The 269,248-nt window shown below is 56.7% G+C and overlaps 7 protein-coding genes across 10 annotated transcripts in view; 5 read left to right on the forward strand and 2 right to left on the reverse strand.

Annotated features, from left to right (window-relative positions):
• Positions 1–14,991, reverse strand: part of LOC142826424 (disintegrin and metalloproteinase domain-containing protein 11-like) — a 15,760-nt gene extending 769 nt beyond the window's left edge. The window contains exons 1-4 of the mRNA XM_075918676.1: positions 14,335–14,991; positions 13,748–13,938; positions 1,203–1,279; positions 1–7 (exon numbers count right to left, since the gene is read on the reverse strand). The exon at positions 1–7 is cut by the window's left edge and continues 769 nt beyond it. Of these exons, the coding sequence (XP_075774791.1) occupies positions 1–7; positions 1,203–1,279; positions 13,748–13,938; positions 14,335–14,392 (333 nt within the window). The 5' untranslated portion in view covers positions 14,393–14,991. The remainder of the gene's footprint in view (positions 8–1,202; positions 1,280–13,747; positions 13,939–14,334) is intronic.
• A 9,256-nt stretch (positions 14,992–24,247) lies between these two features.
• DBF4B (DBF4B-CDC7 kinase regulatory subunit) lies at positions 24,248–46,259 on the reverse strand. 4 transcript variants are annotated; one of them, XM_075918696.1, is made up of 12 exons: positions 46,122–46,258; positions 45,570–45,745; positions 44,487–44,681; positions 42,049–42,099; positions 41,380–41,449; positions 40,545–40,615; positions 35,934–35,970; positions 33,959–34,004; positions 31,285–31,401; positions 27,243–27,369; positions 26,352–26,476; positions 24,248–25,964 (listed from the first exon to the last, which is right to left on the reverse strand). In XM_075918696.1, the coding sequence occupies exons 2-12, from the start codon at positions 45,738–45,740 to the stop codon at positions 24,617–24,619; spliced, it is 2,358 nt and encodes a 785-aa protein (XP_075774811.1). In that variant the 5' UTR covers positions 45,741–45,745; positions 46,122–46,258; the 3' UTR covers positions 24,248–24,616. The 4 variants fall into 4 exon arrangements, with proteins under 4 accessions (XP_075774811.1, XP_075774808.1, XP_075774812.1 ...); XM_075918693.1 differs by lacking the exon at positions 41,380–41,449 and having other exon boundaries at positions 40,545–40,736; positions 46,122–46,259; XM_075918697.1 differs by lacking the exons at positions 40,545–40,615; positions 41,380–41,449.
• A 2,367-nt stretch (positions 46,260–48,626) lies between these two features.
• CCDC43 (coiled-coil domain containing 43) lies at positions 48,627–57,961 on the forward strand. The gene is given in 6 exon segments (XM_075918698.1): positions 48,627–48,697; positions 48,699–48,879; positions 52,871–52,958; positions 53,286–53,421; positions 54,150–54,208; positions 56,445–57,961. Coding segments are annotated over 6 exon segments (708 nt in total). The 5' UTR covers positions 48,627–48,641; the 3' UTR covers positions 56,633–57,961.
• Positions 57,962–73,080: 15,119 nt separating this feature from the next.
• LOC102456764 (alpha-2-macroglobulin-like protein 1) lies at positions 73,081–139,381 on the forward strand. The gene is made up of 35 exons (XM_075918665.1): positions 73,081–73,273; positions 73,910–74,099; positions 75,060–75,222; positions 75,715–75,767; positions 77,007–77,027; positions 77,796–77,967; positions 79,952–80,036; positions 80,254–80,368; positions 90,449–90,563; positions 91,334–91,449; positions 91,724–91,888; positions 92,427–92,657; positions 106,824–106,887; positions 107,005–107,150; positions 107,475–107,624; positions 114,961–115,161; positions 119,158–119,242; positions 119,678–119,798; positions 120,445–120,670; positions 120,924–121,050; positions 124,792–124,913; positions 125,051–125,102; positions 125,521–125,595; positions 125,991–126,167; positions 126,635–126,716; positions 130,945–131,101; positions 133,099–133,173; positions 133,631–133,790; positions 134,187–134,686; positions 134,799–134,923; positions 135,822–135,912; positions 136,324–136,392; positions 136,694–136,796; positions 137,816–137,857; positions 138,104–139,381. The coding sequence occupies exons 1-35, from the start codon at positions 73,203–73,205 to the stop codon at positions 138,136–138,138; spliced, it is 4,482 nt and encodes a 1,493-aa protein (XP_075774780.1). The 5' UTR covers positions 73,081–73,202; the 3' UTR covers positions 138,139–139,381.
• A 29,775-nt stretch (positions 139,382–169,156) lies between these two features.
• LOC142826431 (protein MROH8-like) lies at positions 169,157–172,150 on the forward strand. The gene is made up of 3 exons (XM_075918683.1): positions 169,157–169,667; positions 170,369–170,523; positions 171,132–172,150. Exons 1-3 carry the CDS (start codon positions 169,479–169,481, stop codon positions 171,283–171,285), a joined length of 498 nt encoding a protein of 165 aa, XP_075774798.1. The 5' UTR covers positions 169,157–169,478; the 3' UTR covers positions 171,286–172,150.
• A 4,671-nt stretch (positions 172,151–176,821) lies between these two features.
• LOC142826432 (maestro heat-like repeat family member 5) lies at positions 176,822–179,143 on the forward strand. Its single transcript, XM_075918684.1, has 4 exons — positions 176,822–176,902; positions 177,286–177,441; positions 177,825–177,947; positions 178,368–179,143. Exons 1-4 carry the CDS (start codon positions 176,870–176,872, stop codon positions 178,491–178,493), a joined length of 438 nt encoding a protein of 145 aa, XP_075774799.1. The 5' UTR covers positions 176,822–176,869; the 3' UTR covers positions 178,494–179,143.
• Positions 179,144–203,330: 24,187 nt separating this feature from the next.
• On the forward strand, positions 203,331–209,436 carry LOC142826417 (killer cell lectin-like receptor subfamily B member 1B allele B; the record flags this gene model as incomplete). Its single annotated transcript, XM_075918669.1, has 4 exons — positions 203,331–203,511; positions 204,571–204,725; positions 208,528–208,640; positions 209,151–209,436. Coding segments are annotated over 4 exons (573 nt in total), but the record flags the coding sequence as incomplete, so codon positions are not given.
• Between the last annotated feature and the right edge of the window lie 59,812 nt (positions 209,437–269,248).

A 269,248-nucleotide genomic window follows, 5' to 3' on the forward strand; every position in this document is an offset into this window, starting at 1 on the left:
CAGGTGGCTGCCGGGAAGGAGAGGGCGAGAGGTGAGGTGCTGCTGCTGGCTCAGGCGGGGACTAGGGCAGGGGGGCTGCGGGGTCAGATTAACCAGACCCCCCTGCCCTCCGTGTGTCAGGAGCATCCTGGTCATTCCGCTGTGCCTGCCCGGACCATGCACCCAGCTGCCCGTCCCCTCCCGCGAATACACCGTCCACCCAGGCCCTGCTCCCACTGGCCTGGGGGCTCGCGGGGGCACCGGCAGCGTTCCCTGGGAGCCGGGGCGCCTCGGCGGCCGCTCAGGACAGATTCAGACGCTGCCCAGCTGATCAGCAGAGCGCCCCAGCCAGGGTTTGTTTCTACTGGTGGTGCACATCTGCACATGCCTCGGTGCCCATAAAACGTATCCCGCACATGGATGGAAAGATGAGAGAGGACATGGGTCACCAGGTGCCTTGGAGGGAGCTGGGCTGGGAGCGGGCGGGGGCCTGGAATCAGCCCCCCCCACCCTGGGCCAGCACGGCAGGGCTGGGCAGAGGTTTCGCAGAAACCCAATCGCCCAGCCACTCAGGCTGATCACTCGGGCTCCCATTACAGCCGAACTCTGGAGCGCACCTCAGGCTGCTGACACTGGGCCCGGGCTTCGTGTCAGAGCCGGGCGGCTGCAGAGGGTGCATGAAATATTAAGGGGGCGACGTTCACCTGATGCCGGAGCTTGGAGCCAGCCCAGCACGGTGCCAGGCACACGGTGCCCCCCCGGCGTGTCGCTGGCAGATGTGCTCAAAGCCTTGTGCGAGCACCACTGAGCACGCGGCCCCTCTTCTCTGACCCTCGTGGGCCCCATCATCTCCCTTGGTGCCCTGCATGGCTCATGCTGATCAAGGGGTCCCTCTAATTTTGTCCACCCATGTGCGGAATAAATGTCCTGTGCACGAAGATGTGCACCACCATTGGAGGCACCTGCTGCCGGCGGTGGGTGGCAGTGAGCGCCCTGCTAATCAGCTGGGGACGTGTCAGTGGCTGCCCAGGTGCCCAGCTTACAGGGAACACTGCTCAGGGGCCCGAGCGGAGACGTGCTCCAGAACGCCGCCTCCAGCTGCTGAGCCCCTGCCCCAAGCCGCTGGCACTGGGGGAGCTGCCTCCCAGGCCCGTTCTGGCCGGCTCCCACGCAGCCTGCCCTGGCACGGAGCCAGCAGGCCTGCAGCCCCAGGAACCACTTACTGGTTCAGCTCCAGGTCCAAGGTGAATGCTGAACCGAAGGCGCGAATGAGGAAGCTCACCTGGACCATGTGCACAAACTGCAAGAACCAGAGAGAAGCAGGGGTTAAAATACGCCCTGCCCAGCAACAAACCTGCCAGCACTGCATCCCCCAGCAACACGAACTGCCAGCACTGCATCCCCCAGCAACAAACCTGCCAGCACTGCATCCTCCAGCAACAACCTGCCAGCACTTGCATCCCCCAGCAAGAAACTGCCAGCACTGCATCCCCAGCAACACGAACTGCCAGCACTGCATCCCCTAGCAACAAACCTGCCAGCACTGCATCCCCCAGCAACACGAACTGGCCAGCACTGCATCCCCCAGCAACACGAACTGCCAGCACTGCATCCCCAGCAACAAACCTGCCAGCACTGCATCCTCCAGCAACAAACCTGCCAGCACTGCATCCCCCAGCAAGAAACCTGCCAGCACTGCATCCCCCAGCAACAACGAACAGCCAGCACTGCATCCCCAGCAAACACGAACTGCAGCACTGCATCCCCTAGCAACAAACCTGCCAGCACTGCATCCCCTAGCAACACGAACTGCCAGCACTGCATCCCCCAGCAATACAAACTGCCAGCACTGCATCCCCCAGCAAAAACCTGCCAGCACTGCATCCCCCAGCAACACGAAATGCCAGCAACTGCATCCCCTAGCAACAAACCTGCCAGCACTGCATCCCCTAGCAACATGAACTGCCAGCACTGCATCCCCAGCAACACGAACTGCCAGCACTGCATCCCCAGCAACACGAACTGTCAGCACTGCATCCCCAGCAATACAAACTGCCAGCACTTGCATCCCCTAGCAACAAACCTGCCAGCACTGCATCCCCCAGCAACACGAACTGCCAGCACTGCATCCCCCAGCAACAAACCTGCCAGCACTGCATCCCCCAGCAACACGAACTGCCAGCACTGCATCCCCTAGCAACAACCTGCCAGCACTGCATCCCCTAGCAACATGAACTGCCAGCACTGCATCCCCTAGCAACACAAACTGCCAGCACTGCATCCCCCAGCAACACGAACTGCCAGCACTGCATCCCCTAGCAACAAACCTGCCAGCACTGCATCCCCTAGCAACACGAACTGCCAGCACTGCATCCCCCAGCATACAAACTGCCAGCACTGCATCCCCCAGCAAAAACCTGCCAGCACTGCATCCCCCAGCAACACGAAATGCCAGCACTGCATCCCCCAGCAACACACAAACTGCCAGCACTGCATCCCCTAGCAACAAACCTGCCAGCACTGCAATCCCCAGCAACAAACCTGCCAGCACTTGCATTCCCGAGCAACACAAACTGCCAGCACTGCATCCCCCAGCAACAAACCTGCCAGCACCGCATCCTCCCGGCAACACAGCCTGCCAGCACTGCATCCCCCCAGCAATAAACCTGCCAGCACTGCATCCCCAAGCAACACAAACTGCTAGCACTGCATCCCCCAGCAACAAACCTGCCAGCACTGCATCCCCCAGCAACACAAACTGCCAACACTGCAATCTCCCAGTAATACAAACGGCTAGCACTGCTTTCCTCAGAAACAGTCATCCAGCACTGCATTCACCAGCAACACAACCTGCCAGCACTGCATTCCTCAGCAACGCAGGCTGCTAACGCTGCATCTCCCAGTAATACAAATTGCTAGCCCTGCATCCCCCAGCAATACAAAAGGCTAGCACTGCATCCCCCAGCAACACAGTCGTCCAGCACTGCATCCCCAGCAACACAGCCTGCCAACACTGCATCCCCCCAGCAACACAGTCGTCTAGCACTGCATCCCCAGCAACACAGCCTGCCAACACTGCATCCCCCCAGCAACACAGTCGTCTAGCACTGCATCCCCCCAGCAACGCAGCCTGCCAACACTGCATCCCCCCAGCAGCACAACGCTAATTCTGAACTTGTAAGTGCAAGTTAGTGTGGACACTCCGGTGCCGCTAACTTGAATTAACTGCCCTCTGGGAGGTGTCCTACAGCAGCTGCCCGGAGAGCTTTCTGAGGCTCTGAATGCACGTCCACATTGACGGCGCCTGCCTCTGACTCCATTCTACTCCCCCCAGAGTGAGGACACGCGAGTTCAAATTTGTAAATCGGAGTCCAGAAGTTGAACTTAGCAACCTGGAAATAATCTCCTAGTGTAGATGTGGCCTAACTGACCAGACGTTTTCGGCAGCTGCCCCACGTGAGCTGAGCAGTAGCGCCTGAGTCTGCAGCCAGCCTGCGCCACTGCTCGGCGAGGAGCAAACGGCCCTGTTCACTGCAGGGGAGGGCTGGCTGAGCCTTGCACCCACCACTCAGTGTCCTCGCAGCAAGAGGAACAGCCCTTCCCCAAAGAGCTTTCAGTCCAGTTAGACAAGGCAGACAAAGGGTGGAGAAACTGAGGCACGGAGCTGGATGGGAATCTCCAAAGCCCCTCCATGTCTCACAGGGAGCCAGTAGCAGAACTGGGACTCGAACCCATCTCTCCAGAGGCCCAGGCTGGGCCAGCCCTCCCCGTCTGACTCCAAAGCCCTTCATAAGCACTAGGGAGGGAAGCTCACCCCTCTGCCTTCCCTCTCCCACGGAGCAGCGAGGGCCCTCAGCACAGATGTGCCCCCGGCACCGAGGGAAAGAGGCTCACCCCAGGGCACCCAGCAAGTCAGCCCCAGGCTCCGGGCACTGGCCAGGGAAGGGCCATAGAAAAGAGGCAGCAGAGACAGAGCAGTCAGTTGCTGCCTGGCACTGGAAGTGGGAGCCTGGCTGCCTAGCGGGCTGGGAGAACAGCAGGACCATGGACAGATCAGTGCGGGCAGGTGGAGCCCGGAAGCTGAGGAAGCACGTGGGGGCAAGCAGGACACTGGAATTTGCCTGTTTGCAGCCTGTTGGCTGTTCCACAGCAGCCCATGGGACCTCATCGAATCCCAGAGCACTAGGACTGGAAGGGACCTCGAGGGTCATCGAGTCCAGCCCCCGCCCTCACGGCAGGACCCAGCACCCTAGACCATCCCTGGCAGACACTTATCGAACCTGCTCTTCAATATCTCCCGAGATGGGATCTCACAACCTCCCCAGGCAATTTATTCCAGTGTTTGACCCCCCTGACAGGCAGGAACTTTTTCCTAATGTCCAACCTAAACCTCCCTTGCTGCAGTTTAAGCCCCTTGCTCCTTGTTCTGTCTTCAGAGGCCAAGATGAACAAGTTTTCTCCCTCCTCCTTATGACACCTTTTAGATACCTGAAAACTGCTCTCATGTCCCCCCTCAATCTTCTCCTTTCCAAACTAAACAAGCCCAGTTCTTTCAGTCTCCTTCACAGGGCATGTTCTCTAGACCTGTTAATGATTCTTGTTGCTCTTCTCTGGACCCTCTCCAATTTCTCCACATCCTTCTTGAAATGCGGTGCCCAGAACTGGACACAATATTCCAGCTGAGGCCATTCTCCAGCACAAGGGATGTTGGAAACCAACTGTGACCGACCTAGTGGGGGGTACTGCAGTGTACGTGCGTGTGTGTGCGTGTGCGTGCGTGTGTGTGTGCGTGTGTGTGCGTGTGTGTGTGTGTGCGTGTGGGTGTGTGTGGGTGTGTGTGTGTGGGTGTGCGTGTGGGTGTGCGTGTGTGTGCGTGTGTGTGTGCGTGTGTGTGTGTGGGTGTGCGTGTGGGTGTGCGTGGGTGTGTGTGTGTGTGTGCGTGTGTGTGCGTGTGTGCGCGTGTGTGCGCGTGTGTGCGCGTGTGTGCGCGTGTGTGCGCGTGTGTGCGCGTGTGTGTGCGCGTGTGTGTGCGTGTGTGTGCGTGTGGGTGTGTGTGGGTGTGTGTGTGTGGGTGTGCGTGTGGGTGTGCGTGTGTGGGTGTGTGCGTGCGTGTGTGCGCGTGTGTGTGTGCGTGTGTGTGCGTGTGCGTGTACCTCAGTCTCCCCCCACATTTTTTGCAGCTCTCTCTGCATGAGGGGGGAGAGGCCAGGCATGACTCACTGTGGACGTGTGTCAGCGTCTCACGTCCAGGCGACAAGATTCACCTTGGGTTTGGGAGCAGAACAATGGAGGAGGCGGAGCAGCGGGGGGCTCAGGACCAGTGGCTGGGGGTGTTCGTTTAGTCTTGGTGGGGCAAACATGAAGGGAAAGGGCTAAATAGAGAGCTGGGGGACCTGGGGCCTGTGCACTTCTGCCTCGCGGGCTCTGAGGCTGCCAGCCCCCTCACTCCAATGTCCACATTGACCCCGGCCACACTGGATCTCTGAGGAGCAATAAACCCTCCCTAGTCTACTGGCTGCGGACGGGGGTGCACGGTCTGTCACCCCAACCGTCTCCTTCCAACCAGGGATGTTGGAAACCACTCGGTTTGCACCCCCCAAATCACAAGGAACATGCTTCTCGGCGTGGTGCTGCCGTCCGGAAGCGGCCTGCCCGGACTCCCGAGTGCCGGCGCGGCGCGTGGGAAGCGCTGGGTTTGCTGTTGCCAGCACCGGTGCACTTTAGCTTTGCTGCTGTGCGCAACGGAAACAAACATGCCCGGAATTGGTTCACTGCCTTGGAGAAACCGTCCCCCTTGCTCTCGGCATCAGCTGCTCATGCTCAGGTCACAGCCCGGCAAAGGACAGTGCACCCAGCGAAAGGCTTGTGTGAGGGACCAGGCCGTGTCTGGCCACAGCTTGGCATTGAAGAAGCTGTGACACTCCGTGGACGCGCCACGTGTCCGCTTGCAATGCCGTGAAAAGGCAATTTCACACCCCTGTGTGCCACTCGCTGTCCTGTCCCAGGGCCCGTCCAGAGGGGCCGGACAGTAGGCATGTTAGGACGGCATTGTCCTCCCTTGATGGGCGCTTAGGAGATGGGCGTGAGGAGACCGTTGTCGGAGGACGTCACAACCCGGGGAATCTGCCATCAAGACTCCAGGCTCCCAAAGCTACGGCTCAAAGTTATGGCAACTACGAAGGGCACCTGCATAGACCGACGGGAGGGAGCAGGCACCACGGGCCTGAATGGAGGGCTCAGGAGGTGCTGGGGAAGCAGGTTAGATCTCAGCCCAGGGCAGGGTAGAGTAGCTAAGGGAAGGGAGGAGTTTACACCGACTGTGGCGGGGCTGGAGGCCTTGTGGGCCTGCTTCTCCCTGCCCCAGGAACGAGCGGAGGAGTCCTGCTGCCGTGAAGCAGCCAGCCCGAGGCGCTGCTGAAGTGACCAGCCAGGGCCATGTACAAGGCAGCAGCAGGGCCAGAGCCGTCGGTGGCTGCCCAGCACTGGGAGAGGGAGCCTCGGGGAGCAGCAGGACCATGGGCAGGTCAGCATGGGCAGGTGGTGCCCGAAAACAGGCCAGAGCAAGCGAGGTGCCATATGGACCCTGGCCTGTTAAGGGAAGCGGTGCCGCAGGAAGGGAGTCTTGGTGCTACCGCCCCATAGCGGGGCTGAGACACGGAACTAGAGCCCGGCAGGGGGGTGCATGTGTCTCGGCAGAAAGGCGGAGTCCCCAGATCCACGGAAAGCACCGGGGGGGCCGGGGGAGCAGTGGGAGAGGCCGGTGCCACCCTGGTGCAAGAACTGAGACAAACAGGCTCACACAGAGCCTGCAAGGGGGCACCGCCATGAGAGACGGCCCCTGCCCTGCTCTGGGGCACCGCACAGACCGGCCAAGGGGGCTCGTGAGAGGCGGCCCCTGCCCTGCTCTGGGGCACCGCACAGACCGGCCAAGGGGGCTCGTGAGAGGCGGCCCCTGCCCTGCTCTGGGGCACCGCACAGACCGGCCAAGGGGGCTCGCGAGAGACGGCCCCTGCCCTGCTCTGGGGCACCGCACAGACCAGCCAAGGGGGCTCGTGAGAGGCGGCCCCTGCCCTGCTCTGGGGCACCGCACAGACCGGCCAAGGGGGCTCGTGAGAGACGGCCCCTGCCCTGCTCTGGGGCACCGCACAGACCGGCCAAGGGGGCTCGCGAGAGACGGCCCCTGCCCTGCTCTGGGGCACCGCACAGACCGGCCAAGGGGGCTCGCGAGAGACGGCCCCTGCCCTGCTCTGGGGCACCGCACAGACCAGCCAAGGGGGCTCGTGAGAGGCGGCCCCTGCCCTGCTCTGGGGCACTGCACAGACCGGCCAAGGGGGCTCGTGAGAGACGGCCCCTGCCCTGCTCTGGGGCACCGCACAGACCAGCCAAGGGGGCTCGTGAGAGGCGGCCCCTGCCCTGCTCTGGGGCACCGCACAGACCGGCCAAGGGGGCTCGTGAGAGGCGGCCCCTGCCCTGCTCTGGGGCACTGCACAGACCGGCCAAGGGGGCTCGTGAGAGGCGGCCCCTGCCCTGCTCTGGGGCACCGCACAGACCGGCCAAGGGGGCTCGTGAGAGGCGGCCCCTGCCCTGCTCTGGGGCACCGCACAGACCGGCCAAGGGGGCTCGTGAGAGGCGGCTGCCGACCCTGGATAAAGTAGGTGGTTCTGGCTGAGTGAAAATGGAGCATCTCTTGACCAGGGACTCAGGTACCCGCCGGGGTACCTGGGCTGAGCTGACGGATTCCCCGGCCCCGGTCGGCCCCTAGAAGGAGGGAAAGGGGACCCCAGTCCAGCCGGAGACTGCAGACCTGGCGGGGAAGGGCAAGGCAGTGGGGGTGGGGCTAACGCTGCAGCTCCAAAGCCAGAGGAGAAGGATTCAAACACTCACCGTCCAACCCCCTGCCCTAGTCACCCCCCCCCCGCACCCAAACCCTCCCCCGTCCAACCCCCTGCCCTGGTCACCCCCCCCCCCCCGCACCCAAACCCTCCCCCGTCCAACCCCCTGCCCTGGTCACCCCCCCCCCCCCCCGCACCCAAACCCTCCCCCGTCCAACCCCCTGTCCCCCCCCGCACCCAAACCCTCCCCCGTCCAACCCCCTGCCCTGGTCACCCCCCCCCCCCCCCGCACCCAAACCCTCCCCCGTCCAACCCCCTGCCCTGCCCCCCCCCCCCCGCACCCAAACCCTCCCCCGTCCAACCCCCTGCCCTGGTCACCCCCCCCCCCGCACCCAAACCCTCCCCCGTCCAACCCCCTGCCCTGCCCCCCCCCCCCGCACCCAAACCCTCCCCCGTCCAACCCCCTGCCCTGGTCACCCCCCCCCCGCACCCAAACCCTCCCCCATCCAACCCCCTGCCCTAGTCACTCCATGCCCTGGTCACCCCCCCCCCACCCAAACCCTCCCCCGTCCAACCCCCTGCCCTAGTCACTCCATGCCCTGGTCCCCCCCCCCCGCACCCAAACCCTCCCCCGTCCAACCCCCTGCCCTAGTCACTCCATGCCCTGGTCACCCCCCCCCCACCCAAACCCTCCCCCGTCCAACCCCCTGCCCTAGTCACTCCATGCCCTGGTCACCCCCCCCCCACCCAAACCCTCCCCCGTCCAACCCCCTGCCCTAGTCACTCCATGCCCTGGTCACCCCCCCCCACCCAAACCCTCCCCCGTCCAACCCCCTGCCCTGGTCACTCCATGCCCTGGTCACCCCCCCCGCACCCAAACCCTCCCCCGTCCAACCCCCTGCCCTGCCCCCCCCCACACCCAAACCCTCCCCCGTCCAACCCCCTGCCCTGCCCCCCCCCCACACCCAAACCCTCCCCCGTCCAACCTCCTGCCCTGCCCCCCCCCGCACCCAAACCCTCCCCCGTCCAACCCCCTGCCCTAGTCACTCCATGCCCTGGTCACCCCCCCCCCGCACCCAAACCCTCCCCCGTCCAACCCCCTGCCCTAGTCACTCCATGCCCTGGTCACCCCCCCCCCCGCACCCAAACCCTCCCCCGTCCAACCCCCTGCCCTGGTCACCCCCCCCCCCCGCACCCAAACCCTCCCCCGTCCAACCCCCTGCCCTGCCCCCCCCCCGCACCCAAACCCTCCCCCGTCCAACCCCCTGCCCTGCCCCCCCCCCGCACCCAAACCCTCCCCCATCCAACCCCCTGCCCTAGTCACTCCATGCCCTGGTCACCCCCCCGCACCCAAACCCTCCCCCATCCAACCCCCTGCCCTAGTCACTCCATGCCCTGGTCACCCCCCCCCCCCGCACCCAAACCCTCCCCCGTCCAACCCCCTGCCCTAGTCACTCCATGCCCTGGTCACCCCCCCCCCCGCACCCAAACCCTCCCCCGTCCAACCCCCTGCCCTGGTCACCCCCCCCCCCCGCACCCAAACCCTCCCCCGTCCAACCCCCTGCCCTGGTCACCCCCCCCCCCCCGCACCCAAACCCTCCCCCGTCCAACCCCCTGCCCTGCCCCCCCCCGCACCCAAACCCTCCCCCGTCCAACCCCCTGCCCATGTCACACACCCCTGCAAACACCCTTCCCCTCCCCCACCCTCACTCCAACTCCCTGCCCCCTGCACCTAAACACCCTCCATGCACCCCCACACCCTGCACCAGGTCAGCCCCCCTCCTGCACCCAAACTGAGCCCCGGACCCCGCCCCCTCCATTAATGGAGCAGAAAAGTGCAGCCCCCCCCCATTGAAAACTGTTGCCCACCCCTGAGCTGGCCAGTTGAGTCCGTTCAACGTTCGCTTTGTCGTTCTACTAGCGCGAGGGCGCCGGGCGCAGGCCACGGCCTCCCCGCTCACAATGCAGCAGGCGCCTGTTCAGGTCCCTCCTTTGTCCGCCAAAAAGTGCCAGCAAAATACCCCCCCACTGCCCAGCCGGCCGGCCAGCCCAGGGCCCTGCCCCCCCCCCCGACGGGGGCAGCCCGGGGGTAGGAGCCCAGTTCAGGGCAGCAAACCATCCTGGGGCTCACAGACCAGCCTGGCCAGCTCGTGCGGCTCAGCCCTGGCACCGGGCCCCCATCGGCAAAGGCCACGGCCAGCGGGTGCAAGGAAGCGACGTTTCTTACAGGCCTGGGGCACTGCAACCCCCGGGGGCTCAGGGCAGGTTGGGGGGCTGCAACTCAACTCTGCTTGCAAGACACAGAAGTATGGGTGGGGGCGCAGGGCAGGGGGTGGGGGTGCAGGAGTCAAGACGGTTGGGGTGTGGGGGTCTCAGGGGATTGGGGTCTGGGGGCTGAGGGTGGGGCTGGGGGTGCAAGAGTCAGGGCACGGGGTGGGTGTGGGGGTCTCAGGGGATTGGGGGCTGGGGGCTGAGGGTGGGGCTGGGGGTGCAAGAGTCAGGGCACGAGGTGGGTGTGGGGGTCTCAGGGGATTGGGGGCTGAGGGTGGGGCTGGGGGTGCAGGAGTCAGGGCAGGGGGTGGGGGAGTTCAGGGGATTGGAGTCTGGGGGCTGAGGGTGGGGCTGGGGGTGCAGGAGTCAGGGCAGGGGGTGGGGGAGCTCAGGGGATTGGGGGGCTAAGGGTGGGGGTGGGGGCTCGGGCCTGGGACTGTGGTCACCGCGCTGCCTGGCTGCTGAATCCCCAGAGGCGGCTGGGACCGCACTGCCCGGCTGCCCGAGCTCCGGGGCTGGAGGCTGGGTGTGCCGTGGCTGCCCAGGGGCTGTGGGTGCTGGCTCGGGCCCACCAGGGCTGGGGCCTCCCCCCCCAGCTGTCAGGCGCTGGGACCAAGGGCGGGTGGGGGCTGGGCTCCGGCTGGCGGGGGCAGAGCGGGGGGGGGGGAGCCAAGCAGGCCCAGCACGGGAAGCCGATCCGTGTGTGGTGGCCGGCAGCATCCAGCCTGCCCCCCCAAGCCGGCCACTCCCTGGGGCGCCCCAGCTCACGGCCACCCTGGTGCGAGGTGCCGGGCATGACTGAGCCGTGCGACGTGCCAGCGGGGTGCAGGCTGGTGTCAGTGACCTGGGCGTGGGTCCCCCCGTGGCCCTGGAGCTCTGGAGCAGCGGCCAGGTGTGGGGCTGGGGCGGCTCCTGCGGGTCGGGGCTGGTGCCCACAGGGCAGAAGAGCGGGGGCGGGGGGGCAAAACCAAGTAAAACACGAGCTGCAGGCCCCCCCCCCGGGCAGCTGAGTGACTGGGGGGGCCCCGCTTTGGGCAGCTCCCTGGCTGAGCAGCGCGGGGGGGTCTGTGCCATCGCCTCCGGCCTGGGCTCGCTGGGGGCGTCCTACGGCCAGTGGAGCCGGATCCAGCCCCGGGTCGTGGAGGCGCCTGCGGCTCGGCCCGGGGCTCCGGCTGCTTGGCTCTGGCAGGGCTCTGGAATCGCCAGCCCCTGCCCTGGGCCTGCTGCCATCAGAGCCTGGAGGGGCAGGAGGGGGGATGAAGGGACCCTGGCTGAGGCGAGGAGACAGCCCCAGAGGCCATGGCCCCCCTGCCTTTTCCAGCCCGTGGAGGGGGCCGGGTGCTGGGGGCTCAGGGTGGGGGTGGGGGGGTGCAGGAGTCAGGGCAGGGGCTGGGTGCTGGGGGCTCAGGGTGGGAGTGTGGGGGGGTGCAGGAGTCAGGGCAGGGGCTGGGTGCTGGGGGCTCAGGGTGGGGGTGGGGGGTGCAGGAGTCAGGGCAGGGGCTGGGTGGGGGGCTCAGGGTGGGGGTGTGGGGGGGTGCAGGAGTCAGGGCAGGGGCTGGGTGGGGGGCTCAGGGTGGGGGTGTGGGGGGTGCAGGAGTCAGGGCAGGGGCTGGGTGGGGGGCTCAGGGTGGGGGTGTGGGGGGTGCAGGAGTCAGGGCAGGGGCTGGGTGGGGGGCTCAGGGTGGGGGTGTGGGGGGTGCAGGAGTCAGGGCAGGGGCTGGGTGCGGGGGGCTCAGGGTGGGGGTGTGGGGGGTGCAGGAGTCAGGGCAGGGGCTGGGTGGGGGGCTCAGGGTGGGGGTGTGGGGGGTGCAGGAGTCAGGGCAGGGGCTGGGTGCGGGGGGCTCAGGGTGGGGATGTGGGGGGTGCAGGAGTCAGGGCAGGGGCTGGGTGCGGGGGGCTCAGGGTGGGGGTGTGGGGGGTGCAGGAGTCAGGGCAGGGGCTGTGTGCGGGGGGCTCAGGGTGGGGGTGTGGGGGGTGCAGGAGTCAGGGCAGGGGCTGGGTGCGGGGGGCTCAGGGTGGGGGTGTGGGGGGGTGCAGGAGTCAGGACACTGGCGGGTGCGGGGGGCTCAGGGTGAGGGTGTGGGGGGTGCAGGAGTCAGGGCAGGGGCTGGGTGGGGGGCTCAGGGTAGGGGTGTGGGGGGTGCAGGAGTCAGGGCAGGGGCTGGGTGCGGGGGGCTCAGGGTGGGGGTGTGGGGGGGTGCAGGAGTCAGGGCAGGGGCTGGGTGGGGGGCTCAGGGTGGGGGTGTGGGGGGTGCAGGAGTCAGGGCAGGGGCTGGGTGGGGGGCTCAGGGTGGGGGTGTGGGGGGTGCAGGAGTCAGGGCAGGGGCTGGGTGCGGGGGGCTCAGGGTGGGGGTGTGGGGGGTGCAGGAGTCAGGGCAGGGGCTGGGTGTGGGGGGCTCAGGGTGGGGGTGTGGGGGGTGCAGGAGTCAGGGCAGGGGCTGGGTGCGGGGGGCTCAGGGTGGGGGTGTGGGGGGTGCAGGAGTCAGGGCAGGGGCTGGGTGCGGGGGGCTCAGGGTGGGGGTGTGGGGGGGTGCAGGAGTCAGGACACTGGCGGGTGCGGGGGGCTCAGACCACCATGCTGCCCAGCCGCCGGGTCCCTGGAACTGGCCAGGGTGGCAGGGCCGGCACCGGGGGAGGGGCGGGGTTTGGTGCCTGGCAGGGGCTCTGCGGCGAAATGCGGGGGAGCCGCTCTCAGGCCAGCCCCGGGGGTCACTGCCAGGAGCGGACTGGCCAGCAAACAGGCCCTCCCCACGGCGTCACCCCTGGGGGCCCTAAGCCCCGCCCCCTGCGTCACGGGTCGGGCTGTGGGTGCCGCAGAGCGAGGGGCCACCGGGAAATTCCGCCCCAGCCACGCGGGAGCCTGGGACCTGCCGACTCCCAGGACGGGCAGCTCCAGCAGGGCTGGCAGCAGCAGCAGGTTGTTATCCAAGGGGCAAGACTCTGCGCTGGGAGCTGGAAAAGCCATTTGGGAGCCCCCCCCCCAGCTGAGCGCCCCACGGAGCCAGGGGCTGGGCCCGCGGGGGGGGCTGCGGGACGCCACGAGGCTGGGGGAGGCCGGGCGGGCTCCGGCGGGCGGCTGGCTGCGCTGGGAGCTGGCTCACCGGATCCATCGTGCGCCCCAGCCGGGCTGCAGCCTCCCGGGCCCAGTGTCTGCGCGGATTGGGCCCAGCAGGGCCCCGCAGCCGGGCCCAGGGGTCCCCCAGCGCAGCCGGTTCCCCGGGCGAGGACCAGCCCCCCGGCCAGGCACGTCCCCCCTGCGCGTCCAGGGCCCCTCCAGTAACGCCCTCCTGGCCACACATCTGCCCCAGCCCCGCCCCCGCCCCGGAGCCGCAGGTGCCAGGCCGGGCCCAGCAGGGGCTGTGGCGGGGTCCCCCCCCCCCACCGGGCGTGGCCACGGCCTGGGACGGGACGGGACGGGGCCAGGCCCTGCCCTGGGGCCCTTCAGGCGGCTGAGTCATGAAGCAGCTTTGTGAACCTGGAAGACTCTGTCGCCCCCACCTGCCCCCCTGGGAACGGCCCCTGCCCCGCCCCCACCCCCACCCATCCCAGCTCGGCTTCTCCCCCACCCCCACCCGGGAAGGGCCTCTCCCCCGCCCCGCCCCGCCCCGCAGTCCTGGGTGCGAGGCGCTGACTGTGCCCGGGGGCGCTTGTGCGGATTCACTTACAGGGCTGCCTCCTCCGCGAGGTTCATTCCTGACCCTGGTGTCCAGCTGATGCTTCGGGACTTCTCCTCCCGCGCTCTGCCCCACTAGCCTGCTGGGGTGGGTGATTTCGGAGGCCACCGGCCCCGTGTCCCATCTGGGGCCGGGGAACCGCCCCTGCAGAGCCCCGGGCTGCGGCTCGGCCTTCGCACGCCCTGCCGAGAGCAAAGGAGCAGAAGCTGCGGTGGGATCCAGCTGGCCCCGGGGAGGTTGGGAGTCAGCCGGGGGAGAGTGGGGAGCGGCCGCCCACCCCCAGCTCCCGCAGGCGGGGGAGAGGCAGGGGCGGAGCGCTCCCTCGCCAAGGTGTGGGGAGGAAAACGTGAGCCTGCAGCAACAGACACTGCAGTCCCGGCAGGGAAAACAAGCGGGGGAAGAAGGGGTGGGCGGCCGAGCCCAGGGCGGCCAGGGACAGGTGGGACCGGACCGGCGGGCGCGGGAGGTCGTGGGGGACAGAGGCTCCCGCCCGCAGCCCCACCCTGCGTGCGCCAAGCCAGCCGGAGCCCGGAGGGCCGAGGAGCCTGAAGTTGGGAGCCTGCCCAGGCAGCACTTACCAGCCGGCGGCAGGAGGGAGATGAAGGCTGCGAACACCCACTGCTGCAGGAGGCTCATGCTTGCCTCATGCTCCCCGGCTCCGGGCGCGCTGGGACCTGCCCCGGCGGGGCTCACGCTGCACAGCAGAGACCGCGCTGCCCTTTCTTCTTGGGGCTCTGCATTGAGCGCCGGGTGGGCTCGGGCGGGGCTCTCGGTGCCCACGGGGGGAGGGTGCAGAGCTGTGAAACCGGCCCCACGGCGGGGGAGGCGGTGGGGCAGGGGCCGAGGCGGCAGGGCCGGGAGGCTGCTCCTCCTCCAGCCGGCGTCTGCAGCAACAGAGACGAGCCCAGCATTGCCGGGGCGAGGAGGAGAAAGGCAGAGGAGACACGTGAGCGGCTCAGACCCCTCCCTCCGCCTGCCAGCATCCTCCGCGCTCCCCGAGCACCTGCTCCAACCTACACGCACAATGCACCAGCGCCGGCAACTGCAGCTGCTCCCGGCGGCCTCCACCTTCCCCTCCGCCGGGGCCACACGCAGCCAGCCCCCCCCCAAGCAGCACTGGGACCGTGTGGGGAGCTGCACGCAGGCTGCTCACATGCCAGCCAGGGCCTCCCTGCTGGGCAGTGGCCGCATGGAGCCGGCAGTAGCCAGTCTCTGACCCGGAACACTCAGCCCTGCTGGAGACGCCCTCCCTGGGTGGGGTGTGGCAGCTGCAGGCGCCCACCGGGCAGGGGGGTGCTGGGCGAGGGAAGCGACGGAGCAGGGCCTCCAGGGACTCCTTAGTAGCCGCACAGGCCCCGGTCTCACCTGAGGGCTCCCAACCCACGCACCTGCCGCTGGGCACTGGCCAGAGCGTCACGGCTCTCAGGTCCCACGCTCGGCCCATCCGTCCCCGGGGGGACCCCCCCTCCAGTGCGGCAGCCCCTTCTCGGGGAGCCCCTCCAGTGCAGAGACCCTCTCCTGGGGGGCCCACTCTCACCGGGGGGGGGGCTGCCCCTCCGCCTCCAGGATGGCACCTCTCAGGGCCTCAGCCGCCTGCCTCTGCCGTGAGCCCCCTTGGGGGGTCCCCTCCCTCCGGACCCCCAGGGCCTCCCCTCCCGGAGGGAAGCGCCCCCTGTTCTCCAGCCCAGAGCGACTATCAGCCAGCACCGACCGGGGCTTTATTGAGCTTTGAGCAGCAACGGGTCCCTCCGGCCAGTCGGCCTGGCCCCCCCGGCCCCGCACGTCAGTCTCCCCTGCGGCCGGCTGGGCTCTGCCTGCTCTGCCCTCAGCCCCCCAAAGCAGCCCCCGTCTCCCAGCAGAGCCCCCAACACCCCCAGCAACAGCCCCTCCCCCGCCAGTGTCTTCTCCCCAGGTAAGAGGGTCACCCGGCTCCTCTTCTCCGCCTCCCTCCCCGTCCAATGCTCCCCCCTCCCTGGGGCCAGCTGGGCCGGTCACTGGGGTCCCCTCTGCTGCCCCTTGTCTCTCTGGCCAGAACCAGCCGTGTCCTCTGAGCAGGGCTGGGGTCACCAGGGTCCCAGACACCGCGGCTCCACCCAGTGCACAGCGAGGTTAGTGAGCCGGGGCCGGGAGGAGAACAGCTGCTGGCAGGAACGTTGCACCTCCCTGATCTCTGCCTGCTGGGCCGGGGTGAGCTGGTCTGAGAGGGGAATTGACTCCAGCGTGGCACCAGCCTCGGGGAGGAAACCCACCAGGGGATCCTCCCCCTTGTCCTCCCACTGCTCCCCCGCAGCCAGCACCAACCTCTCCCCGTCCCGGTACAGCTTCATCATGTGGACATGGTGCACCCGCTGGCAGTGGCCCCGGCTGGACAGCTCCACCCCAGAGCTCACCCCGTTACCTGAGATGACCTTGAAGGGACTGTCCCAGGCCGCCTGCAGCTTGTTCTTCCCCACTGGGGTAGGAGCAGGCGTGTGCCGGGTGGTCATACTACACTTCCTGCCTCCTCTGGGCCTGGGCTAGGTTCTCCCTGGCCAGGCCCATGAGCTCAGCGAGCCTTTCCCGGAAGGTCAATACATCCTCCACCACTGACTCACCGTCCGGAGAGGCCTCCCCATCCCGTTCATCCCTCATCAGGTCTAGGGGGCCCCTCACCCTTCTCCCTACAGCAACGTGAGCAGGAAGAACCCCTGGATTCCTGGGGCACTTCCCCGTGTGCAAACAGAAGGTGGGTAAGTCCTTGTTCCAGTCCTGCGGGTGCTGGTCCGGGAAGGTTTTCTGCATTTGTTTGAGCCCGTTGGACTGGGGCTGGCCCGCTGAGACCCAGGTGTGCTGGGCCCCACACCTCTCCCACAAGCACCGGAGCAGGGCCGACGTGAAGTTGGAGCCCTGGTCTGTAAGGACCTTGGGGAACCCCACCCTGCTGAAAATGGTCCTCAGCGCTTCTGCCACCATGTGCGCCTCGACTGAGGGCAGAGCCCCGGCCTCGGGGTAGCGAGTAGTGAAGTCCACCCCACCAGGATGTATTTCTCCCCTGTCCGGGTCGCCCTGCTGAGAGGCTCCACTAGATCCATTGCCACCTTGTGGAAGGGCTTCGGCCATGGAGGGGCAGCCGAAGGGATTGACAAGGCTGGGAAGAGGGTGGGTGCTGTCGGGCGCTCCTGCCGTGGGGCAGAGCCGCTTGCTGGAGAGCGCCAGGTCTGCTGGCAGCGCACGCTCTGGGGCGGGGCACGTGGGGAGCTCACCAGTCAGGACAGAGCAAACCCACTCGTCTCTCTTACCTTAAAATCTCACGATTGGGGCCAATCTCCGGATTTTTGGGTCCGACCCAGGACTGTGGAGCTATTGGGGCTGGGGTGCAGGGGCCAGGCTGGGGGTCTGGAGGAGCCGAGGGGCGTTCGGAATTCCCGGGGGTAACAGGGATTAGGCGCCGGGGCGAGCGACAGGGATTAGGCGCCAGGGCGAGCGAAGGAGAGAACGGGCGAGCAGAGGCCGGGGAAAGGGCCGGAGGGAACCAGCGGGGAAAGGCGAGAACAGCACGTCGCAGTCACTCAGAGGTCCCGGTGTGTCCAGGGTCCCTCCTCTCTGCCGGGGAGTCCCAGGGCAGCCCAGCGGCTGAGCCATGCTCCCGCCCCAGGGAAGCACCAGGAGCGGCTCCAACTGCAAACCCCTCAGCTTGTCTTCGGCCTCAAAAATAAACCCGGCGAATTCTCCCCCGAAGCCAGCGGGAGCCCTCGAGAGCCCCAGGACTGGAGCTGTGACGTGCCTGTGAGCAGCCCCCCCGGCTGGCAGCAGGCACCTGGCGGGGGGGGGGGAGGGTGGCTCCAGGGCACATGGGACACAAAACTTTCTGGTTTGGCTTGGCCACTGAGCAGGGGCGTCTGCTGGCGGCCACAGTCAGTCGCTGCGTTTCCAGGGCTCGCCCAGCTCCCACCGGCGGGAGGGGGAGTTCAACATGAAATCCAACCAGGAGGAGGACGAAGAGGAGGGTCACACCAGGCCCCTGTTGGGTGGGAGATGCCCTGGGAACAGCCAGGAAGTAGGCGGTGCCGGTCCCGCTGGATGGGTGTGGAGCCAAGGGGCGCCGTGCTGCGGGCAGGGCCAGCTTTCCAAGGGCGTGAAAACCAGAGGTGCTGAGCTGAGTGCGATTCAGCCACTCACCAGCCCAGGTAACCACGCTCCCCTCTGCCCTGCAGCGCACACGAGGCTCCGGGCGACGCCCGGCTCCCCCATCCCATCGGTGCTGCCGCCCCAGGGCGGGAAGCCCAGAGCCCTCTCCCTGAGCACTAAACCCATTGGAATCGGGGGCGGGGGGGTGTCATGGCCCCCCGCTCTGTTAGTGCTAGAACGGCTCCTCCAGGGCCAGTGCCGCCGCAGCCAAAGGGGAGCGTGCCAGGCCCAGCCAAGGGCTCAGGGAGGAATCGCCCTCGGCCCCACACGTTGGGGGCGCTTGCTCCCAGGCGGGGACCCCACGGCGTGGGGCACTGGTTGGCCCAGAGCCCCCGGCATCAGCACCAAGCTCTCATGGCCCCTGAAAGCCTCCTGGCGTTGAACCGGTCACGTGAAGAAAGCGGCCCAAGGCGGGCTGGGGGAAGAGCAGCTTCCGCCTGTGGGCGCCTCTGCCCGGCCCCGAAGGGCCCACGTGGGCCAGGCCACCCCAGCTGTGTCACCCCCAGGCTGGGCCCCCTCCCTGCGGCTGCCCCACTGTGTGAGCGGGGGCTGGGACCGAGGGAGAGACTCCGGCCTCCCCCAGGAACCAGCCCCCCTGAACCCTCCACACCCAGCCAAGCGCACGCTGGTCCTACGCAGCTCAGCCGGCTTCCCGCAGCAGGGCCCCACGGCCGCCCCACACTGCAGCCGGGAGGGTTCATGGCAGCGTTCCCGGAGTCCATTAACCCACCACAGCCACAGCCAGGCTGGGAACGAGGCAGCAGCACGGAGGGACGAGCCCAGCTGGGAAGCTGCCCAGCTTCACTCAGGTATTTTAAGCAGCCAATAGTTCAAAGCAGAGGACGCCCTCCCCCGATCTCTACTAGCTGCTACTGTCCGTCGCACTGTGCCCATTTTACAGCCAGACAAATGGGCCCAGAGCAGGGCCAGGTCTTGCCCAACTAACCCAGCAAAGCAGGGAGAGCCCAGCTGCTGGCGTCCAGCACGGGGCTCAGGGCTGAGCTCAACCAGGCAGTGTCCTTTGATCAGCTCCAATCCTGCACCCCAGCCAGGAGAAGGGTGCAGCAGCAGGGTCTTACTGAGGGGATCCAGAGCCCCTGGGAGCTGAAGGGCCATTCTGGGTGTGTGCCAAGTTACAAATCAGCTGCTACTGCCTGTGCACAGGTGCAGACAGATGTGGTGCGTGCGTGCCTGTGTAGCGCATGTGCAGAGTGAGCGTGCATGTATACAGCATGTACAGACTGAGTGCAGCATGCGTGCACAGAGCAAGTGTGCAGAGCGAGCGTGCATGTGCTGTAAGCATACGTGCACAGTGTGCTTGTGCAGAGCAAGCACGCATATGTAGAATATGTGTAGACCAAGCACGCAGCATGCATGTGCAGAGCATATACAGTGTGCGTGTGCAGAGCAAGCAGGCATGTGTAGCGCATGTGCAGAACATATAGTGTGCATGTGCAGAACACATACAGACCAAGTATGCAGCATGCATGCGCAGAATGGGCAGACAGGGCTGCATGTCACACGTGCTGAGGCAGGGCATGGGTATCACGTTACTGGATTTTGAGGGAAGCAGCCAGATCACTGCTACACCCGGGGAGGGGGGGGCGTTGGCCCCAAAAGTGGCACAAAGGGGGCCACGTGAGGTGTCCAGTAGAAGCCTACTTTCTTCTGATTCCATATATGCTATTCATGGGATTGTATAATGTCTGTATGTGAAGTGAGAAGCATGTATTTTGCTAACCAACTGTTTCTCTGTATGTGGTTGAACTATGGGCAAAGCAGCTCAGCCTATGGACATGCTAACGAGCAAAGCTCTGGAACAATAGCCCTCTATAGGCCAAGGACACACCTCAAGAGTGGTGACTCATACCTAGTGGCTACCAGCAGGGAACACAGGGATAGGCCACAGGACAGATGACCTGCTATAGCCAAGAAGAGACCAGGAAGGAGGGATAAATAGGCCATGTGGTCGACTCCATCTTGGTACTCAGCTCAGCACTTCATCCCAGAGGCAGCCATGCAGGGATCAAAGAGCCAGAAAGACCTGTGGACCCATCCTGATGCTAGGATGCACAACAAGGATTTTTAAACCAGCAGCTGTAACATCTCTGCTAGAGCCTTCATCGAGAATGCGCATGTGGATTTAATCTACCTCAACTTTAGTAAGGCATTTGATACAGTACCACATGGGGAATTATTGGTTAAATTGGAAAAGATAGGGATTAATATGAAAGTTGAGAGGTGGATAAGCAACTGGTTAAAGGGGAGACTACAGCGGGTCATATTGAAAGGTGAACTGTGAGGTTGGAGGAAGGTTACTAGCGGAGTTCCTCAGGGATCAGTTTTGGGGCCAATTTTATTTAATCTTTTTATTGCTGATCTTGGCACCAACAGTGGAAGTGTCCTAATAAAATTTGCGGATGACACAAAGTTGGGAGGTATTGCCAATTCAGAAAAGGATCGGGATATCATACAGGAAGATCTGGATGATCTTGTAAATTGGAGTGATAGCAATAGGATGAAACTTAATAGTGAGAAGTGTAAGGTTATGCATTTAGGGATTAATAACAAGAATTTTAGTTATAAGCTGGGGATACATCAGTTGGAAGTAACGGAGGAGGAGAAGGACCTCGGAGTCCTGGTTGATCATAGAATGACTATGAGCCGCCATTGTGACATGGCCGTGAAAAAGGCTAATACGATCTTGGGATGTATTAGGCGAGGTATTTCCAGTAGGGATAAGGAGGTGTTAGTGCCATTATACAAGGCATTGGTGAGACCCCATTTGGAATACTGTGTGCAGTTCTGGTCTCCCATGTTTAAGAAGGATGAATTCAAACTGGAACAGGTACAAAGAAGGGCCACTAGGATGATCCGAGGAATGGAAAACCTGTCTTATGAAAGGAGACTCAAGGAGCTTGGCTTGTTTACCTTAACCAAAAGAAGGCTGAGGGGGGACATGATTGCACTCTTTAAATATATTAGAGGGATAAATACCAGGGACGGAGAGGAATTATTTAAGTTTAATACCAATGTGGATACAAGAACAAATGGATATAAGGGGCTAGTAGGAAGTTTAGACTTGAGATTAGACGAAGGTTTCTAACCATTAGAGGAGTGAAGTTCTGGAACGGCCTTCCAAGGGAAGTAGTGGGGGCAAAAGATCTATCTGGCTTCAAGATTAAACTAGATGGGTTTATGAAGGGGATGGTTTGATGAGATAACATGATCTTGGTAACTAATTGACCATTCATTATCAGTGGGAAATAGGTCAATGGAGGGATGATAGGAGTTACTATAGAGAACTTTCTGGGTGTCTGGCTGATGAGTCTTGCCCACATGCTCAGAGTTTAGCTGCCATATTTGGGGTCGGGAAGGAATTTTCCTCCAGGGTAGATTGGCAGAGGCCCTGGAGGTTTTTCGCCTTCCTCTGTAGCATGGGGTACAGATCACAGTTGGAGGATTCTCTGCATCTTGGGGTCTTCAAAGTATTTGAAGGCTTCAATATCTGAGATCTAGGTGAGAGGATTATTCTAGGAGGGGTGGGTGAGATTCTGTGGCCTGCACAGTGCAGGGGGTCAGACTAGATGATCATAATGGTCCCTTCTGACCTTAAAGTCTTATGAGTACCGGGAGATTCAATGCATGTAATGCACTATCCTTTAACCTTACTCTCATGCTTTTCTTTCTTGTGGTAATAAACCTTTAGGCTGGGTCTAGAGTGCCAAGTTTTTCTGCAAAATCATCTGCTTTTGCAGAAAAACTTGCCAGCTGTCTACACTGGCCGCTTGAATTTCTGCAAGAACACTGGCGATCGCATGTAAGATTGTCAGTGTTCTTGCAGAAATACTGTGCTGCTCCTGTGCGGGCAAAAACCCTCTTGTGCAAATCATTTGCGCAAGATGGCCAGTGTAAAGAGCACAGAATTGTTTACTTTTCCATTAAAAGCATTTCCAGAAAATCATGCCAGTCTAGACGTAGCCTTAGATCATAGATTCTAAGGGATTGGTGCCGCGTGATTTGTGGGTAAGGTCCAGAAGGTAAATTGACCAGGGATGTGGCTGGTTTCTTGGGACCGGACAGAACTCGTTCAAGGTAGGTGGGATTGGGCTCTAGAACCCCTCACCGGTACATGAGGCCAGGGGCCATCTGGGTGCCACATTACCGAATTGGAGGGAAGCAGCCAGATCGCTGCTGCACCCCTAGATGAGGGTGTTGGCCCCAGAAATTGGTATAAAAGGGAGCCATGTGGGGAATTGAATGGGAGCTTATTGTTTGCTGATCCTATGTACGCTATTTATGTGAGTAATGTCTGTGTGTGTAGGTAGGAATCTGTAATCTGTGTGGAAGCTGAATATTTCTCTGAATGTGGTTGAGCATTGCTATGATCAGGCTGATTAGCCAGGCCCTGTGGGACAATGGCACTTGATGGGCCAAGGACACACCCAAAGAATGGGGGCTGTCACCTGAGAGCAGCCAGCAGGAAACACAGGGATTGGCCTCTGACCAGGTGACCTGCTGCGTACCAGAAGAGGCCAGGAAGGGGGTATAATTAGGCCATGTGGTCGATGCCATTTTGTTCTCAGCTCAGCACTTCATCCCAGAGGCAGCATTGCAGGGATCGAAGAGCCCGGAAGACCTGTGAACCCATCTTGATGCTAGGATGTGCAACAAGAACTTTTAAACCAGCAGCTGTAACATCTCTGCTAGAGCCTGCATCGAGAACTGGGAGATTCGGTGCATGTAATGTACTATTCTTTAACAACCTTACTCTCAGGCTTTTCTTTCTTGTGTTAATAAACCTTTAGTTGTTAGATTCTAAAGGATTGGCCCAGCGTGATTTGTGGGTAAGATCCAGAGGGTAAATTGACCAGGGATCTGTGGCTGGTTTCTTGGAACCGGACAGAACTTGTTCGGGGTAGGTGGGATTGGGTGCTAGGACCCCCCACCTGTGTATAGGCCCGGGGCCATCTGGGGCACGGATATTGTTGGGATGTCGGAGGGGTTTTGCTTGTGAGGCTTCAGGCAGGCAGCTGAAGCGCTCTGTGGGACTGGTTAGTGGCCTGTTTGGAGGGGTCGCCAGTCTGGGGGCTGTAAGGAGCCCCAGATTTGAGCAATTCGCCCTGAGCGGGAGCCCTCAGCTGTGCCCAGACACGGCCCAGTCCGTCACACTGGGGCACGGATATTGCTGGGGTTTCCTGAGCAGATGCCCTCAACTGTGCTCAGACCAGGCTGGTCCGTCGCAATGGGCAGCTGTAATTTGCCATTTCTGCACAATGTGCCCTCATCCACCAGTGAAAGCCAGATCCAGCCTCTCCGCATGCACCAGCCCCCGTGCTCCCTGGTGCACCCACTTTTGCAGGGCTGGGGTAGGCTAGGCAGCAGCACTTTAAACTCAGGCCAACTTTTCCCCTTCAGCAGCGCCCCCGACTGCAGGTCAGGGACCCTGTAGAGTCCTTTCAGCAGGAACGGCTATCGAGCCCCCCCCGCCCCTCACAGAGCTGTAACAGCTCAGGAATGAGGCCCATATCCCACAAAGCCAGGCAAGGTAGGAGATCCACCTCTGAGCTCTGCCTGGGTGGAAAGAGCCAGACCTGCCTCTGCCCCACCCTGGTATGGCCACCAGTGTCCAGGTGCCGCCAAGGTGACCCAGCTGGCATGGGGGCAGCCGGCAGGCTCCAGCAGTAAGACTGAGCCCAGAGGTGACCGGAGGGCCGGGGATGCAGGACAGGTGATGGGGCCTGGCGGCTGCACAGGTAGGACAAGCACGGCAGGTAGGGGCCCTGCTGGACTGTTTCGCAGCCAGGGTAGAGGGCCCAGGCTGGCAGGAGATACCGGCAGGAGCTGCTCTGCTGGGGGCAGATGGTCCAGTGAGGGTGCTCAGCACCTCTCAGGCCTGCCAGCACAGAGGTAGGCTGGCCACACCCCCAAGCCTAGACTTTGCCCTCAGTCACACTGGAACAAGTGGACCAGAGTCCCTGATGCCAGGCTGGGTGCTGGGGCTGCAAGGGGCTGGGTAGGGGCAGGGGCTGGGTAGGACGGCACCCCCACGCCAACTCAGCCGACAAAGCCTGCTAGCCAGAGCCTGCCCCAGCTTGAGCAAGGCAGCCCCATGCGCTGCTGCTTCCCCGCTGGGGGGCAGACACCCCATCCTAAGGCCCAGCCAGCTCTGGGCCAGAAAGGTTCATGTTCCAGAGCAGAGCCCCCGCTGCTGCAGTAGAGTTTTGACACTTGTTTATTGTGGTTTTAATTCTAAAACACGCAGGAAGTTGAGCACCAAGTCCCTGCAGCCCAGGTGGGGCCCTGCAGGGCAGCTAAGGCAACACGGGAATCAGTCCCGAGAGCAGCTCAGGTGGCCCCGGTACCTGCCCCGAGGGGGAGCCAGCCGAGGAGCCACAGAAAGCAGAGTAGGCCCCGCTGTGCTGAGCCCTTCCGCCAGCACCAGGCCCGCCTGCCCCGCTGCTGCAGAGCGCCCCAGGGGCAGGGGCAGGGCGGGGGGGGGGGGGGAGCCATTGTAGAGCAGTCTTGCCTCGGCAAGGCCACCCGCTCCCCTCACTGGAGCAGCCAGGCCTGCACTGGGGAGCCCGGGCAGAGCCCCAGGGGCAGCCGGCCCCAGGCTCAGCCCCGCCCCCACTTACACTCAGCGCTGGTCACGGTCTGGCAGGGAAGGCAGGTGCCAGAGGCAGCTCCTGGCTAGCTGGGCCAGCTGCCCAGGCAGGCCTCCAGCACAGTTAAGGGGGCTCCTTCCGCTTCCGCCCCACAGGTCCAGCGGCTCCGCTCCTCTCTGCCTGCCGGCTCCAGCTCCGCCTCCGGCCTGAGGACAGCGTAGAGATGGGCCTCGTAGCCGCTGTCCCGGATGCTGGTGCAGGTCCTGCGGAGCACCTCCAGGTCTACGGCCCGGGGCCCAGGGCCCCAGAGAGCATCCGGTGAGCCGAGCAGCTGGAGGTCCCAGTCCGACTCAGAGGAAGAGGGCGATGGCCTCGGAGCGGGACCAGCGTAGCTGCTGCCTGGGGCTGGCTGGCTGGTGCTGGGAAGGGCATCTAGGCTTTCGCCAAGGGCTGTAGTGATGGGGGGCTCGCACTGTACTCCTTCGGCTACCCCAGCACGGTGCACGCAGGGGGACGCGCCGCCAGGCCTGGCCTGGGGCTTTGGCAGGTGGGGGAGGGCAGGGTGGCCTGCTGGGCAGCTGGCCTTGTCCCAGGCAGGCGATTGCAGCTCATGGCTCCACCCAGGGGCACAGCAGGGAGGTGCCGGGGCCTTCTCTGTGGGCTGCCCCTCCTGCAGGCCTGGAGTCCCTCGGTCCCAGCCCCGCTGCACGGCTGGGCTGGCCAGGGCGTCAGCCAGAGCCATGGGAGCCGGCTCGGGAGGCTCTGGCACCACATGGCCTCTGTCCTGAGGGGTCACAGAGGCAGGGAAGCCGCAGAGCTCGGCTCCAAGCATCAGCGATGGGGTGGTGCCAGCAGCTCCTCCTGCAGCCAGCCCCCCGCCCTGCTGAACAGAGCCGCTGTGCGCCAAGCCCGCCTGCTTCTCCAGGCACAGGGGGTCGCTGCTCTGCCGCAACCTCGGCCTCTTTGCCAGCTGCGGGTGGAGGCTGGCAGAGCGCTTGCGTTTCCTGGGGCAGGGTGATGCTCCTGGGGGCTCCAGCGCATCCCAGGGGGCAGGTTCAGGGGAGCAAGTAGTTGCCTCTCCACTCAGGCTCCTGCTGGCACAGGTCCACGGGCTGGGATCAGGGGCAGCAGCCCCCACTGTACTGTTAACAGCAGCCCAAGCCGGGACCCTCTCAGCCAGCCTGGGTCGCAGCGTCTGCTCAGCCCACAGCCCCAGCAGGGGGCGCCCCGCGAGCGATTCTTCAGCCACAGGGAGCTGGCCGGCCTTCTCCCGGGGCACGGAGCACTCCCCGCCCAGCCTGGCCGCTGCACTGCACTGCTGCTCCGCTTCGGCCTCCCTGGCTGCTCGGTGCCTCGGGCCCAGCTCTGGGGCTGGCGCGCCCCTGGGGGGCAGGGCCTGTGCTCGAGCGCCAGCTGTGGGTGAGCAGGGTGCCCTGGGAGAGAGGAAAGACTCACTTAATGTGGGAGCCCACGTGTGGGGCGGAAGCCAGGGCTGCGCAGGGGCAGGGCCTAGCTGGAAGTGCAGCTGTGCACGGCCCCAGCACAGGAGGGAAGTCACCAGGGTCACATGCTGGCCCAGCAGCCCTGGCAGAAAGAGGGGGACAGAGGAGCAGAAGTGCATTGTGGGCAGGGAGGGCAAGAGGAGCCCAGCATGGCTCTGGGGCCAAGGCTGCAGCAGGGGAAGGAGCCCAGGACACAGAAGCGAACGTGTCCCCATCCTGCTCTGCCAGGAAGCGTGGCCCCCTGCACGGGGCAGGGAGCAGCTCCAGCTGTGGGTTGTAAGCAGCCGCCCCCCGGGCAGCAGGGCCCCTGGGTGTTACCTGGGGGGCAGGGCACAGCCTGGGAGCTCTGCGAAGTCGTGGCGGAGCTGGGAGATGACGTGATCCACAGCTGCATACTGAGAGGCGTCCTGGGCGAAGCGCCTGTGCCGGGGGCTCTGGAGATGCTGGAACAGAGCAAGGGGAGCATGGGGCTGGCGGCCTCCGGCAGAGCAGGGTGCACTGAGCTGTGGCACCAGGCTGGCAGAGTTCAAGCGCTGCCTGCTCTGCATGGCAGCTGCCAGGGAAGGCTAGAGGCCCTCAAGGATACAGGTCTGGGAATGCTGCTCTACCCAGCTACTGCCCACCGGGCTAGGGGGCCAAGGGGTGACAGGCAAGGGGCAGGGGCAGTGCCCTCATGCTTAGCCCCCAGCAGCTTGGTGGGCACCAGCCTGGCTTGCTAGGCCCTCCCTAGGCCTTGGGCATGACTGTCCCTCCCACCCCCCCAACACCACCCCAATCCCCCTTGCCCAAAGCCCCCCCCGCCCCGTGAGCAACGCAAGCTGGGGGGTTACATGGGGCCTGGCGTGGGACAGCAGCAGGGGTCACTCACCACGGTAGTGGGAGCTGGAGAGACCCGGCAGCGCTGCTCTGCCACCCTCTCCCAGCCCGTGGTGGGGAGCCCCTGGGCTGGGGCGCTCGACCTCCCGCTGCCATGGGGAAGTGGTGCGCAGCGAGTGAGGGCGCATGTGCCGCCCCTTGCTGCTGCCCTGCCCAGGCTCCCAGGGCCCAGGCCATAGGGCAGCTGAAGCAGCCTGCTCCCGGCTTCCACTGGACGTGGGCCAAACCAAGGCCAGACCTGCTGTTTCCCCAGCGGGCAGCACGGTGGACACGTCCGCAGAGGCTCCGCTTGCCCCGAACCCCAGGCAGCCCACGTGGCGCTAGGCAGCTTACCGTCTGCAGCTCCCCGAAGGCCTCCTGGCAGCACTCACAATACCCCCTCCTCCTCTTGGGCACCGCCGCCGGGCCGGACCGGGGGCTCCCCTCTCTCGTGCTGAGGGGCTGGCAGGCCTCCGGGGCTCTGCAGGGGACACAGAATAGGGCTATACAGCTGTCATTCCCGTGCCAAGCCGCGGTTGTGCTGGGTGCCGTACAAGAGGGCTTCTGCCCCCGGGGCAGATGGGCTGAGACTGAGAAGACGGAGCACATGGGGACAGCGAGAACGCTGCTCAGTGAGACAGGACATGGCCTCTACACTCCAGCAGCCTGACCAGTGTCAGGTCGGTGCAGGTCCTTGGCAAAGGGTGGAGGTGGGACCTGAAGGCAGAAGCCAGGGCACAAGGCTCAAGGGAGGTCCAAGCTGATTAAGTGGTCCTGGGGTGAGACCCTGTGAGGGGTCAGTAACTGGTTAAGACAGGAAACAGTCGGACTAAACAGTTCTCAGAATGGAGGGGTGCCCCCAGGTATTTGTACTGGGACCAATAATATTCAACACATTAATTCAGGGTCTGGAAAGAGAGAAAGCAGCGAGGTGGCAAAGTCGGAAGATGATAAAGCTACTGAAAAGAGTTAAGTCCCAGGCACGCTGCAGAGAGTTACAGAGATCAACGGCAATCTGTCGCCTGACGTCATCTCGGGAGGTGCCGCCTGCCAGGGGCCGTATCTGAGACATCACAGAGGCACTGTCGAGGATTAGCCGGCCCTCTGATTGCTACCCCATGCTACTCCTCCACGTGGGCACTAACGATACTGACAGCCCTACTTTCTCTTTCCTAAGCAGCAGAAGAGTTTGCTTTTGTGCCCTTAATAATCCCAATTAATCACACACGCTGCCCCTTTGAAACACCACTGCTAGAGTCCTCAGCTGACCCCAGGCTCAGTACAGCTGCCCCTTTAAAACCCAGCAGTGGAGCTTCAAAGGGGCAGCACCGCAGGAGCCCAGGGTCCGCTGGAGTCCCCAGTTGATCCATGGCTCCACGTTGCTGTCCTTTTGAAGTGCCACTCTGGCACTTCGAAGGGGCAGCACTGCACAGAGCCCGGGGTCAGCTGGGGACTCCAGCTGACCCCCAGGTTCCTAATGTGCTGCCCCTTTGAAGCGCTGAAGCAATTAACATGTTAATCCAGCCCTGCGTTAATCGCAGGCATTAACACAGATAAATTGACAACCCTAATAGAAAGTATGGCAAAAGACCACCTTGACTTAACCAGGAGATCGTGCATGATCTAAAAAAAATAAAAAAGGAATCATATAAAAAGTGGAAAATAGGACATGTTACAAAGGATCAATATAAGCAAATATGGGCATGCAGGGGCAAGATTAGAAAGGCAAAGGCACAAAACGAGCTCAAACTAGCTGCAGACAAAGGGAAACAAGACGACTTTCTATAAATATATTAGAAGCAAGAGGAAGACCAAGGACCGGGTAGGCCCATTGCTGAGTGAGGAGGGAGAAACAGTAACAGGAAACCTGGAAATGACAGAGGTGCTTAATGATGTCTTGGTGCAGACTGAAACGAAGAAGTCTGATGATGAAGGAATGCATAACAGTGAATGCTAGTGGGAAGGGGGGAGGTTTAGAAGATAAAATTAAAAAACGAACAAGTTAAAAATCACTTAGAAAAATCAGATGTCTGCAAGTCACCAGGGCCTGATGAAATGCATCCCAGGATACTCAAGGAGCTGAGAGAGGAGGTATCTGAGCCTTTAGCTCTCATCTTTGAAAAACCATGGAAGTCAGGAGAGATTCCAGAAGACTGGAAAAGGGCAAGTCAAGTGCCCATCTATAAAAAGGGAAATAAGAACAACCCAGGAAGCTACAGACCGGTCAGTTTAACTTCTGTCCCAGGGAAGATAATGGAGCAGGTAATTAAGGAATTCATCTGCAAACATCTGGAAGATAATAAGGTGACAGGTAACAGCCAGCATGGATTTCTAAAGAACAAATCATGTCAAACCAATCTGATAGCTTTCTCTGATAGGATAAGGAGGCTTGTAGATAAGGGAGAAGTGATGGATGTGGAATACCTAGACTTTAGTAAAGCTTTTAGTACGGTCTCGCATGATCTTCTTATCAATAAACTAGGCAAATACAACTTAGATGGGGCTACAATGAGCTGGATAATAACTACTCCCTGAGAACGGTTAACAATCCTGCTTGAAGGGCATAAGTGGGGTTTTGCAGGGGTCTGTTTTGGGACCAGTTCTGTTCAATATCTTCATCAATGATTTAGATATTGGCATAGAGTGTAGGCTCATTAAATTTACAGATGATACGAAGGTGGGAGGGGTTGCAACTGCTTTGGAGGATCGGGTCATCATTCAAAGTGGTCTGGACAAACTGGAGAAATGGTCTGAGGTAAATAGGCTGCAGTTTAATAAGGACAAATGCAAAGTGCTTCACTTAGGAAGGAACAATCCGTTTCACACATACAGAATGGGAAGCAACTGTGAGTCAGTGTAACGTTGCTACAAAAACAAAAACCCAAATAAACCCCAGACGACCTGCAAATATGATTCTGGGAGGCATCAACAGGAGTTTTGTGAGCAAGACACGAGAAGTCATTCTCCTGCTCTACTCTGTGCTGATCAGGCCTCCAGTTCTGGGCACCACATTTCAAGAAAGATGGAGAAATTGGAGAAGGTCCAGAGAAGAGCAACAAGAATCATTAACAGGTCTAGAGAACATGAACTATAAGGGAAGCCTGAAAGAACTGGGCTTGTTTAATTTGGAAAAGAGAAGATTGAAAGGAGACACGATAGCAGTTTTCAGGTATCTAAAAGGGTGTCAAGGAGGAGGGAGAAAAACTGTTTTCTATTCTTCTTGGCCTCTGAGGTTAGGATGAGAAGCAATGGGCTTAAACTGCAGCAAGGGAGGTTTAGGTTGGACATTAGGAAAAACTTCTTAACTGTCAGGGTGGTTAAACACTGGAATAACTTGCTTAGGGAGGTTCTGGAATTTTCATCTCTGGAGATATTTAAGAGCAGGTTGGACAGACACCTATCTGGGATGGTCCAGACTGTGCTTGGTCCTGCTGTGAGGGCAGGGGACTGAACTCAACCTCTCAAGGTCCCTTCCAGTTCTAGGGTCTATGATCGTAAAGCTGGGTGACTGGGCAAAAATGTCTGATGAAATTGAGTGTTGATAAGGGCAAAGCAGTGCCCATTGGAAAACATGAAATGAGCTGTTGCCACTTGAGAGATCTTGGCAGTGTTGTGGAGTGTTCTCTGAAAACACCCACTCAACAGGCAGCAGCAGTCAAAAAGCAAACAGAATGTTGGGAATCGTTACAGGGACAGATAAGGGTGCACCATGGTCACCCCACCTCAAAAAAGATCTACTGCTCTAGGGAAAGGTTCAGAAAGAGGCAACACCAATGATTACAGGTCTGGAACAGTTTTCCTATGAGAAGAGCATTTCAGTTTGGAAAAGGGACAACTAAGAAGGAATGTGGATGACCACATAAACAGGGTTATTTACTCCTTCCCATAACACAAGAACTAAGGGCTCACCAAACAAAATTAATAGGAAGAAGGTTTACAGCGAACAGGAAGTATTTCTTCACACAGTGCAGTTATCCTCTGGCAAGGAGTTCCACAGGTTGTCATGAAGGCCAAGACTAACACGGTTCAAGGGGGCGGGGGGAATAAGCAGAGCTGGATAAACTCAGGAAGAACATCACCCCACATATGACACTTGGTTAGGCCCCACCAGCTAAGCACCAGAGAAGGAATGCCCATGGACGGAATGCCTGACTGGCCAAAAGCAGCCTGTATCCACGCCTGGCAAACCACCGTACCAATCTTTGCACAAACACACCTGGGGAGGTACCAGTAACTCGCTGGTCATTAATCTTCTTAGACGACACCTGCATGCAACAGGGAGCGTCTCTGCCCCCATGTTCATCTCCGGAGGCTGCAGGAAGCCTGGGATGCCTACAGCTCCCAGGCAGCAGCGGGGCTGGAACAGCCATGCTCCTGGGCAGCTTGCACCACCTACCTCAGTCTGCAGGAGCTTGATGGGCTTTTTAGAGGCTCAAATGGGCTGGATCTGCTTGGTGCCAGGAAGTTCAGGTCAGGGAAGCTCTCGAACTGGTGATGGAAGGGCCGGAATCTCCTGCAAGCGCCAGTGTCAGACATTAGGCACGGCCCGTCTCACTTACCTGGGCCACCACAGGTTCCTCCCTTCCCGCCCCTCAGCCTTCAACCAAGCACAGGGGCATGAATGATGGCACCTCGAGGCTTCCACTTTGCTCTCCTTTCCATCTAACATGAGGACCAGAGAGCGCTGGGCTAGCTTCGGATTCAGTGTTACACCAGCCTTGACTCGGCCTAGAGGCTCCTCCTTGGGAGACTGCTGGGGCAGGCAGCTTCCTACAGAGCCATCAGGTCCCCTTGCTTTCTGCTTCCCAGAGAAGATGGGCAGAGTTCTAGGCCAAGGGTTCAGCTCTGGAGACCGCCAGCTCCAGCCTCTGCCCTCATTTCACCAGCGCTGAACAAGCTCCAGGCTCTGCATCCGGGCAGGCTCCTTGGCTGCAAGTAGGGCTGGCCTCGTTTCTGCCTCTCAGAAGAGACAGGGCAGTGCCGTGGAGGCCACCTGCAGCCAAGCCTGCAAAGACTCTGGGATTTCCATGAGCATCCTGGGCTCCGCAGCACCAGTGGGCAATTCTATCCCTGGCTTTTCCAAGTGCAGGACAAGGGGGAAGAGGGAATCCCAAGGCAACCCTCTCCCCGCACCCTCTCATGCCATGAGCAGAGCTGGACTGGGCCCAGTGCTCCATCAGCCGCCTGTGCAGATCAGTGAGGGACAGTTGCAGCTAGAAATGCCTTGGGAGCGCAGTGGCTTCTTTACACTCCCCCAGCCTGGGACACCAGGACCCGGGGTGCTTATCTGCCTAGCAGTGGCCCCCATGAGCCCGTTATGCACCTGGTCCACTGCACTAGAGATGTTAAAAATGGTGAAAATCTCCACGGTTACTGCGCTGTGGCCCTGCGGTAGAAAGCTTTATACTTGCAGCAACACAGCCTCCCCAGGAGTGGAGCCGGCAGCCCCTGCCCGCCTGGCTCCTGGGGAGAAAGTTTTGCTACCCTGCCACAGCCAAGCTGCCGCCCGGGGAGGCTGAGTGTAACCAACACCAATAAGCATCTGCTTATGGCAGGGGTGGCCAACTCGTGTCTCGTGAGCCGCGTGCGGCTCTTCACCACAGAAAGCGCGACTCGCAAAGCGTACCCCACGGCTCACGAAGCCGCCCCTGCAAAGGGCCCCCAGTTCCCTGTGCTCATCGGGGGTAGGGGAGACGTCCGGCACAGCGAAGCAAAATGGCACCAGCCAATGGGAGCCTGATGTGGCCAAAAAGCCAAACCAGAATTTTCTTTTAAAGCTGCGTCTTCCCCCCAGGCAACTTTGCCCCTTGCACTATGTGCACAACTATTTTGGCTCTTTGCCTGTAACACGTTGGGCACCTGGCCTATGGGTTAAATGGTTAGTCGTTTCATTTTTAGATCTCCACACGGCACAAGAGCACTAAGATGGCTCCTGGCCCAAGGAGCATCCCCCCAGGCAACCCATTTCCCTCTGTTTCTCTCACCTCCAGCAGTGGGGTGGAGTTTGTCCATGCAGTGCAAGATTTACCCCAAACCTGCTGACCAATGGGAAATTCCCCTTCTGCTCTTTGCGCTTTGTTACATGCAACTCCCAGACTGAAGCTTTGGTCCTGTAGCCAGGCAGCAACCCAGCAGACACTCACTCCAAAGAGCACGTAAGGCACTTCAGTTCCAGACACTGTCCTCCCCCATTACCTCTAAAGGATTGCCTGTCTTAGCTGCACAATGAGCTACACCCCAGAAACAACTGCATTCTAGTAAGAAAGTGCATCAGAAGCCTCAGTCCCGTAGCACTTGCTGCCTCCCAGGGCTCATCACAGATGTTACTATAGGGACAAAGGCAGCCTGGCAAGTGGCAAGAATCTGTTCTTGGTGGTTTTGAAGCCTGAAATTCTGCAAGTGAGCAGAGCAGCTCTCAGAGGCCCAGAGCATCACAGTAGACACAGGTAGGAAGAGACCTCAGGTGGTCATGGAGCCTCCTGGTCAAAGCGGAGCCAATTCCAACTACATCATCCCAGGCAGGGCTCTGAGGTGCTGGTGATGCCGGTGCCAGAGCAGCCCCCCATGCTGCCCCCGGACACTCTGCTGAATGCTGGCTGCCAACTGGCCGTGGAGCCGCTGAGTGCTGCCAGTCAAGCCCAACGGCCTATCTAGCTCCTCCTTGCTCCACCCCCCAGGCCATGCTGCTGGAAGCATCCGGGGCCCACTGTGGTGACAGCTGTGCATGGACACAACCTGCCCTCACACCACACCAGGGCGGAATGACCCCCACTTGACACAGGAACTGAGGCCCAGGGAGACGAAGGCCCACTTGGAACTGGTTGACCTAGGAACGGAGCCCAGGCTTCCACCCAGCACGGCCATCCCTGGTGCAGCCTAGGCTACATTTCTGGACTGCACTTCTCAGCACTAGAAGTGCAGCAGCAAAGCAGCTGTGAACGGGGGCTTGGCAGGTTACACTAAAGGTCACAGGGCAGGGAGCCTAGGGCTGAGGGACCCCTTGCAGTCCTTCGGCAGGAGCGCAACATCTGGCCACAGTTGGGAGGATCAGCTTGAAGTGGCTCATTCACCTGCTCTGGTCCTCGATCTTCAGAAACGGAGGCTTCAGTTTCCTCACTAGAAGGAGAATTTCACAGTTAGCAGCTGCTGGGACCCCTCTCCCCCAGAGCACCCCCTGCACTGCCCCATGGGGAGGACTTTATCCTAAGCCCGAGCCCAACCAGCCTGGGCTGATGCCAAAACCTGAGGCTCCAGCCCTGGAAGGTGGGGCTCACATTCCCGGCCCCTGATGAAGCTGAAGTCCTTGGGTTTCACTTTTTCCCTCCTGCCCCACCCCAGGACATCAGGGCTCAGGCGTCGGTGCTCCAGGACTGCAGGAGGGGTCACAGTGCAGTGACGTTCGAGAACCCTGGGCTTGAGAACTGGGGACGGTTCCTTCTTTAGCCCGGCCCAGAGAGCTCAACACCAAGTCTGACCACCCCTGCTTGGGGTAGAGTGACCCCAGGGCCTCTGAGCAGGTGGGAGCCAAAGTCTTTCATCCAGGACAGCAAGTCACCAGGGGAAGTAGCTGGGAAAGCACCAGGCGGGGATGTTGCCACAGCAGTGCTGGGTGCTCAGCACTTTTCAAAGTCAGACCCATATTTAGGGACCTAAAGCGAGGCTGGAAGTGCAGCAGCATTTGGTACCTGCATAAGCTAAAGCAAGTGCTCTGATTACTGACAGCCCCCACCCCACTGGCACTGAGTGCAGTCTCAGCACTGGCTCTCCGGCACGGAGCTCTTCCAGGGCGGACAAGAGTGAGGGCTAGTGTCAGGGGCAGCAAGGGGGCCAGAGCTCCAGCCATCTTGGTCCCACTCTATAGGAGCAAAAGAGGCACAGGGCCACGGTGCCCCAGCTCTCAAGGTCACCTTTAAAACCCCACAGCCTGCTGCAGAGAGTTAGGGGACAGACTTGCTTCCAGCCTGAATGCTTTGAAGGCAACAAAGGCTTCTCCCAACATTCCCTTTCTGGCAGGACGAGGCAGGGCACAGACTGCACAACCGCCCTGGTGGTCTAGGCCATGGAAGCACGGCCACACTGGAGCTATGTGTGCTACCCATCCCATCTGGGCAGTAGCGAGCCGAGTATATAAACACGGGGGATTTTTTAAGGCAGGGTCAGTCCTACTGTGGCACTGCAGCAGCATATTGCAACCTCCTGCTAACAGCTGTGAGTGGGATGTGGGGAAACGTGCTATCTGCGGAGGAGGTTTTATTCCTACTTCTTTTCCCAGCCAACAGTGGATTCAGAAACTTAAGCACCAGTAGCACAGTCCTCACCCTAACTCCCAGTTCTAGAAGCCCTGCTAGAAAGCCTCTCATAGCGCAGAAGAGACCAGCTAAGCAGACAAATGAGTGACAAGTTTACACGATCCCGCTGGGTATCAAGAGCATAAAGCCAGACACACAGGCAACATCTCTGCTGTACATCAAAGTGCCGCACAGGCTTTAGAGCACAGCAAGGGGAGCCCAGACAGAACGAGTCGGATCTTGGACAAGGGCCGTAGAAGGTTTACCAGAAGCCCCATCCTTAATGAGTGAGGCTTTCTGGCTCCACTTAACCGCAGGGACCGGAGCAGCTCCCCTCCAGCCCGGCAGAGCTCACTCTAGCCCGATGGAACCTGCTGCAGGCAGGGACTGCTCTGGCCAGTTGGGCTGCCATGGCCAGGGGATGTTACAGCCCAGCCCCCCGCACGCAGGTTACACGCTGTGGCTCCTGGCTGCAGAGCCTGTGGCAAAGCCTTCTGGGGAGCAGGTGAGCAGCCCCTGCTGCTAGTGAGGCTTCCCTGGTAGAAGCTTAGCTTTCCCCGCAGAGCCTGCAGCACGGCACCGCTCAGATTCTTGGCAGTTACATGGTTCCCTCTGTAAATGATTTTACATCCCTCACCTGGGCAGTACACGGCTTTGATGGAACAGAAGTTCTCACAAAAGCAAATAGTTTTGTTGAGTGTCACTGGGTAATGTCATGGAAATGCCCCACAGCTGAGAATAAAACGTCTGTACTGACCTTTAAGGACTCCTGGCCCCACTGAGAAACACTTCACCTAGACAGAAACAGACAACAGCCACTCAGCAGCCTTCCAATTCCAGAGCCGGGGGTGGGGAAGAAGAGAAGGAGAGGGGGGAGGGAGAAGGGAAAATGGGCAACCCAGGGTACTTCCATCCTTAAGGAAGCCTTCAGATGCAGCTGCATACCACATGGACACTAGCGGTGCCTCACTCTCTCAAGGCCTCTGCAGTGGCAGGGAACTGATCATGTGACCTGCCCAGATGATCTGGTGAGACCCCCATACTGCATAGGAAACCCCCCCACTCACCCAACATCTGCCAGTTTGACCTGGAGGAAAATTCCTTCCCAACCCAACAGCGAGTGATCAGTGTGACCCTGAGCATGAGCAGACACACTAACGAGGCAATGGAGACATCATTCCCTGCACTGCCTCCGGGCACTGGTCCACCCTGTTCAGCATCATCTCCAGCTGTGGCCAATCCCTGCTGTTTTAGAGGCACGTGAAAAACCCAGAACATCTGACCAAAAGAACAGATTCTTTCCTGACTAGGGATGTTCAAATGACACTTTAGTACGTGTAAGCACTGAACTTTCCAGCCGTTACACGTTCACATGCAGGGGGAGCAGGCGGTGTTCACATCCCTAGCCCTGACCTCTGCAGGCAGCTTTGAGCCCTGAAATGTGAGATTTAATAACCACTCTTTCTGCACAGCTGCTTGTGTCAGACATGCAGAGGACAGTGGGAAAGGCAGAGCAGCACTTCCTGTTCACCAGTCCACAAAGGAAGGGCTGCAGTGCTGCTCTCAGAGCAGGATAAAGAATCTTTTTGCATAATCCTAACTGCACCCTCCCAGCTCAGCCGTTCACTCCCTCCCAGTGCTGGCAAGCTGCATCTGGTGTCAGTGGCATATGTCCAAATTAATCCAACCACCAGGCGGGAGCAGAGTTGAAAGCCCCTTTCATGACCAAGGATCCTGTCCATGGGTCAGTGCTTAGGCACCGTGAGCAAGTCACCCTCAGCTTCCTCTTCAGTAAAATGAAGACTGAGTTTAAGCCCCAGCATTGTGAGGCTGGCTTTCCAGGGCCTAGATCATTTGTGCTCCCTTTGGGATCTCTGGCATGTCCGCATCTTTCCTGATGTGTGGACATGAGAACTAGGCAGCGTTCTAGTAGCTGTCTTACCAACACCAGACAATCCTAGGAATGAAGGGATCTAGATGGATCATCCAGTCCCACACTAGCATAGGCTTAAGTCAGTCTAGAACATCCCTGACAGGTGTCCATGCTAGCCACATGTGGCTATTTGTTGGGTTGAGTGTGGCTAGTCTGCTATAGCCGTAGCCACTATAGTGACTACTGTAGTAATAAAAGGACCTGACAATAAAGGCCTGGTGTGAGGCCTAAGGCCTGAACAATAGTCAATGCTTTGCTAACAAAGCAAAGCTAAACTGTGAGCAAGAGGCAGGTCCTACTCTCAGAAACTAGGCAAGGACAGGGCTGCTGATATTGCAGAAACACACATACCTAGGAGGAACTAGGCACAGGCCAGGCACAAACATTTCAGGAGGCTGGTAACAGAACATCTTGCTGCAGAAACATCTGGGTACCAATACACTCCCCATAGATAGCAGGGACATACCGACACAGGGTCAGGATGACAGCATGATGGATAGGGATGTTTTGATCAAACCACTACATACAAGGTAATTGATTATATCTAGGTACATCAGGTGGAGTCAATCTAATACATTTAAGGCTGGTAACCTGGTACATAAAGAAGTGATGTCAGTTTGTTCATGTCTATAAAAGGCCACCGCAAATGCTGCATACTGGCCGACCTGGAGGGTGCGCTAGGCACCTGAACAGCAGGTGTTATTGCCTAGACTTACAGAATACACAGTGGCTTAACTTTGACTAACCGCTATTAATATAGTGACAGAAATGTAGCCGTGTTAGTCTAGTGTAGCTGAAACAAAATACAGGACTATGTAGCACTTTAAAGACTAACAAGATGGTTTATTAGATGAGCTTTCGTGGGCCAGACCCACTTCCTCAGATCAAATAGTGGAAGAAAATAGTCACAGCCATATATACTAAAGAATACAATTTAAAAGCAACTGTCATTTCAACCAGAAAGGACACCGTCTCAATGACCTGCTAACCTGCATCCTACTTCAGAAGACATTCAAATCTGCACTTGAAAGGGAATCCTCTGAACTGGCATTCATGCTAAAATTTGACACTCTCCGCAGGGGACTTAACAAAGACTCCAACTATCTTACCCATTACAAAGATAGCTTCCCCAATTATCACCTCTAATACTGTTAACTCACAGACATCTACCCTTCCCCACCTCTAATATCATTAACTCACTGGCATTCACCTTCCTCCCCCCCCCCCCCCCCCCGCATTCCCCTTCTGTTCTGAAATGTGATTTGTCCTTTTCATATGTGTTCATTTTTTAAAATTGTATCCTTTGGTATATATGGCTGTGACTATTTTCTTCCACTATTTGATCTGAGGAAGTGGGTCTGGCCCACGAAAGCTCATCTAATAAACCATCTTGTTAGTCTTTAAAGTGCTACATAGTCCTGTATTTTGTTTCCACTATTAATATCTGTTATATGGCAATAGGCCTGTTATGTGTTGGTACCTTGTCAACACGGCCAAAGGCGCAGTGGTGTAGCATTGTAGAATCTGCTACCAACTGTTAGAGCTTTGCATATGACAAACCTACTTGATTGATTTCAAGCCTTGCCTGCCTCTGTCGTTTCTGGGGGCTCTCAGAGATCTCCTGTGTTGACCCAAGTGCACGGGGTCCAACACTCTAGATAAAGGGAGCACTGATGGTTATGCACGCAGCTGAAAGTGTATCACCGATGGACTAGAGGTTCTGTCAGGAATGCACTGGGACATCCCTGACTAGAGGGCACGGAACACTGGCAGTACAGACGACACTGGAAGTTATGACAGCTACTGCTTTGGAACTGGTTGGACACCACAGGTCTAAACCAAACCATCACTTCCCTACTTCTGATTTTTCTATACTTGTTCTTTACCACACTTTTACACAGATCTCATATTGAGTGAATATCTACAGACACTGTCCTGCTGAGTCACTACTTCCCTCAAAACAGTCTTCCTTCTGTACATATAACCTGGATTCCTTGATGTATTACTTTACATTTGGCTGTATTAAAATGCATTACTGGATTGTGATCATTGAATTATTTAGATTACTAACAGTATCCTGTCCTCTTAAATTACTGCACTAATCTTTGGGTCACCTGTAACTTTATCAAAGATTTTGTAGTGTTACCTAGAAGGTTTATGGGGAACATGTCATACTGATTTATTTTGTTGAGCTTACAAGATCGACTGAAAGTAGTAACAGTGTTGATGTTAGAGGCTTCTGTGTACTTCATGATACTTTGATTAAAAACTAGTATGTAAAGTTAATGTGGCACATGCTAAATGCATCAAAACTGGCTCTCTCCTCCAACAGATGCATTTTTACTGGGGTCCTGCAGAGATCAGTTCTTGGATCTATGCTATTTAAAGTCTTTAGGTTTTCTGTCAGGTCATTGTCCTGATAATACAGGACAATGTAGCACTTTAAAGACTAACAAGATGGTTTATTAGATGATGAGCTTTCGTGGGCCAGACCCACTTCCTCAGATCTGAGGAAGTGGGTCTGGCCCACGAAAGCTCATCATCTAATAAACCATCTTGTTAGTCTTTAAAGTGCTACATTGTCCTGTATTTTGCTTCAGCTTCCCCAGACTAACACGGCTACATTTCTATCACTGTCCTGATAATGTTTGCCAATGAAAAACTCCATGGGGATGCTGTGGCCAAGTGGGCTAATCCTTGGGTGCATAAACAGGGCAATCTCAGTTAGAGATAATATAACTATTGCACCCATGTCAAATAAGAGTACAACTGGGGCTGGAACTCTGCATCCAGTTCTGGGGTAGGTAGTTTAAGGAGGATGTTAAGTTGGGGAGAGTTCAGAGAAGAGCCATAAAACTAGTCAAAAGCTTAGAAAACCTGCTGTGCAGTGAAAGAGACTCAAGGAGCTCAGTCTGTCCCTCAAAGAGGGTAAGGTGTGACTTGAGCACAGTGGGTAAATATCTATCTAGGGAACAACTATTCCATCATGGGCTCTTCAATCTAGCAGAGAAAATGTAACATAATCCAGTGGCTGCAAGTTGAAACTAAGTTCAGACTAGAAAAAAAGTAACCAACTGTTGGAACAGTTTACCCAGAGCCACAACGGATTCTCTATCCTGAGATGTTTTAAATCAATATTGGATGTTTTCCTAGAAGCTCTTCTCCAGGAATTGTTTGCAGGAAGTTCCATGGCCCATTTACATAGGAACTCAGACCCTCCTGGCCTTTGTATCTAGGCATTGTTAATAAAAATATTGATCAGCATTGGAGAAATCTGACCCCTGTGGAGCCCTGCTCATTGACCTTGCATGTTCAGCCAAGCCCTAAAGTGAACCTGCTGTAAGACCCTGGGCTAGCTAAAGGGGCAAAAACCCACTTGATTTCACTCCTGTTACCAGGAAGCCCTGGAGTGGGGGCAAGGTTTAAGTGAGTTACCGTCATCTTCTCACTCTTCTTCCTTGCTCTGGTTGTGCGGAACAGCAGCTGCTGCACATAGGCCATCATGTCTGCATGGGGTGGGAGGTCAAGGAGCCAAAGCCCAGAGAAACAGCAGGAGCCAATACCCCACAGCAGACATAGCAAACAGAGGATGAACTGCAATTCCATACATCGACCCTCCTCCACCACCTGTGGGCAAAGTGTGGTATTGCACATCCTCCGTCCAGGGAAGAAGGGCTGGCCAGAGCTAGTGGCCTGATTGGAGGGAGCTGTTTGTTGGTTGCTACAGCTAACCCCCAGGGAACCGATCACAACAGCCCAGCAAATGTAGACAAGCCGTAAGCAGCAGTTGGAACCAAGAGCTTTTGGCTCTAGATGCTGGCTGCTGTGCTCTCCTCCTGAACGGATGGGGCTTGCTACATGCCAGGTCAAGGCACTTCCACAGGACTTGTGACACTATTGATGCTAAACATGGTTTGTGCCAATGCCAAAGCCTTCATGGCTATCAATCCACAAGGGCCTGGCTTTGACAGAGGCCAAGGTTATGCCAAGTGGCAGTTCTGTGCCTCTGCCTGGCAACTGGAATCCTTGGCTCAGGAGAGGACGGTTGCAGTCAGATGGTCTGACAAAGCCCACCCCTCCTCCCCCCAGATCTTAGAAGACCCTTCCTTCAAAGTCTGTTTCTCGAGGCCAGCAAAGCCTCAGTCAATGTGATCCATTGCCACAGTTGAATTCCTGCTGTCCCCATAACCAACACCACTGACTTAGATGCAGAAGCTAGAGATTAGAGGTCAGTCTCCCCGGGCCCCATACAATTTGTGTAGAAGGATACCATCCACATGCAGGATCTGGACCCCCCAGGAGCGGGCACTGGCAAGGATGCTACTGCCACTGCTGGAGTCCTGCACAAGCAAGAGGAGAGTTCCATGTCTACACAGCAGCATTATTCCGAAATAACAGAGTCTGAGTCTACACAGGCAAGCTGGAGGACTCCTTACTCCGACTCCTGTAACCCTCATCTGAGGAGGAGCAAGAGCACTCTTCCTCTGATTTCGCTAATTCGGAATTCCTGCTGCGGAGACAGTGCCTAGAGCAGAAATAAGCTATTTTGACTTTAGCACTGCAATTGACGTAGCTTATTTCAGCTTTGAATTAGAAGCCATGGCTTCCCTAATGGAAAGGCTGCAACCCTCCTGCTCAGTAGCAGTTTTCAGGGGTAGCTTGCCCTTTAAGTGACTCCCGGTTACTGTCCAGCTCGAGAGCCATCTCTGGGAGGCAGCACATGGGAATGGAATAGACCCCATAACGAGCTGAATGGCTTGGACCACCAGGCACCATTACAGCCCTGCACTTCTTAATGGAGGACTCACTCGCAATGGCCCAGGTGGAGTCTTGTAATCGGCCAAGTCCCTTCCTCAGGCACAGGCCGGATGGCTGTTCTGCTCAGCAACACCTCGCACCCACCTGCTTAGCGGGAGAAGCCCATCAGCATGCTGCTTACCTGGTTCCTCATGGCCTTCTGCAGCAGCTCCTTGCCCCTGCTGATCAGAGCCTGTAGAAGACACAGGCCAAGTAGCATTCAGACCAAAGGCTCCCGAGCAGCCAGAGAAGTGGATCAATACGCTGCTGCCCAGAGCGTTTTAAAGCGAGAGGGACAGATTCCTGGAGACATCGCGCACCATGTCCCCGGCACTCCCACCCCAGCTTACTGACCTCCAGGGAGAGAATACAAAGGGTTTAACCTTCTCAGGGGAGAAGGCTCAGATTTGCTCAGAGCCCCACACTCCCCTTCTCCAGCCCAGGCTCTTCACTGCAGATACCATTTTGACAAGGACAACTGTCTCCCGGGCAGCAGCTGCAAGTGGCTTTGTACTTGGCTGTCCTATATGACTGAGTCTGCCAAGGACATCTGTAGCCCTCAACTTGCAGGCCAAGCCATCATGCTGAAGCATGATGGTTTAGAGCAGGCCTGGCCAAAATACGGCTCATCAAGCCACTGGATCAGGCCTGCGGACTCTGTGGGGAGCCCCAGGCAGGCTCCCTGCTTGCCCCACACCACCTGCAACTGCTCTTTAAAAGCTATGTTCCTGGAAGGGGGGGGGGGGGGGGGGCGGCCTTCAGGCACTTCTCCCACCAGCTGGTTTCTAACCAAGAACAACAGGCAGCCACAAAGCACCATGCCCCACTCCCCTCCAGCTCATGGTTATTTACACACAAATGGCCCTGCAGCCTGTGCGGGGGCAGGGCAGGCTTCCTGCCTTCCTGAGAAACGTGCTGGGCTGCTGGTCAGGAGTCACTTAGGTAAGTCTCCTGGCCAAAGCCTGCCTCTGCCACCTCAGCCCCTCCCTTCCCCAACATCTGCCCCCCAACTCCACATATCCAAACCCTCTATCCCCCTCCTGCATCCATATAGGTAAAACTAAAACCCACAGCCACTCATGTGTTCACTTAGTCACTTCTCTGAATTAAAAGTTACTTTAAATCATCCAGTGATTAGTTGGTCAGTCCAGTGCCCCAGGTCACAACCGCCTCCTTCACCCAAACCCCATTCTCCTTCCTGCACCCCAATCCCTCACCCCATGCTCCCCTCTGCACCCAACTTCCATCCCAGACCCCACATTTCCTCCAGTATAATGGAAGAATGCAGCCCTTGACCACTCCAAAAATCTGGGAGTGGGCTGCCTCCATCAAAAATGGCTGCCCACCCCTGGATTAGAGACTGTAGTGCAGGCTCGGTTAACAGTGCAGCAGGGGACTCATGCCAGATCTGCTACAGAAGCCATTTGGCCTCTGCACTGGCATACCCAGCAGGGGAATCCTGCTGCAACATGCCTCATCGGACCTCAGGGAAAGAGCAAGGTTGCTTCGAGTTTGTGGGTGGGACTCAAGCCATCTGACCTTTTGTGTTTACCAGGCAGGGTGCTGGCCATGACTTCAACAGGGGCTGCCCAGGGTCTTTTCTACTAAGAACAGTTCAATAGTCACTGATTTTAAAGATTGGAAAGACAGGCCCTGAAGTGCAACACTGAGCCCCTTGACCAGCATGGAGCCCCAGTCCACTCATTTCTTGCCCCTGCCTCCTCTCCAGGGTATCCTCCCACCTGCCAGGGTGCATTGGGAGGTTCAGCTTAGATCTATCGAGTCTTCCTCTGCCTCACACAGGAGCTTGCAAGGAGGCTTTCCTTGAAAGTTCTATGTAGGGGACCTGAAGGCATCCTACCAGTTCCCTGATGACTCTTCTGCTCTAGCAAGGTTTGTGCCAGGAGCAAAACCCAATGACATTCAAAGCAGGAAGGGGCACCATTCACATCCATCCCACCAGACAGTGCCAGAACAAGTCACATACGAAGAAATTAGAAGCAAATCTATACAAGAAACAAGCCCCTATGATCTTAGCTGAGCGCAAAACTAATCAGCCAAACAAACAATTTCTTCTGGCATTTAGCCTGGCAAAGACAGCAAGGCGTGCTATGCTTCCAATCTGTAGCAACCCAGAAGAGAAATATCAGCTTCTATGCCAACATGTCCTACTAGAAACTTGGGTAAATTCCTATGGTATTTACCCATGGACCACGGATAAGCAATCGTCTGGGTGAGCCAGTCATGCTGAGTTAGTCTGCCCCCTTAACACTTCCCATTTTGATTGTGAACCGTAAATGAAGGGCAGTGTCATGCCACTGTATGCTGTTGCACCCCAGAGGCAGTTGCACCAATTTCTATGAACATTTTGTAGAATGTTTGGAGATAAATCTTTTACTTTTGTAGCATTTTAGGCATCTTGAGGCACTGCTTGTTGGGCAGAGCCTATTGATCAGTGTAACTAGGACAGATGAACAGACAGGTATTCTCAGCGAGGCAGACAGACTTCTGTAGCTACTACTCTCACGCTCTGCTTCCCACCAACCACTACCCCAAGGCTTAAGCCTGCCAAGGTCTTACGCTGTCTGCTGGCTTGTGATGAGGCCCCCCACGGCTCCCTTTGGGCACAGAAGAGGGCAGAGTTTTTGCTTTGGCATCGCCTGAAGCTGCACTGCTCCGTGTCTCAGTCTGTTTCCCAGGCACACAGTCCAGTTTGGCCTCTTTGCTGCTGGAAACCACATAACTGACTTCTTTACTCAAGAAACTTTCAATCACCTGCATCAGAGACAAAAACATGGTCAGATGCAGAGCAATACAGCAAGATTTGAACATCTTGGTAGCCAGTGACACAAAGCAGCCACCATCTTCAGTTGCTTAGGTGGAAGAAGAGTGCTGTGTGAGACCTTGTCTAAGCTAGACATGTCTCCCCTTCCAGTCTTAAAGCTTCCTCCCCAATCATGCAAGATCATTAATGACATGCATCTGAAAGATATTTTGCAGATTATACTGGTTAGCCTAGAGAGCTAGGACACTTGAGAATCAGTTTACATGCAACAGCCAGTGTCATCCAGCCCCCAAATGCTCTGTTCTTGAAAAATTGGCCCTTTGGTAACTTGAAGTCTCTGCTACAAACCTGGGTAAATGCCTATGATATTTATCCATGCACCATGGATTAGCAATAGTCTGCATTACCCAGCCATGCCAGATCACAGGGATTTACCCAGGTCTGTAGCAGTGATTTCAAGAAATTGGCTCCCATTTAATAGCTACATTTCCAAAAGAGACCAGCACCCAATACTCCTAAAGAACTGACACTCCTTGGAAAACCTGGTCCTATACAAAGAGAAGCATAAGCAGCTTGGGATGTTCTCTTTTAGGCTTGAAAAGAGTCCTGCGACTTCCTGAGTCCTGCAGGTGGAAGCACACGTGGTAAAGAGACAGGTCTGGGGCTTTCCAGGAATGCATGCCTACCCCTCGCCCCCCACTACTTTTCATTAAGGGCTGAACTAGAGGCGCTCCATTTCACCATCCCACCCAAACGCATTCAGCAACTCTGCTCCTTGCCAATGCAACACTCCTGCAGCAGCCCAGAGCCTTTGGCTCCTCTGGAGCTAGAGCCCAGCTGCTCCTGCTCTCCAGCAGGCCAGGCGCCTCCATACTCACCCCACCCAGCTGCTTTATCGTCGCCACCAGAAACTGCGTCGGCTTGTTGCTCGGCAGATCCAGGTAGAAGGATTTCCCCAGGAAGGGCAGGTTCCCGGAGGGCCCCACCACGTCCCGCCGCTGCTGCCTGTCGGGGGGTCTCCTGCGCCCCTTCTCCGCGTGGCACCCCATCGCACCTGCCAGACACAGCCGCCAGGGATCAGCCGGCCGCGGGGGCGCGCGGGCAGCAGGCGCGAGCGCGCGCCCGGCCGCATCCCGGGACTGGTCCCGCGCGCCTCGAAGGGGCGGGGCTGAGAGCGCGTGGCGCGGGACGCGCCGGGGGGCGGGGCTCAGTGACGCTAAGCGGCAGGGCAGAGCCCGCGCGCCCCTCCCCCCCCGTTCCCGTAGCAGGGAGCTGACGGGGGGGGGGGCTCATTTCAACCTCCCCCCCCCCCCCGCCAAGTGACTGCGCCGTTCTCCCGCCCCGTCCCTGTGGGGGCGTCACCAGCACGGGCGGGGCCAGCCTGGGGTGCGGAGCCGAGCCGGGGGGGGGGGGGGGGGGGGGTCGCTCACCTCCGCCACCTTCTCCTCACAGCTCCGCGGCTCCCAATTTAAATTTCCTGCCCGCCCCGCCCCCTTCGCGCCGACCCGCTACGGTGGCCGGGGAGGGACCAACCGCCACAGGGCGGCCGCGCGCGCGCGCTCCGCCCCTCCCCACCGCGCGGCGGCGCGAGGCGGGCCAGGCTGCGCTGAGCCGAGCCCCGCTGCGAGCCGCGCACTGACCCGCGGGCAGGGGCCCCCTGGAGCCCCCCCACCTCAGTGTTAGAGCACACTGGGGGCTCAGGGGTCTAACCCCAAGACAGCAGAACGGGGCTAAGTGTAGCCATAGGAGTCCCACCAGTGACACCCTTGTCACTCGCATCACTTTTTCCCATCCCTAGGAAACGTGAGCTATGGGGGCCCATGACAAAGGGTAAGCACCCAGCGCTGTCAACCTGTGGAACTCCTTGCCAGAGGATGTTGTGAAGACCAGGACTTTAACAGAGTTCAAAAAAAGAACTAGATAAATTCATGGGGGTTAGGTCTGTCAATGGCTCTCAGCCAGCCTAGGTAGAACTAGCATCTGTAGCCTGTTTGTCAGAAGCTGGAAATGGATGACAGGAGAGCAATCACTTGATGATTACCTGTTCTGTTCACTCTCTCTGGAGCACCTGGCACCGGCCACCATCAGGATACAGGATACTGGGCTGGACAGACAATGCCGGGGTGTGTTCTCAGCCTGTTCAGTCCACTAAGAGCAGCTTAGCCATCAAAGCAAAGATATGAGGAGAACTGGAATCACCCAGCCCGTTTGCACAAAACTCTCCTATCGAGGCTCCAACCACTAGGATGGGAAGGGAAGGTTCAAGGTGGCCTGGATTATTGCTGAAAGGCCACTGTGAGTTCTACATTGCAACTCTAAGGCTCTATCCCATAGAGTCCCTATTCTATTATGGGTTCTCATGTCATGCTCCTCACTGCAGTATCTCAGCACCGTTGGCTCACATTTCAGGGCCAATGACCAGTAGTATTCTGCAAGGGAAGGGAAGCCCATCCTGGGGCTGACTGAGCTATACGTGTACCATACTTCTATGGCTAGTGAAGGATGAAGGATGCAAGTGAAGGATGAAGTTTCTTCAGGCCCCACCTACTCACTCAGAACAAAGTGCTGCTGCATTGCACACTTTGATCTGTGGTTGCCACTGAACAGGCCACAGCATTACAAATGAGTGTGGCTTTATATAATTTAGGGGCAGCTTTTCAGCACTGAACATAGACATGGAGTCTAAGTTCTATTACTGGCTTTGCCACTAACTTCTGAGTGACCATAAGCAAGTCACTTCCCCTCTCTGTGCCTCAATATCACTATTTCTAAAAGTGGGGAATAAAGATACTGTCTCCTGTCTCACATTTGCAAAGCAATACAATTAAGGACTAAGTATTGTTATTTACATCTATCCTGACTTTTAACTAATCTGTCTTTCACATTTTTAACCATAAATCTACCCATTGCAGCTTTCCCTACCCACCTACCTTTCCAGTCCTCCAAGATTTATTCAGTCTGTCTTCCAGCCAAACTTTCTTCCATCTACCCGTTCACCCCACATGTACTTTATTCTGAGAGCTGTCCATGCATCCATTCATGGATACAGAGACAAGGTGGATGACACAGTAATATATTTTGTTGTACCAACTTTTGCCTGTGAGAGAGACAAGCTTCCGAGTCACCCAGAGCTCTTCTTCAGGTCTGGGAAACTTAGCAGGGTTGCAGACAGGAATTCCTGTGCGGGACCTGAGCAAGGCTCAGAGCTCATCTCTCTCCCCCAGCTGCTGTCGCTAACAGCCCGGGAGTGACATGGCCCCATCACATACCCACCCAGCTGTCTATGCGTCCACCCAGCCATGTGTCTGTCCAGCTACTGACCAGCAACACCTCACGTTGTGACCCATGTGTCTCTCAGTGCAGCCCCCTGGCTAGCCGGCCGGCAAGGGCAGACAGTGGGGCACAACGGGGCGGGCTCAAGGGAGACACCAGGGCTACGTCTACATTAGCATGATCTTGTGCAAATACTCTTGAACGCAAGATTTGATCTGAGGAAGTGGGTCTGGCCCACGAAAGCTCATCATCTAATAAACCATCTTGTTAGTCTTTAAAGTGCTACATTGTCCTGCATTTTGCTTCTTGAACGCAAGAGTTCTTATGTTAAAGTAGTTGTACAAGAGAGTGTCTACACCGGCATGTGCCTTTGCACAAGAGCATCCGTGCCAGCGTAGGGCTTTCTTGCGCAAGAAATTCATGTTGCCTGTCTACACTGGCCTCTTGCAGAACACTTATTCCTGTCCTAGTTCTTGCGCAAGAAGCCCTGATTTCACACAGCAGAACGTCAGTGTTCGCCCTGCCAGTGTAGACAGGCAGCAGGGTTTTGCCCGGCTGCTTTATCTTGCGCCAATGGAGACACAGCCAGAAGTTTGGCCCAAGCAGCCGCCGTAGCCAGCACGAGGGCGGGGGAGGAGCGCTCCAGCTCCCGTGAGCCTCCGGGGCTAGGACCGCGCATGCCCGAGCAGCTGCGCATGGGCAGAGAGGCCGCGCGGTCGGCGCGCCCACAACGAGGCGCCCTCGGCCAAGATGGCGGCGGGGCCTGGCGGCTTCGAGCCGTGGCTGGCGGGGCGGCTGGAGGGGCTGGGGCTGGACCGGGCGGTCTACGCCGCCTACATCCAGGGGCTGCTCCGCGAGGAGGAGAGCGAGGAGGAGCGGCTGGACGCGCTGCACGCGGTGCTGGCCGCCGTCCTGGTGAGGGGGGGGGCGCCGCGGGCTGCATCTCCCCGCGCTCCGGCCTCCTCGCCTCGCGGGCGGGGGGCTCGCGCGGCCCTCGCCCCTCCCCCATGGCTGCTGGGGGCTCGCGCCCGCCGGGCGGGGGCGGGGTGTGAGCAGCCGCTAACGGCGCCAGCGCGTGCCATGACCGCGGCTGGCGGTTGGGCGCCTCCTGCTGGACCGCGCGCGCGCTGCGCCCCATCCTGCTGGCGGAGCATGGCCAGGCCTTGCCTGCCCAGCTGGGGGCCCGCCGCCGCCTCCCCCCTGGCGCCCCCCCTTGGCTAGGGCGGGTCCAGCCAGCCCGCTTCCAGGCGGGGAACCGGCGGCCCTTTTGTATCCCTAGCCCGAGAGCTCGACCCCGAGAGCGGCCACGCTGGGCCTCCCGCCCGGTGTCCTGGCATCGCGCAGGGGCCAAGGCCAGGTGCCCCGGAGGGAATGACTAGAACAGCTTCCCAGCCAGGGATCTGTCCTTGGCCGCCCTTTCCCGGCTTCTGACCGAGGCTAGGGACAGCGTCCCTGCCCACCCTGCCCACCTTGCATTGTGATCTAGCCCTGCCCTGGCCTGCGGAGTCTGAAGGCTCTGACCCCTGAGTTGATCTGATGCCCTGCTTTAGTCCTAGGATCCCGCCTGTTGAAGATTATTACATCCCCACCCTCTTTTTCTTTGTATAGCTGTCTCTGGGCTCAAGTAATTCTCTCTGTAAAGAGACTTAACCCTGACCTGTGTCTCTTCAAGACTGTCCTCGATGGGGTTAATCTTGGGACTCCTGTGGCCATCCTGTGTGTTGCTATAGTTTCCTTGACCTTGCTTTCTCTCTGGATGTACCTTGAGACTTTCCTTCTAATTCCCCTGATACTCAAAACTGGTTTGCTGTACCCCAAGGGGAAGAGCTTAGCCCCAGTTGGCCTTTCTGAAAGCTCCGTGCAGTTGTCTGTGTATGAGGCTGGGTGCTTCAGGTTTTGCAATTCTGCTTCTTTACTAGCTTCTGTAGAGTTAAATCATCTGAGATTGTGAGTCAAATAACATGGTAATAGACCCTTAAAGCTATATAAGACACATGTTGACTGTCATGGTCACCTCACCATCAAGAAAAAATCAGGACCTCTCTCCATTTTTGAACTTCAGGGCTTTTAGCCAATGTCTGGTGAGCTGTTGGGTGAGATTCCTGTAGACCAGAGGTTCTCAAATGGGGTGAGGGGTTGGATGGGGCATGTATGCAGGGAAGGGCATGAAAAGCTTGAAGAGGGGGGCGACTGCACATTTTCCCCACAAAAATGGATAACCAGCGAAGCTGATTCCTCCAGACATAACAGGCTGTCTGGTGGTGCTGGGCATTTTGACATTTGACTTTGTTAAATTTCCATAGCATTATATAAAGTCATTGTCATCTGTAGGTTACTGCATTTGCTGCAACACTGTGTGCACCAGTCGCAATCAGAGTCTTGCTTTGGTTCTGTTTGAATCACTGTATGCTGTTTTTAATAGTGAGACCTGCATGGTGATTTTTTAAAAATCAGTATATGTCCTTGTGTGGTAGGAGTGCCCTAAGCTACTTACAGACACAAAGATAGGTGGGGAGGGGCACAATCAAGTAAGCTTGAGGACCCCAGCTGTAGACTTTTTGAATAAAGAGATCCAGTGTGAATTCTGTTGGGTCTTCCCCCTCTAACTGGTCTCTAAGCTTCCATTTTAGGGGGAGACTGTAGAGAAACAGATGGTGAAGCAACTCTGCATTGCTTTGTTGAGCTGTGATAGACAGCACTCGGGAATCTATATCACTTGCATCTACACGTTGTACCTCCCTTAACTGGGGCTCTCTGGTCCAGCAGCTAGACCAGTGATGTTCCATGACAAGAGATTCCTGTAGAGGGCTGGTGGCAGGGAGCCCTGCAGCGGGTCTGGAGCCCAGCAGCAGGGCTGCCTTCCAGTGGTGACACTGGGTGTGGGGGCGGGAGGCAGTGGGGCTGCCCTGCAGGACAGGAGCCCAGGAGCAGGGCTGCTGCCTGACAGCAAGACTGTCCATTAAGACCGGGAGCCAGTGGTGGTGCCAGGAACCTGTCAGCAGGGCCGCTCAGCAGCCATACTGCCGCCCGGCGGCACAGCAGTGTGGTCGTACTAGGAGGCAGTGGGTTGACCTGCACGGCTGGGAGCAGGGCCGGGAACCTGTGAGTGGGGCTGCCCGGCAGCACAGCAAAGTGCCCGGCAGCCCCACTGCTACTTGGCCTATTTGAAACCCAGGGAGACACCAGGACTGGCCAGCAAAGCTGAAATGCAAGCAAGGCTGTCGCCTGGAGGCACAATTGAACCCCAGCACTGACACTGCCCCGTGGGGCCAGGAGCACTGTGCTGAGGGGCTGGCGACGGCAGAGAGGGAGGAAGTTTGGCAGCGAGGCCATGGCTGGGGGAACAAGGGGAGGCAGAAATGACCTGCCCTGCTCTTACAAAATCCCTTATCTTGAGGGTGCGGACCAGGGATGTCCAACTGTAGTACTGGACTAGTATCCTTGTCAGTATTGTCTCTAACTCTACTGGCAATGGATTGAGATGCAGAGCAGCCTCTGTCCATGGGGAGCTCAGATGTGCTGCACACAGGAGCTGTTGCCGTGGAGCAGCCTTTGTCTGCAGCAAATCAGGGCTGCCGTGGACAGAGGCTGCTTCATGGCAGCCTCCCGTCCCATGCTGCTGCCTCTGTCAGAGTCAGCAGCCTGTGTGGCAGGGGTGGAGAGGGGGAAGTGGGAGTGAGAGGTGGCACCTGGAGCTGGTACGGGGGGGGGAAACCAGCTTGTAAGGCAGCTCCCCCCAGCAGTGGCTCCTGTCTCCCCCCGCAACCTCTAGGAGGTGGAGAGCCTGCTTGAAAGCTGGCTTCCATGTGTATTGGCTCCTCCTGCCCATCTTACCCTCCATGCTACTGCCTCTATCAGAGGCAGGTGCACAGAGGTGGTGGGGGCAGGTGGATCCAGTGCTTGTGGGGAGCCTCATTGCTCCCACTCCTCAGCCTCTACCTCGCTGCCTCTGGTACAGAGACAGCAAGGGTGGGGAATATGTGTAGTCAACAAGATGAACCAATTAGTCTAGGCTTATTGGTTCATTGTGTAATAATGTAGCTGTAGGGATGTGTGGAGCAGCTCTCTGCTGGGTTATACCATGTGGTGTATATGGTGCTGCCACCAGGGGAACAGAACGGATGGAAACAGTAGTGGGATGTTTTTGGCAAAAAGTGACTGGCACTCTGAGGCCACCCTTTCATAAGAACGGCCAGACTGGGTCAGACCAAAGGTCCATCTAGCCCAGTGCCCTGTCTGCCCAGAGTGGACAATACCAGATGCCCCAGAGGGAGGGATCGCGTGAGGATTACATGTCACCCACCTCCAGACAGACAGACACCACTCCTACCCCTCCTGGCTAATAGCCATTGATGGACCGAACCTCCATGAATCTATCTCGCTCTCTTTTGAACCCTGTTAAAGTTCTAGCCTTCATGGCATCCTCTGGCAATTCAGAGCAGCGCTCAGGCCAGCTCTTCTGGCATCTCAGTGATGGTGGGATGTCTGTCTTGATGCTGCCCATATTGTACCTGCTCTCTGGTGCCAGCAGAGGGTGCTACCCACTAGGGCTAAGAACCCATCACACCTGCCAGCCCTGAATCTCACTGAATACCCACCCAGCCTGTTCTGAAATGCAGCAGAGTGATCAGACCCTTTGTGCTGATGTTTGTGTGGGGATCACCTGAACACACCCAAAGGCTATGACAGATGTTGTGTAAGGACCTTGGAAAATGTCGTTGGGTAGGTCAAAAGTACGTGCATTAGCCCCAGTTCAACAAAGAATTTAAGAATTGCCTGTATCCCGTTAAGTGTGGTGTGGAGAGTTACATTTCTCCTTCTGACTTGGCTCTTGCTTTTCTGATTCATGCTGATTGTAAAGCAGACTGACATTTAGTTCAGAAACTGAAAATCTTTCTCTTACTAGGAGGAAGATCTGTTACAAGATGTCTGCAGGGAAATAGTCGTGAAGTGGTCTGAAGCTCAGAATGCTGGCGTAAGAGAGAAAAAGGAAGGTAGTGTTGACGCTTCGCATGTCTTGATCAACAAGAGCTTTATTTTCCAGACCATGTCTCTGGGGACACTCAGAATGTAGGTAGCAACATATATTAGTACTTTGAAAAAAAATACGGATTTATTGCACTTAAATCCTTATTCTTGGCTTTCTGAATCGCCTAACTCTGAGATGGTCAATGTCTTTGAAAAAATGCGCCTCTTGTGCTGGTGTTTTTGTGGCCGCTGTTATGCTGGGGCGCCAGCCATTGCCTCTCTGGCCATGTGAGCCCCCAGCTCATGGCAGTAATGGAGACACTCATTAATGCCCTGATTGCTCTCTTTCCCAGATGAGATCCAGGCAATTGCCAGCATGATCGAAAAGCAGGCCCAGATCGTGGTGAAGCCGAAGAAGGTTTCCCAGGATGAAGAGCTGAGGAAAGCTGCCCTCCTGGCTCAGTATGCTAATGTAACAGACGAGGAGGAATATCCTTTCTCTGTCCCAAGCCTCATATTGCTGGCCACCTTCCCAGGCTGCTTTTAAGGGTGAAAGTGTGATTCTGCCTCCCATGGGGCTTTCTTGCTTCTTTGGATTTTAGTTAGAGACCTAGGACCACCCATGCCCATTTCTGTTCTCTTGTAGCTGTCTTGGCAGGAGCGGCATTGCCCAGTGTTCTGTAGAGCACAATCTGAAGGAGCCATGGAAGCAAACCAAAGGCAGAGAACTCTTGCTATGGGAAGAGGCTTCCTGCCCCCTGCTGTGCGCTTCCCCTTGGCATCCCCCACTTCCATCCCAGAACCCAGTGACGATATGGGCTGGGCCAGAGCCTGCGATGCTTGTGTGATCTGTTCTTGGAAGCAGGGCTAGAATGGGCTGGTCCCAGCAGCCTGCTTGTGAAGCATTGGTGAGAGCTAATGTGTGCGGGACTCTCAAGCTGCTCCTCTTAGTGAGTAGTTGGGCTCTTCCCGGGGGCAGATGGCAGCTTTCCTGGGGAGAGCTGGTATATTAAAAGATGGGGATGTCTACTTGGTTTTAGAGCCCTGGGTTCTATTCCTCGATGTGTGTGACATCAAGTAACCCTCTGGACCTCAGCTTCTGGCACCACCTCTGTTGTGTTGACTGAACGTCTGATGTGCACTGAGTTCCTAGGACAGAGAAGACTAGTGAGGTGCAGAGTTTCATTCTGAGCTACCAGGTTTCCTTAGTTATTCACTGGAGCAGATGAGCAGGATGGAGCCACTGCAGCAGCACTAACGATTGGATCAGAAAAATGTATCCTTTTAAAATCCCAGCTCACGTTTCACTGAGGCTTTTCTGGAAGGCCTGTAAGTTCTGCATTGAATTTCCTTTTGTCCTCTCTGAGCTGCCACTAGCTGCCTCTCTATTGCTACATGTGGGTTGGCTTGTTAAACTCAAAGGGTATTGTTTTCAGAAGTGCCCTGTGTCAGCCTGGCTGTCGTCCTATTCAAGTCCCAGGTAAATCTGCTGGATTTAGTGGGGGCAGAATTGGGCCTATGCTAAAGGTCTCAAAAAAAAAAACCCCACCCTACATTTTCAGAGAGGGCAGAGGCAACTGGTGTGATTCCTGCATAATGTGGTTCTATGCACGCTGCCCACCGAGTGGGGGATGCAATTAACCAATTAATCAAGTTATCAAGGGGCAACTTCTGTCCCCATGTGTCTAGGAGTGAAAAGGATCCTGTTACTGGGTCTGCTTACCCATGGGGCTCATGTTCCAGCTGGCAGTGTGAAATAATGTGGCCTGCAGTGTAAGATACAAAGGGAAGTGAGTTTAAAGTTGACCTTCACTTGTTCCCTGATGTATAAAAACTGAACGTTACCATCCCCCACTGTTAGCTTTTGTTACCTTGGGAGCACAGTTCCCTTCCAGCAAAGCAGGCCAGGGAAGGAGGCTCAGGTGTACCTCATGAGGGAAGGAGCAATGACTTCTTCAGATCATGTTACCAAACACATTTCCCTTCAGCATTGAACACCATGAAAGATTCAGCCCCCTCCCCTCCCCTTTTGTTATGAAAGGAGAGAGCCCAAACCACATCTGGGGCAGGCTCAGCTGGCACAAAACATCCAAGCTCCTTTGAAGTCAGTGGAGCTGCTTTACGCCTGCCTGGGAGGTTCTTGTCTATAACTGCCCGGTGTTTTGCATTGCTCTCATTAGATTGGTTTAGAAACAGCCTAGTTAGTGGTACAACCTGCTGATGGGGTGAAGTTCCACAGAGAGTCACAGTTGTGCACTAGGCCAGCTGAGCTCCTCTGTCTCTCTCTCTGCCCACAGAAGGGGGTTGTGCCATTTTTCCTATTTGTTTAGAGTTAACGTAATTAAAATGTGCTTCTTTGCCAAGGCTTGGCCCTCGTGAACTGGACAAGGCATAAAAACCCCATCCGCTTGCCCAGGCACTGGCCAGCTAGAACCAGATGAGCTTTTAAGATGTAACATTAAGGGTGTGAAACTTGTGCTGTCCAGCCCTGAGTGTCTTAGGGCAGCAAATGCTCCTTCAGGGAGTAGGCTAGCCGGATTGCTGTTCCTGGTTCTAATGTAAAATCCAAGCAGCACTTCCTTTACCTCCCTTGCTTCACCCTCCATCCCAAACTTTCAGGCTTCCTTTGTGATGAAGGAAGCCTGTGTCCCTCCTTTGGCCATGCGCTATAGCAGAAGGCATGGCCACTGATATGCAAGTTCTGGTGCTCTGCGTTCCGCCCGGCAAATGGGCATATCCGAGCTGCCTGGGCACCCGGTTCTGTGTGGCTGCCAATGGCTCTTGAGGCAAATCCTTGTCTCCACCCCATCCCTAGCACTGCCATCAGACACTGCCTCGTGAGCCACATCACTTATATGTGCTTTGCCACGGATGTGGCTCACGAGGCAGGAGAGATCATGGGGCCCTGAACAGGAGGTGCAGTTGTTGCCCACATCTCTGCACCTTAGACCATGGGTTTGGGAAGACGCAGCAGGAGCGGGGCTGCTGGAACTGCTGGCTAAACCCTTTGCCCCATTGAGATGTAGTGCAGGAGCCAGGAAGCCTGTTCATGGTCACAGCTATGAAAACCCCTGCCCAGCAGTCTGTGGGAGAATCTCATCCCTGGCCCTTATCTGTGTACTGCTGAGGGGCTCTGGCCCTGCACTGGGCAGTGAGAGACTCTTCCGTGCATGCTGCTGTCCTGGGCACACAGCATAGAGCAGAGCTTGTCTGCAGATGGTGTGGGGACCCAGAAGCCATCTTTAGATTTCTGCTTTCTGTCGGGGAGGGCTCCGCTGCAAAGCAGCTGTGGAGAGAGCGCAGCATGGCCTGCTGGCCTGCTAACAAAAAGCTGCCATATCAGGTACTTCAGGAAAGAGGGGGGTGGGGAGGTCTGGGATAAGGCAGTCACCTCTATAGCATGTGTACGTACTAACTCCTCCACACCAGTTTAAATAGGCCCATGGGCAGAGAGCACTGAGAAGAACCCAGGGGCTGAAGCACATCAGTTACGCTCCTTACCTTGCAAGCAGCGTTGTTCCGTAACACAAACGTGGAGGATGTAGTGAACGCAAGGAAGCTGGAAAGAGATTCTCTGCGGGACGAGTCCCAGAAGAAAAAAGAGCAAGACAAGCTCCAGCGTGAGAAGGACAAGCTAGCCAAGCAGGAGCGGAAGGACAAGGAGAAGAAGAGAACACAGAAGGGCGAGCGGAAGCGATAGCCACGGTTGTTCCTATTGGACTCCTTCAAAGAACAGAACTTCTCATTTTGTCTGTGTGTGTGTGAAACAAAACAAGTGGGCAGGGGGCTGGCAGAGGAGGCTTGGAAGCCTTTTCCCAGCAGAATTGCAAACACTTAAAAACAAAATGTGCCATATGCTTGTGGTGTCAGTGTGTGGGGTTTGCTGTGGCCAGTGTCTGTACCAAAGACAGGGAAGTGGCTGTATTATTTTTTAATATCTGTCATATTTTACTTTTGACTGCTTAAAAATGAGAGGGGGAGAACAGTTGGAGTAGCTTAAACTACTGCCCCCTCCTCCTGCTTGAGGACCCCAGGGAAGTCCTGCTGCTGTGGGGGTGAGCGTAAGCAGAGCCCCGTTTTCAAGAGGTGTCCTAGGGCCTTTGATCCTGAGGCTGGGCTGCTATGAGGTGTGTATATTTCTTGCCAAGTTTGACTCGCCTGAGGCAAATGGGCCTTTCTTGGACGCTGACAGCAATCTGGGATTTCTCCTCTGGCCAACATCAGGCAGGGTTTTGCCTGAACTGGGAGCGTGTCACATTGATGATGCAAGACTGGGAAGTAAAGCCCCAGAGAATGCAGGGGTAAGAAACAGTCTGGATCACGGGAGTAGCTGCTTCCAGGCTCATGCTGACACTGTACTGGGGAAGTGCCCTAGTGCCCTCTGTTATACTAAGCCTCGATGCTGCTAGACTGAAGATCAGCTGCTGTCTTTGGACTGTGGGGGTGGCTGCTGTAGGGTTTAAAAAAGTCTTGGGGCTTCTCTGTTCTAGGATTTTGTTCTTAGTGTCCTACAGCTGCTCCTAGCGCTAGCACCAGTGAGTGTTCCAGACACGTTGGATGCTGATCTCCCCCCATGTGGCCTAACCCCCTTGCAGCAGCTCTAGCAAGCATGGTAGTTACCGTGCTGCTGGCCTGTTTGCGTCAGTTTGAGCACTCGCACTGGTGGAGCTGCAGCAGGAGCCCAACTTTCGAGGGACGTGAGGCTGTTTCTGCCGACACCTCAGTGGCCAACAATCAGGGACTTTCCCCGAACAGCTTGTCAGGCCACAATCTGGGTGTCCGTTTCTGGGTGGTCAGGCCTGTGTTGTTTTTCAGAGTGGCATGGGATGGAAACACTGAATCTGTCCCTGGTCACCTGCTTCTATGCTCCCTGTCTGGTCAGCACGTGCTGCCCTTGCCGACCCCTGTCCTTTGGGACACTAGGCAGCTACTGTGCTGATTGAAGGGCCTTGTGCTCTTGTCAGAGAACTACTGGGACTGTCCACCTGCGTTACCTTTGCCTTGACAATAAACTGGTGCTTGGCTGAGATTACGGAACGTTTGACTCTTCCCTGTTTCCCTAAAACCAGAGCAAATCAAATGTTGAGCTGTACGACGCTGCTGCTGATTTCTTCTAAAATATCCCAAGCATCGGAAAGCCCTTTGCAGGCTGCAGGCTGCAGGCAGGCAGTGAGATCATTTGCATATTTTAGCTACTCAGGCCACATGCGGTAGGCGGATCTTTGTCCCCAGAGTGTCAGGAATTTTGCACATTTTATAAATCCTCCACTCATCTCAGTGTAAATTCAGGGGTCTGACTGGGGTTGACAGAGCTAATTGCTCCCCTCAGCACCACATGTATCGTGACCACGATGAAACCCTGTTATAATTGAGACTCTGGCCATGACCAGCTGTGGGTTCTGGGAGATGGAGATCCACGTACTGAAACAGGAGCCAGGTCCTCCCTAGTTCATGCTGCTCACCCGACCCACCTTTCCCTGCAAGCTGAGAAGGAAGGGGAGGCCTGTAGGTGCATCAAGCATTTTCCAGTAACTGGTGAGGCAACATTTGCGGTCTACCAGGTGGAGGAATGAGCCCAGGCCCCAATAAAAAGTTCCCCAGTCAAGTTACTGCTGATCTGATCTGGGGTTACGCCCTCCAGATCCTCAAGGAACCTGACCCTGTGTTGTGAGAAAATACTAAATGGCTGTCAACCTTAGGCTGCCAGATGCATCCTAGCCAAGTCCATCCTACTTCAAGAAGTCTAGGATGTGCTGCAAGAAGAATTGCAGGGGTGGAACTGAGGAGCACCAGATGGAGAACCTCTTCCATTTTCCAGGTAAGTAGTTCTGGTCATCTGCCCATCAGGATTTCTTGGTCTTTTCTGCTCCTCTGGATTTCGTCATGGAGCTTTCAGACCGTGAAGTGTAGGATGTGAGATTTGGGTGAAGAATTCAGCCATGATCCCTGGATATGAGATCCATGTACAAGAGGAGCCTTGGACGCACCCCCGCCAACATGGCCAAGAGAGGGAAAATTAGTACTTAATGGGCCATGTCGGCGCTATGAGGATGACTTGAGCTCAAACCTGTTTGATCTTCATCTGAGCTTGTGAATGAGTGGGCTGGGTGGAATATGTAGCATGAGCTGTGTCCATGGTAACAGGACTGCAGCTCCGAGAGATTTCCAGCTGTGTCCCCTGAGCAAGCAGAACTGATGGCATTTCCAGTTGGATAGAGTGGCAAACAGGGAGTCCCCTGCCATTGGAACATCCCTCACAGTGTGAATGGAGAGACCAAGCGATCTGCTAGCTGGCTCAACTCCAGGAAGGCAGGAAGCTTCTAGTGAGATGATGTATTTGATGCACAAGAGCCACAGGCAGACCACTCCCTGGCATAGTGGGGAAGTGTGTGCACCTCCTTGCTTGCTTCTGTGGAAAATGTCTGTTGTGTTGTCTGTCAGGACTGAAATGGATTTGCCTGTCACACGAGGCAGAAAAGCCTGACGTTAGATGCACTGCCTTGACTTCCTAGATGTTGATACGCAGAGTGAGTTCTTGAGACCATAGGCCTTGTGTTCAGATGGGCCTAAATGTGCCTCCCAGCCACAGGCGGGTGTATTGAATACAAGTGACAGAAATGGGTGAGGTCTTGCATACGGTGCTGTGATCCATCCACCATTGAAGTGAGGTTAGGACTTGAGCTGGGACCATAAGAACAGAATTTACAGGTGTCAGTGGAGTAAATTGTAGCCAGCCAGGCTTACAGAGGTGTGAGTTGAAGCTGTGTTTGTTATAATACTTATGTGCTCTGCCATATGTCCCAGAAGACACAGGCATTGTGATGATCAAGGGACTTTACAAGGGATGAGATTGTGAGGAAGCAGTCCTGCAGAAACATAGCTCTTGCTTCTCTCTCTCATGCTATCCTTTGAACCAGAGTCAGGATGGATTTCTAGAGGTTCAACAGGAAACCCAGTGCATCAGAGGTTAACTGGATGTCATATGTTGGCTTTTACATAAGTTCTGGATCGGTTATGATCCGGTTGTTGAGGTCTGGAAACACGTTTCCCTTTTTCCCTAAAAATTCCTTTTGTGAAAACTCGGCAGGGCAGCCAAATGGGAGCACTGTGAATTGGTTGTGATCTTGGTTTGCTATGAACTTTAGAAAGCCTCTGTGATGAGGGAAGATTACAAGATGAAGGTAAGTGTCCTTTAGCCCAGGGGTCCATGGACCCCCAAGAGGTACGCGAGGTTCAAGTATAGGTAATTTATTGATTTTTTTCAATACAAAAAATCATACAATACTAAAAAAATTATGTAAAAAAACTTACTGAGAGGGGTCTGTGATGTATTTAGCTTAGACCAAGGAGTACGTGGACTGAAAAAGGTTCAGAACCGCTGCTTTAGACTGAGGGTAGCGTATCTAACTCTTGGATCCAGTGATTGGAATAATGGAGATTTGGGGGGCGGGAACTCACATGACTGAAGCACTGTCATGTCCGGGTGTAAACTGTTCAGGAAAGACAAGCGGGGGAGAAAAGGAGGAGGAGTTGCACTGTATGTCAGCACTACGACTGCTCAGAGCTCCTGTATGAAATTGGAGAAAAGCCTGTTGCAATTCTTTCAGTTGACACCTGCTGGGAGGCAAATACAGCCATGCACAGACGATCCAGGAAATTTTCAGTGTGTGTTGGGGACACCTTCCTGGTACAAAATGCTAGACGAACAGAATTTGTTGGGGAAAAGTCACCATGTTTTCTGTAAAGGGAAATCATGCCTTACTAATCTCCTAGAGTTCTCTGAGAGCATCCACAAGCATGTGGATCCAGTGGCTATCGTGTACTTAGATTTCCAGAACACCATTGACAGGGTCCCTCACCAAAAGCTCGTAAATAAAGTAAGCTGTCATGGGGTAAGAGTGAAGATCCTCTCGTGAACTGATAACTGGTTAAAAGACAGGAAACAAAGGGTAAGAATAAATGGTCAGTTTTCAGAATGGAGAGGGGTAACTAGTGGTGTACTGCAGGGGTCTGTAGTGGGACCAGTACTATTCTACATACTTATACCTGGAAAAAGGGCTAAACAATGAGGTAGCAGAATTTGCAGATGATACTAAACTGCTCACAATCGTTAAGAACAAAGCAGACTGTGAAGAATTTCAAATGGCTCTCTCAAACCTAGGAGGCTGGGCAACAAAATAGCAAATGAGTTTGTGTTGATAAATGCAAAGTAATGCACATTGGAAAACATAATCCCGACTATATCTACAAAAAGATAGATGCTAAATTAGCTATTACCAAACACCCACCGGATGTGCAACAGCATTCAAAAAAGCAACCAATGTTCGGAATCATGAAAAAAGGGATAGGGAATAAAAGAGAATATCTATGGCATGCCCACATCTCAAATACAGTGCGCAGATATGGTCACCTCATTTCAAAAAAAATATTGACATTGTAAAAAGTTCAGAAAAGGGCAAAAAATTATTAATTATTTAGGGATATGGAACGGCTGCCATATGAAAAGTTTAATAAGACTGGGTCTTTCAGGGTTAGACGAGATGGCTAAGAGGGAGGGATATGACAGAGGTTTATAAAACCATTGCTAGGTAGTGAAAGTGAAATAAAGGAGAGCTATTTATTCCTTCCCCTAACAGAAGAACTAGGGGTCACCAAATGAAATCAATATGTAGCAGGTTTAAAACAAAATAAAATATTTCTTCACATAACAGTCAACCTGTGGAACTCCTCGCCAGAGGATGTTGTGAAGACCAGGGCTTTAACAGGGTTCAAAAAAGAACTAGATACATTCATGGAGGATCGATCCATCAATGGATATGAGCCGGGATGGGCAGCCTCTGTTTACCAAAGGCTGGGAATGGGTAACAGGAGAGGGATCACTTGTTGGTTCCCTGTTCTGTTCATTTCTTCTGTGGCCCCTGACATTGGCCACTGTTAGAAGACAAGATACCGGGCTCCATGGACCTTTGGTCTGACCCAGAATGGCTGCTCTTATGCTTTTAATTGATAAGATGTGTGCTCAAAACGGATTGCCTCACAGTCTGAGAAATGCCATCACCTTGAATGCACGGCGTGCCACGCTCAGCCTGAACGTTTAGTTGTGTGGCCCACTGCCCCCTGCCTGGCACAGAGACTCCAGCCACCTCCTGTCCCCGACCTGGCGCACACACCCCAGTCCTGCTCAGGACCCAACCCCTCACCCTTTGCCTTGATTGACTCTGCTTCCAGGAGTGAATTCTCTCTTACTCCTTCCCAGGGGCCCTGAAAGAGCATCACCATGATGTCACTCTGACACAGCACCACTTGCTTGGCAAGATAGTCGGAAAGAGCTGGAAGGAGAGACGACCGGAACCGTTGGTAGCTTTGGCTGGGGCTACTCCTGCTGATAGTGGGGCCGGTGCTCCTCTTCAGGCGGGAGGAGCAGCGGGTGGGAGCAGTGGTTGGTCACCCCCAGAACCCTCTGGGTTCCCAGTTGTTCTTCCTTTCTCCAGAAGACCATGGAGTGGCCTCCACGGGACCCAAAGCCTGTTCCCAGCTCAGTCCAAGACCCGTAAGGTGCTGAGCAAGTGACACTGGGTGGAGCCTGACTCATCATACTTTGGTGTGGGGGTAGGGAACCCCAGCTGCCTCCTGCTAGGCCCTGCCTCTTGCTTCCTTTCTGAAGCCCGTGAGGTGGCAGGGTGTATCCCCAGACAAACCCCACGCTCGGGCAGAACGCATTGGTGGGCTAAAGCCAAAGCCCCGTCAGCACAATGGACTGTTGCAGAGTTGCACCCCATCTTCCCTCGGGCTCATGGCCAGCGGGGCTGCCCGCTCCATGTGGAGTAGGGGCATGTGAAATGCACCTGCTGAGTGTATGCTCTGGCTGGGATTTCTAAGGAGGCCAAGGGAATTAGGCATCCAAAATCCAGTGGGATTTGGGCACCATGGTGCCTCTGAAAATCTGAGGCTGAAGCCATGACCGGGGGCTGGACTCTGCATTGGTCTCTACCCTGCCTTCTCCCGGCAGGGCGGCTACCGAAGCGAGACAATAGCCTAAGAGAGACAAGCACGGCAGCAACCAGCCCGGCAGACAGCAATTCGTTTCACAGCGCAGCGCCCCGGGGCCCAGGGCCCAGCACTCACAGCTCCCCTTGCCGTGGGCTCTGCTCCTGGGCCAACACGAGATCTCCCGCAGGTTCCTGGAGCTGCTGCAGCCGTGTGTGGAGGGTGAGCAGGGTCCTGGCTCTAACGGCTGCGGGGAAGCCAGAGATTCAATGAGGCGCACAGTGCCCTGGTCAGAGAAAGCCCTGCTGGAAAGCGGCCATTGCACTGCCTGGGGCCAGGGCCGGGAGGGGCAGGACGAGCTTTCCCCACTTGCCCTGTCCCAGCTCTGCTTTCCAGGGTGCAGGCTGGTCTCAGACGCTCCTGCGGCGGTGCCCAGACCAGGCCGTGGCTGTGTAGCCTGTTTGGGTGGTTGGCTGGGCTCTGGGGATACCCAGAGAATTGGCACCAGGACTGGCCGTGGCAGAGACCTGAGCCTTTCCATGGAGGCAGACCTAAGGGAGATGGAACCGTGGTCTGATGCCTGACACTGAATCGCTCCCCCCTAGGCAGGGGCCTCCCACTCCACCCCTGACTTCACCAGCCCCAAGGACCCTGTTTGCCTGCTGGGGCTGAAATCCCTGTGACCTTTGAGCCACCTTTGGGGGACTGGTAAATATTTGAAGCTAAACCAGCCAGGGGCAGTGACCTGGGGCCGGATCTCTGCAGCCCCGGCGCTGACACAGGGCCAAGGCACGTAGGCTGCAGCCCCATTGTGTAGGTGTTTGCAGTAGGGGGAAGGGGGAGGGGACAGACCAGCCCTCTGCCCTCCCCTTGTCCCAAACGCAACTCACTCCCTTGGGTTTTCTTCTAAGAGTCTCCCTGCGGGACCCAGCCTGTTCCCAGCCAATGGGAGCTGCAGGGGCAGGGCTTGCACACGCACGGACATGCTTGACCCAGCAGCCAGGCATGTTGAGCGGCATGTGGGGCCGCGGCCGGTGGGGCCCCCTGCCTGAGCCCCTGCTGGGCTGCAGGACATGAGCAGAGTTAAGGACAAGACGGAATTTTTAATGTATGTTAGGAACAATTTGAAACCAAACACTCTGCTCCTTCCTCCTCAAGCCCCACCCCTACACTGCCCCTTTTTCCTGTGCCCTGTCTCACACCATCATTCCTCCCTGGGCCCACCCCCCCACTGGCTCTTTCCCCCCAAGATCACTCTCACTCACTTCTCTCTGCCTCCTTCCTGCCTCACTTTCTCTTGTTGACAGCAAAAGGAGGCAGGGCATAGCTTTTAAACAACGATGGGACCATGACCCCAGCCCCTCCCTTTCTGGTCCCCGTCTGCACTAATAGTTATAATTCTACCTTTTCATCCAGTAATGGACAAATACATTGGTGGCGTCCATTTGGTACCTTAAAATTCCTTCGTAATGTCCGAACGCTGCTGGCCAGACGTCGTCTTGTGTCGCTTTGCTTCCCTTGTCAGTTTTCTACAGTTCTTCTTCGGGAATGTCCCCGCGGGTGCTGGGCTTGCCCCGGCGCCGCAGACAGAGACTTGTCATGAGCAGTGTCTGGCCGGACCACGCATGTGCCGCAGGCTCGCGGCTTTCGCGCTCTTTTATCGCGCGGTCCGGCCCCTCCGCCAGTTCCTCTTCACCGCCTCAGGCTGCAGACGCCTGTGACCCTGCTCCTCACTCCACAGAACTAGACCGCTTCTAGTTCTCCCTTTGTATATAAAATCTCCTTTTCCTCCCTCTCCCCCCTTTTCCCCATAAAGTTAAAAAAAAAAAAAAAAAAAAAAAAGACAGACTGTTAAGATAAAAAGAACAGAGACATCTGGCCAGAGCCATTACCAGGCTATCAGCCTTAACAACCACCTACTGTTCAAAAAAACAAAAGATTAGAAGCAGCGGGCTGCCGGCAAATGTCAGGGACCGGCTTTAAAAAATGCGGCTCCTGCCAGGAGGCAGTGCCAGCCTGGGACGGCCATGCAGAGTGTATCCGTTGCCTGGGGGAGTCTCACATCCCCCAGAAGTGTCACCATTGCTCAAGGCTCACCTCCAGAGCCAGGAAAGACGGGGAGAGGCGCCTCCCTATGCTCCTCTTCGATACAGCCCTACAGCCGCGGCAGGCTGACTTGAATCAGCAGCCTCTGAAGCGCCAGGCTCCCCCCCCCCCCACTGCGGGACTTCAAAAGAAAATGACCTTGTCCCCAGCAAGATCCCTGCCAGCTGCCTTTAATGGCAGGGACAGCCAGGCAGAGACACCTGGGACCTCTGGCATCGCAAAGCCATGTCCCCCTGCCTCGGCGACTTCAAAGCCTAAGCGGCCACGGGAGTCTGCAAAGACACCGGCTCCCCAGCCGGTATCAGTTCAGCTGCTTCTTCCCCCTCCGGCGCCGAGCGTTGAGCCGGTGCTGAGAGCAGCCTCGGATGCGACCACGGCACCGGCCCTGGCACCGCCCCCGAGTCACCACGCGGTGCCGGACTACACGGTGCCGACCCACTCAGCGGCCGGCGCGGTGCTGATCGCTCCTGCCCCGCCGCACCAGGAGCCGAGCGATTCAGCGGCTAGCGCTTCAGCGGACGCCGCAACTCAATCACCCCGGAGCCCCGCTGCTTTCCATTCCCCACGCGGCCGCAGCTGCTCCCGCTCCCGCTTCTTCTCCCCGGCACCGTCCTCTCCTCTGCTGGCACTGCGATCCCCACGCCGGTCCTCTCATCGGTGCTGCTCTCCTCCTCTCATCGGTGCTGCTCTCCTCGCGGCTCGTCTAGACTGCCCTCCCCGTTTCTGGCTGCTGCATCTCCCCATCGCAGGCACCAGTTCAGACATCTCTCTGCCTCTCCTGACTCCTCCAGGGCAGCAGACCTCCGCTCCTGCTCACCCTGCTCCCCGTACCATTATCGGTACGGCAGCTGCTCCAGCTTCCATGATGACTGTTCGCCGCACCATGGCGCCTACCATCGTGATGACCGCGACTTTCGACATTCCCATAGCTGGTATTCTTACTGACCACGATCCGTCTCCGACTACGCTGCACGCAGGCGCTCTCCAACCCCGGCTCCCCTTACTCCTCCGCATCATGCGCCATCACCATCTCACCACTCTTCAGAGCCGGAACATACTCCCTTCGTGCACCATACCTCGGGGTCTTCCATTCCGGTTTCATCTCCTCCGGAGGACGCAGTGAACCCCAACGACAGCTCTCCCCCAGACGACCTCCATCAATTCCAAGAATTAGTTAAGCGGGTAGTGATTACACAGGAGATTCCGCTACAAGAGTTCAGAGATAAGCAGCATAAGCTTTTCAAGAATCTTCAACCGTGACATAGTTCACGCCTCGCCATCCCTCTCGACGAAGGCATCCTGGAACTGGCTGACGAGGTGTGGCATGCTCCAGTGTCGGCCCTTCCCACCAACAAAAGAGCCGACAAGAAATATTTTGTGCCACCAAAGGGCATGGAATTCCTCTTCGCCCATCCACAGCCTAACTCTTTAGTAGTCGACGCAGCTCAACAGAGCTCTAGAGCCCCTCACTTCAAACGCCAGGGCCCTGATAAAGATGTAAGGAGGCTCGACGTTCTGGGCAGGAAGGTACACACCTCAGCGACTCTATTCCTCAGAATCGCCAATTACTTGGCGCATCTCTCCAATCATTCCTTCGACACATTCTCACGCCTCACTCCCCTCATGGATCATCTCCCCGACTCAAAAAGATCGATCCTGAGATCAGTCATCCAAGAGAGCTACACATCAGCGAGAACGTCCCTCCAGATGGCCATGGACGTGGCTGATACTGCTGCTCATTCTGCCGCTACGGCTATTGTTATGCGTAGAGCTTCTTTCCTTCAAGCGGCAGGAGTGCCAAAGGAACTACAGACGAAGGTCGAGGACTTACCCTTCGACAAGGTTAAGCTCTTTGCAGAGACCAGGGACGCAATCCTGCACTCCTCTAAAGACTCTCGGACAACCCAGCGCTCGCTCCCGTTCGCTATGCATGGAAGCTATCCGCTTTTGGAACTGGTGCATTCTCCATGGGGTGACTCCTTTGGCATCCTACTTACCTGGCACCACAAACGTGACGGCAGACTTCCTGAGCAGACACTTCCACTCGAAACACGAATGGGAAATGCGCGACGGCGTATTACGCGACATCTTCCAACGTTGGGGGACTCCCCGAGTGGACCTCTTCGCAACTCCCGCCAACACAAAATGCCGCAAGTTCTGCACCAGAGCATCTCTAGGGAACGCCTTCCTCGTGACTTGGCGCGGACCCCTCCTTTATGCTTTTCCCCCCATACCTCTCATTCCCAAGGTCCTTCAGAAGCTGAAGGCAGACAGGGCTTCGCTAATCCTCATAGCCCCAGATTGGCCTCGCCAGCACTGGTTTCCATTCCTGCACTGCCTCTCTGTGCGGACACCGATCCGCCTTCCGCCTCTCCACGACCTCCTCACACAAGCCCGAGGATGCCTTAAACACCCCCAGATACAAATGCTGAACCTAACAGCATGGTTCCTAACTGGCTGAACCCATGTGAATCTCTCTGCTCTGCCGCAGTCCAACACGTCCTAGTACAAAGTAGACGACAAACCACGAGGAAAACTTACCTTCACAAGTGGCACAGATACTCCTCCTGGTGTACCTCGAACCACCACAATCCGACACGTCCGTCCATTTCCTCCGTACTGGACTATGCACTGCACCTAAAAAACAAGGGTCTCGCATTAGCCTCCATCAGGGTGCACCTTGTAGCAATATCAGCATTCACACCACCTATAGATGGCGTTTCTATCTTTGACCATCCTATGACTAAAAGATTTCTCAAGGGCCTTATCAATATGGACCCACCACGCAACCCAGTCCCTCCTGTCTGGAGCCTGGACGTGGTACTCGATGCCCTAATGAGGCCACCGTTCGAGCCTCTGGCGACCGTATCCTTACAATTCCTCACTCTGAAAACGCTTTTCCTGCTCGCAATAACCTCTGCACGCAGGGTTAGCGAGCTTTCCGCCATGATGGCCATCCCACCATATACGATTTTCCGTAACGATGGAGTAGTCTTGAGATTACATCCGAGGTTCCTACCCAAGATTGTCTCCAATTTCCACGTTAATGAACCAGTCATCTTGCCAACCTTTTTTCCGAAGCCCCATGCCTCGCCACGAGACGCGGCCCTACATTCCTTGGACATCCGCAGGGCCTTAGCATTCTACATAGATCGCACTAAATCGTTCAGGCTTACGGACCATTTATTCGTCTCCCTGGCACGCAGGTCAAGGGGTCAATGTCTATCTTCCCAAAGAATTTCCAATCTCGTAACCGCATGCATAGTGCAATCGTACGCAGCGAGAGGGTTACCCCTTCCATCCCAACCACACGCTCATTCCACTAGAGCCATGGCCACATCTACAGCATTCCACAGAGGTGTATCTCTGAAGGACATTTGCAGAACGGCAACTTGGTCCTCTCATGGGACCTTCGCTAAGCATTATTCTACCTCTCTCTCACTCAGATGGGGCCGTGGCGACTGCGGTGCTCTCCACGGCGGATAAATAGGGTCTCCTTGCCCTCCTTCTGTTTCCACTACGCAGTCACCCATAGTGGAGCACCCGCGGGGACATCCCCGAAGAAGAAAGCGAAGTTACTCACCTCCGGTGCAGTAACTATCGTTCTTCGAGGTGGTGTCCCCGCGGGTGCTCCACTACCCGCCCTCCTCCCCGCTTCAGAGTCCTCTCTCTCTGCTTGTCTCTTACAGACTCCGAGGCGGTTCCGAGGAACTGGCGGAGGGGCCGGACGGACGCGAAAGCTGCGAGCCTGCGGCACATGCGTGGTCCGGCCAGACACTGCTCATGACAAGTCTCTGTCTGCGGCGCCGGGGCAAGCCCAGCACCCGCGGGGACACCACCTCGAAGAACGACAGTTACTGCACCGGAGGTGAGTAACTTCGCTTTCCTAGTTTCTGATCCGTATTCATTGTCAACTTCTCCTTTCTTCCCTTTGCTACACACAGTAACAAATCATCTAGTTGCTTTCCTTTGCCTTCCAAGCCAGTCCAGTTTTAATATATTAGATTATATATGAAATATATCGTGCTCGATGTCGGGTGGTGATTGGTTTCAAGCGGAGTGCCCCAAGAATCGGTTCTAGGGCTGCTTTTGTTCATCTTTATGAATGACCTGGTTGAGGGGATGGATTGCACCCTCAGCAAGTTTGCGGATGACACTAAGCTGGGGGAGAGGTAGATACGTTGGAGGTTAGGGATAGGGTCCAGAGTGACCTAGGCAGATTAGAGAATTGGGTCAAAAGAAATCTGATGAGGTTCAACAAGAACAAGTGTAGAGTCCTGCACTTGGAACAGAAGAATCCCAAGCATTGGTACAGGCTGGGGACTGACTGGCTAGGTAGTAGTTCTGCAGAAAAGGGTGTGGGGATTACAGTAGATTAAAACCTGGATATGAGTGAACAGCGCCCTTGTAGCCAAGAAGGCGAATGGCATATTAGGTTGCATTAGGAGGAGTATTTTCAGCAGATCTAGAGAAGTGATTACAGGCAGTCCCTGGGTTACGTACAAGATAGGGACTGTAGGTTTGTTCTTAAGTTGAATTTGTATGTAAGTCGGAACTGGTACATATTGTAGGGGAAACTCTAGCCAAACATTTCTCCAGAGCTCAGTTTTATTCTCCCACACCTCACTTCCCTCAGTCCTTTATTCTTAAGCTGAGATGTCTGCTGAGAGAAGCCACTCCACGTCTCCCTGGTCTGCTGGGTGGGGCGCTAGCTTTGCGTCTCCCTGGTCTGCTAGGGGGAAAAGCAGCTAGTGCGGGGTTGCCTCACCCCGTTTGTAAGTAGGGATCCGATGTAAGTCGGATCCATGTAACCCGGGGACTGCCTGTATACCCCTTTATTCAGCACTGGTGAGGCCACATCTGGAGTATTGTGTCCAGTTCTGGGCCCCTGTGGCTGTGTCTACATTGGCAAGATTTTGCACAAAAGCGGCCACTTTTGTCTACACTGGCCACGAGTTCTTGCACAAGAATGCTGATGATCTAATGAGTGAAATCAGTGCTTCTTGCACAAGAACTATGATGCTCCCACTCAGGAATATGCCCTCTTGCGCAAGTATTCTTGCGCTAGAGGCCAGCGTAGAAAGGCAACATGAATTTCTTGCTAAAATGGCCATTGGAGGTTTCTTGCGCAAGAGATCGCCCGCACTGGCACGGATGCTTTTGCGCAAAAGCACATGCCAGTGTAGACACTCTCTTGCACAAATACTCTAATGCCAAAACTCTTGCGTTAAAGAGTATTTGTGCCAAATCTTGCCAATGTAGACATAGCCTGTGACTGGCTGCTGGCTAAGCCAGAGCTCTGCCACTGTAGCCTGGCTGAAGAGGCTGATGGAAAACAGCTGGGCAAGCCCAGGCCTGAAGGGCTGTTACAAACAGCTGTGGGCTTCACAAGCAGAGGCTACTTAAGGCAGCAAGAGGGGACATGGGAGGAGCCAGGTTCTGGCTGAGTGCGCTCCCAGGAAGATGGAGGAGGTATCTGAGTTTGTTGTAAATAGAAGGCGGCGGGAACTGACAATAAAAGGCACAGACGACTGCACCAGAAGGTCTCCAGGGCTATGTCTGCACTGGTGGGTTCTTGTGCGAGAAGGGCTGTTCTTCCACAGAGCGTCCACCCTGCCCGCTCGCTCTTGCGGGAGAAGATTTACAGCAAAGCTCGGGAAGAGAGGGCTACTTGTGCAAGAGCTACGCTCTGTTCTAACAAGTGTAAGCTCTCTTGTGCAAGAGGGCAGTGTGGACGTGTGGCAGGGGTTTCTTGCACAAGGAAGCCCTATGGCTAAATGGCCACCAGAGCTTTGTTGCGCAAGAGAGCGTCCACACTGCCATGGATGCTCTTGCGCGAAAGCACATGGCGGTGTGGATGGGCTCTTGCACAAGAACCCGCCAGTGTAGACATAGCCCAGGTTATTTGTGGACCAGAAGGCTTCCCGGGGCAAGCGTCTTGAGTGAGGACTCCAACACATGGTACCAGGAGTGAGGTTCAGCGCCAATGAACGTGGTTGGTGGCTCAGAGATGCAGGGGACCCTGCAGCGGCTGGTCAAGCAGCAAGAGCAAGTGTAGCAGGCCCTGCAAAGCAGTCCCACCCGGCTTAGAGACAGGCCTTGCTAACCTGGCAGGCAGAGCAGCAGCAGAGCCTGTAGGGTATACAAAAGAGAAGAGCAAGGTGCAGCAGCAACTCCTGAGACATAGGTGAGTCCTGGGGAAGGGGATGGTATCCGCCCGCCAGGCCCGGGACTCCGTAAACTGGGGCCCGCAGATGACCCAGATGCATCTTTGAGGCTGTCTGAATGGATAGCCGTGGGTGCTGGATGGGACAGGGCTACCTGGGCCCTGCGTCTGGCTCGCTACCTGGCAGAAAAGGCTCAGGTGGCCTACATGGCCTTGGAGGATGATCAAGCCCCTAACTGAGGCAGCAAGAGCAGCCGTTTTGGACTGGGTGGGTCTGTCCACAGAGAAGTACGGGCAGAAATTTTGGTCAGTTCGATGGACAGCAGCAGTGAGGCCCCAGGCACTTGCCCAAAAGTTACTAGACGGGGCAACCCGTTGGCCGAGGCCAGAGGCACGGACAGTGCAAGAAATCCTGGACTCGCTCGTTCGAGCAGTTGCTTCCAGAGAGTGTCGTGTGTGGGTCAGGCACCAGCAGCAGCAGCAGCCAGGCTGGCGGAGGACATGTCGAGGCCGAGGTTCCCTGGAAAGAAGGCCGACCCGACAGGGACAGGAGGAAGCCAGAGGAGCCCCTTTCTGGGAAAGCCGGGGAGAGGAAGGAGTCATTCGAAGAGCACGTGTGGGGGCTGGCAGTGACCTGTGGGCAGGACATAAGAAGCGGGACTGCCCGGACAACAGGCCTTGCGGAGACCAGATGGATTCTGAAGGTTAACTCAGGTGGAAGGACCCACCAGGAGGCAGAGTCTGCCCCACTGTCCTGATACTGGTAGGGAGGAAGCCCTGGTGAGGGGTAATGGACTCTGCATCAGCCCCCTTGTTCATGGGGAAGGAGCAGGTGGCACTTCGGTGCGCCCATGGGGACAAGAGGCCCTACCCAGTAGCCCCTGTGCTGCTGGAAGTCAGAGGTAGGTTCCCATGGAAGCGGGTGGGGGTAATGGACCGGCTACCATAGCCTGTGGTGGTAGGTCAGGACTGGGCCCAATCTGGCATGAAGAGCGAAACAGGAGCCTCAGGGAAAGGCAAGAGATCCCCCAAGTGAGACAGAAGTGTGGTCACCAGGGCTACAGTGTGGGGAGTAGGACACGTAATAGGCAGCGTCCTAACCCGCAGGGACAGAAAGATGGGAAGTGAGTCTGGGGTAGCCCTTGCCCCTCCCAGGGAGAGGAGGCACAACTGGATCACTCCCCAAAGCAGCCCCCAGAAAAGGAGACAGCAACCCTGGTTGGGGCGATGCAGGAAACTGAGGCACAGATGGAGCCGCACAAAAGGGGGGCCAGACCCTGATCCCACAGTCCAGGTGGGAGGGGTACCAGAGGGAGGGTGCGGTTGGTGGGAACACCTGTGGGAAATGCCTGAATCTATGGGCCAGCCCTTTCCTGAACTGAGGGGAGAAGAGCTTCCCGAAGAAGGCCCGGGGACTGTTTAGGCACACATGGGTATTTGCCCTGAGGGGAATCCCTTAGCAAGGGCCAGGAACCCAGGAGCAAGGGCCAGCTCCCCAAGGAGAACCCCAGGTAAACGGGGGAAGAGCCACCAGCGGGGCGAAGAGTTTTAGGGGTGGCAGGCCCAACCCGGACACTGCGTAAGTGGGGAGGAATGTGACAGGCTGCTGGCTAAGCCAGAGCTCTGCCACGGTAGCCGGGCCGAAGAGGCTGATGGCAAAGAGCTGAGCTAGCCCAGGCCTGAGGGGCTGTTACAAACAGCTGCGGGCTTCCCGAGCTTAAGGCAGCAAGCGGGGACGTGAGAGGAGCCAGGTTCTGGCTGAGTGCGCTCCCAGGCAGATGGAAGAGATGGGTGGTGGGTAAATATTGTCCTAGCTGCATGAGCCCGCCCCCGCCAGAGACCTGACCCGACCCTTCTGTGCCCGGCCCACAGGCGAAGCTCCGGCCCCAGAGTCTATATCAGGACCCAGCAGGCTGGTCCCCGGCTCAGAGCGTGGGAGGGAGGAAGAAGGACTCAGAGGGGCGTGACGTGTGTGTGTCCCTTGTCCCAGCACGTCTGCCTGCACCCAGGAATGGGGGCCCCGGTAACCCCGGCCGGCCTGCTGCTCCTCCTGCACCTCACAGCTGGGACGTCTGCAGAGCCGTAAGCCCTGTCCGTGTCTGTCTGTCTGTCTGTCCACATTGTGGACGCTGGAAGGGTGAGGGTTTAGAAGGAGCCGGGGGAACTGATGAGGGGGCTGCTCAGCCAGAAACTGAGGGGACAGATCCATTCACCCTGGGACCTAAGCCCCCGACGCTGGGATCCTCCTGAGCCCCCCCTTTTCAAGCCCCCCAGAGGCAGGGGGAGCTTGGCTCTGGCTAAGCAGCCTCTGGGGGCACAGGAGAGCTGGGTTCAGTGCCCACCTCTGCGCAGACGCCCTGTGCGCCCTCAGCCAGACACCCCCTCTCTGTGCCTCAGCCCCTCGGTACCATGGGCTGGTAATCCCCTGGGGCCACCGGCTCCCTCAGCTGGCCCCCATCTTGGGCCACGGCTGGGCTCTGCCAATGGGTCTGTCCAGCCCCAGCGCAGGGGCAATGAAGGGGCCAGGGATGGACGGGGACTCATCTCCTGTCTGTGCCCTGGGGGCCTCATGGAAGGGCCTTGCACTGTCCTGTAGAGAGACAAACCCGCCTCCAGCACCACAGACCCAGCCCTGCCCCCTGCAGAAGGGACTTTCTCTGGGTTCTCCCCTCCCCTGCCCTGTCCCTGCCCCCACCCACGGTGCTGCCCCCTCCCCAGGCACTATGTGGTGGTGAGCCCAGCCCAGCTCTACCACCCGCACACGGGGACGGTGTCAGTTCATCTCAGCGACCTCAACGAGACCGTCCGGGTGAGCGTCCGGCTGGAGAGGGGGGAGGGGCTCAGCAATGTCACCCTGCTGGAGAGAGAGGTCCAGGAGCCCCGTCTGCGCGAGAACCTGAGCTTCCAGGTGAGCCCCCCACCCAGCCCGGCCCTGGCCATGGGCACCGAGCCCGTCAGCCCTGGGCCTGCAGCCCCAGCCCGGCCTCAGGCCTCAGGCACAGACTGATCCCGGCCCTGGCCATGGGCAGCTGTAGCCACAGAGCGTCCTTCAGCAGCGACAAGCCGGAGGGGGCAGGGATGGGGGTGCAGATGGAGCCTTGGCTTTCAGCTCCACCGAGCGCCTGCCTGGTTCACTGCCCCTCCCCTTCAGGGCCCCTGGCTGGGCGGGAGGGTCCCACAGTTTGGGGGCTCAGGAATAGCTTTGCCTTAGGTGACCAGACGTCCTCTTTTTAAAGGGACAGTCCCATATTTAAGCCCTCCTGGAGGTGCCTGTTTTCTTACAAGCAGGCAAATTGTCCCATATTTTCTCTCTCTTCCCTGCTCCCACCAGCACCGGCTGGTCCTGCTGCTGGCCAGATCCCCGTTTGCTGGCTGCTGCCCCCCAGGGATGGTGGGGTCCAGTGGCCGATGATGGCAGTGGGAGTGCAAAGCTCAGCCTGTCGCTCCCCCTGCTGTGTCCTCTCCCCGTGGGACCCCTCGATCTACAAAGCTGAGAATCCAGCTCTGCTGTGTGTGTGTTAACTGGGGCCCAGTCAGCTGACCGCTGTTGAACTCCCCTGAATACGATTCAACACACGCTGCCAATGGGCCCCCCCCCCATTAGGTTGCATGTGAGTCCTGAGTTGTTATAGTAACCCCGGGCTTGTGCCTCAGTTTCCCTGGGCACTGCACAAATGAATAGATGAGTGATGGGAATTTGGGGTGTTCTATGCGCTGGCAGAGTCACATCTGGCTGTGGATGGGGGATGCAGAGACCACCAACTCTCCATACGTGTCAGTGACACCCCCCACTCCGCGCAGTAGTGGGTCTGTGCCCCGACCGGCCCGTCACTGGCCACTGTGGCCTTGCTGGGGTTCCCCTGTGCAGGTTCCAGCCCCGTCTCGGGGGCAGCAGGAAGCCGCAGAGCTGCACCTCTCGGTGCGGGGGGACACCCTGCAGTTCTCGGAGCGGACGACAGTGCTGCTGCGGGTGCTGGAGCCGGGGACCTTTGTGCAGACGGACAAGGCCGTCTACAAGCCGGGACAGACAGGTGAGGGGCAGGGGCTGCTGGAGGGGTTTGGTGGGGCCCCAGGCCCTTGGGAGGGACCCCTGGGTGTGGGGAGGGGAGGGGGGCTCCGGGGATACGGGACTCTCACTTGTAGGCCCCTGTCTGCACCCGGCCCAGGGGGTGAGAGGCCCAAAGCCTGAGCCCGTTTGGGGGCTGCATGGAACCAAGGGGGGTCTCAGCCCATCCTTGGTGCTGGCTGCAGGGGCCCCGATCGGCCTCCTCTGGCAGCCTCCGCAGGGAGGCCGGGGTCTGGCCGGGCCCTGGAGGCTCAGCTCCCGGCAGCCGCCCAGGGCAGGGCCACGGCCCGTGGGCAGAGGCAGCGTGGGGAAGCTCGCGCCGCCCTGCCCGGGCTGTGCCCGTTGCGAGGGGTCACAGAGGCCGTCAGTGCCTGGGCGTCCGGCTGGCACCGTCCCCCGGGAATCACCCAGAGAACCAGGCCGGGGCTGACTCCCCTCTGCCTCTGCCCCTTTGCAGTGAAGTTTCGAATCGTCACTTTGGACAAAGACTTTGTTCCCAGCGCCAGGCCGGTGAGAGCGGGGGTGGGGTGAGAGCGGGGGTGGGGCAGGCCTGTGGGGGCGGGGTGAGAGCGGGGGTGGGGCAGGCCGGTGAGAGCGGGGGTGGGGTGAGAGTGGGGGTGGGGCAGGCCAGTGGGGGTGAAAGCGGGGGCGGAGTGAGGGCGGAGATGGGGTGGGCTCAGAGCGGAGGCGAGGTGGGGGGGGCAGGGTGAGAGCAGGAGTAGGGGTGGGGCAGAGGAGAGGGTGAGGGGGAGCCCAGGGCTGGGGGTGCCAGATGGTTCCAAGAGAAATACCGAACACTTGACATTACATCCCTATCTCCATTCCACCCGAGTTAGAGACTCCCCGACAGTTCTGTTTTCTGTTTTCTCCATTTCTTTCCCGGACAGAAAGCTCGGATTCGGGACTGTCCGGTTCAAACCCCTGCCCAGGCTGGGGCAGGAACCTGAGTTCGTGTCTTTGCTGCACAAGGGGGTCTAGGGTTGCCAGGTGTCCAGTATTTTTGCCTCCCGTCTGGTTTAAAAAAAAAAAAAATCAGAAAATAGCGGAGACCTGATTTTTTTTTCCTGGCCACGAAGTGAAAATACTGGATGGTCTGTGTCAATACCGGACCCCTGGCAACCTGCACACGCTCAGAAACTGGCCCCAGCCTCCCCCCCCGGCTTCTTCTTTCAACAGAATTTTTCCCCGGTGGTTGGGGGGCTGTTCAGTGTTTTGGTTAAACCATCTGGCATCCCTAGGGGGTCACTGTGGGTTCCACTGAGCCTGAGGGCGGGCGCTGGCTGTACCGAAGTCTGTGATTGGCTGTGGGTGCCGCCCCTCACCCCGGATGCGCGTCATTGGCGCCCTTCTGCCGGACAGTGCTGAGCGCTGTGGGGGGGCAGGATCAGGCCCAGTGTGTAAATTCGGATTTACAGCTCCCCCCCCAGCCCCACGCCCGGCCACTGGCTGCAACATCCCCCCGGCCCGGCCCGGCCCTGCCCTCGGCAGAGACACCAGCATCCCGGCCCTGCTCCCCCCACAGACCAGCCACCCGCTGCCCTGGGTGCCTCATGGCGGGTCGGGGGGGGCCCCTGGGAGGTGCGAGAGCTCCAGCTCTATGGTCCCAGCGGGGGCAGATCTGGGGCCCTTCATGAGACCCCCGGCCCCAGAGGCACCCAGGCCCTGGGCAGTCCCAGGCAGAACCGGGGGGGGGGGGGGGGGGCGGTTCCTGTCCCTCTAACCGGCATCTCCTGTCTGTTTGCTTTGCAGCTGCCCCTGGTGACCCTGCAGGTCAGTCTGTCCCCCCAGCCTCCTCCTCCTCCCGTCTGGCTCAGCTGAGGGCACGGGGGGCGGGGGTTCAGTCGTGGGGATCCCAGAGGGGTCTGGGCTTTGACCACAGGGTCCAGCAACCAGCCTAGGCCCCCTGCCCGTGGGGTGCACAGGGTCCCAGAGCAGAGGGTGTTTCTGGGCTGGGCCATGTGGGGGGTGGGGAGGGACATTTGTGCCGTTGGGTTACGTCCTCCCCACCCGTGTTTGCATCATCTGGGGCTGTCCAGGTGGTGGGGGCCTGGTGGGGATCCTTGCATGAGTCACTCACCCCAAATGTTCCCAGCCCCATGCACTGGTTTGGGCCAGTGGGGAACTCAGTGGGGGCTCCCTTGGGGGGGGGGCGGTCTCTGGGGGCTGCAGAGAAGAGGGAAGATTTGGGGGCAGCTGCTTAGGGGAGGGGAACAGGGAAAGTTACCACGGAGGCCTAGAGCTGAGATGGAGACGGTCCCTAGGGCTGTTCCCCGGGCTTTGTCCAGGCTAGAGATGAGGTACCCTTGGGAGCCTGTTCCCCAGCCAGTGCCCTCAGGTCAGGGCTGTGGGGTGTTGGCAGGGGACACCGTTGGGGGTGGGAACTTGCCCAGGGCTACCCGGCGGTGCCTGCTCCAGGCTAAGGAGAAGATCTGAGGCCCCGGCCGTCGATCCAGCCCCGCCAGCAGCGCCAGGCACTCGGGGGCTGCCGGTTGGAGCCGTGTGCGGGCAGCGGCTGAGCAGGGCGTGTCCGTGTGCCAGGATCCCCACTGGAACCGCATCGCCCAGTGGCGAGATGTGACTCCGCAGCAGGGCATCGTGGATCTGTCCCTCCCGCTGGCTGCCGAGCCGGCCCTGGGGCCATACGCCATCGAGGTGCAGGGGACCAGGCGTTGGTTCAGCGTGGAGGAGTACAGTGACCAGCCAGGCCCAGGTAGGGTTGCCAGATGGTTTAACAAAAAATACCGCCCCCCCCCCGCCCCCCACCAAAAAGAAACACCGGAAAAAATTCTGTCGGGGCTCGGGGGGGAAAAAAGTTGTTAAGCAAAAGTTGCATCACTCCCTCCAGTTTGGGGCCACAATGCACCCACCCCTCCCCTGAGCCAGGCCCCTCTAGTGCCCCCCCTCCCAGTGCCTTCTCCCCTCCCCCTGAGGCAGGCATCCCCAGCATTGGGAACGCCCTGCCCCAATCAGATCCCACCCCCTGGCAGAGCCAGTCACCGGAGGAACGGGTGAGTTAATCCCACTTTTATAGTGGCTGCTCCTGCCGCCCGGCCCGGCTGCCTCGGCTCACAGCGTGTAGAGGGAGGTATCATGTGGGCCAGAGCAGCGTGCGCCCTGCTCCTACCCCAGCCTGCTGCCCCCCCCCAGCGTGGAGCCCAGCAACTGCCCCCGCCTGCCCCCCTTTGCTACACCTCTGCTGTGCTCCTCCCTCCCCCGCCCCCCAGGGGAACACTGTCCCCCCCAGACTTCTGTCCCAGGGAAACGGGAAACACCGGACATGGCACATTGCACACGTGCGGAATTTCCTGGGTTTCTTACTGGATGGAGCCTGCAAATACCCAACTGTCCGGGTGGAAACTGGGCACCTGGCAACGGGGCAGCGACGGAGGGCGGGGAGGAGGATTCCTGAGTCTCCTGGGGGTGATGTGTCTGGGGGTCCCTGTCAGAGGGTCCCTGGGGGCTCAGAGCCTTGGGACTGGCCCAGCCAGCACCATGAGACCCTGGGCATCAGCTACCCCATGCCCCTGGAGTCTGGGGGAGGGGAATTTAAGCTCTTTGCTCCTCCCCGCCCTGCCCCACTCTGCTCTGGGGCCTGTGGGAGGGGAGTTCAGGCTCCCAGTCCCACTCTGCAGCTGGGTTCAACCTCATTTCATTTGTGGATCCTGGGGAAGTCTCAGGCCTGTGGACACAGTTGCCTTTGGTGTAAGTGTGAGGCGCAAACACACGCAGCAGAATGCAGAGCATGGGGCACGTGCTGGGCCTGGCGCTTGGTGCGGCCTGAGAGAGGAGCTGGCCTGGGGGCTGCTGTGGAACTGACCCCCCCCCCGGGTTGGGCCTGCCAGGGGGCGTTCCTGAGCTTGGGACGGTTGGAGAAGCAGATCAGACACCCGGCCAATGAGACCCCCACGTGGCCCCTGCTCCTGGGGACATTGGGGATGTAAAAGTGTAACTGTGTAAACGGGGAACCAAGGAGCCTGGGCCCATTAACGTTTACGGTCACACGGGGGTCCCCACGCTCACTGGCTCCTGGGGAGCCTCCCGCTGAATCTGTAGTTACTTAATTACACACTGTAACATCCCCACTAGAGACCTTGCCCCTGAGTCCCCAGCCCCCCCTGCTCCCCAGACACCCTGCTCCAGGCCCCCCAGTGTCACTGACCCCAACTGTCCCCCAGTGGCGTAGAACAAACTTGTCAGCACAGTAACCGGGAACATGCAGTAAATGCCTTCTTGGGAAAGGGGAGCCCAGAACCTGGCCCTCCCCTCTGTGCCCCGAGTCCTCTCAGACCCCCAGCTGCCTGGTCCCAGCCCCTCCCCCAGGAATATCTCTGCTCTTTGTCCTGCTTCCTGGGCAAAAGGTGTCACCTGGTCACATCCCCTCCTGGGTCAGGTGACGAAGGCATCGGCCATTGTTTACATGCAGGCAGATGGGCAGCCTCTCTGTGTCAGTCACACCCCAAATTCCCATCACCTCTGGGCTTTGTCTCAGTTGGGCTGGTTTGAGCAGGCCAGTGCTGGGGGCCGTGGGAGCAGCCAGAGGGAGGGGGCTGGCGGCAAACAGGGCCATTAGCAGTGGCTCTCAGGGTGCCATTTCTGACAGCTCCCCCCACCCCAGCATGGAGCTCACATCTTGTGAGGAACCCCCCGAGCTGGGGCTGTGGGTCCTTTCCACCCCCTCCCTCTCTGCCCTCCAGAGCCGCCCAAGTTCGAAGTGACCCTCCAGCTGCCCCCCGTGGTGACGGTGCTGGACAAGACGCTCCACCTGCGGGTGTGTGGCCGGTGAGTGCGAACCCAGCCCTGCCGGGCCGGTAACAGAGGGCTGGTTCCCCTGGACCTGACTCCCCTCCCCCGTGCTCCTTGACCAGGACGTGACATGTTCCTGCCCGCCCCCCCGCCTCTCTCTCTGTGCTGGGGGGTCACCCTGCCACCCAAACCCCCACCCACCCCAGCAAGGGACCCTCTCCCACTTCCCCTTTCTCTTCCCTCTGCTGCTCAGATACACCGACGGGAAGCCCGTGCTGGGGAGGGTCCAGGCCACCCTGTGTCGGCTCGGAGAGCAGTGGTTCCATAATAGGAGGATCCAGGGTGTGTGTGTACATCTCACGGGCCAGGTGAGTGCGACTGAAGGCGCCAGGGTGGGGCTCTGTGACTTACTGTGAGAATCATGAACATTCCTCTGGGATCCCTCATCCTCCCTTTGCAGCCTGGGGCCTGATCCGGCTCTCATCTGCCCTGGGGGTAAAATGGGAGGGGCCCAGGGTTGACAATGGAGAGACCCTGCTTTAAGGCTTCTTCAGGCGATGTCCCCGTGGGTGCTCCACTGTGGGTGTTGGGTCGTCCAGGAGCCGCAGGTCGGAGCTTTTCTAGCCGTTGTCGGTTGAGCATGCGCGCAAGGCGCCTCATGCCATTTGTGTGTTGGCACTTTAAACACGGCCCAACCCCCCCTTCAGTCCCTCGCTTACCCCCTCGGTCTCGGACAGAGCTCGTCTTTCACCTCAGGCGCTCATCCTCCTCACGTAGGTCGTTAGCTTAGTTTCGTAGTTTTCTTAGTTAATTGCTTAGTTGGTCTTTCTTCTTGTTCTGGTTACTTGCTTAAAAAAACCAAAAAAGGACTAAAAAGGGTTTTTCAGTTGTGGAGGGAGCTGCGGGACAGCGGCGGCACCCTGACCGAACGCCAACTCGCTTGACTAATCTCAGCCCTTACCTGCCACTTTTCTTTCCCTCATTTAAAAAAAAAAAAGTCTGAGAAGAAGCCGAGGGGGCCAGTCCAGAAAATGAAGCACTGGGCCCCCCATTAATGATGCCCATGTGAGGCTCACTGGGGTTCAGAAAATGCAACACATGTCAGGGCCCCAGGTCTATTTGGCTGGCCACTCGGCAGGTATTCCTTGTCTTGGAGAAGCTCACGGCCCCCAACAATGTGAACATGCTGCAGCCTCAGGACTAGGGCCCGGGATGAGAGGGAGCTTCGGCTCTGCGTGACCCTCTTTGAAAAGGCTACGCAGCCCACTGGCAAATCACAGCCATCTAGACTCCTGTGGAGGCTGCTGACAAGAGGGCTGTGTCCTCCTTGCTGAGACATCACTCAGAGAGCCTCCCCCACAAGATCTCTTCCCCCGACCCGTCACCCAGGGTGAGCAAGGGAGATACGCTGGGCACCTCTGGTACCGTGGCGCTGAGACCATCTAGCAGTGCCGCTTCTGCAACTGCTTGCACCACTTTGGTGCTGACCCAGTCTCCTCAGCACTGGAAGGTGCCTCTCAGAAACTCTGGCACCAGCGCCCACGAGATCACAAGACCTGACACTGGCGGAGGTGTTGGCACCGGTACCCAAGCAGCTGCACTGAAAATTGTTGGTGCCGCCTTCTACTGCATCAGCACCAACTTCAGTGACGTGGGCACCGACAGAACACCTTCCGAACGACAAACGCGCGGCACTGCTGAGACCCGACTGGGAATCCTTAGCACTGGGGAGACAGGACAGCCTCCATTCTTCCCTCCTGCCCTCTAGGGAACTCTCCCTGGAACCGTTTTCACCCTGCGCTTCTGTGAGATTCTGTGAGATCTCCGGTGTTCTCTGTGCGCACGTCACTCGGAGAGGAGACTCAGAGAAGTGTCTTTTCCTCACGACGCTCCTCCCGCACTATTATCATCACAGTCCTCCTCACTGCTGTTATTCTCATCGCAACAGACCAGAGAATACATGTCCCACCGATGACTCGAAACATTTTCCAAGAATTTTTTAACAGGGTGGCTGTGACTCCGCCCCTGCCCCCGGACAGGCCCCACCTCCCCAGCGCTGCTGCGCATGCTCCCTCCGTGCACCGGGAGGTTTAAAGGGGGAGAGAAAGTGGCAGAGCCTCCTGGCCAGCTGTGAGGACGTGAGGTTTGCAGCCCCCACCGCGACCCCACACACCGGGGCTGACCTTGGCTCCCAGCTCTTGGCTCCAGGAGTGGTTCTCACAGGGTTTAAAACTGCCCTTGCCACCTGAAAGGGCTTGGGGTGGGGGACGGAGTCCTGAGCTGTTGTCCCTCCCACTAGGGCCCTGGGCCAGGACCCACTGCAACGGGTGGGCCCGGGTCCCCCTAACAACCCAGGCTGAAGCCCAAAGCATCTGGCCACATCACTGACAGTTGTGGGGGAAATAAACAGACTGTAGGGATCCTCATTGGGGCCTCTGGGACCCTTCTGAAGGTAAGAGGGGTGAACTGGAGCTTGGGTGGTGGAGACTGTCATGAGACACCCGGGGAGGCGTGGGCACCAGAGGGGACATTGGTTTCCCAATCTCAGGACTGGCCCCCCCTAGGGCTAGAATAAAAGGAGGGGCCCAAGGAGGCTGCATAACCCCGAGGCCGGGGCTTGGCCCTGGGAGCCCCTCCTGACAGTGGCCTTGAGCCAAGAGATCCAGTTCCAGGAGGTGGATGAAGAACAACACGGCCTCCTGAGCAGTATCAGTCCTGCCTCTCGGGGACAGATCGCGCTGCCCATTATGGGGGTATCGGACGAGACACGGCGAACCCCAGCTTCCACCCAACCCACGAACAAAGGAGTTGACAGGAGTATTTTGTCTTCTGGCTCAGTCATTTGCTGAAGCACACGGCCAGGCCAGCAGGCAGGCTGGCTGGGAAACATTTTAAGCTCTGGAAGCCTTAGCTCTGCAGGCAGGCACGCTGGTTTGGCTGCTGGCTGATAAGTCTCCTGGCCACAGCCTGCCTCTGACACCCCAGCCCCTCCCTGCCCCAACCCTTTGCCCCCCACTCAGCATATCCAAACCCTCTGTCCCCTTCTTGCACCCGTACCCCCTCCCAGATCTGCCACCACAATCCCCTACTACGCTAGGTCACATTGCAGTCCCCTGCCCTAGGTCACAACAGCCTCCTTCACCCAAACTCCCACCCAGACTCCAGTCTCCCTCCTGCACCCCAATCCCTTACCCTAAGCTCCCCTCTGCACCCAACCTCTATCCCAGACCCTGCCTCTCCTCCATTAATGTCATGGAAGAGTGCGGCCCTCAACCGCCTTCCAAAATCTTGGAATGGTCCCACCGTAAAAAATTATTGCCCCCCCCCCCCCCCCCCGCGCTATGGCTACACAATTCAAATCCGTTCTCAGTGACAGAGAGCACAGGAAGCGAGATTGTTTGGCAGGAAGCGACATTCCTCTGCCACATTGCAGCTTAGAATCACAAACTATTCGGTGACTTTGAGAAGTGTTACAAACTAGCTGAGTGAACGGAACATTTCTCAGACTCCAGGAGGCCCGTACTCAGATCGGTCGTCCACGAGGGCCATGCCATTGTCCGTACCGCTTTACAGGCCTCACTTGACGTGGCTGACACGGCAGCGAGGCCGACAGCTCCAGTGGTCATGAGGCCCAGGGCTTCGTGGCTTCAAGCAGCGGGAGCGCCCAGGGAGTTGCAGTCTAAGGCGAATAAACAGAAGCTCTTCGCAGCCAAGATGGACAATGTCCTCCATAGCAGCAAGGACTCCCTAGCGCTGGGCATGTGTGCACCACTGTATCGACAGGAGCGCTATACCCCTTAGAACAGGAACAAGGACAATTATTACAACCAGCACAGCAAGGGTCCTATGACTACAACGGACCCAGACAACGGCCTCAGAAGACGCGCCCACCCCAATCCCATTTCTCAGGCTCCCAGGCTGCAAAGCAGCAGATTTGAACCTTTGGTCGAGGGTCTGCCTGAGCTCCCCATGCATCCAGTGCCAGCAGGCCAGTATCATCTTTTGGCCTACCGACTATGTCCCTTTCCCCCCCACTGGAACTCCATAACATCGGACCGGGGGTGCTAGAAATCATTCATACGGATACACCGTTCCTTTCACTTCACTTCCCCTGACGCCCCTCCCCCGTCCCTCTTCAGGGACTAGGGAAGTTAAATATTGGTTAATTGAATAGTCGAGTAACCTCATGAATTCTTATCGGTTACTCGACTATTCTATAGTCCCCGGGGGCAGGGCCGGCAGCCAGTGCGCTCTGGCCCCACTCCCAAGGAGCCCCCTGCCACTCTGAGCTGCTGTCTCTAGTACAGAGGCAGCAGTGCAGGGTGTCAGGTAAAAGCTGGTCCATAAAGGAGCCAGTTTAAAAACCAGCTACTCTCGCAGACTGGCTGCCTGGCACCCTGTGCTGCTGCCTCTGATAAAGAAGCTGCAGTGCAGGGTAACAGCAGCCCCCGGTGTGGGGGTGGGGTCTGAGCTCCTGGACCTGGAGGGATCTGGAAATAAGCTGGGCTGCCTGCCTGGCCCCTAATACACTTTAACTGCAGTTTGTAGGATCTGCTTAACAGCCGGGTAAGACACGATTTTAATGCAATTTAGATGCAATGTGAGTATGTGACTTCGCTTTCCAGCTAATGGCTGCTGCTCTTCAGTCTAGCTGCAGAGGAAGGCGTTAGGCCTTCCGTTATGGCTACAGGCCTTCTAACTTGGCTATACTATATTGTTACAGTCCCAAGTGCAGGACTCTCTGCTTGTCCTTGTTGAACCTCATTAGATTTTTTTTGGCCCAATCCTCCAATTTTTCTAGGTCACTCTGGACTCTATCCCTGCCCTCCAGCGTATCTACCTCTCCCCATAGCTTAGTGTCATCTGCAGACTTGCCGAGGTGCAATCCATCCCCTCATCCAGGTCATTAATAAAGATGTTGAACAAAACTGGCCCTAGAAACAACCCTTGGGGCACTCCACTTGATACTGATCACCAACCAGCCTTCGAGCTGTTGATTACCACCCACTGAGCCCAACAATCTAGGCAGCTTTCCATCCACCCAAGAGTCCATTTATCCGGTCCATACTTCCCGAACTTGCTGGCACTGATACTGTGGGAGACCAGATCAAAAGCTTTGCTAAAGTCAAGACAAATCACGTTCTTCACTTTCCCCATGTCCTCAGAGCCAGTTACCTCTTCACCGAAGGCAGCCATGTTGGTCAGACACGACTTGCCCTTGGTGAATTCATGTTGACTATTCCTGATCACTTTCCCCTCTTCCAAGTGCTTCAAAATGGATTCCTTGTGTGTCCCCTCCATGGTTTTTCCAGGGACTGAGGTGAGGCTGATGAGTCTGTAGTTCTCTGGATGGTCCATTTTCCCTTTCATAATAATGGGCACTACACTTGCCTTTTTCCACTCATCTGGGGTCTCCCCTGATCACCATGGCTGCGTCTAGAATGGCAAGTTTTTCCGCAAAATCATCTGATTTTGTGGAAAAACTTGCTAGCTGTCTACACTGGCCGCTTGAATTTCCGGAAAAGCACTGACAATCTACTGTAAAATCATCAGTGCTTTTCCGGAAATACTATGCTGCTCCCGTTCGGGCAAAAGTCTTTTTCTGAAAGACTTTTGCGCGAAAGGGCCAGTGTAGACAGCACAGTATTGTTTTCCGCCAAAAAGCCCCAATCGCGAAAATGGCGATCGGGGCTTTTTTGCGGAAAACCGCGTCTAGACTGGCCATGGACGCTTTTCCACAAAAAGTGCTTTTGCGGAAAAGCGTTCTGCCAATCTAGACGTGCTTTTCCAAAAATGCTTTTAACGGAAAACTTTTCCGTTAAAAGCATTTTTGGAAATTCATGCCAGTCTAGATGTAGCCCATGAGTTTTCAAAGGTAACAGCCAATGGCTCTGCAATCTCATCAGCCAACTCCCTCAGGAGCCTCGGATTCATTAGATCCAGTCCCATGGATTTGTGTGAGTCCTAAATAGTTCTTAACTTGTTCTTTCTCACTGGGGGCTGCTCACCACCTTCCCATACTGCGTTGCCTACTGCAGTAGTCTGGGAGCTGGCTTTGTGAAGGCAGAAGCAACAAAAGCATTGAGTGCTTGAGCTTTTCCCACATCAACTGTCACTGAGTTACTTCCCTCATCCAGTAAGGGCCCCACATCCTCCGTGGTCACCCTCTTATTGCTAACATGCCTGTAGAAACCTTTCTTGTTACCTTTTACATCCCTTGTTAGCTGCACTTCCAGTTGTGTGTTGGCCTTCCTGATTACACCCCTGCATGCTGGAGCAGTATGTTTATACTCCTCCCTAGTCATCTGCCCAAGTTTCCACTTCTTGTGAGCTTCCTTTTTGTGTACAAGCTCTCCGAGGATTTCACTGTTAAGCCAAGCTGATTGCCTACTGTATTTGCTTTACATACTGCGCATCGGGATGGTTTCTTCCTGTGCTGTCAATAAGGCTTCTTTAAAATCCAGCCAGCTCTCCTGGACTCCTTTCCCCTTCATCTTAGGCAGCCAGGTTGGGAATCCTGCCCGTCAGTTCTCTGAGGGAGACAGTCTGCCTTTCTGAAGTCCAGGGCGTGTATTTTTCTGCTCTCCCTTCTTCCTCTGGTCAGGATCCTGAATTGACCATCTCATGATCACTGCTGCTCAGGTTGCCACCCACCTCTACTTCCCCTGCTAGTTCCTCCCTGATTGTGAGCAGCAGGTCAAGCTGCGCACGGCCCCTGGTTGGTTCCTTCAGCCCTTGTACAAGGAAGTTATCCCCAACATTCTCCAAAAACATCCTGGATTGTCTGTGCTCTGTTGTATCGGTCTCCCAAGAGATGTCCAGGTGATTCAAGTCCCCCATGAGAACCAGGGCCTGTGATCTGGAAGCTTCTCTCAGTTGTCTGAAGAAATCCTCGTCTGCCTCATCCACCTGATCCAGTCTATAGCAGACACCAAGCATAACATCACCCCTGTTGCTTCTACCTCTAAACTGAACCCAAAGACTCTCAACAGGCTTTTCTCCTTCTATATGCTGAAGTTCTGAGCAATCCTACCGCTCTCTGACATACAGTGCAACCCCTCGTCCTTTTCTCCCCCACCTGTCGTTCCTGAACAGTTTATGCCCTTCCATGACAGCTCCAGTCATGTGAGTCATCCCACCAAGTCTCCTTTATTCCAATCAAATCATAGTTCTTTGACTGTGCAACGGCTTCTAATTCTGCCTGTTTGTTCCCCAGGCTTCTTGCGTTCATGGACAAACCCCTTAGATAACTAGCTGATTGCCCAACCTTCTCCATATGAATCAAGGGCCCTCCTCTGTTGCATGTTCCTCCTTGTGTTCCTTCCCAGTATCCCACTTCCCCACTCAGGGCTTTGGTCACCATCCCCCAATTAACCAAGTTTAAAGCCTCCTCACTAGGTTTGCAAGCCTGCCCGTGAAGATGCTCTTCCCTCTCTTCATTAGGTGGATCCCATCTCTTCCTAACAATCCCTCTGCCTGGAACAGTATCCCACAGGAGTTGACTCCAAAGCCCTCTCTCCAACACCCTCTGTGCAACCACGCATTCACTTCCACGATCCCTCCCTGGACCTTTTCCTTCAACAGGGAGGATGGATGAGAACACCACTTGTGCCTCAAAATGCTTGATCCTTCTTCCCAGTGCTACATAATCTGCAGTGACCCGCTGTCATGTGGTTCGATATTTGGGTACGAGAGGAGCCAGTGAAAATACCTCCGATAAACTCTTGTTAACTTTATTGTGCGCAGACTGGTAAAGGAAAGTGATGCAATGTTATACCCACCTATTGCAATAGACGGGATAGTTAGCACAGACAATAATATAAACACAAGATATTTATTTCTATAAATCACACACCGTTCCGTCTGACAATCATAAGTGGGAGTTTGTGGCCTCTGTTTCCCCACGTGCAGAGGCGTTCACAGTGCATCGCTCGGTAGGAACAGGAACAGCTTTTAGTTGCAACGAGTAGGGTAGTGGGGACACCTTACCCAGTCCCTCCCACTGATTCTCTTTTCTACACCTCTATTTGTACTCGACTTGGTCATTTCTAGTAAAATCTACCAACTGATTCCGTATTGTATCTGCCCATATTTGGGTACATCCTGCAATTCAAACTGTGCTGTGCTTGACTGATAGTTCCATGACAGCATCTGTGATTTTTTACTTATTAGAAATATTATGTCTGAGCACCAGGCTTGTCCCAATGTTCTTGGCATGGTTTCACTCTAGCAATACTCCCTACGCACTAGTGTTTTAAGGCACTCCTGACACTCAAAGCCCCGCACCTCGACCTGGCCTACGTGCTTATGTGCCCCAGATTTGAGTCAGGCCTGGGTTTGCTGTGTTAGAAAACTGCACTTTGGGCAAGGCAGCTATCGTTAGTCTGGTCAAGGCAGGGCCGGACAACGCAGACATTGTTGTTATTCTGGTCCAGATGGGGTTGTCCAGGCTCCCCTACACCCACCCCAGGTCATTCTTGGCCGTACTGTGAGTTCCCACATGGAGAAGTAGGAAGGGGGAGTGGTCCAAAGGTCGATCAGTCTTGGAAGACTCTTGGCCACATCCTGAATTCTAGCTCTAGCAAGCAGCACACTTCTTGAGATTCGTGCTCTGGATGGAAGATGGATGACTCCGTCCCTCTTAGGAGGGAGTTCCCAAGCACCACCATCTGTCTCCTTCCCTTGGGAGTGGTGGTCATGGAGGCCCCATCCCTTCATCTTCCTTTTTGGAACTCAGGGTTCATGCTTGGGCCACTCGTCCTTCAATCTTCTCTTCCAATATGGAGCCCAGCTTGCACTTTGTACAGATGAAATCACTTCTGTCTTCGGGGAGGAAGGCCAGCGTGGCACATGCTGTGCAGGTCACACCAGCTGATCTTTCACTCTCCATCCTGTCTCCTTCTGAGAGACTCCTCAGAGGTTGTTTTTATTGCCCCGAAGCCTGAAGGGGAGAAATGAGAGAGAAAAAAGAAGAGACAGAAAAGAAAGAAAAACACCAACCACTGTGGGGCTCCCGCCATGGCGAACTCCCAGGCAAACTCCCATGCAGACCCCCTGTTCGCTGCTCACTAAGTTCACTCTGGCTGCCCTTTTAATAAAACTTCTGGCTCCACCCAGATGCCCCTACTTGGAGCCTTGCCTGTGATCCAGTTGGTCTTTCAAGGTCACCTGGAACAAAACACTCCCAATTCACACTTTTCAATCAGAGAAGCACATGGTCAAACAGACCTCACAAAGGATAATTAGATTCTTCCCAGGGTTTTATTTCAATCAGGTAGTTTTGATTTTAGTTTAGTTTAAAAGAAGTTTTAAAGAAAGCCAAGTGCACCGAGCCCCCTTGAAACTGCCCCACCAAACTCCCAGTTCACTAGCTCCCTGGTTGCTTATTAGCAGGCTTTATATAACCCTTCTTCACAGCCCCGCTGCCTGGTTAAGGCTTGATGAATGAACAAAGGGCTGGGTTAATGAGCAGCAATCCCATTCCAGGCACAGCCCATTGTCCTGGCACAACCAAACCCTGACACTGCTTTAAGGTTTGATAAGAGAAAGCTGCATCCCAAGTGTGGTGGTTCTACCTCTTCCCGTTTAGGAGTTCTTGATCAACTGGTCAAGCAGACAAACAAACTTTAAAATGCAGGGTAGGTTAGATACAAGGCTCCTGTCAGCTAATTGCTAAATTATCTGCTGGAAAATTGAAGTGTTGGTACCTAAGTAGCCCCTCGAAAATAGGGTTCCCATACTTGAACTTTCGAAAGATGAAACCCCTGACAGCGTATCAGTATCCATATCTACCAACTCCCATGGCAACATGAATACAATATGAGTTGGTAGATACGGATACAGATACGCTCCCTGTCAGGGGTGTCATCTTTTGAAAGTTCAAATATGGGAACCACTGGAATCATGGTTCAAGTTGTCCCCTAACAAGATTGGAAATGGTGCACTGCCACTAGCACCACTCCCCTTCCCAGGGCGCAGAGCGGAGCCCCAGGATGAGTCATTGTCCCCTGAGGGAAGGAAGGGAAATGACCCTTGCAGGCCCCACAAGAGTCTGTCTGGTGTCCCGGGCGTTTCCTGTTGGGTGCTCTGGGCATTGTCTGCACACTGGCGGTGAGTCACACAGCCCCAGCTCTCACCTGGCACAGGGGGTTCGGGTGTTCCCAGTGGGTCAATGCCGGCAGCGTCCCCAGCACTCAAGGGAGGATCGACACCAGCACCTGCCGAGGGCCCTGCGACATGTTGGCCCAGCACTAAGGCCCCAGGAGACCAGCTCCTGCCAGGGAGTATTTCCAGGTTCAGCTGAGACCCCCTGGGCATGAGCCGGCACCTGCCCTGTGTTTCCCCCCTCCCAGTGCTCCCCCGGCCCAGCCGGATTAGGAACCTGCTGGCTGACCCTGCGGGGTCTGGGGCCCGGCTGCTGCTAACGGGCTGCGCTTCTCTCCCTGTAGACTGAGAGCGACGGCTGCCTTTCCTGGGAGGTGGGGACGGCTTCCTTCCACCTGACCAGCTCTGACTACCAGATGAACCTGGAGGCCATGGCCTCTCTCATGGAGGAGGGGACAGGTGGGCCTGAACCCAAGCAGACCTGTGCGCAGGCACCCGGAGCAGGGAGCCCAGAGGCAGAGGGGTCTCCCTGCAGTGACAGGGCCAGTGCTAGGCCAGCCCTTTAGAGATGGGCCTGGGGCAGCGTTTGTGGTGGGGGCTGGGTTCCGGTTCGGCCCCTCACAGGGCTGGAGCCCTCATGTGAGCTCAGATCTGGGCCCAGCCCTGAACTCCCCACAGCTTGGGGGGCTCAGAGCCGGGTTCTGGGCCCGTCTTTAACACTGGCTGACACGATGAGCTTCTCCCCAGCCCTGCCCCCAGCCGGGGTCTGGACAGTTTCCCTGCCAAGGCCCAGCAGGGCACAGCCCCTTCCCCGGACGTGTCCAGCCCCAGCTATTGCCAGTGACGGGCCCCTGAGCTGGGCCCGTGCTTGGGTCTGGCAGCACAGGAGGTGGGATGCAGGGCTCCTGTGCCCTGTGACCAGACACACACAGGCAGGGGACTCTCTCCGGGGGGGGAGGGAGCATCTCCTGGGTCAACGCTCTCTGGCCTCTGGATGGACCAGTTGCTCCAGCTGCTCAGGGGCAGACATGGGCCTGGCTTCCTGGAAAATCCATCCCTGCCTCATTTAACCCCCCTCCCCCCCCAATTCTCCCCCAATGGCCCCTGCAGCCCTCGGCTAGCGGGGTAGAAATGGCTGCACAGATCGGTATGGAGAGAAATCCGGGATTCAGCCTGAATTGGGGTGTGGCTCCCGGCCCCGTCTCCCATCGGCCTCCCTCTCCTGCTAGGGGTGGTGATCAATGCGACCAGGAGCTGCCACATCAACATCGTGTCTGAAATCGCCACGGTGACCTTTGAGGAAGCTGACGCTGCCTACAGGGCTGGGATCCCCTACACTGGCAAGGTAATGGGATCCCTGGCAACCCACGTGCTCACCCCAGCGCCCTGCTGTTCCAGTCCTGCCCCACCCACCCCAGCTCCCCCCAATCCCGACCTCCAGTGGCCCCTGCTGTACTGTTCCTGCCCCACACCCACCCCAGCGCCCCCCAATCCCAACCTCCAGCGGCCCCGGCTGTACTGTTCCTGCCCCACACCCACCCCAGCTCTCCCTGGTCCTGACCCCACTGCCTGGTACTGTCCCCAGAGTTTCATGTCTCTCCCTTTATCTCCTGGCTCAGATGCTCCTGAAGGCAGCAGACGGCTCCGCACTGAAGAATGAGACTCTGCGGCTGTTTGTTAGCTATAGAGACATTAGTGAGAACCAGACCTTCCTGACGGATGAGTCTGGCAGAGCCTCCTTCACGCTGGACACCTCCGGCTGGACCGGGCCAGTCGCTCTGCGGGTAAACAATGGGCCTCTGAGCCCAGTGGGGATCCTGCCCTGCAGCATCTGTTATTGCTTCTGTGGTGCATGGCATTTATTATGGGAGTGCCTAAGGAGAGCCAGGATTGGGCCCTGAGGTGCTAGGTGCTGCACACATCCAGAGTATAAGCCACCCCGCCCAGAGAGCCTGCAGGCTGAAGAGCCAGGGCAGAGGTGGGTGGGGAAGGGGCAGGACCCAGCAGCAAAGCCATCAGAGGGGTGGTGCAAACGGCATCCTAGTGCTGCCACTTCTCTTCTCAGGACCATGTGGGGTGCGGTTTAGTTAGGAAGGTCGCCCCCTTCCAGCTGCTCTGGGCACCCGCACCCACCAAAGATCCCCAGCCTGGGGTTCCAAGGCTCAGGGCTGCCCCATTCCAACCGCTAGGGTCATCTAGGCCCCTGTTACAGATGCAGGGTGAGGGGCTGAGCTCAACCAGCAGCATCAGAGGTGGCCCTGCACAATGTTCTGTCCTGTCCTGTGCTGTCACCTAGCATGCCCCCTCGCTCTCTGTCCCCAGGGGCACTTCAAAGAGGCAGGTCCCAGCGTGGAGCGTGACAAAGTCTCTCCCAGTTACCCGGATGCCCATCACCGTGTGGAGTCCTTCTACTCCCGGAGCCGGAGTTTCCTGAAGATCCGCAGGCTGGGCGGGGAGCTGCCCTGCGACCAGGCCCAGCGGCTCCACGTGGACTATGTCCTGGCGAGGAAGGCCCTGGGGAACGGGTCCAAGAGCCTGGATTTCATCTTCATGGTGAGCCCCAACCTGGGAAGCTAAAGTGTGTGCGTCTGTGTGTGTGCGCGTCTGTGTGTGCGCGTCTATGTGTGTGTGTCTGTGTGTGTGTGTGTGTGTGTCTGTGTGTGTGTGTGCGCGCGCGTGTGTGTGTGTGTGTATGCGAGTATGTGCTTGAGTCTCACGTTATCGGATTTTAATAGGAAAATGCAGATCATTGTTGCACCCACTGGTGTGTGTTTGCCCCAAATGTAGTGCAAAGAGGGTCAGGTGAGGTGTCTAATGAAAGCCAATGCCATGCGGATTCTGTTTGTGCTGCTCATGAACAGGTGTGATTTTTATATGTAAAATTTTTTATATGCATACGGGCTCTGTGCTTGTAGTTTACATGTTTTCTGTCTGGGAGACAGCAGCAGGTGTCGACCATCTATTGGGAGGGGTGGTTCCCCAGTGACTAGCTCTGCTGCATGGACAACGGCTCTCAAGTGTTACACCTGTGGAATTCAGTTGTGACCCTACAGACCTGCAGGTTCTCCATGGCTGCTGGCGTAAAGGACATGGGCAGGTTAGTTGATCATGTGATCAGCTCCATTTTGGGAGGCACCATCACTCAGGAGAACGATGGATTTCCCTCTGCATGGGCAAGAGTATAAAAGGATCCTGGGGATTCCTCCATCTTGGTCTTCACTCCTGCCCTCCTCTCCAGAAGCACCTTTGCTAAAGACAGAGCCCAGAAGGATTCATTGACCCCTCCTGACATAGGATGTGCTCCAGGGATTTTAAAGCTGGCAGTTTGTTGCATCTGCTAAAAGCTTCATCAAGAACTTGGGGATTGATGTGTGTAATGTATTCGCCTTAACAATCCTTCTCTGCCTTTTCTTTCTTTTATTAATACCCCTTTAGATTTGAGATTCCAAAGGACGGGTGCTGCATGCTCTTTGGGGTAAGAGCTGAGGTACAAATTGGCCTGGGGCTGTGGCTGGTCCTTTGGAACCAGGAGAACCTGTCTGGAGTTGGTGAGCCTGGTTTTATAACCTCTCACCGGTGTAAGGAGCAGTGCTGGTTGTGGTACGGGTAAAGCTGGGGTCTCTTAGGGGGTTACTTATGAGACTTCTTGCTGGCCAGAGTGGCAGCTGAAGTGCTGTGTGTGACTGGTTTGGTGCCTTGTAGAGGAGAACCCAGTTTTGGGCTGTAAGTAGTCCTGGTTCTAAGCAGTCGTCTTGATTTGATGTTGACAGCGGTGCCCCAGACCACCTTTTTCCATTACAGTGGCATAGTCATTTGAGCCGCAGAACCGCGTCAGTTGAGCTTTGGATCAGGACCCCGCGCTATTCCAAATCTGATTTGGGGATTGAGAGTTGGGTTGGTAAAAGAGCCACTGCACTGAGTCACGATATGAGGGTCTTTGCAAACAAGCCTTGGAAAACGTGTGCTCTAAAAAAGGAATCCCCTTCAGGAAGAAAGCTTCTAATCGAGAGCGGAGATCTCTGTTAGTGGCCAGGGATGCTGCAGAAGAAATGAGAGTCCAGGGAGAGTGCAGTGAGGAAACTGCAACTTAAGTATGAGAATGTGAAGAGTTTCATCTGCTAAACGAGCAGAGAGTGGCTAAGGCAGACAGAGAAGCTGCAGAAAGGATGGTGAAAATGGATCGAAACGCTGCTGAAAGAGAGAAAGAAGCTGTTGGCCGAGGACAAAAGGCTAAAGAAAGGAACGCTGACTTGGAGAGGTCTGTGCAAGCAGCAGAGGAGAGAATCTGATGAACTGAGGAGAGAACTAACCTCTAGATTAAGAAATGGGAAGAAGAGCAGAGACCGTCGCCTCTTGGAAGTTCAGTGTTTAGCTATGTTGGTACGTGGTTTGATTATGACATGGCAGATATGTTTGATCAGACTGATGTCTTAACCCAGCCCCAAAACACGTAGGAGTGTAACTCTTCTGTTACCTGTAACTAACAGGGAGCTCTCCATCGAGTGCTGTTCCTGTGGGTGCTCTACTCAGGTCTCGGTGCGTCCTCATGCTTCTGATCAGAGATTTTTGCTCAGCAGTGCCCTTCGTGCTGCGCCTGTGCACCCCATGTCTTGCGCTGCTGCCGTTTGTTGGGTGCGTGTGCGTCACTAGCCTCCGTCAGTTGCTTTCTACTGTCCTCAGCTGAAGACGGAGTCAGAGCAGTGCTCTCCTTTTCTGACAGGAAACAAACAAACAGCCTGTCAGTTTAATGATAGTTTACAGTTTTTGTGAGTTCGCGACAGTTTTCAATGTTTACTTGAAAACAACAAGAAAAGCCGCCACATTGGATGCAAGACGAGCCATCGTGTTCTACTTAGACAGGACCAAAGAGGTCAGAAAGTCGGACAGACTCTTCATCTCTTGGCCTGGGCCACATGGGGAACAGCCGTCTCGGCACAATGCATATCCAAATGGATTGCCAGCTGCATATACACAGCTTATGAACTTCGAGGGAAGTGGCCACCTGAGATTATCAGGGCTCACTCCACACGTGCGATGGCCAAAACATCAGCCTTCCTACGTAATGTACATTGGTGGACATTTGTAGAGCCGCTACATGGTCTTCCCATCGCACCTCACACAACATTACATCCTCCAGAAAGGACCCAGACCCGCCACATCTCTGGCAGATGCGATCCTTCCTTCCTCTACACCAGGGCTACTCAACACGTGGCCTGTTTGTTTGTGGCCCACGGTGCGATTGGGTTTATGTGGGCTTCAACAGGTAGCCCATGTGTGGGAGGCAAAACAAAAAAGTAATAAATGTCATGGTCTTCTGTTGAGATGTGGTTTTGTATTTAATTCCTAGACTGGCATTTCCCATTAAAAGTGCTGTCATGTGGATGGAAATGGGGTAACTATTGAATTTAGTAATATCAGCAGAACTGATGTGAAAGGGGCCTGCATGTTATGTAGTCTTGCCTTAATCTTTGTTTTCATGCCTGTCGATGTGAAAAACCATTTGCATATATTTGCATATATATTTGCATTTATATGCCACCACACTTAAGTTGCAGGCCTCGGCATGTCCTGGGAGTGTCATTGTGACCCCTGGGGCTTCCAAACTTGAGTAGCCCTGATCTACACAGATGACTCCAATGTCCATCCGGCAGGTACTGCTACTAAGTCACCTGGGTGTAGCACCCACAGGGACACCACTCGATGGAGATGACATTACTCACCTGGAGCAGTAACAATTGTTCTCTGAGATGTGTCCTTGTGGGTACTGCACTGCCCTCCCCTCTGCTCAGAGTCCTTTAATGGATTTCGGGTAGAAAAGGAAAAGAGGGAGACTTATGCTGCACGTGCACACAACAAACAGCAGCCGTGCAAGACAGGGCGCGCAATGCAGTGAGGGGGCACTGCTCACCAAAAACCTCCGATCAGCAGGGCAAGGATGCACGGAGACCTGAGTGGAGTACCCACAGGGACACACATCTCGAAGAGCCATCTGTGACGACGCGTTGGGGTCCCCCGCCTCCTGCATCCCCATAGCGGCACGAACAGACTCCACCAGCCAGTAGAACAGAGGGAGTTTATTGCTTCTCCAGGATACAGCACAGCACAGATGTCATCTGGTTAGAGGATAGGCCTAGGATGCCTCAGCCCCCCTTGATATGGGGGGGGGGGGTCTGGGCTTCTAAACCCCCCAGCCTGTTGCTTAGGCGGCTTCCTCCATGATCCGAGACAGAAACTAACTAACTCTCCTCCAGCTCTGCCCCCAGCCAGGGGCGGCATCCCCCTTCCTTTGTTTCTCTCCCTGGGGGGTAGCTGGTCAGACAGGTTGAGAGACCCTCTTTGCATAGTGACTCATCCTGTTTTGCTGGGCCGTGGTACCGACAGCCAGTGGGGGTTACCACAGAGCCAGCATAGAAAGCAGCCCAGTACCCCCACTACGTCACAGTTCTCCCCCCTCCGAGAGCGAACTGAGCAGGGTCACTCTGCTCGTGACCTAGGGAAGTTCGGGTCCTCTGCGTGGGAACCCGTCCTGGGGACATGGGTGCTCCCCTTGACTCGGGCTGGCTGCGGTGAGGCCCCACATGAATTGGCTTCCCTCCGTCCACTCGCTGCACCGCTCCAGGGCGACTGGCACAGGCCTGTCCTCGGGGGTCACACCCACCCTTCCGCTGGCCTTGATCTCTGGCCAGGGTCTCTCAGGCCGGGGCCATGAGCCCAGTGAGCCTTCTCTGGACAGCCAGGGCGGCTTCCACCCCTGACGCTCCATCCAGGGAGGCCTTCCCCTCCCATAACTCTCTCAGCAAGCCCAGAGGCTCCTATATATGGGGTAGGGGCCCCTGAGCAGCTTTCCTCCTGTCTTGGGCCTTCCCACCCCTCTGGCAGGAGTCACAGGACCGGCAGTACCGCTGCACGGCTGTAAAGATTCCCGGCCAATAGAAGTGCTGGAGCAGCCTCAGCCGGGTGCTCCGGATCCCCCGGTGGCCCGCAAAGGGGACGTCGTGGGCCAAATACAGCAGCTTGTGGCGATACCTTTGGGGACTACCAGCTGCTGCTGGACCCCCCATGTCCTCACCTTCCTGGGGGGAAGCCATTCCCGGAACCAAAAACCTCCGATCAGTGGTACAAGGACGCACGGAGACCTGAGTGGAGTATCCACAGGGACACACATCTCGAAGAGCCATCGTTATGCACAGGGTGAGGAACTTACCGTATATTCCGGCGTACAAGACGACCTCTGATGTTAAAAAACATCCCCCCAAAATCGGGGGTCGTCTTGTACGCCGGATGCACCGCCGCCGGAGCCCCTCCGCGGCTTTGAAAGCCTCGGGGGAAGCCGGCGGGGGGGCAGCCCATGCGCGCCTGGGATGCCCCGCCGCCGGCTTCCCCCGAGGCTTTCAAAGCCGCGGAGGGGCTCCGGCGGGGGGGCAGCCCATGCGCGCCTGGGATGCCCCCCCGCCGGCTTCCCCCGAGGCTTTCAAAGCCGCGGAGGGGCTCCGGCGGGGGGGCAGCCCATGCGCGCCTGGGATGCCCCGCCGCCGGCTTCCCCCGAGGCTTTCAAAGCCGCGGAGGGGCTCCGGCGGGGGGGCAGCCCATGCGTGCCTGGGATGCCCCGCCGCCGGCTTCCCCCGAGGCTTTCAAAGCCGCGGAGGGGCTCCGGCGGGGGGGCAGCCCATGCGCGCCTGGGATGCCCCGCCGCCGGCTTCCCCCGAGGCTTTCAAAGCCGCGGAGGGGCTCCGGCGGGGGGGCAGCCCATGCGCGCCTGGGATGCCCCCCCGCCGGCTTCCCCCGAGGCTTTCAAAGCCTCGGAGGGGCTCCGGCGGGGGGGGGGGGGGGCAGCCCAGGCGCTCCTGGCGGCTTTGCTCCCGGTGCCTCTGGTCTGCTGGGGACCATCTCCAGCAGACCAGGGACACCGGGAGCAAAGGAGGCGGAGGGGCGCTGGGGTATAAGATGAAACCCTATCTTTTAATTAAAAAGATAGGGGGTCGTCTTATACACCCAGTCGCCCTATACGCCGGAAAATACGGTATTAATTTAGGAAGTGGGGAGGGGGGCTGACTCTGGGCAGCTGTCTGCGGCTAGCTAGTCTGACTGTGACCAGGAGGAGAGTCTCTCTGAATGTTAGCCTGAGGAAATAGCTGGCTGTGCAGTTGATGGTCAAGTGAAGCCCTAACAGAATGTCATCCTGGGTTCACTTCGGGTGCTGGTGAGTCCTTATTCAGGTGACTGGAGATTTTTTCTAGCAGTGCCCTGCCTCGCCGAGCATGTGCAGTAGTGTCTCCTCGTGCCAGTGGGGTCTATTAGGTGCCCGAATGGTGCAGTGTCTCAGTTCCTTCTCTACCATCCTTGGCAGCAGACAAAGCTCCCCTTCAGTGGCCTCCTTTTGACCTAAACAGTTATTACTGTTAAAAAAAAGTTTAATTTCCCCAGTTTTTGTTTCATCCAAGTTTCTACTCCTTCCTTTCCTATTCATTTAAAAAAACACCTTTTTCCTAACAAAGAAACAAACAAACATGTTTTCTTCATTGTCATTTCTGGTTTTAAAATGCTCACCAGGTTTCAAACAATGTGACTCTTATTGCTAAGCCATGCCAGTGTCCGACGGCCACTCTTCCTGTAGCAACTGCTTAGGAGAGGCACATATGGTGTAGAAGTGACCGAGTTTGGGCTTTGGAGGCCAGGGTGGCTAAACTGGAGGACCTAAGGGAAGTAGAGAGCTATGTTGAAACTTTCCGGGACACTGTAGTACTGTCCCACCTCCAGTCTGAGAGCCCCAGTGCTCTTAGGGAGGATGAAAGTCTCAAGAGAACAGAGCATTCAATGGGAGCAAAGGGAAACCATCCTGTAGTTGGGACCCTCCTCCCAGAGGATGTTGCGGTATCCTCTCGCACTGAGGATACCTCTGAGGGAGAGGGAATGCCAATTATGAAGAGGCAGGTGTTAGTTGTGGGTGATTCGATCGTTAGAAACACAGATAGTTGGGTTTGTGATGACCGGGAGAACCGTATGGTCACTTGCCTGCCTGGTGCGAAGGTTGCAGATCTCTCGAGGCATCTAGACAGACTTATGTGTAGTGCTGGGGAGGAGCCGGTGGTCGTGGTACATGTAGGTACCAATGACGTAGGAAAGGGTAGGAGAGATGTCCTGGAGGCCAAATTTAGGCTGCTAGGAAAGAGACTGAAATCCAGGACCTCTATGGTGGCATTCTCGGAAATGCTTCCAGTTCCACGCGCAGGGCCAGGTAGGCAGGCAGAGCTTCAGAGTCTCAATGCGTGGATGAGACGATAGTGTAGGGAAGAGGGGTTTGAATTTATTAGGAACTGGGGACACTTTTGGGAGAGGGGGAGCCTATACAGGAAGGATGGGCTCCACCTAAACCAGGGTGGAACCAGACTGCTGGCACTAAACATTAAAAAGGCCGTAGAGCAGTTTTTAAACTAAGAGATGGGGGAAAGCCGATTGGTGCGGAGATGCATGTAAATCGGAGGGAGACTTCTCTTCGAGGAGAATCCATTGATAGAGATTCTCTAAGCTGTAGTCAGAAAGAGAGGAGGGAGAGGGCAAACCATGGGCCAGAGCAGACAAACAACCACATACAAAGGAATCCAATGCATCAGGGATAAGCAGTGAGGTAGTAAAGTTTGCGGATGATACCGAACTGTTTAGGATAGTCAAGATAGAAGCAGACTGTGAAGGACTCCAAGAAGATCTCACCAAACTGAGTGATTGGGCAACAAAATGGCAAATGAAATTTAGTGTGGATAAGTGTAAAGTAATGCACATCGGGAAAAATAACCCCAACTATACGTACAGTATGATGGGGGCTAATTTGGCTACGACAAATCAGGAAAGAGATCTTGGAGTTATCGTGGACAGTTCTCTGAAAACTTCCACACAGTGGGCGGCGGCGGTCAAAAAGGCAAATAGGATGCTAGGAATTATTAAGAAAGGGATAGAAAATAAGACCCAGAATATCTTACTACCCCTGTATAAAACTATAGTACGCCCACATCTTGAATACTGTGTACAGATGTGGTCTTCTCACCTCAAAAAAGATATTTTGGCCTTGGAAAGGGTTCAGAAAAGGGCAACTAAAATGATTAGGGGTTTGGAACGGGTCCCATATGAGGAGAGGTTAAAGCAACTGGGACTTTTCAGTTTAGAAAAGAGGAGACTGAGGGGGGATTTGATAGAGGTCTATAAAATCATGAGTGGTGTGGAGAGGGCCGATAAAGAAAAGTTATTTATTAGTTCCCTAAATAGAAGAACTAGAGGACACCAAATGAAATTAATGGGTAGCAGGTTTAAAACTAATAAAAGAAAGTTCTTCTTCACACAGCGTGTAGTCAACCTGTGGAACTCCTTGCCAGAGGAGGCTGTGAAGGCTAGGACTATAATAGAGTTTAAAGAGAAGCTAGATAATTTCATGGAGGTTAGGTCCATAAAAGGCTATTAGCCAGGGGATAGAAATGGTGTCCCTGGCCTCTGTTTGTCAGAGGCTGGAGAAGGATGGCAAGAGACAAATCGCTTGATCATTGTCTTTGGTCCACCCTCTCTGGGGCAGCTGGTGCTGGCCACTGTCGGCAGAAAGGATACTGGGCTAGATGGACCTTTGGTCTGACCCAGTACGGCCGTTCTTATGTAACTGCCCCCATTGCTCTAACCTCGTGTCCAGAGCAAGGTGGGACTGTGCTAACAGGCTGAAAACTTTCCTGTATGAAAAGCTGTTACAACCTTTGCATGACGACTCTCCCCCCAGATATAAAGCCATGGACAAGACCAGAGGTATGAGCATCAGTCATCCCTCTACATCCCCTGATAGGGCAAAAGCAAAGCCTTGGGTTTCCTTGACCAGATTGCTTCCCCTGGCACCGAGCTCATCCAAGGTGACCAGCCTGGCGCCTTAGGTATGGCACTACCAAAACAGTACGTGGTGCACAAAAGGGCCCTCTTGGAGCCTAGACACAAGCCATCAGCACCGTTGTCTTCATCGGCATCGCCATCTGCCACACCAACCAAACACTACAGATCAGCACTGAAGATGGTACTAGAGGCAGCACCAGACACAGCACCGAATAGACTCTTTACTGAGATGTCTTCTCCCAGATTGCCGACGCTGGCCCATCCTCCGCACCTTTGACACCGTCTTCCCCATCTCCAGACAGAGCTGTAATCCCCACTACTCCACCGCCAACAGACAACATGAGTTTCAGGAACTGTTTAAGAGGGAGCCCTCGGCACAGGAACTGGATCTTCGAGGTCCAATGAAAGCAGTATAGGCTCCTCCGCACTCATCAGCCTGCCACCTCGTCCAGGATTGCTCTTGTTATGGACGAGGCCATTATGGACCCTGCCAGTAACATCTGGCAAATACCTGCATCTGTCACGCCTACCAATAAGAGTAGGTTCTTCTTCGAATGGTCCCCATGGGTGCTCCACTGTAGGTCTCTGGCAGTGCCCCGTTGCTATATATATTGGACAAACCGGACAGTCCCTACGAGAGACTGAATGGATACAAATCAGATTATATGTAAAGGGAACATACAGAAACCTGTTGGGGGAACACTTCAGTCTACCTAATCACTCTTTAAAAGATCTCCGGGTGGCCATCTTGTCACAAACCAATTCTACAAGTCAAATACACAGAGGGGTGTTGGAATTACAGTTCATCCACAAGTTCAGTTCTCACGCTGATGGCCGCAATCGAGATGAGAGATGACTGGAACATTATCAACCTAACATTCAATGCTTTGTTTGCCTCTGTCTTCACGGACAAGGTCAGCTCCCAGACTAATACTCTAAGTGACGCAAGATGGGATGAAGGTGGACAGCCCTTGGTGGGTAAAGAACAGATTAGGAACTATTTAGAAAAGCTGAACGTACATAAATCCATGGATCTGGACTTAATGCATCCAAGGGTACTGAGGAGTTGGCAAATATCATTGAGGAGCCTTTGGCCATTATCTTTGAAAAGTTGTGGAGATCAGGAGAGATCCTGGATAACTGGAAAATGGCAAATGTACTGCCCATCTTCAAAAAAGGGAAGGAGGACGATCCAGGGAACCAGCTAAGTAATAGTTCTACAGAAAAGGACCTGGGGGTTCCAGTGGATGAGAAGCTTGATATGAGTCAACAGTGGGCCCTTGTAGCCAAGAAGGCTAATGGCATATTAGGCCAGCCTACACTGGCCGCTTGTATTTCCGCAAAAGCACTGATGATCTCATGTAAGATCGTCAGTGCTTTTGCAGAAATACTATGCTGCTCCCGTTCGGGCAAAAGTCTTTTTCCAAAAAACTTTTGCGCAAAAGGGCCAGTGTAGACAGCACAGTAGTGTTTTCCGCAAAAAAGCCCCGATCGCGAAAATGGCGATCGGGGCTTTTTTGCGGAAAAGCGCGTCTAGATTGGCCATGGACGCTTTTCCGCAAAAAGTGCTTTTGCGGAAAAGCGTTCTGCCAATCTAGACGTGCTTTCCCGAAAGTGCTTTTAACGGAAAACTTTTTCGTTAAAAGCATTTCCGGAAAATCATGCCAGTGTAGAAATAGCCTCTCTGTTTCATTAAATGTTTCTTTCCTGCACTCAGGCTCTGTGCTTGCGAGTGGGGAAACATTGCCTCTCAGAGGCACCCAGGGGTGTGTGAATTTCCCAGGTTACTGGGTGGGGGCTCAAGCTGGTTCTGTGTGAGGTGGACCCCTAGATATTTAACCCGGCCCTGGTTGCTGCCAGGCCTACCCAGTGGAAGGGTTACACTTATGTTCCCCCATTGGCGATGACCACTTTCAATACGGAGTCCTCCCCTTGGGCTGTCATCCACCCCCCATGTTTTCTCAAAGGTCCTTGCAGTGGTGATGGTGCACTTTCAACAACATGGGGTAATGATATTCTCTTTTTAGATGACTGCCTCATAAAGGGATGGCCTCCCACAGAGGCAGCTGACATGGTCCAAAAGACCAGACTTTTGTTTTATTGCTTCAGGCTCCTAATAAACAACCAGATAGTAACTTTAGATCCAGTTGAGAACATAGAGTTCATTGGATCTTGACTTGACTCGCTCTCCGCCTGAACATATCTGCCATAGCACGGGTTCTTGGCCATCCAAGATTTCTTAACTGCATTCCCGTAATTGCTTCCATCACCATTTGTATCTTCCTTCAGCTGCTGGGTCATATGGCACCCACCACATACCTGCTATACTTCGCACAACTGCACTTTCGTGTCCTGCAGCATTGGCTGGCCTCAGTCTGCACCCCTGCCTGCCATCCCCTCCACAAGCTACTCACGGTCCCGAGGAAGGTATTGGACGCCCTCCAATGGTGGATGTCTCCGCAGATCCTCTTAGTGGGTGTTGCCTTCCACCAGCCTGAGCCTACGGAACAGATCACCACTGATGCATCCTTACTGGACTGGGGGGCTCACCTCAATCACCAGACTGCTCAGGGCAGATGGCTGCTGCATGGAATGATGCTGCGTATCAATCTACTCAAACTCAGAGCAGTGAGGAATGCTTGTGTGCACTTCACAAACATCATTACCAACTTGGCTATCCACGTACTTGCAGACAACACGACTACCATGTTTTGTATAAACAGACGGGGGGAGCCTGTTCTCCATCCCTCTGTAAGGCCATACGACTATGGAATTGGTGCATTCATCACGGAGTTACCCTGAAGGCAGCAATGCCTTCTGGGAGTAAACAATATCACAGTGGATGCCCTCAGCTGCAACTTCACCACTGCTCAAGAGTGGGAACTACACCCTGCCAAGTCGACACACGTATTCCACCTTTGAGGCCAAGTGCCCTTGTTTCCGTTCCAGGGCTGGTCTGGAACAGGACACCTTGGCAGATGCCTTCCTAATTTGATGGGACCAACCGTTTTATTATGTGTTCCCACCATTCCCACTTATCCCCAGGGTCCTCCATGAGATCTGTACTGACAAGGCTCAGATTATTCTGACCATCTAATCGTGGTCCAGGCAAACCTAGTTCCCATATCTTCACCGCATGGCGGTAGCTCCACCACTCCAGTTTCCTCACAGCCACAACCTCCTCTCTCAGAACCAAGCAAGCTACTCCATCCTCAGCCTCAAGCCCTTCACCTTCATGCCTGGCTTCTCTCTGGTTCTATAGACCTGAGTCCAAGTAGTCTGAACAAGTGAGATCTATCCTCCTCCACAGTAGGACGCCATCTACTAGACTTTCTTACCTGAAGAAATGGAAGTATATTTCCCTCTAGTGTCAACAAACTTGCCTCCTCCCCAATACTACTTCACTTCCTGTTGTCCCGGACTGTATACTACATCTAAAGACCTCTGGGTTATGCTTCTCTTCCCTGAAGGTACACCTGAAAGCACTAGCGACCTTCCACGAACCAATAGACGGGTCATCTATCTTCACACACCCCAATGCTAGGAGATTCCTTCAGTGTCTCCTGAATCTCTATCCTCCTCATAAACTCCTGGTGCCCTCAAGGGACTTGAACTTGGTGTTAGATTACCTCATGCAGCCTCCATTTGAGCCTATGGCCTCGTGCCCTCTGTCCTCCCTTATCATGAAAGTGTTATTCCTTGTTGCTATCACCCTGGTGAGGAGGGTCAGCAAGACAGGTGCCCTAATGGCTGAACCACCCTACACAGTCTTCTCAAAAGACAGGGTTCCCTTATGTCCACATCCTGCATTTCTAGCAAAGATTAGTTCCTTCATTCCACATCCATGAGCCCATAGTGTTGCCCATCTTTCATCCAAAACCTCATGGCTGTGTCTACTCTGGCATGAATTTCCGGAAATGCTTAAAACGGAATACTATTCCATTTTCAGTTTTTTTGGAAAAGGAGCGTCTACATTGGCAGGCTGCTTTTCTGGAAAAGCCCTTTTTCCGGAAAAGCGTCTGTGGCCAATGTAGACGCGCTTTTCCGGAAAAGAGCCCTGATCGCCATTTTCATGATCAGGGCTTTTTTCCGGAAAAGACTACTGGGCTGTCTACACTGGCCCTTTTCTGGAACAGTGTTCCGGAATAAGGACTTATGCCCGAGCGGGAGCAGAATAGTTTTTCCAGAATAGCGGCTGATTTTGTGCAGTAGAGCATCGTTGCTTTTCCGGAAATTCAAGGGCCAGTGTAGACAGCTCGCAGCTTATTCCGGAAAAGTGGCTGATTTTCTGGAATAAGTGGCCCAGTGTAGACACAGCCCGTGTGTCTTTTCAAGAAGCAATGTTGTACTCCTTAGACATATGGTGAGCATTAGCTTTCTATATAGACAGGACTCGTGACTTTCCTAAATCTCCGTGCCTCTTTATCTCCTTGGGCTGAATGACTCAAGGGTACGCGGATTTCAACCCAGCACATCTCCAAGTGGATCTCTTCCTGTCAAGTGAGTTGTTACTCCCTCTGGAGTGAACCACTCATCTCCATTCCAAGAGCACACTCCCTGCATACAACTGCAACCTCTGTGGCCTTTTTGAACAACGTACCACTCACAGACATTTACTGGGCAGCTACATGGTCCTCTGACCACACCCTCGCCAGGCATTATGCCATCAGGCCTCAATTGTCAGCTGATACAGCCGTGGCTACAGTGGTGCTGGCTTTGCCACCAAGCAGAGACTCCGAGTCCCACCTTCTGTAGCAAGTACTTCTGTGTAGTCACCAGCAGTGGGGCACCCCCGGGGACATCACCCCAAGAGGAAAAGGAAATTACTCACCCCGTTAAGTAACAACTGTGCTCCACAACCCTCTCTTCCGCCCCTCTACTTGGAGCCTGGCTTTCTTGGGCAAGGTACTGAAGGAGGGGTCGGGCTGTGCGTGCGAGGTGCTGAGGTGTGAATAGCAAAAGGTGCCTTCAGCGCAATCACAGCCCTACCCATAAGTACTCAAAAGACTCTGCACCTCAGGAAATGACTTGTCACCAACCGTGGAGAACCCGCAGGGATACGCACCTCAAAGAACGGTCATTAATGCACAAGATGAGAAACTTCCTTATGTGCTCCAGAGACTTTTAAGCCGGCAGTTTGTTACATCTGCTAAAAGGCTGCATCAAGAACTTGGGGATAGACGTGTGTAATGGCTTCTCCTTAACGATCCTCCTCTCTGCCTTTTCTTTCTTTTATTAATTACCCCTTAGAGTTTAGATTCTAAAGGGCTGGTGCAGCATGCTCTTTGGGGTCAGATCTGAGGTTCAAATTGGCCTGGGGCTGTGGTTGGTGGGACTGAGAGAACCTGTTTCGAGTTGGTGAGTTGGGTTTATAACCCCTGATCTGTGTGAGGAGTGGGGCTGGTGGTGGCACATCTGGAGTGTCTAAGGGGATTCTTGCTGGCCAGAGTGGCAGTGGAAGTGCTCTGTGGGTGGCTGGTTTGGTGCCTTATAGAGGAGAACCCCAGTCTTGGGCTGTACGTAGGCCTGGTTCTGAGCAAGTTGCCCTGATTGGACCCTCACAGCGATGCCCCCAGCCGCCCTGTTAAGTGACAATGAGGTGTGGAGTAGAATGGGGCTTTCCCTCTTTCCCCACTGTGGCTGCAGGTTCCAATCTGCTCCCAAAGAGGGGGGGCTGCCTGGCTGGGGGACTGGGGAAAAGGACACAGACCTGAGAGTGCTCCCTTGTACCCCCTTCCGTTGGCTCAGTCCGGGGGGGAGTGGAGAGGGAGGCTGCTCCGGCCTGTGCAGCATCCCCACGTCGGGGCGTTCGCCAGCCCCTGTTCAGCCTCAGCTCAGTGACTCCCGTCTCCTCCTCCGCAGGTCGTGGCCAAGGGAGCCATCACCAGGATCCTCCACAAGGGGCTGGAGCTCAGCGAGGGGGCTGGTAAGTGGTGGGGGACGGGTGTGCATTGGGGATGGAGCCCCTGGGCAGGGACCGGGCGGGGGGAGGGGCTCTGCTGGCTGGGCCTGACTGCCCCCCACGCTCCCCCACTGCCCCTAGGACTGAAGGGCTCCTTCTCCATGGAGCTGCCCGTCGGCGCTGAGCTGGCGCCGGCTGCCAAGGTGCTGGGTTACACGGTGCTGCCCGATGGAGAGATGACTGCCGACAGCGCCCTGCTGCGCATGGCCAAGTGCCTCCCCAACAAGGTGAGCCCGGGGGTCGGGGCCGAGGGGCTTGGGGGGAACCGCTCCTGCCCCGTAACTGGAGCCCTGAGCAGGGCATCACTGGATGACCTGGGCCCTCCCCTCCCTGGTCCCTTCTGCCCCCCTCCCCTGCCCGTTTTACTGGGTGCATCAACTCCCCAACCCCACCTCTAGCACCGACTCCCAAAGCCCCCACGTCCAGTGGGGCCTAAGGTCAGACTGACACTCGGTGCCTGTGGGTCGTGGCCCTGCCCCTGCCTGTTTCCCCCTGCTCCTGGGCGAGGTGTGTCTCTCTCCCCTCCCTCTTGATGCCCTGTGCCTCGCCAGGTGAAGCTGGCCTTCTCGCAGGACCGGGCCCTGCCAGGCTCGGAGCTCCAGCTGCAGGTGCAGGCTGCCCCCGGGTCCCTGTGCGCCGTCCGCGCTGTGGATCGCAGCGTGCTGCTCATGAAGCCTGAGGCCGAGCTCAGCGTCGACACGGTGAGTCCAGAGCAGCTCGGCCATTCGCCCCACCCCTCCCCCGACGAGTCCTCCCCCCTCGCAGGAGGGGCGATGCATGGCCACTGGGGGACACCCCTCGAGGCCACCTCTCCTGGTCACAGGGCTGCTCCAATGGCACTTGGCCCCCCCTCTGCGGGGTCCCCACTTCCCTTGTCTGATCTCCCATCAGCCCTTGCAGCGCCCCCCCAATTCCCCTCACCCGGCTCTGGCTGGGCACACGGAGCTTGGAGCTGAGACAATGGCCGGGGTAACCGGAGCTCTCCAGGGCAGAGCTGGTCCCCAGAGGAAGGAGAATTCCCTGCCCTCAAGTCCAGCAGGGGATAGTGGGTCAGGTGCCTTGTGGGAGGCTCCAGCTTCCTCTGCAGCAGCAGGATTTGCCCCTGCTGGGCTGATAATATGGATTTGCACTCGGCCTGTGGCTGGTACCTGCCATCCAGGGGCTCTCAGACCCTGCACAGGGCGAGTGAAACTCCCAAGCCCCTGGGGCAGCAGGAGATGGGACTCGATGGGCCGGAGCTGAGCTACGTGTCCTAACCAGGCCTTTCTGTGGCCCAGACAATGCTGGGGAGGGGCACAAAGGCTACGTCTAGACTGCACAAATCCTCTGTCGAAAAAGAGCGTCTAGACTATGATCAGTATTGTCGACAGTCTCGACGCTCTCTTTCGAAAACGCGCAGTTTGCGTGTACTTTCGGAAAAAGGCGTTATTCCTCGTAAAATGAGGGTTACCGCTGTTGACAACACTGCTGCTTTCTGTCTACTTACTGTAGTTGCAGGTACAGTTTTGTCAACAAAACCCTGTAGTCTAGACACACCCTTAGAGCCATTCTCTGCCCCACGGAGAGATGTCACCTCTCCTTGCCCTTCCCAGGCTCTCCCAGGGCATCAGGGGCTGCGTGTCCATTTCCTTGGGCTGCAAGTCGGGGGGTGCAGTGACAGACACCTGTGGGATGCTGTGTGGAATTTGGGTTGTGCCAGGTCTGCCACATACGATATCTGCAAAACTCTTACAATCTGCAAAAGAGGACAGTCTCACGTGCATGATTGCATCCCCTTTGTACTGTGGACATGGAGAAGTCTGTCTGTCTGTCTGTCTGTCTGTCTGCACAACCTGTGCTGTGCTTCTGGGTGACACACAGACACTCCGGCAATGCACTGCCAGCCTGCTCCACGGACCATTGAGGACCTTCAGCTATTCAATTGTCCCACTGAGAGAAGAGAAGGCCGAGCCTTGTGCCTCTACAAGGCAAGAGGGGCGGGGGGGCGTGTCAGAGCTCTGAGGCTTCCAGGCCTTGTGCTCCATGAGCTGGGCAGCCTGTGTCTGGGACAAAGGAAGTGGAAGTCACATGGCAAAAGGGCCATGGAAGGCAGCTACATCCTCATACAGTCCTACGGCTGGAAGAGCCTTCAGGAGGTCATTGAGTTCAGCCCCCTGCTAAAAGCAGGACCAACCCCAACTCAATCATCCCAGCCAGGACTTTGTCAAGCCAAGACTTAAAAATTTCTAGAGATGGAGATTCCAGCCCCTCCCTAGGGAACCCATCCCAGTGCTTCACACCCCTCCTAGGGAAATAATTTTCTGTAAAGTCCAACCTAGACCTCCCCCACTGCTTCATCTGTCAGCACTGAGAACAGCCTCTCTCCATCCTCTTTCGAACCTCCCTTCAGGAAGTTGAAGGCTGCTCTCAAATCCCCCCTCACTCTGCTCTTCTGCAGACTAAACATGCCCAAATCCCTCAGCCTCTCCTTGTAGGTCATATCCTCCAGCCCCTTAATCAATTTATTGCCCTCCACTGGACCCTCTTCAATTTCTCCATCTTCCCTCTGTATTGGGGGCCCCAGAATTGGATGCAAAACTCCAGATGTGAACAGGTGAGTGCTAACAGGGAGTTTAGAGAGGGAGTTCTCCAGGTAAAGGAGAAACCGATACAGGACTCTTAAGGGAAGAGTGTGTAGTGTTTGGGGCTATCTTGCTGTGTGCTGAGCTTGTGTTTGTGAGTGAGGGTTGGTGTGTATTGGGGTTTTTTCCCCTGTGTTTGTGAATGAAGCTTTTTTTTCCCCCCAACTTCCCCTTTCCCCTCCCCCTCTCTTCATGGAGTGTGCACTGTGACTGGCAGGTAGAAACTGTTGGCTTCTAATTAAAGTTTGAATTCTAGAAGCCTCTGTTGATTGGCTGAGCCTTGGTAGGAGGAGGGACTTTCAGGCAGTCCAGGGTTTTATAAAGCAGTGAGCAAGAGACCAAGGAGCTTGCGAACAGGTGAGTGCTAACAGGGAGTCTAGAGAAGGAGTTTGGAAGGGGAGAGGAAAGGGCATGAGGTTCTCTTGCCCTTCTTTTAAATCCTTGCTCCAGGACAGCAAGGATGGATGGTGATAGGTCTGCTGTTGTTACCTGCACAGCGTGTGCCATGTTTGTCTTCCTCCTGGAAGAAAGAAGGGATTTCATCTGCACTAAGTGCAAATTGGTCGCCATTTTGGAAGAAAAAATTAGAGCACTGGAGTCCCCAGTGTCGACCCTACGCTCGATCAGAAAGGATGAAGACTTCCTCGATAGAAGGCAGCATTTGATCCTTCAAGCACGGCAGACAGAAGAGCCAGAGAGGGCAGTACGGGACAAGGAAGAGAACTGGCAGCATGTAACTTCTAGAAGGGGAAAAAGGCCAGCACAGGAATCTCCCAGTGCTATAGAGGTAAGTAATCGCTTTCAGGCTCTCTCCACAGGCTCTGCAGTGTTGAATGGTTTGGAAGGGACCTCACAAGGAAGAAACCGCAAGGGAACACCATCTACTGGAAGGCAGAGGATGCGTAGTCCTAGGGATGGGGGTTCCACGACCACCCCCCCAAAAGACGACGACAAGTGGTAGTGGTTGGGGACTCCCTCCTAAGAGGGACTGAGCCATCCATCTGCCGTCCGGACTTGGAATCTCGAGAGGTGTGCTGCTTACCAGGAGCTCAAATTCAGGATGTGACTGAGAAGTTTACCAAACTGATCAAACCTTCAGATCGTTATCCCTTCCTGCTTCTCCATGTGGGAACTAACGATAAGGCCAAGAATGACCTTGAGAAGGTTACTGCAGATTAGGTAGTGCTGGGAAGAAGGATCCAAGAATTCGGAGCGCAAGTGGTGTTCTCGTCCACTCTCCAGACCCTGTTGAAGGGAAAGGACTGGGCAGGGATCCTCCTCCTGCCTCCTCCCCTCTCTCTCAGCTCTCCTCCACCTCCTGCCTTCTATCGAGGAAGTCAATGCGTGGTTGCGCAGATGGTGTCGCAGAGAGGGCTTTGGTTTCTTCGACCATGGGACTCTGTTCCGGCCCGAGAATTGTTAGGAAGAGATGGGATCCACCTAACCAAGAGAGGAAGGAGCATCTTCATGGGCAGGCTTGCAAACATAGTGAGGAGGGCTTTAAACTAGGTTTGTTGGGGGACAGTAACCAAAGCCCTGAGGGGAGTGGGAAAGTCAGATACCAGGAAGAAATGCAAAGAGGAACAAGCAAGAAAGTAGGACCCCTGATTCGAATGGAGAAGATAGGGCAATCAACTGGTTACCTGGGGTGTTTGTACACTAATGTGAGAAGCCTGGGCAACAAACAGGAAGAACTAGAGGCCCTGGCCCAGTCCAAGAAATATGATTTAATTGGGATAACAGAGACTTGGTGGAATGACTCGCATGACTGGAGAGCTGTCATGGAAGGGTATAGACTGTTCAGGAAGAACAGGCAGGGGAGAAAAGGAGAGCACTATGATTGCTCAGAACTCCAGTATATAGAGGGAGAAAAACCTGTTGAGAGTCTATAGGTTAAGTTTAGAGGTTCAAACGACAGCAGTGATGTTGTGGTTGGTGTCTGCTACAGGCCACCGAATCAGGTAGATGAGGTAGATGAGGCTTTCTTCGGACAACTGAGAGAAGCTTCCAGATCGCAGGCCCTGGTTCTCGTGGGGGACTTTAATCACCCTGACATCTATTGGGAAACCAATATAGCAGGACACAGACAATCCAGGAAGTTTTTGGAGAATGTTGGGGATAACTTCTTGACACAAGTGCTGAAGGATCTGACCAGGGGCCGTGCACAGCTTGACCTATTGCTCACAAACAGGGAGGAACTAATAGGGGAAGTAGAGGTAGGTGACAACCTGGGAAGCAGTGATCAGGAGATGGTAGATTTCAGGATCCAGACTGTCGAAGCAAAAGCCTCACTCAGTTGATGTGGCTAAACAGACAGTTTTATTGGCCAATAAAAGCAAAGTGAGCCAAACATGGTCCCAGCAGAGCCAGGCCCAGTGAAGCTGGCTAATACAATCAATCCTAGTATCTTTATACCCTTGACCAAACAGCCTGACGTCAGGGCATCCAATTACAGAAGTCATCAATTAAGCTAGGAAAAATAAAGCCTTGTCAACAAGATGGCGGACAGGTACGAGGGAGTACCTCTCCTATCTAAACCAGCCCAATTAACATTCCAATAGCACATCTGTCTTGGCCTGGCACATGGGATGATAGAAAGGTCACTCTAGTCTACGTGCAAAGGCAAAAAAACCTGAAATGGTTTCTGTTATACAAGATGGCTTCTAGCTTAACATAAAATGGTTTCTACAAGACCAAAGGAAGAAAAAAGAGTAGTAAAATCCACACCTTGGACTTCAGAAAATCAGATTTTGAGTCCTTCTGGGTATGTTTACACTACAAAGTTAATTCGAACTAACAGACGTTAGTTCGAATTAACTTTGATAGGAGCTACACATGCAAACCGCTAGTTTGAACTTAATTCGAACTAGCAGTGTGCTTAGTTCGAACTAGGTAAACCTCATTCCATGAGGACTAACGCCTAGTTCGAATTAACTAGTTCGAATTAAGGGCTGTGTAGCCACTTAATTCGAACTAGTGGGAGGCTAGCCCTCCCCAGCTTTCCCTGGTGGCCACTCTGGCCAACACCAGGGAAACTCGTCTGCCCCCCTCCCGGCCCCGGAGCCCTTAAAGGGGCACGGGCTGGCTACGGTGCCCGTGCCAGGTGCAAGCCTGCCAGCACCCAGCCAGCAGACCCTGCACCTGGCACAGCACGAACCAGCCACCCGCTGCCACCCAGCCCACCCCCTCTTCCTGGGACCAGGCTGGCGGCTCCTGGGAGCCTGCCTGGGGCCACAAGAGGCGGGTGCCCGCCTGGTCTAGTGCGGAGATCGTGGACCTCATCCACGACCTCCACACTAGGCACAGGAAACTGGCCGTCTAGGTCAGGAGAGCTGCCAGCCTGGCCACCCAGGAGCAGGTTTGCATGAAAATCAAGGTGGTCCAGTGAGACCCCCGACCCTGAGCTTAGAATGGCCGTCCTGGGTCAGAACAAAGGTCCATCTAGCCCAGTAGCCTGTCTGCTGACAGCGGCCAACACTAGGGACCCTGGAGGGGATGGACCAAAGACAATGACCAAGCCATCCTTAAGATCCCCTCTCCACCCCCTCTTCTAACACCTCTCTCTACCCACCTGTCCTGCCTCTCTCCTCTGCCCTCTGGTGCCCACTCTCCCCTCCATTCCCCTCTCTGTGTCTGTCCTTCTGCTTCACCTGCACAGTCCCTCTGGCACCTGCCCCTACCCCCTTGCCCTCTTCCTCTCTGGTGCCCACCCCTCCACCACCCTCTGCCCCACTTCTCCTCACACCCCTCTGTACCCTAACACACGACTTGCTCCAACCCCCATCTTCCTCATGCCCACCCCTCCTTTCAACCCCACTTCTCCTGGCAACCACCCTCTCCTCAGTTGCATGGTGGCTGCCCAGCTGTTCCTGGGGTGGGCAGTCACCCACAATGCAGCTCGCTCCTGGGAGCAGCTGGGGCCACAGCTGTGCAGCTCTGCCGTGGGGGTGGGCAGGAATGAAATTCTTGGTGTGTGCTCGTGCAGGCGTGCACCTTACAGGGAGCCCCACCAGGCAGAGTCCTCCCAGTTGGCACCGGTCACAGATCCAGGACCATCGACCTCTCATCCACTCTGGTGACCGCTCCTGTACAAGGTGGAGTCCTCACAGGTGGCACCAGTCAATCAGCGGGATGGTTCCCTTCAGCACCGGTGCTGGGAGAGCTCTGTATAAGGGGGAGTCCCCCTGGTGACCTTATACCTGTGCAGAGGCTACCGGTGTGACACGGTACCACTCCTTCAGAGCCCTCACGTTCCACATCCCTGTTAGAGTTGGAACCTGAAGGCCATGGATGGAAGAGGAGGTGCTGCGCTCGGCACAGGTCCGTACGGAAAGGAGACAGGAGTTGATTCTACAATGACTCCTCAGTGGCAGGCCTGGACTCAGTGGCCATTCTAGACTCCTGGGGCCTATGACCAGACACAAGTTGGGGGCTCCAGGTCGGCCTCCAGCGCTTCAGTGAAGGGGGGCCTTCCTTCAGAGGCTCTGGGTGCAGACCCCGCTATGGGGGGGGGTTGCCTCCAATTGAAGGTGGCTAATCAACAGGCAGTGTTGGCCAGCTACAATTTTAACACGTGGGCATCCGTGAACAAATGTAAAGAGCTCCTGCCATCAACTCTAGGTCTGAGCTCTCTGGTATTTTGGATAAGATGCAAACCCAAAGGCTACGTCTACACTGGCATGATTTTCCGGAAATGCTTTTAACGGAAAAGTTTTCCGTTAAAAGCATTTTCAGGAAAGCGCGTCTAGATTGGCAGGACGCTTTTCCGCAAAAACGCCCCGATCGCGAAAATGGCTTTTTTTTTTTTTTGAAGAAAACAAATCTCTGCTGTTTACACTGGACCTTTTGCACAAAAGTTTTTCGGGAAAAGACTTTTGCCCGAAGGGGAGCAGCATAGTATTTCTGGAAAAGCACTGATGATTTTACATGAGATTGTCAGTGCTTTTGCGGAAATTCAAGCGGCCAGTGTAGACAGCTGGCAAGTTTTTCCACAAAAGCAGATGATTTTGCGGAAAAACTTGCCAGTCTAGACACAGCCACAGTGACCTAGTAATGTGGCTGAGCCTCTGGGATCCGGAGAATGTTTTGTATCATGAGCTGAGTTTTAAAATAACTTCTCAGTGTATTGGAGCTGGGTGCTACTGGTGAGCCAGAGAACTGGAAGGCAGCAAGGGGGGGGTGCGTGGAATCGATAGGACTGACCAATGAGCCCAGGCTTATTGATTATGTAATCGACTACACACTGCCATCCCTAGTGGGAAGGGGCTGGGTGCTGGGGGAGTCCAGGCTAGAGATGTGAGAGGGGCGATGGTGGAGATTTGCAGGGTGATGTGTTGGTGAGAGGAGGGGCAGGAGCTGGCCATGGGGAGGCTCGTACCTTGGTCTCACGGCAGCCCTTGTCCGTGTTTGTCTTTAGGTCTATAACTTGCTCCCTGATTTTCGACAAGAAGACTCCTATCAAGGGCATAAGTCATGTTACTGTCAGTCCAATGCTACGGCTACAGTTATGTCTACTACTCTCCACGGTGTGCCAGCGACAATTTGGTCTCTCCGGAGGCCGCGCAGAGGGACTCGTGGCAGGGCTGACCCGCTGACCGACCCCAACGGCCTGTTTCAGGTAGGGTTGTGCCTGGCCCTGCCTCTGTCTCCTTTGTAGCCTGAAAGGACTAAACTGGCTCTGCCGTGCCCAGGCTGCTGGGGCGACGTCCCACCAAACAGTCCGGCCTGTTCTAGTGACTCCCCAGGGATGCTCCTCGCAAACTCAGGGCTGGGCTGCACCTCCCCCGCCCCCTTCACACCCAGCCCAGGCCCCAGGACAGATCCCCTGCGTATGCACACAGCAGGAATGTTACCCCCGGCTCCTGGGTGCAGGGATCTGACAGGCGGGGGCAGCGCCATGACCAGTTACGGCTGCCTGGCAGTTCCTGTTACAGCCCATCCGCGCTGTACGTTCAAGATACAATAAAAAAAAATTGGACTTAGAGGGTATGTCTACACTACAAAGTTAATTCGAACTAACAGACGTAAGTTCGAATTAACTTTGATAGGCGCTACACTAGCGCTCCGTTAGTTCGAATTTAAATCGAACTAGCAGAGCACTTAGTTCGAAGTAGGCAAACCTCATTTTACGAGGATTAAGCCCCTTAATTCGAACTAGTGGGAGGCTAGCCCTTCCCAGGTTTCCCTGATGGCCACTCTGGCCAACACCAGGAAAACTCGTCTGCCCCCCTCCCGGCCCCAGACTCCTTAAAGGGACACAGGCTGGCTACGGTGCCCATGCCAGGTGCAAGCCTGCCAGCACCCAGCCAGCAGACCCTGCACCTGGCACAGATTGAGCCAGCCACCCGATGCCCCCCAGCCCTCCCCCTCTTCCCGGGACCAGGCTGGCAGCTCCCGGGAGCTTGCCCGGGACCGCAAGAGGTGGGCACCCGCCTGGTCTAGTGCGGACATCGTGGACCTAGGGAAGGGTAAGTGGAAGGAGGTGAGGGAGGAATGGGCACGAGCCCCCGATGGGGAGGACTGGGCTGGCTCTGCGGGCTTCTGGGGGTGGAAGCTCTTCTGCAGCCCCCCCAATGCCCCCTCTTCCCGGATGGCAGCCTGCGGCAAGTGCAGCCGGGCTGATGGCCGAGTGGTGTGATGTGCCCAGTGTGGATAGTCCGGGCAATCCAAGCCAGGACTGCTTTGAGAACTGAGAACTGTCTGTCCGGGGTGGGGGTCGGGACCCTTTAAGCAAAGCCCTCGGCTAGCCTGAGACAGCATCTCCTCTGATGCCCTGCCGGCACTGCTTCCAGCCATCCTTAAACCCGGTTCAGGGTCCACTTAATGTGGACATGCTAGTTCGAATTAGCAAAACGCTATTTCGAACTAGTTTTTTAGTCTGGATCCGTTAGTTCGAATTAGCTTAGTTTGAATTAACTAATTTGAACTAAGTTAGTTTGAATTAACATTGTAGTGTAGACGTACCCAGAGAAACTACTTAAAGCGGGATTCTTTTCCCTCCGCGGTTGACTCCCATTTGCGTAAATTGGATTTTTTGGTGCGACTTAAGAGCGGGGGATGGGAGGATTTATCACCCATCAGTTCCAACGAGCGTCAGTGACGTCCGTGCGTAACGGGTGTACACCGGGTGACTTACAGCGGGGACGCCCTGTGTGAGTTTTCAGTTCCTGTGACTGTCAGACTCAAACGTCTGGGGCAGAAATTCCCCGGCCAGGAGTTGCCTCCGGCTGAACTTTCTGAGGGTTGCGGCTAACACGGCCTGGAGTTGCCCCGACAGGGGGAGGGGAAAATACTCGGCGTCCCATGATACACTGAGTGATTCTCTTTCACTGAGAAGCTCCCTGCCTCGGAGCAGACTGGACCCTTGGCCGGGAGGTCGCTGTGGGGTCGGGGAGGTGCCCGTTGCCTTCCTGTGAGCTTCAGCCCCACATGGCTGGGAACCCTGGGAATGGCGTGACCCACGTGCCCAGCCGAGGGTTGGAGTGCGGCCGCCTTACAGGGGGAGGAATCGCTCTGGGCTGAGCCTGCTCCATCCCCCCGACGTGCCGACTGAACGCGCCCCTTCGCCACAGAGCGGCTGAGCCTGCACGAGTCTGGGGCCCGGGGGCTGGGCTGGGTTCCTGAAATGGCCCCCCCCGGCCAGCAGTGCTCCGGTGGCAGTGGGTGCGGGGACAGAGCTCACAGAGACGGTGCCATCGGTGCTCTCTGTGCTTCCCTGCTGGTCCCAAGCAGCCTGGAGGCCCCTGAGTGGCAGGTGCGGAGGGACGCAAGGACACGAGCGTCAGCCGGGGGAAGGGCCCAGCCACCCGCACCCGACTGGGGAAGCCAAGCTGGCTCTTTAGTGCGGGGCTGGGCAGCCTGGATCCCTCGCGGTTCACGTCCCTCCCCTCACGTCACACGTAGGGGTGGAAGCAAGTGCAGGTTGGGCCGCCCTGGCCTGGCACCCCCGGGACCCGACTGGTCCCAGACGAGGGATTTTGCTGCAGAGCCTGGATCCTGCTGCTGCTTCAGGCTGCCCCACAACCTCTGCTCCGGGCTACCTCTGCCGTGAGAGGGGCTCCTGCTGTGCTCTGGGAAGTCCCGCTGCTGTGCATGGGGCTCCCACAGCACTGCCAGGAACCCCGCTGTCCTGCCAGCCTGCAGGGCCCCCAGGCGCTCGCCCTCCACTGGGACCCTCTGGTCCTGGATCATCCAAGGAGCACGGATGTGGCCAGACCAGAGAGTCCCGGTTACAGTTTCAATCTGTGGTCGAGTCGGCTACTCCCATCCCCCCGCCTGCTGTCTCTGGATGACAGGCAGCAAGGAGGGGGAAGCAGGAGCTGGTGCTGAGAGGAGCTGACAAAGCTGGTTCCCCCCAGCACCGTCTCCTGCCCCCTGCCTCTCTCAGAAGCAGCAGAGCAGGTGGGGTGGGGGGCAAAGCAGACCCTGTCTGTGGCGGCCTGGGCTGGCCATGAATGGAGGCTGCTCTGCCCCGTCCCAGATCCCCACCGGGAACCCGGCGGACGAGGGCTACTGGACCCGCGTGAGCGAGCCCAGCTCAGTTGCAGCTGGCCCCAGATCTGTGACTGTGGTTAAGCATTTTCAATGTAGGAAGAGCCGGCGGGCAGGTGCCATTTCCAGTGCAGAGCCGCAGGGGAAGCAGGGCCCGGCGCAGTGCGAGCTGGGGCTGAGCGCCTCCCCCACTGACGGATCGTGCCCTCGATAACAATGTTACTGACGACTCAGGGAGTGAAATGCTTCTTCACGTCCCTAGTCACAGGCAGCCCTGCCAGGCGGCCCGGCGAGGCCCTGCCCCGGCGCACCCAGCCGCAGCCACCGCAGGGCGCCCGGCCGCAGCGCTGCCTCGGCTCCGGGCGTGTCCCCGCAAGGGCCCGTCTCCTTGTCATTCCTCACGTCCCTGCCCAGGGTCCCCTCGGGCACCGTCCCTGCACCAGCCCCGGGGCAGAGCTGAGGTGGCCCCTGCCTGAACCCTTCACTGCCTGGTGGTCAGGGGTTCAGGGCCAGGGCTCCCCTCAGTCTGGAAGGGCAGGGCCCCGCTGGGCAGCACCAGTCTGTGCTCAGGTCATGTGGGGGCATTGAACAGACAGTCAGAGACGCCCCCGCGAGCTCCCAGTCTGAGCCGGCAACGGGAGGAGGGACCAGAGAGGGGAGGGGCCCTGCCCAGCTCACCCAGCAGGTGGGTGTGGAGGGGAGGAGCAGAACCCAGGAGCGAGCGTCCCAGCCTCCGGCCCACGCAGCCTGGCATGGGCAGAGTGAGCTGCCGGAACAGTCACTGGGATACCGGCCCAACAGCGCCACGTGTGAGGCTGCAATTGGCTCCTGGTGGCAGCCCCCTCGCTGGGGACTTGCAGTGCTGAAGCCAGACCCCTGGGGAGAAGTGCTGTATGGAAAAGGGGGGGGGGTGAACCAATGGGCCTTTCCCATCCTTGTGCACTGGGGCTCCATGCCTCAGTGTCCCCATATAAGGTACTGAGCCCAGTCCTTAGCAAAGGGCCAAGTCTCCGTGAATTCTGCTCCGGCGTTGCCCTGTCACCCTGTGCCCTGGCCAGTAACAAGGGCCTGGCGCCGCCTCTGGTGCTTTAGCGGCTCCTGAGGCTTTTTCCTTCTCACCCAGGATGCAGCTTTGAAACTTCTCACCAACACCCGCATCTGTGAGCATCAGTTCCGGGAAACGCCAATTGCTGCTGCCCATGAACGAGGTCAGTGCTCCAGGAGCTTCTGTCCCCCGTGGTTAGCAAAACCCAACTCTCTCGGCCCCCGGGGGAGACGGCCCCGCGGGCTCCTGCATCGGGCCTGGGACCTGGGTTCCGATCCTGGTTCTGACAGTGCCCTTGGCAGATCCATTGTTCTCCATGGACGGGGGAGGGGTGGAGTTTCTCCATTGTCCTCAATGGGCCTCTCTAGGCCTCCCTGTCCCAGCTGCTCAGTGTGGCTAACGACCGGCCCCTCTGGCTCGCGGCTCCTGGGCGGGCTCTGGAGGGCAACGTCCCACTAACCCTGTGTGGGCAGAGCCGGTGGCCACGTCCATCCCCAGAATGGCCCCAAGTATCGAGACTTTGCAGGTGCAGACACGTGAGCCACGTGACCCCCAAAGCAGCGTGGGATCCACTCACCCCCCTTTGGATCTTTGCTAGACTTCCATTGGGAAGTATGTTCCTACAGCAGAAAATGGACCTCACAGATCGTCGCTCACCCGGAGCCGGCGCCGCGTGCGTACTTCCCAGAGACGTGGATGTGGGACCTGGTGGCTGTGGGGTGAGTGAGGGGCTGTCACACACCGTCCCTGCCAGGCCTCCGGGCCAGACCCTGGGAAGCAGCCGCTCCCGGATGCAGCACCCTGGCGGGGGGGCTGCCCACGTGGGGCTGGTTCCGGTGCCTGTTGCCAGCGAAGAGGAACCCAGCACAGCGGTGGCAGTAACAGCCCAGCGCCAAGGGAGAGCGAGGCAGGGGGCTGGGAGCCTGGGGAGCCCCGGGGCCCTGCGTCTCGCCAGCAGAGTGGGGTTCACACCAGCCCCTCCCCCTGCTCTGCACATGGGGGACCAGTGGGAGGGCGGGGATCCCAGAAGGGGGAATTGAGGTTCCCAGGAATAGCCCCTGGAAGGGAGTCGTGTCCGGCTGCAGAACGGGGGAATCCCCCTCCCATGGGACACTGAGTCCAGCCCAGGAGCCCCAGGGCAGGGCAGGATCCAGCGGTAGCTGGGGTGGGGCAGAGGCAGGCGAGCTGGGGGCGCTGACCGCGCTTCCCCCCCTCGTGCACACTTGGGACCAGCCTGTTTCTGAGCACTTGACTCAGGGCCCCAGCCCAGGGGAGGGTCGGGCCGGGACGTCTCTGCTGGCTCTGCCCGTGGTGCTCCCCCCGGGGTGGGTACGTCTGACGCTCTGTGTGTCTGTCCGTGCCCAGTGAGGGGGGCTCGACGGACGTCCCGCTCTCGGTGCCCGACACCCTCACGCAGTGGAAAGCCGGGATGTTCTGCACGGCGGAGGGGAGCTTTGGGCTCTCCCCCACGGCCACCCTCACAGTCGTCAAGCCCTTCTTTGTGGAGCTGGCCTTGCCGTACTCCGTGGTCCGGGGAGAGGCCTTCACCCTAAAGGCCACCGTCTCCAACTCCCTGCAGCAGTGCATCAAGGTGAGCACCGCCCGGGGCTGCCCTGCCCAAGCTGCTGGGGCTGGTGACCTGGGACTTGGGGCTGGGTAGCGGCGCAGGTCAGTGACTGGCACCAGTACCCCATGGTTGTGACCCAGACACCCCGCAGTGACCCCTGGGCTCAGTACAATGCGGCGAATGGGGCCAGAGCCTCAGAGCGTCCTGTCTTGGCCTGGAGCTGGCGCGTGTGAGCGTGGTCCTGCAGCCCTAAGGGGCTCTCGTGTCGGGCCCACAGGTGCGGGTGACGCTGGCGGAGTCGGCGCAGTTCTGGGTACAGGCGGGTGAGGACGGCGCCTACAGCAGCTGCCTCTGTGCAGACGAAGGGAAAACTTTCCAGTGGGAGGTGACGGCGAGCAGCCTGGGTAAGGGGCGCTGGGGCTCTGTGGTGGGGGAGGGGTGGGGAAAGCACGGGGGGGGGGGGAAAGGAAGGGAAGGGAAGGGATGCCGGACTCACTGCAGCAGTAACGTCACCGTTTCTGTGGGAGCAGCGGTTCGTGAGATTTCCGCACCCACAGACACAGCAGCAGTTCTCCTTCGAACAGTGTCCCTGTGGGTGCTCTACTCGGGTCTCCGTGCGTCCTTGCGCTGCTGGTCGGAGATTGAGCCTAGCAGGGCCTTCCTGCACTGCGCCTGCACAGTCCGTCTCACACTGGTTATGCCTGTAGATAGGCATGCGGCGTGATCCTCCCTCAGTTCTTTTTCTACTGTCCTCAGCGGAAGACGGAGTCACAGCAGTGCTCTCCTGTCTGACAGGAAATTGAAAAGCAGTGTAGTTACTTTACCAGCTGCCAATAGTTTTAGTCAGTGTAAGAGCAGGTTCACGTAGTTCTTTAAAAGACCCACCACCGACGACAACAAAAACGCTTCCCCAGTTTTCCCCTTCTCCACTCTGTTTCTCTCCAAGCTCCGATTCCTCACGTTCGCTCTACATGCCAGGCTCTCCTGGCTTCAAGAAATGTGATTCATGTCGGGACTCAAGGCCGGTTTCTGACGGACACGCGTCCTGTGTTAAATACCTGGGCAAAAGCCACATACGTAAAAGTGCCCCCAGAGCGGGGAATCAGTGCGGAATGAGGCTGAAGAACCTCCTCTGGGAGGAATCCCTCCAGCCTCTCAGGGATAAGTCCCCAGACACTCGGGCACACTCAGCGCCCTGTGCAAGGGCGAGTTTATCGCCCACAGAGGCTCTCGAGTGCTGCAGGCTTCTGCGGCACAATCGCTGCCCCCACGTCCTGTGCTGCCCGTTCCCCGGTGCTGTGAAGACAGACCTCAGCTAACAGAGCTGCCAGAACAGAAAGGCTCAGCCCCTCCGATGCAGCTAACTAGCTGGCACTGGCAGGATACGCCACCGCCGGCACCCACAGGCACCCCAGCACTGAATGAGCCAGTTCCTGGCAGACGGAGCTAAACCAGCAATGGCACCGGAGCATAAGAAAGTGGCTAAAAAGACCAGCACTTACAAAAAGCCCCAGTCGGGTGCACCCTCTCCATCGGTGCAGGGAGCCACCGTCACCACGCTCCCCAGCGCTACCTCAATCTAGCCCGTACAGACAGAGTGAAGAAGTTTTCCCCACTCTCCCACACCAGCGTCACCATGAGCTAAACATGGCAGCAGGCAGGGGAGTCGTTTTTTGTCTCATCCCCAGTGGGATCAGAAGCTTCATGACGCTCCACCCGACACCATCGTTTTCAGCCGCCCCCGCAGCTTCCATGGCTTAACCACCCATGGGTGTATCCACCGCAACAGCTTCAACCTCAGTGGCCTCTCTGGGAGCCATGGCACCAACATCGCCCCCGCTACTTCCATCACCACCGGTCCCAAGGTCCACCAGCCTCTACACCAGCGCTTACAGCTACAGGGTCTCCAGCCACCACGGCTCATTCATCACCTTCTAGTGCCCATCCCTCAGTAACAACCCAGGCAGACCCAGCACTTTCCTCAGTCCAATTCCGAGAGCTCCTCACAGGTCCCGCCGTCTTCCCCTGTTCCAGAGGAGGCAGTTTTCCAAGTTGCACCCTCTCCACCTACAGGCGACCTAAAACAATTTCAAGAATTATTCAAATGGCTCAGTGCAGGACAAACCATATAAATTACTCAAAATACTCCACCCGGCTTCATCATCAAAGGTAGCATTGCCCATTAATGAGTCTATCGTGGAACCATCGGATGTGCTCTGGCAGACGCTGGCTTCTACTCCCCCCACCAACCACAGAGTGGGCAGAAAATATTTGTCCCAGCCAAAGGGATGGATTTTCTATTCTCACATCCGCACCCAAACTCATTGGTTGTGGGCTTGGTTCATCACAAATCAAAACATTCCCAATACAAATCTACACCTCAAGAGAAAGAGCACAAAGGCTTAGATCTCTTTGGCCGGAAAGTATACTCCTCCGCCAGCCTCCAGTGCAGGATATCAAATTCAATGGCCCTTCTGCCTAACTATGGTCATGCCAGTTATTCCAGATTACAAGATCTCTTACAGGATCTTCCTGAAAACAAGAGACCCCGTCTCCAGTCCATCATCAAAGAGGGCCAATCCACAGCATTATTCTAAGAGGGGTGGGTGAGATTCTGTGGCCTGCACTGTGCAGGGAGTCAGACTAGATGATCATAATAGGGGGTATGTCTACACTACCCCGCCAGTTCGAACTAGCGGGGTAATGTAGGCATACCGCACTTGCAAATGAAGCCCGGGATTTGAATTTCCCGGGCTTCATTTGCATAAGCGGGGCGCCGCCATTTTTAAAACCCCGCTGGTTCGAACCCCGTGCAGCGCGGCTACACGAGGCACGAACTAGGTAGTTCGAACTAGGCTTCCTAGTTCGAACTACCGTTACTCCTCGTGAAATGAGAAACCCCTTCCAGCCTGTCACATTACCGAATTGGAGGGAAGCAGCCAGATCATGGCTGCACCCCTAGGTGGGGGTGCTGGCCCCAACAATGGTATAAAAGGGAGCCATGTGGGGTGCTGAATACAAGCTTATTATCTGATAAGCCTATGTAAGCTATTTATGTGGTTGTATAATGTCTGTGTGTGGTTAGGAATCTGTAGTCTGTGTGGATACTGAATACTTCTCTGCATGTGGTTGAGCATTGGGCAGAGCCTGGGCCTGTGGACATGCTAATTAGCGAGGCCCTGTGGGACAATGGCTCTCGATGGGCCAAAGACACACCTAAAGCATGAGGGCGGAGACCCAAGAGCGGCCAGCAGAGAGAGGCTGAGGACCAGGTGACCTGCTGCATACCAGAAGAGGCCAGGAAGGAGTATAAAGAGGCCATGTGGTCGATGCCATTTTGTTCTCAGCTCAGCACTTCATCCCAGCGGCAGCATTGCAGGGATCGAAGAGCCCGGAAGACCTGTGAACCCATCCTGACCCTAGGATGTGCAACAAGAACTTTTAAACCAGCAGCTGTAACATCTCTGCTAGAGCCTGCATCGAGGACTGGGAGATTCGGTGCATGTAACGTACTATTCTTTAACAACCTGACTCTCAGGCCTTTCTTTCTTGTGATAATAAACCTTTAGTTTTAGATTCTAAAGGATTGGCCCAGCGTGATTTGTGGGTAAGGTCCAGAGGGTAAATTGACCAGGGATCTGTGGCTGGTTTCTTGGAACCGGACAGAACTTGTTCGGGGTAGGTGGGATTGGGTGCTAGGACCCCCCACCTGTGTATAGGCCCGGGGCCATCTGGGGCACGGATATTGCTGGGGTGTCGGAGGGGTTTTGCTCGTGAGGCTTCAGGCAGGCAGCTGAAGCGCTCTGTGGGACTGGTTAGTGGCCTGTTTGGAGAGGTCACCAGTCTGGGGGCTGTAAGGAACCCCCGGATTTGAGCAATTCGCCCTGAGTGGACACCCTCAGCTGTGCCCAGACACGGCCCGGTCCGTCACACAGCCTACGCGCCACTTCCCACAGGCGCCACCTCCCTCCGCCCTCCCCTCTCTTCTCCCCCTTTCTCTCACCATTTTCTCTTTATTCTGCTTTTCTCTCCCTTCTTCTCCACCCTCCCCCTTGCTATCCCCTCCCCTCTCGGACCGGGGCCCTCTGCAGCGGCTGGGCATGGGCGTGGGGCTCTCTAACGGGCGTCTCCGCCTGGCTCCGCAGGGGAGGTGAACTTCACCGTCAGCACGGAGGCCCTGCGCACCGAGGAGCTGTGCGGCAACGAGCTGGCCGTGGTGCCGGCCCAGGAGCTAGTGGACACCGTGATCAAGCCCCTGCGGGTCCTGGTCAGTGTCTGCTGGGGCCGGGCTCAGTGGAGGGAGGTGGGGTGGCCATGGGCTGAGTGTGCACTTGTGATTGACCTTTGTCAGGCTGTGACGTGCAGGGTCCTGTCTCCTGACTCTCTGATGCTCCTTCCCAACAGCCGGGGGGGATCGTGGAGGAGAAGTCGCACAGCTCCCTGCTCTGCCAGGAAGGTAGGAGCCCAGCGCCTGTCTGGGGCCCGTAACACAGGAGATGCCTGAGCAGTTATGGAACCGGCTGCCATGGGCCAATGGGCCAAGCTCCTCCTCCCGAGTCTCACTGGGCCCGTTGCACCTGCTCCTCCTCCCGTCAGCCTGGCCCATGTGTCCTAAGCTCCCTGCAGAGCTCATCATAAGGGCCCCGTGGGGCCGGGAGAGGGGCCAACCCCACAGGCAGGGCCCTGCCCTGAGAACTCCGCCCCTCCCCCAAGGCCCTGGCGGGCCGCGGAGTGGGGAGCTTGGGACTGAGCGAGGGGCGGTGACCGGGCGAGACCCCCCGAGTGGTGTGGAATGGGGGGATCTGATTGGCTGGGGGCCGGGGCAGGCTCCCATCAGGCCTTTCCGGTTGTGTCTTTGCCTTTGTGTCTTGCAGCGTCTGAAGAAATCTCCTTACAGCTGCCTGCGAACGTCCTGGCGGGGTCCGAGCGAGCCCACGTGACTGTCCTGGGTAAGGAATTCCCCTGCCCCACCCCTGCCAGGGCGCGGTGCCTGCCCAGCCAGCCCGGCTGTGCCCAGCGCTCCGGTCAGAGAGCCAGGGCATCACGGACGGGAAAGCCCCAGGAGGTGGAGTGGGGGCCTTGGGCTGGGGCAGGACCGGTCCTGCAGTCTGTGCTCCAGGGCCTCGCCCAGCGAGGGGCCGCAGACTCACACGGTGGTGCCAGGAAGCTGTGCCAGGGCATTGGCCTCTGGGCCATTCCTCACCAGCTACCCACGTAACCCCCCAGGCTGAACTGAACTGGGGGCTCGGAGCCCTGGGTGCCAGGGCTCCAGGGACATGGAGTTAGGGCCGGGCAGCTGTTGTTCAGCCTGGTCATTCTCTGCTCCCCGACCCCTTGGTGGCAGGAGACATAATGGGCGCGGCTCTGCAGAACATAGAGCACCTGCAGCCCACGTTCTTCGATGATGGAGAACAGAACATGGTCCGGTTCGCTCTCAACATCTACATCCAGCAGTACCTGGAGAAGAGCGGGCAGCTGAGCCCGGAGATCAGAGACAAGGCCCAGGGATTCCTGCAGAGCGGTGAGTGTCCTCCCTTCCCACCTCCAGGGCATTGTGGGGCCAGGGTAAGGCCTGTCCATGCCACCTCTGGGCCCGGGTTCCAGTCCAGCCTCAGCTCCGGGCACTGGCTGGCCCTGGGGTCAGGGAACGGGATCCTGGGTCTTTCCTCTCAGGGCTGCAGCTCCCGCCCAGGTTCATGGGGAGTGTTTGGCTCAGGGGTTCGGGAGAGGGAGAAAAGCCCTTTCCCCTCTAGGGATCTGGGGCGGGGGGGACCCAGCCCCAGGCCGGGGCATTGCAGGGCTTAGGCGGGTCAGGGCCCTCTTCGGCCTCAGCTCTGTCACTGCATTCAAACCGCCCCCTGGAATCTCTGAGTCTCAGCGTGGGGGGACGGGTGGTGCTAGCAGGCCCCATAGGGCCCAGGCTGGGGTGGATTCTAGCCCCTGTGGATGAGCAGATCCAGGACTCAGTGCGTCTCTCCCACCCCACAGGATACCAGCGCCAGCTTCACTTTAAGCAGAAGGACGGCTCCTACAGCAAACATGGGAAGAGCGACCCCACAGGCAACACCTGGTGAGGGGCTGCCCTGCACGGGCGAGTCAGGGCTCTGGGTGGGGACAGGACAGACATGGGCTGCAGCCTGGCCCCCAGCCCCACTGTTATTCCAGTCCCGCTCCCCACACAGCTCTGCCCCACAGCCCTCTCGCCGATACCCCAGTCTCACCCCGGGCTCCTCTGACAGCTCTGCTCATCCCCCCATATGCTGGATCCCCCCCCAAGTCTGGCCCTCCACATGCCTCCTTCTTGGCCCGCAGCCTCTCCGGCAGAGAGTCCCTCAGGCCCAGGGGCCGAATGCAGCCCCTGGCTTGCTTGGATCCGGCCCCCGAGGCTCAGCATTGGGGAGTCTGTGCTGGCACCCCAGCCCCCAACCACAAGGCTGGAGCACACAATGTCTACTAGCCTGCCCCCCACTCCCAGCTCTGGTGTGCGAGGGGAAGGGGGGGAGGGTCTTTCTCCTTCTCAGTCATGGGCGTCTCTCTGTGCTTCTCACTTGTGCGTGGCCCCCAACTGATTTTTTCTGTGGGTCAGTGGCCCCCTGTCACATAGTGGAGGGTACCTTGCTGGCTACAGCATGGCCCAGCAGGGCAGGGGATGAGTCATTATGCAAAAAGGGTCTCTCAACCTGTCCGACCAGCTACCCCCCAGGGAGAGAAACAAAGGAAGGGGGAATGCCACCCCTGGCTAGGGGGCAGGGCTTGAAGAGAGTTGGTTAGTTGCTGTCTGGGAAGCAGGGGAGAAGGAGCTAGGGAGGGGGCTGGGATTGTAGGGCCCAGCCACCCCCATCTCAAGGGGGGACACTGAGGCCTCTTAGCCCCAGTTCCTGTAACCGGATTACATCTGTGCTGTGCTGTATCCTGGAGAAGCAATAAACTCCCTCTGTTCTACTGGCTGGTGGAGTCTGTCCATGCCATTACGGGGGTGCAGGAGACAGGAAAAACCCGACGCGCCGTCACTCTGGTGTCAGAAGTGGGATGCACTGCACCCCGTGGATGGAGCTTCCAGCGGCAAGCGACAAGGGGCAATAGAAGCAAGAGCCCTGGAGCCAGGCATGCTGGAGACAGAGCGAAGCGGTTCCTGGGAATCGTGGGGTGCTACAGCACTAGACTGGTGAGTCTGCACCGAGGGGACCAGCGGGGAGATGGCCTACGCCCAACTCCGGAAGGCAGAGCTGGTGAAGCTGTGCAGAGAGAGGGGCTTGCCTGTGCAGAAAGCAACCAAGGCCCAGCTGATTGCCCAGCTGGAAGAGAATGACCAGCCACAGGGCCAGGATCTTGTGCCTTTGGGAAGCAGCCAGACCCCACCTGGGAGCAACTCAGGCTCAGAGAGGAGGCGGAGCACTGGAGCCCACTGGAGAGACGGGACAGCCTCCCTGGGGAACCTGCCAAACCATAGTCTGCCCAGGGGAGGGTCCAACCCAGCAGAGCTGCGGCGGCTGGAGATCCAGCTGCGGATGAAGGAATTGGAAGTACAGGACCGAGAGAGGGACCGCCAGGACCGAGAGAGGCAGCGACAGCATGAGTTGGCCATGGCAGAGCAGATAACTGGCAGGGCCCCGGCTGCGCCAAGAGTGGATGGGCCCCAGGGCGGCCAGACACTTGGAGAGGCTCGTGGTGGCCCAATTGAAGGACATGGGCGACATAGACGGGTTTCTCAGCTCCTTTGAGAGGGCCTGTGGACTGCAGCGGGTCCTCCCAGCTGACTGGCTGCAGGAGCTCGTCCCTGCACTGAACCAGGAGGCGGCCGGAGTGCTCAGTCAGCTGGAGGACCTACAGCCAGGGGATTACAACCGAGTCAAGGAGGCCCTGCTGCACAAGTTCGGGCTGACCCCCGAGATGTACAGGAAGAGGTTCCGGGGGGTGCAGAAGGAGCCACGGGAGACCTATGTGGATCTGGCCTCCCGCCTGGCGCAACACTGCCGCAAGTGGGTGTCTGGAGTTGGAGCCCAGGCTGCAGAGGAACTGCTCAAGCTGGTCATGATGGAGCAGTTCTATGAAGCATGCACACCCAGCCTGAGGCTGTGGCTCAAGGACCCTCAGAGAACCCTCAGGAGGCCGGGAGGCTGGCGGATGAGTTCACGGAGAGCCAGTCCGGGTGTGAACGGGAGTCCCGGAGAGAAAGGGAATCGCGCAGAGACCGGATCTCGGCTGAGCGACGGAGAGAGGCACCTCCGAGGCGAGCCCCAGGGATCAGGACCAGTCATCGATGCCCCAGTAAACCAGCCAGGGTATGGGCAGAGCCGACCCAAAAGGGCCCGCAGAACCTAACTTGCCATCGCTGTGGGCAACGAGGCCACAAGAGGGCTCAGTGCACCAGGTCCCATGACCTGGGACTTTCCAGGGTTAACTGGCTGGGGCTGGGGGAAGGGCAGGCTGCCCCAGAGGCAGGGGCTGGCCGGCAAACCCCAGCTCAGAGTGGGGGGAAGGATGCTCAGTGCACCTCCCCTGGGAGGTCTGACCCTTGAGAGGAGGATTTCTCCGTGTACCGGGTGGGGGCAGGGCGGCCCCTGCGGAGCGAGTGCCTCGTACCCCTGGAGGTGGATGGTAGGAAGGTGACGGGTTTCTGGGACACGGGGGCGGAGGTGACGCTGGCCCGATCCGACATAGTGGCCCCAGAGCGGATACTACCCCACACTCAGCTGACCCTGAAGGGCATAGACGGGTCCCCGTTTAAGGTGCCTGTAGCCAGGGTGCATCTGAAATGGGGGGCCAAGGAAGGTCTCAAGGAAGTGGGGGTCCACCCGCACTTGCCCACCGAGGTGCTGATGGGGAATGACCTAGAGGAGTGGCCCCATGAATCCCAGCGGGCTCTAGTCACCGCCCAGAGCCAGAGCCAGAGCCAGAGCCAGAGCCAGTGAGGGGCTGGCACCCTGGATCCAGGGAAGGACTCCCGGCAGAGTCCTCAGGGTCCCATCCCAGCGGACACAGGGTCCAGCCAAGCGGGGACTCCGGACCTAGGCAAAGGCGGGGAACAGGTCCCAATCCCTGCCCCAGTGGCTGAATTCCAGGCTGAGGTGCAGGCAGACCCCTCCTTGCAGAGGCTGAGCGACCAGGCTGGCCTCCGTGCAGCTCAGCCCCTGGGAGGAGGTGACCAGGAGAGATTCCGGTGGGAGCGGGGATTCCTGTTCCGGGAATGGCTTCCCCTCAGGAAGGTGAGGGCATGGAGGGTCCAGCGGCAGCTGGTCGTCCCCAAAAAGCATCGCCTCAAGCTGCTGTATTTAGCCCACAACGTTCCCGTTGCGGGCTACCGGGGGATCCGGAGCACCCGGATGAGGCTGCTCCAACACTTCTACTGGCTGGGAATATTTGCAGCCGTGCAGCGGTACTGCCGGTCCTGTGACTCCTGCCAGAGGGGCGGGAAGGCCCAAGACAGGAGGAAAGCTGCTCAGGGGCCCCTACCCCGTATAGAGGACCCCCTGGGCTTGCTGAGAGAGTTACAGCAGGGGAAGACCCCTCTGGATGGAGCGTCGGGGGTGGAAGACGTCCTGGCTGTCCAGGGAAGGCTCGCTGGGCTCATGGCCCCAGCCCAAGAGACCCTGGCCAGAGATCAAGGCCAGCGGAAGGGTGGGTGTGACCACAGAGGACAGGCCTGTGCCAGTCCCCCCAGAGCGGTGCAGCGAGTGGACAGAGGGAAGCCAATTCATGTGGGGCCTTGCCGCGGCTAGTCTGAGTCAAGGGGAGCACCCGTGCCCCAGGGCAGGTTCCCACACAGAGGACCCGAACTTCCCGAGGTCACGAGCGGAGTGACCCTGCTCAGTTCGCTCTCGGAGGGGGGAGAACTGTGACGTAGTGGGGGTACCTTGCTGGCTACAGCAGGGCAGGGGATGAATCATTATGCAAAAAGGGTCTCTCAACCTGTCCGACCAGCTACCCCCCAGGGAGAGGAACAAAGGAAGGGGGAATGCCGCCCCTTGCTGGGGGGCAGGTCTGGAAGAGAGTTGGTTAGTTGCTGTCTGGGAAGCAGAGGAGAAGGAGCTAGGGAGGGGGCTGGGATTGTAGGGCCCAGCCACCCCCCATCTCAAGGGGGGGCACTGAGGCCTCTTAGCCCCAGTTCCTGTAACCAGAAGTACATCTGTGCTGTGCTGTATCCTGGAGAAGCAATAAACTCCCTCTGTTCTACTGGCTGGTGGAGTCTGTCCGTGCCATTACGGGGGTGCAGGAGACGGGAAACACCCAACGCACCGTCACACCCCCACCTCAAAATGGTTCCTCACCCCTGCTGTAACGGGTCTCTCCCCGCCCAGGCTGACGGCCTTCGTCCTCAAGTCCTTTGGCCAGGCCAGACCCTACATCTCCATCGATGAGAAGCATGTAAACCGCAGCCTGCGGTGGCTGCAGCGTCACCAGCTGGAGAGCGGCTGCTTCCGCCGTGTGGGGGAGCCGTTGAGGAACATCCTGCAGGTGGGAGGCCAGGGAGATGGGCTGATGGGGTGGGGGAGGAGGGAGAAGCTGGGCAAGTTCCTGGCCGCCCCCTATGGCAGCTGGTTGTTGTAATCCGGTTTTGCATAGGGGTTTCCCTGGGTTTTAGTGGTAGCTGAATGGCCCAGAGAGCTGGGAGTGACGGACCGGGCTGAGTCTGGGCACAGCCGAGGGCATCTGCTCAGGGCAAATTGCTCCTTACAGCCCCTGAGTGGAGGCCCTTCCCAAATAGGCCACAAACCAGTCACACAGAGCCCTTCAGCTGCCAATCTGGCCAGCAAGAAGCCTCACGAGCAAAACCCCTCTGATACCCAGCTCTCCCTGTGCCCCAATTAGCCCTGGGCCTGCACACAGGTGACGGGTCTAGAACCCAATTTCACCTCCCCCGAACGGGTTCTTCCGGTCCCAAGAAACCAGCCACAGATCCCAATCGATTTACACTCCGGATCTTACCCACAAGACCACGCTGAGCCAGTCCTTTAGAATCTAAAATCTAAAGGTTTGTTACTAAAAGAAAGAAAAGCACGAGAGTGAAGTTGTTAAAGGAGAATACATCACATGCATCAAATCTCCCAGTTCTCGATACAGACTCTTAGCAGAGACGTTACAAACTGCTCTCTTAAAAGTCTCTGGTTACATCCTATGTCAGGATGGGTCCACGGTTCTTCCCAGCTCGTTGTTCCCTGCAAGGCTGCATCTGGGACCAGGAGCTGAACTCAAGAGCAGACAGAGGGTGCCACATGGCGCTTATATCCCTCTCCTGGCATCTTCCTGGCCAGAGCAGGTCACTGCAGGTCAAATGGTCCATCGACCTATCCTTGTGTCCCAAGGCAGCAACCATTATTGTGGCTGGTCTGCAGATACCCAGACATTCCTCAAGTGTGTCTCTGGCACTTAGAGATCTATTGTCTCTGGAGCCTTGCTAATTAGCATAGCCACTGGCTGACCATTCTTTGCCCATTGCTCTGCTCAGACAGAGAACCTTCCAGCATCACCACAGAGTCCATAATTATAACTCCGCAGACAGACATTACACAAGTACGTGAATAGCACAGACAGTCAGTAGAACAGAAGCTTTCATGTGACACCTCACGTGGCCCCTTCTGTACAGACTTTTGTGACAACCGCCCCCCCCCCCCCCCGCACGGGTGCAACAGTGATCTTCAGAACCCAATAACGTCACACCGGGTCAGAGGGTTTTTGCAGGAGAGAGCAGCCCTGCTCCATCCACCTGAGTAGCCCAGGCTCCCCACTGGCCCGAGCAGACCCCACACCCATTGCATGGCATGGAGAGCATGGTGGGCCCAGCCCAGCCCTTAAGTCACGTGACTCCCATGTCAGAAGGGCAGTCCTGGTGCATCATGGGAGATGTAGTCCGAAGGACCCAAGTCCCTGGGCATGGGGGCACAGGGCAGGTGCACTGAATGTGGATCTGGCTTGTGGTGAAAGGTTTCCACTCAGTCTCCGATCCCAGAGGCTGCGGTTTGGGCCCCGCTGGTCCCCAGCCGTTTGCAGGGGCCGGGTCTCTCTGGGAGGGCTGGGGCCGCCCCGGCCGCTTGGGAGTTAGGAGGAGACAAATCTCAGGCACAGTCTGGATTCCCGCGCGGGGGACGATTTAACGAGCCGGAGCTCGCCCGGGGGGGGCGAATCCCTCAGCCGCTGCAGGACCGGCCCCGCGTCTCCACAGGCGTCTGGGGAACGTCCCTGCAAACCCGCTGCCCAGCCCTGGCGCAGGGGCTGAGGGAGGATTTCACACGGGGCCAGTGCAGCCGTGGCCATGGAGCCATTGCCGCCTCTCGCGAACTAGCCCCTGGGACTCACTGCCACAGCCTGGCCTCCCGGGCTGCTACGACCCACGTGAGCCTGACAGGCCCCAGCAGGAGGAGGGGCCCATGCAAGCCCCCCACAGCGCTGGAGCCAGATCTGCTGGCCCTACAGGCCTGGCCTGAGGTGGCTCCCGGTGTCTCCATCTCCCGCAGGGCAACATCATGGATGAAATCTCTCTCTCGGCTTACGTCACGGCAGCGCTGCTGGAGCTGGGGCAGCCGCTCACGGTGAGGCCAAGCCCTGCCTTCCTGCCGGGGCAGGGACCAGGGCACTGGGGGGGCTCAGGGCGAGGATATGGGGGTGTCAGGGCGATGTTCGGGGTACTGGAGATGGGAGGAGGTGTTGGGGGAGGGGGTGCTGGCAGTCTGTTGAGTTGGTACCAAGGCCTGGGGCAGGGTGATGTGGGGTGTTGGGCTGGGGTAGGGCAGGGAGATTTGGCAGGTGGGGAGGGGCTGAGCTGGTTTGGTGTCTAGAGCTCAGTGGGGGAACCTGGGTGAGGCTTGTGGGGGTGCTCGGTGCAGGTGACGGGGGTAGGGACGGGCTGGGACAGGTGAGAGCTGGCTGCCAGGTGGAGCGCTGTGAGGGTCCATGGGCTGGGAGCCGGGGGGCACGCCCAGGCGTGGGGCGTCTCCTCTGGGCAGCTCAGCCTGACGGGGCGTCTGTTGGGTGTCTCCCCCATCCCAGGACCCCACGGTGACCAGGGCCCTCCAGTGCCTCCAGGAGTCCTCGCGCACCAGTGACCTCTACACGCGGGCGCTGCTGGCCTACGCCTTCGGGCTGGCGGGGCGCACGGAGCTGCGGGACGCCCTTCTGCAGAGCCTGGCCCAGCACAGCGTCAGCGCCGGTACCGCAGCGCCTCGCTCCAGTGCCCTCCCCCCTGGCGGCCTCCAGACACAGGGCAGGGCTGCCCCCCACGGCCCTGCCCACCCACTGCCCCCTGCCCTGGTGATGGCTCTTCCCTCGGCCCTTCAGCTAGGCCCTGCTCCCCTCCTGCCCCCTGCCCGAGGACCCCGCACTCCGGCGCCCAGTGTCCCCCTCTACCAGAGGTGATCCCGAGCACAAGCAGGCTGGGCAATTGCATCCCATGGGGTCTCCACTTTGATCTTCCCCCACCAGCCGCTCATCTAATGCATGTGGCCTGTTCCCTGGGGGTGGGGCTGGGATGGATTTTGGGTTGTGGATAGAATACAGCGAATATTTCTAATGGGCGGGGCTGCCCTTCCCTCGGCCCCTCTCCTAGGGGGACAGCTCCACTGGCGGAGGCAGGTGAAGGGCCTGCCCAGCCCCGAGTCCCACCGGAACCATATGGTGGAGGTGGAGCTGACGGCTTACGTGCTGCTGGCCCATCTCTCCCTGCCCAACGTGTCTGCTGCCGACGTGGCGACCGCCTCCCAGATCGCCCGCTGGCTCAGCAAGCAGGAGAATCTCTACAAGGTCTCTGTCAGCATCCCGGCAAATCCCGATCCTGCTGCAGAGAGTTGGAGGCGGGGTCCTGTTGTCCCCTCGGTGACTTTCCTGCCCCAGGACACGGTGGTGGCCCTGCAGGCCCTGGCCAGATACGCAGCCCTGACGTACAGCGCGAGCGGGACGGTGTCGGTGACCGTGAGCTCCCCGGCCGGGGCCCGGCAGCAATTCCACGTGGAGAACGCCAACCGGCTGGAGCTGCAGCGAGCGGCCCTGCAGGAGATCCCCGGGCAGTACACGGTGCAGGCCAGCGGCAGCGGCTGTGTCTTCGTGCAGGTGAGGGCAGGAGCCCCTGGGGCCCAGCAGTGAGTGGCTGTGCCCTGGGACTGCCCCACGGCTGGGCCCCACGGTGCCAGGCTCCGCCCCAACCCTCTCACTTTTCTCCCAGCTGATTCTGTGCTACAACGTGCCGCCCCCCAAGAGCGCCGCCACCTTTGAGCTGCGGGTGGAGACGGAGCCGAAGGAGTGCAGCGAGGGCGCCGCATCCCGCTTCAGCCTGGCCCTGCACGCCCGGTACCAGCCCGGCCCCCCACCCGCTGGGTCCGACTCCAGGGCAGGGACAGGCCCAGGCAGTGAGGAAGTGGCTGGGCAGAGCTGTCTGTCACACTCACAGGGCACCCAGCGGTCCCAGGGGTAACCCCCTTCCGTGGGGATCCGCTCTCCCCTGGGGGCTGAGCCCCTCCCCCGTTCCCCCACCTCTCTGAGCTCCAGCCCGCCTGGCTCTGCCGTGGGCCCCTCAGGGGGTCCCCTCGCTCTGGGCCCCGGGGCCTGCACTCCCAGGGGATGGCGCAGCCCTGTTCTCTAGTCCGCAGCGACTCAGCCAGCGTGAAACAGGAGGTTTATTGAGCTGGCTGGAACCATCCGTGTCGTCCGAGCTGGGTCCGCAGGCCCCCAATTACTGGGGTCTGCACCCTCCAGCCACTGGCCAGGGTCCTGAATCCCCTTTCACCTCGTAACACCAATAACCCAGGGACACCCCTTCAGCGTGGAAACACTTTGAACCCCAAATCCCCCTGAGCACATCGTCCTACTGCAGGGCTGGGGGGGAGGGGCTGGGGGAGCCATTCACCCCCAGGGCTCGGAGCCCCTTGAAATCTTAGAATCAGAGGGTTGGGAGAGGCCTCAGGGAGTCGTTGAGTCCAGCCCCCTGCCCAAAGCAGGACCAATGCGCCAGGCAGTGACGGGCAGGTCCTGGGGCTGAACTGGAGCAGTCGGCTCCCAAGCAGCTCCTGGGGCCACTGCCCCTTGCTCAGGCTGGCTGGGACACGGGGGGTTCACAGTCCAAGACAGGCAGAGGGCCTGAGACGCCTGCAGGGCTGAGAAGATGTGAGGCCTCCCCTGCCCCTCCATCCCCCCTCCCTGGGGTCTGTACCCAGGGCTGCCCCGGCCTCAGCCCCGGCTCCTCTTGCAGGTACAGGGGGGAGCGCTCAGCCACCAACATGGCCATCATCGAGGCCAAGCTGCCGTCCGGCTACGTCCCCGCCAAGAGCTCCCTGGGGCAGGTGAGACCAGACAGTGCCAGTCACACAGTCCGAATCCAGGGACTGGTCCATGGGGAGAGCCCAGCCCCCCAGGAGAACACAGATTGCAGCTCTGACCCCCACAGAGCTACCCCCACAGCGCCCTGCCCCCCGCAGCACAGCGCCCCCTAACAGCCGTGAGGCGCTGCACAGCCCTGGGTCTCCCATCCCGTCATTGAGCAGCTCCTGCCCGTGACTAGCTCCCCTGCAACAAAGCGCCCCTATCTAGACCCTCCCCCTCTCAGAGCAGCCCCCTAGTGACCTGGGGGGTGACAGCCAGGCCCCTGGGCCATGGAGGGTGTTTAGGGCCCCATGTCCCACCCCCAGCCAGGCAGTGAATCCGGTCTCAGCCCCTCCGTGCGAGGCTCAGCCGTTTCCTCCCCCCGCTCCTAGCTGGAGAAGCAGCCCTTGGTGAAGAGGCTGGAGGTGCAGAAGGACCAGGTGACCATCTACCTGGACCAGGTGAGTGCTCAGGGCTCTGGTGCCAGTGGGGAGGGTGTGTCCTGCGCGGGCTCCATCCCTGTTACCACTGCTCTGGTTGGCTGCACCACACTCAGGTGAAATCTGCTCCCATCTCAAGGGCCCGGTTTCCATGTAGGAAGGGGAGTTGGGACCAGCCTCGGCCAAACACCAGGGAGGGCGTGAAGGGGGCTGTGGGGAGCTCAGGGGTGGGGGAGCTGGGCCAGGCCGCTCGCTGGGAGGGGGCTGGAGCTGTCAGTGCAGACGCTCAGCCCGGGCGTTCGCTCTGTCGCTCTCTCGGCAGCTGACAAAGGAGGCGGCGAGTTTCACCTTCTCCCTGGAGCAGGATTTCCCTGTGAAGAATCTCAGAGCGGCCCCTGTGAGGCTGTACGATTACTACGAGCCGGGTGAGTCCCGCCTCGGGCCCCGCTCCTGTGGGCACGCTGGCACAGTCAGTGTCCTGCATGGGCCCCACCTCCGTTACCGCTGCTCTGGGGGGCTGTGCCACACTCAGTGGGGATGGGGGGGGGAAGTCACTGAACTTTCCCCCGTCCCAAGGGCCCCAGTTGATTCAGGTCGGAGCCTTCCCAGGTTCACTCTGTGGGTCTGGCTCATGACAGGGTTTCGGGAGCCCAGTGTTTGTCTGGCCAGTGGGGACACTGCAGCTAGTGTAACTGGGGCCGTCCTAGCAGGAGCAGGAGGAATCCTGCCCCTCCAGGGCCTGTGAGGAAGTGAGAGGAGGACCTGGCAGTGCAGGGGCTACACAAGGCCTTTTTGTCCAATTAGCCCCGCCCCGTTTTACAGGCAGCCAATGCCAGGCCTGGAGGGAGAATAAAAGGAGGGAACCTGGCTCAGTTCAGGGCTGACCAGCAAAGGGGCAGGAGCTGGTTCTGCCGGCCACAGGATCTGAGCGAGGGCTGTTGGCTGAGTTGGCTGTAGGAGGACACAAGTCTCTCTTCTCCGCCTGCCTAGGTGCAAAGGGGGAGAACCAGAAAGACACCACTCCCCCTCACAGGAGGGGGAAATTGGATTCTTGGGGCCATGCCCCACAGCGAAGGAGAAGACTTTTCTAAGTGGCTGAAAGTCCTGCACCCCGGGCCCCCAGCTACCACCAGGATCTCATGACCCAGCTACAGGGCCCCACACAGTTGCTCTCCCTCTAGCTCCTCAGATGCCCCCAGAAAGCCTTGTGCTGGGCTGGGCCGGCAGGGTGGTGTCCCTGAGTGCGTTGAGGGGCGACTTAAAGAGCTCATCTGGCCGGGGGTTGGGGAGAGCGCTCAGCCCCACTCCGACACCTGGGCCACCTCGCACTCCCTCTGGGGCTCAGACCCACAGGAGGGCTCCCCTGGGCTGGGGCGACAGATCCTGCCTGGGCGGGAGTGGGGGGAGGGGCTCTCTCCTCATCCCTCCCCCCCTTGCCTTGCAGGGGAGCACACAGAGGCTGAGTACAGCGCCCCCTGCGGCTCAGGTAGGTGTGATGCACCCACCCATCTCCAGTCCCTACACCTGTCCGGGGGGCAAGGCCGTGGGGGGGAGAGGTCTGTGTCGGGGGAAGGGTCTATGCGGGGCACAAGGGACTCTGTCTGTGGTGTGGGGGTGACTGGGAGGGGGGAGTCTTTGGGGGTTGGGAGAGTTCTGGGGGCCATGTGGAGAGGTGTCCATCGGGCGGGGGAGGGGTTTGATCCTCTCTCAGGGGGTGTTTGTTTATTTAAAGCCCCTGATGCCGAGACGTTGGGAATTTCCCGCTGAAGCCCCCACCCAGCAGCCCCCCGTGCCCGTCCTGAGAGCCGCCCTGGCAGCCGGACACCCCAGGATCTTCTCGGCTGCTGCTGTTCCCCCTTTGCACCTTCTTCAGCCAACGCCTCCCTGGTTGCTCTGGAAACATCCCCCTGCTCCCCCCTCCCACCCCCAGACCAGCCGCGGGGTCCCAGGTGTCCGTCACCCGTGGGAACCAGGGGCTGCTGTGGGGACCCCGGGGGTTTGCCGTGTGTCCTGCTGAGACCCTAACACAAGATCCAACCCCCGCCTGTGTGTGAGGCTGCTCTCTTGCTTTGTGCTGCCCGGCTGCTGCTCCTCGCACGGCTCCTCCGCAGCCTGAGAGCAGCCGCTCCTGGGCCTGCGGCTCTGCCCCCTTCCTGCCCTGCGCTCACTGGGGCGGGGTTTGGTTCAGAACTAAAGTCAGGGCAGTTGGTTATTTCCCACAGGCCCTGCCCCAGTGGGAGATGCTCGCTGTGCTGCGCGGGAGGGTCGATTATGGACCGAGTGACGCTGAACCATCGTCGGCCCTTCTCTCCCGCCACCCGCCGTAGCTCGACCGGCTCACCTGGGCTGAACCCGCAGAGCCTGGAAGCCCCGGCCTGACAGAGGGAGGAGCAGCCTGTCCCACCCGCTGCTCCTGCCTTTTGTGTTTTGGTGCCACCTGTGTAACGCCAGAGACCTGGGACCGTGCTGGGGCAGCGCCCCTCTGTGAATGGTCCCTCCCCAGCCAGACGGGGCCAGAGCCTGACAGACGCGCTGTGGCCGCGCAGCCAGGCCTGCAGGGCCCCAGGGCAGCCCAGGCCTGTCGTTCCTGAGACCCTACACTGTGATCAGGTAGCAAGAAAAACCCACAGACCGTTCGCCGCCGCCCCACCCCCGTCCTAGAGAAGCAAAACCCTTTTTAAAGCAGGAAGCTCATGGTGCAGGACGGTGCGGGGGGGTTATAGGCACCTGCTTCAATGGGCAGGGACTGAAAGATTCATCAGTTAGGACACTGCCCCATAACCATTCAAGGTCATTTTCATCCCAGATCTCAATGACTCGGGAACACGTCGGACTCTCTGCTGAACAGGTCCAGACAGCAGGGGTCCCTACTTTAGAACCCGGCCAGCGTGGCATGGATTTCCATGGCAATGGCAAAAAACATTTCTCTTTCCCGAGCACAATCCCCTGCCAAACTTTCAGTGCTAGAGCTCTTCAAAAACTGCTCAGTAAAATGGACAGTCCAGAAAAAGCCAACTGTGCTGAGCTTGTGCACATTGTGCATGCACACCCATCGCACACCCGCCCCCTTCGCAGACCGAACGGGGGGGGAAGGCAGTCTTCACCCTTGAGTTCTGGTAGGGGGTTTGTTGATACATGATTTCATTGTTCTACCGCGTTACAATCTAATGTTATGACCCTGTTTAGTAACTGGGGCCACGCGCTGGAGTCTGTGACCCGACCTAGGAATCCTGTCGGATCTCCTCAGGCGCTGGGCGCTCAGGGACCGGCCCAAACCGGATTTTCCCGCCAAGCGGTCACGAGGGTTCCGCTCCCCTCAGACCCCCCCGGCGGCGTTACAAGGGCTGCGTTGCCTCAGCCTGGGGGCTGTCTGCCCTAGTGGCTGGAGTACGCGGGCCCCTCTGCTCTGCCACGTGCCAGCGAGGGGCAGCCCCAGCCACGCCTGCCGTGGAGGAAGGGGATTTTCCCATCCCTCACCCCCACACAACCTGCTTGTACCAGCCTGCGACTCCCCTTCACCCTTCAGTCCCGTCAGGACTTGTGGGGCTCCCCAGTGCTCTCCAGGGGCTCTAAATCAGCCTGAGGGTTAACGTCCTGGGCGCCTCCCCCAGCGCCACTGCCATGTCCTCAGGAGAGAAGGGGCCTGGCCCTTAGGGCTTTACTCACCGAGCCAAAGGGTTTGAATTACTGGGTCTGGGTTCAAGCCCCTGGTTGTTGCTGACACTGTCACGTGTTTGGTTTGATGCTTGTTTTATCTGCATCAGGTTCTCCTCCCCATTTCCCCCTTTGTAATCAATCCCTGAATAGCCTCTTACTTGGTTTGCAGCTGAACATCCCCTCCTCTCTCTTCATTGCACCTGCATAGGAGAGAGGGGAAGGTGGAGACAGGAGCTACTGCAGCTCTAAAACAATTCCTGGGTGATAGACCCTGATGGGGGTGGGGGGAGGACAAGCCTGTACTTGTGGGAAGGGTCCCGAGTGGCATTTTGGACTGTGTTTGCCTCCTACACCTTTGGGGTCACAGGCATTATCTGCAAATAGCCTTTCGTTAAGTCAATGGTCAATAGATACATTCACCCTCCTCCTCAGGCATCCCAGGAGTTCTTCAGTGTGTGGCATTGGATCTGCTTTGCACCAGGATATCGCATTAACCTGACAGAAATTGATACAGAAATTCAAAGTGCCATTGGGTTTTGGTAAAAAGATAGATTCCTCCGTTCACTCTGTGACTCTTCAGTTACTCCCAACTTCAGCATTGCATTGAGTTCATGTCAGACGGCCATCCACATCTTCTGTGGGAGGGGGTGGTGAATGTCCCTCACTTTCTGCCCTTGACCTGTGTCAATGTGGTGGGTTATAAATTTTATCCATCCCAGGTGAGTAGCTAAACATCCTGAAAGTTATCCCAGAGGTGCAGTATCTGGTTTCATGTGGAGGAGAGGGGGCGGAGGCCTTCCCCCACTTCTGCCAGTTTTGGGTCTAGGGGTTCGCCCATCAGGGGTACGTCTACACTACAGAGAAGATTCAAGCTGCCACTGTCGATCTTCCCTGGTTTGAATTAGCAGGTCTAGTGAAGACAGCTGATTCGAACTGAAAGGGGCACTCTGGTTGATGCTGGCCGTCTGCTTCTGCGAGGAGTAAGGGAAGGGAAAGAAAGAGTCCCTTGGACACAAGGCATCACAAGCATTAAAAGGCATTAAAAGCAATATTTGAACGGAATAACAATCTACATCTACTCCTTAACCCAATTTAGCAGCTTAATTCTTAATTCAGTTTAACACACTCACACACACTCACCCTCTGGGGCTGGCCAGACCCCAGGGAATGTTGGGTAATTTGGTTGAGGTGGAAGTCCAATGTGCACATCACCCCAATATGCCGAATCGATGGACTCCAACTCCTGGGGGGAAATGGTGTGGTACATATCCCCTCGGCAGGGGCCAGGCCGGTGGGATGCATCCACTGGCTGCTCACAGTCCAGGTGGGGTGATGTCCGTTAGTGACACCCCCTTCTTCTTACTGGTGTGTCCACGACCGATCCAGAAATATCCGGTTTTTGCACCACTTGCCTCACCACTAGTGAGAAACAATGGTCTGTCCTTGGTTAGACTCTTCTCTTGTTACTTTTCTTATCTGGCAATGCTGGAAACGCTGCCTCAGCCACATACACAGAGTTCTTTTATTTCCCACGGTCCTTCTTCTTAAAGTTGTAAACACGTCCATGATCCTCCAGGGGTTTTGTCCAGAACAAACAAGTCCATAATTCTCTGGGGCGCTTGCCTGGACCTCAGCATGGCCTCTCTTCAGCTCACTTACTGTTGATTCACTCATGCACTCGTGCTAACCATTCACACTACCCATGATTCATGACACAGGTGACAGAGGAAGGCTGGGTCAGTGGTTAGAGAACTGAGCTGGGTTCAGCTCCCTGCTCTGGCCTGGTTCCTGGGACACTCGGGGTAAGTCACTGGGCTGGGATTCCTAACCCAACTCCCCTTAAGGTCAGTCAGTGTCAGGCACCTACACAGCTCTGTGAATCCCATAGTCGTGTCGTGCTTCGGTTCCCCCCACCTGTAGCACGGGGCTAATAGCCCTGCCCTGCCTCACAGGCAGGTGAGAGGATCAGTACAGCGATGCCCAGGAGGTGATCACTATGGCAGTGGGGGCCAAGGCAGCACTCTGAGCCTGGTCCGCACCAGGAAGTGTTGCTGGGGCAGTGGAAACCCCCCAGTGTGGACACAGCTCTAGCCCTGTGTAAGTGATTCTCCCTGTGTAAGTGATTCTCCCTGTGTAAGTGATTCTCCTCCCCTGGCACCACTGATGATGTCGAGTGAAATAATCCCATTGGCACTGGACAAAGCAGCCGCAGCATTTGCCTGGCACCCACCACCTGACACGGACAGAGATGAAAACTGGCTGAGGAGTTGGGGGGGACAGTAGATCACTGCTCCTGCACCTGAAGCATCACAGCCCGTTAAACAGCTTCTCAGCCACTAAAACCATCGCCCCAGTGTCTGAACTTGGCTTTCCTGGGGCAGGCAGGAGGAGACCCGGCTGGGAAAAAAACGGCCTTTCTTCAACGTGAAATTCTTCCCGGAACAAGCTTTGAATTTCAGCTATTCTAGGTGTGTTTGGAATCACCTTCTGCCTCCAGAGCCCTGTGACTGGAACAGGAGCATTTACTTCTTGCATTGGCCTCCTGCACACTGTGTGACCATTTGTCGTCTTTTTCTCATGCATCCTGTGAACTTTGTCATTTGCTTTTCAGCCCCAGCTCCCAGAGTCAAGGGATTCAATGAGCCTCTCAGTTTCGTTATTAGTTCTCTCCAACCTTTTTATACCGAAGATCCCTTCTTCAATGTCAGGGCAATCCAAGATCTACTCCAAGCACCCACCACCTTTCCCAAGTACCCATCCCTTCTCTGAGGCCCCATCCTCTCCGTTCCCCTCCTCTCCATCACTTGCTGTCCCCGGCCCTTACGCACTCTCCCTGGGTTGAGACAGGAGGTGCGGGCTCTGAGGTGGGAATGGGGGATTTGGGTGTGGGAAGGGATGAGAGATGTAAACTCTGGGAGGGAATTCAGGTGCAGCAGGAGCTTGAAAACGGATAGATGTCTCAGGAAGGGGGGTGTGACATACTGGACCGGCCTGGGCACAGTTAAAGGTGTCCACTCAGGACAAATTGCTCAACTTTGGGGCTCCTTATAGACCCCAGACTGGAGACCTTCCCAAACAGGCCACAAACCAGTCCCACAGAGTGCTTCAGCTGCTTGCCCTGAAGCCTCATGAGCAAAACCCCTCCAATCCCCAGCAATATCCATGCCCCAGATGGCCCCGGGCCTCATATTCAGGTGAGGGGTCTTAGAACCCAATTTCACCTACCCCGAACAAGTTCTGTCCGGTTCCAAGAAACCAGCCACAGATCCCCGGTCAATTTACCTTCCGGAGCTTACCCACGAATCACACTGAGCCAATCCTTTAACATCTAACTTCTAAAGGTTTATTGCTACCAGAAAGAAAAGCACGAGAGTAAGGGTGCTAAAGTATCATACACTACATGCATTGCATCTCCCAGCTCTCAATGCAGGCTCTGGCAGAGATGTTATAGCTGCTGGCTTGGAAGTCCTTGTACATCCTAGGTTAAAACGGGTCCTCAGTTCTTTCCAGCTCTTCGATCCCTGCACTGCTGCCTCTGGGATGAAGTGCTGAGCTGAGTACCAAGATGGAGTCAGCTACATGGCATCTTTATACATCCTTCCTGGTCTCTTCTTGGCTGCAGCAGGTCACCTGGCCAGTGGCCTATCACTGTGTTCCCTGCTGGTAGCCCTTAGGTGTCGGTCACCATTCCCGAGCCGTGTCCTTGGCCCATTGAGTGCTATTGTCCCACAGGGCCTCACTAATCAGCATGTCCATAGGCCGGGCTCTGCCCACTGCTCAGCCACATTCAGAGAGACTTCCAGTCTCCACACAGATTACAGATTCCTAACTACACACACAGACATTATACAGATATGTGAAGAGCAGATACACAATCAGAAGAAAGCAAGCTTTTGTTTGCCCCCTCATATGGCCCCCTTTGTGCCACGTTTGGGGCGAACACCCCCCCATGGGTGCAGCAGTGACCCGGCTGCTCCCCTCACAATCCAATAATGTGACACTTCTGAGGTGCGGCTGTGCAGCCGGCTGACTTCCTAGGAGGAACAGGCATTGAGTGGGGGGAGCACAGGGAATGGCTCAAACATCCCGAGGGGTGGCCAGAGGCAGGACACTCATCCTGCAGCGTGGGGGGAGGGGACGGCAGTGACATCACACAGGCCTTTGGCAGGCCCTCCTCATATTAGGCAAAGATGGTGGGGAGGTGGTGACCTCACAGAGATGGTGACATCAGCCAGGCACAAGAGGGGTAAGGCCGGGATGCCCTCGCAGACCCCTGTGGCATTTGCTAAGGCAAGTCTCTGTCTCGCGATGTCTCTCTGAGGACTCAGAGCTTCCTGCTTCCTGCACGTGAGCACCTGGAGGAACCTCTGTCGAGCTTCCTCCTCCTTCTCCTGATTTGCCTATGACCCAGACATCCCTGTGGAGAAGGTAAGAGCCTCCGAGGGGGTGGGAACTGCTCAGTCTGATCCACCTGGTCCCGGCTGGATTCTAGGCACGAAACACTGGGTGAAAGGGTCGGAATTTTATTCCCCACCTGGGGCTTTGTCCCTTAGAACCACTGGGGCCGTGGGGGTTTCTCCTGTTTGGTTTCTCTTTCCCTCCGTCCCGCCCGCATTTCTCTTCTTTTCTTGTCTCTTTTGTCCTCTTCTGCTCCCCACCCCACATGAAGAGCTGGTCTCCCAGGAGTCAAACCAGAAAGGTGGGGCATAAATAGTGCTCTGACTGGGATCACCCCCATGATGTGGCCATGCTTTGGGCTCTTTGGTGAGAACGTTCCACCGCCCTCCCTCAGTCTCTCCGATTGGCAGGACAGCGGCATTGATGGGGAGGAGTCTCAGGTCCTTGTCCTTGTGCAAGTCTGAGCCAGTACGTCAGACCCAAGGAGATGTTTCGCTAAGGTTGGTGGTTCTCTGTGTTCACTGTCTTGGGCCCAGACCCACTTCCTCAGATCATATTCTGGAAGACAGTTGGCATTACCATATACACCAAAGGAATAGAATGAAAAAAAGTGAACACATTATTAACCTGACAAATTAGATTAAGTACAGAAGGTGGGGTGAGGGAGAGGTAGGGAGGGAATAGCTGTTAATGAATGGCTAATCAGGGGCTGATGAGTGGGGAAGCTATCATTGTAATGGGCAAGGGAATTAGCATCTTTGTATCTTTGGCACATCTCTTATTTTGAGTTCAGGGAGCTGTGTAGACACACCCTAAGGTGCTACAGGACAAGTCCTTGTCTTTTAAAGCTACAGACTCCCAGGGCTGCCCCTCTGAAACTAGTTCTGTGACATCCTTTGGAAGCCCTTCCCACTCTGCTGTTGCTGTCAATGATGTGTTAAATGGGAGGGAGGGAGATGTTCTTTTATAACCTCAGCCCCTGATTTCCCCTCCTCTCCTCCAGCCAGGGCAGAGCAGGGCAAGGGCCGGGCCGGCCACAGGGATGGAGTCAGCTCCCTGCTGGGCACGGGGCTGTCCTTGCCTCCTGAGAGGAGATGCCCAGGCCCAGCCCCTGAGGAGCCAGCTGCACTGCAGGGGTAGGACCAGGCTATGGGGAGCATCTCTGAGTCACGAGCTCTAGCTGCTCCTTATCGAGTGAGGCTGAGTCTAGGCTGCAAGTTTTTGCAGCAGATAGTATGCTAATGACTCATTAGCATGAATTGCGATGTCATTAGCATATTTCGTGCTGATGCTTTTTGCACAAGGGGTTTTTGCGCAAAAAGGAACAGCGTAGCCACTTCCGTTTTCCGCCATAAAGCCCTTTTGCACCAGATCCGGAGAGGCATAAGGATCTTGTGCAAAAAGGAGGTTTTGAGCAAAACAGAAACGACTACCCTGCTTCTTTTTGTGCAAACACCCCCTTGCGCAAAAACCATCAGTCCCTCATTAGCATACTCTCTGCTGCAAAAACCTCTCGGCGTAGACAAGCCCGAGAGCAGTAAAACCAGCAGCAAAAGAAGAACAGCAGCAGCAGCAGAAACAGCAGCAGCAGAAGGCGGCGGAGCAGCGGAAGGAGCAGAAGTAGCATCAGCAGAAGAATCAAAAGAGGAAGAAGCAGAAGAAGTAACAACAACAGAAGGTACAGCAGAAAGAGGAACAACAGGAAAAGAAGCTGCAGTAGCACAAACAAAAGAAGAAGAAGCATGAAAAAAGCAGGGGCAGAAGAAGTAGTAGAAAAAGAATAGTAGAAGAAACAGGACGTAGTAGCAGCAGAAGAAGAAGAATTAAAAGAAGAAGCAGTGGCACAAGAAGAAAAGTAGCAGCAGCAGGAGAAAAAGCAGAAGAAGAAGGAACAGAAAAAGCATCAGTAGCAGAAGAATCAGTAACAGATTGAAAGGAAGCAGAAACAGCCACAGAAACAGCCACAGAATCAGCAGCAGCAGCAGAAGAGACAGCAACAGATTGAGGCAAAAGTGGCAGCAGCCAGGGGCAGATGACCGTTTTGCGGGGCCCCAGGCAGCATAATTTCGCGGGGCCCCCCCTTTGCCACAGCGCATGCGCAGTAATGCCATGCGCATGCACGGTGGTGCCACGGCGCATGCGCGGGGCTTTTTGAAGCGCGGGGCCCAGGGCGGCCGCCCCGTTCGCCCTGCCCTATATCCGCCCTTGGCAGCAGCAGTAGCAATACTAGAAGAAGCAACAAAAAGGATAGAGGAGCAGAAGCAGATGAAGCATCAGGAGAAATATAAGAAGAAGCAGTGGCAGCAACAGAAAAGTAGCAGCAGTAGAAGTTGCAGCGGAATAAGAAACAGAAGAAGCAGCCTGAAAAGAAGTTGGGGCAGGGAAAGGTGCAGGAACAGAAGCTGATGAAGCAGCAGCAGAAACATTGGGAGAAGTAGCAGAAGAAATGTGGCAGGAGGAGAAGAAGAAATAGCAGAAGAAGGAGAAACAGGAGCACAGGAAAAGAGCAGAAGAAATAGGTGGTAGCAGCTACAGCAGTAGAAGAAACTCAGCAGAAGAAGCCGTGGCAGAAGAAGAAAACTAGCAGCAGATTAAGTAGTAATAACAAAGGAAGGAGGAGCAAAAGCAGCAGCAGAAGAATCAACAAAAGAAACAACAGAAGAAACAGCAGCAGCAGAAGAAGAAAAACCAGCAGCAACAGAAGAAAAGAAACAGATGAACAAGAAGCAGAAGCAGAAGAAGCAGACACAGTGGAAGAAGCAGCAGCAGAAGTAGCATGAGCATCAGAAGAAGAGCAGCAGCAGGAGAAGAAGGCAGAGCAGCGGAAGGAGCAAAGAAGCAGCAGCAGAAGAATCAAAAGAGGAAGAAGCAGAACGGCTGTGTCTAGACTGCATCCCTTTTTCGTAAAAGGGATGCAAATTAGACATATCGCAATTGCAAATGAAACAGGGATTTAAATCTCCCCCGCTTCATTAGCATAAAAATGGCTGCTGCTTTTTTCCGGCTCGGAGCTTTGCTGGAAAAAAGCGCCAGTCTAGACGCGGATCTTTCGGAAAATAAAGCCTTTTCCGAAAGATCCCTTATCCCTCTTCTCCATTTTCTGGCAAAGCTCCGAGGGAGAAGGGATCTTTCAGTGTCTTCTTTATGACTCGGCCGTGGCACAATCTAGTTATTTCGCGGGGAGGGGCAGGTATCTCACAATATTGCAAGCCCCAGGCCCCCCGCCACTCTGGGTCCCAGTCCAGGCTATTGGATTCTGCACCTGCTGCCTAACTCTCTTCTCCATTATTAAGGGCAAAGCAGCAGAGACAACACCAACAGCTGCCCTTCATAGCTCAGCCGGCAGCGTGGAGAGCGGTAGTGGGGTCACAGCAAGTTATCCTGACGTGGCTGGTTCGGCTTGAAGGAGAGTTTCTTTCCCCTCCCCTGGCTGAGGCAGGGCAGGGGAAGGAAGGCAGGGCATGCTGGGCCCTAGGGGGAGCAGCAGGGCAGGCAAGGTGCTTCCAGAGAGCTGCTGAAGGGCAGGAATTCTCCGCAGGCCAGGGGCACAGCTGTGATGCTGTAAAGAGCCCAGCCCTAGAGGGTCAGGGGAGAAAGAGCCCAGCCAAGCCCTGGGACTTAAGCAGGGGCCTTTTGCTCTTCTAACATGGGCCCAACTGAGCTACCTCAGCAGGAGCTTCCCAGGTGCTTTGGTCACCACCTCAGGTGACTGGGGGAGTCTCTCCACCGTAGCACACAAGGAAGAAGCTGTTGCAAGGGGCCCTGTGAGGCAAGATGAGTTTTGCCTGCTTCCCTCAGCTTGACTCGCTTCCTGCCTCATTCCTGCCTGGGGTCACCGGACCTGGAGATCATGGGTTTAATTCCACCTGGAGTAAAGACCTGCATTTCCCCCTGTCTACGGCAAAGTAAAGTGACGATTGACGTGTGTGAAGCATGTTCCCCGAAAAGCAGAGAGTCCGGAGCCCACAGCAGCCAGCTTAGCAAAAATCACCCCCCCCACCTCTGTGAATTTCTGTTGTCACCCGCTGGTACCCAGCACGCATGGAGGAGAAGGGACAGAGCTAGGTCAAGGGAAGGTTCTGCCTCCTGCCTCCCTTCCCAGTAGCTTTCCAGTATGACCCAGCTGTGGGTGTTAGCACTGCCCCCTGCCTGGCCGTGCGATGGGATGAGTTACCTGGGCGGGGGGTGTCTCTGTGTGGAGGCCTGAGTGTATTGTGACGTCATGTGTGACAACAACAAAGAATGTGGCTGCAGCATTCTTGTCCTGCCTCCAGTCCAACTGGTTGGCAACGGCTGGTGCCCAAGGATCTGAGAGACGTGAACTGAGCCTCTGTCAAGAACCTCAGGAAGCCGCTGTCCCCGCGGGTGTGAGAGAGGATGAGTCTGTACAGAAGGTAATTCCCGGAGTCTTTCCCTGCCCCCGAGAGCCCACCTTGGAGATTGGAGCCTCCTCGGCCTAGGACGGGTGGGGGCAGAGGCTGCAACAGTCAGTTCCCAACACTCCGTTTTGATTTGATTCGGGGCATCTTCCCCTCTCCTTCTGCTTCAGCCTTTCCCGTGCTCCTGAGGCAGATGGGGATGATTTTCCCTCCCTGCCGACCAGTGGGGGTGAATTTCCATGTTTCTTACTTAAAGGGAACGTAGCAAAACTTGAGTAGAATTTGTGTTTATTTCTCCATGGAGCTTATTCCTCTTGGAGGTGCCCCTAAGGCATCCCCTGCCTTCAGGATGGGTAGAGAAATGTTTGGTGTCAAGTAATGATTGTCCAATATCGATGTGTTCAGACAACATCCAGCTCAGAATGTACAGAATTAGAATAACAAAGTGCTATTTGAATTATATTGAAAGTGCTACAGCTCCATAGCCAGTCCCAAGCTCTCATGTGGGTGCTTCTCTCAGAAACTCAAAGCCCCATATGAATTCTCCTGTACCCCCTCCAGCCTATAACATATCTGTGTAAATTCCCTCTGACATTCCATTCCAGGTAACGGGTTGAAATAAACTGCTACCTCATTTTGTCACGAGTCTCGGTGTGTTTTCTTTGTAATTTTTTGGTGACCTCAGTTCTGATTCGATCTTCTAAATAGTGTGTAAAACTCTTCATTGAATGCTCACTGGTTCTTTTCCCCCTGCTAACAAAATCCAGATTTTGAAATACTTGACAGGAATTAAACACATTTGCAGCTGATACTCTGTCCTTGCAGTGCTTCAACCCCGCTACTTAACAATCTTTTATTCCTTTTACTGGGTTTGATGGGAACAGAGGGTTCCTCATTTTCAGCTTGGCCCCTATCTGTACCAGAGTCCCAACATTCTGAGCACAAAGCTGTGAGGTTTGAGAGAAGGCCCAGCTGAGAATCATAGAAAATAGATGGGACCAGTGATTCCTCTAAGATTCTCCATCCACGAGTTTTGTCTTGTGCACCAAGAATGAGGTCGTGTGCGCTTGTTTGGATTTGTGCCACTGTGGCACCAGCAGTTACTAACAAATACCTTAGATATATTTAAAATGTTATGGAAGAAAGAATACTACAACAAGGGATCGTTGGCAAGGTGCCTGACTTTAAATGTTTGTTTACTATGAAATCAAATACGTTGTTTTCAGCAGCCATTTGGTATCTTACAGGTGTCCTGTTCCTCTGAGGCATAACGCAAAACTGCTATTTCTTGGCATAGCAAACAAAATCTGTTATCATTTGTACTGACATATTAAATGAAAAATGTGTTACAGTTTATGCTTGAAATTAAAGATTATGTCTCTTGGCTTGATGCACATGAAAAAAACTTTCTACAGGCAAAAGTGTTAGAGAGTCTCTGTTGTTGTGACTTGTGAAACAAAAACTAAATCATTTGGTTTTAACACAAAAAATCACTTCATTTATTTGCTGTATGTAGAAGAGCACTAATCACAGTTCTTGTCTGTCTGTCATGTGATTTTCAATTGGACCCTCATGAGCACGTGCCGACCGCCCCCACCAGCTCCTGCAGCAGCTCCTGCAGGCATGTGCATGTGTGTGTGTGTGTATATGTGTGTGTGTGTGCATGTGTGTGTGTGTGTATGTGTGTGTATGTGTGTGTGTGTGTATGTGTGTGAGAGAGAGAGAGAGAGAGAGAGAGAGAGAGCTCACCGTGAGTTCTGGGTGTGTGAGTGATACCACTGTGGCCTGCAGAGTGTGTGTGGGGGGGCTGCCCTAGACTAACTGCCACCAACTGGCGCCCTAGGAGATCAATGCAGTAGGCGCCCCCCCACCCCAAAGGCAGATATTGACTGAGGGTTTTGGTTCTGTGCTGGGGAGAGGGGGGTTGGGGATGGAGTTCTGTGGCTGGGGGCCTGGAGGTTGGGGTTGGGGGTTGGGGATGGAGTTGGAGTGCTGGGGCTGGTGGCTGCAGGCCTGGGGATGGAGTTTGGGACCTGGGGGCCGGGGAGAAGGAACAGGGTGCCAGCCGGGGGACAGAGTCCCCTGCACTCGCCTCCTCCCAAGATCCCACCCCCCCCCAGAGAGAAACCCCCCATGTTCCTCCTCCCCCGGGACCGACCCCCCCGCATCCCTTCTCCCCTGGGGATGACCCTTTCTGTGGCACAGGGGAACCCCCCGCCCCCACGCGTTCCTCCTCCTCCTCCTCCACCCTTCCACGGCACAGGGGAAACACCCCACCCCACCCGTGCACTCCCACTCCCAGGACTTTCCCCCTCCTGGCCGCAGGGCAGCCATGCTCCAGGTAAGGCACAGCAAAGGGAATGGGAAATGGAAGGGGCAGAGTTTAGAATTTGGCGCTCCATGCAACTTGGCACCCTAGGCAGCTGCCTAGTATGCCTATAGGCACGGGCTGTGTGTGTGTATGTGTGAGTGAGTGAGTGAGAGAGAGAGATCATGGTGTCCTGCAATGTGTGTGTATGTCAGTATGCTTGTGAGATCACTGTGGCTTGTAGAGTATGTGTGTATGTGATCACTGTGTGTGTGTGACAGATATCGATCACTGTGCGGGGTGTGGGTGTGTGTGTAAGTGATCACCGAGGCACACTTAAGACCAAAATGACAAAAGTTTATGCAGAGATAGTTTGGATATTCTAGAGAAGACTAAAGCCAGGCTCACAGACAGCACTGGAAGTTTGAAATGTTGCCCATGTATCCACTAGTTGTGACACTGCATTGCATTGTGTGACGTAGTGGGGGTACCTGGCTGGTTTCTATGCTGCTGGCTCTGGGGTAACCCCCACTGGCTGCCGTGGGTACCACGACCCAGCAAAACAGGATGAGTCACTATGCAAACCAGTGGCCAGACACCCCCCATGGAGAGGAACAAAGGAAGGTGGAATGCTGCCCTGGCTGGGGGGCAGGGCTGGAAGGGAGTTAGTTAGTTGCTGGCTGGCTGGGAGCATGGAGGAGACAGCCTAGGGAAAGGGGCTGGAGTTTAGGGGCCCAGTCTCCCCCATCTCAAGGGGGCCTGAGGCATCCTAGCCCAGCTCTGTGACCAGATTCCATCTGTGCTGTGCTGTATCCTGGAGAGGCAATAAACTTCCTCTATTCCACCGGCTGGTGCAGTCTGTTTGTGCCATTTCGGGGTGCAGGAGACGGGGGACCCCCAACGCGCCGTCACACATTGTCCTACATTCTGTCACTATAAAGTCCCCATTTCCTGCAAATTTGTCATGAGCTTTGCTTCATTATGTCTCTGCAATGATTTATTTGTAACCCTTGTTCTGGTTTGCAATGAACTCCTTCTCCTCCTCTGTGGTCTTTCGGCTGATGATTTCATTTGACTACTGCCCCAAATTGTTCTGTATTTGTTAGCTCGCTTGCTAATGATTTCAGTGCCAAATTCATCCCTGAATTGATGTGTGGAAAGTGAGGCAAAGCTGCCCGTTCATTTAGTCCATTCTCTGGAAACCTCTTATGCAGAGGCTTACACATCAGGGAGATGAAACATAGAACAGGTTCACTGCTGAATGTTCATCGGTTGTGCTTGATTTGGTTCGATTTTTCACACTGTTGCTCCAAGAGACTGTTTTACCGAGATCCTGCCCTCTCATCCTGTGGATCTGAGCCCTTGCTAATTTTACAGCTTCACTTGTTGTTAAAGCTTCACTTCTGCCAGCGTCTGGTCAGTTCTGCTAATTTGCGTGAGACATCATTTAATACAGCTGCAGTGACGTGGCAATTAGTGTCAGAGAGCTTATTCAGGCAGCACTTTGTTAATGGGTCATTATTTTCTCAGATTTCTTGTTCCAAATATTTAAGAAGGGGCTCATAATTACACAGCAAAATGTCTAGCTAGCCACCGTACTTCAGTTAGAGGTTTCAACGATACAGTCTCATTTTCTGTGACATTTGCTCTTTCCTCAAATTGTCCTCCTTGGACTGAGGAGCTGCAAAAGACCCTATAAACGGTCTTAAAAAGGATCTCTCCTTTCTTCAGCATTGGCACTTGGTTCCACGCATCCGCTAAACCCAGGTCTTCTCGATGTGCCACGCAGGGTTGTGCTGTTAAATATGGGATGCCCTGCTTGAGTTGTGTGGCAACACCATTGTTTTTCCCTAGTATGACTGAAGTGAACATCACTGTTTCATCACATCCCGCTTATTCAGGCTGTCAGAGGCTTAGACAGCAGCTGTAACAGCTTGTGCATTACAAGCAGATCATTGACTAATTCCACCAAACAGTCTTCTGCCCTGCCCATGCTACACCTCTGAACTTGAAGCAAATGATAAGCAAGTTGGTGACAGGAATCGCTGCGCTTTCATCAGTAATAAGCGTATGGTAGGAAGACAGGTGAATAGCTGTCACGATTCTGAATGGACAATGATGTCAATTGACTCCAAAACCTCAAAAGCAGAGTTTTTTCTGTGCCAGCTTGTACATGCTGGTGCGTTCCCATGTGGAGCTGTTCATTTGTATTGGAAGCAGAAAATTATCCATGAGAATTTTTATTTCTTCTGGCTTTAAATGTTTTCTTTCCTTCAGTTCCAGTCTCTTCTGTTTCTCATTCGAGGTTTCTAAGAGCATACTTCACAGGTCAAATCCCAGGGGATGAGAATTTCTGCTCCTAATAATATGTACAGCAGATTCATGACTTTGGCATGCAAAATCCTCCTCTTGTAGTTCAATGGCCTCTCCATTCCCATTTGTGGCCTGGGGAGAAGAAGCTGGATATTGTAGCCTTAGCACAAGTTTAGAAGGTCAAGTCCACATCAGCACTGTACAGGAACATGTCTCTCCTCTGTACACAGATCTTGCCTTTAGATCATTGAGATTCTGCTTCATCTCTTTCATTCAGCCATTCTCCTTTGAGCGTGGGGCAGCATTTCTTAGGGTTTCCCGCTGTGTTGGTTGATGCTCTTTGCCTTCATTTACAAATGACTGTTATATGCTCCATTATATTTCCTGGCATAGAAGTTAAGCCGAGTGGTCTCTACTTTCTTGGGTTGTTCCTATTTTCCCTTTTATAGATAGACACTGTATTTGCCCATTTCCAGTCTTCTGGTATCTCTCCCAACCTTCATGACCTTTCAAAGACGATAGCTAAAGGCTCAGATACCTCCTCTATCAACTCCTTGAGCATTCTAGGATGCGTTTCATCCATCCCTGGTGACCTGAAGACATTTAATTTTTCTTACTAATTTTTCATTTCTTTTGTTTTTTAGTTTAACTTCTAAACCTTCCCCATTCCCACTAGCATCCACTACCTTAGGCATCTCGTGGTCATCAAACTTGTTGGTGAAAACTGAAACAAAGTGTCAGTAAGCACCTCAGTCATTTCCAGGTTTCCTGTTATTGTTTCTCCCTCCTCACTGAGCAATGGGCCTACCCTGTCCTTTGTCTTCCTCTTGCTTCTCACATATTTGTAAAATCTCTTTTTGTTACCCTTTCTGTCTCTAGCTAGACTGAATTAGTTTTGTGCATTCGCCTTTCTCATGTGGCTCCTGCCTAGCTGTGTTGTTTTCTTGTATTCATCCTTTGTTATTTGACCTAGTTTCTACCTTTTACACAACTCCTATTTAATTTTTGGATCGTGTAAGAGCTCCTGGTGAAGCCAAGGTGGTCTCTTCCTGTACTTTCCATCTTTCCTGCTCAGTGGAATAGTTTGCTTTTGGGCCCTAATAATGTCCCTTGGACAAACTGCCAGTTGTCTTCCTCTCTTTTTCCTCTTCATCTTGCTTCCCATGCGAAACTTACGTACCACCTCTCCGAGATTACTAAAATCTGCCTTCCTGAAACCCACTGTCTCTATTTTGCTTTTCTCTCCTCTACCTTAGAATCGGGACCTCTATGATTTCATGATCTCTCTCACCCAAGCTGCCTTCCACTTTCAAATTTCAACCAGTTCCTCTCTATTTGTTGAAATCAAATCTAGAGCAGCTTTCTCAGCCTTCTGAAATAAAAAATTGTCTCCAATGCAGTCCAGGAATGTATTGGCTAATCTGTGCCTTGCTGTGTTAGTCTCCCAACATGTGTATGGATCGTTGAAGTCCCCCATCACCACCAAATCCTGTGCTTTGGGATGTTTTTGTGAATTCTTTTAAAACAGCCTCATCCACCTAGAATCATCGAATCCTAGGGCTGGAAGAGACTTTAGGAGGTTATTGAGTCCAGCCCCCTGCCCAATACAGGAGCAACCCCAACTCAATCATCCCAGCCAGGGCTTTGTCAAACCAGGGCTTACAAAGCTCTAGGGATGGAGATTCCACCCTCTCCCGAGGTAACGGATTCCAGTGCTTCACAACTCTCCTAGTAAAATAGTTTTTCCTAATAGCCAACGTAGACCTGCCCCACTGTAACTTGAGACCATTGCTCCTGTTCAGTCTTCCATCACTACCGAGAACAGCCTCTCTCCATCCACTTTGGAATCTCTCTACAGGAAGTTGCAGGCTGCTACCAAATCCCCCCTCACTCTTCTCTTCTGTAGACTAAATAATCCCAAATCCCTCAGTCTCTCCTCATAGGCCATGTGCTCCAGCCCCCTCATCATTTTGGTTGCCCTTGGCTGGATCCTCTCCAATGTGTCCACATCCTTTCTGTAGTGGGTGGCACAGAACTGGATGCAATACTCCAGATGTGGCCTCACCAGGGTCGAATAAAGAGGAATACAGGCAGTCCCCGAGTTACGCGGATCTGACTGACGTCGGATCCGCACTTACGAATGGGGCTTTCTCGCCCCGGAGCTCGCAGGCGGCGGGACCGCCCAGAGCTCAGCGGTCCCGCCACCTCGACCTCCGGGGCGAGAAAAGCTGCTCCCGGTGCCCCTGGTCTGCTGGGGACCGTCTCCAGCAGACCAGGGGCACCGGGAGCGAAGCCGCAGCCACGGCGGGGTACTGCGCTTCTGAGGCTTGTGGACCCTGGGGCAGAGCAGCTGGGGCGCTGCCGGTTGATCCCGCAGCGCCGCTCTGGGCACTACTGGACCAACCCGGCAGCACCCCAGCTGCTCTGCCTCGGGCTTCCTGATTCAGCTGCTGATCAGTTTCAGCAGCAGCTGACTTGGGGACGCTTGGGGTTCTTTAGTTGAATCTGTATGTAAGTCAGAACTGGCGGCTGAATCTGGACGCCAGTTCCGACTTACATACAGATTCAACTTAAGAACAAACCTACAGTCCCTATCTTGTACGTAACCCGGGGACTGACTGTAATTGCTTCTCTAGATCTGCTGGCAATGCTCCTCCTCATGCTCCCTAAGAGGCCATTAGCCTCTTGGCTCCAAGAGCAAATTGTTAACTCATACACAGCTTCTCGTCCACTGTAATGCCCAGGTCCTTTTCTGCCAAACTGCTACGTAGCCAGTCGGTCCCCAGCCTGTAACAGTGCTCTGGATTCTTCCGTCCCAAGTGAAGGACTCTACAGTCGTCCTTGTTGAACCTCATTAGATTTGTTTTGGCCCAATCTTCCAATTTGTGTAGGTCAATCTGGACCCTATCCCTGTCCTCTAGTGTATCTACCTCTCCTCCTAGCTTAGTGTCATCTGCAAACTTGCAATCCATCTCCACATCCAAGTCATTAATAAAGATGTTGAAAAAATCCGGCCCTAGAACCAATGCTTGGGGCTTTCCTCTTGAAATTGATCGCCATCCAGACATCAAGCAATTTATCACTAGCTATTGGGCCCGACAATCTAGCTCACTTTATATCCACATTACAGTCCATATGTTCAATCCATACTTCCTTAACTGCTGGCAAGAATATTGTGGGAGATCAAATGAAAAGTTTTGGTAAGTCAAGGTATATCACATCCACTGACTTCCCCATGTCCACGGAGCCAGTTACCTCATCATAGAAGCTAATCACATTGGTGACGCACGACTTGCCCTTCGGGAATCCATGTTGACTATTCCTGATCACTTTCCTCTTTTTTAAGTACTTCAAAATGGATTCCTTGAGGATGCCCGCCATGCTTTTTCTGGGGACTGAGATAAGGCAGACTGGTCTGTAGTTCACTGGATCGTCCTTTTCCCCTTTTAAAAGATAGACACTGCATTTGTTTTTTTCCAGTCATCCAGGATCGCTCCAAATCTCTATGAGTTTTCAAAAATAATGGCCAGTTCTGCAATGACATTTGCCAACTCCCTCAGAATCCTCGGATGTGTTAAATCCAGATCCATCGATTTGTGTATTTTTAGCTTTTCTAAATATTTCTTAACCTGTTCATTTTCCACGGAGGGCTGCCCAGCTCCTTCCCATACTGTCTTGCCTAGTGCAATAATCTATGAGCTGACTTTCTTTGGGAAGACAGAGGCAAAGAAAGCATTGAGTACTTCAGCTTTTCCCACATCACCTATCATTAGGTTACCTCCCTCATCCAGTAAGTGCCCCACGCCATCTCTGAGCACCTTCTAATTGCTAACATACTGTGACGGACTGGGCCATGTCTGGGCACAGCTGAAGGCATCTGCTCAGGGTGAATTGCTCAAATTCGGTGCTCCTTACAGCCCCCAGACTGGAGACCTTCCCAAACAGTCCACAAACCAATCCCACAGAGCGCTTCAGCAGCCTGCCTGAAGCCTCACGAGCAAAACTCCTCCGACACCCCAGCGATATCTGTGCCCCACATGGCCCCGGGCCTCATACACAGGTGAGGGGTCTTAGAACCCAATCCCACCTACCCTGAACAAGCTCTGTCCGGTTCCAATAAACCAGCCACAGATCCCTGGTCAATTTACCCTCTGGACCTTACCCACAAATCACGCTGGGCCAATCCTTTAGCATCTAACTTCTAAAGGTTTATTGCTACCAGAAAGAAAAGCATGAGAGTGAGGTTGCTAAAGTATCATACGTTCCATGCATCGAATCTCCCAGTTTTCGATGCAGGCTCTAGCAGAGATTAGAAGTCCTTGGTGCACATCCTAGGATCAGGACGGGTCCACAGTTCTTTCTGGCTCTTCAATCCCTGCACTGCTGCCTCTGGGATGAAGTGCTGAGCTGAGTACCAAGATGGAGTGGACCACATGGCATATTTATATACCTCCTTCCTGGGCTCTTCTTGGCTGCAGCAGCTCACCTGGCACAGTATCCCTGTGTTCCCTGCTGGCAGCCCTTAGGTGTCAGGCCTCATTCTTGAGGTGTATCCTTGGCCTATTGAGTGCCATTGTTCCACACAGCCTCGCTAATTAGCATGTCCATAGGCCAGGCTCTGCCCAATGCTCAAGCACATTCAGAGAAATAGTCAGTATCCATACAAAGTACAGTAAAACTCCATTGGTCTGGCATCTGACGGTCCGGCACTCCTGATGGTCCGGCACCATCAGGAACCCGGAAGTGCTCCGGGCAGCCGGACCATTGGAACTGGTCTGCCCCCGGCTTCCCTGATTCAGACGCTGCTGAAACTGACCAGCAGCTGAATCGGGGAAGCTGGGGGCAGAGCAGTTGGAGTGCTGCCCGGTAGGTCCCATAGCGCTGCCCCTTGGGGCTGCGGGACCAACCGGCAGCACCCCAGCTGCTCTGCCCCAGGCATCCCCCAGAGCAGCTGGGGTGCTGCCGGGTTGGTCTCGCAGCGCCAAGGGGCGGCGCTACCGGACCAACCCGGCAGCACCCCGGCTGCTCTGCTGCAGGCGTCCCAATTCAGCTGCTGCTGAAACTGACCAGCAGCGGCTGAATCGGGGATGCCTGGAGCAGAGCCCGACCATGGGAGGGGGGGGCTAAGACGGGTGTGGGGTGGCATCTCCCCCCATCCGACCCGTCATAGCCCCCCCTTCCAATAGTCCGGTATAGCTGATAATCCGGCATCCCCTGGGTCCTAAAGGTACCAGATTATCAGACGTTTACTGTACATGCTTATAATTTCACACACAGACATTGTACAATCACATGAATAGCGTACATAGGATTAGCAGACAGTAAACTTCTATTCAACACCTCACATGGCCCCCTTTATACCACTTTTGGGGCAAACACACCCCCATGGGTGCAGCAGTGATCTGGCTGCTCCCCTCAAAATCCAGGAACGTGACACATGCCTGTAGAAACCTTTCTTGTTACCCATCACATCCCTTGCTAGCTACAAATCCAATTGTGCTTTTTCCTTCAGGACGACTCCCTTGCATTCTCAAGTATATTTAGACTCCTCCCAAGTCATCTCTCCAAGTTTCCACTTCTTATAAACTTCCTGTTTGTGTTTAAGATCACGAAGGATTTCCCTGCTAAGCCCATCTGGTTGTCCACCATATTTGCTTTTCTTACTGTGCATCGGGATGCTTTGGTCTTGTGCCTTCATTAAGGCTTCTTTAAAATCCTGCCAGCTCTCCTGGATTCCTTTCCCCTTCATGTTAGCACCTCAGGGAATCCTGCCCATCACTTCCCTGAGGGAGCCAAGTCTGCTTTTCTGAAGTCCAGTCCCCTCTTCTGCCTGGGTTGGTGGGCTGGAGTGGACCCCTAGCATGACATCACCCTTCTTTTTACCTCTTTTAACCTAACCCAGACACTCTTAACAAGTCTGTCTTCTACGCCTATCTCCACCTCAGCCCCGTGTACATTCTTAATAGATACGGCAACACCTCCTCCCTTTTATCCCTGCCTGTCAGTCCTGGGCAAGCTGTACCCTTCGGTATCAATATTCCAATTGTGTGTATTATCCCACCAAGTCTCTGGGATACCAACTGGGTCATCCTTGTGTTTCTTTATTAGCACTTCAAGTTCTTCCTGCCTATTCCCCATCCTCCTTGCCTTTGTACACCGGCATCTAAGATACCAATGAGATTTTGCCCCCCACTTCTGCCTTGTCCCTCCTTTCTCTCTGCTGTTATAGCCCATGCTCCCTCCCATTTCCAACCCATCTCCCAGGTCTCCATGTTTTTCATTTGCCTGTGGGCTTTGGCCACCTGTCCCCATCAAAACTAGTTTAAAGCCCTTCTCACTAGGGGTATGTGTACACTACAATGTTAGTTCGAACTAACGGACGTTAGTTCGAACTAACATTCATAGCCGCTACACTAGCGCTCCGCTAGTTCGAATTTAAATCGAACTAGCGGAGCGCTTAGTTCGAACTAGGAAAACCTCATTTTACGAGGATTAAGCCTAGTTCGAACTTACTAGTTCAAATTAAGAGGTGTCTAGCCCCTTAATTCGAACTAGTGGGAGGCTAGCCCTCCCCAGGTTTCCCTGGTGGCCACTCTGGCCAACACCAGGGGGAAACTATTGCCCCCTTCCCGTCCCCAGACCCCTTAAAGGGGCACGGGCTGGCTACGGTGCCCGTTCCAGGTGCAAGCCTGCCAGCACCCAGCCAGCAGACCCTGCACCTGGCACGGCACAGAGCCACCCACCCGATGTCCCCCAGCCCACCCCCTCTTCCCGGGACCAGGCTGGCGGCTCCCGGGAGCTTGCCCTGGACCGCAACAGGCGGGCACCTTCCTGGGCTAGTGCGGACATCGTGGACCTCGTCCACGATCTCCGCACTAGGCACAGGAAAGTGGCCGTCTAGGGCAGGAGAGCTGCCAGCCTGGCCAGCCAGGAGCAGGTGTGCATGAAAATCAAGGGGGTCCACTGAGACCCCCGACCCTGAGCCCTGAGCTTACAATGTCCGTCCTGGGTCAGACCAAAGGTCCATCTAGCCCAGTAGCCTGTGTGCCGACAGCGACCAACACTAGGGACCCTGGAGGGGATGGACCGAAGACAGTGACCAACCCATTTGTCTTGTGCCATCCCCTCTCCAGCCTTCTATCCTGTCCCCGCTCCATCTCCTCTTTTGTAAGCTGAACAGTCCCAGTCTCTGTAGCCTGTCTTCATCTGGGACCTGTTCCCAACCCCTGATCATGTTAGTTGCCCTCCCCTCTCCCAGCCTTTCTCTTCCCCTCTCCCACCTCCTTTTCCCAGTCTCCCCCAGTTTTGTTCAATAAAGACAGAGTCAATGTTGGAAGAAACGTTATCTTTATTTTGTACATCAATAAGAAGGGGGGCTCGGGAAGGGTAAGTGGAAGGAGGTGAGGGAGGAATGGGGTACGAGCCCCCGATGGGGAGGACTGGGCTGGCTCTGCGGGCTTCTGGGGGTGGAAGCTCTCCTGCAGCCCCCCAATTGCCCCCTCTCCCCAGATGGCAGCCTGCAGCAAGTGCAGCCGGGCTGATGGCCGAGTGGTGTGATGTGCCCAGTGTGGGTACTCCGGGCATTCCAAGCCAGGACTGCTTTGCAAGCGGGGCACCCCTTAGAACTGTCTGTCCGGGGTGGGGATCGGGACCCTTTAAGCACAGCCCTCGGCTAGCCTGAGACAGCATCTCCACGCTCTAAGTCCTCCTCTGATGCCCTGCCGGCACTGCTTCCGGCCATCCTTAAGCCCTGTTCAGGGTCCACTCAATGTGGACTTGCTAGTTCGAATTAGCAAAACGCTAATTCGAACTAGTTTTTAGTTCTAGACGCGTTAGTTCGAATTAGCTTAGTTCGAATTAACTAATTCGAACTAAGTTAGTTCGAATTAACGTTGTAGTGTAGACGTACCCTAGGTTAGCCACTCTGTGACCAAATACTCTCTTCCCCTTCCTCGAAAGGTGAACCCCATCTCTGCTCAGCAGTCCTTCTTCTCGGAGCAGCGTCCCATGGTCAAGGAGGCCAAAGCCCTCTTGGTGGCACCATCTTTACTGCCAGGCACTCACCTCCAGGATGTACCTGTCTCTGCCTGGGCCCCGAAAATTGACAGGAAGGACTAAGGAGAACACCACCTGTGCACCAAACTCCTTCCCCTGTGCTCCCAGAGCCCCGTAATCACCCTAGCTCCTCTCAAGGTCACACCTTGCAGTATCATTAGGGCCCACAGGGATGAGAAGCAGGGGGTAGTAGTCAGGAGGTTGGATATTCCTCAGCAATGCCTCCGTAATATCCATACCTCCCCAGATGACATGTCAGGGTGACAGATGGGTGCCTCAGGGGTGATTCCTTCTCTCCCTTATTCAAAACAACATAACAGTTCTCTGGAGCGATAGTGGAAGGGTTAGTAGCACAGGATGGAAAACACCAGACTGAAGAGAAGGAAATAGCTCATTGAGTTTTGCCACCAAAGGCAAATCAAGTATAAAACACTCAGGAGGATTTCACAAAAGCATGTTGCAAGTCTGTACAAAGCAAAACTGACTCCAAAGGGATCAGTTTCTGAGGCCCAGTGAGATTCAGAACTGCTTAAGAACAATCTATAATACATCTGATTTCACTGAACAATTACTATTTGCTGTGGTAGCTTCTAAAAGATAGTAACTATCTGGATTCCATCTGCTGAAGCCCAGAAAGGCACTACCCAGTGAATCACAGCTAGAATCCTAAATTATTCCAGTTAGATAGGCCAGTTTCTTCTGCCTCTTTGTCGACTTCCCAAAATAACAAATCCAAATCCTGTACAGTTTAGAGTAGGAATAATGTTAATTTAGTTAACCCACATAGCCCCTCCCTGGGAGCAGCTCAGAAGCCACCATGCCACCCGGGCCCCACAACCAGCACTGGGGACAGCAGAGAGATGCCAGGCTCAGCCTCCTACCCCCACTGAACCCACAACTAGCAACAGCTTCCCTTCCACCAGTAGGACGGCGACTGCAGGCCCAAAGCCGTTAAGAGCAAATGGAGGATGAACTTCAGCCACTTCTATAACTTGAGGGTCATCAGCCCCTAGAGTCCCAGGCTGTAAGGCCAGAAGGCACAGCCCTGCTCCCCGAGTCTGAGCTCCTGCACCACACAGGCCCTAGAAATTCCCCACAAGAATTCCTGGGTCACCCACAGCCCCATGTGTCTTCACCTTTGACTGGGTTCTATGGACCAGTTCTGGCTCTTAGAGAAGCGGATGGTTTCAATAGAGCGCTCTTGTATCTGAATCCTGGCAGATTAATGTCTTGCCTTTCCAGGGCAGAAAAACCCATTGGCTCCTTCTTTTTCTTCCAGGCTGTGTTCCTTCTTTGAAAGACTCACCTCAAGGGAGCACAGACACAGCCGAGTGCTCCGGGTGGTGGTCCAACTTGCAGCAGCCGAGGCATGCGCTGGCCTCAGCCAGCAGGAGCAGGCCTTGCCTGAGGAGCCCAAGAGAACCAGAGGCTCCTGGAAGATCCTGTCAGGCATAAGAAGACTCTGTGTCTGCAGCCAGTGTGGCAGCTCCCTGGCAGAGGCTGAGGAGGAGAGAAGAGCTTCCTCTCCCAGGCGGTGGACACGCTTCTCCCTGAAGAAGAGGAAGAAAAACTCAGCGGAGAAGCAGGAGGAGCCAGAGGAGGAGAAGCCACCGGAGAGCCCAGACAAAGACCAGCTGGATCCCACAGGTGAGGATACAACCCACCCGGTGAGAGGGGAGCATGTGAGGGACACTGACCCCAGTCACTGTACAAGGCTTGAGCATTAGGGCCGTCTCATGGGACAGCGATGGGCTCCTCAGAGGCTGGAATCCATCGAGTGCCAGACGCTCTGGTACAGGGGGGCAGGTTCCTCCCTGAAGTGGGAAGAACAGACAATGGCAGGGCACAGCTCTCTGGGGGTCTGGCATCCCCAACCTAATCCGGCACCTCCCTCCCTTCCAGATACCCTACCCCAGCCGGCTCCTGCACCTTCCCTCCTGTTCAGACCTCACCGCCTCCAGCACCCAAAGTCCCAGGCCACTCCAGCACCCTACCCCCCACCCACACTCCCACCCTTACTCCCTCCTGCGCCACTATCCTTATCCCATGCCCTGGCAGCCACCTCCCGCACACCGAACCCCTCATCTTGGACTCACCCCAAAAGCTAGGGCAGGTCATACAAATCTACTATCACGGGTATGGAAAAGAGGTAATCTGGCCCATAGGAATCCTTGAACTCTGGTCCTTTCTTGTCTCCCTCCACTCTCCATGGGGCTGGAGCAGCGGAGGGGTGAATCCTAACACCAAATCCCCCCCCCCCCCGGCCCCTTTGCTTAATTATTTTGATTTTGATTAATAATGTTTCCTTTCTTACCAGTTATACACCTCCCAGCCCCGTGTTATAGCTCCAGTCATCTTTCTCTGCCTGGATCCTCTATTTTGGGAGCTGGGCCCAGAAGGCTCAAGCAAATCCCCACCCCCCCCTTCGATCTCCCCAGCAGGCCACCCAGCCTCTCCTGGAAATGGCTTGGGGAGCCACAATACAAATTTTGACTCAAGCAAGGGAGGGGGCTGCTCGGCTCCAAAAGTTTGAAACAGGAGCTCGGGCAGGGAGGGGGTAGCTCAGGGTGTAGAAAGAGGAGCAGCGAGGGGCTGTGTGTGAACAGGGGGTAACTACGTGCTATGCCAGGAGGGCTCCCCTGCAGCCCCTGTTCCCGGAGGGCTCTGGTGGCCACGGAGCCAGGTCCCCTCTCACCGGCTGTGAGACAAGGGGGTAGGAGCAGTGTTCCCGCTAAGATTTTCCAACCTTGGGCCGACTGAATTTTCTCATGTGCAACACCAATATCGCGGTGGTGTGTGGTGTGTGGACCCAAACCCGTGGGTATAAATATGTATTTTCAATAGGCCGTGGGTGTGGAAGAAAATATATTGGGTGTGAATTGGGGAGAGCAGGGGCAAAGGAGCAGGCAGAGAATAAACAGAACTGAATGAGCATCAGGGGAGTGTAACGGGAGAAAACAGGATCCCTGCTGGGCCAATTCCCCAGCGGGAGGCAGGGGAGGAGGAGGGTGCGAGGGAGGCTGCTGCCCTGTTCGCAGTTCACCGCGCAGGGAAGACTTGGAGCAAAGTAGAGAAGTTGGCCTGATCTGAAGGCGCCTGTAACCTCCCCAGCTTTCCCATGTGGGCGGTGGCAGCCAATGCAGCACAATTGATCCCTCCTCCCCTTCAGCATGGTCTGGGTCACATGATCCCCCAAGTACGTCCTGGCTCCCTGATTTGCTCCCCCAGCAAGTACGGACCCTGCAGGGGGCTGGGAGGGGTGGGGGGACGGGGTGGAGGCTGGAGGCAGGACACCCTCCTCCACCACAGGAGAGCGAGTGCCCCATGTCCTTCCCCAGCCAATCAGGAAAGGGATTCGCACGCAGCTTCCAGGGATCCTTGGATGGGAGCCGAGGGGCAGCTCCAACCCCCTGCGCCAGCAGCAGCTGCTGGAGAGGAGGGAACAGAACCGTTAAAAAGGGACCAGGGGTCACCCCGTCCAAAGGTCGCAGCAGCTCTCAACTGGGAACTGGGCTGGGCTGGGCCATCACTTCCTGGGGTGTCACACGGGAAACGAGGCCTGTTCCCATCACTGCAGGAAGGGGGCGAGGGCCGGGGAGAGGAGAACGCACCGTGGGAGAGACTCTGCCCCTAGGGGAGAGAAGCCCAGTGGGGAGAGCCCCCAGCTGAGAGTCATGGGAGCGGCGCTCTCTGCTCGGCCCTGCAAGCACCTTGCTGTGTGACCCTGGGCAAGTCACGTCAGGGCTCTGGGCCCCGTGTCCTGCTGTCGCCCAGGGTAACACATTCAAACCAGCGCGTCTCCTCTGCTCCAGGGGTGGAGAACGAGCTCTCCCAGAAGACACCCAACGGGGCGGAAGGGAGCGAAGAGGAGGAGGAACCAGACCGCCGGCCCACCCCATTAGCACAGAGCAGCGCCCACATGACTATGGTAATGAGGCTTGTGACTGAGCCAATGGGAAGCATCCCCTGCGGGGCGCGTGACTATGTGCCGGAGCCGGTGTCTCAGAGGAGAACACCCCCCCCCCCCCCCCCCCCGGCTCAGGGACCAAAGGAAACACTCCTACGTGTGACCAGCTCCCTGGAGCAAAGCCGTGTAATATGGGGGCTTTCTGGGAGCACCACGCCGAGGGTGGAAGCAGGGCACCTTGCTTTGAGACAGGGCTACTCAGAGCCCAGAACGGGGGGGTCCTCCACTGCTAGGATCGGAACCCGTCCCACACAGCACTTCTGTTCACCACACTGGCTAGTAAGAAGCCCTGCGAGCAACCCCCTTAGACACTCCTGTCCTCTGGGCCACCACCAGCACCACCCTCATACAGGTGAGAGGCTCTGAGTCCCAGTCCCACCAATTCCAAACAGGTTCCTCCCACCCCAGCGAACCAGCCACATGCCCAGGTCAATTTAAGACAGGACCATGCAGAACTTTCAAGACTAATAAGACGGTGGCTCTGGGGCCACTTCAGGCTTCAGTCCATAGCCGAGATCCTTCATAGATGATTATCAGGGGGGAGGACAGGAGTGACGACAAAACTGGGGGAACCCTCAGGGCCCCTTTATCCCCTTGCCCATGGGGCAGGAATCCCATTGTTCTCCTGTGAAAGTCTGTCCCAAGATGGAGTAGGTCACATGAGCACGTCACTGGCGCAGGCCTGACTCAGTCCTTCTCAGGCAGCAGCCTCCGCTTTTGCGCTGATCTGAACGATCACAGCAAATCTCATCATGTGTGATTGGCACCCCCCGAGGTCAGTGAAGTGCTGCCATTCACTTGCCTAGCGACCCTGTCGAGGCTGTTCCCCACTCCGGCACAACGAATGCAGAAGTTGGGGGTCTGCAAGAGCACTCCAGACCCTTGCCTGCACAGGCTCTGGTCCCGAAACACCCCCCCAAATCCTAATACCCATATTTTGGGGATGCTGCTGCCACCATCAAGTGCTTTGAACCCACAAACAGGGCTGGATACTTGAAACCAGCCCCAGGGGTACCCCAAGCTCTTTTTCCCAAAAGATTTTGGAAAAGAAAAGAGAAAAACAAGCTGCAGTCTCTGGTGGCTGACCCCTCAGTCAGAGACATACAGGTCCACACAGACAGACCATCCTGGAGAGAACAGTCAACCAACACCAGTTAATCAGAGAAAAAGAAACAACTTTTAGCATGAAAATAAAGCTAGTTGCAAGCATAGTTGTCAGGGGTTCACACCCCAGTGTGCCTCAGTGCCCCCTGACTGTCCTCATATAGCCCCTCGCTGGGCAAGTTACAGTCTGTATGGGATGCTCATCATGGCACTGGGGTTGTCTCAACTGCCCCGCTTACCTAGGCTGCCTCAAGGTTCGCCTCCAATCCAGGGCTTTGCCTCCAGCCCCTAGCCAGGGGAGCCTTGCTGGCCCTCCTCCAGCTATCGCTGGCTGTCCCCAGCTTGTCTCCCTTCAAGGAGCTCCTGCCTTTCCTGCAGTCAGCTCTCTACTGCCCCCCCTTGAGCAACCTGGGCTTCTCTATATATACGTGCCAGCTGGGCTCTCCCACGCCCTAAGGGGTTCAGCTGGCTTCTACCAGCCAGTCCCAGTCGTGCTGTCCTAGTTGTTTGCCAGCCGGACTCGCTCTAGTCCCAACTAGCTCCAGCTGGTCTCCTTTCTTCTAGCCCCGGCTCCGGGCCTGAGTCCTGGTGTTAAAGGGCCAGTGCAGGGCAGGCGCCCTGTCACAATAGTACATCCGAGGGTACTGAGGGAGTTGGCAAATGTCATTGAGGAGCCTTTGGCCATTATCTTTGAAAAGTCGTGGAGATCGGGAGAAATCCCGGATGATTGGAAAAAGGCAAATGTAGAGCCTATCTTCAAAAAAGGGAAGAAGGACGATCCAGGGAACTATAGGCCAGTCAGTCTTACCTCGGTTCCTGGAAAAATCATGGAAGGGATCCTTAAGGAATCCATTTTGAGGCACTTGAAAGAGAGGAAAGAGATTAGGAATAGTCAGAATGGATTCACAAAGGGCAAGTCGTGCCTGATCAATCTGATTAGCTTCTATGATGAGGTAACTGGCTCTGTGGACGTGGGAAAGTCAGTGGATGTGATATACCTTGACTTTAGAAAGCCTTTTGATATGGTCTCCCACAATATTCTTGCCAGCAAGTTAAGGGAATGTGGATTGGATAAATGGACAGTAAGATGGATAGAAAGATGGCTAGAAGGCCACGCCCAGCAGGTAGTGATCAATTGCTCGATGTCAGGATGGCGGTCGGTTTCTAGCGGAGTGCCCCAAGGTTCGGTTCTAGGACCGGTTTTGTTCAATATCTTTATTAATGACCTGGATGAGGGGACGGATTGCACCCTCAGCAAGTTTGCGGATGACACTAAGCTGGGGGGAGAGGTAGATACGCTTGAGGGCAGAGATAGGGTCCAGAGTGACTTAGAAAATTGGCGGATAGGGCCACAAGAAATCTGATGAGGTTCAACAAGGACAAGTGCAGAGTCCTGCACTTGGGACGGAAGAATCCCAAGCATATTTACAGGCTGGGGACCAATCAGCTAAGTAGTAGTTCTGCAGAAAAGGACCTGGGGGTTACAGTGGATGAGAAGCTGGATATGAGTCAACAGTGTGCACTTGTAGCCAAGAAGGCTAATGGCATATTAGGTTGCATGAAGAGGAGCATTGCCAGCAGATCCAGAGATGTCCTTATTCCCCTTTATTCGGCTCTGGTGAGGCCACATCTGGAGTATTGTGTCCAGTTCTGGGCCCCCCACTACAAAAAGGATGTAGACGCATTGGAGAGGGTCCAGCAGAGGGCGACCAAAATGATTAGGGAGCTGGAGCATATGACTTATGAGGAGAGGCTGAGGGACTTGGGTCTGTTTAGTCTGCAGGAGCGAAGAGTGAGGGGGGAATTGATAGCAACCTGCAACTTCCTGAAGGGAGGTTCCGAAGAGGATGGAGAGAGGCTGTTCTCAGTAGTGACAGATGACAGAACAAGGAGCAATGGGCTCAAGTTGTGGTGGGAAAGGTCCAGGTTGGATATTAGGAAAACTATTTCACTAGGAGGGCAGTAAAGCACTGGAATGGGTTCCCTAAGGAAGTAGTGGAGTCTCCATCCCTAGAGGAGTTTAAGTCTCAGCTTGACAAAGCCCTGGCCGGGTTGATTTAGTTGGGATTGGTCCTGCCTAGAGCAGGGGTCTGGACTTGATGACCTTCTATGGTTCTATGATTCTACATTGGATAGATGGAAAGAGCCACCTTTTGAGACTGGTACCAAGGCAAAGTCCCTGGTCTGAAGACTTAGTTGGAAAAGGAAGGAAGAAAGAAAAAAACCATCTCAAACCCTAAGAAGCTCAGACATTAGTTTGACATCCCTAAAGAAGGAAAACAATAAATCCTGAGAGACGAGCTAAACTTTTCCCTCCTTACACGTTATAAGAAGTCTGTTTTTTGAGGAAGAACGGCTCTTGCACAAGAGGGGATTTTGCAAAACAAGGGCTGCTCGTTAATTATGCAAATGGAGCGCAGCGATATGGCACGCCAAGCTTCATTTGCATAAGCTTTTCCTCAAGAAGGCTACATTGTAGATGTAGCCTCAGTCTCAGCTACTTCCTGTCCTGCCCGTGATTCCTGCCGGTTGGGAGGCAGCGCCACACGCTGCCGGGTGGGGAAGGCAGAGGGCGTTTCCATGAGGGCCCCGCACTCCGTCCTTTCCGCGCGGACACTGTGGGCTACTAGAGCCGCTGGGCCCATCTGCTCAGGCCCAGGATGGAGGATGGAACATGGGGCATGTTCTCCAGTCACCCCTCTGCTGCCCTCCACACGGGATCTGCAGGGCTCTGCCGGTTTATCAGCCAAAGGCAGGTCTCCTGGCAGTGGCCGTGAGTTACAGGGGCCTGTGGTGCCCAGGGGATGGGGGAACCCTTGGCACCGGGCGAGGCTGCTCAATCAAAGGTCTCAGCAGGCTCCTCCATGCTCACTAGGCCCTGCCAGCCCCCAGGGAGCGAGTGTCCCAGGGCAGCTGCCCAGTGGAAATGCTCAGTCCCTACAGGCTCTGCCCCTGTTCATTGCAGACCCTCGGGGAGCCCCCTGCCTCAGCCCAGCCCACAGCCCTGCTGCTGGCAGCCGTGAAGGCTCTGCCGGCCCCCGCCCTGGAGAGCTTTCGGGCGGCGGAGGAGGCGCTGAGAGCCACCGTGTCCCAGCACAGCGCCCGCATGGAGCGAGTAAGAGACGCCCGGCGAGGGGCAGGGGCGTGTGGGGAGAGGGGCTGGGAGAACTGGCTCTGAGGAAACCGGCCCTGGGGCACAGGGTCCCGGTCTGGCAGGTCGGCTCAGCCCCTTTCCATTCGGTGCTGGGGTGGGCAGGTGTTTCCAGAGCTCTGTGCGCTGGAGCTTGGACACGTCCCTGGGGCCAGCCCAGCCCCACGGCAGGTGGGTCACAGCCCCGCCCTGGAGCGCGGCACTGACAGAGTCTGCCGAGGGGGCGCCACGCTGGGCTCCCGGAGCGGACGGGGTTTCCTCACGTGCCCTGCAGGGCCCTTGTGTGACCCACCGGTGCAGCAGGAACCATTTGGCTTTGCACTTTGCCCCGGTGCCTGTGATGTGTGATCCTGCTGCCCGGCCCCACCGGCTCCGGTGCCCCCCCCGGGAATTAGACTGGTGCAGGGAGGGCTCTGCCCGAGTCCATTTCTACAGCCCCTTCCTAGGAGGTGTGAGCATCAGTCACTGCCCTGATCAGTTGAGCTCCATCGCCCTCTGGGGAGGCAGGAATTCTACCCGCGTGACACGGGGACCTGGGACCAAGAGCGGCTCAGTGACTTGGTGACGTTCCTGCCCTTCTCCGAGCGCCGTCTGCCAGGAGGGGTGACCTGGCAGGAGGCCGCTCTTGGGCAATCCCCCCCCCTCAGCTTTCTGGCTGCCTCCAGGTGGGAGACGTCGTGGGAGAGATTTTCACCTGGCTGGACGACGTCGAGGACCCCAGAGCCAGAAGAGCCGCGCTGGGAACCATCGCCCTGCTGGCTCGCGCCCACCCCCGGGACGTGGTTCCAGCCTGTGTGGCCCACGCGCCGCCATGGGAGAGGTAGGGAGAGGCTGTTATCACCTCAGCCCCTGATTGCCCCTCCCTCCTCCTCCAGGGCAGAGCGCGGGAAAGGCCTGGCAGGCCACAGCGATGGAGCAAGCTCCCTGCTGGGCACGGGGCTGTCCCTGCCTCCTGAGGGGAGATGCCCAGGCCCAGCCCCTTGGAAACCAGCCCCTCCCTCTTCCCTGCCCAGAGTGCTGACGTGACAGGTCCCTGGAGAGTTCCAGCAGGCTCCTGATTTCTGTGGTCACCCCACTTCCCGCCAGCTCCACCAGAGGGGCAGGACCAGGCTATGGGGAGCATCCCTGGGCCGTGACTCCAGCGTAAATGTCACCGAGCAGCCTTTGGTGCAGGCTGGGCTGGGTGGTGTCACGCTGTGCGCAGCCCCAGGGCAGTTACTGGAAGCAGCGGCACAGGCTGCAGGAGCAATGAGGCCTCTGGGGAAGGGAATAAATGAAGAGCTCGCGGAAGGGACTCACCCGCCTCAGCCATCCAGCCCCCGGGCGTCTCCTCTAAGGCCCCCTTTCCCGCCGGCCTTCCCAGCCTCTCCCTGGGGACACAAGGGGGGGCAAGCAGGGACGCTCTGATTTCGGTTTCTGACCTTGCAGAGGTGCCAGGGAGCTGTGGAAGGCCTTGGGGGAAGAAGCACAGCTCTCCCGGCACGTGCTGCACCAGCTGCTGGACAAGCTCTGGAAGAGCCACCGGGAGGAGAGGAGCCGCAGCGTGTCTCTGGCCGTAAGTGAGACTGGAGCTGTCACGTAGCGAACTCGCCACCGAACACGGAGGCCCCTCACTTGGAGCTCAACCCCGTGTGCGTCCCAATGCTCCAAATCAACCCTGCAGCTCCCTGCACACAGGGCTTAACTCCCTGTGCTCCACATCAACAGGGCAGCTCCCTGCACACAGGCCTAGCAGCCAGAGGTGTGTTAGAACTCCTGGTGGGATTGGTGTGGAGGGGCAGGGGGACCCAGGCCACCCTCTCCACCGGGTCCCAGTGCACCCTGTCAGCGTTGGAGTGGGGCACCACTAGCTGGGTGGGGAATCCAGCCGAAAGACGCCAAGCACCCGGGGTTCAACTACCCGCCCTGGGCTGCTTCCTGCCAGCTTCTCTCCCATCCTGAGCGCCGTCTCTTTCCTCCAAACCGGGGCTTCTGCTGCGGTTCCCTGCTGACTGGTGACGGCGTCCGGGTGCACATGCGCTTCTCCTCGGGAGCCCCAGCGGCACCTCTGCCCCCGTAGGCCTCAGCCCTGTCTGAGCTGCTCCACCGGCCTTTCTAGCTACCTCCAGCTGGAGCCCGCCCAGCACGCCTGTGGGGGTGCGACCTTCTCTGCTAGGCAGCCAGGCTTCACCTCTGCAGCCCCAGTGCAGGGTCGGGACACCACGTGCCAGGGCTGATCTCCACTCTGAGCACAGAACGTGGGGACCTGCAAGAAAACTTAAAAAAATGAAGCCTGGTCTTTGCAGTCGCTGCTTACAACACTCCCCAGAGTCACAAATTTACTAACTTTGGGGGGAGCTTCCACCATCAAATGACTTATCCTTAAATACAGAGACCTTCCCTTGCTGGGAGTTTTAACCCAATAAGAACAGTTGGAGGGTGTGTTTGTAAGAGGCTCGAGTGTGTGTTAAAACTACGGATGCGTTTCTTCTTATTTGACATTTGTAATTCACTTTGCTCTGCCCTTTCTCACTTGCAAACACATAAATCCCACAGCTTGTGCTTAATAAAATCACTTTTGTTCACTATCAAGCGTTGTGTAAACAGTTGTGACCTCAGACCACAATAGACTCAATGTCTGTATAGCTCTGGGGGCGGGGCAGGGTCTCTGCTCTGTGCCTCGGCTGGGGGAGACCAGGAGACCTGGCCCAGCAGGACAGTGTAGCGAGAAGCTCTTGAGTGCCAAGAAGCGAGTGTCAGCGGCTTTGCCAGCGCTCTGGGAAACGCCCCCAAGGAGTCTTCTGTGATCACGCCCGTGACACGGATCCTGCCGGGGGCAGGCAGGAATGGGCGCAGCGACACCGCCCGGTGCCCCTCGCTGAAACTGTCTCCCTGCTTGAGGACTACGTGGCCTCAGAGGAGCCAGGGAAGCCAGACCCCAAGCCGGGGCATCTGAGAGAGTCAAAGAAGCAGCACGGTCGGGGTCCCTCTAACTGGGGCAGGAGGATTCGAACCTGACCCGGCAGAAGTTCCCATTGACCCTGGTGAAGTAGTTTGGGATCTTGGGGGGATGTTCTCCAAGAGCAAAGGAGTGACCCAACCCTCCAAGGCCTGGCAGCAAGGGGCAGACACAAGCCAGGGAGATGGTCAACCTCAGTGCTGGCTCCAGGGTCCCGGTTTGAGATCAGCAAGGAACTTAGATCTGGTGGCACCCTTCTAGAAGAGCAGCACAAGCCATTAGTCTACCCTCCTGCTAGTGGGCTACGCTGTTATGCTTAAACGAAGCACACGAGATCTTTTATGGGGCAAAGGCAGTACGCCGCATTGATTGAGAATACAACAGTTGCTTATGCTTTTCAAACACACACCTACACACAAAACATCATGCATACACAGCTCTGCCAGATGATATAGTTACCAGTCCAGAGTCTGTGTCCATCTAGTGGCCAGGTAGATTGAACACAGGGGGGAGCAGGGCCTTGTCGGTCGATCGATCCGATACTCCTCTCCAGATAGTGTGGCAGACGAACGCAAAGTTCCATAGCAAAGCGCCCTGCTTTATATATTCCTCCTTCTTGTTAAAATCCATGGATCTCGCTCTGTCCGCTTGTGACCGGAATGTTATCTTTTGATGTGAGTGTTCCCAGAACATCTCTCGAAGGTTCATCCTGTTGTCAGTCGTCCTTTCGGGGGGCTTGCTCCGCTCTAAGGCTCGTCAATCTGCCAATTATCCCATCTTCTCATGAGTAGGGGTACTCATTGATAGTTATGGATGACTCCTCTGCAGTCAGGTTGTCTCATCCTCTGTATCGAGCTTAAGCAATGGAGGGGAAGAAGCACACTTAGTTTTTACTACAGGCCCAGAACACACAAGCAGCCCTGCACGATGGGGGAGTGAAAACGAGGACCTGCAAACCATGAGCTGCTGGAAAGTCAGTCGCCGGGAGCAACGTGGGGTCTGGACTGAAACTGCATCGACCTCCCGGCATCACTCCGGCTCCCTGCTGCTTGTGGCACTGGAGTTACTCAGGCAGCAGAGGGATCGTGGGATGCCCTGTACATGCGCCTAGAAGTTTGGGTCTCCTCATGATGGTGTCACCCCCTCCGGTCAGGCCTGGGAAGGCGAAGGGCGAGGGCTAGGCCATGGAGAGAGATAATGGGGAATAATGTCAGCTGGACTCTTCTGATCTTTCCAAGAGGTTCCCTTCTGCGCCCATTCTAGCAATGGAAGACGGGTCAGGGGCCATCACATCTCCCCTCCCCCTGAGGAACTAACCCTCCTTCCTCAGAAGCCACAAGGATGTGAGAAACGGCACCAGCATGACAGCAAAATGCCATGGGAGCGGATGGGAGGTGGGGTCAGCTCAGTGACTTTTCTGTCTCGTTCTGACTCCAGGCTATGGACACGCTCTATGAGATCTTTTTCCTGTGGGGATACCGAGAAGCCATCTTGCAAATGTTTCCCCACTTGCTCCTCCTCTGCGTCAGGCAGGTGTAGCATGTGCTGGACCTGCGCCTGCCAGGGACCTGGACGGCCAGCCAGAAATCCAGCCCTGAGGGATCCAGCCGCCTCAGCCCCTTGAGGTAACGGCAGAAAGGAAGGGGAAGAACAGATTTGATCTGCTGCACCCGCAGGTCACACACGGCCCCTGCGGAGCCCAGGCGCAGTTCTGGGCAGGTCTGTCTGGGGGGAGCGGTGCTGGGCACCCGTGTGCTTGTGAGTCACGCTTGCTCCTCTGACCCTGCCTACAGGCCGGCTCCTTCCCAGCACAGGCAGGGACCACGTTGGTACCTCCCCATGCGCCACCTGCCGAAGTGTTAGGGCCTCGGCCCCACAAGGCCCCAGCCCAGGGCAGGGTCGCCAGAGCACATGCAGAGAGAGCAAGGCCGGCAGCACTGGGGCCCGGCCCGGTAGGGGGGCCGTGTCACAGGCAGGAGCAAGAGGGACCATGAAGCTGATTCCGTGTGGACTCCCCTGGGGGGAGCCGGGGAGCCCGAAGGCACCTCAGCTGCTGCAAACGGGCAGAGTTTTGCTCCCTCGCACCAACTAAGGACCTGGCCCATGTGCCCAGTGACCTGGTGCCTGCCCCAGTGAAGAGTCAGGTGTTGGACCATTGGGAGCGAGGGCACCGAGCATCTGCAGAAGCTGCAGTGTCGCCACCTGCCAAAACCTCAGTGAGCCCCGACTGGGTGCTGGGTCCATCCCGGGGGAAACCGGCTACTGCTGACCATGCCTTGTTCCCCAGGCCTTGAGCGGGTTGGGCTGCAGTAGATTTCTGACACCAGGATTTTTTTTTCTTTTTGAGTTTAGCACGTCCCTGGAGGCCGTGAAGACCCTCTTTTCCTTGCCCAGATACTGGAAGGAATTTGCCAGTATCCAGTTACAGCAGGGCTGGGAAATGATCGCCTCCCGCCATCACTTCCCCCGAGGGGTGGGCTTGATCGCAAGGTAGGAGTCTCAAGTTTCCATTCCTGCGGCCTGTCTGGGCAATGGGAGTTGGGCGGGAGATCCTCCTCTGCCCCAGCCGGCCCTCTCAGCCCCGCAATGGGGGAGGGACTGTCTCTCCCTTTGGTAATCCCGGGGACTTTCCCTTTGCTCTTCCAGAACCATGGTCGAGCACCGGAACCCACAGGTCCCTGTGGTTCTCAGAGAGGCCATCGCCATCGTGCAGAGTCGGGAGGAGGAGGAGGCGCTGAGAGAAATCGCCCTGACTTTCTGCACCGAGGTGAGAGTCCGGAGCGGCCTGGCACATGTGGGCTTGTGCAGAGCAGCTCAGACCCCTCCTGGGCCAATAGGGGCTGGGGCCCATGGCCAGCGGTTCAGCAATCTCACAGCCAGCCAGCCCCTCTGCCCACGCAGATACTAGCGGGACTGGGCAGAGTGGAGGGGGGCAGGGTGAGATTGCTCCTGGCTGCATGCACCTCCCTGGGACATGTGACAAGAGGAGATGTTTCTCCAGCACCCCAAGCCCGGGCCTCTCTCCTCGCCTTCCCCTGGGGTTTCTTTTTCCTCTGCCACAGCGCTCTGCCCAGGACGCTTAGCGGTGCCCAGAGAGTCCTCTGTCCCTGGAGTTCATTAGGCGCTTGTGGATTAGTTGCCCTTCTAGGAATGGACCATTTCAAACACCAGCCACTGGCTCCTTCACTCCAGAGATTTTGTGCAGCAGAAAGTGGCCAGTTGGCAAAGATGATGGAGCAGGCACAGAGCAAAGGCAGATTTCTGCTCCTTAGCCTGACGCTGATTTTCTCTTTCCAGTTTCTCCAGAGTCCTTCCATCCTCAGCACTGTCACCAAATCAGACCTCCAGGAACACCTGATGGAATGGAGCCGAGACAACAACCCTGCGATACGGAGGCTCTGTCTGCGAGGCCTGGCCAGTGTTCTCTTCTGGCCGGGGAAGGTGAGGGCACATCTCAGGGCTTGCTGGGGTGACTGCTGGCTAGCCAGTGTGGGGAACAGCAGTGCTCTGTGTGGCTGGTTTGGTGCCTCAGAGGGAGGGCCCCAGTCGTGGGCTGGAAGTCGCCCTGTCTCTGAGGAGTTTGCCTTTGACTTGCCTCTCAGCGGTGCCCTGGGGAGCCCCGATCTGACACCAGGGGACCGAGGAAGCCTGTGGTGCTCCCAGCGCCCAGTTCCTGGGGGTGCGTTACTGAGCAAACCAGGCACGAGGGGGTGTCCCTGCTCCCGCGCGTTGGCAGAGCATGGTCAGTGGAGGCAGTGGGGAGGGGAAGGAGACTCAGGTCGTCGCTCAGGGCAGTGGGGTTTGGGAGTCGGGCAACAAAGCCCAAACTTGGCAATGGCAGAGGAGACGGGGGCGGGGTCAGAGCTCGGTGGGCGGGGCCTGGAGTGGCTCTCGGCAGGCGACAGGGCAGGCTCTGCTTAAGGGCCAGGGGTGCAAAGCACCTGGCGGAGCGGCAGGAGAAGGACTTTCTCCCCTGCTGGGGGCTGGGCCGTCCCTGGGGACTGGCCGATGGGGAGGGAGGGTCCAGCCCCTGCCCCGGGCTGCGTCCCAGGACAGTGGGGAGCTGCCTTCTGCATTCCCACAGGGGCAGTTGATACGGGCCCAGCTGCCCGGGACCATCGCCATGTTCTGCGCCACGGACACAAGTACCGTCCTGGAGGCCATGACGGAGGCGGCAGACGCCATCTACCTGCTCGCCGGGGAGGGGCTTGGCTCCATCTCCCAGGACATGGCAGCCAGCCTGCGCCCGCTCATTGACCACGTAAGGCTGGGAACCCCAGAGAAGCACATTCCCCCTCCCTCCTCTCCCTGCCACCCTGCTATGTCCCTGCCCAGCCCCTTCCCCCCTCAGGCCGGCCACGCAGCACCCAAGGGGGCCCCTGCCAAGGGTGGGGCGTCTCCGACGCAGCCTCCTCCCTGGCAGAGCCCTTCAGGGCCAACCTGAGCACCAAGCTCCCAGCCCTGCTGCAGCCTCCCCCCCGAACCTCCTGTCCCCAGATCCTCCCCCGCCTGCTGCTGCTCCCCAAGGGGGCAGGCGTGAGCGCCAGGCCCCAGGGCCCCGGGAGGGGAGCCCAGAGCAGCCTCTGTGGCCAGGGACACGGCCCGGCTCTCACCGGCTTCCCCGCCCCCGCGTGTCCTTGCCAGGAGAGGGGCAGTGTCCGCTCAGCCGCCATTTCCCTGCTGGGCACCATGCTGAGCGGGGTGAAGGACCCAGACAAAGCGGCCGTGCAGCAGGAACTCACCAGCTGCCTGCTCCCGCTGCTGCTCCACCTGGCAGACGAGGAGCAGAGCGTGATCCTGGTAAGTGCCGCGCTCGGTATTTCCAGAGAGCAAAGTGCCAGAGTCCCCTGGGCCCCACCCGTCTCCAGAGCCCCTGCCCAGCCAGGGCCACTGGGGACGTGCAGGGGCCACAGGGGAGGGCCCCTGGGCTCAGACCCCTTGGGGTCCCAGAGCGGCCTGGCGCTGCCGTTGCCGTCTCTGCGCAGAAGGGCTGAGCTGTGGAGATCCCGTCCGGCTCTCGCCAGCCAGTTCTCAGCCCCTCCCCTGAGCAGCCTCCCTTTGGGAACAAGGGGCAGGAACCTCCCCTGGCAGCGAGAGCAGGAGCCCAAGGAGCAGGGAGGAGGGGACGTGCCCCAGACGCTCCCTCTCTCAGCGAGGCCCCTCGCTCTGCCCTTGTGCTGCAGAGCTGCAAAGTGACCCTCTTCCGCTGCGCCGTGTTCCTCGGCTGGGCCAATCGGAAGAGTCTCTTCTGCAGCCTGGCCTGGGACGGCTCCTCGCAGCTCTTGCCGTGCGTCGGGAAGTGCCTGGTAGGTGTGTTCTTTGGGCCCGCAGAGCAGTGAGTGGGGAGCTCAGGGAGACCTTTCTAGCCCCACCCCCGAGCACCCAGGGGGTTCTCCACCCCGCTCGTCACGCAGGGACATCAGAGGCAGCCCCTCCTAGAAGGGCTCCCGTGGGGTCCTGCCCCTTTTGCTTGTGGGGTGGGCACAGCGGCTGTGCACCCTGCTCCTGCCCTCCACTCCCCTGCTGCCCTGCAGGCCCTGTGGGGTTAGGACACTGGGACTGCTGGGCACCCTCTGCATCCGGCCCTTCCGAGAGGGGCAGCTCCATCGTCTGGGCTCCTACTGGCTCTTGCCCTGCCCTCCCTCTGAGCTTCAGCAGCCCTGGCCTGCCCGCTGTGGGCAGATCACGTTGTCTGCACTGAGCATTTCTCCCTGCTCTGTTCCTAGATGGAGAATAACGAGAGGAACATCCCCAGGCTCCTGTTCCAGGCTTTAAAGTATCTGGAAAGCTCCCAGCCGTCCATCCGACATTCTGCAGCCCTGTTCATCGGTAAGCAGAGCAAACCCACGTGAGCTTTTCCCGTGCTTCCTTCAAAGCTCTTTTTCCACTTCCCACTCCGTTCTCTGGGACCAGGGGGAATTTTCACTAGTTTCATTGAACAATCAGTTCAATAGGTTACGATGTTATCACAAACATGCGCTGCCCATCCCGACAGTCTCATCCAATCGCATTAATGGCTCTAGTCTCTCCAGCCTAACCAGCATCTCTTCCTCCTTGTCAGTTCTGGGCTTTCATTGTCTGTCATCCCGCTGAGACACATGGGCACAGACAGACATAGCCCGGATCCGATATGTTTTGTTCTCTGCTTGTGTGGTGGTGAGCCTGGGCCAGGCAGAACTCAGCTTTCCCAAAGGTCCCCCCCGCTATACGTCTTTCAGTGGGCTTACAGCCAAATTAAGTGTCTCCCAAGCACAACTTAGCTTTTTGGGTCACTTGGCTTAAGAGCTGCATCACAATGCCAGTGGGAGGGGGGAAGAGGAGAGCTCCCTGCAGAAGTCGTAAGGACACTGCACATTTAGCATTCTGGGGACACGTCTGTTTGAATTAATAAAAAATGAACATGAACCGAAAGGGGTTTCAGGACAAGCATCAGCCAGCAACTCAGGAGCCTCCTGCAACTGCAAATGTGAAACATGGATATAACATGGAAGAGTTAGTTGAATAAAATATCAGCCCTATTGTGTTTTTGTGTATGATTTAGTCCTTCCCATCCCTAACATGCTGCTTCAAGGTCTGCAGCTTAACACAGGTGATCATGTGCTATTTCCTAAATTAACAGAAGTCAGGTTATCTACCAGAATGACACACAGGGTGCTCTCTTAGCTGGTGTAAAATGCTACTCCCAGCTATAAATTACGATGTGTCACTGAGGAGATTTGCACTAGTGTTTGAAGAAATTTGAAAAGTAATACCAGTGGGAAACTTGATTTAAATCAACGCACCCTGCCTGACAAGCACCAGAATCCGACAGTGGGGATCTGCGTGTGCCAGAATTCACATTTACTGCAAGCTGGAGGGAGCCACTTTGCCATTTGGTCCCTTCCAACTTCTCCTGCCCACAACTTTTTGGCCACATCTCCAGGAAACCAGCAAGATGTAATTTCAGTCTCCTTTGCAATCGGCCTTTCAGTGACTTCTGGGGTCGGATGCTTTCTCCCATGTGCTTCGTGCCACATCGAAGGGCCGGGTATTGAATTTCCCAAGGGCTGTCTTGTGGGAATGGCTGAATCTTTAGCAATTTTCAGGGATGATGTTGAAAAGTCCTGAGCTCCGGGGTATTCCTTGTCTGATTAGGAGAGACCATCCACCATTGGCGGAGACAGTGAGTGCAGATGGCATCTTCCGCCTGTGTGAAGGTAAGGAAACAGCTCTGGGCGTTCGGGCATCTGTGGGCAGTATGAGGCCTGAACACAGCTGCCCCAGTGTCTGTCTCTGTCTGGGGACAGTGCTTAAGGGGGAAGAATGGTCTTGCTGGTCAATGTAAGAATGGGAGTCAGGAGATTTGAGCCACCAGGAGCAACTCTGTGCCTCACCTTCCCCACCTGTAAAATGGGGATAAGAACACAAAGGCTCTCAAGGGAGGCCGCCCAGAACTGAAGATGACTAGTCAGTAGGAGGAGGAGAAGGATTCTTACCCTCTGTCACAAAAAGTTCCACCACCTGCTCCCCTCCACTAGAGAGGTTGTAGGCCAGGGACCTTCACCCAGAGTTGGGTTCTTGGCTCCTAGGCCATCCCGTGTGGGCCCCCAGGAAACACCTTTCCCTGCCACCTCTGGAGCACTGAAGGTGGCACAATTGCACAAAGGATTCGGTAGAAGTTAGGAGCCAACGCCCCTTTGCGGCTCTGCACCTAAATGCCAGAGTTACGGTTGCTGTCGTGTTCCCGTGGCAAAGGCCATTCGGAAGCAAAGATTTCCCAGCCACCTGTGACAGCAGCTCTGTGAGTTTTCCAAGCCATTTCCTCTTTCTTTCAGCTTTCCAGGAAGTGCCGTTAAGATCAGACAGGACCACAGCGATCGTCCTGAATGAACATTTTAAATGGCTGCAGAAGCTTGCGAACCTCGTGTGGGGTGCGTTTTGATTAGGGAGCGGCACCGACACAGAAGGACTCTTCATCCTGCCACGGTACGTACAACACACAGGAGCAGCTCTTTGGAGCCGGGGCTGGGCCGTGGGGTGGGTATTCACAAGGGACATCAGCTTCCGTAGCAGAGTCCAGCCCAGAGACACCTGGGAAGACGTTCCGAGACTCTCGCAAAGCCAGGGCCCTGGGCAGCCAATGGGGGTATGTCTACACTACAGCGCTAATTGGAACTAACGCATCCAGACTAAAAAACTAGTTCGAATTCGCGTTTTGCTAATTCGAACTAGCATGTCCACATTAAGTGGACCCTGAACCGCGGTTAAGGCTGGCTGGAAGCAGTGCCGGCAGGACATCAGATGAGGACTTAGAGCATGGAGCTGCTGTCATAGGCTAGCCAAGGGCAGTGCTTAAAGTGACCCGACCCCCACCCCGGACAGACAGTTCTCAGGGGTGCCCCGCTTGCGAAGCAGTCCTGGCTTGGAGTGCCCTGAGTGCCCACACTGGGCACATCACAGCACTCGGCCATCAGACCGGCTGCACTTGCCGCAGGCTGCCATCTGGGGAGGGGGGCAATTGGGGGGCTGCAGGAGAGCTTCCACCCCCAGAAGCCCGCAGAGCCAGCCCAGTCCTCCCCATCGGGGGCTCGTACCCCATTCCTCCCTCACCTCCTTCCACTTACCCTTCCCTAGCCCCCCTTCCTGATGTACAAAATAAAGAAAACGTGTGGTCAAAAATAGAATCTCTCTTTATTGAACAAAACTGGGGGAGACTGGGAAAAGGAGGTGGGAGAGGGAAAGAGAGAGGGTGGGAGAGGGGAGGGCAACTAAAATGATGAGGGGTTTGGAACAGGTCCCATATGAAGAGAGGCTAAAGAGACTGGGACTTCTCAGCTTAGAAAAGAGGAGACTGAGGGGGGATATGATAGAGGTCTATAAAAGCATGAGTGGTGTACAGAGGGTGCATAAAGAAAAGTTCTGCATTAGTTCCCATAATAGAAGGACTAGAGGACACCAAAGGAAAGGAATGGGTAGCAGGCTTCAAACTAGTAACAGAAAGCTGTTCTTCACAAAGCAAAGAGTCAACCTGTGGAACTCCCTGCTGCAGGAGGCTGTGAAGGCTAGAACTAGAACAGAGTTTAAAGAGAAGTGAGATATAGTGATGGAGGTTGGGTCCATGGAGTGGTGGTATTAGCCAGGGGGTAGGAGTGGTGTCCCTGCCCAAAGTTTGTGGAAGGCTGGAGAGGGATGGCACGAGACAAATGGCTTGGTCATTGTCTTCGGTCCATCCCCTCTGGGGTACCTAGTGTTGGCCACTGTCGGCAGACAGGCTACTGGGCTAGATGGACCTTTGGTCTGACCGAGTACGGCCATTGTAAGCTCAGGGCTCAGGGTCGGGGGTCTCAGTGGACCCCCTTGATTTTCATGCACACCTGCTCCTGGCTGGCCAGGCTGGCAGCTCTCCTGACCTAGACGGCCACTTTCCTGTGCCTAGTGCGGAGATCGTGGACAAGGTCCACGATGTCTGCACTAGCCCAGGCGGGTGCCCGCCTCTTGCGGTCCAGGGCAAGCTCCCGGGAGCCGCCAGCCTGGTCCCGGGAAGAGGGGGAAGGCTGGGGGGCATCGGGTGGGTGGCTCGATCCGTGCCAGGTGCTGGGTCTGCTGGCTGGGTGCTAGCAGGCTTGCACCTGGCACGGGCACCGTAGCCAGCCCGTGCCCCTTTAAGGGGTCCGGGGCCGGGATGGGGGCAATAGAGTTTCCCTGGTGTTGGCTAGAGTGGCCACCAAGGAAACCTGGGGAGGGCTAGCCTCCCACTAGTTTGAATTAAGGGGCTACACAGCCCTTAATTCGAACTAGTACGTTCGAACTAGGCTTAATCCTCGTGGAATGAGGATTACCTAGTTCGAACTAAGTGCTCCGTTAGTTCGAATTAAATTCGAACTAACGGAGCGCTAGTGTAGCGCCTATGAAAGTTAGTTCGAACTAACGTTAGTTCGAACTAACTTTGTAGTGTAGACATACCCATAGATAGTTGGGTTTGTGATGACCGGGAGACCCGTATGGTCACTTGCCTGCCTGGTGCGAAGGTTGCAGATCTCTCGAGGCATCTACATAGACTTATGTGTAGTGCTGGGGAGGAGCCGGTGGTTGTGGTACATGTAGGTACCAATGACATAGGAAAGTGTAGGAGAGATGTCCTGGATGCCAAATTTAGGCTGCTAGGAAAGAGACTGAAATCCAGGACCTCTATGGTGGGATTCTCGGAAATGCTTCCAGTTCCACGCGCAGGGCCAGGTAGGCAGGCAGAGCTTCAGAGTTTCAATGAGTGGATGAGACGATGGTGTAGGGAAGAGGGGTTTGGATTTATTAGGAACTGGGGACACTTTTGGGAGAGGGGGAGCCTATACAGGAAGGATGGGCTCCACCTAAACCAGGGTGGAACCAGACAGCTGGCACTAAACCTTAAAAAGGCCGTAGAGCACTTTTTAAACTAAGAGATGGGGGAAAGCCGATTGGTGCGGAGATGCACGTAAATCGGATGGAGACTTCTCTTAGAGGAGAATCCATCGATAGAGATTCTTTAAGCTATAGTCAGAAAGAGAGGAGGGGAGACGACAAACCATAGGCCAGAGCAGACAAACAACCGCATACAGAGGAATCCAATGCATCAGGGAAGGGCAGACAAATAAGCAGTGGCAAATTTTTAAAGTGCTTCTACACAAATGCTAGGAGTCTGACTAATAAGATGGGTGAACTAGAGTACCTCGTATTAAAGGAGGAGATTGACATAATAGGCATCACTGAAACCTGGTGGAATGAGGAAAATCTGTGGGACACAATCATACCGAGATATAAAATATATCGAAAGGATAGAGCAGGCCGGGTGGGTGGTGGAGTGGCACTGTATGTGAAAGATAATGTAGAATCAAATGAAATAAAAATATTAAATGAATCAAAATGTTCCATAGAATCGCTCTGGATAGTAATTCCATGCTCCAATAATAAGAAATTAGCAGTTGGGATATATTACCGACCACCTGACCAGGACAGCGATACTGACATTGAAATGCTGAGGGAGATTAGCGAGGCTACCAAAATAGAGAACTCTATAATAATGGGGGATTTTAATTATCCCCATGTTGACTGGATACGTGTTACCTTAGGAAGAGAAGCAGAGAGAAAATTTCTCAATGGCTTAAATGACTGCTTCTTGGAGCAGCTGGTGCAGGAACCCACCAGGGGAGAGGCAATACTCGATTTAGATCTGATTAGAGTGCTGGATCAGGTCCAGGAGATAACTGTTACAGGACCGACTGGGAATAATGACCATAATTTAATAACATTTAACATGCCTGTGGTGGGAAGAACACCCCAGCAGTCCAACACCCTGGCACTTAATTTCAAAAAGGGGAATTACACAAAAATGAGGAGGTTAGTTAAACAGAAATTAAAAGGCACAATGACTAGAGCCAAATCCCTGCAAGCTGCATGGAAACTTTTTAAAGACACTATAATAGAGGCCCAACTTAAATGTATACCCCAAATTAAAAAACATAGCAAGAGACTGGTAAGTCTAACTTCAGTACCGGGCAAATTAGTCGAAACAATAGTAAAGAATAAATTTGTGAGGCATGTAGAAGAACATAATTTGTTGGACAAAAGTCAACATGGGTTCTGTAAAGGGAAATCATGTCTTACTAATCTATTAGGGTAGATCGACGGAGGCATGTAGATTAGTTTATTCGAAAAAGGGAAATGAAGCCTCGATTAAAATAATCGCGGCTTCATTTAAATTTAAATGGCTGCCGCGCTGAGCCGACAAACAGCTGATCAGCAGCTTGTCGGCAGATCGGGGCAGTCTGGACGCGCCGTGGTCGACAAGGAAGCCTTTGTCGATCAGCGCAGGTAAACCTGGTTTCACGAGGCATACCTGCGCCGATCGACAAAGGCTTCCTTGTCGACCGCGGCACATCCAGACTGCCCCGATCTGCCGACAAACAGCTGATCAGCAGAGCGGGGCAGCCATTTAAATTTAAATGAAGCCGTGATTATTTTAATCGTGGCTTCATTTCCCTATGCCGATCTGTCTAATCTACATGCCTCCGTCGACGGCCATCCCTAGAGAGGGATGGCAAGAGACAAATTGCTTGATCATTGCCTTCGGTCCAGCCTCTTTGGGGCACCTGGTGCTGGTCACTATCGGCAGACAGGCCACTGGGCTAGATGGACCTTTGGTCTGACCCAGTACAGCCATTCTTATGTTCTTACGGCAAACAACCTTTTCACACTCTTTCCCCCAGGTTATCTAGGTAGACACCATCACAAGGCAAACATGGATCCCGTTCAGCAGTAAAGAGCGATGGTCATCACTGCAAACAATTCACAACTTATGTCCAGGGCCTAGCCAGGAGCCGCTAGAGCAAGAAGAACGTGCGGAGGCCATGAACACAGAGGTGAGTGAAACACCTGAGTGGAGATGCTAGCAGCAATCGATTCTTCTGACAGAGAGAAATGCCAGTTCTGGACCCAGGCGACAAGCAGAGACTGGCAGGACTGCAGCTATGGGACAACGACCAGTGGCTGCAAAACTTGTGCATGCATAAGGCGACTTTCATGGAGGTTTCCTTCCCTGAGGTGCAGCAGTGCCAGAATGAGACTGGCTTTGATAGTTGAGAAGCGAGTGGTAATAGCCATGTGGAAGTTAGCAAGGCCAGGCAGCTACCGGTCAGCTGGAAATTAATTCAGAGCGGGGGAATAAGACGGTGGGAGGCTGCTGTGATCCAAGCAGCCAGTGATCCAAGTAGCAACGAAGGACAGTAACTCTGGGAAACATGCAGGCCATAGTGGATGGCTTTGCTGCAATGCAGTTCCCTAATGGTGGTGGGGTGGCAGATGAAACATACATTCCTATCTTGATACCTGGCCACTATCCCAAAGAGCTCATAACTGGGAAGTGGTAGTTCTTGCTGGTGCCATGGGCTTTGGTGGATCACAAAGGCCGTTTCACTGGCATCAATATGGGATGGTCAGGAAAGGAGCATGACATGCGCATCTATAGGAACTTTGGTTTAGTCAGAAAGGTACAAGGTGGAATTTTCTTCCCACCTGGGAATCTTGCATCGGAAGCATTGAAATGCCAATTGTGATTCTTAGAAGCCCAGCCTCCCCTTCTTGCTGTGGCCCCTGAAGCAGTACGCAGGCAGCCTGGACATCAGTAGGAAGCAGCTCAGCTATAGGCCGAGCAAATGCAGAATGGTGGTAGAAAGAGCTTTTGGACGTTTAAAGGGAAGGTTTTGCCGTCTATTGACTGGGTTAGACCTCAGTATAAGCAGCATTCCCATTGTTGTAGCAGCCTCCCGTGAGCTCCCTAAAATTTTATGTCAGGGTAGGAGCATATTAAATGTGCTGACCTGTATATTTTACACAGCCCTGTCCCCGATCTGCCATGCACCACAAGCAATAACCATACTGTTGCTGAGAAATCCGGCCCCTCCCATGCCTGTACAGGCATGTCAGCCGCTCTGTTTGCTGCCTCAAGATCTGCTCCTGGGTCTTGGTTTCACATTCCATGCACGTTATCCTCTCCTCATGCTCCGCGCATCTTCTGCAGCATCGTTCTCCTCTGCCCATTTAACCGCACCCTGCCCATACGGGTGGGTTGCATTTGCTCATGGAATGTCATTCCGTTATGTTTTCGCCTTCAGATCTGTTCTAGCTGAACAGTTGGATGAGCCAGGGGAGTGGGCCTCAAGCTCACTGTTGCATCCTCTCCAAGAAAACAAGGGAAGGGCAGACGCTAGAGAAGACACATTGCAGAATGCAGAAGCTAATCTCTGAGCATAAAAGAACATTTGTCCGACACAACAGGCGTGTGTTAGTTACAAGGCAAAAGGCGTCCTTTAAGCAGGCTCCATGCAGCAGATACAGCACAGAGGTCTTAAGGGAGCTGCTGGACTTGATTTGGTGGTAGGCATGGTAGGGAACAGTCTGGGGCTCGCTCTACTAACTCTGCTTTGAAAACACGGTGGTTGCAGCTCCCATAGCTAGGCAAGGGCCTATGTGTGCAAAGGGGCCCAGAGTGGCATGGAGACAGGGAGGGAGTCTCGTGGCCACCACATGTTCAGGCGCAGGAAAGAGTCTGTTCCCCAGAGCTGAGCCCTGTGAAAGCCCCAAAGCTCGGCTCTCTCACCAACAGGTGGAAGATATCACCTCCCCCACCGAGTCTGTCTAGGGAGACCGAGAATTGTCTTGCAGCTTGGGTGGGAAAACGCCCCCTACAAACATAGTCACCGCTCCAAAATAAACCCACTAACTCATTTCTGTTGTACAGGAAAAAACTCCAGGCCCATGTGGCGACTCTGAGGGAAAGGAGAGCGAAGCTGCTGGGGTTAAAGGAGACCAGTGAGCAGAGAAGCCAGCAGTACCTGGTAGGTGTCTGTTGTTTTTCCCTGGCTGGGAGACGTAGTTGAGACTTAGGATTGTTTATTGTTAGATTTCTCTGTGGCCTTGGTGAAGGTGGGTTTATGTGAGTTTCTCCGTTCTCACGGGATAGTGTGTGCGTGTTGCAAATATTCTCTCCCTTGAAAAAATGGAAGCTGCATTTGAATGAATGAATGAATTTCTATTCACTGTGACGTTCATAAACAACTTCTCCCAAAACACAAGGGTTGTTTCCCAGGAGACTAGGACACAGGCCCTTATGGGATATTGGGAGCAAAGTGTAAAAAAGTCCCCCCCTTGTGATGAAAACATACAGTCAAGTATCCGGCTGTGAAGGATTCAAGGTTTTGCACCCCAGTCAGGGGAGCTGACACCCTTGACAACCCCCTAAGCAAGGTGTTCATGTGTGTGTGTGGGGGGAGGGGCGGAGGCAGCGCCATGTTCCTGGAAGGGGACAGTCCCATATTTAAAAGCTGTTCCCAGTGTTCTGACTTTGTCCCGTATTCCCCCGGAGCGGCCAGCACTCAGCAGGGTTTTGGGGGTTGGAAACCTGCAGCTTGCGGGACACCAGCAGCACACGAGCCAATTTTCTGTGGCCCCTTCCCACCGCAGAGCAGGGAGCTTGTGCTGCAGCTTCCGGCTGGGAAGGGGAAGGGGTGGGAAAGGTGCATGCGAGTCCCTGGGGCTGCCCCTGCCCAGCCTGGGGATGCAATTCCTGGGAGCCAAGGGAAGGCCCCAGCGTGTGCCTCCTCTGTGCATGACTCCCCCCTCTCCCCAGAGGAGGGAAAGCCCTGGTACACGCCTCCTCTGGAGACCCCCCCCCTCCCACCACACCATGCCACTCCAGTTCTCAGCACACCACAGACCTGGGGGAGAGGAGCAGCCACTGCACTTCCAGAACCCCCAGAAGTGGCGCGTGGCTGGACTCCCATCCACCTCACGGGAAGCCGCCACTATCTCCATTGTCACTGGAGGTGGGCAGTGGGACTCCTTGGGGTGGGGGAAATCAGAGGGGGGCCTCCCAAACAGCTCATGAACGACTGTTCGCACCCTCGCAATTTGACCAGTTGGTCACGATTGACGGGTTGGTGACCATCGCCATAGCGACTGGGGGTCAGGCTGGGCTGGGAGTTTGCACAGGAAGCTGGAGGCTGCAGCCCTGTGGGTGTTCAGGTTGGGGTTGGGGTGTCAGAGCATCCAGCATCAGGGGCTCTCTCCTGCTAAAGGGCTCTGCTCAGCCAGGACAGGGCTCCCAGCCAGCCACAGGCAACTCCCCTTCCACTGCCCTGATGCCAGGGTGAGGGGCACAGCCTGTCTGAAAGGGAAGTGTCGGGCCCTGTCACTTGTGGTCTGGGTCCCTCGCCCACAATCCCCATGAGGCAGGGGAGGAGCCAGGGTGCACAGTCCTGAAATGCAGAGTTTGTGTCCTCGTCTCCCTGTGGCTCCCACGGGTGTTTGTTAGCTGGGCCTTAGCCCCGCCCCTTCACCATGAGGCCACGCCCCCTGCTCCTTCTCATCCGCCCTGGGGCCCAGTCCGTCCAACTGCCCTGACTGGCCTGCCCTGGGCTGGGGACACAGGCTAGGGACTGCTCTTGGGTGCTCCAGCCTCTGCCCAGAGCAGGTGGATGGTCCTGGACAGCCCTTGTCCAGCCTGGCTCTGACGTCCATCCCGGGGGGCGTGCGGGGTTCTTTGTGCTTTTCATTTTCACTTTTTCTTCCTGGTTTTAAATGCCTTTTGGGGCGGGGCAGGATCCCTCTTTGTTTTACTTTGGGGGAGACTTTCCAGTTTCCCGTAGTACGATTTCCCTCGTGGGTTTGTTTTTTTCTTCCCTTCCCATCCCACTTCTTTTTTTCCCCATTTCTGCTTCCTGGCCAATCAGTTTCAAAAAGAAAAGAATTTGCAAGGAGAACAGGGGGAGAAATTGTGATTTAAAAGAAAACAAGCCAGATGCTGTGTCTCCGAGGCAGCACTCAAGGCAGCAGGCGTGGGACAGAGCATCTCTAGGCCCAGAGACCGGGGCATGGGTCTGTTCCCAGGCACTTACCCACACGGCTCAGCACGATCACAGCCAAGGCCAGAGAGACGCACCCGGTGCCCAGCGCCACTAGGCAGTGTCGGTACCTGAGGGGAGCAGGCGGGGGAGCTGGAACAGAGGGGTTCAGAGCACAGGGTCAGCAGCTGCCGCAGCAGGATCAGAGCTATGTCACCACTAGTACTGGAGGCAGATCCACAGCTGGTGCCAACCCACCCCACAGAGCTCACAAGCAGCAGGTCAGTGGCACAGAGACTGGTTTTCTGCACTTAAAGGCTCCTCGCCCAATCGCAGGCCGTGTCAATCAGCTGCAGCCCGACTGCCAACCCTGGGACCAGATCCAGCTGCTGGGAGTTACCTGAAGTGCTGCACTGATGTGAGAGAATTTATCCTGATTCACACCCTTGGAAATCCATCCCTGTCAGAGTGCAGGGCACGAGCAAAGTCCGTTCTCATAACAGTGGTGGCCGCACACACCAGCTGGGATCAGGACCCTGTGGTGCCGGGCGCTGCACAGACGCAGCGAGAGACAGTCCCTGCCCCAGCTGGGACACAGAGCCCAAGGTTGGCAGGGGAGGGCCTTGCAGCCAGTACCTTGGTTCTCAGCTGCAGACGAGCTACCCCGCTGGGGGCAGGGGTCCAACCCCATGCCCCTGTCCTTGTGCTGCATCGTCCCCAAGCAGAGCGACAGTCGAGCTGTCTAGGACAGAGGGGGTGGGACAGGGCGGTGATCCTGCTACAGCGGAAGCATCTGCCCTCATACTGCAAAGCACTTGGCTGTCGCACAGAGACAATCAGATACCCAGGTAGGTGGGTGCACATGGGGATGGAGGGATAATTAGATCCTGTCACACACTGGAGCTGGCTAAAAGGAAGTGGGATTCCAACCTCCCTTCCTCCCTTTCACTTGGCTGGGACGGGGGGGGGGGGGGGTGGGATGCAGGAGGGGATGCAGGGTGCTGGCTCCTGGAGGCAGTTCAGGGCTAGGACAGGTGCTTGGGGTACAGGAGGGGGTTCAGGATACAGGAGGGCAAACTGCTGATTCAGAGAGGGGATTCAGGGCAGGGGTTCAGGGCGCTGACAAAGTTTTGATCAGAGCAACGAACATTTCAATGTTTGCCCAATTTGGGGCAAAACCAAATGTTGAAATATTGGAATTACCAGTTGATTTGTTTTCTATCAAAGACACACAGCAGTGAGAGAGAGAGGGAGGTGCACCAAGGGAGACCTAGTGAGAGACTCTGTGAAAGAGAGTTTTGTCCTTGAGGCTACGTCTTCACTGCATTCTTATTTTGGAATAAGCTATTCCGGAGGAGATATTCCAAAATATCTTATTTCAAAATAGCGTGTCTACACTACAGGGAAGCCTCACAATTAGTCCAAGGCAGGCTTCTCTAATGTGGATGCAGTGTCTCGATTTAGACCCCCCCAGGAGGCACTGGGGAATAATTACTTTGAATGGCCCTGGGGAGGAGTTATTTTGAATTAGCAGCAGTGGAGCATCCACACTACCGCTATTCCGAAATAGCTATTTTGGAATCAACGTTATTCTTTATGGAATGAAGTTTACAGACATCAGAATAAGCTGTCTGTTATGTCAAATGTATTTTGATAACGGAATTGCTATGTAGATGCTATATAGGAAGCCTAATCCGAACTACCTAGTCCGTGCCGCATGTAGCCGCGGGCACGGAGTCCGAACTAGCCGGCATTTAAAAATAGCGGCGCCTGGCAAGATGCAAATGAAGCCCCGGAAATTCAAATCCCGGGCTTCATTTGCAACTTCGGTTGCCTACATTAACCACCCTAGTTCGAACTAGGGTGGTAGTGTAGACATACCCTCTGTACCTGGGAGCAAGTCACAGAATTACACTGAGCCTTAGTTTCCCAAATGTAAAATGGAGTTCATGCCTCCTTTCTCTGTACTGTTTGTAACTTTTTTGGGGCAGGGCTTGTCTCTCTATGGCTGTGTCTACATTGGCACCCTTTTCCAGAAAAGGGATGCTAATGAGACCAGTCGGAATTGCAAATGCCCCGGGGATTTAAATTTCCCCCCCGGCATTTGCATGAACATGGCTGCCGCTTTTTTCCAGCTCGGGGCTTTGCCGGAGAAAAGCGCCATCTAGACAGGTATTTTCGGAAAATAAACCCTTTTCCGGAAGATCCCTTATTCCTACTTAAAATCAGGAATAAGGGATTTTCCGGAAAAGGATTTATTTTCCGAAAGATACCTGTCTAGACTGCACTATGCAAATTCCATATCTGATTTTGATTGAATTTCAAAATAGGCTGTTTCGAAATTTGGTGCATCGACACAGCACCAGATTTCAAAATAACACGCTATTTTGAGACATCTCTTAACCCTCATGGAATGAGTGTGACTGGGATGCTGAAATAGCACGCCTGTTGTCTGAAAAATATTTTGAAATAATGGGCAGCTTGTTATGATGTGTGGTAGCTATTTCAGGATACCTCCAGTGTCCCAAAATAGCTGTACAGTGTAGACCTACTCTTATTCCTCGTGAAATGACGGTCACAGGAGTCGGAGCTGTAAGCAGTCCTCTGGCTGCATGTTATTTCAGCATTATCATATATATAGTAGCCCAGTGTCTGAGAGTCTATAACGCTGTAGCGTTACAAACTCGCCTCTGGGGGGTGTTCCAGACTGGTTATAGTAGCTGTAGCGTTACAGACTCACCTCTGGGGGGTGTTCCAGACTGGTTATAGTAGATGTAGCATTACAGACTCACCTCTGGGGGGTGTTCCAGACTGGTTATAGTAGCTGTAGCGTTACAAACTCGCCTCTGGGGGGGTGTTCCAGACTGGTTATAGTAGCTGTAGCGTTACAGACTCACTTCTGGGGGGTGTTCCAGACTGGTTATAGTAGCTGTAGCGTTACAGACTTGCCTCTGGGGGTGTTCCAGACTGCTTATAGTAGCTGTAGTGTTACAGACTTGCCTCTGGAGGGTGTTCCAGACTGGTTATAGTAGCTGTAGCATTACAGACTTGCCTCTGGGGGGTGTTCCAGACTGGTTATAGTAGCTGTAGCATTACAGACTCGCCTCTGGGGGGTGTTCCAGACTGGTTATAGTAGCTGTAGCATTACAGACTTGCCTCTGGGGGGTGTTCCAGACTGGTTATAGTAGCTGTAGCATTACAGACTTGCCTCTGGAGGGTGTTCCAGACTGGTTATAGTAGCTGTAGCATTACAGACTCGCCTCTGGGGGGTGTTCCAGACTGGTTATAGTAGCTGTAGCATTACAGACTTGCCTCTGGGGGGTGTTCCAGACTGGTTATAGTAGCTGTAGCATTACAGACTTGCCTCTGGGGGGTGTTCCAGACTGGTTACAGTAGCTGTAGCATTACAGACTTGCCTCTGGGGGGTGTTCCAGACTGGTTATAGTAGCTGTAGCATTACAGACTTGCCTCTGGGGGCTGTTCCAGACTGGTTATAGTAGCTGTAGCGTTAGAGACTCACCTCTGGGGGGTGTTCCAGACTGGTTATAGTAGCTGTAGCGTTACAAACTCGCCTCTGGGGGGTGTTCCAGACTGGTTATAGTAGCTGTAGCGTTACAGACTCACCTCTGGGGGGTGTTCCAGACTGGTTATAGTAGCTGTAGTGTTACAGACTCACCTCTGGGGGGTGTTCCAGACTGGTTATAGTAGCTGTAGCGTTACAGACTCACCTCTGGGGGGGTGTTCCAGACTGGTTATAGTAGCTGTAGCATTACAGACTTGTCTCTGGGGATGTTCCAGACTGGTTATAGTAGCTGTAGCGTTACAGACTTGCCTCTGGAGGGTGTTCCAGACTGGTTATAGTAGCTGTAGCATTACAGACTTGCCTCTGGGGGGTGTTCCAGACTGGTTATAGTAGCTGTAGCATTACAGACTTGCCTCTGGGGGGTGTTCCAGACTGGTTATAGTAGCTGTAGCGTTACAGACTCACCTCTGGGGGGTGTTCCAGACTGGTTATAGTAGCTGTAGCGTTACAGACTCACCTCTGGGGGGTGTTCCAGACTGGTTATAGTAGCTGTAGCGTTACAGACTCACCTCTGGGGGGTGTTCCAGACTGGTTATAGTAGCTGTAGCGTTACAGACTCACCTCTGGGGGGTGTTCCAGACTGGTTATAGTAGCTGTAGCGTTACAGACTTGCCTCTGGGGGGTGTTCCAGACTGGTTATAGTAGCTGTAGCGTTACAGACTCACCTCTGGGGGGTGTTCCAGACTGGTTATAGTAGCTGTAGCGTTACAAACTCGCCTCTGGGGGGTGTTCCAGACTGGTTATAGTAGCTGTAGCGTTACAGATTCACTTCTGGGGGGTGTTCCAGACTGGTTATAGTAGCTGTAGCGTTACAAACTCGCCTCTGGGGGGTGTTCCAGACTGGTTATAGTAGCTGTAGCGTTACAGACTCACCTCTGGGGGGTGTTCCAGACTGGTTATAGTAGCTGTAGCGTTACAGACTCACTTCTGGGGGGTGTTCCAGACTGGTTATAGTAGCTGTAGCGTTACAGACTCACCTCTGGGGGGTGTTCCAGACTGGTTATAGTAGCTGTAGCATTACAGACTCACTTCTGGGGGATGTTCCAGACTGGTTATAGTAGCTGTAGCATTACAAACTCGCCTCTGGGGGGTGTTCCAGACTGGTTATAGTAGCTGTAGCGTTATAGACTCGCCTCTGGGGGGTGTTCCAGACTGGTTATAGTAGCTGTAGCGTTACAGACTCACCTCTGGGGGGTGTTCCAAACTGGTTATAGTAGCTGTAGCGTTACAGACTCACCTCTTGGGGGTGTTCCAGACTGGTTATAGTAGCTGTAGCGTTACAGACTTGCCCCTGGGGGGTGTTCCAGACTGGTTATAGTAGCTGTAGCGTTACAAACTCGCCTCTGGGGGGTGTTCCAGACTGGTTATAGTAGCTGTAGCGTTACAGACTCACCTCTGGGGGGTGTTCCAGACTGGTTATAGTAGCTGTAGCGTTACAGACTCACCTCTGGGGGGTGTTCCAGACTGGTTATAGTAGCTGTAGCATTACAGACTCACTTCTGGGGGATGTTCCAGACTGGTTATAGTAGCTGTAGCATTACAAACTCGCCTCTGGGGGGTGTTCCAGACTGGTTATAGTAGCTGTAGCGTTATAGACTCGCCTCTGGGGGGTGTTCCAAACTGGTTATAGTAGCTGTAGCGTTACAGACTCACCTCTTGGGGGTGTTCCAGACTGGTTATAGTAGCTGTAGCGTTACAGACTTGCCCCTGGGGGGTGTTCCAGACTGGTTATAGTAGCTGTAGCGTTACAAACTCGCCTCTGGGGGGTGTTCCAGACTGGTTATAGTAGCTGTAGCGTTACAGACTCACCTCTGGGGGGTGTTCCAGACTGGTTATAGTAGCTGTAGCATTACAGACTTGCCTCTGGGGGGTGTTCCAGACTGGTTATAGTAGCTGTAGCGTTACAGACTCACCTCTGGGGGGTGTTCCAGACTGGTTATAGTAGCTGTAGCGTTACAGACTCGCCTCTGGGGGGTGTTCCAGACTGGTTATAGTAGCTGTAGCGTTACAGACTCGCCTCTGGGGGGTGTTCCAGAATGGTTAGAGTAGCTGTAGCGTTACAGACTCGCCTCTGGGGGGTGTTCCAGACTGGTTAGAGTAGCTGTAGCGTTACAGACTCACCTCTGGGGGGTGTTCCAGACTGGTTATAGTAGCTGTAGCGTTACAGACTCGCCTCTGGGGGGTGTTCCAGACTGGTTATAGTAGCTGTAGCGTTACAGACTCCCTTCTGGGGGGTGTTCCAGACTGGTTATAGTAGCTGTAGCGTTACAGACTCACCTCTGGGGGGTGTTCCAGACTGGTTATAGTAGCTGTAGCATTACAAACTCGCCTCTGGGGGGTGTTCCAGACTGGTTATAGTAGCTGTAGCGTTACAGACTCACCTCTGGGGGGTGTTCCAGACTGGTTATAGTAGCCGTAGCGTTACAGACTTGCCTCTGGGGGGTGTTCCAGACTGGTTATAGTAGCTGTAGCGTTACAAACTCGCCTCTGGGGGGTGTTCCAGACTGGTTATAGTAGCTGTAGCGTTACAGACTCACCTCTGGGGGGTGTTCCAGACTGGTTATAGTAGCTGTAGCGTTACAGACTCACCTCTGAGGGGTGTTCCAGACTGGTTATAGTAGCTGTAGCGTTACAGACTCACCTCTGGGGGGTGTTCCAGACTGGTTATAGTAGCTGTAGCGTTACAAACTCGCCTCTGGGGGGTGTTCCAGACTGGTTATAGTAGCTGTAGCGTTACAAACTCGCCTCTGGGGGGTGTTCCAGACTGGTTATAGTAGCTGTAGCGTTACAAACTCGCCTCTGGGGGGTGTTCCAGACTGGTTATAGTAGCTGTAGCGTTACAGACTCACCTCTGGGGGGTGTTCCAGACTGGTTATAGTAGCTGTAGCATTACAGACTCGCCTCTGGGGGGTGTTCCAGACTGGTTATAGTAGCTGTAGCGTTACAGACTTGCCTCTGAGGGGTGTTCCAGACTGGTTATAGTAGCTGTAGCGTTACAAACTCGCCTCTGGGGGGTGTTCCAGACTGGTTATAGTAGCTGTAGCGTTACAAACTCGCCTCTGGGGGGTGTTCCAGACTGGTTATAGTAGCTGTAGCGTTACAGACTCGCCTCTGGGGGGTGTTCCAGACTGGTTATAGTAGCTGTAGCGTTACAGACTCACCTCTGGGGGGTGTTCCAGACTGGTTATAGTAGCTGTAGCATTACAGACTCGCCTCTGGGGGGTGTTCCAGACTGGTTATAGTAGCTGTAGCGTTACAGACTCACCTCTGGGGGGTGTTCCAGACTGGCTATAGTAGCTGTAGCGTTACAGACTCGCCTCTGGGGGGTGTTCCAGACTGGTTATAGTAGCTGTAGCGTTACAGACTCGCCTCTGGGGGGTGTTCCAGACTGGTTAGAGTAGCTGTAGCGTTACAGACTCGCCTCTGGGGGGTGTTCCATACTGGTTATAGTAGCTGTAGCATTACAGACTCGCCTCTGGGGGGTGTTCCAGAGTGGTTATAGTAGCTGTAGCGTTACAAACTCGCCTCTGGGGGGTGTTCCAGACTGGTTATAGTAGCTGTAGCGTTACAGACTCACCTCTGGGGGGTGTTCCAGACTGGTTATAGTAGCTGTAGCATTACAGATTCACTTCTGGGGGGTGTTCCAGACTGGTTATAGTAGCTGTAGCGTTACAGACTCACCTCTGGGGGGTGTTCCAGACTGGTTATAGTAGCTGTAGCGTTACAGACTCACTTCTGGGGGGTGTTCCAGACTGGTTATAGTAGCTGTAGCGTTACAGACTCACCTCTGGGGGGTGTTCCAGACTGGTTATAGTAGCTGTAGCATTACAGACTCACTTCTGGGGGATGTTCCAGACTGGTTATAGTAGCTGTAGCATTACAAACTCGCCTCTGGGGGGTGTTCCAGACTGGTTATAGTAGCTGTAGCATTACAGACTCGCCTCTGGGGGGTGTTCCAGACTGGTTATAGTAGCTGTAGCGTTACAGACTCACCTCTGGGGGGTGTTCCAGACTGGTTATAGTAGCTGTAGCGTTACAGACTCACCTCTGGGGGGTGTTCCAGACTGGTTATAGTAGCTGTAGCATTACAAACTCGCCTCTGGGGGGTGTTCCAGACTGGTTATAGTAGCTGTAGCGTTACAGACTCGCCTCTGGGGGGTGTTCTTGCCTCCCACCATGGTGCTCGGCTGAGTTCTGTGCCGCTCAGCTGGGCTGCGGTGGGGGAGCAAGCAGTGCAAGCGCGGCGGCCCAGATGAGCGGTACAGAAGGCAGCCGAGCGCCACAGCGGGAGGGGAAGTAGGGCGGGGCGGTGATGTACACGGCCCCACCCCCTGGCTGTGTACGTCACTGGGGTAGGGTGTAAAAAAACCCAGACACCCTTGATCGGGGGCGGGAGGGGGGTGGGACTGGCTGGGAGAGGAGCGGGCTGGCTGGGGGGGAAGCAGATATTGGGGGGAGGGGCAGAGGCAGCAGTAGCTGGCCAGGGGAGAATGGAGCTTGGGTGGCTGGTGGGAAGCAAAGCTGGTGGGGGTTGGGGGGTGGGAGTCAGGGGCAGTGAGGCTGGCCATGGGAAATCAGGAGGAGGAACTGGCTGTGGGAGAGGGAATTGGTTTGCGGGGAGCCGGACTCTCCCAGGCGCATGCAGATCCCAGGGTGCTGTCCGCCACACTCATGCATCCCCTACAGAGACAGAGGAGAGCGGAGAGAGAGTGAGAGGCAGGAGGGGGAGAAGAGAAAGAGAGAGACAGAGAGGCTATGTCTAGACTGCAGGCTTCTTTCGAAAGAGCGCGTCTAGACTACAATGCGCGGATCGAAAGATCGATCTGCTATTTCGAAAAAGAGCGTCCAGACTGCCGGACGCTCTTTCGAAATTGAAAGCCACCCGGAACTGCTTCTGCCAGGGCATGGGGGCAGCATTTCCTTCCGGGTGCTGCCTGCCTGCCCTTTGCAGAGACGCGTGGTGAGAGGGACACTCCTGAACACCCGTTGCTCTGCTCCTGCAGCTGCCTTTGCTGTCCCTCGAGGAAGTAAGCAAGGCATTGCAGTGCTGCTTTGGAGTGCTCAGCTTCCTGGGACACCCCAGCAGCTTTTGTTTTTTGAGGTTTTTCTGCTTGCAGACCCTTATTTGTGGCATGGAGCCAGAGCTGCCCCTGGGCAGGCGATGGCCCCACACCACCATACTGCAGCTGTTGCTGCATCTTTGTGAGACAATCATGAGGCTCCTTCCCGAGCTGGACCCAGACCAGAGGGACGAGGGGTTCCCCCGTCCGGCAGCCACACTGCCCTTGCCTCCGAACTTTTTCGTGGACAGGCGTGTTTGGAGGTTTGACACCAGCTCTGACTGGTGGGACCGGCTCGTGATGGAGATCTGGGATGACCAAGACTGGCTACGGAACTTCCGCATGAGAAAGACCACTTTCCAGGAGCTCTGTACCTGGCTCGCCCCTGCTCTGCAACGGCAAGACACCCACCTGCGGCCCGCCATCCCGCTGGAAAAGAGGGTCGCCATTGCCCTCTGGAAGCTGGCAACCCCCGACAGCTACCGCTCCGTGGGACACCAATTTGGCGTGGGCAGGTCTACCGTAGGATCCATCCTGATGGAGGTAAGTCATTGTCTGGGGACAGTCACAGTTTGGGGTGGGGGGAAGGGAGACTGTCAGGAAGGGCCAAGTGGAGTGGGAGTGGGAGGGAGCTCCTCCACTCACCCTGAATTGTTGGGGGGGGGGGGTTCTGAGGAGGGGATTCCCGGGCTGTTTGTTTGAGAGGGAAGGTGGGCGGTGGGTTCTCCTCCTAAGAGATAAGGCACCCCTTCTAACACTTTGTTGTCTGTCTCGTTCTGTAGGTGGTGAGGGCCATCAATTCGGAGCTGCTCAACAGACTTATCTGTCTACTGGATCTGGACAGCGTCATGGCCGGCTTTGCTGCCCTCGGCTTCCCCAATTGCGGAGGAGCGCTCGATGGGACACACATTGCCATCCGTGCACCGCCCCATCGAGCAGCCCAATTCATCAATAGAAAGGGCTACTTTTCTATGGTCCTCCAGGCCCTGGTCGACCATCGTGGACAGTTTTCGGACATTTGTGTTGGGTGGTCAGGGCGGGCACACGATGCCCGCATCTTCAGGAACTCGTACCTCTACCGGAGGCTTCAGGCAGGAACATTTTTCCCCCATTGTCAGTTTGCGGTTGGGGATGTGCACATGCCGGTGTGCATAGTGGCTGATGCCGCCTATCCCCTGATGCCGTGGCTGATGAAGCCCTACACCGGCCACCTGGATGCGAGCAAGGAGCAGTTTAATGCTCGCCTTAACCGGGCTCGCAACCAGGTGGAATGTGCGTTTGGCCGTTTAAAGGGCAGATTCCGGTGCTTGCTCACACGCCTCGACATGGGGGAGACCAACATCCCCGAGGTGGTGGCCGCGTGTTGCGTCCTCCATAACCTCGTGGAGAGGAAAGGGGAGGCCTTCCTACCAGGGTGGGGGAGAGCTGCTGATGCCCAGGAGAGGCTCTTTGCCCAGCCCCGGACAGCTGCCATCCGCCAGGCTCACCGGTCTGCTGTTGGCATCCGGGAGGCCCTCCGGGAGCAATTCTCCAGTGGAGGCCACTGAGTGCACTGAGGGGCTTCTGCCTGGGGACTGGGCCCTGGCCCCCAATAGAAGCTTCCCTCCACAACCCATCTCCTGACCCAGTTTGGACACATCACTTACACCAGGGTGTGTTTCAAAATAAAATGTTCTCTTTACTTATTTATAATTTTGTACATATTATCAAACAATGTGGCAAACATAACAAATTTTTTTTCATTTTTGTTGTTGCCAAACTATATACAATAAACAAACAGTTCCTTTAACCCTTTGTTTGTGCTTTAACTGGGGTGATGGGGGTGATTGAAACCTGGAGGGGGGAAGGGGACTGGAAACCTGGAGGGGGGAAGGGGACTGGAAACCTAGAGGGGGGAAGGGGATCAGGTTGAACGGGGCTTGGCAGATTTCCCTTTCCTGGCTGGGCCTCGTGTTTGGGGTCCTCCCCGGCTACGGGATCGGGTGATGCACCTGTCAGTTGGCTGGCTGCTGGGGGGCTCTTGGGACGTGGAAGCCTGGGGGAGAGGAGGGCCAGGGGGAGAGAGGGGCTGGGGAGCTGGGGGGGCTGGGGGAGAGGGAGGTCCAAGGGGGGAAAGGGATGCTGTTGTGGAAGGGGGGTTTGGTGGGGTGGGGTCATGGGGTGCTGGAGGAGCAGGACCAGGCACAGCAGCAGGCAAGCCGCTGACCTCCCTCAGGGTGGCGTACAGCACCGTGCGCTGCAGGACCAGCTCATTCATGAGCCGATCACACCACCGCTCCTCTGCCTCCGCCCTCTGTAGCAGGATGGCGTTCTGCTCCTGCACAGCCTCGACGTGCTGCCGGAGGATGTCGGCGTAGACACGCCTGTGTCTGCGGCTCCCATGTCTCCGAGGTGGAGATGGAGATGGAGGTGGGGCTGGGGTGCTGCGGCCCTCTTCCACGGCTGGTCCGGCTGTGGAGGAAAAGAAGAAGACACAATCAGTCCTATAAACTGGACTCTGTAGCACTTACAATACTAACAGGATGGTTTATTAGGGGATGAGCTTTCCAGGGCCAGACCCACTTCCTCAGATCAGAGTAACACGGCTACATTTCTATCACAATCAGTCATGTGTGCAACAGCTGTCCAAAAGGGCATGCCCTCTCCCTTGAGACAGGGGAAGCAGACATTCTGAAGGTCACACTGTGTGTGTGTGTGTGTGACCTGGGCATCAGCCTGAGCATGACAGGTTTCCCTTGTGCATCACCCACTGTGCACCCACCCACCTACCTCCCCCCCCCCCCGGGTGTGACACAACCTCACTGTACTCACCTGCTGCTTCCTCTCCCGCGCCAGATGACGCCTGGGAGGCCTCAGAGGTCTGGGTGACTGGCTCCAGGGTGAGGGTCGCCGTCTCCTCGGTGTCCTCCTCCTCTGGGCCCATGTCCCCGTCTCCAGACTGCTGTAGCTCCCGCTCTGGAGCGTCCACCACCGGGTCTGCCAGTCCGGACTGCACGAACCGCCGTGGTGTGCGTGCTTCTGCACTGCCACCCAGGATCTGGTCCAGCTCTGGGTAGTAGGGGCAGTAGTGGGGGGCTGCCCCAGACCGGGAGCTCTCCTCCCTGGCTTTGGCGTAGCCCTGCCGCAGCTCCTTCACTTTGGAGCGCACCTGGTCCTGGGTGCGGGGGTAGTGGCCCTTCTGGGCCAGGGCTTCAGCCATGCGGCCATAAATGTCGGCGTTTCGCCACCGGCTTTTGAGGGCCTGTAAGGTCTCCTCCTCTCCCCACAGCTCCAGCAGGCTCTTGATCTCCGCGCCGGACCAGGATGGTGCCCGGCGCTTGGAGCCCTTGGTTGGGTCCCCAGAAGGCTCGGTGGAAGGGCCAGGACGCTCTTGGGGCTGTGACATGCTGCAGCAAAGTAGCCGTGTGCTCTGGCTCCTTGTCTGCAACAAGTGTCTGTGAGGGTGCCTGTCCCTTTAAGGAATGGCTGCAGCCAGGAACCACAGACGTGCAACCCATGGCCCAGATTGTCCACCAGGGCTTGTTCCTGGAGGCCAATAATTTCGAAAGAAAGGGCTCCCCCCGTCCAGACTCACGTTCTTTTGACGGATCTCCCTCGAAAAAGGCGTTCTTCCTCGTGAAACGAGGTTTACCGCCGTCGAAAGAAAAGCCGCGTTCTTTCGATTTAATTTCAAAAGAACGCGGCTTGAGTCTGGACGCAGGGGAAGTTCTTTCGAAAAAAGGCTACTTTTTTCGAAAGAACCCCTGAGTGTGGACACGGCCAGAGAGGCAGAAGGCGGAGGAGAGCTGGGGGTGGGGGAGGCAGTAGGATGAGGAGAGAGAGAGAGAGAGAGAGACAGAGCGAGAGACCGGAGGCTCAGAAGAGAAGACCGACATGAAGGAGAGACCTGAAAATCCCGTCTTATGCCGGGCTAATTGGCTAGTCATATCTATAGTAGCCCCATGTCTGTGACTGTGTAACGCTGAAATGCTGACTGTTGCCTCTGGGTGGCGAGTTGCCTCCCTGGCTGTTCCCCAGGAGTGCTGCATGGGGAGTGCTGCATGGGGAGCGCTGGGCCCAAACAGCCACTTGCACTTATTCCCCCACGGCGGCCCGGCTGAGCAGCACAGAAGTCAGCCAAGCGCCAAGACAGGAGAGGAAGGGGGGAGGTGGCGTACACGGCCAGGGGGCGGGGCCTGGCTGTGTGCATCACTGCCCCGCCCCCCTTCGTGCCCCCCTTCACCTCCTGCCATGGGGCTCAGCTGACTTCTGCACCGCTCAGCCGGGCCGCTGAGTGGGAGCAAGTGGCGCAAGCGACCGTTTGGGCTCCGCACACCCCATGCAGCTCAGGGAGCGCGGTGCCCAAACGGCCGCTTGCGCCACTTGCTCCCGAATGGGGAGTGCGGAGCCCAAACGGCCATTTGGGCTCCATGGTCCCCCACGTGAGAGGGAGGAGGGGGAGGAGAAGAGAAAGACAGAGACAGAGAGAGAGGCAGGAGGCGGAGGAGAGCTGAGAGTGGGAGGAGGCAGTAGGAGGAGGAGAGAGAGAGAGGGATGAAGAGGAGAGACCCGAAAATCCCATCTTATGACACGCTATTGGCTAGTATTGAAATAAGGGTCTGAAGTGTAGAAATGACGCTGCTGTGTAAACATGCCCCTAGTGCAGAGTTTCTCAAACTGTGGGTCCCAACCCCCTCCCCCACCCCGGGGGGCTTGCGAGCAACTTAGAGGGTGGTTTCAGCAACTGAAAGGGGGGTTGAGAGCAACTTACAGGGAGATCGTAGTATCACAAGTTCGAGAACCCCTGCCCTAGTGGGTTGTTTTAAGCCTATTGAAATAAATGGGAATTGGGCCCTTAAGGCCTAGGTTCCCAAATATATTGCTCTGCCCAGCACCCAAGGGAGTTAGGCACCTGGATACTGTTGAGGAGCTGGGCCGAGGTGCTTTTGAAAACCTCCCTCAGGCATTGCTGCAGTTTTAGGTGCCTAAAATCCTTGAATTATCCCATGATCCTCCCCTGCATCACAGGGAATGTGGGCAAGAGGCAGAGAGGGGAAGTGACAGATGCCAGATAAAGTCCTAAGCAGGCAGGCTGTGCCCCTCACAGGTGGGAGCACTCGAAGGGGAGGGGCACCCATCCCAGCCTGGGAGGAAGTCTGTGAGCAAAGCAATGACTGTAGCAGCAGAGAGACCCAGGCACTCTGACCACCAGCCTGACACCCTCAGGGCTGCAGCCCAGCCCCTCAGCTTCCTGTGCGATCTCACACCCCGCCCATGTCTCCTGGCCTTTCCTCTGAGACCCGACACAGGTGAGGAGAGCTGCACTGTATTGAACCTGCAGCCCCAGAGGGCCAGATCACATGGTCTGTCCCCAGCCTGGGATCCAGACTGGTCCTCCCTCTGTGCCTCAGTTTCTCCAGTGGTACAGTGGTGATAACAGCTCTGTGCTGTGTCTCACCTGGGGTGGGGAGGCTAAATCCGGTCAGACTCTGAGGTGCTCTGACACTGTGGAGGAGAGCGGTGAGTAACTGAGAGAGCTGCAAACACAGGCTGGGTTTGCAGAAAGGCCCAAGGGATTTAGGTATCTCTCAAGCTGATTTTTCAGTCCCAGCCACTTTTTCAGACCCAGTAGCCCAGGGGAGTCAGAAGTGATGAGGCTGAACAGACTTAGTTCTGTCTCCACAGGGCTCTGTCAGTTCTCCTGTCTAACACCCTCCTGTAACACTGACCAGTCACCATTCTCCCCAACGCTGCTTTGCAGTTTCCCACCTGGCGTCAGAGAAGGGACAGACCCCGGCAGCCCCTGGGAGTGGGGACCCCAGCACAGCAGCCTGCAGCGCCTGCCTGGAGCGTGTCCGATCCCAGCTGTGCCCCCCGGCCCAGCCCGGCCCAGCAGGTAACCCCAGCTCATGTGTGTCTGAGCCGCCCACCCCCAGGCACTGCCAGAGGGAACCCAGCTGCGGGGCCAGGCCATGGGGCTCCTGCAGGGCAGGGACACGCCGCCCCCTGCTGGCTGCTCTGATCTAGTCCCCATCCCCACTCAGAGCCAGGCTGGGAATGTACCTGCCTCAGCAGGGCCTGGCTGTGGGGCAGTGACACCTAGTGTCCGTTTTCTGGTATTACATGGGAAGATTGAAATAGCTGTAATACAAAGTGATCCAGGGGTTTTTTCCGTGGGAGGTGGGGTCAAAACTCATTATTAGAGACACTGTCTCATGGTTCCACACACACACACACACACACACACACACACACACACACACACACACACACACACACACACCATTCCCTGGCATCTGGGCCCATGTCCCCCCCATTTCACATCACCCCTTGGTTCCAGCCTTCCCTGCTAGTCTGAGTTTATCCCACAGTTACTCCAAGACCTTCTAGGCCACTCTGGCTGTGAAAAGGGGTCTTAATGTGGGTACTTACCTGGTCCCAGATAGACCAGTCCTGCTGGCGTGGAGCTGCTGGAAGGGTCCCTCGCCAATGTTCCCTCTAATGTTTTCCAGCCGTGTGCAGAATGCCCTGTGCACCGAGGCATGTGTGGATGTGCACCACCAATAGACACACATGCTGCTGGTCCAGGAGCTCAGATTCCTGCCATGCCCCCAACCCCTGGACAGGGGCTGCTGCTGTCCCAAGAGGAGAGCTGGTTTTTAAACGGGTTCCCCTTGCAGACCTGCTCCTGCCTGGCACCTCTGCTGCTGCCTCTGATACAGAGGCAGCAGGGTGGGTGGTCAAGGGGCTCCTCGGGAGTGGGGCCGGAGCGCACTGGCGGCTGACTATAGAATAATCGAGTAAGGGATACGAATTCATGCAGTTACTCGACTGTTCAGTTAACCACTATGGAACATCTCTAATTCAAACCCATTTATCCCCATCCCTGCCCGTCACAGGAAGGGGGTAGCTGGGAATGAGCCTCAGAGCACTAATGGTGCCCGTGTCTTTGCAGGGGGCGCCGGGTGCAAACTCTGCCCCTCGGACTGGCGGCTGCGCGGGGACAAGTGCTACTGGGTCTCCACAGAAAATAAAACCTGGAACAAGAGCCGCAGCGACTGCGCCGCGAGGGGCTCCCAGCTGCTGGTGATCCGGGACCGGGAGGAGCTGGTAAAGGGGCCGGTAACCCCCTGCTGGGGCTGCCTCTGCCAGGCTGGGCTTGGGTACAGAGCCTGGTCAGACACACTTGAGGACTGGGAGTTTCACAGCTGCCAGCGGTTCGGTTTGGACGTCCCTGTTCCCATTACTGGTTACTAAGGGGGGTCCAAACTCCTGAGGCAGCTTTGACAGGCCCAGCAGAAATCACTAGTCTCAGCGACAGGGTAGGTGACAGAGGCAGCTCTAAGCCATTGTTAGCCTCCCCTGTGTGCGTGTGCTGAACCCCGCTCAGCTGGGAGTGCGAGTGGGGCTCTGTCTAGACTGCAGGCTTCTTTCAGAAGAAACTTTTCCGGAAGAGATCCTCCGGATAACGTCTTCCGAAAGAGAGCGTCTGCACAGCACAGAGAGCTGTGTGGTCAGTGTAAAGATACTGTCCGCACTGAACGGACGCTCTCTCCCGTGTAAGCTGGGATTGCTATGGATGGAGTGGTCACCAGGACACCTGGGCTTCTTCCTCTTTCCTCTTGTGAAAAAACTCCCTCTTCCCCGCCCACAAACGCCTTTATGCAACAGAGCTCTTTCGAAAAAGGGCTTCTTCCTCGTAGAAAGAGGATTTCCAATGTCAGAAAAACCTCTTTGTTTCGATGATTTAAAAAAAAAAAAACACAGCTGCAATGTAGATGTAAATGAAGATTTTTTCAGAAAAATGGCCATTAAAAAAAACACCCTCTGCAGTGTAGACACCCTGAGGGTACGTCTACACTACAGCGCTAGTTCGAACTAACTTAGTTCGAATTAGTTAATTCGAACTAAGCTAGTTCGAACTAACGCATCTAGAACTAAAAACTAGTTCGAACTAGCGTTTTGCTAGTTCGAACTAGTAAGTCCACATTGAGTGGACTCTGAACAGGGCTTAATGATGGCCGGAAGCAGTGCCGGCAGGGCATAAAAGGAGGACTTAGAGCATGGAGATACTGTCTCAGGCTAGCCGAGGGCTGCGCTTAAAGGGTCCCGACCCCCACCCCGGACACACAGTTCTAAGGGGTGCCCCGCTTGCAAAGAAGTTCTGGCTTGGAGTGCCCTGAGTGCCCACACTGGGCACATCACACCACTCGGCCATCAGCCCGGCTGCACTTGCCGCAGGCTGCCATCTGGGGAGAGGGAGTAATTGGGGGGCTGCAGGAGATCTTCCACCCCCAGAAGCCCGCAGAGCCAGCCCAGTCCTCCCCATCGGGGGCTCGTACCCCATTCCTCCCTCACCTCCTTCCACTTGCCCTTCCCTAGCCCCCCTTCTTATTGATGTACAAAATAAAGATAACGTTTCTTCCAACATTGACTCTGTCTTTATTGAAAAAAACTGGGGGAGACTGGGAAAAGGAGGTGGGAGAGGGGAAGAGAAAGGCTGGGAGAGGGGAGGGCAACTAACATGATCAGGGGTTGGGAACAGGTCCCAGATGAAGAGAGGCTACAGAGACTGGGACTGTTCAGCTTAGAAAAGAGGAGACGGAGGGGGGACAGGATAGAGGTCTCTAAAAGCAGGGGTTGGGTGGAGAGGGTGCATTCAGAAAAGTTCTTCCTGAGTTCCCATAAAGAAGGACTAGAGGACACCAAAGGAAAGGAATGGGTAGCAGGCTTGAAACTAGTAAGAGAAAGTTGTTCTTGACAAAGCAAATAGTTAACCTGTGGAACTCCTTGCTGCAGGAGGCTGTGAAGGCTACAACTAGAACAGAGTTTAAAGGGAAGTGAGATCAAGTCATGGAGGTTGGGTCCATGGAGTCCTATTAGCCAGAGGGTAGGAGTGGTGTCCCTGCCCAAAGTTTGTGGAAGGCTGGAGAGGGATGGCACGAGACAAATGGCTTGGTCATTGTCTTCGGTCCACCCCTCCAGGGTCCCTAGGGTTGGCCGCTGTCGGCAGACAGGCTACTGGGCTAGATGGACCTTTGGTCTGACCCAGGACGGCCATTGTAAGCTCAGGGCTCAGTGTCGGGGGTCTCAGTGGACCCCCTTGATTTTCATGCACACCTGGTCCTGGGTGGCCAGGCTGGCAGCTCTCCTGCCCTAGACGGCCACTTTCCTGTGCCTAGTGCGGAGATCGTGGACGAGGTCCACGATGTCCGCACTAGCCCAGGAAGGTGCCCGCCTCTTGCGGTCCAGGGCAAGCTCCCGGGAGCCGCCAGCCTGGTCCCGGCAAGAGGGGGTGGGCTGGGGGGCATCGGGTGGGTGGCTCTGTGCCGTGCCAGGTGCAGGGTCTGCTAGCTGGGTGCTGGCAGGCTTGCACCTGGCACGGGCACCGTAGCCAGCCCGTGCCCCTTTAAGGGGTCCGGGGCCGGGAGGGGGGCATAGAGTTTCCCTGGTGTTGGCCAGAGTGGCCACCAGGGAAACCTGGGGAGGGCTAGCCTCCCACTAGTTCGAACTAAAGGGCTACACAGCCCTTAGTTCGAACTAGCTAGTTCGAACTAGGCGTTAGTCCTCGTAAAATGAGGTTTACCTAGTTCGAACTAAGCGCTCCGCTAGTTCGATTCAAATTCGAACTAGCGGAGCGCTAGTGTAGCGCATAGGAAAGTTAGTTCGAACTAACGTCCGTTAGTTCGAACTAACTTTCTAGTGTAGACATACCCTGAGAGAGACAGAGCCATCCCTTCCAGTGCCTCCCGACCTGCACCTCCCCTCATTTGGGGCAGGGGCTGTGCTCAACAGCTGTGGGGGCCAGAGTGTGGGGGGGGGGGCAGTCCCAGGGCTGAAGGGGAGGCAGATAGCAGGGGCCCCAGTCTGCTCTGCTCGCCAGGCTCCTAGAAGCATGACTTGGGGAAAGGGCGGAGTCACCCCCTCACACACCCCCCCTGGTCGCTGGTACCAAGAAGCAGTTGGGAACTGGTGGAGCCATGTGGTCTGGGGAGGGGTCGCTTCGCTGCTGGTTACTAAGGGGGCAGGCTTGACTCCTGCTGCTGTTCTGGTGCTACTAAGCCCCCAGGCCATTTCAATTGGGGGAAAGTGGTGGAATGGGGGCAGGAAGGGTGGAGAAATGGGGCCAAGATGCTGGGGAGCTCAGCATCCCCCAGTAACGGCCCTGCTGGGTGCAGCTTGTAAGAGGTCAGCTGGAGCTGGGGCTACCATTTACGTGCCATGTGGCTGCCTAGAGCACCATGAAATCAGGGGCAATTTGGTGCCACAGGTTTCGTGGTGCCCCACATGGCTGTGTAGCTTGCGTATTGGTAGGGGTGGCCCAGGAGAGAGGGAGAGGGAAAGAGAGATGCAGGTCAGGGCTACACGTCCTGTAGGCCACATGTGGCCCGCAGCCTGTTTGTTTGTGGCCCGCAGTGTCGTTTGTGTTTACGCAGAGCTCAACGTGTGGCCCACAGGAGGAAGCCAGAACAAAGAAGTAATCGATGTCATGCTGTTCTGCAGCTGCGCATTTTCGGAGTTAAATTCCTGGACTGTCATTGCTCAGTGAAAGTGCTGCCATAGGGGTGGAAATCGGGGAATTGGTGCATTTTGTTCATATCAGCAGAACTGACTGAAATGGGGCCTGCGTGTTGTGTAGTCTTTGTGTTCATGCCTGTCGGTGTGAAAAAAGGGATTTGCATGTCTATGAACCACGCTTAAGTTGTGGCCCTCAGCATGTGCTCGGAGCATCACTGTGGCCCCCAGGGCTTCCAAAGTTGAGTAGCCCTGATGTAGGGGGACGGATGGAGGGAGGGAGGGTCTACATGGGGATTGCCAGGCTCACAGCCCCATAATTCTGGTGCTGGACTTGATGACGACTTGGACACGAGAGAACATTCTGGTCACCAGGTGCCTGTCACACTCCCTGCAGGAGGCCCTCCAGGACCTGACGCAAGGCCCCTCTCAGCTCTGGGTGGGACTGTCCCACCCCTCCCCGGAGAAGGCCTGGACCTGGCTGGATGGATCCCGGCTGGATCAGACCCGGTGAGAGATTCCTTGAGTCACTTTCCCTGTGTGGGCAGAAGGGGACAGGGACGGGGAGGGCAGAGGAGGAGCAGGGATGTTCAGGGTGAGGTGACGCTGAGGTTGTCCATTGACAGTCTGTGGAGGGAGCAGAGCAAAGGGGTGAGGCCGGAGCCTTGGGGATCCCCAGAGAGGGGGGCAGGAGAGGGGCAGACATGGACCAGCCAGAGGCAGGAGGGGACCAGGAGGGGCAGCGTCGGCACAGCCCGGCAAGGAGGAGCTGTGGGGCGGGAGAGAGATGGGCAGGGCCTAGCGCAGCAGGGAGGAGGGAGCTGGAGCTGGGCTTGGGCCAGGGAGAGGCCGTTAGAGTCCCTGGGCTGGCCCTGGCAGTGGTGGGGAGGGGCAGCCCCAGGGCAGAGCTGGACGGGAGAACAGGGCAGCTGCGGATCCTGTTAGCACAGGGAAGAGCCGCTGTCGAGTGAGTGTGATGGGCCCACAGGTGCTGACAGGGGCCTTTCCTGTGTGTCGCAGGCTCCCGGTGTCAGGCCCAGCTGAGGGGAACAGCTGTGGGATGATGAAGGGGAATCAGATTCATTCACAAGGCTGCAGCTCTGCACATCAGTGGATTTGCCAGCGAGACGCCGTCCCCCTCTGAGCAGGGTATGGAGGAGACCTCAGAGCACGACTCCATTATCGCCGTGTCACACCTGGGGAAACCGAGTCACAGACACTCACCTGCCCAAGATCACACCGAGAATTGGTGACAAAATGGAAAATGGAACCCAGGAGTCCTGGCTCCCAGCCCTCCCTCAGTCTGTAGAAGTGAGTCCAAGTTCCGGTTTTGTTGTTCCAACAGGGCTAGGCTGAGGGGTGTCACGCTGTGCTGAGCCGTGGGGACGGTTATCTCTAGTCCTCTCCCCTAGTACTGGGGAGAGAAGAGTCTGCCCCAGATCCCCAGCTCACGTAAATCAGCCCAGATCCAGAGTGTCCCAGCTGGGCATCTGGCCAGTGACTCCAGGGGAGCTTCGGCTCCATTGGCACCAGCTGGGGATCTGGGTTTTCCCCTCTATTTCACCCCTTTTCATTTCCTGGCACCTCTGTCAGGTCCCACTCTCAGCTCTGTTCCCCGGCCCCTCCATTGCTGCCATCAAGCCTGTGACCTGACACCCCTCTGCCCATCCTGCCCTAACCGATCGTTAACTCCTGTCACTAGGCTGCTGGATAGGATGCTAAACACCTGCTGGGTGACTAAGACACTTTCCCTCTCAGTGCCTCAATTTCCCCATCTGTGAAATGGGGATAATCAAACTGACCTGGCTGCAGCATTTCAAGATCTCCTGCAGCAGCCCCTCAGTCAGCAAGAAGCCATGAGGGGCAGGGTGTTTTCACGGGCAGGCCAGCTTTGGGACTCTGCAGTCCAAGGGCCCAGCCCCACCCTTTCAACACACCCAGCTCAGAGCTGGAGGGAACATTTTTAGGTTTAAACTTTGTGAAACTTCAGAGCCAGAAGGGAAAGTAACAACCCAACCTATCCCCCACCCCATTCCAGCAGCCACAGGGTGCATCTACATGGCAGGGTTTTTATGCAAAAACAACACTTACGTCCACACTGCAATTGCGTTCTTGTGACAGGTAGAACAGAGGGTTTTTTCTGACAGTAGTAAACCTCATTCCAGAAGGAAGACGCCTTTTTCAGAAAAAGACGTGTGCGGACAAGGAAGAGGGAGGTTTTTTGAAAGAAGAGGTCTCCAGGAAAAAGCATAGGTGCCCTGGTGGCCACCCCGTCCACAGTAATCACAATGCGAGAGTGTCCAATCAGTGTAGATGCTCTCTGTTGAAAAATCAGATGGTTGTTTTGATGCACTTTGGCCATGTGGACCCGCTCTTTTGAAGAACACATTTGCGGCGTAGGTCTAAATCAGTGTTTCTGAAACTTTTTAAGACCGAGAAACATCAATCATTTTTTTTTTATGAGGAACACCAAGATCTGCAGGAAAATATGCAAATGAGATTGTGGCTCATGCAAATGAGTCCCTTATTAGTATATTTTTTGCAGAGAAAACTCGTAGTGTAGACATGGCCACAGTGTATGTGTCTGGCTTTATAAAGCAGATGCTCACTGCTTCTCTAGTATATTCTCAATTAACACAGTGTGTTGCCTTCTCCCCTGAAAAAGATCCCATGTGCTTCTTATAAGCATAACTAGCTTCATCCGCTGACACCCCTGCTCCCTCTGTGCTGTTGGTTTGTATTGTGGGAACAGGTCAATCCCACTTCTCTAGCCACGTGTTTCTGCACCTTTCGTTCTTTGCTAGACGCCCCTCAGATCCCTTGGTAGCTGCCTCGTCCCTAAGCTGGACAGCCTGATGCTCTTAGTTGCTCCTCCTATGGACCCATTGCCTGGGCTTTGTCATCCCTGGTCCCTGGCTCTGAATGTTTTCCTGTTCCTCCAGGGCCCTTTATTATAAGTCACCAGCCTCTAGATGCTGAAGAACCCATGCTCAGAGGGACACTAATATGGTACTTCCTGATCGAGGGCTACATGTCCAGCCCTGGATTGGGATTCAACAGACCTGGGTCTACCACTTTCCAGTGGGGTGACTTTGGGCAAGACACTGTCCCTTTCTGTGACTCAGTTTCCCCATCTGCCGAATGGGGATAATGAACCTTCTTTCCTTTGGAAAGTAGGTTGAGCGCTGCTGATGGGACAAGCTAGAGGCGCTTTGCCAATATATCAACTGTCGTTAATGTGGGGGAAGGAAAAAACTACCAGGGAGTCGGTCCCACCCGTGTGAAAGAGTTTCTAGCAGGAGCTGATTCCAGCTCAGGACCAACATTAAAGTCTAGGAAGAGAAGGGTCCTTTATAGTGTCCATGCTAGTGCTTACACCAGTCCTGTTAACAATTCCCCCCTCCCCCAGTTACAGTGGCCTAATGTCTGAGGTGCTGAGGGAGGGGCAACCTTTACTGACCCACAAATGGGCTTGTCTGGCCTTACACTCTGCTAAGGACCGACAAGCTGGGTGGGGCCGAGGGAGCAGCCCCTGGGGCATTAGTGGCCAGCCCGCTCGGCCCCAGACCCAGCTGCCATTCAGTGGGGCTCCAGGGGAACCCCTCAAACACCCAGAGGGGCCGGCCAGGGCCAGGTCATCAGCCTTGCAGGGGAGCGGAAGGTGGAGCAAAGGCCTGTGGCAGGACCTCAGCCTATCGGGGACAGGGATGACCTCACAGAGAGACTCTGACAACAGCCACTCAGGACAGAGGCGCAAGGCCGGGGCAAGCTCAGAGATTCCCGCGGTTTGGCAGCAGCGCGGCCCCTTCCCAGGGTCTCTGCGGGGGCCAGATGGAGAATTGGGACCGAGGGGCGGGGGCAAGAGGAGCCTCATCGGCGTTTTCTACTTCCCTGCGGCCGGCAGTGCCGGACCCGGAGAGACAGTGGGAGCCTCAGAGAGGTTTGGAGCCTGCTCAGTTTGGTTCCCCTTTGCCCCCTCCCCTCCCTCTGTCTCGCCTTCTTCGGGCTTTTTCCCCCTTTCCCTGCCCCACCAAGCACGGTGGGTGGGTGTTGGGGCGGTCGGAGGCCTCACTCAGAGCTGAGCTGGCAGAGCGCTGGGAGCCAGAGGTGACCTGGCCCGTCCTTTTGAACATCTGTTGAGCCCTCTCCCCTCCCCCTGCTGCCTCGGAGCTCCAAGTCTTGCTGCGGATTGGTCGAGTGGGTGGTTACTGACAGGGGAGACTCGCGGCCTTTTGTTCTCTTTAAAACTGTTCTCGGTGAGTCGTTATTAATAGTTCCCAGCCATGCTGGAAGGGCCTAACACGTGGGGCTCTGCAGGGGTCTGTTCTGGGATGGCTCTGTTCAATCTTCATCAGTGATTTAGATATTGGCATGGAGAGGGCGCTTATTAAGTTTGCAGATGATACGAAGCTGGGAGGGGTGGCAAGTGCTTTGGAGGAAGGGTCAGAATTCAAAGTGATCTGGACAAACTGGAAAAATGGTCTGAGGTAAATAGGATGAAGTTTAATAAAGACAAATGCAAAGTGCTCCACTTCGGAAGGGACAATCCACGTCACACACACAGAACGGGAAGTGACTCTCTAGGAAGGAGTCCTGCAGAAAGGGATCTAGGGCTCAGAGTGGACCACAAGCTAAATAGGAGTCAAAAGTGTGACACTTGCAAAAAAAAGCAACCGTGATTCTGGGAGGCACTAACAGGAGTGTGGTGAGCAAGACAGGAGAAGTCAGAATTCCGCTCTGCTCTGCGCGGATTAGGCCTCACTTGGAGTCGTGTCTCCAGCTCTGGGCACCATGTTTCAGGACTGAATTGGAGAAATTGGAGAAGGCCTGGAGAAGAGCAACAAAAATGTGGAACAGTTTAGAAAACATGAGAGTGAAAGAACTGGGCTTGTTTAGTCTGGAAAGGAGGAGACTGAGAGGGGACATGAGAGCGGTTTTCACGTACCCAAAAGGGTGTCCCAAGGAGGAGGGAGACAAACTGTTCCCCTTGGCCTCTGAGGACAGGACAAGGAGCAATGGGCTGAAACTGCAGCAAGGGAGGTTTAGGTTGGACATTAGGAAAATGTTTCTGCCGGTCAGAAAAACTTCCTGTCAGGGGGGTGAAACACTGGAACAAATCGCCCTTGCAGGCTGTGGAATCTCCATCACTGGGGATATTTCAGAGCAGGTTGCACAGACACCTGTCAGGGATGATCTAGACGGTGCTGGGTCCTGCCGTGAGGGCAGGGAACTGGACTCGATGGCTTCCCGAGGTTTCTTCCTGTTCTACTGTTCTGTGATTCTGTGATTCCCAGACCAGACGGATCAGTCCCAGACCAGCAGGGCTGGCGGGGAAGGGGAGGGGTGGTGGTCAAGCTGTTTCTCTACCGTATCTATCTCTGGGCAGTTCCTGAGTCTCTAAGGGCAGGGCCCATGAGCAGTGGTTGGGCTGTGGCTGGTTGTACAGCTCTGGGCTCTGATTGTCCAAATGTCCCAAGGTGCTGGCTGGGGGCAGGACACCAGCCGTGTGGGGGGAGGGGATGGTGATGCCACAAAGGCCTGGGGGGGAAGGAGCTGGGGGGGGCCGAGCTCATGGAGATTCCCTGACATCAGCTGCAAGGCAGGGCAGCCTCAGAAACACCCCCCTCCCCAGCCCTTTCTGGCTGTGTGGGAGCCCCCCAAAGAGGCGGGGCTGGAATCGCTCTGAGACCGACCCCTCGGGGGAGACCTGGGCCAGCCCTTGGGACGTCCCCTGAGACCTCTCGCCCACCCCCTCTCCCAGTCTCACTGCTGTTTGGCTGAGCAGGGGGCCATGGAGAGGGAGGAGGTTTCCCAGCGGTGACCCCGTCTCCTCTTCCTTTGCAGGCTCCGCACGGCGGGGTCTGGCCTCGGGCCGGCCCTGCGGGGGGACCTGCGGGCAGAGCCCCACACGGGCGCTCAGACAGTGGGGAGGTGAGCATGGGCGAGCAGGGGGAGGCTGTTTTCCTTTAGCACTGGGGGTGGGGGGTGGGAAAGGGGAGACTGGGGACCCTTGGGCAGGGCTGTGTTGGGCCCTTCCCCCTCCAGGGTCAGGGCTGGGAGTGGAAGTTGATCTCAGGGCCTGGCTGGTTCTGGGAACAAGAACCTCAAATCCCATCCCCTCCCCCTCACAACTCCCCCCTCCCCCACTATGGGATCCATCCACATTGCCCTAGCCTGGAGAGACAAGGCCCTTCCCAAGAGCCAGGCCCCATGGATCCGACTCGCTCCCCTGAGCACCAGGGCCCAGCCCCGGGGATGGGGATGGGGGCTTGTTGGCACAGCCTGGGCTCGGGTCTATTGACCTGCCCCCCCTCTCTCCCCCCAGTGTGTCAGCTCCTGCATCGTGCCCAGAGTGTCCCAAGGGAGCCAAGGCCCCAGGGAGCAGCAGAGCCCAGTTGTAATTGCCCCCCCGCACCCGGCATGGGAGGTGAGTGACCTCTGAGCCTCTCTGGCCCGGGGGTGAGCAGGCGGCTCCCACAGGCCGCAGGGCGGCAGCGGCAGGGCTGTGGGCTGGGAGTGACCCCTGGGGAGGACAGAGTCAGAGCCGGGCCTGAGCCAGACTTGGGTCCAGCTCATCTTCTCCTGGCTCAGGGGAGACCCGGGGACGATAAGGACCCATGATCCGGCCTGGGCTCCAGCCAGGTTCCTTTCTGGCCATGGGCCCCTCCTTGTCCCCTGGTAGGGTTACCAGATGGGTTTGAAAAACCTCCCAGACACACGTGATCTCAGAACGGGAAGGGGGGGACTGGCTGGGAGGGGAGTGAGGCTGGGATGGGGATGGGGGAATGGAGCTGGCGCGGGGAGATCGGGGGCGGGGAAGACCAGCCAGCGGGAAGCAGGGCTGGCTGGGAGGAGATTGGGAGGAGCAGGGCTGACGAGGGGAGAACTGGGAGCGGGGAGGGCAGGGAAGGGACCATTGGGGCTAACTGGGATGGAGTTGCGGGGAGGGGGTCTGGCCAAGGGGGGAACGGCCAGTGGGGAGCGGGGCTGGCCCAGGTGCACACAGATCCCGGGGCGCTGCCTGTCCCGTGCCCCTCTCCCAGGCACTCCCCCTACCCCGCCAGGCTTCCGTCGGGTGCCCAGCCGGAAAACCAGAAAACACTGACCTTGCTCATGTCCGGTGAGTTCTGACTGTTCTCACCGGGCAGGGGGCCCAAAAACTGGACTGTCTGGTCGAACACCGGACACCTGGGACCCTGAATGGGAGCCCTGGGGCAGCCGGATGCTGTGGGGGAACAGCTGGCATGGGGGGGGAGGGAGGCGGTAGCAGCTCCTGCAGTGATAGGCCAGAGGGGTCTGGCCCTCGGTGCCTTAGAGAGGCGCCACCCAGGGCCAAGCCCCCACTGCCCCCTGGGTCCCGGGCCCCGCATATGACAGGCCCTTGCTGTCTTGGGACAGGAGGACCCCGGCCACGGGGATGCATCACCTCCCCCACCCCCAGCTTGGCTCCAGGGCCGGTGTTGCCTGCAGGGAAGGAGCTGCCAGCAGGAGCCGGAGCATCAGTCAGAGCTTTTCTTGCTCACGCCGGGACTGGAGCCATGGACCCGACCCGGCCCTGGGCCGGGAGCCAGGAAAGAAGGAGGAGCTGCCCCTCCCCCCCGCGGGGGATAGACCCTCCTCTCCCCCATCTCCTGTCCCTGGACAGAGGCCTGCACAGCCCAGTGAGTCAGGGCCAGCTTATGGACTGTAGCCATTGGGCTGCACAGCCCTGACTAAAGGGGCAAGGTACCGACACTGGCCATTGGGCCACACTGCCCTTAGAAAAGGGGTAAGGTACTGACACTGGCCATTGGGCCACACTGCCCTTAGAAAAGGGGCAAAGTGCTGACTCTGGCCATTGGGCCACACTGCCCTTAGAAAAGGGGCAATGTACTGACACTGGCCATTGGGCCACACTGCCCTTAGAAAAGGGGCAAAGTGCTGACTCTGGCCATTGGGCCACACTGCCCTTAGAAAAGGGGCAAAGTACTGACACTGGCCATTGGGCCACACTGCCCTTAGAAAAGGGGCAAAGTACTGACACTGGCCATTGGGCCACACTGCCCTTAGAAAAGGTGCAAAGTGCTGACTCTGGCCATTGGGCTAAACTGCCCTGAGAAAAGGGGCCAGTTACAGACTTCAGCCACTAGGCCGCCCTGCCCTACGGGAAGCTCTTCCAGAGGGGAGTTTGGAGCCCACAGGCTTTGAGGCGGGAGAAGTTGCCGTCACCTCAGAATCAGGCGCAGTCTGGATCCAGTGACCCAACAGAGAAGATTCCAGCCCCAGGGACGGGTGTCACGGCGTAGACTGAAGACTGAACAACCAGCCCAGCAGACAGGACCAGGCGAGGTCACACACGGGACCAGGGCAGCGAAGGAGGAAACCGGCCGGCCAGGGCAGAGAGGCCAGACGGGGGCTCACCTCGGGGACCTGCTGAACCTCGGGGACCTGCTGTAGCTGGAACAGACGAAGGGGCCTCCCCGTCGCGCCGCTTCCCCCAGACCCGAGCTCGGGTTACCGGTGCCTTTCAGCCAGGACGCCGGGCAGAGAAGCCACAGAAACCACGGCGCCTCGCAGCCCTGCCCTGGGCGTCGGAGGCCTGGCCAGGCCCTTCCCACCCAGTGCAGATCCCTACGGTGGGGGTGGGGAACCTTAGGTGCGGGGGCCGGATGCAGCCCCGGCTGGCGGGGATCCGGCCCCTGAAGGTCAGGGCTCCCCCCTGCATTGGGGGCCCACGCTGGGGAGAGGAAGGGGGGCTGTTTCTCACTTGTGGGCAGCCCCCCATAGATTTCTCTGTGGGTCAGTAGCCCCGACCCAGCAAAGGTTCCCCACCCCTGCTCTGTGGGGGGTAAAGGTCCCTGGGAACCTGACTAGGGCCCCACCCATTTCACAGCCAGGAGACGTGCAACGGGGGGAGAGGAGGGGATGGGGGAATGGCGAGGGGAGTCTGAGCTCCCCATGTGACGAGGGGCCTGGGGCACCAGCTGCTCCCTGACCTGGCTGGGATGGGACAGGAGTTGTTCTGCCCCGACACGGGCACTTTCAGAGGGGGCAGATCAGAGCCACCCTGAGGGGCAGGGAGAAGTGAGGGTGGAACGGCTCAAGCTCTGCCCCACAGGCTGCTGGGAAGTGAAATTGGCACTCTTGGGACGCCCCCACCCCCATTGCACACTATCCTAGTTTGGGTCAGGACCCAGCCGGTCAGAGAGCCGGGAAATTTCCTAGGGAAGCCCCCGGGAGTGTGCCAGGGAGCAGCGTGGACACGGTCTGGCTGTGAAATGGGCGAGGTTGCAGGGGGACGCGATGGGGCCCTAGTTCCGGCGTATTCCCTGGAAGTTGTGGGAAAGGGTCTGCCAGAAACTCCTGGCCCTGTTGGTCTCCAGTGTCATTGGGGAATCCCCTAGTGCAGCCTTTCTCCAGCTGGGGCTCCCCACCCAAAAGGGGGTCCCAGGGCCAGGGGAGGGGGCTCGCGAGCAGGGTCACTGGCCGCCTGGGTTTTCCCAGCCATGACCTCGTCTTCAGGCCCCAAATCTTCCTCTGGGCAGATGTTTGGAAATATTAAAAACTGTCGGATTTCTCCCGGCTTTCCCAGCTGAGTGGCTGGAGAGCAGCGGCTACTGTCTGGCCATCCGGTTTGGGGGCAGCCCCATTGACAGCAGCAGCACAGGAGGAAGGGAGGCCAGGTCCGGTGTTGCCACCCTTCCTTCTGCACTGCTGCTGGCGGGGGGGCTGCCTTTCCATCTGGGTGGTTGCAGAGCAGCGGCCCCTGGCAGGTCACCCAGCTCAGAATTCAGCGCCAGCACCAGCTGCAGCGCAGAGGGAAGGGGGCATGATAAGGTCTTGCCTCCTCCCCTTCTGCACTGCTGCAGGGTGTGGGGCTGCCTTCTGACCCGGGTGGCTGGAGAGCAGTAGCTGCTGGCCAGGGGCCCAGCTTAGACGACGGCGTCCCTGCCAGCAGCAGCACAGAAGCAGGGTGGCTCCGTGTTGTGTCACTCCTACTTCTGCACCACTGCTGGCGGGGGCCCTGTCCTCCGAGCTGGACGCCCCAGGAGCAGCCACGACTCTCTGGTCACCCGCTCGGCCGTCAGTGCTGCCCCAAGAGCGGTGCAGCAGGAAGTGCAGGAGGGGCGGGATTGCAGCACTTCCTTCAGCACCGCGGCGGGTGTCAGCCCTGCCTCCCACACCGGGTGACCAGAGAGCGGGTGCCACTGGCCAGGGGCTACCTCAGAGGGCAGCGCCGATACCAGCAGCAGCACAAACTAGGGGTGTCAACGTGTGTAGCTGGCTACACGATTAACCGATACGTCTGGGCTTATTGGTTAATCCTGTCGCCTCCACACACCCCTCCCCCGGCTGCCTCAGGAACAGAAGCAGCAAGGGGGGGGGAAGGTGGGAGCTGGTGTCTGCGGGGATCCAGCTATTAAGCTGCCTCCCCATGAGCACCAGATCCCATGGAGCTGCCTGGCCCGCACCATGGGCTGCTGCCTCTCATAGAGATGCAGCAACACGGAGGGTGAGGGAGTCAGGCAGGAGCTGGTGCACACGGGAAGCAGCTTTTAAGACAGCTCCCCATGTGTATCAGCTCCTATGGAACCACGTCTCACCCATCCCCCTCCACTGCTGCCTCCCTATCAGCGTGGGGGCAGGGCAGACATGAGATGAGATGTTCGGGGAACTATCTTCTAAGCCGGCTCTCCACACAGGCCAGCTCCATGGAGCCCCCTTTCCTCCCTCGCTGTCTCACATAGAGGCGAGGAGGACGGGGGGTTGCTTGAGGGGAGCTGACTTAAAATCTAGTTCTCCGTGAGCACCAGTTCTGCGGAGCTGCCTGCTCCTGCCTCTCACGCTCCAGAGGAGGCTGCTGCAGAGCAGCCTCTGTCCGGGGCTGGCACAAGCTCTCGTCACACAGAGGCTGCTGTGTGGGATCCCGGTGCAGCCTCTGTCTGCTGTGTGGGATGCCGGTGCAGCCCCTCATTGCTGACTCAGGCACCAGGGACTATCGAATAATCATGGAATTGCTACAGTTTGATGCAGTGACATGATTGTTCAGTGACTCCCTGTCTGACATCCCCAGCAAACAGGGAGGGGGGCCCTGGACGGTGCTCCCCTCGTCCTTCTCTGCCTTCGCTGGCAACAGCGCCGCCACTCCCGCCGGGCAGCTGGACAGTCCGTGCTGTCTCCGGTAACAGTGCAGAAGGCAGGTGGGCTGCTGCAGCTTTGCCTCCCTGCCTTCCGCACCGCTGCTGCTGGGTAAGGATGTTAAATAACGATTCACGGACAAGTTGAGGAGTCGATGGAATTTCCATTGGCTACTCGACTAGTCGATGGGCACTTTCTGCACTTTGAACTGGACAAGGGCCCCAGCAGGGCCTCCTGTGCACTTCAAAACGGGAACTCTGTGTGCAGCCCGGGGCCAGCAGGAAGTCCCACTGACTCGGCTTTACGAGGGTCCTTCCGCTTTGAAAGGCTCAGGATCCTGGAGGCTCTTGTGCATTTCTGAGTGGAAGCACCTGCATGGAGCCTGGAGTCAGCAGCGGACTCAGACCCCTGGCATCCCCGAGGTCCATGCGGCGCTGCTCCTTTGGAGAACCCCCTTTTCACACCTTTTCCCATGAGCAGGCAGCGCCAGCACCACCAGCAGCGCAGAAGGGAGGGCGGCCTGGTGTGGCGGTGCCTCCCTTCCCTCTGCACTGCTGCGGGTAGAGGCTCTGCCTACTAATGGGGAGGCTGAGGAAGTTATAAGGGGTCAGGTGCCCAACCTGGATGGCAACCCCACCGCCAGCAGCAACGCAGGAGGGAGGGGAGCTGGTCTGGTATCGCCACCCTCCCTGCTGTGCCGCTGCTGGCCGTGCCTCTCCCTTCTCAGCTGGGCAGCTAGAGAGCGCAGGCACCATGTGCACAAGGCCGCCTGACCCAGCAGAGCCACCCTCCCTTCCGTGCCACTGCTGGGGGCAGCCCTGCCTGCCACACTGACGCTACGTCTAGACGACAGGCTTTTGTCCACAGAAGTTTTGTCGACAGATACTGTGGACAAAGCTTCTGTCAACAAAGAGCATCTAGACTACGTCCAGTTCTGTAGACAGAGCAAGCCGCTTTGTCAACATGCCAGTGTAGACGCAAAGGGCAGTGGAGATGCAATAGCGCCTTCTGGCGACAGAACTCTCTCGACAAAAGGCGTCATTCCTCGTAGAATGAGGTTTACAGCTGTCGACAAAACAGCGGAGTCAACAGAACTAAGCAGCAGTGTAGACGCAGGTATAATTGTGTCGACAAAAGTCCACTTTTGTCGACAAAACCCTGTAGTCTAGACACACCCTGAGTGGCCTGCGAGTGGCCCATGCTGGCAGGACACCCAGCTGCAAAGTCAGCGCCAGCAGCAGCGCAGGAGGAAGGCAGGCCTGGTCTGGTATCTCAGCCCTTCCTTCTGTGCCGCTGCAGGCGGTGGCGCTGCCTTTGGACCTGGGCGGCAGCAGAGCAGCGGCTGCTGTTGTGGGGCCCAGTTCGGAGGGGGCCCCACTGAGCAGCGAGTGAGGGGTGGTCACTGACGGGTCCCCCAGCTCAGAAGTCAACGCCGCCCCAGCAGCAGCGCAGAGGCAGGGTGGCCTGGCATGTTGTTGCCACCGTTCCTTCCGTACTGCTGCTGGCAGGGCTGCCTTCTCCGCTGGGGACCACAGAGCAGGGGCCACAGGGGAGGTGCCCAGCTCGGAGGGCAGCTCCGCTCCCAGCAGCAGCGCAGAAGGAAGGGGGAGTGGCTGCCATTGCATCCTTCCCTCTGCCCCCTGCTGGGGGCATCGCTCCCTTCCAAGCTGGGTGGCCAGAGCGAGCGGGATCCCAGCTGTGGGGTCAGTGCCAGCAGCAGCAGCAGCGCAGGAGAAGTGGAGGCAGCGATGCCGTTGCCGCCCGTCCGTCTGCGCCGCTGCTGGCCAGGTTGGGGGCAGAGAGCAGCTGCCCCTCCAGCCGCCCAGCTGGGGAGGCCAGGAGAGATCAGGGACATTTCTTCTTATTTCCAAACTCCGCCGGGATGGGGACCTGGGGACTGAACACGAGGCCACGGCTGGGAAAGCCCAAACGTCCGGTGCCCCCGTGAGCGACCCTCCTGCCCTCGCCTTGCCGCCCCCTTCTGGGCAGGGACCCCCAGGGGGAGAAACGCTGCACTAGGGGATTCCTCTACGACCCCGAGGGCCCCCACGGCCAGGAGTTCCCGGCAGCCCCTTTCCCACCACTTCCACGGAGGAGGCGGCAGGTTCTCAGGGGAGGTTTCCCCGACTCAGAGATCTGCCTGGATGGAGAGTGGAGGAGCAAAGGGAGGGCCTGGCCAGGAACGCCCAGGGCCAGGGCAGGGCTCACACGGCAGCACCCGCGGCAGGGAAGCTGCTGCTCAGCCAGGTCCAGAACTCTGTGTCTCCCGGCCACTGGGGCCAGCCCAGATGTATCCAGCCTCCTGATGACTTGAGAGCCCCAGCTGCCTCTTCCTGTGTAGCCTGGAAGAAGAAAAGCGACTCGAGACCTCCAAGAGATGCTCCCTCGATGCCAAAATCTCCACCCAGCTCAGGGGTAGCATCAGCAGGAGCCAAATAAAAAATTGTGAGATTGGTTTCAAATAAATACATTACAGAGAAATACACAAATTATGTTTTTATGAGCTTTGCTTTCTGGGCCCTAAGCGCACGCTTGGGTCCGTCTCAGCCATTCCCTGCAAACCGGAGGACTTGAAACACTTTTCCCATGACAGCCGAGGGGGCGGCTACACCCCAGGGCCTGTGGGGACAGAGCGGTGCCAGCAGAGCCCCCTCACTGGGATGCAGCCCACAGGCACAGCAGGGGTGTTTCTGTTGCCACGACAACAGCCCCTCCCCAGGGAAAGCCCTCCCAGACTTCTGGCTGGAGCAGTCATGCCTAGCAGTCAGAGCAGGGGCTGTGGGTCACAGCTGGGGTCAGGAGTCCCTCAGCAGCTGAAAGGCCGGTCTCCCGGGCTCAGACTTGAAGGGCCGAAGGAACCATCATGAGCACCTGGTCTGACCCCCTGCACCTTGCAGACCCCAGAACCTTACCCACCCCTCCGGTCCAGCCCCACTCTCCCTGGCTGTGTTACTGACGCCCTCACGTCACGGCTCAGCGGTGGCAAGGGACGGAAAATCCCCCATTGACACAACTTGATCCCAGCCTGGGACCCTGCCCCACACTGCAGAGGGAGGCAGCCTCGTCCACCCTGCCCCCACGGGCTCTGCACATCTCCCCCTTGACAGTCCCTTCCCACCCCCAGACACGGGATCAGTCGGTGCAGGCGTCTTCTGGCCGGAGCCCCCAGCCACACGGCGGGGAAAGAATTGTCTGGAGCCGCTCAGCACCGGGGAGCCCACGTTTCCCTCTGCGGAGCGCGGGGCAGCCGGTCCAATTCCTCCCACTCACGTGAGTTCAAGGGTCGCGGATGGGAGCTGGGCAGCACAAACGCTCACACTGACTCCCAGTTGCCTGAGCCCCCGTGTCGGGGGCACAGCCGGGGGGTGGCTACCCCTCGAGATGAGCCCTTCCAAGGGCGTTGTGCTGCCTTTACTCCAAGGCCGTGCCCTTTCCCCACACTCAGTGTTAACCTGGCTGGTCAGCCACGTCTCGAGGGGTGTCTGCTAACACCTATGTGACTCCGCGGCCTGGCACCCAGAGGGGTCTCCTCGGTTAGAGGCTCCCAGGCCCAGAGGCCTCGTTGAGAAGTGAGTCTCCTCTCCCTCCTGAGACATATGGCCAAGAGGTCCAGTCCATAGGTCAGTCCCTTCTATCAGGAGCAATAGGGCCTAGCTCAGAGGTGAGTGCAAACTTCCAGAGAACTCCCTTGCTTCGGGTAGTGGGGTTAGCTGGACCCGGGCCCTCCCGCTACCCTGGGTCCAAGCCCTGGGCTCTGTTGGCCGTTGAGCAGGGACTCCGACCGCCACACGCTGAGCTTGCGAGGAGCAATCCCCGCCTTGGGCACCTTCCGACCAGCTCTGGCGCATCTCTCCTGTCGTGCGGCCTCTGGGCAACGTCCAGCTGCTGCTGGAGTCTCCCGCCGCCCCGTTACACCGAAATCCTGCCTTGCTGCAGATGAGCACTCATAGTTTCCCCCTCCTGAAATAGCATTTTCCAAGGGCCGGGACCCTTTGTGGAAGCCTCCCCATCCCCAGGCTGAAATCCTATTTCAAGTGTGTTCCAGCACCAGCTGGCAGGGTCCCATGTCTCTGTGGGTCCGACCGTAACTTGGGCTTCCAGGGAAAACACAAAGCCATTTCCAGATTAGTGCTCTGAGCACTGGGCCGGCAAGGTCCTTACTCACCATGAATGGCTGTGTCTATAAGACCCAGATTAAAAACACAGGTATTGGGGGAGTGGGAGCCGTGTCAGTCTGTGTCTATAAAAACAATGAGGGCTCCAGTGGCACCTCAGACTAATGGATTAATCTGGGCGTCAACTTTTAAGGGCAAACCCCACGTCCTTGTTACTTTCCTACGTGTCTCCAGCGTCCATCCAGGACCCATCACATGCTCCATGTCCAACGCCAAGCCCTGAGACACACCCACACGGGCTCCAGTCTGTCAGAGACAGACACCCCCAGGGTCTGGGCCAGCCATTCTGCAAACTGCACCATGCGCCTGGGGAGGGGAGGACACAGACTGACAGGACCAGACATGCACCCAGAAGTCACCTCCTGCAGGACAGACCCAAGAAGGAAACTCACAGAACACCCCAGAACACTCATGTACAGCCCCCCACTCACACCCCTCCAGACAGGCCCTGAGACAGCTCCAGCAGCCCCCTCAGCCTGGTCTGTGTCGCCTGGTGACCCCCTCAGCCTCGCACCCACCACCTAACAGCTGCTCAGGACCCACAGAAACGGCATCCCGCTCCCATCACCTCCCCAGCTGGGCCCGTAGCCGGGGAGTCCAGGGACGAGGGTCTCTGGGCAGGGTCTGCAGGCAGCGCTGGAAGAAGGACACGTGCCGCCCCTTCTGGGAATCCAGCCGCTCCTCATCCCCAGAGCCCGGATCCTTCCCCGTCATCTGAGCACCCCCCTTGGGCACTAACCTGCCCCCCTCAGCCATTACCCACCCCCCCACCTCCAGCCGCTGAACCCCCAACCTCCAGCATAACCTGCCTAGCCTCTAACCCCCCTACATCAGCCATTAACCCTTCCCCCCAGCCATTGACCCCTCCAGCCACTAACCCCGCCTACCTCAACCATGAACCATCCCAGTCACTCACCCCCTCCCACCTCTACCATGGACCTCCTTGCTGCTAACCCTCCCCCCGACTCAGCCACTAACCCCACCATCTCAGGCATTAACTTCCCTAGCTACTAACACCCCCAACTCAGCCACTGACCCCCCCGGCCACTAACCTCCTCCAACTCAGCCATTGGCCACTAACCCCCTCCAACTCAGCCATTGACCCCCCAGCCACTAACCCCCTCCAACTCAGCCATTGGCCACTAACCCCCTCCAACTCAGCCATTGACCCCCCAGCCACTAACCCCCTCCAACTCAGCCATTGGCCACTAACCCCCTCCAACTCAGCCACTGACCCCCCCGGCCACTAACCTCCTCCAACTCAGCCATTGGCCACTAACCCCCTCTAACTCAGCCACTGACCCCCCCGGCCACTAACCCCCTCCAACTCAGCCATTGGCCACTAACCCCCTCCAACTCAGCCACTGACCGCCCGGCCACTAACCTCCTCCAACTCAGCCATTGGCCACTAACCCCCTCCAACTCAGCCATTGGCCACTAACCCCCTCCAACTCAGCCACTGACCGCCCGGCCACTAACCCCCTCCAACTCAGCCATTGGCCACTAACCCCCTCCAACTCAGCCACTGACCGCCCGGCCACTAACCTCCTCCAACTCAGCCATTGGCCACTAACCCCCTCCAACTCAGCCACTGACCCCCCGGCCACTAACCTCCTCCAACTCAGCCATTGGCCACTAACCCCCTCCAACTCAGCCACTGACCCCCCCGGCCACTAACCTCCTCCAACTCAGCCATTGGCCACTAACCCCCTCCAACTCAGCCACTGACCCCCCCGGCCACTAACCTCCTCCAACTCAGCCATTGGCCACTAACCCCCTCTAACTCAGCCACTGACCCCCCCGGCCACTAACCCCCTCCAACTCAGCCACTGACCCCCCCGGCCACTAACCTCCTCCAACTCAGCCATTGGCCACTAACCCCCTCCAACTCAGCCACTGACCCCCCCGGCCACTAACCTCCTCCAACTCAGCCATTGGCCACTAACCTCCTCCAACTCAGCCATTGGCCACTAACCCCCTCTAACTCAGCCACTGACCCCCCCGGCCACTAACCCCCTCCAACTCAGCCATTGGCCACTAACCCCCTCCAACTCAGCCACTGACCCCCCGGCCACTAACCTCCTCCAACTCAGCCATTGGCCACTAACCCCCTCCAACTCAGCCACTGACCCCCCCGGCCACTAACCTCCTCCAACTCAGCCATTGGCCACTAACCCCCTCCAACTCAGCCACTGACCGCCTGGCCACTAACCTCCTCCAACTCAGCCATTGGCCACTAACCCCCTCCAACTCAGCCATTGGCCACTAACCCCCTCTAACTCAGCCATTGACCCCCCAGCCACTAACCCCCTCCAACTCAGCCATTGGCCACTAACCCCCTCCATCTCAGCCATTGACTCCCCGGCCACTAACCCCCTCCAACTCAGCCATTGATCCTTCTGGCCTCGAAACCCCAAAATCAGACATTAACCCCTCTGATCTCTAGCTCTCCCCAGTAGCCAATAAATGCCCCAGATACTTACCCCCCCACCTCAGCCACTTTCCCTCCTGGCCTGTAACATCCCTCCACACACAAAGCACAGCTGCTAACCACTGCTAACAGCGCACCTCAGCTATTAGTAGCTCCCCACACTGCTCATTCCCCCCATTCTGTCATGACCCCCCCCCCAGCCACTCACCCCCCATCTCAGCCACTAACCTTCCTGGCCTGTAACCGCTCCCCCCACCCCACCTCGGCCATTAACTCCCCTGGCCACTAACCCCACCCAGGCATTATAGAATCATAGAATCATAGAGCCGGAAGAGACCTCAGAAGGTCGTCAAGTCCAGCCCCCTGCTCTAGGCAGGACCAATCCCAACTAAATCAACCCAGCCAGGGCCTTGTCAAGCCGGGACTTAAACTCCTCTAGGGATGGAGACTCCACTACTTCCCTAGGGAACCCATCCCAGTGCTTCACCACCCTCCTAGTGAAATAGTTTTTCCTAATATCCAACCTGAACCTCTCCCACCACAACTTGAGACCATTGCTCCTTGTTCCACCATCTGTCACTACTGAGAACAGCCTCTCTCCATCCTCTTCGGAACCTCCCTTCAGGAAGTTGAAGGCTGCTCTCAAATCCCCCCTCACTCTTCTCTTCTGCAGACTAAATAGACCCAACTCCCTCAGCCTCTCCTCATAAGTCATATGCTCCAGCCCCCTAATCATTTTGGTTGCCCTCCACTGGACCCTCTCCAGTGCGTCTGCATCCTTTTTATAGTGGGGGGCCCAGAACTGGACACAATACTCCAGACGTGGCCTCACCAAAGCTGAATACAGGGGAATAATGACATCTCTGGATCTGCTGGCAATGCTCCTCTTAATGCAACCTAATATGCCATTAGCCTTCTTGGCTACAAGGGCACACTGTTGACTCATATCCAGCTTCTCATCCACTGTAACCCCCAGGTCCCTTTCTGCAGAACTGCTACTTAACCGGTTGGTCCCCAGCTTGTAACTATGCTTGGGATTCTTCCGTCTCAAGTGCAGGACTCTGCACTTCTACTTGTTGAACCTCATCAGATTTCTTGTGGCCCAATCCTCCAATTTGTCTAAGTCATTCTGGACCCTATCTCTGCCCTTAAGCATATCTACCTCTCCCCCCAGCTTAGTGTCATCTGCAAACTTGTTGAGGGTGCAATTCATCCCCTCATCCAGGTCATTAATAAAGATATTGAACAAAACTGGTCCTAGAACCGAACCTTGGGGCACTCCGCTAGAAACCGACCGCCATCCTGACATCGAGCCGTTGATCACTACTCGCTGGGCCCGGCCTTCTAGCCATCTTTCTATCCATCTTACCGTCCATTTATCCAATCCACATTCCCTTAACTTGCTTGCAAGAATATTGTGGGAGACTGTATCAAAAGCCTTGCTAAAGTCAAGGTATATCATATCCGCTGACTTTCCCATGTCCACCGAGCCAGTTACCTAATCATAGAAGCTAATCAGATTGGTCAGGCAGGACTTGCTCTTTGTGAATCCATGCTGACTATTCCTAATCACTTTCCTCTCATCCAAGTGCCTCAAAATGGATTCCTTAAGGATCCCTGCCATGATTTTTCCAGGAACCGAGGTAAGACTGACTGGCCTATAGTTCCCTGGATCGTCCTTCTTCCCTTTTTTGAAGATGGGCGCTACATTTCCCTTTTTCCAATCATCCGGGATTTCTCCTGATCTCCACGACTTTTCAAAGATAATAGCCAAAGTCTCCTCAATGACATTTGCCAACTCCCTCAGATGCATTAAGTCCGGATCCATGGATTTGTATACGTTTAGCTTTTCTAAATAGTTCCTAACCTGTTCTTTACCCACCACGGGCTGTCCATCTTCATCCCATCTTGCGTCACTTAGCACAGAAGTCCAGGAGCCAACCTTGTCTGTGAATACAGAGGCAAAGAACGCATTGAGTACTTCAGCTTTCCCTACATCATCCGTCACTAGGTTACCTCCTTCATCCATTAGGGGCCACACACCCTCTCTGATCACCTTCTTCTTGTTAACATGCCTGTAGAAACCTTTCTTGTTATCCTTCACATCCTTAGCCAGTCGCAATTCCATTTGCACTTTCGCCTTCCTGATAACCCCCCGGCATTTTCAAGCTATACATTTACACTCCTCCCGGGTCATTTGTCCAAGTTTCCACTTTTTGTAAGCTTCCTTTAGCAGCCCCACCCACTACCCCCCTCTGCTCAGCCAGAATGTGAGGGGGCTGTTAGCCACTTACTAAAACACAGTGGGAGTGTTTGGTTGTCCAGCTCCCAGTATCAAAAGGGGAAGGGTCCATGAGAAATCAGGGCCCTGAGACCGACAGACCCCAGGGACAATGGGAAGAGACCAATGCTCCAGGTCAGCCTCACTGACAAGTTGGACAGATCAATGAGGGAATTAGGAGGCTACGTCCCGTCCTCCGTGCGAGCTGGGTTTTTCTGGGTCTCTCTGAGGAAAAGAGAGAGAACCAAGGGGAGCAGCAAGAAGAGCAAACTGTGCTGAGGGGCAGACCTGCCGTGACAGAGCCAGGCACACACAGCCCAAAAAGTGCAGACAGCCTCCTGTTTCCTCCCCTGCCCTAAGACAACAGGGCTTCTTTCTCCCCTTTGAGCTTGTGTGGAGGTGAGAAACTGGCTCAGCTGCAGGGCCTAGGCCCAGTCAGCCCAGCAGGGTGGGGTCTCTGTGGCTGGCGCCCAGGTGCAAGGTCCCACCACAATTCCAGGCCCCAGGCCCCACAGGTGGGAGCTGGGAGCTGGTTTGATGCTGAACCCCACAGCTCAGCAACAATTCCTTCAAACTCCCCCTGTGCTCTGGGAGGTGGGTTCACTGTTTGGATTCTTTTTGTGGGGGGTTCTGTTTCTGCATTAACCCTTCCATGGAAAAGGACCTGGTCAGACCCTGCCAGTCAGGGTCATGTGCCTCCACAGCCCATGTTAGAGATTAATTTGGAATATATACTGTAATTGTGCGGTATTGTAACCATCATCAGCACCTGGGATTTGAACCTGGGACCTCAGGAGCTGACTCTAGGAGCATCTACCCTCTGAGCTAGAAGCCAGCTGGCACCCAGGCCATGCTGTACAGGTCTCTTGATCTTAACTGTTGCAGTGGTCTCAGTGCCACTTGCCGTACTCAGTAACCACGCTAGGTGTGTGGGTTACAGCATGTTTAATGACTATATGTTTGTGCTTTTAATGTTCAAAAAATGTAAAACAAAATGGAGTCGGTCTCCTTAGACCCCGGGGCTCCATCTTGGCTTTGCCCCCTCCCTCTGGAACATTCCGAGACAGTTGGGGAACCGGTTCTAACCGGATTTTCCCGCCTTGGCGAGAGTTCCGCTCCCCTCAGGTGTGCGGCCAAGCGGGCTGGGAGTGAAGCTGCTCACTGCTGCCCCCTGGGTCGTTTTTCCAGCTCACAGACAATCGTTATCAGCGCTTAAATCTGGGCTGCTGGGGGGCTCCGTGCAGGCCTGTGGTGGCTACAGAAAATAACCAGCCATTCTCTGAAGTGTCCAAAAGTTGCATAAACAGTGTCAATGTTGTACAAGGGCGAGCATGTGTCTGGGTAAAACATTTCCCTGAATCCAGCCTCCTCTAGCAGCTCAGTCCCACAGTTCAGACAGAGATGAAAGTTACCCCACATTTCACTGGAGACCACCCCAGGGGTATACTAGTATGGATTTATTAAATGAGGAATTAACAATCCACTTCAGGGTTACATTCAAGGGCTATGTCTATACTACAAGATTTTGGTGCAAAAACAGGCAGAGCGTCCACACCTCAAGCGTGCTTTTGCACAAGAAAATTGACAGAACAGAGGACTTTTGCTGGTAGAGTTATTCCTCTCCCCACAAGGAATAACTCCTTTTTTGCACGACAGCTCTTGCACAAAAAGGCAGGTATAAATGCTCTGCAGGGGTTTTTGCACAAAGCAGAAGTTCTCTAATGCCCATTTTGTGAATGGCAGTCAGAGCTTTCTTGTGCAAAAGTGTCCATGCAGTGTGGACACTCCCTTGTGCAAAAGCACATTACATTTGCAATGCACTTTGACATCTGGATGCGCGTTTGCACAAGAAGTGTTTGCATGAGAACTCTTCCACAAAAGGCTTCTTGTGCAAAAACCCTGCAGTGTAGACTAAGCAAGGGGATTGAGCTGTCATTGATTGCCACTCTTGGGTTAAACCAAAGGGGAGTGAACTATCTCTCTCACCCACACAAACACAGACTGTGATGGGACAGGGCTTATGGACATGAATATACATAACTCAAAGGTGGTTTGAGCAAATGATTTCATCTAACCTGTCCATCTTCATGTCATGATCCACTGGTTCTGTTTATCTTACTCTGTTGTATGTATCATTTGAATGTGTAAAATTAGACAGGTGGAGTGGGGAATACTTTGTGAGTTTCAAGTGCGTGAATGGGAGACGTGGAGGGGGTTACCTGAAACTTCTTGATGAGCCACTGTAAAACAATCTTTTGCCCTTAAGTCTGAGCAGTGGTTGGAAGGGAGCGGCCTCAACTCCTTAACAAAAAGAGTAGGAAAGCAAAGGGTCTTTTGGCTGGGCTGTACCTGAAGGAAGAAGCCAGGCTCCATGGTGTGGAAGAGAGTCCTGATTTAGAGTGGCATCTGGAAAAGAGGTTTTAGGGTGAGTTTGTGCTGAGGTGTCAGTGTAGAAATAGCCAAGCATTTTTGTTTCTTTTGATTGTAACTTACTTTGCTCACTTATTACAGCTTAAATCCTACTGCTTCCACTTAATACAATAATTTTTGTTTTCTATCAAACCCAGTGTAAGCAATTGTTACCTGGGGGGGGGATGACAACCAGTGTGCACATTCCCCCTTTCAGTGTTAAAGTTGGCTTATCTAATTTCTTGGGGTTTGATCCCATTTGGGGAGTGCTCTTGCAGGAGGCTGGGCCCTAAACTGCACTCTCCTGGGATATAAAGATGTTCATTGTCTGTACTGCTTCTAGCTTGGGGCAGGGACCTCATCTTGGGGCTTTGATTGGGGAGACCAGTAGAGGAACAGGGGAAATGGAGAGAGAGATGGAAAGGATCACATTGCTGTGGAAGAATGGAAGGGCTGGCATGTCCCCAGATCCTCAGGCAGCTCGGCGTGGGAAACCTACCGATGTGGAGCAGACCACGCAGAGCGTGACAGCTGGAGCTAACTAGTCAGTCTAGTTCAGGGTACATCTAGACTGCAGAGTTTTCCCAGGATATCCTGGAAAGGGTCTGCTGTGTCCAAGGACCGAGTGAGTCTGCTTTACTGAAAATTTGTTTGGAAAAACAGAGGCATTTTTTTTGACATCTCTGTAAACTTCATAGTCGGAAGAAGAAGGGATGTTCTGAAGGAGGGTTTTTTCCCAGCATTTGTCCCCATGTAGACTGGCCGAAGGTTGAAAAAGCCTCATTCAGAAGAAAAGCAGAAAAAGAGACACAAATTGCAATTTGCGTCTCTTTTTCTGAATTCTCTTTGTGGTGTGGACACAGCCCCTGGGGGGAGTCAAGTTCCCCTGTAACTAGAAACACTTCAGATGCACCAGACAGTCCTGCAGCACCTTAGAGGCTGACCACACATGAAGCCGGGGTGACAAGCTCTCGTGGAAGAAGCGGGCTGTGCCCACGAGAGCTCATTGTACCATCGACGTGTGTTGTTAGCCCTGCCGCACCTGAGGGACTGTCAGCCTGGGAAGGTCAGAGCCACCCAAACGCTGTGGGTCAGGCCTCAAGGGGTTTGCAATGCCTCCACCCAGAGGTGACTAGTGCACCGAGGGGACCTTTTGTGGTGCTACAACACTGCCCCCCATCGGGCTGGGCCTCTTGCACCCCGAAATTTTCACCCCACTTCCAGGTGAGCTTCTCAGGCTTGGGGACAGGCTCCACTCTGGCGCACAACACCCCGGGTGCTCCCTGTGGGTGCCGTAGGCACTAGCTCTCGGCCTATGTTTTGGCAGGGAAAGTTTGCCCCGGGTCTGTGTCTCTGGGGGTATGTCTACACTACCCTCCTAGTTCGAACTAGGAGGGTAATGTATGCATACCGCACTTGCTAATGAAGCCCGGGATTTGAATTTCCCGGGCTTCATTAGCATAAGCGGGGAGCCGCCATTTTTAAATCCCCGCTGCTTCGAACCCCGTGTAGCGCGGCTACACGGGGCTCGAACTAGGTAGTTCGGACTAGGGTCCTATTCCGAACTACCGGTACTCCTCGTGAAACGAGGTGTACCGGTAGTTCGGAATAGGCACCCTAGTCCGAACTACCTAGTTCGAGCCCCGTGTAGCCGCGCTACACGGGGTTCGAAGCAGCGGGGATTTAAAAATGGCGGCTCCCCGCTTATGCTAATGAAGCCCGGGAAATTCAAATCCCGGGCTTCATTAGCAAGTGCGGTATGCATACATTACCCCGCTAGTTCGAACTAGCGGGGTAGTGTAGACATACCCTGGGACCTCACATGGGAACAGGGGGATACTCCAAGAATACTTGCGCAAGAGGGCCAGTGTAGACAGGGAAGAATTGTTTTGTGCAAAAAAGCCCCGATGCACAAAATGGCGACTGGGGCTTTCTTGCGCAAAATCGCGTCTAGACTGGCCACGGATGCTTTTGCGCAAAAGCACTTTTTGCGCAAAGGCACCCGTGCCAATCTAGACGCTCTTTTGCACAAATGCTTTGAACGGAAAAACTTTTCCATTCAAAGCATTTGCGCAAAATCATGCCAGTCTAGCCGCAGCCACTGTGTTTTAATTTGGGGGTACATTTAAGTTGAGCCTCTATTACGGTGTCCTTGAAATGTTTCCTGCAGGGATTTTCTAGAAACTATTACAACAAATTCCCACCCACATACCCATCACGAACAGTGCAGCATGTCAGGGAAACTGAGGCAGACACCATCCTCCAGGAAACTATTACAGCAAATTCCCACCCTACCCCCACCACGAACAGTGTAGCATGCTGGGGAAACTGAGGCAGACACCATCTTCCTGAAAACTATTACAGCAAATTCCCACCCCTGCCACGAACAGTGCAGTATAGAGGGGAAACTGAAGCACACCGTTCCTGGAAACTATCACCGAAAATTCAGGCCTGGAAGCCACCTTCTGTGCCTCACATCCCAGGGCGGCCATCGCATTGGCAACACCCCATGCCCAGACAGCGCGTGGGGAAGGGCTGGGCCCAGGACTGACCTTGCCAGGCCCCTCTGGGAGACACTGGCAGGTCCTGCACCCTGGGGAGAAAAGGGCTGAACAGCATCCTCCATGCGCCCCCACCCATGCCTGCTCCCTGGACCTCCGGGACTCCAGTTCCTCTTGCCGATGGAGGCTGCTGCGGCTCCGTCTGGTTTGGCACAAGCCAGGGCCCCGTGTGCAGCAGCAATGGCCCCAGCTGCTGATGCAGAACAGACAACGCCCACACCTGGGCCCCTCCTGCCCAGCTGGGTCCTGACCCCCTGGGTCCTGTTACCAGTGGGGCCGGGACCCCCTGCACTTCCCGTCCCAAACTGCTGTGCCGTGTGTCTAGGAGGTGGCTGCCGCGCTGCACCCCAGCTACAGCTGCATTTGGCACAAGGCCAGGAAGTCCCTGCACCAACCGCCCCGCCCTGCCCCAGCGGTGGCTGCATCTCTGTCCCAGGTGAGCGACGCTGGCTAAAAAGCCCCACACCTGCGCCCATGGGATGGCTGCCTCTCAGTGCTGGGCGAGGGGCCCCTGTACCAACAGCCCCACCTTTTCCCCAGAGGTGGCTGCATCTCCGCGTGCAGGTTGTGGGGAGCAGCTGGCAGCCGATGGAGGCCTGAGTCACAGCAGGCTCTGGGGTGGAGGGGAGGGAGGGCGGGCGAGTGTCCAGAGGGGTGAGGGGCAGGAATGGGAGGGGAGTTAGAGGGCAGGTGCATTGAGGGTCTTTGGCCACCAGGTGGCAGCAGGACCCTGGGAGGGTGGGTCAAGCTGGAGTTCGGGGCTTGTGACTGATTTTGCTGCCTGCTTGGAGACCCCCACACCCCCAGCTGGCTGGGCACAGGGAGGGGGCACAGTTAGGCTAAGGGCCTGGCTGTCCTGCCCCCAATGACATGCTCACTGCTGCAATGAGTGCGTCTGTTCAAAGCACCCCGGTGGGTGGGTGGGCGTGGACCAGAGACGGGCGGACGTCCTGCTTCCTGCAGGCAGGGCTCCATGGGAGCGGAACGTGGGCAGTGTGATGAGTACCCCACCCCGTTCTGGGGCTGCAGGGGTTCAACCTGGCTCCCTGAGCGAGGGTCCCCGCCTGAGATCCCTATTGGGCATGCTCCAGCGGAAGGCAGCTATAAAAGCAGGGGGAGGGGGAGCAGCTCAGTGGGGCTGGTGTTGGCTGGACTTTGTGTCCGGGAAGAGCTCTCGGGGGGGAGGACAGGGGGGGGGTCTGCCAGAGAGGTCAGTACCAGAGGCGGCCGCTTGCTTTTCTCTCGCCTCTCACAAGCTCTTTGGGGGACACAGAACTTGGGGTGCCCCGGGGTTGGTTTCCATTGTCTGCCCCACTTGCGGGTTCCAAACACTTGATGGTGGCAGCAGGTCCCCCAAAAACTGGGTATTGGGGATTTGGGGAAGCCTGCAGAGCCAAGGTTTGGGGTGCTCTTGCTGGCCCCCAACTTCTGCATTTATTGTGCCAAAGTGGGGCATAGCCCTGACAGGGGCTCCTGGAGGTGGGGCTAATCTGGGGCTGCCAGATCTGTTAGCTCCCGGGGGAGGGTCACCCCTTGACGGGCGGTGTCCCCTCCTGTCGCTATCTCGTGTCCCGGGATGGGGTTGGAGGTGCTGAAGCTGGAGCACTGTGGAGGGCTGGACGTGCTTGCCCAGGGCTGGGGGGTGCGGATGTCATAGGCTCCTTCCCCACTCTGGCATGATAAATGCGGAAGTGGGGCCTGCAAAAGTACCCAGAACCTGATCTCTCCAGGCTGTGGTAAAAACTTCCCCTCAAAAACTTAACCTAGATTTGGGGGACAAAATCCGCTGCCACCACCCAAGTGATGAGAAAAAAAACCTGGGGGAGAGCACTTGGGAAATCTCCCCCCTAAGGAAAAAACCAGGACACAACAATTAACCGATGCCAGGTTAATACAAAGAAACGAGAAAGAACGTTTATTATGGTGACGGCGTGTGGGGGTTCCCGATTCTGCCCCCCGTAGCAGTGGGAACAGGCTCCGCCAGCCAGTAGAACAGGGGGGCTTATTGCTTCTCCAGGGTACAGCCCAGCACAGACGTGATGTGGCTACAGGAGTCAGGGCCATGCAGCCTCAGACCCCTTGGGGTGGGGGGTCAATCGTCCCTGGACCCTCGCCCTCAGCTTCCGTTGTTCCCTTCATGTTTCCAAGCCAGCAACTGCCCCTTCCCCCCAAAACCTCCCTCCTTTGTCCCCTCCCTGCCCTCCACCGGTCGGACAGGTTGGGTCTTGGCCTAGGAAGGTGACCGTAGGCAGCCGTCCTGCTGGGACGTGCTACCGACACCGGCCAGTAGGGGTCACCCCCAGCCCACACCGCCACCAGTGGATGTCCCAAGGGTACGGCTGCCCAGTGCACCACAGTCATCACCACAAGACTCCTGTTGCAAGCAGAGCGACCAGCTAGAAAAGTCCCACAGTGATGTCCCCATGGAGGGACCCGCCCCGGGCCAGGGCTGGGTTACAAAGGCGAGCGCGGAGCTTTGGCGCTGAGCAGGCTGGAGCGAGGGGAGAGTCCAGAGCCCGGCAGGAGATTCAGTCGGGACCCTCCGCGGCTGCAGGGCCCACGGCTCCGTCAGACATTAGGAACTGGGCAGGGAGAGGCAGGGTCAGGCGGGCAGGGCCGGTCACACTGTACGGCTCACGGGTGCTCAGGGGAGGGGGGGCTCTGACCGGGGCCCACGTGGAAGGGAACGGACCCCGCAAGCCGGTCACCCACCCCCGTGCAGCAGCCACCCTCTTGGGACCCGTCTTTGTGGGCGACCAGGGGTTGGCTCCCCAGCCGGCAGGTCAGAGGGGCAGGGCCTGGGGGTCTCTGGAAAGGGACCCGGGCTCTCCCTGAGTCTCCCCCCCTCCGTTACCCCCTCACTTCCCCTGAGTGCTGGGGTTGCACCCTGGTTACTGCCTGGTGGGCAAAGGGCAAGTTGGCGTTAGAGTCTCTGGCAATGACCCCCCAGTCCCTCGTGCCAGCATCCCCCTGCTTCAGGGTGGGTGTAAGGCTGTCCTAGGTGAGTGGATGCACTTAGCCCTGAGGTGTGGGGCGACGCTGGGAGCTGGCGGGAGTCGGCAGAGTTACACATGGGACAGATACCTTCTACCTGGGCTAAGACCCTGCACTGCCCCAAGACTGGGCACACGGGGATGGGGCTTTCAGAAGCACCTTGGGAACTCAGGAGCTCAAACCCCAGTTAATCAGTGGGGCTGAAGCTCCTGCTTCCCCCCTCCACACCCCCGTCAGTGTCGGGCATGTCCCACCAACCCCCAGCCACTAGGCCAGGAGCCAGGCTAGACACCTCCAGAGCCACAGCTGGCCAGATGCACCTGACGGAAGGGGTGGGGGGCAGACTGCTGAGCCCCAGGGGGCACAGTGAGCAGCACAGGGACAGGGGAACGACTCAGCACTCACCCGCGGCTTGTCTGCGGTGATATCGCTACTTCCCTGTGGAGGGAGACAAGGCAGAGCAGTGAGCGTGGAGACTCCCGGGACAGGACCTAGCTTCATTCCATGCCCACGGCCCATCCCAAGGGAGGTGACAGCTAAGTGCCCTGGAAGCTGCGTGGCTGCACAGCTGTTTAGTGAGCTCCTCCCAGAGGCTCAGAGCACCCACAATGGCAGGGAGCTCAGCTGACCGGCTGGGGAGTGGGGTGCCTGAGCCTGTGTCGAGAATGCAGGGGGGTATCAGGAAGGCAAAAGCACAATTGGAAGTGCAGCTAGCAAGGGATGTGAAGGGGAACAAGAAAGGTTTCGACAGGCATGTCAGCAAGAAGAGGGGGATCAGAGAGGGGATGGGCTCTTCCTGGATGAGGGAGGAAACCTAGTGACAGATGATGTGAGGAAAGCAGAAGTACTCAAGGCTTCCTTTGCCTCTGTCTTCTCAGACAAGGTCAGCTCCCAGATAAATGCACTAGGCTAAGCAGTATGGGAAGGAGGTGGATGGCCCTTGGTGGGGAAAGAACAAGTTAGAAACTATTTAGAAAAGGTAAACATACAGAAATCCGTGGGCCCAGATTTAATGCATCCGAGGGTACTGAAGGAGTTGGAAAATGTCATGGCGGAGCCTTTGGCTGTTATCTGTGAAAAGTGGTGGAGATTGGGAGAGATCCTGGATGACTGGATCTTTACAAAAGGGAAGAAGGACAATGCAGGGAACTACAGACCGGTCAGCCTCACCTCAGTCCCAGGAAAACTCATGCAAGGGATCCTCAAGGAATCCATTTTGAGGCACTTGGAAGAGGGGAAAGTGATTAGGAATAGTCAGCATGGATTCACCAAGGGCAAATCCTGCCTGATCAATCTGATTAGCTTCTATGATGAGGTACCTGGCTCTGTGGACATGGGAAAGTCAGCGGATGTGATATACCTTGACATTAGCAAGGTTTTTTATACGGTCTCCCGAAATATACTTGCCAGGAAGTTAAGTGAATGTGGTTTGGATAAATGGACGGTAAAATGGATAGAAAGCTGCCTACACTGTCGGGCCCAGCGGGTAGTGATCAACGGCTCGATGTCAGCTTGGGAGTCGGTTTCTAGCCGAGTGACACTAATCTGGGGAGAGGTAGATATGCTGGAGGGCAGGGATAGAGTCCAGAGTGACCTGGACAGATTAGAGGATTGGGCCACAAGAAATCTGATGAGGTGAAACAAGTGCAGAGTCCAGCCCATGGGGAGTAAGATTCCCAAGCATTGCTACAGGCCGGGGACCGATGGGATAAGTTCTGCAGAACAGACCCTGGGGATTTCACGAGATGAAAAACTGGATCTGAGAAACTGGGTCAGCAGGGCGCCCTTGTAGGCAAGAAGCCCCTTGTACCACCAGGGCCATGTGGCTGCCAGCACCAGACACTCACAGCTGGCAGCCGGGAAGCCCATGAATGCTGATTGGGGGAGAAAGTTTGAGGGCAGGGCTGGACCGGGCCCCCCCACCACCTTCAGCCCCTTTCAGTGACAGACTCGGAGCAGCCGAGGGAGCAGCCTGCAGGGTGTTACTGACCAACCCCCCACTCAGTGTCACTCAGCGGGACGGGCCCTGTGGTCCTGTCTGTGCCCTGCTGATCCCGGGCCGGAAACCTGTCCCCCACCCCGTGGTCACTGCTCCCCTCACCCAGCGGCAGGGAAAGACCCCATGAATCCTGGTTCCCAGCCCCCCTGCTCTAACCACTAGTCCGCAGGAGTCCCGCTCCCAACCCGGCAGGCAGCCATGACCTGAGCCCAGTGTGTTGCTTCCCAATCCCCACGGCTGTTTGCACCATTCCTGGGAACTATTTGGTCTGGTCCCCCTTGGGGGCAACTCTGGGCCTGGGACACTTTGCCCCGTGCGGCAGCTCAGGTGTGGGGGCTGCTGACAGACCCCAGGTCCTGTGCATCCCCTGCTGGGACTGCACCAGCAAGCGCGGAGGGGCCGGGGGAGAGGGGAGGTGCCAGGCAGCTGCAGCAGGCGCCATTTTGCCTGAGCCGCCATCACCCCGCCTCCAAGCGCTCTGCTCCGTCTGGTGGAGGGGGGGCAGAGGGTGCAGTTCAGCCGGAAAGGGCCATGTCCCTGGTCCAGCTACATCCCGTGGCTCTGCTCTCACCTGCGTTCTCCAGTGCACCCAGGAAGAGCTCCATGTCTTCAGGTGACCAGCTGATCTCCCCGGCTCTATGCTGCCTGCACAGGAGCTCTGCCTCGGCCTTGCGTTTGGCTGAAGGGAGACGGGGGGGTCAGAGCCACCAACACCAAGCCCCCGCGTCCTTCCCCCCCTTCCCACCCTGCCCCCGACATCACCCCCTGCACCGCCTGGGCTACAGACCTGGTCTCAGAACAGGCCCCGAAGGGAACCCGGCAGAGCCTGGAATCCCAAGACCAGCTGTTCGGCGCACACGGACCCGCCCCCTGCTTCCACCGGGCCCCGCCCCCCGAAGAGCCATTGAACACTGATTGGGGGAGAAAGTTGGAGGGCAGGGCTGGACCTCCCCACTCCCAGCCACTGGCTCCCCACGCCCCTCCCCCCAGCAGTGCCCTCGCCAGGCACAGGAGCTGGTCCCAGCCACTAATGCCCAAGCAATTAACACCCTGCTGGGGCTCCCCCCACTCACCCACCGCCCGGCGCATTTAGTGTGTGGGCAGGGGCCCCATGGTCCTGTCTGTGCCCGTTCTGGAGACCTGCCACCCCCGTGTGGTCACTGCCCCCCACACCCAAAGGCAGGGAAAGACCCCAGGAATCCTGGCTCCCAGCCCCCTGCTCTAACCACTGGCCCTCACTTCCCTCCCATAGCCGGGGGAGACCCCAGGAGTCCCGCTCCCACCTGGCAGACAGCCATGCCCAGAGCCCAGTGTTTGGCTTCCCAAACCCCAGGGCTGTTGGCGCCATTTCGGGGAACTATTTGGGCTGGTCCCCCCTGGGAGGCGGCTCTGGGGCCCTGGGGGGGGGACGCGGGTCTCCAAGACTCCGTCTGCCCTGCAGACTTTTTCCAGGGGGTCTCTGCCGTGTCCAGGGAATGCGGCTGCCCCCGACTTGCCGGGGGAAGGGGGGGCTGGGTGTCCTCTGATCAAGCGTGGGGAGCAGCCGGCCCCGCTGGAGAGGGGAAGGGGCCAGGCACGGGTGGGTTCAGCAGGGCGGGGGACCACTCCCCCCCAGCACGAGGGGTCCACGCACCAGAGCTGGCCCAGGGCACTGCTGGGGGGAGAGTCCGGCAGTGCAGGGGTGAGGACGCACCTGCCCCACGGCCCCCACCCAGCTAGAATTGGAAGGGACCGAGCGGCACCAAGGCCAGGGCCCTGGTGTGGGCAGGGGCTGGATTGGGGCCTTACAGCCCTGGGGGAGGGGAGATTTCCAGAAAGGGCCCCGTGAGGCAGAGGGGACACTGGGGCATCTCCCTCAGACCAGATGGGCCTGGATCCAGGCACGAGGGTCCAGGGGACATGTCCCAGGCCAGAGGAGAAGGACCAGGTGGGGCTTCAAAGGCCATTTCCCTGTTCCACCTGCACCCCAACCTCCCCTCACCCCGGGCCTGCTCTCACCCCCGCTCTGGCCGAGCCGCTCCCACAGCTCCTCCAGGGTGTGCTCGTTGTCCAGGGACTTCAGGACCGAGGCGACAGCCTTCAGGGTGGCTTCGTCCGGCAGCGGGAAGATGAACTGGAACTGGGGTTGCTGCTCCCCACGCTGCTCCGCTCCGCCCTCCCCACCAGCAGGCCGCCGGCACAGACAGCCCGGCTTGAGCATCACTGGAGAGAGATGGGGGGGTCAGAGTCACCGGCCCCCCACGTCCCTTCCCCCTGCACCTCACGTCCCTCCCCGCGCTGCCCCGACTCACCAGCGTAGCCCCCCCTGTGACGTAGTGGGGGTACCTGGCTGGTTTCTATGCTGCTGGCTCTGGGGTAATCCCCACTGGCTGCTGTGGGTACCACGACCCAGCAAAACAGGATGAGTCACTATGCAAACCAGTGGCCAGACACCCCCCATGGAGAGGAACAAAGGAAGGTGGAATGCTGCCCTGGCTGGGGGGCAGGGCTGGAAGGGAGTTAGTTAGTTGCTGGCTGGCTGGGAGCATGGAGGAGACAGCCTAGGGAAAGGGTCTGGAGTTTAGGGGCCCAGTCTCCCCCATCTCAAGGGGGCCTGAGGCATCCTAGCCCAGCTCTGTGACCAGACTACATCTGTGCTGTGCTGTATCCTGGAGAGGCAATAAACTTCCTCTATTCCCCCGGCTGGTGCAGTCTGTTTGTGCCATTTCGGGGTGCAGGAGACGGGGGACCCCCAACTCGCCGTCACACCCCCGTAGCGCCAGGGCCATGTGGCTGCCAGCACCAGAGGCTCGCAGCTGGCAGGCCCATGAACGCTGATTGGGGTAGAAAGTTGGAGGGCAGGGATGAATCTCCCCTCCAGTCGCTGGCTCCCCACAGCCTCTCCCCAGCCCTGCCCTGGCCAGGTACAGGGGTGGCAGCCTGGCACAGCCATTAACATCCTAGCAATTAATGCCCTGCCCGGCTTCCCCTCACCCCCAGAAAGCGGTGGATTTTCTGTGTGGGCAGGGGCCCCACAGGCCTTTCTGTGTCCCAATGCCCCCATGCTGGACACCTCCCAGCCATGTGATCACTGTCCCCCCACCCCACTGGCCCCCACTTCCCTCCCCGAGCCAGGGGGAGACCCCAGGAGTGGCGCTCCCACCCGGCAGGCAGCCCTGCCCTGACCTCAGTGTTTTGCTTCCCAAACCCCAGGGCTGTTTGCGGCATTTCTGGGAACTATTTTGGCTGGTCCCCCCTGAGAGGTGGCTCTGAGTCCAGGGGCAGTTTGCCCCCAGCGGGTCCCAGGCTCCGTCTGCCCTGCAGACTTTCTCCGGGGGGTCTCTGCCATGGCCAGGGAACGTGGCTGCCCCCCACTTGCCAGGGGAGGGGCAGGGCCAGGGGCCTGCTGAGCGAGGGTTGTCCCAACCTGGGCAGCAGCCGGCCCAGCTGGTGAGGGCAGGGGCCAGGCATGGGTGGGGTCCGCAGGGTGGGGGCCACCTCACCCCGGCACGAGCGGCCCACATGCCAGAGCTGGCCCAGGGCACCGCCTGGGGAGAGTCCGGCAGCGCGGGGGTGGGGACGCCCCCGCCCCACAGCCCCCACCCGGCTGGAACCCGGAGGGATTGAGGGGCACCGAGTGCAGGGCCTGGGAGCAGGAAAGAGGACCTTACCGCCCTGGGGGGGAGGGGAGGCTGGGCTGCCAAGGGCCCCGTGAGGCATCTCCCCCCGGGCCAGTTGGGCCTGGGTCCAGGTTGGGGGAGGGGGGGAGGGGAAATGTCACAGGGCAGAGGAGGAGCCGGGGGTGTGGCTGGGCATCCAGGTGAGCACAGACACACACACCCCCCGCGCCAGGGGAGAGAAGAGGAAGCTTCTGCTGCCGGGCAGTGCGCCACTGTGGGGCGGGGGGGGGGGGCAAGTGACGTTAGGCAGCGGAGCAGAGCCCCTGCCCACACACTCGCTGCTCTGTCTGTGGGGAGGCAGCCGGGCCTCAAAGGGCCATGTCCCTGTTGCAGCTGCCGCCCCCCAGAACCTGCAATCACCAGAGTCTTGGTTGCGGGACTGGGGCTGCAGGACCCATGTCTCCTCTGGGCCGCTCCAAGAGGCAAGTTGCTCCGGGTCGGCCGTCAGCCCCGGGTGGGAAGAGCCCAGGAACACTGCGGAGAGCCGGGGAGTCAGCGGCGCCGCCGGAGACACCCCATCACCTCCCCGCCCCCCACTGCTCACAGCTGGGGCATGGCGCCGCCAGGACCACGATGGTGTTGTGGGTGTTGCTGCTGCCGATGATGCTGCCAATGATTTTGCCGCTGTTGCTGGTGCCTGCAGGGAAGGGACAATAGGCTGAAATCACACGGGATCCCCTTGGCCACCACTGGCCGGGAAGCTCCAAGCCCCCCGGCTCTAACCACTGGTCCTCACTCCCCGCACTGAGCCGGGAGAGAACCCAGGAGTACTGGCTCCCAGTGCCCCCCTGCTCTAACCACTGGCCCTCACTCCCCGCACTGAGCCGGGAGAGAACCCAGGAGTACTGGCTCCCAGTGCCCCCCCTGCTCTAACCACTGGCCCTCACTCCCCGCACTAAGCCGGGAGAGAACCCAGGAGTACTGGCTCCCAGTGCCCCCCTGCTCTAACCACTGGCCCTCACTCCCCGCACTGAGCCGGGAGAGAACCCAGGAGTACTGGCTCCCAGTGCCCCCCTGCTCTAACCACTGGCCCTCACTCCCCGCACTGAGCCGGGAGAGAACCCAGGAGTACTGGCTCCCAGTGCCCCCCTGCTCTAACCACTGGCCCTCACTCCCCGCACTGAGCCGGGAGAGAACCCAGGAGTACTGGCTCCCAGTGCCCCCCTGCTCTAACCACTGGCCCTCACTCCCCGCACTGAGCCGGGAGAGAACCCAGGAGTACTGGCTCCCAGTGCCCCCCTGCTCTAACCACTGGCCCTCACTCCCCGCACTGAGCCGGGAGAGAACCCAGGAGTACTGGCTCCCAGTGCCCCCCTGCTCTAACCACTGGCCCTCACTCCCCGCACTGAGCCGGGAGAGAACCCAGGAGTACTGGCTCCCAGTGCCCCCCTCCTCTAACCACTGGCCCTCACTCTCCTCCCCGACCCGGGAGAGACCCCAGTAGTCCCGGCTCCCAGCCTGCCCCCCTCGGAAACCTCTTATATGCCCTCCTCCTGCCACCCCCCAAGTCCTCCTACTTTGCCCCATCACTGCACACAGATGCACTTGTCCAAGCTGCACCCTAAGATGAGCGGCGGCGCCTCCGTTGATAGTGGCCCTGCCCGAAGCATGGGGCAGGCCCTGGGTGGGGCAATCGCCGTCACAGGCCGGGGCAGGCGGCGGGGGGGGAGGGGCAGCTCCCACAACAACTTCCTCAGAGCAGTGCACCTCTGCTTCCCCTCCCCCCGGGAGAGCCTCACCGGCCCCATAAACCTGCCGTCCCTCTCTGCTGAGAGGATGGAGCCAGGCACACAGGGATGGCGAGGGAGGGAGAGGCTGAGGAAAGGGGGGTGAGAAAGGTAACGCAGGGAGAAAGGAGGAAATGTACCAGAGAGGCACCAGAAGGACTCCAGTTCCTCCTGAGTCTGCACAATGCAGCAATGAGGGGTGTGTGTGTGTGTGTGTGTGAGGGTACGTCTACACGACAGCACTAGTTCGAACTAACTTAGTTCGAATTAGTTAATTCGAACTAAGCTAGTTCGAACTAACGCATCTAGAACTAAAAACTAGTTCGAATTAGCGTTTTGCTAATTCGAACTAGCAAGTCCACATTGAGTGGACTCTGAACAGGGCTTAAGGATGGCCGGAAGCAGTGCCGGCAGGGCATCAGAGGAGGACTTAGAGCGTGGAGATGCTGTCTCAGGCTAGCCGAGGGCTGCGCTTAAAGGGTCCCGACCCCCACCCCGGACAGACAGTTCTCAGGGGTGCCCCGCTTACAAACCAGTCCTGGCTTGGAGTGCCCGAAGTACCCACACTGGGCACATCACACCACTCGGCCATCAGACCGGCTGCACTTGCCGCAGGCTGCCATCTGGGGAGAGGGGACAATCGGGGGGCTGCAGGAGAGCTTCCACCCCCAGAAGCCCGCAGAGCCAGCCCAGTCCTCCCCATCGGGGGCTCGTGCCCCATTCCTCCCTCACCTCCTTCCACTTACCCTTCCCTAGCCCCCCTTCTTATTGATGTACAAAATAAAGGACACATGTGTTCAAAAATAGAAACTCTGTTTATTTAACAAAACTCGGGGAAACTGGGAAAAGGAGGTGGGAGAGGGGAAGAGAGAGGCTGGGAGAGGGGAGGGGGAAAACTGGGAGGAGGGAGCTGAAAGGGGGAAGCAAGGGAAAGGAGGGGGTGGGGAAACTGAAGGATCAGGGGTGGGGGTCTCGCCGGGCCGACCGCCTCCCAGTACAGCGAGGGAGGGGGCCTCGGCGTCCCCGGGGGGATGGGGTGGAGGGTGCGGAGGTTGAGGTGGGGGGTGTGGACATTGAGGAAGATGTTGTGGGGGTTGAGGAGGGAGAGGTGGGAGGGGGAGCAGGAGTGGGAGGAGGGACAGCAGTTGGGGGGACAGCTGGTGCAGGATCAGCACGGGGCACCATGCTCTGCAGCAGGAGCTGCAGGTTGGTGCTCAGCCCTCGGAGCTCAGACAGCAGCTCGTGGCGGACATGCAGGTCTTCCTGCATCCACGACCGTAGTGTGCGGTGCACAGCTTGCAGGGCCCCAAGGTGCTGGTCCCAGTATTCCTGCTCCGTGCTGGCAGTCCGGAGCAGGCCGCGGGTGCGGGAGCATGTCCCGGGCGGGGTGGTGCGCCCTGCACGAGCAGCTGGTGCAGCTGTAGAGAAAGAAGAGAAGGGGTCAGTTCTCCCTGGGGACGCAGAGGATGATGCCCAGCCCCCTCCCCAACTCCGCAACGTGAGGGTGACCATGTCCTGCACCGTCACAGCCACTGTGCTTGTACAGAGGCCATGGTCAGGATGTCTGGCTCTCCCCGGGACTGGAAGCTGCCCCAAGACCGCACCCATGTCCCTGTGCCATGTATAGTGTGGCCGGGGCGGTGGGGGGAAAGGGGAGATGTCCCCTGCCTCCGTGTAGAGGGGACATGTGAAGGGAAATCATCCTGCTGGGTCCTGCCCCGGGGTCGGGAGCATGTCACGTCTCTTTGCACAAGCATGTGCCTATTGGGCAATGGCCCCTGGGTGTCACGCAGCTGGAGCCACCTGCCCAAGGGTGGCATGGCACGTGCTCGCACGTGCACAGGTGTCTGCGTGATCCGTGGAAGGCATGGCCCACGCGTGCGGTCCCTGGTCTCCCTGCCACCTCCCCCCCCGAACTACTTAATTCAAACTACTTACCTGGTACGGTCTCCCTGGACGACCCTGCTGGCGGTGACCCTTCCGGTGTGCCCAGGTCAGGGCCCTCTGGTCCCGGCTCGATGTCCCCCGGGCTGGCACGGACCGCCCTGCCCCCCAAGACTTGGTGGAGGGCAGTGAAGTAGGGGCAGGTGGCAGCCCCTGCAGTGGCGCCGCCTCTTGTGGCCCTGGCGTACGCCTGGCGCAGCTTTTTAATTTTAATGCGCACCTGCTCCTGGGTGCGCCTGTGTCCCCTGGTGGCCATGGCGGCTGCTATGCGCCCATAGACGGCCGCATTCCTCCTCCTAGTGCGGAGATCATGGACGTTGGGGGCCTGCCCCCAAACCTCAATGAGGTCCATGACCTCCGCACTAGTCCAGGAGGCCGCGCGCCGTCTACGGCCCCTGGCTGGCCCCTGGGTGCTGGGGGACTGGGCAGGGGACGTGTCACTCGCACTGGCTGCCTGGCTCATGGTGGGGCCACTGGTTCGGGGCAGAGACTCCTGGCAGGGCTGGCTGACTCCAGTGCCGTCTGGCCAGAGTCTACCCCTTTAAGGGCCCGGGGCTGGGGGAGAGGAGAAGAGTTTTCCTGGTTGTGCCCAGAGAGGCCACCAGGGGGAACCTGGGAAGGGCTAGCCTCCCACTAGTTCGAACTAAAGGGCTACACAGCCCTTAGTTCGAACTAGCTAGTTCGAACTAGGCGTTAGTCCTCGTAAAATGAGGTTTACCTAGTTCGAACTAAGCGCTCCACTAGTTCGATTCAAATTCGAACTAGCGGAGCGCTAGTGTAGCACCTATTAAAGTTAGTTCGAACTAACGTCCGTTAGTTCGAACTAACTTTGTAGTGTAGACATACCCTGAGAGAGAGAGAGAGATCCTGGGACTCACACCTGCTCTCTCTTGCCCTCCAGGCCACCTTGCAGGGGTAACCACTTGGGCTGGGTAGAAAGTCTTACAAAGACTTTTTCCATGAAACTGGCAGGTGCTAAGCAGTGACTCATGGAACATATGTGGAGAGGGCGAGCCAGCCTTCCTCCGGGTATGTCTACACTACAACGTTAGTTCGAATTAACTTAGTTCGAATTAGTTAATTCAAACTAAGCTAATTCGAACTAACGGATCCAGACTAAAAAACTAGTTCGAATTAGTATTTTGCTAATTCGAACTAGCATGTCCACATTAAGTGGACCCTGAACAGGGCTTAAGGATGGCCGGAAGCAGTGCCGGCAGGGCATCAGAGGAGGACTTAGAGCGTGGAGATGCTGTCTCAGGCTAGCCGAGGGCTGTGCTTAAAGGGTCCTGACCCCCTCCCCGGACAGACAGTTCTCAGGGGTGCCCCGCTTGCAAAGCAGTCCCAGCTTGGATTGCCCGGAGTGCCCACACTGGGCACATCACAGCACTTGGCCATCAGACCGGCTGCACTTGCCGCAGGCTTCCATCTGGGGAAAGGGGGCAATTGGGGGGCTGCAGGAGAGCTTCCTCCCCCAGAAGTCCACAGAGCCAGCCCAGTCCTCCCCATCGGGGGCTCCCTCACCTCCTTCCACTTACCCTTCCCTAGCCCCTCTTCTTGATGTACAATGAACAGGAGAATGGCTCCCGGCATGGCTTGCTTGTGACTGCTTCAGTGTCATTGATGGGCCTCAGCCTCTTTCCTTCCCCTCCCCTGCTTTGCAATGGGGCTGTAGACTCTGGGGGAAGAGGGGTGGAGGCAGGCAGAGGTGTCTCCCTGTGGCAGATGTAGACACATCTCTGTATTAATCATTCTCTCATTGAAATCTTTAGCTTTGCAGGGAGTACTTTTACATGGAAACTCTGTATTACGTCTTGGTAGAATAGTCCCTAGGACAAGACAAGTGAGGCAAAGACTGTCCCTGTGGGGTGAATGAGGTGGGAAGGGATAAGGCAGAAGGTGAGCACCTCTGGGCAGTTGCAAAGGCTGGAGAGGGGATGGAAGCCAGATCCAAGATCAATGAGCCCTGGGAAGTGGGCCCATTGAAAGGAGACTGGACCTGTGGATGCCTTGGGGGTCAGCAGCAAGGGCCTGCTTTGGGAAGCCCCCTCTTTGGAGGTGAATGTGGCAGCATTGAGACACCACCCAGAAGCAGGCGCCACAGACACTAACTGCAGATTCAGGGGACGCTCTCACAGATCTTGCACATGCATAAGATGATAGATCTGCAGGGGGTGGGGACAGTGGCGTAGAGGGGGGGCCAGAGGGGTCAGTTGTCCCTGGGCACCATGCTAGGGAGGCGCCAATTTAATCCCATTCTGCTCCCCCTGTCGTCCCTGAGCTCACGTGCTCCTACTCCGCCTGCCACCGGCACCTGGAGCCTCCTCCCTGCCTCTTTGCTCTAAGCCCGACCCTCCTCCATCTCCACTGGCTGGTTAGTGCATGGGGGAGCCCGGCCTCAAACTGTAGAGCCGTGGTCACCAACCAGTAGATCGCGATCTACCGGTAGATCTCGGAGGCTCTAAGAGTAGCTCCTGAGCCCTCTCTGAACTGTGCGCCTGCGCAGTACATTTACATTAGATTTCCTCATTTGAGGAGCAGCTACTCACCGAGCAACAGCACAGGTGAGTAGCTGCGAGGAATGGTGGGAATTTTTTTTAAAGTAGCAGTATAAGGATTGGGAATAGCAAGTGATGGAGAGGAGGAGAATAGAGAGGGCGGGGCTTCAAGGAAGGGGCGGGGCAGTAGCTCTTGGCTTGGTCTGTCATTTAAAAAGTGATCTTGGGTATAAAAAGGTTGGAAACCACTGCTGTAGAGGGTGGAGGAAGATGCAGTAGAAGTTCTCCTCAGCTGTGCACCAGATTCAGGGCCGTGTCACATGGCGCGCGGGGGGAGGGGGGTGCCTAAATGTTTTCTTTGCCCTTGGGCACGTAACATCCTCACTACACCCCTGCTCACCTTGCCCCCAGATAATCCCCAGTGCCTGTCTTGTTCAGGCCCTCTCCCTTGTAGAGGAACCTGGCGATCTCTCCCAAGTCTGAGGTCAGCTCCTTGTGCTCAGTCAAGTACTGGATCCCCCGAGGGAAGAGTGCACCCAGGCTGTGTGCGAGGAGGTTTTGAGGAGGCATGGAAAGACTGTTTAATGGTCACCCCAGACCAAGCCCCCCCGGACATCATGTTTTCCCAGCTCTGCAGGCCTCCTTCCAAATCCAGCCCTGCTGGGCCCTCTGCTGCTCCCCAACTCCTCAGTACTGGGGAGCAACACAGGCTCTCATCCCCAGGGCAGCAGGGCAGCCTGGATTAGCATGCTTTGCAAGGAGGAAAGCCTCCCATCCTGTCTGTTGACTTCCCTCCCTACCCAGGCAACACAGGAAGAGATCTTAGAGGAATCTATGTCAAATCTCAGCTCACGGGTTAAGAATCATAGAATCATAGAACACTAGGACTGGAAGGGACCTCGAGAGGTCAAGTCCAGTCCCCTGCCCTCATGGCAGGACCAAATACTGTCTAGACCATCCATGATAGGCATTTATCTAACCTACTCTTAAATATCTCCAGAGATGGGGATTCCACAACCTCCCTGGGCAACTTATTCCAGTGCTTAGCCACCCTGACAGGTAGGAACTTTCTCCTAATGTCCAACCTAAAACTCCCTCGCTGCAGTTTAACTCCGTTGCTTCTTGTCGTGTCCTCAGAGGCCAAGATGAAAAAGTTTTCTCCCTCCTCCTTATGACACCTTTTTAGATACCTGAAAACTGCTATCTTCTCTATTCCAAACTAAACAAATCCAATTCCTTCAGCCTTCCTTCATAGCTCATGTTCTCTAGACCTTTAATCATTCTTGTTGCTCTTCTCTGGACCCTCTCCAATTTCTCCACATCTTTCTTGAAATGCGGTGCCCAGAACTGGACAAAATACTCCAACTGAGGCCTAATCAGCTCAGGGTAGAGCGGAAGAATGACTTCTCATGTCTTGCGCACAACACTCCTGTTCATGCAGCCCAGAAACATGTTTGCTTTTTCTGTAACAGTATGACACTGTTGACTCCTATTTAACTTGTGGTCCGCTATAACCCCTAGATCCTTTTCTGCCGTACTCCTTCCTAGACAGTCATTTTCCATTCTGCATGTGTGAAACTGATTGTTCCTTCCTAAGTGCATTTGTCTTTATAAAACTTCATCCTATTTACCTCAGACCATTTCTCCGGTGTGTCCAAATCATTTTGAATTCTGACCCTATCCTGCAGAGCAGTTGCAACCCCTCCCAGCTTGGGATCAGCTGCAAACTTAATAAGAATCGTCTCTATGCCAATATCTAAATCGCTGATGAAGATATTGAAGGGAAGCAGTCCGAAAACAGACCCCTGCGGAATCCCACTTATTATACCTTTCGAGCAGGATTGAGAAGCATTAATAACTACTTCCTGACTACGGTTATCCAGCCAGTTCTGCACCCACCTTATAGTAGCCCCAGCTAAGTTGTATTTCCCTAGTTTATTGATAAGAATATCACGCAAGACCATATCAAACGCCTTACTAAAGTCTAGACATAACACGTCCACCGCCTCTCCCTTATCCACAAGACTCGTTATCCCATCAAAGAAAGCTATCGCAGTCGGACATTGTTAAGTAATAACAGTGGCAGACAAGCTGAAACTATGGCTTGCAGCATTTACTAAGTAAATCCAAGTGGATTATTTGCTAGCAATCGCATCTTGGAGTGGCCCAGAGGCGAAATGGGTCCTGCAGCCCCAGCACGAGTCCTTCAACCAAGACTCGGGTGAGTGCAGGTCCGGGGGGTGGGGGCAGCGGGAACAGGGATGCGGCCCTTTGAGGCCCGGCTCCTCCCTCTCCCCCTCCCCCTCCCCTCCTTGCCAGCTGTGGGTGCACTGCCCAGCAGCAGAAGCACATCCCAGCAAGCAGATTTTTCCCTTTTCTCCCCAGACCTGGGGGGGGGGGGGGGGGGAGGCTGGTGCTCACCTGGATGCCCAGCCGCAGCCCCACCATATGGGGAGCAGGGCGCAGAAGGGTCCGTGGGGCCCCTGCCCACCCAGTAAATACACAGGCCGGGGATGCGGGGGCAGGCTGGGCAGGGTGTTCATTGCTTGGGCGTTAATGACTGTGCCAGGCTGCCTCCCCTGTGCCTGGCCAGGGTAGCATTGGGGGGATCCGGCGAGCGTCTGGTGCTGGCAGCCACACAGCCCTGGCGCTGCAGGGGGGCTACGCCGGTGAGTCGGGGCAGCGCAGGGAGGAACGTGAGGGGGGGGAAAGGACGTGGGGTCCCGGAGCCGGTGACTCTGACCCCCCGCCCCCTCCAGTGACGCTCAAGCCAGGATCCCTGTACAGGCTGCCTGAGGATCAAGAGGTCCAGTGCCCCGAGAGCACGGTGAAGGAGACGGGTGAGCAGTTCTGCCAGAGCGCAGAGGAGAGCAGCCCCGGGGGGCGCGGGGAGGTGGGGCAGGGAAATTGACTTTGGGGTCCGGACGCTTTCCCAACTCCCTCCCCAAGCGGGCGGAGGGGGAAACAGGAGGGGGGTGTCTGTGTTCACCAGGCCCCAGCCCTGCCTGGTCCTTCTCCTCCAACCTGGGACGTGTCCCCTGGGCCCTCGCACCTGGATCCAGGCCCATCTGGCCCGGGGGAGAGGCCTCAGCCTTCCCTCTGCATCACAGGGCCCTTCTTAGCAGCCCCCCCTCCCCGGCAGCCTCCCCTCCGCTCCCCCAGGACTGTAAGATCCCAAATCCTGCCCCAGCTGCTCCTGGGCCCTGGGCTCAGTCCCTTCCGGATCTAGCCGGGTGGGGGCCATGCGGCAGGTGCGTCCTCACCCCTGCGCTGCCGGACTCTCCCCCAGCGGTGCCCTGGGCCAGCTCTGGTGCGTGGGCCCATCGTGCCAATGGGAGGGACCTCCCCCCCCCGTCCTGCCAAACCTGCCCGGGCTTGGTCCTCTCCCCTCGCCGGCGGGGCCGGCTGCTCTCCAGGGGGGACCAGCCTAAACACTTCCCAGAAATGGCACAAACAGCCCTGGGGCTTGGGAAGCAAAATACTGGGGTCAGGGCACGGCTGCCTGCCGGGTGGGAATGGGACTCCTGGGGTCTCCCCCTGGCTCTGGGAGGGGAGTGTGGGCCAGTGGTTAGAGCAGGGGAGCTGGGATAGGAACTCCTCTGCGTTCTTCCTCTGGCTCTGGGGCAGAGGGACAGTGATCACACGGGTGGCAGGTGTCCAGTATGGGGACGGCGGGACACAAAAAAGACCATGGGCCCCTGCCCACACAGAACATCCACCGGTTGGGGGGGAGGGGAGGCCGGGCAGGGCATTAATTGCTTGGATGTTAATGGCTGTGCCAGGCTGCCACTCCTGTACCTGGCCAGGGCAGGGCTGGGGGGAGGCTGTGGGGAGCCAGCGGCTGGAGGGGGGGATTCATCCCTGCCCTCCAACTTTCTCCCCCAATCAGCATTCATGGGCCTGCCAGCTACGAGCGTCTGGTGCTGGCAGCCACATGGCCCTGGCGCTGCGGGGGGGCTACGCTGGTGAGTCGGGGCAGCGCGGGGAGGGACGTGAGGTGCAGGGGGAAGGGACGTGGGGGGCCGGTGACTCTGACCCCCCCATCTCTCTCCAGTGATGCTCAAGCCGGGCTGTCTGTGCCGGCGGCCTGCTGGTGGGGAGGGCGGAGCGGAGCAGCGTGGGGAGCAGCAACCCCAGTTCCAGTTCATCTTCCCGCTGCCGGACGAGGCCACCCTGAAGGCTGTCGCCTCGGTCCTGAAGTCCCTGGACAACGAGCACACCCTGGAGGAGCTGTGGGAGCGGGTCGGCCAGAGCGGGGGTGAGAGCAGGCCCGGGGAGGGGGGAGGAACAGGGAAATGGCCTTTAAGGCCTGGCCACTTTCCAGCCCCCCCCCCCCCCCCGGCGAGTCACCGTCACTCCCCCCTCCGGCTGCGCCCATTGCCCGGCAGTGGAAGTGCGTCCCAGCAAATGGCTGCTCCCTCTTCCCTCCCCAGGCAGGCAGGGGAGGAGGGCAGTGGGGCGGGGGGGGGCTCTGTGCTTACCGGGTCACAGACCTGCCTGGTCCTTTTCCTCCGGTCTGGGACGTGTCCCCTGGACCCTCGTGCCTGGATCCAGGCCCATCTGGCCCAGGGCAGATGCCCCAGTGTCCCCTCTGCCTCACGGGGCCCTTTCTGGAAATCTCCCCTCCCCCAGGGCTGTAAGGCCCCAATCCTGCCCTTGCCCACACCAGGGCCTTGGGCTCGATGCCATTCGGCGCCTTCCAGTTCTAGCCGGGTGGGGGCCGTGGGGCGGGTGTGTCCTCACCCCCGCACTGCCAGACTCTCCCCCAGCAGTGCCCTGGGCCATCTCTGGCATGTGGGCCCATCGTACATAGTTGAGAGTCCCCCGCACTACCAAAGGGTACGTCTACACTACAGCGCTAGTTCCAACTAACTTAGTTCGAATTAGTTAATTTGAACTAAGCTAATTCGAACTAACGCGTCTAGAACTAAAAACTAGTTCGAATTAGCGTTTTGCTAATTCGAACTAGCAAGTCCACATTGAGTGGACTCTGAACAGGGCTTAAGGATGGCCGGAAGCAGTGCCGGCAGGGCATCAGAGGAGGACTTAGAGCGTGGAGATGCTGTCTCAGGCTAGCCGAGGGCTGCGCTTAAAGGGTCCCGACCCCTACCCCGAACAGACAGTTCTCATTGGTGCCCCGCTTGCAAAGCAGTCCTGGCGTGGATTGCCCGGAGTACCCACACTGGGCACATCACAGCACTCGGCCATCAGACCAGCTGCACTTGCCGCAGGCTGCCATCTGGGGAGAGGGGGTAATTGGGGGGCTGCAGGAGAGCTTCCACCCCCAGAAACCCGCAGAGCCAGCCCAGTCCTCCCCATCGGGGGCTCGTACCCCATTCCTCCCTTACCTCCTTCCACTTACCCTTCCCTAGCCCCCCTTCTTATTGATGTACAAAATAAAGATAACGTTTCTTCCAACATTGACTCTGTCTTTATTGAACAAAACTGGGGGAGACTGGGAAAAGGAGGTGGGAGAGGGGAAGAGAAAGGCTGGGAGAGGGGAGGGCAACTAACATGATCAGGGGTTGGGAACAGGTCCCAGATGAAGAAAGGCTACAGAGACTGGGACTTTTCAGCTTAGAAAAGAGGAGACGGAGGGGGGACAGGATAGAGGTCTCTAAAAGCAGGGGTTGGGTGAAGAGGGTGCATTCAGAAAAGTTCTTCCTGAGTTCCCATAAAGAAGGACTAGAGGACACCAAAGGAAAGGAATGGGTAGCAGGCTTGAAACTAGTAAGAGAAAGTTGTTGTTGTTGTTGTTGACAAAGCAAATAGTTAACCTGCGGAACTCCTTGCTGCAGGAGGCTGTGAAGGCTACAACTAGAACAGAGTTGAAAGGGAAGTGAGATCAAGTCATGGAGGTTGGGTCCATGGAGTAGTCTTAGCCAGAGGGTAGGAGTGGTGTCCCTGCCCAAGGTTTGTGGAAGGCTGGAGAGGGATGGCACGAGACAAATGGCTTGGTCACTGTCTTCGGTCCATCCCCTCCAGGGTCCCTAGGGTTGGCCGCTGTCGGCACACAGGCTACTGGGCTAGATGGACCTTTGGTCTGACCCAGGACGGCCATTGTAAGCTCAGGGCTCAGGGTCGGGGGTCTCAGTGGACCCCCTTGATTTTCATGCACACTTGCTCCTGGGTGGCCAGTCTGGCAGCTCTCCTGCCCTAGACGGCCACTTTCCTGTGCCTAGTGCGGAGATCGTGGACAAGGTCCACGATGTCCGCACTAGCCCAGGAAGGTGCCCGCCTCTTGCGGTCCAGGGCAAGCTCCCGGGAGCCGCCAGCCTGGTCCCGAGAAGAGGGGGTGGGCTGGGGGACATCGGGTGGGTGGCTCTGTGCCGTGCCAGGTGCAGGGTCTGCTGGCTGGGTGCTGGCAGGCTTGCACCTGGCACGAGCACCGTAGCCAGCCCGTGCCCCTTTAAGAGATCCGGGGCCGGGAGAGGGGCATAGAGTTTTCCTGGTGTTGGCCAGAGTGGCCACCAGGGAAACCTGGGAAGCCTTAGCCTCCCACTAGTTCGAATTAAGGGGCTACACACCCCTTAATTCGAACTAGCTAGTTCGAACTAGGCTTAATCCTCGTAAAATGAGGTTTTCCTAGTTCGAACTAAGCGCTCCGCTAGTTCGATTCAAATTCGAACTAGCGGAGCGCTAGTGTAGCGCCTATTAAAGTTAGTTCGAACTAACATCCGTTAGTTCGAACTAACTGTAGTGTAGACATACCCCAACTGGTCCGTGTCTGGCCCACCTCCCCTGGTTTCCCTGTCTGGGACACCCCTCGCTCAGAGGTCACCCGACCCCCCCGCACCTCCCCCGGCAAGTGGGGGGCAGCTGCGTTCCATGGACACAGCAGAGACCCCCCTGGAGAAAGTCTGCAGGGCAGACAGATCCTGGAACCCGCATCCCCCCAGCCTGAGCTGCTGCTCAGGGCAAACTGCCCCGGGCCCAGAGCCACCCCCCGGAGAGACCAGCCCAAATAGTTCCCCGAAATGGCGCCAGCAGCCCTGGGGTTTGGGAAGCCAAACACTGGGCTCTGGGCATGGCTGTCTGCCGGGTGGGAGCGGGACTCCTGGGGTCTCCCCCGGCTCTGGGAGGGGAGTGGGGGCCAGTGGTTAGAGCAGGGGGCTGGGAGCCAGGATTCCTGGGGTCTTTCCCTGCCTCTGGGTGTGGGGGGCAGTGACCACACGGGGGTGGCAGGTCTCCAGAACGGGCACAGACAGGACCATGGGGCCCCTGCCCACACACTAAATGCGCCGGGCGGTGGGTGAGTGGGGGGAGCCCCAGCAGGGTGTTAATTGCTTGGGCATTAGTGGCTGGGACCAGCTCCTGTGCCTGGCGAGGGCACTGCTGGGGGGAGGGGCGTGGGGAGCCAGGCCTGGGCGGGAGGAGGTCTGGTCCTACCCTCCAACTTTCTCCCTCAATCAGTATTCAATGGCTGCTTGGGGGCGGGGCCCGGTGGAAGCAGGGGGCGGGTCCGTGTGCGCCGAACAGCTGGTCTTGGGATTCCAGGCTCTGCCGGGTTCCCTTCGGGGCCTGTGCTGAGACCAGGTCTGTAGCCCAGGCAGTGCAGGGGGCGATGTCGGGGGCGGGGTGGGAAGGGGGGAGAAGGGATGCGGGGTCCTGCAGCAGGTGGCTCTGACCCCCCCCGTCTCCCTTCACCCTAACGCAAGGCCACGGCAGAGCTCCTGTGCAGGCAGCCTAGAGCGGGGGAGATCAGCTGGTCACCTGAAGACATGGAGCTGTTCCTGAATGCTCTGGAGAGCGCAGGTGAGAGCAGAGCCGCGCGTTGCAGCTGGACCAGGGACATGGCCCTTTGGGGCTGGGCTGCTCCTCTTCCCCCACAGTCCCTCCGACAGAGCAGAGCTCGTGTGGGAGGGGTGATGGCGGCTCAGGCAAAACGGCGCCCGCTGCGGCTGCCTGGCACCTCTCCCCTGCCTCCTGCGCTGCTGGTGCACTCCTGGCAGGGGACGTGCGGGACCTGGGGTCTGTCAGCAGCCCCCCGCCTGAGCTGCTGCTGGGGGCAAACTTTCCTGGGTCCAAAGTCGCCCCCTAGGTGGGACAAGCCCAAATAGTTCCCAGAAATGGCGCAAACAGCCCTGGGGCTTGGGAAGCAACACACTGGGCTCAGGGCACGGCTGCCTGCCGGGCTGGAAGCGGAAGTCCTGTAGTTCCCTGGATCGTCCTTCTTCCCTTTTTTAAAGATGGGCGCTACATCTGACTTTTTCCAGTCGTCCGGGATCTCTCCCGATCTCCACAACGTTTCAAAGATAACGGGCAAAGGCTCCGCCATGACGTTTGCCAACTCCCTCAGTACCCTCGGACGCATTAAATCCGGGCGCATGGATTTGTGTACGTTTAGCTTTTCTGAATAGTTCCTGACCTGTTCTTTCCCCACCGAGCGCCGTCCTCCGCCTTCCCATACTGCTTAGCCTAGTGCATTCATCTGGGAGCTGACCTTGTCTGAGAAGACAGAGGCAAAGGAAGCCTTGAGTACTTCTGCTTTCCACACATCGTCTGTCACTAGGTTTCCTCCCTCATCCAGGAAGGGCCCATCCCCTCTCTGATCCCCCTCTTCTTGCTGACATGCCTGTCGAAACCTTTCTTGTTCCCCTTCACATCCCTTGCTAGCTGCAATTCCAATTGTGCTTTTGCCTTCCTGATACCCCCCTGCATTCTCGACACAGGGATCTGCAAACTCTTCCAGCAGAAGCCCAAAGTGGACAGTGACCGAAAGACCGGGGGTAAGCCCCTCAGCCAGAGCGGGGGTGAGTGCGGGGCATTCGAGCGGGGGGTCTGAGTGGAACACCAGCTGTGCAGAGGGGCTGCGTGCAAGGCTAGGAGAGGGCTCAAATGGACTCCCGGTGGGGCTGGGGGTGTGAACTTGGGACCAGACCGAGGGCGCGGCGCCCATGGAGGAGGTTGTGAGGGGCTCAGAGGGACTGCGGGAGGGGAGCTGCTGTGCCTGGTTTCACCCCTCCAACAGAACAGGTTTTCCCAAACTTTGGCCCCGTGTACATGGGCTATGTTTGGGAAACACGTTTTCCGCAACAAAGTGGCTGCAGATGCAGGAGTGGCAGGAGGCCCTGGCGTGTTCCTTCCCACCAAGCTCTGCAGTCGGGCCAGGGACTGAGCCCACAGCAACGTCCCCAGCACTGGCCCAGGACTCCCTGGGGAGAAGCTGTAGGCCCAGGGGAGACACCCCAGCAGCGTTTCCTCTCCCTCATGGGGCCCTTCTTGGCGGGAGGCAATGGCACGTCTGTGCGGTTTAGCCGGGCTAGGGCCGAGTTCACGTCCCAGGCGCCGACTTCCTGCTCCTAGCACAATTACTGCTCACTTGGGTTCAGGCCTCGCGACAGGCTCCTGCTTCAGGCTCCTTCTCCTCTCCCTGCTGTGCCAAGTCGCAGGGCTCAGAGCGGGGAGCTGGGCCCAGCCCCACAGACAGGACCCCCCAAAGCAGGATGGCTGGACAGGCTTTGTTGTCTGTTCCGTGGCACCCGGACCTGCCCCCGGCTCCCTGCGCCCTGGGGATGACGCTGCGGGGTGGGACTCCCCAGACTCCCCGCACTCACTGCTCTGCCTTGTCTCCCTCCGCAGGGAAGTAGAGAGGTTGCCGCAGACAAGCCGCAGGTAAGTGCTGAGTCGTTCCCCCATCCCTGTGCGGCTCGCTGTGCGCTCTGGGGCTCAGCAGTCTGCCCCCCGCCCCTCCCGTCGGCTGCATCTGGCCAGCTGTGGCTCTGGGGGTGTCTGGCTTGTGTCTAGCCTGGCTCCTGGCCTTGTGGCTGGGGACTGGTGGGACGTGTCCTACACCGAGGGGGAGGGAGGCAGGAGCCTCAGCCCCACTGATTTACTGGGGTTTGGGCTCCTGAGTCCCCAAGGTGCTTCTGAAAGCCCCACCCCATGTGCCCAGTCTTGGGGTGGTGCAGGGTCTTAGCCCAGGGAGCAGGTACCAGCCCCATGTGTAACTCCCCCGACTTCCGCCACCTCCCTGCGTCGCCCCACACCTCAGGGCTCAGTGCAGCCTCTCACCTGGGGCAGCCTCACACCCACCCTGGGGCAGAGGGATGCTGGCACGAGGGACCGGGGGGGGTCAGGGCCAGAGACTGGCGGGTCCCAGGCAGGAGAGGCTATGGGGTGGTGGTGGGGGCGTGTCTGGCTCGGACGGGAGATGGCGCCGGCACCGGGAGCAGGGTGGCTACAGCGCGGTGGTGGGTGACCGGCTTGCGGGGTCCGTTCCCCTCCACGTGGGCCCCGGTCAGAGCCCCCCCTCCCCTGAGCACCCGTGAGCCGTACAGTGTGACCGGCCCTGCCCGCCTGACCCTGCCTCTCCCTGCCCAGTTCCTAATGTCTGACGGAGCCGTGGGCCCTGCAGCCGCGGAGGGTCCCGACTGAACCTCCTGCCGGGCTCTGGACTCTCCCCTCGCTCCAGCCTGCTCAGCGCCAAAGCTCCGCGCTCGCCTTTGTAACCCAGCCCTGGCCCGGGGCGGGTCCCTCCATGGGGACATCACTGGGGGACTTTTCTAGCTGGTCGCTCTGCTTGCAACAGGAGTCTTGTGGTGATGACTGTGGTGCACTGGGCAGCCGTACCCTTGGGACATCCACTGGTGGCGGTGTGGGCTGGGGGTGACCCCTACTGGCCGGTGTCGGTAGCACGGCCCAGCAGGACGGCTGCCTACGGTCACCTTCCTAGGCCAAGACCCAACCTGTCCGACCGGTGGAGGGCAGGGAGGGGACAAAGGAGGGAGGTTTTGGGGGAAGGGGCAGTTGCTGGCTTGGAAACATGAAGGGAACAACCGAAGCTGAGGGCGAGGGTCCAGGGACGATTGACCCCCCACCCCAAGGGGTCTGAGGCTGCCTGGCCCTGACTCCTGTAGCCACATCACGTCTGTGCTGGGCTGTACCCTGGAGAAGCAATAAGCCCCCCTGTTGTACTGGCTGGCGGAGCCTGTTCCCACTGCTACGGGGGGCAGAATCGGGAACCCCCACACGCCGTCACCATAATAAACGTTCTTTCTCGTTTCTTTGTATTAACCTGCCATCGGTTAATTGTTGTGTCCTGGTTTTTTCCTTAGGGGGGAGATTTCCCAAGTGCTCTCCCCCAGGTTTTTTTTCTCATCACTTGGGTGGTGGCAGCGGATTTTGTCCCCCAAATCTAGGTTAAGTTTTTGAGGGGAAGTTTTTACCACAGCCTGGAGAGATCAGGTTCTGGGTACTTTTGCAGGCCCCACTTCCGCATTTATCATGCCAGAGTGGGGAAGGAGCCTATGACATCCGCACCCCCCAGCCCTGGGCGAGCACGTCCAGCCCTCCACAGTGCTCCAGCTTCAGCACCTCCAAACCCATCCCGGGACACGAGATAGCGACAGGAGAGGACACCGCCCGTCAAGGGGTGACCCTCCCCCGGGAGCTAACAGATCTGGCAGCCCCAGATTAGCCCCACCTCCAGGAGCCCCTGTCAGGGCTATGCCCCACTTTGGCACAATAAATGCAGAAGTTGGGGGCCAGCAAGAGCACCCCAAACCTTGGCTCTGCAGGCTTCCCCAAATCCCCAATACCCAGTTTTTGGGGGACCTGCTGCCACCATCAAGTGTTTGGAACCCACAAGTGGGGCAGACAATGGAAACCAACCCCGGGGCACCCCAAGTTCTGTGTCCCCCAAAGAGCTTGTGAGAGGCGAGAGAAAAGCAAGCGGCCGCCTCTGGTACCGACCCCTCTGGCAGAGCCCCCCGTCCTCCCCCCCCGAGAGCTCTTCCCGGACACAAAGTCCAGCCAACACCAGCCCCACTGAGCTGCTCCCCCTCCCCCTGCTTTTATAGCTGCCTTCCGCTGGAGCATGCCCAATAGGGATCTCAGGCGGGGACCCTCGCTCAGGGAGCCAGGTTGAACCCCTGCAGCCCCAGAACGGGGTGGGGTACTCATCACACTGCCCACGTTCCGCTCCCATGGAGCCCTGCCTGCAGGAAGCAGGACGTCCGCCCGTCTCTGGTCCACGCCCACCCTCCCACCGGGGTGCTTAGAACAGACGCACTCATTGCAGCAGTGAGCATGTCATTGGGGGCAGGACAGCCAGGCCCTTAGCCTAACTGTGCCCCCTCCCTGTGCCCAGCCAGCTGGGGGTGTGGGGGTCTCCAAGCAGGCAGCAAAATCAGTCACAAGCCCGAACTCCAGCTTGACCCACCCTCCCAGGGTCCTGCCGCCACCTGGTGGCCAAAGACCCTCACTGCACCTGCCCTCTAACTCCCCTCCCATTCCTGCCCCTGACCCCTCTGGACACTCGCCCGCCCTCCCTCCCCTCCACCCCAGAGCCTGCTGTGACTCAGGCCTCCATCGGCTGCCAGCTGCTCCCCACAACCAGCACACGGAGATGCAGCCACCTCTGTGGAAGAGGTGGGGCTGTTGGTACAGGGGCCCCTCGCCCAGCACTGAGAGGCAGCCATCCCATGGGCGCAGGTGTGGGGCTTTTTAGCCAGCGTCGCTCACCTGGGACAGAGATGCAGCCACCGCTGGGGCAGGGCGGGGCGGTTGGTGCAGGGACTTCCTGGCCTTGTGCCAAATGCAGCTGTAGCTGGGGTGCAGCGCGGCAGCCACCTCCTAGACACACGGCACCGCAGTTTGGGACGGGAAGTGCAGGGGGTCCCGGCCCCACTGGTAACAGGACCCAGGGGGTCAGGACCCAGCTGGGAAGGAGGGGCCCAGGTGTGGGCGTTGTCTGTTCTGCATCAGCAGCTGGGGCCATTGCTGCAGCACACGGGGCCCTGGCTTGTGCCAAACCAGACGGAGCCGCAGCAGCCTCCATCGGCAAGAGGAACTGGAGTCCCGGAGGTCCAGGGACCAGGCATGGGTGGGGGCGCATGGAGGATGCTGTTCAGCCCTTTTCTCCCCAGGGTGCAGGACCTGCCAGTGTCTCCCAGAGGGGCCTGGCAAGGTCAGTCCTGGGCCCAGCCCTTCCCCACGCGCTGCCTGGGCACGGGGTGTTGCCAATGCGATGGCCGCCCTGGGATGTGAGGCACAGAAGGTGGCTTCCAGGCCTGAATTTTCTGTGATAGTTTCCAGGAACGGTGTGCTTCAGTTTCCCCTCTATACTGCACTGTTCGTGGTAGGGGTGGGAATTTGCTGTAATAGTTTTCAGGAAGATGGTGTCTGCCTCAGTTACCCCAGCATGCTACACTGTTCGTGGTGGGGGTAGGGTGGGAATTTGCTGTAATAGTTTCCTGGAGGATGGTGTCTGCCTCAGTTTCCATGACATGATGCACTGTTTGTGATGGGTATGTGGGTGGGAATTTGTTGTAATAGTTTCTAGGAAATCCCTGCAGGAAACATTTCAAGGACACCGTAATAGAGGCTCAACTTAAATGTACCCCCAAATTAAAACACAGTGGCTGCGTCTAGACTGGCATGATTTTGCGCAAATGCTTTGAATGGAAAAGTTTTTCCGTTCAAAGCATTTGTGCAAAAGAGCATCTAGATTGGCACGGGTGCCTTTGCACAAAAAGTGCTTTTGCGCAAAAGCATCCGTGGCCAGTCTAGACGCGATTTTGCGCAAGAAAGCCCCAGTCGCCATTTTGTGCATCGGGGCTTTTTTGCGCAAAACAATTCTTTCCTGTCTACACTGGCCCTCTTGCGCAAGTATTCTTGGAGTATCCCCCTGTTCCCATGTGAGGTCCCAGAGACACAGACCCGGGGGAAACTTTCCCTGCCAAAACATAGGCCGAGAGCTAGTGCCTACGGCACCCACAGGGAGCACCCGGGGTGTTGTGCGCCAGAGTGGAGCCTGCCCCCAAGCCTGAGAAGCTCACCTGGAAGTGGGGTGAAAATTTCGGAGTGCAAGAGGCCCAGCCCGATGGGGGGCAGTGTTGTAGCACCACAAAAGGTCCCCTCGGTGCACTAGTCACCTCTGGGTGGAGGCATTGCAAACCTCTTGAGGCCTGACCCACAGCGTTTGGGTGGCTCTGACCTTCCCAGGCTGACAGTCCCTCAGGTGCGGCAGGGCTAACAACACACGTCGATGGTACAATGAGCTCTCGTGGGCACAGCCCGCTTCTTCCACGAGAGCTTGTCACCCCGGCTTCATGTGTGGTCAGCCTCTAAGGTGCTGCAGGACTGTCTGGTGCATCTGAAGTGTTTCTAGTTACAGGGGAACTTGACTCCCCCCAGGAGCTGTGTCCACACCACAAAGAGAATTCAGAAAAAGAGACGCAAATTGCAATTTGTGTCTCTTTTTCTGCTTTTCTTCTGAATGAGGCTTTTTCAACATTCGGCCAGTCTACATGGGGACAAATGCTGGGAAAAAACCCTCCTTCAGATAATCCCTTCTTCTTCCGACTATGAAGTTTACAGAGATGTCAAAAAAAATGCCTCTGTTTTTCCAAACAAATTTTCAGTAAAGCAGACTCACTCGGTCCTTGGACACAGCAGACCCTTTCCAGGATATCCTGGGAAAACTCTGCAGTCTAGATGTACCCTGAACTAGACTGACTAGTTAGCTCCAGCTGTCACGCTCAGCGTGGTCTGCTCCACATCGGTAGGTTTCCCACGCCGAGCTGCCTGAGGATCTGGGGACATGCCAGCCCTTCCATTCTTCCACAGCAATGTGATCCTTTCCATCTCTCTCTCCATTTCCCCTGTTCCTCTACTGGTCTCCCCAATCAAAGCCCCAAGATGAGGTCCCTGCCCCAAGCTAGAAGCAGTACAGACACTGAACATCTTTATATCCCAGGAGAGTGCAGTTTAGGGCCCAGCCTCCTGCAAGAGCACTCCCCAAATGTGATCAAACCCCAAGAAATTAGATAAGCCAACTTTAACACTGAAAGGGGGAATGTGCACACTGGTTGTCATCCCCCTCCCCCCAGGTAACAATTGCTTACACTGGGTTTGATAGAAAACAAAAATTATTGTATTAAGTGGAAGCAGTAGGATTTAAGCTGTAATAAGTGAGCAAAGTAAGTTACAATCAAAAGAAACAAAAATGCTTGGCTATTTCTACACTGACACCTCAGCACAAACTCACCCTAAAACCTCTTTTCCAGATGCCACTCTAAATCAGGACTCTCTTCCACACCATGGAGCCTGGCTTCTTCCTTCAGGTACAGCCCAGCCAAAAGACCCTTTGCTTTCCTACTCTTTTTGTTAAGGAGTTGAGGCCGCTCCCTTCCAACCACTGCTCAGACTTAAGGGCAAAAGATTGTTTTACAGTGGCTCATCAAGAAGTTTCAGGTAACCCCCTCCATGTCTCCCATTCACGCACTTGAAACTCACAATGTATTCCCCACTCCACCTGTCTAATTTTATACATTCAAATGATACATACAACAGAGTAAGATAAACAGAACCAGTGGATCATGACATGAAGATGGACAGGTTAGATGAAATCATTTGCTCAAACCACCTTTGAGTTATGTATATTCATGTCCATAAGCCCAGTCCCATCACAGTCTGTGTTTGTGTGGGTGAGAGAGATAGTTCACTCCCCTTTGGTTTAACCCAAGAGTGGCAATCAATGACAGCTCAATCCCCTTGCTTAGTCTACACTGCAGGGTTTTTGCACAAGAAGCCTTTTGTGGAAGAGTTCTCATGCAAACACTTCTTGTGCAAACGCGCATCCAGATGTCAAAGTGCATTGCAAATGTAATGTGCTTTTGCACAAGGGAGTGTCCACACTGCATGGACACTTTTGCACAAGAAAGCTCTGACTGCCATTCACAAAATGGGCATTAGAGAACTTCTGCTTTGTGCAAAAACCCCTGAAGAGCATTTATACCTGCCTTTTTGTGCAAGAGCTGTCGTGCAAAAAAGGAGTTATTCCTTGTGGGGAGAGGAATAACTCTACCAGCAAAAGTCCTCTGTTCTGTCAATTTTCTTGTGCAAAAGCACGCTTGAGGTGTGGACGCTCTGCCTGTTTTTGCACCAAAATCTTGTAGTATAGACATAGCCCTTGAATGTAACCCTGAAGTGGATTGTTAATTCCTCGTTTAATAAATCCATACTAGTATACCCCTGGGGTGGTCACCAGTGAAATGTGGGGTAACTTTCATCTCTGTCTGAACTGTGGGACTGAGCTGCTAGAGGAGGCTGGATTCAGGGAAATGTTTTACCCAGACACATGCTCGCCCTTGTACAACATTGACACTGTTTATGCAACTTTTGGACACTTCAGAGAATGGCTGGTTATTTTCTGTAGCCACCACAGGCCTGCACGGAGCCCCCCAGCAGCCCAGATTTAAGCGCTGATAACGATTGTCTGTGAGCTGGAAAAACGACCCAGGGGGCAGCAGTGAGCAGCCTCACTCCCAGCCCGCTTGGCCGCGCACCTGAGGGGAGCGGAACTCTCGCCAAGGCGGGAAAATCCGGTTAGAACCGGTTCCCCAACTGTCTCGGAATGTTCCAGAGGGAGGGGGCAAAGCCCAAGATGGAGCCCCGGGGTCTAAGGAGACCGACTCCATTTTGTTTTACATTTTTTGAACATTAAAAGCACAAACATATAGTCATTAAACATGCTGTAACCCACACACCTAGCGTGGTTACTGAGTACGGCAAGTGGCACTGAGACCACTGCAACAGTTAAGATCAAGAGACCTCTACAGGATGGCCTGAGTGCCAGCTGGCTTCTAGCTCAGAGGGTAGAAGCTCCTGGAGTCAGCTCCTGAGGTCCCAGGTTCAAATCCCAGGTGTTGATGATGGTTACAATACCACACAATTACAGTATATATTCCAAATTAATCTCTAACATGGGCTGTGGAGGCACATGACCCCCACTGGCAGGGTCTGACCAGGTCCTTTTCCATGGAAGGGTTAATGCAGAAACAGAACCCCCCACAAAAAGAATCCAAACAGTGAACCCAGAGCACAGGGGGAGTTTGAAGGACTTGTTGCTGAGCTGTGGGGTTCAGCATCAAACCAGCTCCCACCTGTGGGGCCTGGAGCCTGGAATTGTGGGGGAACCTGGGGACCTTGCACCTGGGCACCAGCCAACAGAGTCTGGCCAGCCACAGAGACCCCACCCTGCTGGGCTGACTGGGCCTAGGCCCTGCAGCTGAGCCAGTTTCTCACCTCCACACAAGCTCAAAGGCTCAAAGGGGAGGGAGAAGCCCTGTTGTCTTAGGGCAGGGGAGGAAACAGGAGGCTGTCTGCACTTTTTGGGCTGTGTGTGCCTGGCTCTGTCACGGCAGGTCTGCCCCTCAGCACAGTTTGCTCTTCTTGCTGCTCCCCTTGGTTCTCTCTCCTTTCCTCAGAGAGACCCAGAAAATCCCAGCTCACACGGAGGACGGGACTTAGCCTTCTAATTCCCTCATTGATCTGTCCAACTTGTCAGTGAGGCTGACCTGGAGCATTGGTCTCTTCCCATTGTCCCTGGGGTCTGTCGGTCTCAGGGCCCTGATTTCTCATGGACCCTTCCCCTTTTGATACTGGGAGCTGGACAACCAAACACTCCCACTGTGTTTTAGTAAGTGGCTAACAGACCCCTCACATTCTGGCTGAGCAGAGGGGGGTAGTGGGTGGGGCTGCTAAAGGAAGCTTACAAAAAGTGGAAACTTGGACAAATGACCCGGGAGGAGTGTAAATGTATAGCTTGAAAATGCCGGGGGGTTATCAGGAAGGCGAAAGTGCAAATGGAATTGCGACTGGCTAAGGATGTGAAGGATAACAAGAAAGGTTTCTACAGGCATGTTAACAAGAAGAAGGTGATCAGAGAGGGTGTGTGGCCCCTAATGGATGAAGGAGGTAACCTAGTGACGGATGATGTAGGGAAAGCTGAAGTACTCAATGCGTTCTTTGCCTCTGTATTCACGGACAAGGTTGGCTCCTGGACTTCTGTGCTAAGTGACGCAAGATGGGATGAAGATGGACAGCCCGTGGTGGGTAAAGAACAGGTTAGGAACTATTTAGAAAAGCTAAACGTATACAAATCCATGGATCCGGACTTAATGCATCTGAGGGAGTTGGCAAATGTCATTGAGGAGACTTTGGCTATTATCTTTGAAAAGTCGTGGAGATCGGGAGAAATCCCGGATGATTGGAAAAAGGGAAATGTAGCGCCCATCTTCAAAAAAGGGAAGAAGGACGATCCAGGGAACTATAGGCCAGTCAGTCTTACCTCGGTTCCTGGAAAAATCATGGAAGGGATCCTTAAGGAATCCATTTTGAGGCACTTGGATGAGAGGAAAGTGATTAGGAATAGTCAGCATGGATTCACAAAGAGCAAGTCCTGCCTGACCAATCTGATTAGCTTCTATGATTAGGTAACTGGCTCGGTGGACATGGGAAAGTCAGCGGATGTGATATACCTTGACTTTAGCAAGGATTTTGATACAGTCTCCCACAATATTCTTGCAAGCAAGTTAAGGGAATGTGGATTGGATAAATGGACGGTAAGATGGATAGAAAGATGGCTAGAAGGCCGGGCCCAGCGAGTAGTGATCAACGGCTCGATGTCAGGATGGCGGTCAGTTTCTAGCGGAGTGCCCCAAGGTTCGGTTCTAGGACCAGTTTTGTTCAATACCTTTATTAATGACCTGGATGAGGGGATGGATTGCACCCTCAACAAGTTTGCGGGTGACACTAAGCTGGGGGGAGAGGTAGATATGCTTAAGGGCAGAGATAGGGTCCAGAATGACTTAGACAAATTGGAGGATTGGGCCACAAGAAATCTGATGAGGTTCAACAAGTAGAAGTGCAGAGTCCTGCACTTGAGATGGAAGAATCCCAAGCATAGTTACAAGCTGGGGACCAACCGGTTAAGTAGTAGTTCTGCAGAAAGGGACCTGGGGGTTAAGTGGATGAGAAGCTGGATATGAGTCAACAGTGTGCCCTTGTAGCCAAGAAGGCTAATGGCATATTAGGTTGCATTAAGAGGAGCATTGCCAGCAGATCCAGAGATGTCATTATTCCCCTGTATTCAGCTTTGGTGAGGCCACATCTGGAGTATTGTGTCCAGTTCTGGGCCCCCCACTACAAAAAGGATGCAGACGCACTGGAGACGGTCCAGCGGAGGGCAACCAAAATGATTAGGGGGCTGGAGCATATGACTTATGAGGAGAGGCTGAGGGAGTTGGGTCTATTTAGTCTGCAGAAGAGAAGAGTGAGGGGGGATTTGAGAGCAGCCTTCAACTTCCTGAAGGGAGGTTCCGAAGAGGATGGAGAGAGGCTGTTCTCAGTAGTGACAGATGGTGGAACAAGGAGCAATGGTCTCAAGTTGTGGTGGGAGAGGTTCAGGTTGGATATTAGGAAAAACTATTTCCCTAGGAGGGTGGTGAAGCACTGGGATGGGTTCCCTAGGGAAGTAGTGGAGTCTCCATCCCTAGAGGAGTTTAAGTCCCGGCTTGACAAGGCCCTGGCTGGGTTGATTTATTTGGGATTGGTCCTGCCTAGAGCAGGGGGCTGGACTTGACGACCTTCTGAGGTCTCTTCCGGCTCTATGGTTCTATGATTCTATAATGCCTGGGTGGGGTTAGTTGCCAGGGGAGTTAATGGCTGAGGTGGGGTGGGGGGAGCGGTTACAGGCCAGGAAGGTTAGTGGCTGAGATGGGGGGTGAGTGGCTGGGGGGGGGTCATGACAGAATGGGGGGAATGAGCAGTGTGGGGAGCTACTAATAGCTGAGGTGTGCTGTGTCACATTACCGAATTGGAGGGAAGCAGCCAGATCGCTGCTGCACCCCTAGGTGGGGGTGTTGGCCCCAGAAATCTGTATGAAAGGGAGCCATGTGGGGTATTGAATGGGAGCTTGTTGTTTTCTGATCCTGTGTACGCTGTTTATGTGAGTATATAATGTCTGTGTGTGTAGATCTGTAATCTGTGTGGAAACTGAAGATTTCCCTGCATGTGGTTAAGCATTGGACAGGGCCAAGCCTGTGGAGCCTGTGGACATGCTAATTACCTGTGGAACAATGGTTCTCAATGGGCCAAAGACACACCCAAAGAATGGGGGCTGTCCTGAGAGCAGCCAGCAGGGAAGACAGAGAGGCTGAGGACCAGGTGACCTGCTACATATTAGAAGAGGCCAGGAAGGAGTATAAAGAGGCCATGTGGTCGATGCCATTTTGTTCTCAGCTCAGCACTTCATCCCAGAGGCAGCACTGCAGGGATTGAAGAGCCCGGAAGACCTGGGAACCCATCCTGATCTCAGGATGTGCAATAAGGACTTTTAACCAGCAGCTGCAACATCTCTGCTAGAGCCTGCATCGAGAACTGGGAGATTCGGTGCATGTAACGTACTGTACTTTAATAACCTTACTCTCAGGCTTTTCTTTCCTGTAATAATAAACCTTTAGATATAGATTCTAAAGGATTGGCCCAGCGTGATTTGTGGGTAAGGTCCAGAGGGTAAATTGACCAGGGATCTGTGGCTGGTTTCTTGGAACCGGACAGAACTTGTTCGGGGTAGGTGGGATTGGGTGCTAGGACCCCCCACCTGTGTATAGGCCTGGGGCCATCTGGGGCACGGATATTGCTGGGGTGTCGGAGGGGTTTTGCTCGGGAGGCTTCAGGCAGGCAGCTGAAGCGCTCTGTGAGACTGGTTTGTGGCCTGTGTGGAGAGGTCGCCAGTCAGGGGGACTGTAAAGAGCCCCGGATTTGAGCAATTCGCCCTGAGCGGACGCCCTAAGCTGTGCCCAGACACGGCCCGGTCCGTCACAGTGGCGTAGTCGGCAGGATCCACAGATCTTGGTCAATTGTGCTTTGGGATCAGGACCCCACGCTGTCTAAATTTGATTTTTGGTGTTGAGAGTTTGGTTGATTAAAGAGCTGCTGCGATGATCCCGGAATTATATGAGAGTCTGAGCAAAAGTGCTCTGAAGGATTTGTGCTTGGGGAGAGGCATTGCCTTTAGGAAAAGGGCCTCTAAACTAGATCTGGTAGTGTTGTTACTAACCAGAGATGTGAATGAAAGGGATCAGAAGCGAGCCAGGGAAGCTGCTGAAAGAAGGCAGAAGGCAGATGAAGAAATTGCTAAGAGACAGAAGGAGATGGATCGGGAACTTGAGATGAGAAAAGCAGAACATGCAGAGAGAATGGCAGAGTATGCAGAGAGAAGGGCAGAAAGGGCCAGACGTCAGCTTAAGGAAATGGCAGAGCATGCAAAGAAGATGGCCCTAGCCAAGGAGGAAAATGCTAGACTTGACCTCCAGCTTAAGAGACTAAAAGAACAAGAGAGACTGTATCCTCCTGAAGGTTCAATGTATAACTCTGTGGGTATGGGGTATGCTTATGATATGGCAGACATATTTTACCCAGCTGATGTGAGAACCCAACCCCAAAGCATGTGTGAATGCCAACCTTTTGTGTTACCTGTAGCTAACAGGGAGGTTTGGGAAGGGGGTGCATGTGGGTATGGAAAGTTTCCTGG

The sequence above is a fragment of the Pelodiscus sinensis genome, unplaced genomic scaffold, assembly GCF_049634645.1.
Source record: "Pelodiscus sinensis isolate JC-2024 unplaced genomic scaffold, ASM4963464v1 ctg39, whole genome shotgun sequence".
NCBI lineage: Eukaryota > Metazoa > Chordata > Testudines > Trionychidae > Pelodiscus > Pelodiscus sinensis.

Excerpts from the sequence above, each read along its gene's own strand:
- DBF4B (XM_075918693.1), bottom strand. The coding sequence starts at position 45,740 with ATGGGGTGCCACGCGGAGAAGGGGCGCAGGAGACCCCCCGACAGGCAG. Across the intron at positions 40,737-42,048 it reads AGAAGGCCATGAGGAACCAG|GTGGTGGAGGAGGGTCGATG; the intron begins GTAAGCAGCATG and ends CTTTGCCCACAG. Across the intron at positions 35,971-40,544 it reads AGAAGAGTGAGAAGATGACG|GTGAAGTGTTTCTCAGTGGG; the intron begins GTAACTCACTTA and ends GTTTCTGTCTAG.
- LOC102456764 (XM_075918665.1), top strand. The coding sequence starts at position 73,203 with ATGGGGGCCCCGGTAACCCCGGCCGGCCTGCTGCTCCTCCTGCACCTC. Across the intron at positions 115,162-119,157 it reads ACCCCAACGGCCTGTTTCAG|GATGCAGCTTTGAAACTTCT; the intron begins GTAGGGTTGTGC and ends CTTCTCACCCAG. Across the intron at positions 134,924-135,821 it reads AGCCTGGCCCTGCACGCCCG|GTACAGGGGGGAGCGCTCAG; the intron begins GTACCAGCCCGG and ends CTCCTCTTGCAG.
- LOC142826431 (XM_075918683.1), top strand. The coding sequence starts at position 169,479 with ATGCTCAGTCCCTACAGGCTCTGCCCCTGTTCATTGCAGACCCTCGGG. Across the intron at positions 169,668-170,368 it reads ACAGCGCCCGCATGGAGCGA|GTGGGAGACGTCGTGGGAGA; the intron begins GTAAGAGACGCC and ends GGCTGCCTCCAG. Across the intron at positions 170,524-171,131 it reads CACGCGCCGCCATGGGAGAG|AGGTGCCAGGGAGCTGTGGA; the intron begins GTAGGGAGAGGC and ends CTGACCTTGCAG.
- LOC142826432 (XM_075918684.1), top strand. The coding sequence starts at position 176,870 with ATGGCAGCCAGCCTGCGCCCGCTCATTGACCAC. Across the intron at positions 176,903-177,285 it reads TGCGCCCGCTCATTGACCAC|GAGAGGGGCAGTGTCCGCTC; the intron begins GTAAGGCTGGGA and ends TGTCCTTGCCAG. Across the intron at positions 177,948-178,367 it reads CGTGCGTCGGGAAGTGCCTG|ATGGAGAATAACGAGAGGAA; the intron begins GTAGGTGTGTTC and ends CTCTGTTCCTAG.